General features: G+C 42.4%; 2 protein-coding genes across 3 annotated transcripts in view; one reads left to right on the top strand and one right to left on the bottom strand.

Moving 5' to 3' along the window:
• The window catches only part of gpc6a (glypican 6a), a 117,837-nt gene extending 23,919 nt beyond the window's left edge, over nt 1-93,918 (top strand). The window contains exons 3-10 of one of the 2 annotated variants that reach the window (XM_080835785.1): nt 29,424-29,815; nt 43,006-43,171; nt 61,790-61,920; nt 63,895-64,038; nt 65,720-65,749; nt 83,860-83,990; nt 87,579-87,754; nt 89,576-93,918. In XM_080835785.1, the coding sequence (XP_080691911.1) occupies nt 29,424-29,815; nt 43,006-43,171; nt 61,790-61,920; nt 63,895-64,038; nt 65,720-65,749; nt 83,860-83,990; nt 87,579-87,754; nt 89,576-89,799 (1,394 nt within the window). In that variant the 3' untranslated portion in view covers nt 89,800-93,918. The remainder of the gene's footprint in view (nt 1-29,423; nt 29,816-43,005; nt 43,172-61,789; nt 61,921-63,894; nt 64,039-65,719; nt 65,750-83,859; nt 83,991-87,578; nt 87,755-89,575) is intronic. The other variant, XM_080835786.1, reaches the window with a different exon arrangement.
• Nucleotides 93,919-105,840: 11,922 nt separating this feature from the next.
• On the bottom strand, nt 105,841-236,989 carry gpc5a (glypican 5a; the record flags this gene model as incomplete). The annotated part of the gene is made up of 8 exons (XM_080834992.1): nt 105,841-106,070; nt 143,918-144,080; nt 166,791-166,911; nt 188,007-188,132; nt 188,818-188,954; nt 194,334-195,031; nt 232,433-232,594; nt 236,842-236,989. 8 exons carry the CDS (start codon nt 236,987-236,989, stop codon nt 105,922-105,924), a joined length of 1,704 nt encoding a protein of 567 aa, XP_080691118.1. The 3' UTR covers nt 105,841-105,921.
• Nucleotides 236,990-288,358: the final 51,369 nt, after the last annotated feature.

The raw sequence follows: 288,358 nt of genomic DNA, 5'->3' as shown, positions 1-288,358 counted from the left end.
AAGAATAAAAAAGGCTGCACCCTCTGCTAGGTCTCAGGATCTGTTACACCAGGCTGGCCTCAGTCTGCAGCAGATTGAGAAAACACCCACTTTCAGTTTAGCAACATTTCCTTGAACTTTTGCATATATTCAGTGTCTGTACATGAGCACAGCCAGAAGAGCACAGCGAGTAAGAAATGTGACAAGATTTCATCATTATTTAAGACAGTTTTGGCATGCCACTGTATACAGCATTTGGCAGAGAAATAAAGTTATTTGTGCTTTCAAAAATCACTTATCCTTTGAGCCAGGTCTCCACTCCTCAAGTTTGTTCCCAAGTCTTGGGTCAGCCTTTATTGTGTCTTTGTGTTAAGTGCATTGCACTCGTGAGTTAATGAAGAAAAAATGTATTAAAATGCTCGACTGGTGTTCGATGGCAGCCTCACTTCTTCTTAGCGTGTCCGACAGGCAGCGACCGAAAATGGAAGCGATGTAAAAGGCTGATTCAGTCCACTGCGGGGAGAAGCGGAAGGGGCTCCCTAATGGGAGGATGTGTCATTAATGTCGAATGAGAGAAATTAATAAATCAGAACTCTGGGGTATGTAATTATGGCTTTTTGATTATGGCTGTAATATGGGGATCGCTGGCTCTTTCGTCAGGAGTCGACTGTGGGGAGCTCAGTTTTTGGACTGCAATAAAAAATCAATAACAGACTCCATCTGTTATTATCTCAAGCTCAGAAATGTATGGTTTGTTAGCTTTTACTGGCTTTATTATGACCCTTTGTGAGTATATCTGATTTTAAAAGGAGGGTAGCCAGTTGCCAGTTCCCAGGCAAATCAAATATTTAGGCCGTTCTGATTTTTCTGTCAAAATCACTGAATAGCCCTGTCTGTAAGTATGTGTCCAGTCCACCCATTATGCCTGGCCAGAAGTTTCCAATGCCTTCTCACCCCTGCAAGTTTACTTATCTTTAAAGTGTCAGGGCAAGTTTGTCAGTCTATACCTTTCTCTCTCTGACACTACAGTATGTGATTACCTTGCAGCTCAATCCTCACCATGCCTGGAGTGTATCGATTTCAGCAAAGAGTGCCCACTGTCCAGTCCCACTCATGCAAACAACTGCAGTGGAGATGGCAGCAACATTGCGCTTTTCCTTGCATCATGCTAGCAATTAGACTCAGTTATAGCTAAAGAGCTTCACAAAGTAGCCTGCATTGAGCAGATGAATACATCTTCTCCGTTGCTTTCTCTCTCTCTCTCTCTCTCCCTCTCTCACCATATTCCTAGCGTGGGTCGGATGATTTCACTCCTCGGCTTTGTTCAATCTTCCATGGCCGCCCACTTTGCCAGGCCGTTGAGCATCACAACTAGTAACTGTTGGCATGCCACTCTCTCTCTCTCTCTCCTCTCTATCTCTCTGTCTCCCCACCCACCCCCCACACCTCATGGGGCTTTGAATCTGTCCTTCCATCCCACATCCATTTAACATGCCCTCCTTTTTGTCCTTTACCTATTTATAGGGACCTGATGTTTGTGGGGACCTATTTAGAGGTCCTTGACTCCCACTTTTGATTACTGCCTTGATGCTGGGGGCTAACTTTTTTGATGTTTTATTGAATAATCCCTATTGCAGTTTAGGATTAATCTAGGCCCCCTCAGTGTACCACAGAGGCAATATTTTTCCTTTTTTTCCTTTTTTCCTTCTCATCATGTGTCATGTTTGTGTGGTAGTGTACTCTCACAAGTCCAATGTAATGGATGTGTGGGTTGACCCAGCGCTACATAAGCTATCGCAAGCCTCCCGGAAAGAAAAAATCCTGCTAGATGGCTGAGCCCTTTGAGCATATTAGTTGTGCTCTCTCAACCAGAACCCATATGGTGGCCGGTGCTGACCTGTTTTAAGCAATGCTGATACGTCATTTACATCTCTAGGATTAGACAAATATGGGCACTTTCCTCAGTGCGAGCTGACCGATGGGTCACAGAAAATGGAATAGTGTAAGCCATAAAGCAGCTTGGTACTTTATGTTTCAAACTTACCAGTGGAGAGGAAAGAGTTTTATCCTTGCGCTATAGTGGTAGATTATGGGCGCCAAATGCATTACTTACAGATGTGTGATTTTTATGACATTTCATGGTTTAATGTGTTTCAGCAACAGGCCTTTTATCATGGCTGTGGTGTATTTGATACTTACTTACTCAGTATCAGTTGCATTTGAAATGCTTGACATTACCATTAACATTTAACGGATATGTTCACGGACATGTGGCAGATTCAAATTTAACGTGCTTTGGTCGAAGAAATGTGTCAGTGGCTGTCTACTGACTAGTCTCTTCGCAACCACCCTACCCCTCACCCATCCACACAATTTTCATCTTTTTTACAGGAAGATTTCTTTGTCATTTTCTTGAGGGATGATTTTATATCAAGGGCATGAACCCCTGACCATCGTCACAACAGCTCTAGCTCAGTATCTAAGATTCCTCATAAAAGGAGTTTCACAGTTGTAGAGGGGTTGGAGTGATCCGACATGCAGATAGTGTTTGTCGTAGTTTTAATATTTAATATTTATAAATGCAAATATTTAACCTGAAATGCTATTGCCTGAATGCAAAGCAAAATAATTGTAAAAAACTTGAGAAAGGAAACTTCTGAATGGGATAATTCTGTTGCGAAGTTCAATATACAGGGTTATTCTCACTCTTACATGGAAATCCTGTAAAATGCACATATTAACAAGAAGAGATGACAGAGAGGGTAGACAGGGGGCAGGAGGGAGAGCAAAGATGGGGAAAAAGACAGACAGAGGACAAGTAAGTGAGTGAGAGAGCGAGAGAGGGAGAGCTAGAAATATGGTAGTACCAAGCTGTATTATTTAGGATGTTCAGGTTAGGTGTGGAACTGGCTTATTCCATGTGTGAGTTTTGTTACACAAGGAAACTCCACACTGCTTTTACACAGAAATTAAGAGATTATGAGGATGTCACCCTGGATGGCTTCAACAAGTTACAGTAAGGAAAGTTTCCCACAATTCTGGGAACATCAAAAACGATCTCTAAGGCCCTCATTAAATGTGTCCCACTTACACCCTGCTTTTGAACTTGAAGAAAATATTCCCCCAATTTGTTGGGACAGGATTTGACCTGCTTGGAGAAAACAAAAAAGATTAAATTTAATAAAATTTAACACAAACATGGAAAATAAAGTAAAATTGTGTTCATTATTCCCATTTTAGAGATGTGCACTAATACTTGGTTTAGTATGTAGTCTGCTACATGGAGATGGCTATGGTGACAGCAGGAATACTAAATGAGATGCTCTACATGCTGTGATTTATTTATTAAGAAACAAACCACATGTACCAGCGTGCCCCAGAATCTCATCATCATCATCATCATCATCATCATAGTCATGAAATCTTTTTTTCCCCTGTTAAAATGAATATGAATTTTACACTACGCAAGACTGTCATTGTGTATGTCCATTGTGTATGTCCATGAAATGAAATGAACTGAAAAAAAAGAGAAAGAAACCAGAACCGTGTCCATACATGTAGTTCCTGGAAGCCTACATGAATAAGTAAGCGTTGTTGTGATGGGCTTGTGTCAGCTAAAGTGACCGTCAGGAGGGGAAGGGAATTCTCAGTGGAGACACAGAGTGGGGTTCTTCCAGCACTTCCGCTTCATGGCTGGCGGCAAAATCCATCAGCCGAGGACAGGCTGCCTCTCCGTGTAATTCCCTCACATCAAGATGGATGCCTGCATATGGACCAGCCCCATGTTCACTCCATACCACACGGGAGGAGTTTCAAGCAAGCATGAAGTATGTGAGTTGGTCAAAGGTCTGTCTGGGCCTGATTGCAGGGAGGGGGGGGTGGGGTGTGGGGGTGGGGTTGGTGGGGGGCAATATGAGATCCACAACAATTTGATTTCATCTCTTTTCATTTATTTATTTCATCTGCTGCTTCCCCCCCCCCCCCCCCCCCCCGTTAGGGACACTGGAATATCCTCAGTGCTGTAATTCACTTTGCTCTCAATCCCCATTCCTGGATATTGAGTTAGTTCAGCCTGCAGCTGGGATCCTTTCACTCTCTGTCCCTATGTCCATCTTTCTGTCTCTCTATTTTCTCCTCTCTCTCCCTCTCCCTCTCTCGCCTTCCAGTTGATAAAATATGAGAACTCTGCAGAAGGAGATTTGTATTTCTTACTTCCATTTCATACATGCTGGCCCACATTTTAGTGTGTCCTTTTTGACTTCACTTAATTTGATAAAATGACATAGGTCACATCGACTTTATGCTAAACCTCAGAATGCTGAATACCAAGGGTTGCACACTACCAACATTATTATGGTTCGAATTGACATCAACATTTACATATTAGTAGAATGAACAGAATAGCATTTTGCTTTGCATAGCCAGCAAAGAATTTAAACTCCATGCAAGTTTAAGCAGTTTCCGAAACTCAAATTTCATTTGAGACCATCCTTGAAATGCTACCGTCTAGGAAAGAAGATAATTATATAGTCAAGCCAAATCTGACCAATCCCATCTGGTTTGAACTGCATTTGGATAGTCCTTAAGTGCTAATAGGCAACCAATGTAGGCTGCCAGTATACCATTGCTCACCAGAACACCATTGCATTTTACATTTCTCTATTGGACATTTGCCTCATAAAACCAACTATCAAGAGCTTAAAAAAAGATATCCTATTCAGATACCATGTAGGAAACCAAAGGAACTCTTCCAATGGTATCTGAAATTGCCTGGCAGTGAATAAAGGGTTGTCCCAGTCCCAGTCCACCCCTGGGATGAGTCAGTAAGGCATAGAAGTGTAGTCATTGCTTACAGGACCAAGAAGAATAGCTCCGGGACCTCCAGGCTGGGTCGTGATCTCAAAGGGCTATTCCTGAAAGCGATGGCCACTGTGCAAGTAATTGAATTAATCTGTCTTCATAAGTATAGCCCACATAAATCTCCAAGTTTGTGACAGGTGTGTGGGTTTCTTTGTGTGTGTGTGTGTGTTTCTTCTCCCTCCTCTCCCTGTGTGAGTGTGTGTGTGTGTGTGTGTGTGTGTGTGTGTGTGTGTGTGTGCTACTGCAATTGGTGGTCACTGGCTGTCTGGCTGAACAGATTATTTGATTATTTCCTGTAGTTTTTAAGCCGTATATACCTAGTTATTTTAAATTAGTGAAGTCATTTTTATAGTCATAGCTATTTATTTACTTAAATTCCCTAAATGACAACAAAATGTAAGTCAATACATTTGGATCAAAACTCTACAGTACGCATGGAATACAAATGTTAAAAATAAATTAGAACGGAATGCTTTTGCTTCAGAAAACCAGTTGAGGCACTGTGTATACTGGGAAAAAAATCCTGAGATGATCAGTGTGTGAGGAGCAAGCAGTTAGGCGGCTGAGTTTACACACGATATGTTTACCTGTTTCACAGTAAAAACCTGCACATTTGCTCACTACTGAATAAGTATTCTTAATCTTAATTTAGCTTTGCAATGTATAATCTCAGTAAGTGTTAATACATTCATGTATGCGTCATGTCAAACAACAAATCCATGTTCTTTTTTTATTAATTGAACAGGTGGAAGAGGGAGATATTAAAGTGAATGTACTTGTCACTGATTATGTGTTCCCTACCATTTATCTTGAAACAATTATGTATTTAGATCCCCTAATCAAAGCATTTGTTGATTTTACTGAACCGTTTTTTCAGAAAACACTCACGGAAATGAATTTGCCTTCCTGAATTATACCATGCATGTGGGTGTAGACCACCAACAGGATAATGCACAAAACTGCTCTTGGAGATTGACTGAGGTTGACAGAGAGTCTACAGAAATGTACTGTGGCTCGTGACACACTTTACGTCTCGGGTAGCCAAACCAACACATTTCTGCCTCCACAAATGATATTTTAGTTGAAGCCATGGGTGTGGGAATGGGAGCAAGTAAACCACAGTTGGAAGTCATTTCCACTAAAAATGCATGAACGTCGTTTTAGGAAAAAAAAGAAATGTCTTAATAAATAAATAAATATAAACGTACCCTTGTATGCTGTGCCACAGAAGCACATGACATGTCAGTGCTATAAGGTGAAAACATGACCTTGTGGTCATGTGAGAGAACAGGCTTTCATGCTCCGTGTGCTGGGAACCTCGGCCTCCTCTTTTCAACCCTGCCAAAATAGAAGGAAATTGATGGATTGGCCTGACAAACCTGTGTGTGGTGCCCTTCCTGTGGAGCCCAGAGAGGCTCTCAAACAGAGAGGTTAAGACAAAGCTGCTTAGCCTGTGACACGCGGCTGGGTTGGGATGTAATGCTACGTGCAGCCTTGGGACTCCCAGGTCACTGGCTCTGCTTTGCTTTTTCCCTTATAATACTTCCTGATGGGGACCTAAGCCTAACCCTTATGTTTTATGTTACAGCACTCCCCTGAGTGATGGGTAAAGCATGTTATATTTCTGCCCATTGCCTGCTGCTACTGGCTTTAACATTTGGGTCTCAATATCTCTCAATATCAATACAGCTAAGTATTTCTGAGGTTTAATATGTTGGATATACAGCCACCATTCCCCCTCTCAATTAGCATGATTTTGTCTTTCTGAGGCACTACTCTATTGGTTCTTGGCAAAACAAGCAAATGTTTCTCTGTCAAATCAACAAATGCCCTGCTACCAAGGTCACCAAATCAATAGGTGGGTAGTTGTAAATATCACCTCACTTTTAAACAAGAAGACTTCCCTTAACAAGCATGCAACACATGCTAGATGCTAAAATGCACACCTCGGGCTACATGCTAAAATGCCATTAGGCCGTTCTCAATAGCTTCAATAGCCTTTAATACCCAACAATAGTGTGGTAGACAGAAATATGAACTACAAATATATTTAAAACTGGTGAGAGTTTGACAGACGAAAAATCCTTAAAAGAGAACAATCTAAATGGGGGCATCGATGCTCTGCCACATTTCCAGCAGGCCTTCTCAATGTGCATTAATACCTGTCTTATTCACAATGCCCTGATGAATGTCTGACAAAAATATGCTGTTGTACTCAATCAAGGGAACATCCCAGTCATAGGTTTAGCACACCTGAGTGTTGCTGATAAAATTCACTGTTAATCCTTTGGATACCTTACCAGCAGCCATTTGAAAACAAATTCATCTCTGCTATTTGATATTAAAGCTGGTAAAATAGTAAGCATTACATTTATAGCACTTTTCCTATACAAATGACATTGTCACATTGTGTACAGTTTTATTTCTACTAACTTCAGGTCCAGTAGTCAATGCCACTCTCTCAATCTCTTCTAAATACATCATACAACATCATACCGCTTAAATGTAGGTCAGAAAGTATTAACTTAGAAGCCACACAGGAGAGATTTTGAGCCTGAGGACGGAAGTAGTAAGAATTAAGCTGTAATGGGAAAAAAGGCAAACGTTTACGATTGTCAACACAGTAACTGCCATTTTCAGGTCAACAGTAACTTGTTTGTTGACTCACACTGCCAGAGCCACTCTGGGGTATCAACTTCCCTCTTGCCAGATAGCACTCAAAGCCAAATAAATAGCAAGGCTCTTTTTCCAGAGACCACTCTCAGTTTGCCTGGCCAGGCTTAGCTTAGCGCTCATTGTCATTGCTAACATCATTTCCCAGCATGAAGCTTGAGCCCTTAGCCGTATGCGCAGCGCATGCTAAGATGCCAGTCTGCAGGATTGTCCACACGTACACGCACACGTACACGCACACACAGTCTTTTTTTCTCTCTCTCTCTCTCTCTCTCTCTCTCTCTCTCTCTCTCGCTCTCTCTCTCTCACACACACACACACACACACACACACACACACACACACACACACACACTGCCCTTGTCACATGTGTGTGATTGAACAGCTCACCACTGAAACCAAGTCATCCGATAGGACTTGGTCTGTCTCCAGACAACCATTCCACCTCATTAGCTAGCAGTATCCAAGATTAAGAAAGAGGTGGGTGTTGTTGTGCAGCACCCATTTTGCTGACCTCTCTCCAGAGAAGTCAATAGAGACTGCAGCTACTCCAAATTAACTTCCAATTAAAGATTCAACAGCTTTTTCTCACTGAATAATTGTAACTGTATTGATTATACTGCTAAATATTTGAGCAACTAATTCTTGCATTTTTTGCTGCCAGTAATTAACGCACCATTTTACCGCACCATTTTATCTGTTTTAGCTGTCAGGTTAGCTGCCTAGATGGGTAGGAAAATAGCTGTCTACTGATTTCTTTCCTGATTTCTGAATCTGCCTCAAGGCCACATCACCACAAAAATTGCATATGGTTACTGGCCTACCTTTGGTATATTGTCAGTTTCAGTTCATTCAAGTTGATATTCGTAGTGATAATTAGTGATGGGGCAATACAATTAACGGCATGGTGGCAAGTACACTACTGTGCACGGTGCACGCACAGTACACATAACACACATTTTGTCATCAGCACAGTCCACAGTTTTCAAACACCGGCTCTATTGACGCTATTTATTCACTTAGCAGGCGCTTTTATGCAAAGAGACTTGCAGTACAGATACAATTTGAAGGGACAGAAAAAAACTATAGTCCTATATAAAATAACAGAAAACTATAGTCCTATATAAAATAACAGTATTTAAAATAACTGCTGTAGATTCACATGACATATTGTTTCAGATACTGTGATTGAGCTTATGCGCTGAGATGACAGCAGGGAAATTAGTTCACTTTGGAGACACTGACGTGCACTGCTGTGTCCACATTGATCGAAGCTTTGTCCTCAGTAAAGACTGCACTCATAAAGTATTATAGTGTTATACCATAAACTCTTACAGCTTGAAGTATCAGAATGCAAAATAAAGCTACTTTTATCTCTAGACAATGGCACTAATTACATTTTTGCGTTATGTTAAAAGCTATTTATTCACCAGATGCTCTTAATGGAGCTATACTGTATGTGACTCCATACAATCTCTCATAGTAATGGTATTTATACAAAATGATATAGACTTATGTCAGTTGCTATAACGCATTATGAATAATCAGTGTTTATAACGCTTTATGGAGACTGGGTGCAAGTACAAGTGTTACCCAATTAACAATATAAGCAATTGTTTTGAAATATTTTTCAATAGCATTTTACACTTTATTGAGTGAGTGAACATGTAAAAATGTAATTGGTTGGAAGAAAAGTAAGTACTGACAAAAAGGTTGAATGTCTGACAAGAAAGTCTACAATTCAGCAGCTTAGCAATGATAAATGCATCATATAACAATGTGTCAAAGCATTTAAAAAAAAAAAACTTTGAAATCCTATCTTTTCACCCTTTCTCTCGCCCTAACAGAACATTTACTGAATAGCAGTGCAAGAATAATTTAGACTTCACTGCAATCATTTAGCAGAGCCTGGAAACAATGATAGAGGCTGGCTAATTGGACCTGATAGCTTTTTTTATATAAAGCTAGCTGCCAGAATTGAAGTGAGAGCATTGACAGGGATGTAACAAGGAAAAGTGGCAGTCGAACAGATGACTTGGTGTTGCCTACTTAACAGCCTTGTTGGCACTGAGGTTTCAGCCAGACATTTGCCGAAGGGAGAGGGGGTTGCGCAGCAGGCTTCATAAAACTGACAGGAATTATTAAATTATTATAGGAATAAAGTTACAAGATTGACCTTGTAACTAGTGAGTCACTTTTCTTTCTTTCACATTGCGACGTTTTTTGTCTTCTCTTCTGAGCCATAGGTAAGAACACTTCACATTTTATAGGGGTCATCTCAATCACATTTCTCTTTACAGTTCTTGCAGATGCTGTGATCTTTGCGATGAACATCAGTAGCACTAATGCTATATGCTACTACACACCATCTACAGTACCCAGGGACAAGTGAAAGTACCACTCTGAGATCAAATCATATACAATGGTTGGAACAACCACACAGAGCTGGCATGGTTCAAGCTGGGTCTGCTTAAGTATTCATGCAACTGTTCTGTCCCAAAGAGTCTTGTCAACTAAAACAGTAGTGGAGTTCGCTTTCTCCACGCATTGAGTGGAGACATAATCCAACACAGTCTTCTAGAGCAGAGAGAGAGAGAGAGAGAGAGAGAGAGGGGGAAAGAAAGAAAGAAAGATGAACGGAGTTAAAAGCAAAATAGTTTAGTGGCCTGTATTAATTTGAGTTGGGCCCTGTTGTTGATGAATTAACCCATGTTTTTGAATTATCATCCTAACAGGCAGCCCTTGGTTAGCCTCCTATGGGACGATAATGAGCACATTCGGCGCTAATGAATTTGTGAAAGTTTTAATGAGACCAAATTGGCTTTGATTCTTGAGGGGCTGAGGCACAGTTGGAGTGTGAGTCTCTTAAACATTCATCAGGGCATTGTGAATAAGACAGGTATTAATGCACACTGAGAAGGCCTGCTGGAAATGTGGCAGAGCATCGATGCCCCCATTTAGAGTTTTCACTTTTAAGGAAAATTACGTTTTCATCCATTAACCTCTCACCAGTTTAAAGTATATTTGTAGTAGTTATATTTATAGTTTAGGTATTACTTTTGTCCAAACTATAACCATATGTTGTATATTTATCATATGTACAATAACATGCTATATGTCAAGCCTGAAGAATAGAATTTTGAGAGTTTTGTTACGGAATCCTGTTGTGTCGCGACAACACTTCCTACCATAAACCTGTGTTTCTCTTGTGCTGGTTTTGGATACCGAGATGAAGCATGAGTCTTCCTCAGAAGGAGAAGAACCGTGCGGATCAGTGGCACCTTCTTGGTGGGGGAGGGTTGCATCCCTCTCTCCATGTGTCATCGCGCTGAGCTGTTTTCACACCACCGCACCGCACGGCACTGCTGTGTTGACGAGGGGCTCCCGAGCCACGCTTCTTCACAGTCACTCCACTGTATGCAAAGCATACTGCGATATGTGACTGCAAAAGAACAGTGGGGATCAGATGCAGCCAGGGGTGGCGGTGTGTGTGTGTGTGTGTGTGTGTGTGTGTGTGTGTGTGGGTGTGTGTGTGTGTGTAGCTGTGTATGTGTGTGAATGCCTCCCCTTGTACCACCACATCCTCTCCCTTCTAAGGACAAAAAGAAGCGGCTTCTCCGGTGTATTCTTACACGTGCATCCAACACCTCATCGCTACCCTCGCATCAACCCTAATCTCTATCTCTTGAGCACAAGATGAATCACAGCATTGTTGAAAACCAACTCACACAGAGGCACACATGCAGAAAGGGAAAGATATATCTCTCTATCCATCCTCAATTGCTATTATCTGTAAGGGAGCTCGTTGTATCTCAGAAAACTTCCAAACTGTGATTCATATTGCTCAAATAAGTTCATTCAATCAGTTAAACATATAGTGGATCCCAAGCTGAATATGGATTAAAACAAAGGACAATGAGATTGCGATGAGCTGGACTGCCAATCATACCTGTTTTATGGAGGTAACTGTTGTATCAGCTGTGGAAGCCTTCTGTATGGGGTTACTCCTATCAAATGCTTATTTCATTCACACCAGGTCTTTCTATTTTTCTTTTTTGTTGATAAGACAAAGCAGGGTGGATGGAGGGGGGATAGGTTGCTCTGCCGCACCTGATAAGGCAGCGTGTGGGATGTCGATAGGAACGTGGGTGAAAGGTCACGTCAGAGCTGCTGCTCACGCTGATCTTGTGCGAGATGAGGCACGGCCGCATGGTCTGCTGGGGTGTTGGTCTGTCATGTGACGCGCTGCTCACAGAGCTGCAGCGGTGGAAGTCAAGGCAGATGCGATTGTTGTGATCGTCATCGGTTAGACCACGGGCCGAGTGAGTCAGAGGGTGGAGGGGTGTCACTCTGCGTCATGTTTGATGTTCCTCAGGCGGCGCTTGTTAAGCGATTTGCACTGGAGGCTTGGATAATTTTTTCCAGTCTTTTGAACCTACCCATCTTTTTTTTGCAGTGTGGTTTGTGGTCTAGTATGCTTTGATTTCAGAGAAACTCCTCTACAAGTCTGACTTGGTTTGTTTTCAGTATTTTCTTTTAATTGCCATGGAGGCGAATAACCTTGTTGCTGTTTTATGTCACAAATCTTTATGCATTTAGTTTTGAGTTTTAGTATATCATAGAACAACTTTTAATTCAACCAATTTCACATTGCCCTTGGGCCTGGGTACTTAATCCATAGTATCATTTTGTTGAGTGTACTTGTTATGTAAAGCATGTTTAGTTAGCAGGAGGGCCATGTACAGTAACGTAACAGAAACAAATACAGAATACAGCGTTATCACGCAGTGTGTCCAGGCATACTTAAACAAAAGCCTGTAAGTCCGCTCAATAACATTCTTATCACAGCATCATTAACATAGCGTTGTGACACATTCTCTTTCATGATGCTAGATGTATGTTTTAACACTTCAGGTTTTAACTCCTTATTATAACGCCAATGGGAAAATTACTCATTGTCATTTTTCCAGCACTCCAGTTTTTAATAAGGCATGATCAGCATCCCTGTGATGGTTCCCTACACAACGGCCAAGCGCCCTCAGAGGTGCTCATCAACATGCACATCTTCTGACGTGTGTTTAATGCAAAGCATGACTAACGCACGCTTCAAAGGGAAAGCCGTCCCTTTTCAAGTGATTAAACTCTAAACGCTGCAGTGCAGAGGATGTGTTCCATGAGGGGATGAGATAGGATGGAAGGAGAGGGGAGGTGGAGGGGTAACCTCGTGAAACGGGTGGGCGTACCTATCACGTCAGCATTACTCATCGATGGGATTTCCTCCAAACCCGGCCTTCCCTAGCCTGCACACATCAAAGACTGGCAGCTTTAATTCAGAGGACTCTCTCTCTCCTGGATCCCTTATTTCAACACATACATATGCACATGCACACATACTCTCACACACACACACACACACACACACACACACACACACACACACACACACACACACACACACACACACACACAAACACACACACACACACAATCACACATACTCACCCTCTGGATGCTCTGTTGTTGGCCTTACTCGGCTTACAAAATCCTGCCCATAATTTCCCCTTACATATTGCCAGTTCATATTTCCACTTCAGTAAGCTGAACTAAGCAACAGAAAGTGATCCCAGCCGTACTTGGATGCTACTCATTCATTTAACAAAGCATTCGATATGTGCTACAGATTAAAACTAAAGTCATCTCCACAAACTAAAACACAAAAGGGTTATGGTCGCAATCAAAAACTTAAGACATAAGAAACGGGAAACACTGACAGACAAATGCAAATTTTGACCAAGCATCTGGCAAGTTTGCATTTGCTTCACAGTTAATTAAACACTGAATTCAGCCAAGTCTTGCCAAGTGAGAATACTTTCCTCAACATTTTTCTCCATTTTGCAATAGTCGTAAACCAATCTGATATGACTGTGTGTAACCAGAGACGATGAATATGGAAGCACCTTATGGTGGTATAAATAGGTGTAAAAAAAGGCCAGTTAATCAAATACATCTGACCTCTCTTCTCCCATCTGCAGCCAAACTTTTGCAAAATGCTGCATTTTAACCGAGCATTGCCTGCTGTCTGATGAAGGAAAGGAGAAAAGGAGGGAAGGAAGGGGAAAAGGACATAAATGCGATGTAATTGATGCCAGAAAACAAAATGTGATTGCACCAAAGGTTAAATTATCCTAACAGCTGCCATTGTAACAAGCACAGTCCCTCAGGATGTTTTCTTCACCCAAACTGAAGTTTAAGCCAGTTTGGTAAGTGTGTGGATCCACATGGATTTCATAGGCTTTTAAAAACTACTGTGGCAGATAATTTGAGGTTAACAGCAACTATGCTAATGGTTAACATATTTGTCTGCTAGAGTGAGAGTCAGGGACAAACATGATGGAGTTTAACATTAGATGGCAATTAACTGCTTTGGGTCTGCTCGATGTTTTCTCAACATGTTGATGTGTCTTTTAGTCCTTGATGGGATCATTGCTCACAAATAATGATCTGGTTTATTAATTGCTGTCATCAGGCATCTTTGAGAGCTTTGCCAGGGACCATTAAACTATCATTCCACTGTTACTGGTTGTTGTGACCTTGCATCCAGTGAAATAACATGATATGATTAAAGGCGCAATGAAAACATTGTGCTTTATCCTTTAATGCAGAATATCTGATTTTAACATCGTAACTCAGAGGTAGTATAGTGGCAACAGCAAGCATTAGGGAATGCATCAAGCTGCAGTGTGGCTTTTCCTGTTTCATGAACATGCTCAGCGAGGAACAGATGTTTGCTGACATAAGAGGATATTTACAATTTGCCACGGGTTACAGCAAGTCTACACACACACACACACACACACACACACACACACACACATTTTGCTTGTGATTGAACAGCAAATCTCGACCAAGACTGCTTATGTTTAGAAGAGAGTACTTAAAACTAGGGAACAGATGATGTGCCATCGCAGTTAGGGACGTTAAAACCTCTAATGCAAGTTTTAGAGGGCGTGGGCGAGGGGGGTGTTATGGGAGTAGTGGAGATATGTTTTCACTTTATGCAGTATTACTATGACATGCTAGTCTCTTCACTGCCCTGCTCTCACCGAAAAAGCATTATGTAATAATATCTGAAATGATAATAATGAGAACTATTTTCTGTTCTACAGTTTTAAGTTTAAAACATGCTAGCTCTGACAGCACCACTCCCAATTTGATTCGAATGGAACCATGCAATTGGTAGTTAGGGAGAGCAGACAGGAGCAGCTCAAAGTCTGCCTGTGATGCATGTGCCATCATTGAGACGTCAGACTAATTTCAAGCTGTGAGTGACACAGCCAGCTCCAATGTGCCCGAAGCGTTTCATCAAGGAGGGTAAACAATCAATTATCACGGGAAAATTGCCCTATACTGCGGTCATTACCAAGGGCTTAAGTTATCACCAGTGTGGTATCTGCGTCATGCAGTATTTTATAGCTGGCTTTGTGCTGTGTGGTTATGTCAGGTGCTATTAAATGCTTTTAGCAGTGAATGCTATTTTGTCCATGACAGACATGGCGGGATTCTCCTTTTCAGCGCCACATTAACTGTACAGTCTGTTCGAAAGGCTTAGCTGTGGGTAAAGCAGATAGTCAACATGCACCTGTCAGTGAGAATTAAGATTGCAAGACTAACGTTCAGCATCAGATATACATGAATGTAGGCCATAGTAACATCTGTATGATGACACCAAGGTGGGTTCAGGTCAGATATACATGAACGTAGGCCATAGTAACATCTGTATGATTGCACAAAGGTGGGTTCAGACCGTCTAGTGTCGCTGCAAATAAGAACCATGAGATAAATAAATCTGATTCCAGCTGTGACCATGATTGGTAGCATCCTATACGTTCTATTCCTAAATGGCCATAATGATCTTAATTATAGATGAGTTTTTCAACTGTAACCAATGTAATTGACTCAAATGATAGATGAGTATTTCAACTGTAACCAATGTAATTGACTCTGCGGCTCCTTAAGTCAGCGGGATGCAGGGCTGGATTTTCATATGGAGTCAAGAGGCCTGGAGAAAATCGTTGATAAGTGAAACATCACACCTTGTTTGTCCACTGTCTCTCTCTCTCTCTCTCTCTCTCTCTCTCTCTGTCTCTCTCTCACTATCTCTCTCTCTCTGTCACTCTCTCCCTCTGTCTGTCTCTCTCCCTCTTTCTTTCTTTCTCTCACTCTCTCTGCATAAAAAGGACATTTATCTGAGAAATGAAGGCTGATAAAGGAGTGAAAAATGTCTCCTCCTGTAATTTGCTTCACTCCGGCCCTCCCGGAAAGCAGCGCGAGTGCACAAGTAATTAATTTTTCAAGGTCAATTATTTTTTCATCTTTTAAAAAATGAGGACAATCACCTGAGGTGAAAAAAAAAGATTAGAAAGGAACTCACAGCACAGTACATTCAGTTTAAAACCTGTTCCCCTCATTGCCAGGAGTATCTGAGAGAGACCTTTTATATTTTTATGAATACTGTATATTCTCCCTGTGCTACTAATGGTAGATTACTCATGGAAATTAAAGCTGTCTGTGCTGCCTTCAAAAGGAAGTGCTCTGGATTGTCCTTTGGAGGGTTGTGAAGATCTTCGTTATAGACAGAATGAGTTAAACGGTGTTGATCTTCATTGGGAGGGGGGGGGGGTGAGGTAATTTGTTGTTTCGTGTACGGCTATATGAGCATGGGTGAATAAAGCATTCCTTGGGAACTGTTGTGCAATATTAGTTTCATGGCATTCTGAATTTTGCATTAGTGACATTGATTGATTGATCAAGTGACAAAATAGTTCATATTTTCCTTGTTTCAATCGCGTGTTTTTTGGATTTCATAGTCAGAGTACAAACTAAGTAATTTACCAGTGAAACCTTTTTTAACTAATCGGTAGTTGTAGGGGTATTATGAAATGTTAAGAAGCAGTCATCCCTTTATATTTTATGAGAGCTGCCATCCAACATTATAGGATATAACTTTTAATGATACAATGGTGTTATATGGTATAAAACCATTTAATTCTTAAAGAACATTGGACATAAAGCATATGTTTGTCATTGTTATGTTAGTCTGATAACAGAAGGTTCAAGTAAAGCATTACTGTATTTTCACTGAAAGTGTCCATGCTCAGACATAATATGGCTGCAGTGCATTTAATGAGAATGCATCTGGCTGTAAATGTGCCTTTTCGAATGACACTAAACAGCATGTTCAATACTTCATGTTCGAGTTTTGAGGCCTTATCGATTTCTGTACTCTGCAGTGGAACGCATGCACAGACATGATTTATTAGGCGGCTGAGTCACAGGTGATTCATTAGGTTTGAAAAGTCGCGATCCAGATTACCAGAGGCAGAATGCAGTAGCGTTTGGCAGCTAACAATATTCACATATCAATTACATGTTCATTTTTAGTAGGCTACAGAACAGCAAAAGCATGACCTTATATTTGAGCCTGTGGCCTTGGTTAGAGGTACAATTCCTAGCAATTAATGTTTAGTGGCATTGAAAAACAAATAGCAGATGAAGTCAAGACAAACTGGTTTTGAAACTACATCTAAAACCAGTTTGTCATATGAACAGTTCAGTCGTTTTAGCCAGTGTGTTTTCATCAACGGTTCATTATTGAAATCACTCCTCATATTATTTCAACGATTGGATTCCAAACACTTTCCTATTTAGAGAGCTTGAAACACCTTTGAAGATCTCTGCAGGTGCGGGAAACGAATCCTTGCTTTTATCAAGTTGCGACTAGATTTCTGCAAAGCTCTTCTGTATGGATGTAGCAACAACTGCATAAAGAGCCTCCAACTAATACAGAACGCTGCCGCTTGCACGCTTACAAGAACTGAAGAATATGAACATACCTCACCAGCTTTGCCTCTCTGCGCTGGCTCCCTGTCAAAAGTAGAATTGATTTCGAAGTTCTGCTTCTAACATACAAAGCTCTTAACAGTTTAGCTCCAAGTTACCTCTAAGAATTAGTTGTCCCTAAATACCCATCAAGACCACTTCGTTCCCAGAGTGTAGGTCTCCTTATAATTCCAAGAATATCAAAAAGCACAGTAGGAGGCAGAGCCTTCTGCTATCGAGCCCCCCTCCTGTGGAATAATCTTCCTGCCTCCATGCAAGAAGTGGACACCCGTTCCATCTTTAAATTAAGACTAAAGACATTTATCTTGAGTGTATCCTAAAGTCATGAATAATGCATCAAAACCCTGCACCTGTCGCAACATACTTCATTCATTATGTCAGCCATGTTGTTGTGTTTAGCAGCAGTGGACTAGACAGCGCATTTGTTTTACTGTGTAGGAGGGCCTATACGGATCCCGGGTACAGTGTGTGGCGCGTGTTCTGGCTGTCACCAGCCAGTTGTGCACTGTTGTTGTATCCCGCCACCCTTGCTGTTCTTGTATAAGTAAAAACTCTCATGCGCCATGTCAGCCAATCATAACTAAACACAAACAAAAATCCCACATGTCATGACAATGAGCCTCTCTCTCTTCAAGGCATTAATACTGATAAAGGGGACATATTACCTACTGTTAATTGTCTAAATGTATCTATTTATCTGTTTTCTCTCTCTCATAGTGTGACCTTTGCCCACTAATGCTGATGGCTGTGAAAATATTCCTCATCCCCACAACTAATAAGTACATAGACAACATATTAGGCAGCCGAACTCTGGCCACTCACCCTTGAGCACACTGTATACCCACTAAGCTACAACACCCCCCCCCCCCCCCCCCCTGAATAGAATTGAACTCCAATTCCAGGCATTGTACGCCCTGTGTGTCCTCCAACAGGAACTCAACAACTTCATGTCTGTGTACCCACCCATGAGGTTGATTGGAGCACATGAATGGGACCCTCTGCATGGTGGTTGAGTATGATAGCGATGAGGCTATGACGCTCATAGTCATATCGTTTGTCTGATGATAAGTCTTCAAAACACAGTGCTTATTTATACCTCCTCATCAGCAGCTGTGACTGCCTCATTTGTGATAATGCATTCGGTGATTGACAGGGTGGGTTTAAGCAATACCACTGGGTTTCTCCATAGCAGCAGACCCAGTGATGCACACAAACCAAGCCCCCCCCCCCCCCCCCCAACCCCCCACCCAATACCCTGCTGCGCTGATAAGCCTCAAGCCTGGCAGTCGGCTTTTCTTGGCTTGTTGCTGGACTGGGCTCTCTTCCTGCCTGAGTGAGCTCAGAACCGGCCCAACTGGAGATGGATCAGAGGCCAAAGGGAAGAGGGGCTGGCAAGTCTGCTCATCTTCATTATCAGATGAACACAGGAGTTCGACCACACACACACACACACACTCTCTCAAACACACACTCTCACGCACTCACACATACACACGCACTCGCACTTGCACACAAATCAGCCTGCCTCTTGAGAACAAGGAGGGAGGGGGTGTTGAGATGTGGATCACGCCACTCTTGGCTATGTGAGAAGGGCCTAAAACAGAGAGAGGCTGCAAGGAGAGAACGCTGTGATAGATGAGGCTAAACAAGAGTGGGTGCTTAATTTAATTATGTATTCACGTCTCTTTTTATAGCCTTCCAGTACCGTTAGGGTGATGAGCCATTCCTTATTCATTATCACCTTAAACTGTTGAGCGCCTTGGGTCAGCTTCAATGAGCCCTCTTCAAATTGGGAGATTAATGGAAATATGTATATGTGTTGTATTTGAACAAGTTGCTTGCTTTGCATACAAGACGTGCAATTGTATTGTATAGAATCTTTACTTGTGGTATGTCTCATTTGTTTAGTCATCCTGCCTTCAGTCTGTATCTTCTTCATGTTACATAAACAGTGAGTTAGGGGGTAAAGCCTAGTGGCCCAAGTGGAAGCCTATAAACAAACTACATTCATGTGTATGTCGGTGAATATTTAGAGGAATACTAAAAATACCTTGAGACACACTGTGAAAACATGGGGATCATGTTTAGTCAACCAGACAGACACTGGAGAAAGTATGTCAAAGCCAAGATCATGTCTCCATGTACGAAGATGGTCTCTCTCTCTCTTTCCTTATCTATCTCTCTCTCTCTCTCTCTCTCTCTCTCTCTCTCTCTCCCTATCTCTCTCGCCCTGTCTCTCTGAGGCCATATAATGTTTCTTTATTCAAATCAAAGATTTCCCAAATTAGGTGAAGAATCTTGCCCTGTGCACTTTAACACACATTTTTTTTATGGGGAGTGAAAATCCCATGTAAGACAGGCTCCTGCTTAACGTCAAAAAAAGAGTTATTTTAAAGGCCCACTGGTCCCATTCCAGTCCTGGAACTGGTCCAAGCTGAACCGGTTGGCATTGCTCTCTGGGGATACCTCCAGCATGCCAACTAATTTAAGAGCCTCTGACAGTGAGTGATTGTGTCTGCTCCTGCGTCGGTGTAAAAAAAAGCAGGAGCATTAAGAACACAGTGAAATATTAATCTGCGTTTGGTCTGCTTGGCTGCTCAGGCTTCAACAGTTTGCCTGATCTGTTTATGATAATCAGAGGAGAGGAGAGGAGAGGAGAGGAGAGGAGAGGGTCCATGGAGAGGCGGTGGTGGCAACACGGTGCCGAGGAAAATAAGCACAGGTAATTAAAGTAACTGAGAGGCGACCAGATGGGCTCCACACAGCTGGAGGCACCCCAGTGTGCCCCCCCATTCCCCCCACCCCAACCAGCCCACCCACCACCCCAGTCGCAGCACCCCACCCACCACCCCAGTCGCAGCAGCGTCTTTGGACTAAGGAGGGCTGGCAGGCGGTCGGGGAAAAATAACCTTCCAGTCCTGAATCCCCCTGGCGTCTCCCCACTCTAGCACCAGCCCCTCAGACCCATTTGGTCGGGAACAATTGTGCGCCCCTTTTTTTGTTGGCACTCGGATGTGCGGAGAGAGGCAAGGGTCCTCATGCAAATGCCGTCGTCCATTCAGCCTGTGGGGAAAGCATCCTGAAGTGGTTTAGTGGGGTTCTGGGAATACTGCTCTTCTAGTGAGCCTCTAACAAAAATGGAACAAGCTCTCTGTGTTCACGTAGAACAAATTGAAATAGTATTTACATTCAGAAGTTTCAGCCTATTATGAAAAGAAAACTTGTTGAACATGTATCAGAAGAGAAGTCTTAACCAATCATATTTCCAGTTATCAATTTTAATTTAACATATATAACACCATTTGTGTAATTAGATGTAAGTCTGACATAATGTGTAATATCATTCTGTGATAATATAAATGTGTGTGAATGTTCCAGCTACTTGTCATAGTGCTAATAAATGTGAAACTATTTTAAAGGCTTAATTTTAGTTTGTCTGAATGTGTCAGCTACTTGTCATTGGAAGCTGTTTGAAGAGAACTGGATGGCTGCTCAGCAAAGGGAGTCAAAGGAGAAAAACAGAGAATCTGTTTATTGCACTCAGGCTGTGAAAAGTATAATGCTGTATTTCCAGCACTGATTTCCTTCTGAAGGATTGTAGTAATTGCTTAATGTTGTGCATAGTTTTTCCTTTCAGTGTGGTGGTGAGCATTTTGCAGAAACTCTGAGCGCATATTTGAATGAGAAATACTGAGACTAATTATGTCAATAAATAAATGTTATTAATTATATTTTCATTCAGACCCTAATTTCGAATGGAAGTTTTGGCACAAATCAGTGTTTTCATACAATCGAGTGGTGTCTCATATTACCAGAACCATACAAGGAAAACCTCCTTGCTGTCTCCTCTTTGTTCTGTTCAGAATGATGCTGGTGTTAAAGTATATAAACAGCTGAGCTGCTTGCCTTTGGTTATCCCTCGAAAAAAGGGATAAAAAAGAAGGGAAAAAAAGAAAATCATTAGTGTGTGGGCATTGCTGCTTAATCCAAAATGGTGAGCTGCAACCAACTTGGCAGTGTTTACGTATGTGAATGCCCACGCCTCTCCTCGATTGCTATGGAGCGACTTTTAATTGGCCCAACTAGGGACTGATTAGATGGCCAGACCGAGAGCCAGATTGGGAGCCGGGCCAGGACACGGACGCTCACACCCCTCTGTCTTTGTGCCGCGTGCCAACGAGGCTGTGACAGACCACAGGAAGTCAGGGCCTCGACTCGGTTTCCAGGAGACGGACCAGTGAGTCAATGGTTTCACCCTATGGGAATTGCAGAAGGCCTGGCGGAGGGTCAAATGATTCATAGCTGGGGTTGAGGAGGGTTAATATCTTCATCTGTGGCTTTGGTTCGCAGTAGATTCTGTATTGCAGTGCTATCAAGCAAGGGAAAGTCTCTTGTCTATGAAGGTTTTTAATCCATAATGAATAATACTGATTAAAAAATGGCTGTTGTATGTGGGTTTCCTTTGATTCTCTGCAGGACTGCTATGAAATCTGCGCCGTTTTTGCCCCCGGGAAGCAAAAAGACAAGGCTGCTGAATTAAACCGCGATATCGTTCAAACCTCCAGTCTCCCTGGTCCACTGACTCCTGCCTGCACAATGAAACACATCCCTTTGAACAAATATTTGACCCCCTCTGCCAGACACAAAATGTGATCAAGGGGAGCCCCGCTGTTATCGCGCAGGAAGTGGGAGTGCAGTTTGCACACTTTATTCAGTTTGTCACCCGCTTCTGCATAACAGCGGCCGCCTGGTGGAAAAACCGACCGAGATTCACTGGGCTGTCAGAAAACAATTGGTCCCAGTAAAATCGGTGAGGCTGCCCCACCTCTAATTTTAAAGATGTTATAAATGAAGTGCCAGGCTGACGATGGATGGGCTGTGTGAAAATTATCCACCGTGTTACAATAGAGCTCCCAAATGATGTGACCCCCATATTGTTGCTGTCAGCCATAACTGAGCTTCGGTTCCCTGATTTTTGCGTTAGGGAGATTTTCTAAACCAGGCGGCACTGTGGTTGTGCTTTGCTGGGGATGGATGGATAACATTCATGGGGTGTCATCTTGTTAGAAAATTGCAGTGTCATCGTTGCGGAATGCTGGAGATGGATCAAAGCCTTGAGCAACACGTTCGAGGCCTAGATATTCATTCAGCTCACTTTTTGTACACGTCTCTCCAGTTAATGAATATAGATTAGCTGTGCCGTATTCATTGCCTTCCAAAACCCAAGGTTTGTTGTTAAAAATAATCTCCGGCCACTTTAAATATTCAAGAGCGAAAGAGGTACCATGGATGGCTGAAGTGAATGAAAATGTATGTTTATATTATTCTTTTCTTTTAGAATTTGGGACTTCATGTGTAAACCCAGATGTAAAATAATTATCCCACGTTTCAATGTTGCTAATCGCTTGACCTTGACCTTGTCTCATTTGCATCTTGTTAAATTTTGTCCCACTCCTCCGTAAGATAATTGCGTGGTATATGCTGACACTTTGATTATGAACTGGTAACTCATCAGTCACTTCCTGGCACCTTGCGAGAGCAGCATGGAGGCCAAACAAAGAGACTGGAGTCATCTGTCAAGTAAGCCCTGTCAGCTCCCGAAGCCTGGCTCATTTTTTGTTATTAGCTGCCTCTTTTCTTTCGATAACCTCTTTGCTGAATGTCATAGCCAGTGCTGCCAGATTTGAGTAAAGTGCTTGCCTTTTGGTACTACTTCATGATATAAAGAACTGAATGAGCAAACGAATGAACGAATGGAAAGAGCAAGGATGGCATTGTCTAGAATGTTAAGCAGTTATCAGATGTGTAATTGCACAGTAAATGTTAGCAGTTACGGATGGAACATCTGCATCAGTGGATATGATGCAGTGAGGCTCTCACCAGGGGAGTCATTCTTAAGAGCAGACAGGTTGTCAACTCATCCAGATGTAGTTAACCATCCCCAACAACGTGTCATGTGACAAACACTTTGCTTTTGTGGCTCTCCCAAGGCCGACCACCCTCCCCTTAAAATCCACACAAGCTAGCATCCATAACGAGACAAACAAAATTAGCATAATTGGCACGAGACTTGTACTCTCTCTCTCTCTCCGACTCACACACACATACACACACAGTTGTCATCTTTTCCACAGGTAATGAATCAGAAACAAACAAACAAACACATAGACACAAACACACACACACACATATGAAACAAAACCTCAGTCTCAGTGCACAGGGAGATGCACGTTGTCCCAGCTCAGGGGCTGTGTTAGTTTAATGAGACTGAATGCAGGTTGGGATTTCATTGTGAGAGCCGGCAATTAACGAACAGAAGGAGGTGGGGTCATTGGAATTTCACTCAGAACAACCACAGAAAAGAATAAAAACCTACCCGTAGAATTAATGTGTGGCAGAGATTCAAGAAATGCTTTTAGTATTTGCTTGATAAAATCTACTTGTAAGAGGGGGAGTTTGGCTGCATTCTGTTGAATAAAATGAAACTTTATACCAGTCTAAGTGAAGGGTCCGAAAGGTATGACTGAAAATATTTTACAAGAGTAGTAGTCCTATCCTCAGGGAATTTTAAAAATGTTCAGATGCATTTTTTCAGTGTGAGTAAAAACTGCTCTACATGATGTGGTATAGAGCAGAAAAGGAGTTTGTCCATTTGCTTAATTCATAAATGTGCCTTAGGTAGACTGTTCAAGTTACCTGCAAGATCAGAATTCCATGGAATACTGTGTTTTTAAAAAAAAAAAGAAATCCATTCAAACAGCGTGATATGAAAACACTGGATTCACTGTATAGTCTCGACAGCCGCCTTTGAAACATGTTCCATGGTCTTAACATTGGGCCATTTATCAGTCCCCAAACGAATCTACTTATGATAATGTAGCAGACTCTCTGCCCTGCGAGCACAACAGGCAACTCTCACCGCTACAGTTTGTCTTCACTGATTACCCAACAGTCTGTTCTCTCTCTGTCTTTCTCAATGGCTCTGGCAGACAACACCGGGACTGACAAGGACCTGGTATCATTGCGCACGCTTTCATGGCTGACATCGGTTTGATTATTAGATTTAAGGTGTGAGTGGGCTTTTGATAACGCTAAAAGCACTAAAGAGCAGCTTGTCATTCTTTCTGTGCAGCAAGTGGCAAGTGGCTCGCTCTCTCTCTTCGCAGATTGCTTTAAACTTGAAAAGGTACCCCGGGCATTTAAGGTGCTTCTTTGTAGTCCCTGACAGGCACTTTAGGGGTGTGAGACTTACTTGTATCTTGGAGAGGGCTGTATAGGTAGTCAGATGTTTCGCTAAGTCTCTAGGGAGACTCGTCCAAAATCCCCTGCATCCGAGGAATAGCACGGTTCAAATGTAACAAACCTTGAGGGTTGGTTAAACCAAGTAGAAAGTAAAGTCATATGAACAGTCATTCCTTGTAGCGGTGAAACGGATTCAATGGTTGTCGCGAAAGAAGTCACCGTTTTATTAAAACTGCCTTTAATTATTCATTTGAATGACAGTCATTTGACTCAGGCATAATTTGGTCGTATCTCTTTTGGCTAAGAATGGCCTGATTTAATGGGATGGACTGTGTGTCTTGAATAGAGAGAGAATAAAAAAGGAAATTATGGTGGAGACCTTGACCTGACATATGAGCAATTTATGTTGTTAAGATTGACATCTTCCTTTCTTTTTGTTGTAATGGATACAAATAAGTTAGGTTTGCACTGTCTGTTAAATGCTCCATATGTCTAGATATTCATTATGGCCATTTGTCTATGTGTTGGAATGTCATGAGTGCATGCAAATCTTGAAAAAAGCCCTTATCCACATGGAGCAGTGTGTGGTATAAATGGATGTTTTTTCGAACGGCTTGAGATTTTTTGCCACAGTGAGACATTTGATATTTTCAGGTTGACACTTCAGCATTAACCGTGAAGATATTTTCTCTTAAAAACTTCCTTCCACTTCCCTTTCACTCTCTCTCTCTCTCTGTCTGTGGAGAAACCGCATGTAAAACAAGACCAGTGCAGCGTGTTTCAGGAGTGTCTCTCTGACATGACGCAGGCCCAAGCAGAATTGTCACCGCAAGGCCTCCATCATGTTCCTAGGCTCTCTTGAAATCGGGCACCATCGATTCTCAGCCAACAGAAGCACTTTAACAAAGACGTTGGATGGGACCTGATGAAATACAGTTATACTGGCAGCCAGATATTGAAGCAAGAGATCAATACTGATAAAAAATGCATACTTACAAGAACAAAAATTCCAGAAGTGAAAAATAAAGAAATAAATATTCCAATATTCTGCTGTACCTTTGACTCACATGAGTTTCTCCAACACAAACATTCCAGAGGCCGGTCCACTGAAGTAGTTTCACACCAAGCAGTTATCTCCCTTAAGCAGCGCGGGTGCCAGATGTCATCAATCATGATAATGGTTGGCTTTGTTTGATGGGCTAATCGATAACCACAGTCAGCTGATTTTATGAGCGGCTCTGTCCTTCAGCCGACCACACACACACACACTCTCAGACACACACACACACACTCAGACACACACACACACCGGAGGGAGATCAGGCCCCACGCCGCAGCAGCAACCACGCAGGTCTGCAGCCTCTTTGGCGGATGGTGGTGGTGGAGGTGGCGGATGCAGCGGAGGAGTCGGCCGCAGGACGTTTATAGAGTCGTTAGGAGGAGGAGAACAGTGCCATGGGAACGCTTGCGGCTTGCGTTGATGGACGAGGCTGTTGTTTCGCTCATAATGAATTACGCTCTGAGTATTGACAGTTGACACTCGATTGGAAGTGGATGGAAGTTAGACAGGAACCCGCCAGCGAAACAGTGTCTCATTGGTTGATCGTCACTGCTGAATATGTGTGTGACTTTGGAAAACACACTTAACCCAAAGACGGGGCCTGGGAAAGAAATGCACATCCATTCAGTCAATGCTGTTAGAAAGGATAATTGTTTTAACACCGGACATTTATCTGGCGAGCAGTGCGCTGAATGATATTGTGACGGCCATATTTCCCACCAACCACACTGATGCATCTGGACCTAATGGGGCTTCACATTGCATATGAGTGAAGAGGAACAATGTTTCGCAATTACACAGGCTGGCATACTCACTTTGCAATATCATCACACACATTCCTCCTCAGCCGCAAAGCCTCTGATTATAACTTTGACCAGACCTGCGAGATAAAAAGGGGTGATTTGATTACTTGTGACATGTAGGTAATGGCCTTTCAAATTATTTCCCCGCACTCAATTAGCCTATGCAGAGCTCAATTAATTACTGCAGCTGAGGATATCCACCCCGGTCCACATTGTCGAGCACGCCCTCAGTCTTTCGCAATTTCCATGCGCTGACCCATGGTGTTCACTGGTGAAAAGTCACAACCACTTTAGCAAATGATGGATTTGCCTCTACGCCTTGAGCGGATTCATTTTGGGCTATTTTGGTTTCGCTTTTTGAAGCTGAAGAGTCGAAACATATCAAGGCCCTTATTCTCAACCTGAGATTTGTGTGTTTTAGCTTCACAGTGAAGTTGCTGTGTTTTCTGATCTTGTTCTATGGAATAATTTGATGTGTCATGGGTAATGGGCTAAATATCTGGGAAAGACATGACTGCATGTGTGTGTGTGTGTGTGTGTGTGTGTGTGTGAGCCATCAGCCAGATTCTGAGAGCTAGGGTGACTGTACCAATAGCCCTGCAGCTGATTCCCCTACAGTTGAAGTACTTCACACAAAGATAATCCTGCAGGATGACTGTGTCCTAGACAGCCATCAAAAAAGGAGTACATCAATATGCATATCCCAGGTGCAGGACGAGGTACAATTACTATTTTTTTATGCCAACTAGCCAGAGCTTGTCAGAGCTTTTATGAAGTACAAGAAGAAAATGGTGGGTCAGTTGAGAGATTTGAAAATGGAGTGAGTGGGGACTGGGTTGTCCTTAATGAGAAGCCTTGATATACCTGTGAAGATTAAATTCACTGCTTTAGAGAGGAGTGGTCCTCTTTCACCGAGGACAGAGGACAGCGACACAGACTCCCAGAGAGAGAGAGAGAAAAAGGGGGGGAGAAAAAAAGAAAGAGAGAGAGAGGAAGGAAGAGAGAGAATAACCCCTTGTACTAATATAATGTCGGAGGTATTGCTCTCCACTAATGAGCACTTACAAAGGCATCTGAAGATTAATACAACCCATTTGATATTGCCTTGATAAGTGCCTGAGAGGCAGCTTTTTGTGAAATGATAGCTGGAAAAAGGAACCTGCACAGAGCAATTACTCAAATGGCTTGTTTTCCCCCCACTATCAGATCCACCTTGAAGGAGAAGGTTTCTTTTCCAAATTAAAGGACAAACTTGGGCTTTAGTCGACAGTGTAATAGCCTCCAGCATGTAAAAATGCATAAGATAATGTGTACAAATTAACTTTGTATTTCCTGTGAAACACTATCACTCTAAATCACGTCATTGTGAAATGACAATTCCGCTCAGGCCATGGTACACCTGTTGTCTCCCTTTCCTTCAGGCGTTTGCCTCTTAAGAGACCTCCGTTAGACTTCTGTTTTCTGTTGTATGACTAGTCTGGTGAGCTTTTTCTGTGCAAAAAAAGAGGAGCTTCCTGCATTCGTGTCTCCATGAAGCTCATGTCGTTGTTTCCCCCTCCTCTCTGCTCTTCGGGTGACAGCGAGTATAACTAACAAATTGTCAAGGGGAAAGGGAGGGAAGACAAAGGAGGATACAAAAAAAAGCTTTTGTTTTTGAGTTCAAATGTTGGGTGATGCTGTGGCCTTCTCAGAAGCCAGCCAAGCACTTAGTGGCTGATTACTGTGAAGCGTCGAAAACAAAGTGAAGTGCTGTCATCAGCACACAGTCAAACATGCAGCAGTTATCAGATGAGTATTGTGTGTGTGTGTGTGTGTGTGTGTGTGTGTGTGTGTGTGTGTGTGTGTGTGTGTGTGTTTTGTGTGTGTGTGTTTGTGTGTGCTTGTTTGTGTATGACACACAAGGTCGTATTTGTATGAAAACAAAGAGAATGAGGAACATTTTGAGAGCAAATTATATATTGGTTGTTATAACTCCGGTGACGTTAGATGTTGCTTTCTTTATTTTTTCCAATCACGTTGTTATTTAAGGCCCATTATTGGACCGACTGGGGAAAAACACAGTTGAGGGCAACAGCCATTTTAATGGTGTCAAAAAATCTGAAACCTTGTTTTATTGTGCCCAGGACCAAGAACGCTTTGCATAAATATTTAATGACGGTTGTGGACCATTATTTAGATTATTTTCAATTATTCATGGCCTTTGGAAGGGACGTCCCACGCGTAATGGTCTCTCTCTCCCTCTGCCGTGTCTGAGATATGCATATTTTCTCAGTGTGTGTTTGTTTCAGGTGAATAAAGAGCAGCTAGGGCTAAGGTCATTTTCAAGTGCCAATGCGCAGAGGTTGAAGCCACACTGTCTTTCTTTTCTGAAGTGCCTCGTTTGAAATGTGGTGAGTAGTGCTGGCGCTCGGGGGTGTAAAGTTACCCCGCCCCGGGGGCAGAAACACTTGGACGGTGAAATCCAGAGGATAAGAGACGAGACAGCAAGTGTCTGCCCGGCCAGACGGTCACAGCAGTGACCTTACATAAATCTTAACTCTCATCAGTTAAGTTTAGACGCAGACCTTTAATTCGAATGCCATATGGCGGGCCAGGTTGGAAGTCCTCCTGCACCTCTCGTTGCCACACAGAATATGATATCTGGACCATGTGGAGTGAGGGAAGGAAATTGTGTCATGACGTGCAGTGCGCTGCCGTTTTGAGTAGAAGCAGATTGTAGTTACACTATTAGTTTTGTGCTTTGGATTTAATGTTTCAGGTTTTCAAATAAGGCCAGACTCGCTATAAGTTAAAGGTGCAATTAAAGGGTGGAAAAGCACAAGTGCATCTGGCAGCATGTTGACACTGTCACATATCCCTCCATCTGACATCTCCTCATACCTCTGTCTCTCTCTCTGTCTTTTCAGAATTCTTCCTGGAGTTGCTGGATAACTCACAGAGGTCACTAAACGACATGTTCGTGCGGACATACGGCAAACTGTACACGCAGAACTCGGAGGTCTTCCAGGACCTGTTCACGGAGCTGAAACGCTACTACACGGGCGGCAATGTCAACCTGCAGGAGATGCTCAATGACTTCTGGTCGCGGCTGCTCGAGCGCATGTTCCAGCTGCTCAACTCGCAGTACACCTTCACCGACGACTACCTGGAGTGCATCAGCAAGTACACCGACCAGCTCAAGCCCTTCGGAGACGTGCCTCGGAAGCTCAAGGCCCAGGTCACGAGGGCCTTCATTGCGGCCCGGACGTTTGTTCAGGGGCTCATGGTTGGCCGAGAGGTGGCAAACAGAGTGGCTAAGGTAAGTTTGAAGTAAACATGTTTTGAAAAGATTACCATTTTCAGTGTAACAATAAACAACATACAATACAAATTCATTCGAAAACGATAACGAAACGAGTTGCCCATACAAGCATATCTTAGCTGAGATTGGGTGTCTCAATACATATAGCTAAGATTCTTCACATGAGGTTGCGTTTAAATAAAATACAAATGATATTCATGAATGGTTAAAAACCTTCAGAGAACAAGAGTGCTACTAATGAACATATCATTCTCAAGTCAACATCATTCAGCTAGTTTGGTCCATTGTCTGCCGGAGGCGTAGACCACCTGATGGTTTGGGCTTTATCCTGGCACTCCGCATGCTTTGATATTCTAATGGCTTGTGGATGCTATGTTATGAATATGTTTTACCTCTAGCTCTCAGGTGACAGAGTGCAATGTGTGTATCTTCATTTCACGGGATTTGATCTTTAGTTTCGGTGTCAAATTGTTCCCTTTGATCTTTGTGCCAGTGCGCTACCAATGAACAACATGAGTAACACCCACAGATAGTAGAACAGTTTGAAAGAAAATCAGTTCCTGACAGATATATTAGCTATACTGCCAGGTACAAAGCCTTGCATGACATATGTATATGTATATGTATATGTACATATGTATATATGATCATCCCTATACATCCTTGTAAACACTATATTCCCATTATCTCTGAGGGAATAATCTCCTAAGAAGTAGCTATAATTTTCAGTGTCATGCTTTCATCTACTTGACTAGACAATTAAACCGTCAAATGTATTTGATGTTTATTGACAATGTGATGCTACACCTCCAGGATCAATATCATCCTTTTAAATCAACTCTTTTGCATGCTTTTGTCCACAAACATGTTATACCCAGACACAGAGCAGAAATACACTAAGCTGTCTGGATGTCAGACGTCTACACCAACAAAGAAAGTGAAACGTCTCCAAATTGAATGTTCATTGGACATTCCATAACATTTAGGAATCCTTAAGCTACACTGATTTATGGAGGCATGTACATTGGCTTCTCCATTTTTAGGATTCTGGCTAATATGGTCTTAATATTTTCATGGCTTTCAACCACAGCCTCTAAATTCGATTTTTATGTGGCAGTCTATGTGCCTCTTAGTGTTGAGGGGGAGAGTGAGTGAGAGAGAAAGAAAGAGGTAGTTTGTAAGAGTGGAGAGTGACCAAAAGAGAGAAAGAGAAAGAGAGAGCGCGGCATGGGGAGGTGGGGGCTTAGGTGGAGAGGGAGCAAAGCCTGATAAAAATTGCCACGCAAAGTGACCATGATGGAATGTCTTTTTACGGCCCCTTGTTGGCTTAATGCTTTCCATCACACAGAGGAGAAACCAAGGGCGTGGCTTGTGGCAGCCCACGGCTGGGTTTTAACACAAGGCTTTTAATCAAACCTGTGTTTTAGGCCTGACACCTCCAGCCGGAGCGTGACCTTTTCTGTGTAGTTTATTAGTGCGTTGGCAGGTTGGCAGTGATCGAACAAACTGTGGCCGTGTTGTCTTGGTGCTGCACAGGTGCTTGCAGGGCACGGAATGGAGAATTTGTGGCGAATATCTTCCATCAGAACGAAACAGTTGCAGTCTTTTACAGGCTTCTTCACACAAGTGTGTTTCTCCTCTCACCTCCTAAATAGCTTAAGTTGGAAAGCGTATCTGCTAAAGCTGCTAAATGGAATGGCATCAAAATCAGTCACTGTAGTCTTCTGGTTTATATTTGTCATTTTATACTGAGGCGGTTTGTCATTTTCATTTTACTGATGCTGAGAGGCATTGATAAGATATACTGCATGGTTCATTTCCCTCTGAATGAGTTTGTGTGAAAACACATTGCTCTGATAAATGTCTTTTCTCTTTAAAGTTTTGCATTGTCATAACCTAATTAGAGACAGACTTGGCAGTGAGCAGGGCAAATAAATCCCTGCAGGTGTTATTGAATGTGATCTGTATGCCTCTTTGTTATGCAGCGATGCAAAGCTGAATATAAATCCTGACACATTCTGTTGTCTCCGTGCCATGGTTTACATCTTTGGCCAGATCCACTAAAACCTTTTTTTCACTACTGAAATCCTCTCTTGATGTTACAAAGGGAGTTTTTATGATTTACTAGACTATCGCCAGGGACCTTAAGTGCCTCGGGTGAGACAAAAGGGGCTGTTTCCTACTTTTGGGGGACTTTGATGCATGGTTCCTTCTGCTCAGGAGTGCTACTGTAGGAACAGACAGAGTGGTAAAAGGAAGACAAATGTAAGGTTTCACCAATTAATTCAGTTTAATGGATGTCACAGAAACTATATGACCACTCAACCCTCATAGGACTAGTTTCTCATACATGTTATGCATTTTACCCATTCATATATTTTACACATTCTATATACCCATTCGTATTTTTGAGGTAGTGATGGGGTCAGATGTATAGGGAATAATAATACAAATAATAATAATAATAATACAATCCTAACAATGGTACATCAATTTGTGTAGCCTAATCCTAAAAAAAAAAATCCCCTTTGGCTTTCTTACTATTCAACATGCCATTCCATTTAAACAATAACAAGAGTGAAAGATGAACATATGAAAAATATTATCTCTTGTACAGCTTATAATGTTACACAACACAGATGTCTTGTAAGCAGTGTTCACATGAAAAGATGCCCCAGACCTTCAGCTATTAGGTAATTTATTAACTGGACGAAAGAAAACATGACTTCTGTCTACATTCATGCTTCGGTTTAACAACTAACACATGCCTTATATGGCACATTGAGAGCATTGAATCCAATAACCAAGAGTCTAAATCTATATATGAGCCACCTTATCGAAACCTTAATAGCCCCTATATAAAGAAGACAGTTCAGTCTGCTATCGTAAAACACATGCTGTCAAAGTAGTTGTGAACCAGGCAGCTGTGCGGCTTTTTCCAAAGATATTAGCGACTTATCACCCCCGTCCACTTTTCAGATGTTGCAGGTGTTGGGTTGTGCAATTTTCTCAGTCACTCACTTTTTCCATGCTCTGCCATGGTGCCCCATGCCCACACAATTACCTACAGGCTAAGGGAGACTGGCGTGTGCAAAGTGTACATATTGCAGCCGTCACCCTCCAATTAAGCACGGTATGCCTGAGGTGATTCCCAGGTTCCTTCGTAGCGGATAGCTCACTAAATTGACCATGCAGTGAAGCACAATCTGTCATAAAACACAGTGGCTTTACTGTCTCTCTTAGTACATTTGACCTTAAACTGACACCGTAACGTTGACTTATACGCCGTCTTCAGTTTCTTTGGTTAATAGGTGATATAAAAATCAGCCATTTCAAAATGGTTTCTGTACACTGCAGTTTGCCAAAAGTGTCTAAGCAGTAGGATAGTTTAAAACAAAGCATTTTAAATCATTATTTGCTGCCAGTTGAGATCGGCCTGATTAATTGTTGTTTTATAATAATTGACCTAGATCAGATCTGTGACTCCATAAACCCTCAGTCATAAAATTATGCCTGGTTGGAGCGCTAGGAGCTGTGAGAATCAGGAAGAATTCATTTGACAGGACAAATCCTCCTCGCCCTCAAATCCACCCCCACCAGCTCAGTAAAACCCATGAGTAACATGCAAGATTTAGCACCACCCAGCTAGTAGGCTCATGCTGAGCAAAACAGTGTAGCAGGCCAGAGTATTCTTGCAACATGGTGTTTATACTCTGGCCACATGTACAGTACAGTTTCATCTTGGAGCATTTTATGTTCTTTAAATGCTTTATTTTTTACAGTATTACAGTATTTTTACATTTGTGACGTTAGCAGTACTGCTGAATTCAAAAGAAACTGCTATTGTTTCTGCAGTCATAACAGCATAATCTAATGTGTGTGCGTCACACAAATGGCCCCCAGTTGCAACTTGCTTTTTATTTTATGCATGTCAAGCGGAATGTGCTCAATTAGAGCACCGTGACAGGTTCCAAAGAGAGCGAGTCTGGATTCCATCAAACCGCTTTAATAGGCTCTAGACAGAACGTCCACACCTTTCACTAACCGGAGCTTGAGCACAGGCCGTGCCTAGGACGTGGGTATTTGCACAGGTGGTTGCTCCACTTGGACGGGGGTGACACAAACATGAGACCGAAAATGGCGAATCATTTAAAAGGTCGAATGAGAAAGGTCCCTGTGGGAAATGTGCTTGCATATATACACACCCATTTGCACGCCGGGCAAACCCTGTACAGGAAATGAGCTCTTACCATAGTCCACATAAAGGGGAAGCACTGCTTTTCCAAATTAACTGGGGAAACATGGTTCCATGCCTCTGCTACACGGATACATGTAACACAGCTGTGGCTCATAACAGTTTGGTAGGAATGTAAATGATGGCCATGTTTTTAGTGAAACTGCACAGGCATCGTAAAAGCTTTCACATTCACAATAATATTTATCGTGGCACATGCTGTTCGTCTAATAGGATTGTTAAAAGTTTAAATTGTTAAAAGAAGAATAAGACATGTCAGATATGTTTAAAGGAGTCTCACTAGTATAGTAACTGTCGGAGATCTAGGAGAGGAAAAGAAAGATATTCATCAAAGACAAACAGATCAAATTACCTCTTAAAATTGGCTCGCGTTTCCAGCTCCATCTCATGAACTTTATTTTCAATGGATTAAGAAATGGAAAAGCTCTCTCACTCTGGATTACGGAGCCCATTTGGGAAGGATAACATCTCACGTCATGCACTATGTGGTAAATTAAAAGGCCAGGGATAATTGTCATGTGCAATGTGAAGTTGTACTTTTTTCACAAAAGGACCACAAAAATGCACATTTTGACTGTCATTTACAGTAAGACTGCCAGTCGTTGTTTTTATTACAATACTTCTATAACTATAGTTGTATCCTCTTATAGATTTGAACTCAGAGATATAACCTGTTATGTCTATAGTGAATAAGACAAACTGATAGACCACAGCTTTATATGTACTGAAGTGAGGTCAAATATGGCTCAGTGGATATGTGCATCTGTAGTTTCTCTAGATGTCATCCATAATTAAATCCGTGAACCCTGAAACTGTATACAGGAAATCTTACGTCCAGGGGAAAATGAAACACTGAAATTTGAATAAGATCTAATGCAACACAGGAACTAGCCCTGATCACAAAATAACCGGTGCCACTGAGACTGTGCTTCAGTCCGAATTTCTATTTAGTCAATGGATGTCGACGTCTTCCTGCAGAGTCTTTGAACCATAAAAAGAGTTGCTGTTATTTTGCCATTAACACTGTAATGAAATCTGATGGAGCGCAAAATAGCCACAAGAGCAGAACTGTCATGTCAGCAACAAACATGCTATCACATTCAAACTGCGGCACCTTTACCAGCTAGGCACTATAGTCCTATATATTTCATCATTTTGCAGTTGCTTTTATCCAAAGCCACTTACAGCACAGTACAGATATACATTCTCGCAAGCGTGTGTGCTCCCAAGGTATCAGACCCATTATCATGGCGTTGTTAGCACCTTGCCCTACCAGTGGCTCTAACGGTGTAGCAACAGGAACACAGTGTCAGCCAAATAAGATGCGTGTGGTTGTACTGTGTTCAGTGTCAATGTGTCAGAGTGACACTATTATTCTAAAAACGGATGTGAGAGATGAGAATTTTCCCAAACTTTTTCCGTCGTATTGTCATATTGGCTGATGAAGTCTCAGTTAGTACTGCAGCATTTGCTTTGGATCGGATGATCAATTTCACAATAGAATGCCGAAATGTGCAAATAATAGCAACACTATGGTGTGTATGTAAACACCAAATCTTTCGTCAACAAAACAAAGCAGGACATTCCAATTCACTGTAGTTAAAAACCAACGTCAACCCCATTAATTAAGCCCCTCTCCCCAGCTTGTTAGCGGTATGGGTACAGCATGTCTGTCCAGCATTTCGTCGGAGCCAGAGCCTGTCCCAAAAATAGAAGGGAATAGGGGGGCACATCTTTATTTAACGAGGGGCTGGGGGGCGAGTTGTCAGCGCCCATGTAGTGACATTACGTCCTGGGCTTTCCTGGCACCCGGGGGGGCCCTAATCCACCCCTGACATTTATGCCGGACTTGAGACCCGAGTCGGAAGGGTGTAGGTGGTAGGCCTCGGCACTTTGATCCCATGGGGTATTTATCCTTGAGGTATTTCGGTTAATGGCACTTTGGTGGTGTCAGTGAAGAGTGAAGTTTGTGTGTTTGTGTTTGTGTGAGTGTGTGCATTTGTGTGTGCATGTTTGTATGCATTTGTGTGTGTGTGTCTGTGTGTGTGTGTGAATGTGTAAGTGTTATATCTGTGTGTGTGTGAGAGAGAGAGAGAGATAGGGAGAGAGAGAGAGAGAGAGAGAGAGAGTGTGTGTGTGTGTGTGTGTGTGTGTGTGTGTGTGTGAGAGAGAGTGTGTGTATATCCGTGTGGGTGTGTGTGTGTTTGTGAGAGAGAGAGAGAGAGAGAGAGAGTGTGTGTGTGAGAGAGAACGTGTGTGTGTGCTTGTGTGTGTGTGTGTGTGTGTGTGTGTGTGAGAGAGGGAGTGAGAGAGAGAGAGAAAGAGAGAGATTGTGTGTGTGAGAGAGAGTGTGTGTGTGTGTCCTTGTGTGTGTGTGTGTGCGTGTGTGTGTGTGTGTGAGAGAGAGAGAGAGAGAGAGAGAGAGAAAGAGAGAGATTGTGTGTGTGAGAGAGAGTGTGTCTGTATGTCTCTTTGGGTGGAGCAGGTTGCATGATCTCCAGTATACTCTTCACCACCGGGGGTAGGGGAAAAGCCAGTGAGACGCAGCTCTGATGTGACACTAGCGTGGCACAGTGGCAGCTAAGTCCGGCTTTTAGCCCGGCACTTGTCATGGTAAATCACAGCCACGGCCGCCGCGCTCCGCCAGTCTGCCAGAGGGCCGGAGGCCCGGAGAGCTTACGCCGTGTCTGTCGGTTCCGGCCTGGGGCGTGTCGCCACTGATCCAGAGGTGTCAGCTTCGGTGTGGGTCCACATTCGTCCCATTTTTGCAGTCCGTGTCAGCTGAACAGGCCTTTTTGAGTCTATGCTAACTGACACCTCTCCCGGCGTGCCGTGATGGTCTTTCTGATCTGCTTTTCATTGAAATATGTGAAGTCCCTGTGCAGAGACTGAGGCAGAGAGATAAAAAAAGAGAGAGTGAGCGCGAGAGAGAGAGCGCGAGAGAGAGAGCGCGAGAGAGAGAGAGAGAGAGATAGAAAGATAGATGGAGACAGTAAGTATGAGGGATTTTTATACAGTACCTCACTGCTTTCTAAATTCGGTGCAGCAAAATCTAAAGTTTCATCATTCCTCAGATACAGTCATCTTTTGTGTAATAAACGAAAGAGCAATAGTCTGTCTTCCCAAAGATCACAGAAAGCCCAGTGAAACACAGAAAGGCAGTAATGCAGCTCGTCTGTGCAGAATGGGGCTAAGATTAAAACACATTTCAGGTAGAAGCGGCAAAATCTGAAAATGCATAAACCCACCTCTGCATGATAAGTGGACCGACTTGGGGGGAAAAAAACTCTAGAGAAGGGTATGTTTGGTTTGGACAATTTTAGATTTAAAAATGTAATATGTAATAGTCCTTTAATTTAATGGCCTTAAATTCTATTAAATCTTATCTCCCAAATGAGCACCACTAAATTTAGGTCTTCCTTTAATTAATGTGAGGTTCTCTATTCCAGCTGTAACCTTAACATTAGGAAGTTAACTGTAATTCAGGTCAATGCAGGACACATTTGAGTTAAATGCTATAATGGCGCACTTTTAAAAATAGAATGGGCCCTGTGAGTCTGGATCAGACGAGGATAATGCGGAATGTCTTTGCAAATAACACAGGCTGGCCCAGTTGTTAATGGGAAGTAGTTGGAAATATCAGTTTGCAGCGGACAGTTCATATTCCCATTGTTGGCAACACGGTATGACGATTCATGAAGGGATCGGCCCCTACAAACCAAACCCGTGCCCTATACTTGTCCTTGAAAGACGTGCTGGAGCGGAATACGCTAAGCACCGGCAGCCCAAACGGCAATAAACTATGCCAATAGACCATGATCTGTGTCACTAGAGCATAGCGAATGGCGGCCTGCTCTTGTCTTTATTACCCGCTAAGTGTTCTGTTCTGTGTGTTCGCTGTAAGAAGCAGCTGCATGGAGGCTGGGAGCCAGCAGCTCGAGCCCCCTCTACTCTCCCCTCTTTGAGTGTTTACTGCTGGGGGGGGTTCACTACCCCCCCACCCCCACAAGGGCGCTGCTCCTGCTCGCTGGCTGATGTATTAAAGCAGCACTCAATTAGAGCAGTCAGGCTTTGATGGTGATAGCTCGCTGACTATCTCACACTGCCACTAATGCTAGTTAGCAAGATGGGGAAATGATTAGAAAGACTGCACGTAATGATATACTGCTAGCAAAGTGAAGAAGATGAGGCTGTTTGTTAAGACGGAGAGGCCCGCTAGGGGGGAATTAAAAGATGGCAAATGTTTTTTTGGGGCTTTGTCCTTCATTAGGTATTGTATTTCAAACTTTAATGGTTCATTTGTATGGTTTACTTGAGAATATAGGACATCTGAAGTAGTCCCAAATGAGGATTTGATGTAGTTCATCATAATGTTATAGCTACGTAAATGTGTGCATGTAAATATTTAATATATTTGTCCACCTATAGCTACCCCTCACAGGGACTGTCATTCATTTTACACTCCTTTGCCCAAAGAAAGAGCCCTGACAAAAGTATTTAATGTATTACAATACACATTTATTTGTTGTGTATAAAGAAATGGCCTGTCTATTTTAACAGTTGGACCTGAGATTATGTCATAGCATTGAATCAGTTTTGATTTTATAATTTTTTTTCTCTCACCTTTATTCAGATGCTTCACAGTATGATAATGATACGGTTGATGACGGTTGGTCACTGCAAGTGTTACATGCTGTTCAATATGACTTGAAGGTGAACATCTCTATGCAGCTGCATCTTACAGGCTCTGGATTTGACTGTATTTCCAATACAGCTTTACAGACACTGACAGGCAATTAGATAGATATTCCCCGTAGAACTGCCCGATCAATCACAGCTGATACCAAAATCCAAAACATTTTCCACATATTTTTCCCATATTGACCATCTTAATCTCTTTAAGAAGAGTGGGTGTGTTCTAGCAATGAACTCTTCATCCTCCCGCCCAAAATATGAAAAGCCCTTTATACTCTGCTGAGTGGTTGTCCTCAGAATGAACTGGCTAGTTTTTGTCTTATAGCCAGCCCTACAGATGGTGGACATTTCCCTGCCTCTTTCAATGTCCATTTTGTATGTTTAGTTCATCTTCTCTGATTAGAGGATGAACAATGTCAAGCGTTGTTATGATTGCATTATATCAAAGCTGGGATGTGGAGACTTCTTCTGTTGCCCATACTTTGAGCTCCCTCTTATTTTTAATTTTTTATGGTGAGTCTTTGAGGCTTCCAGATTTCCCTGTCATACAGGATTCCATTACCTGTCGGAATAGCTTTGGATTATGTTCACGCTGCCGTATGGATGTTCCTCATCTCATACCAACGGTGTCACATTCGAGGGACGTTCAAGCGGTTATTATAGCACACACTCTTAGGTAGCTCTGTCTTGTGCCGTTTAAGGTTTTTAGCGCTCCAACTACACTTAATCCTTCACACTCATTTTCAAGTGGCTTTTAAAAATGGCAAGGTAACTCCTTTTGTCTGTGTGAAGTGCCTGTTGAGGAAGCAGAAGCTCAATAAAGACGCTAAGGAACATTTGACATAATCAATGAATGCCCACATAGACAGCCTGTTTTTCTGAAGGTTGCAATCACACGTGATTGTTCACATGTCTATCAGAAAGGGACATAAGCATACATTAGTCATAATAAGGGACAGTGTTTAGAGAGTGACTGGCCCTTGCCATACATATTTAAAAAATAAATAAATAAAACACAGGTATGATTTATTCTACTAGATGTACTATGTGTTGTTAGCCTTAATATTACAACAGAAGTGTGTGGGCCATATAAATAGTTTCAGAGAGCAGTCTGAGATTATGTGAATTTCAGACTGTAGTGACACCTAGAAGATTGCATCTATTATTAAAACCAAGATAATGTGAGTACTGAAGTGGAGCCCAGTGATCCAGGGGTAAATTGAGAAATATATCTGAATACTACTTATCATCTAATTTATTTATCACACACACACAGATTTATTTATCACACACACACACACACACACACACACACACACACACACACACACACACACACACACACACACACACACACACACGTACACACACACACACACACACACACACACACACACACACACACACACACACACACACACACACAAAGTCAGATAGTGTTTACATATGTCATATTTGATTTGAGTAAACCCAACCCTGGTCAGTATTGGGAGGGTTGCTTATAAAATGTATTGCACTACAGATTACAGAATGCATGTCCTAAAATGTAATTTATAACGTATTCCGTTAGAATAATCAAGGTGAGTGATGTATTGTAAATATTTATGATTACATCAGCATTATATTAGCTGTGGATTAAGCGGTTATGTCGGTCCTTGGAGTTATAAGCCCCTCCACCAACACCAAACCCTCAAGCCAACCCAAACAAGCAATGTCCAAATAACCTGTAAACTGAAATTTTCCCATTTGACGTAGAGCTTAAATTGTTACACATGCCTCCATTTGGTGTCAAATAACCGATCGAGCTGTAAGCAGGATTCAACTGTTACTGTTTATGAAGGAGCGCATATATATCGACTGAATCTCATGGCTATGATGAGTTAGCTTTGAGGTGAGTCAGTGAGTCAGCCACTGCCTCAGTGTGCTTAGCCAGACTTCAATAAAGGAGCTGAAGCCGTAGTTTTGTGCAAAAGGCCTGCCTCGGGGCATGGACCACATTTCCGCTCATTTGAAATGAATGCGTGGTGGTGATTTTTCTATACTTAAGCACTCTGTGCTCGTGGTCCTTCAACATTTTGTCGTCCTTTGCTGGATTTTTTTTTTTTGGTGCTACTAGGCTCTTAGTGTGTTTGCTTTATGTGCTGGTGTATGTGTGCATTTGGGAGTGCTGAAAGAATAGGCTTACTTCTCAGCTCTAACACTGTAATGTATTGCATTAGCTTGCCATTGTATACAGTTTGTTTGTTTGTTTTAGTTTTTTTTCACAAGTAGGGATTAAGTGTATTTAAGGAGGATTGCGGTTGCCCGAAATGGCCTAACCAAGCAAAAAAACATATTCATTTCAAAGAGATAGAAACACAACAAACACCAAAGCATGTTTGTTGAAAGTAAACAAAGTTTTTTTCAGTGTGAGTTTTCTACTGCTCTGTGTTCTGAATAAATGCCATGCTTGTAGTTCTTTGAAGTACAGCTATTAATGGGAGAGAGAAGACACAATGCCCAAAGAAAACAAAATGTGTCTTCCATATCTCCACAGAGAGGATAAAATGATCCCATCTTCCATACACTCAAGAAAACAGTATATAGAAACAGAAAACATTTCTAAGGTTTGTGCATTTCTGCAGGTCTCCTAAGCCTTAATGCTTAACTTAAATGTTGTGATGTTGTGAACGATCCAGGCAATCAGAGCTCATGACGCGCAGTAAAAAAAGGCTTATTTATTCAGAACACACACTTTCCAATTCAGAAGGATTGGGCATGTGTGTGTCTGTGTGGGGGGGTGGGGTGTAGGTTTTAGATCTGCCGTGTTGCTCACACTTGTTGCCTGTTGGGAACAAATTGCCAGTACACACGTTTTTTGGGGTATGGCATGCCGAGATGACATCTCCACTACATCATCTTCAAAGCCCCCTGTGAGGTTGTGTCTGATGCGCCTGCTAAATTGCATGTGTCAGAACAACTTTGTTTGATCCCAACTGTTATAAACAGCTCTTGTAGGGAGGCTGATGCTGGAGTTCGCAAGCACCAAAGATGCAGACACGTTTTCTAAAAGATGGGGAAAGCTATGATGCCTCCTGTGTCTCGGAAAAAATGAAAGAAACAAAAAAACACCAAGCGGCAATTGTGCCAACTGAATTCACCATCGAACGATGCCCTAGACATTTTCATGTATGTACAGGGTGGGTATGTAGACACCAGGCTTTGCAGGGGTTGTCTTCTGGTCTGATAACAGGAACCGAGACGGCCTGTCAGCTTTGATTTAATTCCTCGTCGGGGCAGGCCCTTCTTGACATGCATGAGTCACTCTTCTTTTGGCACGGCTTGGCCTGATGTTTTCGATTTCTTGTTGTATGCTCTCAGTCACGACAAGCCTCACCCAGCGCGGCGTGATGCGGCTCAGCTCAGTTAAGCCCAGCCAGGCGCTAACGTGTGTGTGTCTGTGGGGGGGAGGGGGGTTGGGAGGTGCAGTTGAGTGGACAGTGCTGAAGTCAAGCATAAAGACACAAGCTGACATCCAATTACCAGATGTTTCACTGGGGGGGGGGGGTTGAGGGAGGAGAAGTGGGGTATTCCTCTTCAATCGAGGTCTGACCAGATGTTGGTTTCAAACGTTAAGTCAAAGGAGGTGATATCAGTGTTAGAACGTCGTCAGGCGACCTTGTCCAGTATAACAATGATAGAGTGTTTGGTGGTCTGTGATTTCTGTGTACGTGTCTGCTCTCTTTCTCAGAATGGATCTCAAACATCGAACCTTAGGATGAGTTCTCTTTTAATGACATGCAACTGAAAATTGCATTTTTTTTTGTCCATCCAAATTTAAAATCCTTTTTAGGAGGCCTGTATTTCTGAGCAATTATTCTGCGTACTTATTTTTTTACTTCTTTTTGAGAAATTCTACTGCACACCTCAGGCCTCTTGAGTTTAGCACTCAAATGAATTTAGTCTGTTTTGAAAGTGTGAATTTTATAATAATTTCACCACTAAAGTTGTGGTCAAGCATTTCTAATCTTAAAATTCAAAATCCAACGGAGAGAGAGAATGATGTCGACCGCATGAAGGCATTTCATCTGGTTGCCAATTATCGTTGCATTGCTAGTTATAACTGAAGTAGTTGCTTTAACATACTGAGCTCTTGAGTTGCCCATGTGCCAAACTGTGTAGTGACAACACATACTAACACTTAAAGAGTTTCTGTGGTCCACTCTGTCTCCTAAAACATGCCTTTTGTTGCCTACAGGTGAATGTGTTGCCAGGCTGTTCCAAGGCACTCACGCGGATGCTCTACTGTCCGTACTGCGGAGGAATGCCTGACCTGAAGCCCTGTGCAAACTACTGCCAGAATGTCATAAAGGGCTGCCTGGCAAATCAGGCAGACTTGGACCCTGAGTGGAACTTATTCATCGGTAAGGTCTTTTCTTTCTTTTTTTTTTTTCCTTTGAGTTCGAGGAAATAAATGATTGAAATAGACAGTGAAGCAAAAGTTGCTTCTGATTACTGTCAAAACAGTGAGCCTTACATTCCCAGTGTGACTGTTCTGTGTCTCCCTTTGCTGGAGGCTCATGGGATATGGAGTGTTGATGCAGTAACTGGATGTTTTATCTGGTTGGGAAGTGTTTTCATGAAATCAATCATGCTTTAGGAGCATGGTGTGTGTGCTACTGCAGCAATATTTTTTAGCAAGAAGGCCAGAGTCTCTGCCTTTAAAGTCAATTTTTAACGTTGAACATATTTGTCAAACTCAACCTGTGAAGCTCTGTTTTGATATGCGTGAGGAGTTTTTTTTTCAGACATGGTATAGTGAGCAGTTGAGGCCGCCTCAAGTTTGACAGAGATTTCAGATTTCAAAAGTTCAAAAGTTATCAACATGAGAAGCTGGGAGTTGTACTTTCAAAGCATTTGTCAAGAGACATGATGTCATCCAAGTCTAAGCAGACAGGCTTTGAGATGTTTTTAGAAGGCACAAGTCCCATGCGTGTACGGACTGGAGTCTTTGTACCCAGGTAGACTATACTTTCCTAAAAAATGGTTGGTTATAACTTAGCATGGGAAGCATGCAACAACAACAACAACAACAAACACAAATAAACAAACACCCATATTTGAAACTGTTGTTGGTGATGGAGTTTCCATCCTTAGTCATTTAACTCTCTATTCTGTGTTAAACTGTTCAAAACATGTTTCATTTATTTTCAGCAACATATAATTTTGTCAGACTGATTTCTGCCTTGTGTCCTACCCCACATATTATGTGGGAAGAATACTGAGCTGACACACAGTTGTATCTTTTGTTCATGTTGACATTTTAGACTCATTTGCCAGGCTTCACATCAGCCAGCCAGCTTTGGTGCAGCAACAAAAATCTATTGACCTGGCTCTTCGTGGTCACAGGACAATTAGCTCTTGAGGAGAATCCATTATTTTCCCTCCATTTTAAGCTATGTTTGAACAAGCAAGTTCAGGCACTCTTTGTTTCTAAATATCATCACTTATGAGACTGGGCTTGATTGTTTCAGTGGAGACTCACCTTCACTCTATGTGGCAATGGTGGCATTTACCTGTATTCTGTGATGAAAATGGCCTTGTCACCTGCATTGATTGCTTCGAAATACTGCAGTCTGTTTATTCCAACTAGACATGGTTATTATCATCAACTGAAACTGAAATGATAGGGTCTGAAATGAAAAATAAAAAATAAAAATAAAAATCTTATCTACAACAATAGTCGAATCAAATTGAACTATATGGCATACACTTTTAGGCCATATGACTTAAATTATTATAAATTACTTAAATTAAATAAATTAATTAGTAGAATACTGCAGGATTAATACTTAACCACTGAACAACATGTTCATTTTGCAATTGTTTCGCTTCATACGGTGAGACATTTTTGTTTATTTCCGAGTAACAAGAAAAGGGGATAAATACATGTAAGCATTTTGCCAAAGGCTGCAAGTCTCCCTTCGTGACTGTTCTGTACATGAAGGATTCACGACACCATCCCTCCTCTCCGTGGATTTATAAGGGTTTAGAGACGAGTAAAAACTTCCAGATAACGGACTCCTACATCTACGGCTCCCCGGGGCCCAACTCAACTTCAGAACCAAAACATGACTAAAGCACAGTAAAAAACTAAAGCAGTGTCCTTCCATTTTTCATTTCACTATTGTATAATGCATACTTAAAAAAAAAATGTTTGTGAGAGACGGGTGAAGAAAGAGGAAGGAAATAGTAAAGAGGTAGTTGTATACAGCACACATGTCTCTTCGATGTTAGAGTACTTGTGGCAAACTCCACGGAGCTGAGAGAGAGAAAATATGTTTTTCATTTAATGCTTGGTTTTAGTCTGACTTACTTAGTTAACCAAAGTAACATGCACACTCCTCATACAGTCTCACAGCGTGCCTGAAGCTTCTCACAGACTCAGATAGAGCCAACGGCAAGGCCCTCAGGCCAGAAGTGTCTGGAAGGATAAGATCATATTCAGTGGAACATTAGCGGCCATGCGTTTGGGTTGCATGAGGGTTTGTGTGTATGGTTGTACAGAATTACTGAAGAGGAATGACACACGGCGAGAGGAGACAGAAAATCCTGACTCTGGCCCTGCTCAGATTCCAGAAAATACCGGCGCTGGTCCCTTTGGACTAAGGCCGGACGCAGTAGAAAGCATCACAAGAGTGGTGTTATAGACTGCAGTGCCTCCAAAGGATTCTGAATAAATGTGATGTCCAGTACTCTGGATATGGGAATCTTGTTATAGCTAAGATTGGTGATACATTTAGCCAATGTTCTCAGGCAAACCACTACAAAGACAGGGATGGAAATATTACTGATTTGTCATAGTAAGTGTTGGTGTTTGAAAGCTAAACAGTGTTCTTTTTTTCTTTTATAGTTTTGGCTCTGTTGCCTTTTTTTTTTTTTTACTTCATTCATTGTCACTACCTTTTCATAAATAAATCACCCCTACAGCGGAGAGAAATAGCATGTCCTGAAAGTGGTGAAAGTTGCCACATGCAACATTCTCAGCAGCATATTTGTGCTGTGGCTTGGCGTCACTATCCTCCCAGACCAAGAAACCTCTCCTCCACGGCTGCTGATTTCACATGGCGTTTAAAGTGCTGGCACAGTTTTGCATCAATTAGATAATGTATGTGTAAGCTGTTCCACACACCCACCCACCCACACTCATCTGCTTCTTTTTAAAGTATGTTCACAAATCCCCAGTGTAGTGAGTGAATCTTTGAGAGCGGGTGCTAGCGTGCTTGCATGTCCCAGCTGACCAAGGCAGCCTTGTTAGCGACGCATGAGAGAACTACGTGGGCCGAATGCCCTTGAAACGAGACGGCGGAAGTTGCAGGACACTGCAAATATCTGACGAGGACGTCTGATTGGAGAGATGATCCTGTGCTTTTAGACGAGCCGGGACATTTTGCAAATCCCTCATGAGTAATGCTGCCACTGGCTAATGGACCTGGCAATGTCTTATCCAAATTAATCTTTTACATTTAGACTTGGCACATACAGATGAACTGTTCTGATGTCACTTAGCATGTTAACTAAATATATGATAAAAATGGAAAATTTTAGCAGGAGCTAGTTTGGTATGAATACTGTATAAGATGGGTTTCATAATTTTCAGTTATTATGCTGTTCTTAGAGACATTTTTCACTCTGTTTTTAAAATGGTCTGATCTTACATATGCTTACATATCTTATTTTCACCTATAACCAGTGACATTTTTCTTAAATTCTGCTGATATTGAATGATACCATCAACTAGATTGATGGTTGTCAGACTCAATTTGTCTAGATAGCATGGGAGGTACATTTTAATACAGAACCCCCCCCCCCCACACACACACACACACACACACACACACACACACACACACATGGTGTTTCTGGCCCTCTTATCACCCCTCTGGCTTATCATTCACCTGCTGCTGTCACTAAAGGTATTTCTATCAGCATTTCTGTCAAGCTTCAATCACAGCACTGGCAGGTTTCACAGCCCTGGATGCATACCCAATATCCTCAGTATGGGTCTATTTGACAGGACCAGTTAGATTTCTTAGATGTATTATGTCTGTAAAATTAATTGGACATATATTTTCCTTTAAGTTCAAAATGTCAACATTCATCCATGTAATTTCATTAATACCATAATAATATACGTAAATAAATAAAACATATACGTGTGGAATTATGAATAAATATTACAACATTTTGTATTGAATGTAAAGTATTGCTTTTAGTCATTTCATTCTGCTCATTATAAAAGCTAATTAAGATGTAGGACCATGTTGTCCTTTGTTGAGCCCTTTGTCACCACGGTGTAAGTGATCTCATTGATTTTATTTGCTCATTTCTTTTTAATTGCTCAGCTCATCTCTCCATGTAAAGGGATCTCACCACAACCTTGTGATTCAGGAAATCTGAAGTCAATAATATTCCCTGCCCTAAGCAAGGGACTTTCAGCAACACCCTATCCTCAGCAACATAGTCTATTTTATAATTATTAAATTACCTTATTATACGGCTCTTCAGACTGCTGCAGCATGTTCCATTGATTTGAATTGGCTACCCCAATGTTTCGGAGGTCTGATATTCTTCCATAATGTCAGCTGCAAAAAGTTAATGACCACTGCCATAGGCAACGGGTTTATTGCTTCTGATTCACATCTTTCATATCTTTCCACAAGTAGTCCGCTCACTTATCATAACGGAAATTATTTGTAACTTGAGCTCAGCAAGTACTACGTTGATATGCAACACCTAAAACTTTAAAGTTCTATTTGCATTAAAAGCCAACTGTGCTGTAGTATTTTACATTAATAGGGCCGGAGTTAATAGGTTAATGCCTTGATGCTGTCAAAATTCAGACACTCCACAGATTCAGCATTTCCAAAACAAATAATCTATAACTCACACTGTGTTGAAGGAACGCTATAAGACTTTCTTTTAATTGTCTGCTAAAAAAGTATGGTAGATCAGACTTCCAAAGGTGCTATGGTGAAAAATGTGTCATGTTGTCAACACTAGTTATGCAGTGAAACCGATCACACTTCCAAAGGTGCTATGGTCAAAAATGTGTCATGTTGTCAACACTAGTTGACAGAAGAATGGCTGATGCTAAACTTTTAGACAAAGATAAAAGATTAATCAAAGGTTCTGAAGGTTCATTTCCACGTACACCTATAGGGCTCAGATACACATACGCGTTTTTGTAAAAACGCGACGCTAGGAAATACATTGATTCCTATGGTACGGCGCGCTTTCACGCAAAGCGCCCCGTACCATAGGAATCAATGCATTTCCTAGCGTCGTGTTTTTACAAAAACGCGTATGTGTATCTGAGCCCATAGGGAATCAGTTCCACATCAATGAAGACAGGGTAACGGATTGGATATCAATGTACAGTACAGTAAGACTTTTTATAAGGTCAGCTATGGGAGGTCACAGATCAATGGGGGTGTGTTACGGTTGAGAGGTGGGACAAGGGTTTGTGAGTGGGAGGGGAGGGGAGGTTACCCCACGGAAGCTTCCGGAAGGTCCACACACAAAGGCACAAAGGCAACATGTAAAATTGGTGGTGTGTATTAGATCACCCTGGCTGGAAAGGAAGTCTGGAAAGGTGCCGAGGCCTATTTTGCATAGGCCTGGTCTGAGGGCCTCACCATGGGTGATCAATGCCCATGGCAAACACACACACGGGAGAGCCCGCATGCTTGCAATGCACTTGTAAATATATGAATCAATGGTAATATCAATTTCTATCAGTCCCCTATTTGAATATGTAAATATTCACATTTAAAAACAATAACCTACTCAGCCATCACAGGTGTATGGGACTTCTCTCTGCCATACTCACACCTATGCAATGTTTCTGGGGAGTTGACCCAGAGGCAATGGCCTGAACAGTAACTGGCTTGGAGGGGATGGTGGTGACTTTAATACAGAGACATTCCATTGTCTCGTAGACGGCTAAGATAAATGTGATTGCCAGGAAGATACCTACCAGGCCTGACACCGCTGCCCACACTCCCTTGGACGTCTCCAAGGTTATGTGGGACGGGCATCAGTATAACCTGAGGGCCTATTCCGGCAGATCCAACAGTTGGTATTATTTAAGCTCTCTGCATAGTCAACCATCACCCCAACAGCCAAGTTTAATGGTTAATGTCTTGTTGCTGTCAAAATACAGACACTCCACAGATTCAGCATTTCCAAAACAAATAATCTATAACTCACACTGTGTTGAAGGAACACTATAAGACTTTATTTTAATTGTCTGCTAAATAAGTATGGGAGATCAGACTTCCAAAGGTGCTATGGTGAAAAATGTGTCATGTTGTCAACACTAGTTATGCAGTGAAACCGATCACACTCCCAAAGGTGCTATGGTGAAAAATGTGTCATGTTGTCAACACTAGTTATGCAGTGAAACCATCATCAAACACACATCCTGATAACAGTGAAACATTATTTTGATGAATGCCACCCCTATATCACAAATTGCAGAAAACCAATTCACAACCAATCATATCTGTACAACACCATGTCACATCTGTTGTCACCTTTGTCACCAAACATTAGTTATTTTTCGTATAACACATAACAAAAAGGCAATTACATTTGGATACATAAATACACTGTCTCTAAAATGGACATCTGCACTCAAGTAAACAGTAGACAGGAGAAGGGAGGGGGCAGAGAGAGAGAGAGAGAGAGAGAGAGAGAGAGAGAGAGAGAGAGAGAGAGAGAGAGAGAGAGAGAGAGAGAGAGAGAGAGAGAGACTCACTGGTGAAGTGAGTCTCACAAGAGTCTTTTTGGAGAATTGCTCTGCTTTCAACAGAACAAAGCGGAAAACCATTGCTACCAGTGAGTGGCCCTGATCAAAGAGGCTTGATGGTCCTCAGTGAATCGCAGGTTTTTCAAAGCTACATAGCTTGAGTGTGTTGTTCCCTGCTTTCATCTGCTGTGACCTCCGACAATAAGGGGGGTAAGAGAAGTGTTCTCATGTGGTATTTTTATCCATTTCTACCTCGTCCCTGTCTGGTCCCCAACAATGCCGTGTGTGTAGCGAGCGGATACTCAACAGGTGTGATGCTCTGAGGTGTCTCACAGGATAGGCACAGGGCTGTTTTGACAGTTAGATCACTCAGGGTTTCATGTTCATTCCATTAACCTCTCTGTCATCTAATGCATGGGTGCTAGCGCGGGAGCGCTACCTTTCTTCTTCATCTCAAAGCACAACTGCATTTGCAAACTAAAAGGCTGCCTAGCCTTCTGCATTTAGCTTCCAAATGCATATAGGGCCATGCAACCTATAGTGCCCCACGGACATGAATGGTGTCAAGGGATTCAACAGAGAGCATGCAGGTAACGGATATCAGTTCAGTGACTGTGGAAGTCTTAAGATGTTCTTTCTGATGAAGTCAGCTAAGGTGCCTTAGGAGGCTATTTAAATAGACTAGGATTCTGACAACACATAACTTCAAGGCAAGGGTGATTCTAAATAGGTTTTAAAATATGTATGATTTTTGCACCTTGAGGACACATATAGTTACCAAAAAGAGAAAGGGAGAGAGCGAAAGAGAGAGAGAGAGAGAAAGCGTGAGAGAGAGATTTGGTAAATGTGATTCTAAAAGCATTAAGGGTTCAGGGCATTCCTACTTCCGTCAAACATTCCGTCCAAAAATGGCCCCGCAAGACAAACAAGCGACACCCACTGCCAACATGTGATGTAGAGGAGGGGTGATGACTCGAGGCTGTAAACAGATTCTCCGCCATAAATCCCATATTCTTTCCACAGCTCCTAATTTGGCCTGTTCCACGGTCATGCATTCTTATCTCCAAACAGGAAAAAATAAGAAAATGACCATGAAGAATTAAGGAGTTATTCCCGTGGTATCCAAGCCTTACAAACCCAATCCATCAAACTACACCCGAGACAACTTGAGACAAGCAGAGGTGTTTTGTTTATTGCACATGAAAACTGGCTTCGGGCCTGCAAGTCATAAGTCTCGCGCAGACTCTCAGCATCCTTGTATTCAGTAGCGCATACAATACTTGAAAGTAAGAATCATCCCTCCCACGTACCCTCGATAAGCAGACTAAACAGCCCCATCTGTGAGCCTGTGTGCGGCTGGAGGGAATAAAGAAGCGTGGAGAATGGGGTGGTGAATGGGAACATAATTTCTGAAGGAAGCAAAAAAAGGAAACTCATCCTCCCCACCCTGCATTGGTGACAGACAGGAGCACACTATCGAGTTTGCACCTGTCAGGGCTGTTCCCGGCACCATCAGTGACTCGATCATCTCAAAGAAGCACCTTTGACAAACACACAAGCGAGGAAGGCCTTCGTGAAAAAGAACAGACACTTTGTGAGGGAGGTTGAGAGACATGGGAGATGCGACAGGAGACAATCAACTCACAACTCTCCCTGCTGTCTGAAAAGGGAAGAGCTTGTATTCTAAAGGTCAGAGTTCACATGTGTGGAAAATTATGCAAACAAGGGGGTGTATTATCTGATAAGGAAAAATCCAATCTTTTTTACATTCCAATGCTGTAACATACTGAAATATCTAATGGGGAGGGACTAACAAAAACTGCTATTATAAGACATATGGTTTAAAACTAAGGTTGTAAATAAACTAATGGAGTCTAAGCAAAATAACACCACTAATTTAACCACTACTACATTTAATTTCTTAATTAGTCCAAAGGTTCTACAGATCTTCAGATGCTGCAAAGTTATATTATTTGCCATGTAAGGGATAATGTATAGTCTTCTTTGTCCTGAAAGGATTTATTTTCTGACACTGACCGGCGGACTTTACATGTTCCCGCTTATTATACATCAACTTGTCAAAACGATCAAAGACATTCCTCCAAAATATCTCTTTTAAGTGATTTTGTTGTCATTTCATGGCTTCCGCAGAAAAAAATAGATCTTAAGGTGCAATACATAGTTTCTGCGGTCAAAAATTGAAATGTTTACCGACTTAACATAACCCTACAATTCTGTAATGGCCGGTCAACAGTTTTATAATAAGCAGCCTCATCTCAAATATTTTCTTTGGCTGTGGACTCCTTGGCCTTTTTTATTGCTAGAAGTTCAGGATGGAATTTCTGGAATCCAGGAGAATGGCTAGAGGAGGAGCATTTACTAGCTGCTGATTAAAGCCTGACAAACCTTTAGTCCAGCATATGTTGTGTGTTGTTGATAATATGAATGTTGGACACATCTTTCCATTTGTCTGTTTGCTAAACAGACTTGGGTCACTCATGTAACCGAGTTAGCTCAAGACACAATGGTTAGTCCTAAACTACAATAAGATATTTCCGCTGCCCTTATCGCATTCCATAATTTCCCACCTACCTTGTACGTTTGGGTCTGAATCAAAATAGCAGGTGTGAAAGGTGCCTTAGACTAGTCACTTCTGTGGTTTTAACTACAGTCGTGTTACTGATAGCTAGGGTGAACAGTGACCAGTGTAGCTGGCTAGCTTAATGACCCATTGGACTATATAACTGCATTGCAGACTTGCTTCATAGTTCAGGTAATCCACTCCCAAGTTGATCTCCTGCTAATGAGCAACTGAGACCTGGAGAGTGCTATTAGTGAACTAAAGTTGGCAACAATGGAAAGCTCTCGAGCTATTATGGTCCGAGAGCCCACTCCACAGCTCAGAACTGGCTTCAATTAAGACAAGGGAGCATATTCTACAGTAGGAAATTAATTTTCAGGATATATCTACTTGGCGGCGAGCCTCTAATAGAGCCATTTTAGTGTGAGGGCTATGGAAAATGAAGTGTAAATGGAGTTACCTGCTTTAATCCTTTTACTAAAGGGGCAATTAAAAATGTTCTCATGTCTACCTCGAAAAGTGTCCCATTTCATACATTTTTGAGCAATGCTAATAAAGGTCAAACTGCAAGTATCTTTTATTATCACTTTTATTATTCAACCTCACCCTATAACACCGCAAATCTGAGGTTGACTGATGAAACTTTTTATCCGCTATGTATATGTTTTGTTTGTGGAAACTTAATTTGGTGTGACTAGAGAATGAACCCAGCTTACAGGTGTGGTAAAGGATAAAAGGTGTGATAAGAATGCTCATTAGTTTTATTAAGATTTGTATTCCCTTCATTGTGAGCTTATGAAAGTATGGCTTGGAGTTCGGTCTCTGTTTTGGGTTCATGGTTCCAGTGGGCTCGATTTTCCCTTATAGTTTGATACAAAAACACCTTGAATATGAGGGTCAAATCACCTTCCTTCCATGGCAGTTATTGCATTCATCTCACATGAAACAGACCTGCTTGTTTGTATTTTGTTGGTGTTTTTTCTCCTAATTCAGAGTAGGAACAGGAGTTTAATTAACGACTTAAAACACGTACCAATACCACCATAACCAGATATATAACGTCCTTTTTTCATTTACTATCTTCCTTTTCTATATAACTTTTTTAAATTCTATATTTTTCCGATATTTGTAGGCAAGACCTAAATGGTCCTTGTATAATAAAAACAGCTTTTAGTTTTAAGCAAGTCATTATTATTCCTTTAGGGATCAGACCTCCCCCACAAGCCTTTTAAAATGATGAGACTGACAACAAACAAGCTTGCCCACGCTCATTCCTCATGTAACCCTGGGAGACTACAGACTACAGCTAATATCCAGAAATCATGTCCTCTACACAGGGATTAAAGTATTCCGGCATCGTGCCGGATTTCCAGCGTGCAGCGTTTGGCTGCGGAAAAATAAAAAGAATAAAAACACGTCTCGATATCATCACCATTACTTTCGGGTTTATGAGTTTGTCTGCCAATGATATGAAAGGAGCACACCTCTCACGCTCTCAAAATAACATTATTAGCCAATCAGAAGTAGATGGGGCAGGTCTTGGGAAAATGTGCTTTCACCACCGACTTTTCTCAATCGCCTTGCCTATGCTACGTAGATGCCGTAGAGATACTGTCACACCGAAGGGAAGGACAGTAAGCCTTTTGGTACCCGGTGCAAGAAGTTGAGAGAAGCAGGTGCTTGCTTCTGCACTTTGTGCTCAAGAAAGCTATGCAACTAACGTGAAAAAAGTGCTTCCACGTCATGAGTTAGACCCAGCTCATAGAGCAGCTATTCGCACTATCCAACACAACGCCGGGAGCAACAACCACAGCTGATGTACAAGCATCAATGACTGACCGTGTGTGTGCCCTGAAAATACGCGTGTTTATCGCAGAGCACAATCTGACTTTCAGGCTAACTCAACCTCTGGTGAATTAATGCCAAGAAATAGCTGAATACAAAATTGCTTTGACTAAACTGTCAATATCCAACAGCATGCCAGCTTTTTTAACACAAACAGCATAACACCAGAGTTTAAAAGACCTCTTTTGGAAAAGCTAAAAGAAGGCATGTATTCCTTAATGTCAACAAAGCCACCAACCAGAACATGGACAATGTCCTTGTTCATTTTTCTGATGAAGATGAGAACGCAGTAAAAACGCCACACTTGCCAGGCAGGAACATGAATATAGCCAATGCCTCAGCACTCATGCTAGAATTAAAAGATGTATATTTTACGATTATTTCTTTTGAACAAAGAAATCATGGAAATGTTGCAATATAAAACTACAGTATTATCTACAGTTCACTGTTTCACTTTAACGGTTTAAAGTGAATCGCTGTCCTTTTTCAAATATCCTCAATTAAATGGTTGCAAATCAAATCTTCTTCCACTGACTGAATTTTACATATTAAACCATGTCACCTTGTGGTTGTAGGTCATCTTGAAATCTTTCAAGGACAAAGCTAAGCAGCAAAACTTGATATAAAAAGAAACCGTAAATGCTACATGTGTTATACATGTATACCATGTAGTGAGGTGGAGTACTATTGCTGACCTTTCTTGGTATTGCAGTTTCAAAAGTCCAACCATAATCTGCAATCATTCATTTCTAAATGTTTTTTTTTGCTTTTTTTTTTTTTTTTTTTTTTTTTTACCCTTTAAAGTTGTCCACGCCACAGGACGACACCCTCCCTAGCACTCACCCACACACAAACAAAAGCTTTAACCCCTGTCTACAACACTGTACATGTTTACAACCTTTTAAAAAAACTGAAAGACACTATGTCCACACAGAAAGGCACTTTTGAAAACCAGTGTTGAAAAACTATGTGAAACTACTCCCGTGTGACAATGGATGTGACTCGTATTCCCTACCCTTCCAACAGTCATTCTCAGGTATTCAGTTAATGGCATTAGGTCCATCAGGACTGGTTTTGAATACATCATTAAGGCTGTATCTCCTCACACCTCACACCAATGGCTACCTAAAGATAACGGTTTTTAAATAAGGAAGCATGCTAGCATGTTACAAAGCCGATAGAAAGACAGACTCTCTAACACATCTCTTAGGTAGAGATTATTCATTCTTTTCACAGTTTTCTCTTAGGAGAGATGTGTTTTTGAAGTCAGCGTTTTAACTCAGAACAAAAGTAGATGACAGCACCTAACCACCACATAGCATTAAAAAGTCTTCTCATAAATAACTACAGACCACATCTATAGTATATCTACATGAAAAAGGGAAATATAAGAACCGTAGCTCTTTTAGAACAGGATGATTCACGTGGGGAAAAAACACCGCTTAAAAGCAGTAGCTCTCACAATGTGGATAAAAGTGTCCATTGTGTTCAGCTGCATTAAGCGGCCGGCCCGCGTATTCATTTAAAGTCATTTCTATGCGGCTTCCTCTTCTGTTTGAGCTCCCCATCCCTAAAAGTCACTGTCACAGCTGCCACAGAAAGCGCCTCATCTCCCGCAGAGCCTCGTCTCCTTTCCACTCCGTCAAAGATTTAAAGAGATCTTTTTTTAATTTTTTTGGCTTTTATAAAGAATGTTTCCCAGCTGGTTTTATGGTAATTCATCCCTATCCCTACGACACCTTTTTTTACGGATTCTTAAATGAATACTGGGTTGGCTTTTCCTGAGCGACGTTCGTTAAGGTCGGATTTTTTAGACTGTCTTTTACCGCCTGGAGCATTCCTCCCACTGACTGTTTACATTACTGTCAAGACAGATTTCAGCAGGGACTAATAGCTCTCCTGTAGCCTGGAGTCTGGCGAGATCCAACTATAACAGGTAAGGCAGAACAGAATCCCAGTGTTATGCTGCAGACTGCCTATAAAGAGAGTCTTTGACACCTCTTGTGTGCTTTAGTCGGAGCACTAGTTTTACAACCCAACCTTCAGTCTTCTATTACCAGTACATTTAACAGGGAGACACTTTTTTCTCTCACTCTCTCTCTCTCTCTCACTCCGTCAGTCTTCTCAGAAACCCTGTTAATAAGAGAAGCATGAGTGAGCTGTTTTTTAACTGCAGGCGTGTTTGTCAACAATGTGAGTTTAAGAATAATGGAATCTGAAGCAAACCTTAGTTAATGCCAACTTTTTTTTACATCTTCCAAAAAAAAACACAGTCCCAGTTCCTATTCAAAACAAGTTGTTTATCTCAAGGCCTGTACAGTGTTGACTTCCAGTGTCCCCCCCTCCTCCCTCTTCGCCACCCTGACTCATGAGCCACAGGTTTATTGCCTCACGGTGGCAAATGAGTCAGGAGATTCGAAAATAGCTTGTTCAAACCTCATAAACCAGAATCAGCCCAGAGGAATTCGATCTGTGCGTACTCTCTTCGGAGCCTCGCACCGTTGTTGATATAAATAAAAAAAACAATTCCACCTCGTTGGCAAAAGCAAATATGCAATTGGTGATCAGCACTCTTGTGAGGTGTCGGCGATGAGCAAATGAAAGCCATCAATCCACAGAGTGGCAAGGCATGCAGCCTTCGGGCTATGGTTTCTTCATAGGAGGAAGCCATGCTGTGCACACACTGTCCCAGGTTGACCTTAGTGTTACCTGGCAGCGGATGTGTTAAAGCTCCGTGATTATGTGTTGCTGTGTAACTACATGAGACTGCAAGCATCTACCGGATGACAGATATTGACAAATCCATTGTGGCTTTTTTTTGCAGCTGCCACGAGAAATATGATTTTATACGCACTACACTGTGGTCAGGAGAGACGGGAGAAAAAATGAGCTTGTTTAACAGGCACTAATGATTCAAGCTTTCGATAATTAAAGATCTCCAGTAGACAAAGGCGCAAGCACTTGGACATTTGAAGGCTATTTTCAAAACCTTATTGAGACATTTAATAGTCAGTGCTTTATTCTTTGACACACATGATAAATGAGTGGGGAGGGAGCCCATTAAAACAACATAATTAATCCACGACCTTCTGTTTCATACCATGGCTTTCTCCGCATACAAATTTCACTGACAAAATGTGTTTAAGCTACAGGAAATAACCTCTAAATCTACTGCTGCCCACCCAACCAACCGCCCATCCACCCCACTCCTACCCCACCCCTACCCCAACCCCCCTCCTTCAGTTGTCTCATGTACCGCTCTAATAAAATATTCATTCCTCCAAGCCCGAGACATTTCCCACTCAACTGAGGGTTTTAGCCTCGACAGCTCGGCAGGAGAAACCAGAATCTCCCTCTCTCTCTCTCTCTCTCCGTGTGTGTTTGTGTGAGTGTGTGTGTGTGTGTCTGTGTGTGTGTGTGTGTGTGTGTGTGTGTGTGTGTGTGTGTGTGTGTGTGTGTGTGTGTGTGTGTGTGTGTGTGTGTGTGAGCCTCCATATCACCTGAGAAAGCTCTACCTTGGTGGTCTGTCTTCTGAGAGGGATAGAGAGAGAGAGAGAACAAGTGAGTGAGGGAGAGTTAGAGTGAGAAAGACAGAGATAGAAAGAGAGAGAGAGAGTCTTGGAGTCTCGCAGCACAGCTGAGGACTTCAGAAGCCCCAGGTAAGCCCCCTGCGCTCTGACCTCCAGCCGGCTCCTGATGGAAATCTAACCAAGCATCACGGGCAATTTGAAGCCCCAGTGTAAACAAACAGAAGTGCTCTTCAAAGGCAGGGGGGACCAAACAGAGGTTGGCAGGGAGAGTGGACTAGGGCACGCCTGCAGCTCCATTTACACACATGATTCACAGGGAAGTTATATATATATATATATTACACAAGCACCATAGGCACTTCTTTACTACAAAATATTGTCATTTACAGTTTTCACTTCTGAATAAAAAAAAATATATATATGAGAAGTTATCAAGCACATAACAAGAAGTATACTAAAGAATATTTGCATGTGTATTTTGGTTGGTAAGACTATAATAACACAAGAAGCATCTAGGTTTTGCAGTTATAGCTATAAACTAAAAATGATTTGTGAAAAAAGTGATGGATGTCAAATCGTATTACAATCATGTGCCAAATCCTATCATGTCTCAGAGACAGTTGGCATGTAAAATGAGTGATGTGGTTCTATTTCAGTTTGGCAAAGTGAAACAGGGAACAGTTTTGCAGTGATTCAGCCTCACCCACCTAAATAATATGTGGATGTTTATAGCTGAGGGCTGTTCAAGAAAAGGGATTTACCTGAGTACTTCAACTGAGTTGAAGGACTATGCTGGATAAAATGGACGCTAAGGTTACGCTGTCACTGAAATAAAACTGTGCATTTACTTAAGAGTTAAACGCAGACATTCATAGGGACTTAAAGTTGTCCTGAAAATGTTTCACTCGACAGCTTTTAAATGTAACAGGACTACCCCACTGTTTTACACAATACAGCACTTTAAAAAAGAACTGCCCTCCAGAGACTCAGGCCGAGGAAAGAGGTATAGGCATCACGTATTTCACTCCAGATAGTCAATGTGTTGTTTCCTGGTTTATGTTCTTTCCTATATAGCCTTGTATAAAGCAGAACGATAGTTTCCCCTTTTTTCTTATACTTCTGCCAAGGTTCTCCTCATTGAGTTTGTTTCCAACTGATTGATGTCTGCTGTGGCTCAACATCTCAAGACAGCTCTCCGATTTTTAATTGCGTTATCTGCGAGCGAGTTCCATTCCATTTATGTGCCTCTGCCCTGCGAGTGTTCATTCACCCGAAGCTTTGCTCTACCTACTCTCTTGCCCACTAATTGACACTCGAGTCCTTCTCTTTCACCCTTTGCGGCAGTGTAATAAAACACGGAGGCTGTGTTCTCTTCTCCACGGGCACCTGCAGGCTCTGTAATCTTCCAGCTGTGAGACGAGACAGGAGCTAATGAAAAGATCAAATACTTTTTTACCCCTCCTCTTTTACCGTGCTCATCCGATCAATACCGCCATCCTATCTAGAGTAATGGGCTCCATATGAGCGCAAATTAATAACACTTCGTTTTCATGATGAAACTATGGCGTTGCGGAATCAACTATCCCTCCTATCGATTTGGGCCAAAGGGAGCGATACTGGGCTATTTAGTCCATTTGGGAGAAGAGGTCTTTTCTGTTTTACTCGAAGGTTAACTTAGTTCGTTTCATCAGTTCCCTGAAGAACAAGAAGAAAGTTTGAAGTAAAGGCGCACTCAACTCACACTGAAGCCCAAACTTTAAAACAAGATGAAATGGTCTTGCTGTTAGAGGTTATGAATGTGGATGCTGAGGAAATTCCCTTACTCAACTGAAGGAAAATTTGAATGAAAAAATCTTAAAGTTTTCTCTCTGTTGTTAACTCAGATCTGAAACAGATTTTACTATCACAGACGATAATATAACTTTATAATACTAAACAGTAAAACTTTCATGGAGTAGGTTTTTGTCTTACCTCCTTCACATTTTCCTGTTGCCTAATTCCAGTTACTTCACATTTCTGTCAAAAACATTGTGTAAACACCAGAAAATGTTGTCCTGTGTTATTATTTTTGTTTGTTTTATTTCAGCTAGTTTTATTGCCATACACCATAGTGCAGATTCTCACTCTCGAATGACCATTTGACACCATTACTGTCCATGAAGTGGCAGGAACAAACATTATGGAGGAATTTAACTCAGTGGACCGTTGTGAAAACCAACATTTTAGTTCAGTTATGTAGGGGGTAGAAATCACCCTTATCCAAATTGGCAGAAATCACAGCATATATTATAAGGCATAAGATGCAAGCCCTTTTCCCCCGGCACCATGCTGTGAAATGAAGCACTACCTCTGAATTATAAATAGTTGTATAACAACAGAAAGAAGGACTGGGCAGAGAGCTCATAAAGTTCATTTGAATCAGGGCTCCATGTGTGTTAGTGTGTTACTATGGAAACGCTTGCTTTACCTGCACTGCAGAACATGTACTTCACATCACCTAAATATGTAATGTGAATCATGTGAATTGGTTGGACATGAGATTTACAAATTCACAAGGCTATTTCAAAGTGGCTTCTATCAGAGCCCTACAGTATTCTCCTCTGTTATCACCCCTTTGTCAGACAGAGTGTTAGTCTCCTGGCTAGATTTATTTATTTTTTACATTTAATCTGAGACCATCTCTCTGCGGGATTATGTGACGAAAAGGCTAGACATTTGCAGACAGCGCATTTCAACAGGAGGCGTCACCATGATGCAAGAGAGATATCAGACAAACTGCACTCTTCGGGTGGACCTCAAGAACGGCCTGTTTGCTCTCTTTGAGGCATTACAGCTATTTTGGGGTCAACGACTCACACTGCTGCGAATCAATTCCTCCATGATTTCCATCCCCACTCAACTTGGCGATGACTCATTTGTGTACAGAAGTACTTCATGATGTGTTAAACATTCCGAAATTACAGTATGATTCACAGCGCCTTGGGGACAGTACAGTGCTCCAAGTTTTTTTTGTCTTCTATGACTGCAAAATGTTTTCTCTAAGCAGAGTGCTAATTGTATGATTATCGCAATTGGCAAGAACATTCATTGTTTTTAGCTTTGGGATAATGTGATAAAAGCAACATTAGAAGAGAAAGACATTGTGTTCCATCTAAATGCTAAAACAACCCAACTGAATTAAAGGAATGACTTTCAAAAATGTCCCTTATAGCTGCTGAAGCATTACCAAAAAAAAAATCCAGATTTGCCTCTCTAAACTTTTGTTGAGCTCTTCTCACTGAAAACATTGTGATCCTTAAAAAAGTAGATGCAAACAGTGGATACTCTTCCCAGTGTACAGGTACAACACCCTAGCTGCACGTGAGAGGTCATTTCTCGCTTTGGTCTCTTGGGAATCTGTAACACAAGCACGCGTGACTGCTGGGAATGCAACCCTTACGTACCCTTGCAACTTTTATAAAGCAATGCCAGGGCCATCATGTGTCCTGTCTATTCAAACGCATATGGTGCGTAGAGAGAACCCCAAAAATGTCAGAGCTTCACAATTACTGAGAAAACTGCTGTTGGATAAATGCGTGGCCTTGTACGCTGAGACTAATTAGTGTACGGGCTGCGTAGGTTTGAACTCGCCTCTGAGGGTGAAGTGGAGACGGCTTTGTAGGCCACAAGACCTTCTGCTGAGGGGTCTTGTTTATGCTAGTGAGGTGAGAAAAGCATTTGTTAGCAATGTTACATGAGGACATTCACCGTGCAGCATTAGGCAAGGAGGGGTTGCAAATGCAGTAGCCTACTAACCGCGCTGTATATCATCGGCCATGTGGACTAGAATGTGTCCTTTGGGGTCTCCATGGCTGCTGACAAGTTACAAATAAATAAAACAAAGGTCATGGACTTAATTCTCAGTGGAGCAGGAAAATGTGTAAGATATTTTTCACAATACTGTAGTTAATCTGAAATGAATGAGTCTTATGAATAATTCCATCTATTATCAATCACCAGTTGCACTTAAACTCAAGTTGTGTACCATGTCAGTCATTGTCCTCTAACCCCCTACCACCTTGAATTCATTCTGTTTTATTTTGCAAGTTCACCTGTTGGGTCTGCCTACTAAAAACTCCACTGCAACAGTCCAAAGTTCCACTCCCGACTGCCTATCTCATACAGTAATCCTCAGTGATCTTACTAACACAGAGTTTGTAATTTAGGTGTTAGCTGGTTGATCTACATTTATAAAATGCGACATAAATGTGTCCTCTGTCTCTTTCTATGACAGATGCCATGCTGTTGGTGGCAGAAAGACTGGAAGGACCATTCAACATAGAGGCCGTCATGGAGCCCATAGATGTCAAGATCTCCGAGGCCATCATGACCATGCAAGATAACTCCATGCAGGTTTCAGCAAAGGTAACCCCCCTCTCATTACTGATGCAAGATCTTTTTTTGCTTTTTTTCCTTCATCCGCTTCTAATCTTAAACTAAATAGGTTGTTTAAGATAGCAGGAAGCACCTGATCAAGTAGGGTAAGCCAGAAGATGTGTATTGTGTAGTGTGAATTCATCTGCTTGCTTCTGATACTCTTTTCTTCTCCCTTTCATCCTGTCCCCTTCTTTTTTTCTATCTTTCTACCCGGCTGTCCCCAAGCAGATGGGTGCCCCCTTATCAGCTGTGTTCTGCATAAGGTTTCTTCCTGTTAAAAGGGAGTTTTTCCTTGCCACCTTCGCCTTAGTGCTTGCTCAAGAGGTTCAGGCTCTGTAAAGTGCCTTGAGACAATTTAAATTGTTATATGTGTTGAATAAATAAATACAATTGAATTGAATAAAACTTTGACCCACAAATCTGATAAGCAGACTCAGAAATCCTGCCTTGCGGAATACACCTCCTACTTTGAAGAAGACCTTAAGTCAACTCTGTGAGAGTTAAAAGCATTGCTGTGTGTATGCTGTGTCTTGTGTCAGTGATTCCCATACCCCTTTCATGAGAGTCCCATGGAATGCAAGCAGCAAAAACATCATGTTGATTTTTATATTCATGGCGAAAGTCGAGTGGATTCAACTTCTTTGAAAGCCCTCTCATGCATGTTTCACATAGCCATAATGGGCGAGAAAGAGGAAATATGTCAAATAATGTATGGGAACATCTTACATGATCTGACAGTGTCAAGGCTTTCCAGGAAATGGGCCCTCAATAGGGAGAGAGTGTGCATTGAAAGGAGGCCTTTAGTTGTCGCGGTTTGTCCTGAAACTGTAAATGCACCGAACTCTAATGCACCACAAGGTGCTCCAAATCACAGATTTTCCCCACTTGTCGACGTCTTTCATGTGAAAAGAACAGACAGCTCCAGTTCAGACGCCCAGCACCAGTATAGTTGTCTATAATACATTTTGACAGAGAGTGGACTTTGTGTTGTAGCCATGTAGTTCTGTAGCATGGCTGTCATATCACGGCTACATTACAGCTCTGAGAAGAGGGAGAGAGAGACAGAGCAAGAAAAGAGGGTATAGAGAAAGATAAAGAAAGAGAGGAAGACAGTAGAGTGAGTGAGTGAGTGAGAGGGAGAGAGAAAGGGAGAGAAAAACAGAGAGAGATAGAGAATGAATATGTTTAAGACAGTCGGGAATCACCATGCTAGCAGACTATACTGCACTAGGGGAAAGCACTGCTGAGAAAGACAAGCTCTTGTCAGGAGAGTCATGTATGGCATTAAAGTGCTCCATCAACACCAGCCAGGAAGTCAAGCCTTAAAGAGAAGAGGGGGAACCCAACAAATATGCAAACTGTACTGACAGGAGGAGTGATAATAAGCCTGAGTAGGTCTCCAAAGTAGGGTCTTCACAAGGTCAAACAGAGGAATACGCTTTTAAAGACACACTGTATAGCATCCTTCTCAGCTCAGGCTGTATTCAGATGTCACCGTCTCCGAGAACTGAGAAGTTCAGTACCCCTTGAAATTGAATTGTTGTATTGTTGCATTGCTTATTCTGGGATGCCTGCTGTTTTCTTAGAGTGCTTAGTTTTTCTATTAGCTCACAACAAGCGCAGTTGCTCACTTTGTGGAGCTACGAGGAGAAAAGTTAGGATGATGATTCGGCTTTTCATTGAGTCGACTTTTTTGTTTGTCATCTGTGTCCATTCACTGATTGACTGAATGCTCTTGCATGAAAATATAACCAAACTAACATCTGACTGATTTGGTTGTCTTTTTTGTTTGCTTCTTCAAAATGCCACGTCTCCATCACGTCTCCATTAAGATCAAATATAACAACGTTTATATTCCAGACAGAACACATGTAATTCAATCCACAAGGCATCGTAGACATTTTTAACCCCGTAACCAAACAACTGCCCTTGTTTCTCACACTGAAACCCCCCTAATTGCAGGTTTTCCAGGGATGTGGGCATCCCAAGCCTGCTGGAATGGGGCGGTCGGCCCGCGGCATCACAGACACTTTTAACGCCCGCTTCAGACCCTACAGCCCAGAGGAGCGGCCCACCACCGCCGCTGGCACCAGCCTTGACCGCTTGGTAAGGGCGTGTGTGTTGTGTGTGTACATGGATGGGTGTTGTGTTTGTCTTAGAAGGGTGATGGTTTGTGTTTGGGTGGGTGTGGGGGGCTGGGGCCGTGTTGGGTTAAGGGTGGTGTGTGTGTGTGTTTGTCAGTGTTTAGGTGCATACCTGTGTGTGGGTAATGGGTGGTAGGGAGTGGCTCTTGTGGTCACAGGGGATATGTTTTCTAAATAGTCTTGAGCGCAAAAACTGAACAAAAACCAAATGGTGGCCAGTAACATGTGGAAAATAATTTCTGCAACATTCTAAGTGGGCAACCCCCTTTATATTCCCCCTCTTTATTAAAGTTATTCTCCGCTGGTAAACAGAATGTGTACACATACACGTGTCCATGTGGCAGTGGTCTTGTTTGTAAGGATTACAGTGTTTTGGTGCTATTCAATTAAGATGTAACTAGAGCACACCAACAGCCAACAGCTGACTAATTACAGGGCTATAATTTGTAAACAAGACAGCCTGTAATTTTCCCCATTAGTTTCCCTTAAAAAAAAAATAATGCTATATGCTTTACCTTTATTTGGCTCGCTCTACTAACACAACACTCAAATTTGAAAATAGATTTGCACTTTTTGCTTGTTACTAATTAAATAAAAGGCCCTGGATTTTACTGGGGTTTTTTGTTGTTATTTTTCCCACACGGTCCTAGGCCTGGCGAGTTAAAAGCTAAGACTTAATGTCAGTCCCACATGGCAGCTAGCTGTGCAGCCTAGGCCAGATCCGGGCCGAGGCCACAGGTGGATCATATAATGGACCAGGGCCCCCAGCTGGTGTGGATTCGGCCTGTCACCTGAGTAACGCCATCCGTACGTTAGTGTCGCCTCTGTCTTGGGCCTCTGTCTCTCGTGTAAGCCGTCGTACACACACTACCAGTGATCATTCCTCCACTAGACACAATCAGAGCTAGTTAGCGTTTGCACCTTTCAACTTCAGAGACAGAGACTACATACAAGGCCAAGGCCGGGTGGGTCGTCAACCACAGAGCAACCGAGAACGAGCGCTCTTCCGGTTGCCTGTGCAGTATTTTTCCCCAGATAGATACTTCTTCATTTCCTGAAATAGACTCTGGAAGAAAGTATTCATCTACCCTGAAATTATTCATCAAAATGAAACCACGCTGAATTATTAATTGCATGATGAGAGAGGTTGTCACAGAGGCAAAGTGACAATCCTTCCTCTGAGTATAAAAGAAAAAAAGAAACTATGCTCATATTTCATTAATATGTAGTGTTTCCCCCAAAAGATAATTGACTATGCCCATTTGTGCGTCGATAATACCTTTGCTTGAAACCAAATTCTAATTGAGTATAAAGATGAGGTTTTGTAGATGGGGGGAATGAAGCTGGTGCAATTGTTGGGAAGAGTAATGAATGACACCAAATCAAACGTTGGGGGTGGAATGAAAAATAATCTGAAAGTAGCAGTGGTGTGTGCGGGGAGAGGTGGGAAGAGATTGAACATACCTGCCATGCCGTTTTATGAAATGAAATGTAATAGTGGCTGCTGCTGTTCTCTCCTGTGCATGGAGATCATGTTCACCCCAAGGCAAACTGCCTTTCTCTCTCTCTCTATTTCTCTCTCTTTCTCCTCTCTACCTTTTCAATGAAATCCCTCTTTTCTCTGTTCTGCTGCCGCTTCCCAGAGGATTGTCTGGAGGACAATGCAACACAGCGTAAGCCCTACAATCCTCCTCTTCCTTTACCTCAGTCATTTGTCTTGTGAATTCAAGCCCCCACCATTACTATCTCTGTATCTCACTTTCTTTCTTCTCTCTCTTTCTCTCTCTTTCCCCTCTCTCTGTCTCACTTTCTCTCTCTCCTTCTCTCTCTCTCTATCTCTCTCTCTCCTCTGCCCACTCTGTCTGACTTTCTTTCTTGTTCTATCTCTCTCTCACTTTCCTCTCTATCTCTGTCTCACTTTTTTTCCCGTTCTATCTATCTCTCTCCCTCCCTCTCTTTCTGTCTCTCCTCTGTGTTTTCACCTCCTCCAGTACTCTGTGAGTTTTGAATTATAATGTCTGCTGCTTTTGGATTTTCTATGAAGGTGTTAGTTGGGGTCAGAAAGGTCATTCCCTCATTAGTGCTCCTTGGACACAATCAGATTATGAACAAGGGGAGGGAGATGAAAAATGGAATGCGCCCGAACATTACAGTCCAATGATTAAAGTAAAGGGAACTGATCTCTCTGTCAGCTATTTTTTTCATGAGAAAAAAAATGAAGCAATACTTTTTCACAGTGATTGTCTCTGTTTGGATACATTTTTATGCATGTGGGACCAGTCCAATGAAACTGTCTTAACCCCCTCTCTTGTGCGAGCTACAGGGTTTCCTAAGCCAAAACATAAGGTTTCATCGGCTTGAACATTCATGTGAAACACGGCCAAGTCGTATGTTAACAAAATTATCCCCATCACTAATACAATATTCTCAGACCGACATTTCTCATTTTTTTGGCATTACCCAAAACTTTTCTCATGCTGACTTATTGCAACACTCACCAGGGTCTCGTGAAGTGGAGGGCCCAGGCGTATAAGTTGAGTCTGATGTAGCTTGTCAGTAGCTGGGCCCTCGAGAGAGAGATCCACTCTTGGCTGTGGATTCCATTCCCACCCAGAGCCTGTCGAGCCCCCAGCATGCCCGGCTAATGGACTCAGGTCCTGGAGGAGACACTCAAGTCACCTGCCAACTTCTCCTGTGAAGACCCAAAGCAGAATGAGAGCAACTGTGAGCCAAGGCTGACATACACACTACACCTCAAGTATATCTAGCGTTACCACAAGTCAATGAAATCAAATTAAAAAACACTGCAAGCATTTTCAGGATCTTAAAAATTACAACTGCTATTTTAAATACAGTATGCATACGTTGGTCATTCTTTGTTTGTGTAAATATTTGTGTGAAGATTTAATTACGTTTGCATCAGTCCTGCACGGTGAAAAGTAAGCTCCCTTTTAAAATGATGTGTGTGTGTGTGTGTGTGTGTGTGTGTGTGTGTGTGATATGAATTTCATTCCTAGGTAATGCCACAGGCTCAATCTACTTTAGGTTCAGCGTCCTGAATCAAGCTGTATCAAATTTTAATGAGCATCGCATAATCCCTTCCCACAGTTGCTCTTGGGCGTAATGCTAGGACTCTGACAGATAAATGTTCCCCTTAAAATTGGCCTTGCAAGACTCCAATAAGCTCAGCTAATGGCCTGTGTGGGAGTTTCTGTGTGATTTTGCCTGGGTACTGTGTTTGTTGTCTTGGTGTGGGCAGCGCTGTGTGAATTCACAGTGGGTGTCATTCAGATGGCATTCAGCCGCCAGGGCTTTCTGTCACTCCTGCCTCACCGCCGCGGTGCCCAAGTAGTCTCTTCAGTCCACACAGGATCAAGCCTTTGGAGAGTTTTACATCGTAGACTGAATGTTGCCAGGGGAGGGATGGCCTTCTTTTATTGCAGGTACTCAGCATGGCTTTGACATCATGTCTCATGCATGTTCTGACAGCTATCTTGAAAAAAGGTGCAGGAAAGGTTTTGGTATTTAGTCTGGAAAAAGTTCACTTCTTTTAGAAAAGCTCTGTTTGTACGTATTGTTTTCAGCTGTCTGTAGCTCAGAACCTCTCCCTTCACAGATGTTTTGTAGAAGGAGAGCAAGACAAATGAGTGAGATGTTCTGAATGTTCTGAGAGTTTTACAGTTCAGCATTTTCTAATATTTTTCAAAATCATATTTGCTTGAATATTCATAATTCAGAGACTGTGATGGTGCTTTAGATCTTTAGAAAGGTTATAGACGAGAGGTCATTTTTATATTAGGCTGCATTATCTGCATAGATATCCCCCAGCAGTGGGGTAGGTGTGCTCCTGGTTTTTCTCATTTAGCCTGGAGGAAATTAGATTCAAGTCAGGACAGATATCTCTGCAGTAGGTTTTTTAATGAGGCGGGAGTGTATAACTGGTCCTTTTGTGAGCATCTCTGTGTGCGAACTCCACTGTAATCGTTCTCGCCAAACTGTTGTCTGCTCATGACGCGTTGCCAGGCATGGAATATTCCCAGGATGCTGATTGAGATGTTTTAGGTTTCTGACCATTTCAGATAACTATGCTGGCTGCTATATTGGCATGGCAGCATTTTATGCTTTAAGATAACTGGAGCCTGCTAATATTCGAAACCTAGACTCACATTCCCAGTTTGTCGGCCAGAATTGCATTTTTTGGCCATAGATGCCAAAGTGGAATTTCCCTCCAAAATAATGAAAATGTTTTATGACTTTCAATGTGCCAGATTTCAAGGCTATTTGGTCTTGTATTTTTACTTATTCCCTCAAAATCATAAAATTAAATGGTTTTGTTACATTGTTTGAACCTCTGTTGGCCATAAACCAATGATAAAATATAGTAATGGCTTTTCAGTCATAAAATGGTAGCAGTTATCCTTAAGGCTCTTAATTACAGTTTAACACAGAATCAACCCAGAGGAAATACCATCCTGTAAACCCCCACAAAGAAAATATTTTCCCTGCAATGCAGAACCATCACTTATGCTTCCTACACTGCTTGCCAATGCTATTTTACTGTGTGCTGCAGAAATCAGTGGACATAAACGCACACACTCTCTCTCTCTCTCTCTCTCTCTCTCTCTCTCTCTCTCTCTCTCTCTCTCTCTCTCTTTCTGTCTCTCTCTTTCACACACACACACACACACACACACACACACACACACAGAAATCCACTCCCTTATTTTCTGGTGACAGTTTTATGGGGACAGTGTTGTGATGTCAACTTTTTCAGTAGAACACAATAAGATGCCAACATATCTGTTAAAGCGAAAATCGTCGTTCACGGTTCTGACTTTCATCCGTATCCACTCTTTTTATAAACACTGTTGATGGTCACCAACCGCATAACAGTGTGGTGACAGTTTACGGTCAGAGGCTGTGCGTTTCTGCACTAAGCACTATGAAAAATAAGGATGTGGTTGGCAGAAAAACATTGCCTATAGAAAGCGTTCCACTGCCACCACCACCCCCCAACTCTCCATTTCCAAGACACTGGCTCTCGAAGCGGCCAACTGTGACCAACCCTCGTAACTGAGCCCAGTCTCTTTAAAAACTCCTCATTTCATCAGATGGCTTAAGTTACAGCTTAATGGGGTCGTACGTTTAGATACCTCCTCTATTTTTCGCTTTCCTCCCAAACCCACAATTACCGAGAGGCTGTGAGGGGCGAAAAGAAGACAAGTGTTTTCCTCTGCCAGGGCTAGTTTCACGAACGCTGTAATGCGTTGAAGGCATTGCATACTTTCAGCCAGTTGCCTCTGATCAAGGAATAATTACTTTAGCTGGAACTTTGGAAAAACGTATTAAACATAGTTGTGTGATTATTTTGTTTAGTTTGTGAAGTGTAACCATTAGTGTCATTGGTTTCATAACTTTAAACCAACAGTGTTATTAAATGTTTTTGAAGGGAAGCCTTTGTTTGATGCCAAACGAATGAGGTTAGGGAGTCACTCACAACTCTCTTTGTGGGCCCAAAAAAACTGAAAGTAAACCCTGTGGTGTTGGTGTCTGAACATTTTTGTTTTCTGTGCCGTTGCTGTATTCTGTGCGCTTTGTTGTCACAAAATCTACTTTTCAACAGTATAATTATGAATGTGTAAAAATTGTTGCATTCCTGCTATAATAGTTATTAACACATTCAACCCTGTGGTAGCAAATGTTATTTTGAGAAGATAAATAGGTAAATGAATAAGTGAGTCTTGAACTTTGCCTCACATACTGTCCTTTGCAGAGGGAAAGAGAAAGAGAGAGAGAGAGAGAAAGAGAAAGAGAGAGAGAGAAAGAGAGAGAGGCGGTGAGGTTTGCACTGCATTCTAATGTTGCTAACGTTCTCCTCCCCCTTTCCTCATTATCATATCTGCAGCACCTCAGCAGCTCTCCCACCTATTACCATTCTGTGCATGTCCTGTGCTGGCAAATCCATTCATTAATCCCTGGTGGTGTGTCAGGTGGTCTCTCGTTCTCTCTCTGCGTTTACAGATCAACCCATATCCCTTTCTTGAACTCCCTGCTCACCCATGGGCAAAAGGGCACCATGAAATCGTGGAAGTTAGGCTTTCCTCAGCTTTTTCCAGTTGTGTGTTTGGTCCAAAGCAAACGCTTGTTTGTCAGTCCTACTTATACGGGTCCTTACTCTCTGTTGAGCCAGTGTGGTGACCGTAGACATCAAGGTTAAAAGGGATGGATAGGGCATGAAATCAGGGTTGGTGATCTGTAAGACATTCTGTCATACAGGGACATAGAAGCGTGTGGAATTTTGAAAGAATTTGTATGGACATTAGTTAGACAGTTAGACATTCCCCTCTTCGTCTTGAGTATGTTAAGCATGCGTACATTTGAATATGCAAAGAAACCAGGTATGTGCTTGCTAGTGGTGGATTCCTCCTCCTGTTTCCAGTGTGTGCCTAGAATGTTTGTTTTCTTTCACATTTCAACTTAAGGCCTTACCACAGGAGCTTTCCAAGACTCTCTCTGCAAACATATGTACCACCTGACGTATGTGTGAAATTAGCGTAGTTTTGAGAAACTAGCACCTCAGAAAAAGCACTCCTAAGGCTGTAGTATGTCACTCTCTCCGTTCGCACACACATCAAATGCAGTCATTTTGTGATTTCACGGTATGGATATTCAACCTTTGCAGGATTTATACCATTGTTTCACGAGTCTGCTCCCTCCTTGAACTGAATTATCTCCTTTTGGCACCTTCAATCTTTCAACTCGGAGAATCATTCCCAGTGGTCCCACTCTGGTTAAATAAAACTGCGCGCTGTAACCTCGATACCGGCTGATCGCGACCGCAGTCAAAAAAGATTTACTTTCAATACTCTGCATGCCGTTAATTACGCTTTGGCAAGTCTAACCGGCAGAAGCCTGTCTGGTAATAAACAGCCGGGGCCAAAGCACTCTTGATTGGATCACTTTTCCAAGCGGTCTTTTACAGCTCTCTAGTGTGGTATTAAATCTATGCTAGATTAACACGTTGAGCTCATAAATGACATCGAGGGGTTTGACATACAATAGGAACATCTCCTAAAAGGCTGAATGTGACACGTTTTATATGCATTTCTGTTTCTCTTTCATGTCTTTGGCAGCCAGCCTTCCCATATTGTGAAGAGGGCTGTATTCAAGATGTATTCCTCTTTTTTTTTTTCATTTTAGTTAGACATGAAGTCCATTGCTATGGGTTTTATAAGGGACAGATATTTTTGAGATGATGCACTATGGTAGTCAAAACCTTTGACCAGGTTCCCAAAAGTTTTTATAAAATGTGTGTGTGAGAGTGTTTTTTTTCCCGCCTCAGCTTTCTGGTCTCACACTGCCATCAAATACTTGTCGCAATTCTGTAAGAAAGCTTTATGGAAGTATAATTCGCTAAGAGGGAATGTTCCGGGTGTGAAATATAATTTCTCTCAGTCTTTTAACATTCCGGGAGGGAAGGACAGAAAAACATAAAATGTCTGGTGTGCTCGGTGCAGCTGGCAAAAGTGCTGTCATGGAAACGGATAGGGTGTAACCCTTAAAACACACATATGGTTTGTTTTGTTCTACTGTGGTATGCGTGCTGTAGATAACCACGGTGACTCATAGACATTTTTCCCGACATGATGTATGAGCATTGCCACCAGATTTAACGTTGACCTAAACGTACTTAATTTAGGAGCGGATCCGAGGGCAAAAGACAGGGATCCAAAACACACATTCAGAATTGCATGCTAGGTTCTTTGAACAGACCCGTAGGAACCCGTGTCCACCTTTGGGCTGAAAGTTTTGTGGCATTTTGAGTAAGCAGTCTGTCTAAGCACGGTTGACCGTGCACTGATTTAAAACAGTGTTATGTGAGGTTTGCTTGGCAGATAGTTTGGCATGATTTGGCCTAAGTATCCATTCTGTTAAATAGACTAAAAGAGCCTTCAGTCAGGTGTTCATGTTCAGAGCGAGGTAGTCTGTTCTGCAATGTTACTATTCATTCAGTAAAATGTACCCGTTTGGCAGGAACAAACAAAATGGCAGGTTTGCTTGCCAGTTGAGGTAATAGGTGTAAATGTTCTACTACCCATTAAGGTCATAATGCAGCAGTGGAGAGTGTTCCTAATGAACTTGTGGATAAATGTGCAGACATTATAACTGTTGTTGACTCAACGTGTCTTAGCAATTAGATTATACTCATTTGATCACGCACTATATTTAAGGGATTATAAAATGTCATTACATAAACCAATATGAGTTTAGCAGTGACTAAATATAACAATTACTTTACATGATTAACAGCTTGTGCTGATATTTGGTTTTGAATGATACAAATATTACCAAATTGTCTGGAAAAACTTCTGAGACCCTGTTATAATCTCTCTCTCTCTCTCATTAATGGAATTCAATTTTGTGCATGTAAGCGAGAGTGATCAGAGTTTTTTACTCCCCCTTCACAGTTCCCATTGTTATCCCACTGTGTGACCTCTGACAGGCTAAAGGACAGGGCACCCAGGTATAAAATTCCCCATCTGTGCTTACTCAGGAAAAGAACACAGCACGCTGAATGGGCATATGCTCTCCTATAAAGTATTCACAAAGGGAATATTAGCACTGTCGCTGTTAGCCTTTCATTTAGTACAGACACACACGCACAAACGTGCACACACACGCGCACAAACGTGCACACACACGTGCACACACACGCACACACACACACACACACACACACACACACACACACACACACACACACACACACACACACACACACACACACACACACACACACACCACTGTGTTCATTCAGGTGCTGAAGGGTTTTGATGAGTGTTTTTTTTTATTCAGTTTTGTCATTCTGTTAAAAAAATAAGCAGTATTCAAGGTGAAATATATAGAAATATGTACCCTGACATTCCTCCCAGTAAAAGCTGATTTTGGGGAGATCTGAGGTTAGTACTGTGGTGGCTTTTGGCAGTTGTGAATAGCGCATAGGATGGTGTACTGAGCATGCCTCTTAGTCCAAGGCGAGTCCTCTGGGTGTATGGGAAGTAGCAGAAGGCTGAAGAGTGGAACATGGAGCATATTGTTGGATGCTGCAGTGACATCCTGGGACTTAATGGGCTCAGTTACTCTGGGGCCTGACCCTTCTGTTCTCTTCGTTTGTGATTTTCTATTTTTTTCCCCCATTCTTTTTCTTTTTTTCTTCTTCTCCTCTTTCTTTTTTTTCTTTTGCCGCATGAATAATAAATAAGTCCGAGGCGTGCAAGAGTAGCCAGCAGAGTCTACACGTCTCCTCACAGGAGACTCTCTGACTCATGGAAACCATTCTGCAGCCAGTTAGCATCATATCCGCCATTATAACATACAAATGTGCATTAAAGCTAATCCGCAGACGTTATTTGACAGGTGCACTAGGATTTCCCTTCTGATGTATGTATCCTCACCTGACGTGGCAGGAGTCAATGTTTCATGAGCTAATCTTGAGTGTGATATAATAATTCAGATGAATTACTACAGAGTTGCTGGCATCGCCTCTGGATGGAATCGATACAAATGAAAACAGAAAGCAAGCCCTTTTTTCCGTTGGAATAATTGATAGCGCCAGTGTTGATACAAGTTGGGATTTTTTGCTGTACACAACCTAAATTGATTTCCCACACTTTCAAGTGATATTTTATATGATAAGATTTTACATACTGTAGGTGTTCTCTTGGAGTAACCGCACAACCTAAAACCCTATGCTATAGAATACCTTAGAAAAATAGGATAGAATACCTTAATATAATTCTTATTTGAGTATCTTATTTCCTTATTTTACTTGATAAAATGTGATTTGCTAAAAGAGCTGTTTAGTAATACCATTTACCATGTTGAACTGGCCTCAAACACCATGATAAAAGTGAGCGTAAATATGGCATTGCAGATGCCTTATCTGTAGTCATCATGTCATTCAATGTCCAGTGACATAATAGTTATTATGTCATGTCATTTTTCATAACAATCATAACAGCCTATGTCAAGTTATCTCAAGACATCAATTTATCAAACATTTTGAAAGTCATGATAATTACCAATACCAGCATTCTGCATCACTGAACACTAAAAAACCTAATAACAATTCATGACAAGGTATGGCATATACTATAATGTGTTTTTGACAAAGGGCTCAGATGAGATCATGTTAAACCTTGCGTTCAAGTTCCAAAACATATGTTACTTTTCATGTCGTGCTTTACTGACAATCCCTTTTTTGGGGATTTTTTTCCTCTGTGTTAAAGGCAAAGGTGTCTTTGGGGTCCATGACTGTGATTCCCTTAGCGCCATGTACGCTTGCTTTTCACTGAGGTCTGTTTGATGGCTGTGTAAAACCTCAGGTATTGCCAAGGTTACCGTAATCCAGCCTGGATTATAACTTTAGTTTTGACTCCAGGGACAAGAGGCTCTGCCCACACTTAGCCTTCTCCCCCGGGCTTTAGTCATCGGATTCATCAGATCTCTACACACACACACACACACACACACACACACACACACACACACACACACACACACACGCCATGGCACTTGACGGTTGTGTTTCCAGCCTACAACATGAAAGCCGGTCTCATTAAACGGTTTGTGGCAATTTGTGCAAGCCCCTGGTGACAGGCACTAAAAAGGAAGCAATCGCAGTGTTCCTCCCCGCCTCCCCCCTCCACCCTCTCCTGAGCCACATCCTGTTGGGATCACCTTTCAGACCTTGGAAGGGACAGGGACAGGGCCGCCAAGCACGGGCCATAAAAAGACCTGGAGTTGCCATGGGGCCGGAGGGAGAGGAGGTGGCAGGAAAAGGAGGTGTGGGAGGATTGGGGGGTGGGGAGGGGGGGTGAGATGAGGATACGGGTGGGGTGGGGGGGGGTGAGATGAGGTTACGGGTGGGGTGGGGACGGTCGTGTGAGGGGAGAGACGGTCGCACTCACATCCGTTGGTCCACCTGCACTACCATCATTCACACACACACACACACACACACACACACACACACACACACACACTGCTATGGGGAACCGGAGGCCACCTCTGCAACATGAGACGCGTCTTGTCTGTGTGGTCCGTCTGAAATGCATGCTCGTCATAAAACGTGCCGAGGCACCTTTTTTTGTTCTCCCTCCCCCCACCGCCTACCTTCACACCGCATCATGACGGGCAGGATACATGCTAAATATAATCCACTTGTAAATTATTTATTCTCCAACCATGAATTTGGAAGCCATCTCTTGAGTGGTATAAGATTTTAACATGGATCACTCCAGATCTGCCATTTTTCACTGCACGACTGAGATCCAGATACATCTCCACTCTAAACTGTGAATCTTATATATTGTAGTTGTGTTCCATACACCAAAAAAAAGCATATTTCTCCCTGAAAAAGGAAAAGATGAAGAGGGAAAAAAAATACCAAGGGACATGTTCACGCAGTGAAGCAAAAACAGTGCAATATCATGCTGCGTAATCCCCAGTCCAATTAGCCAAATCCACTCTGCGTCTGTCCGCTCTTCTAATCTACGCCAGCATGAAACAAGTGCATTAGTGCTCTCCTGTTAGTCCTGTGGGCAGGCAAGAGGGAGAAAGTGAGAACAAACACGGCTAATGAGAGGTCACTCTTTAAAAGGGAGCCGCAGATCTTACGGAGGGCCTGGCTCCTCTTGCACTGTAATAGGGGCATTGGAGGACCCTTGGGGCGAGAGGCGTCGTTGGGGGAGTAGTGGTAGTGTGAGTGTGTGTGTGTGTGTGTGTGGGGGGGGGGGGGGTGGCAGACAGGCTTCCAGCGTTACAAAGGCGAGCCAAGGGTGTGAGTCAGCTTTCAAAGTCGACAGCCGGCATCACAACACCAACCTTTTGATCTGCTGCTGGGGCAAGGGCACCAGAGCCAAGGCCTCGGCAAAGCTGGGCGCGCGGGGTGTGGGGCGTGGGTTGGTGTGGTTGTGCGGGGCACACTTAATATGCAATGGCAAGAGCAGGGCCGCCTTTGTGCTCCAGTGATTCAAGAGGCCATTTGACATCGCTTCCAAGAGGGTAGTCACCTGGGGCATGTAAAACACTGGCGAGGAGGAGAGGGTGGGGGCCGGTTAGTGTATGTTCTGTAGAAGTGGAAACCTTGGCACTGTCGACGGTGCTGTGCAAGAAAAAAACAAAAAGTAAAAGAAGATAAAATAAATTCAGTGCTGGGCTCCTGCCTTAATGTATTGGTGAATAATTGCCCCAGAATGGGAATGAATGGTGATACATTTCTCCTTTCCTCTTTAAACTGTAATGAGTTGTTTATTCCAAGGTTTTCCAATGCATTACTGCCTCTGTAAATCTGATGTAGTTAAAAATCAGTGAAAAACCCTTTCATCAAGTCTTTCAAAATGCCATTCATTGCAGTAAATTACGGCTGATGTTGACATCATAGTTGGAAGTATGTAAGCATGCCTCTCCCAACTAACTGTCTCTCTTTCTTTCTTTCTTTCTTTCTTTCTCTCTCTCTCTCTCTCTCTCTCTCTCTCTCTGTCTGTCTGTCTCTATCCAATTCCTCTTGGCCTTAAACAAGCAGATGACATTCATTATCATACCGTGGATGTCATTTAAAAGCATACGATCCACCTTGCCCGTGCGCATCTCCTTGAAACCGAAGCTGAGCCAAATGCATTTAGTTTACCTTGAATGGTTTGTGCCCCCCAGTCCCAACATAGTGAAAGCACCGCGGGGTTTCCTATTGCATTAGTGTCACATGGCCATCTCCTGGGGGTATTTAGCAAAAACAACATCATCAGCTCACGTAATCCAACACCGGTGCCACCACCTCCTCCTCCTCCTCCTCCTCCTCCTCGAACACCACCAGTCCCCAGTCCCCAGTCCAGAAAATGGATCACATCCAAGAGTTGCTTTTAAGAATAAACCAGGCTTGTCTTCTGTATCTGTTTTATGTGTGTATATCTTAAATTGTTGGGTACTATCAAAGTTCTGTGTGTGTGTGTGTGTGTGTGTGTGTGTGTATGAGAGAGAAAGACAGATAGAGAGACGGACATAAATGTGTGTGTGTGCCTATATGTGTGTGTGTAGGTACTATGTAATGTGTGTGTGTGTGTGTGTGTGTGTGTGTGTGTGTGTGTGTGTGTGTGTGTGTGTGTGTGTGTGTGTGTGATGTGTGTTAAGCAGAGATTTGGCTTTAAAAAATATAATCATGCATTGTCCATTCCCTTGCAAAGCACTCCTCTGTTACCCAAGAAGGTTTCACACACTTCTAAATTATAGCTTCCAATGCTCCTCAGAATCCAAATTAATCTATCTCTTCTGGATCAACTCAAGTTGCTGTGCAGTGTGTGATTGAGTGAAAGACTATTGTGGCTGCATTACCTCATCTCCTTCCAGTCCATGAAATATATATGAAAATAGACCTCTTTGCCTGGTGCACCTGTTTCAAAATTGGCACAGAGCTTAGCTCCCTTACTGATTTAAGAGACACACACCGCAGATCTTAAAGTGCAGCAAAAAAGGGCATTGCGAAAAGCTATTATGATGACTAGGGTTTATTCATTTGGTCATTTCATAACACGCAAGAAAAGAGATGAGTGCTTTAGAGGGCAGACAGATGCCTCATTAAGGGGTGTATCTGATCAAAAAGGTGGTCATTTCATGTACAGTGTTTTTTGAGGATGCCACACTTTTCAATATCTGACAGGCACTTCTTATGTAATATCAGAGTACAGCATAGCATTGACAACTCCGTAAGTCTACTAAATTGACTGATTATTTAACTCAAATATGTATTCAAATGAATTCATAGACTATGAAGCTAGGCCAAACTACGCCCTAAGCCGTACGGACAGTGAATTCAAAAATAATCCATATCATGCATTAGGGCAATATGACGCAAAAGTACATTTTTGTTTGTGTTTCACTGCATAATCAGTCAGTGTGGACGACTGATGCATGCATCTGTCCCCCATTTCCCTTTCTAAAATAGCCTTACGTCACTATTTAGAGGCAATGAAGATAGGCCTAAAGTGAGAAGGAGCACAATTTCTCTATCTGCAGATGGGATCATTGCTGTACAATATTCACTTTGTTTTCATTGAATTTTGCTGCTATCACAGGCTACTTGACAGTGACATATCAGTTGACATTTCATGATGCAGAGTGTATTGCGAGTCTATCCGGGTTCAGTAATGATGCTTGAATTATAGTAGTAGCCCACCAACCACATACAGTAAAGCTGTTTTTTTTTATGTAAAATACAGCTTGAATCATTGTAATAGTGATAGTGTCATGCAAGAATCACCTTTAGGTTTAGGTAGCCAATGGTAATAATATATTTTCTATCTACATGAAATCCAGAAACATAGAAAGCTTGGTCAGATGGTTTTTGTATAAAGTATGAATACTACATTTTACTCTCCGCTTACTTTTACACATAGATGTTCATCACGTTTATCATGTTTCCTGTGTACTAATGTTTTTTTTACCTGAGTTTACCTCTGAATTTGACCTGAAGCTGACCTCTGAAACATTTTGTGCAGGGCTACCACCGTCTGCCATCTTGGATTGAGAGTGTCAGTGGTATCTACTGTTAGTGTTGCTATAGGTCTACTGATACTGGCCCCTATGTGATCTGGACAGCCCCATCATGATAAACTTTTCCAAAATGAATAAGGGTTAAATTAACTAAATTAACTCTTACAAGAATATACTTTGAAGAGGAACTGAACCTTTTGGCTTATCGATCGATACTTGCATATAGCACGTATTATGTTCTCCACAGAGAAAATTATGCTATAAATAACCTCTTCACTTCACAGTACCTTTCCACTATATTCTACTTACATAAATTCCCAACTATCTAGTTGGCCTTCATGTGTTTTGCTTAGGCCCATAGGCTACATGTTAAATAATGTGAAGGCCACAGCATTTATTAGACTTGGAGGCTTGAACTGTGCTGGGCTGTTATAAATTCAACCTATTATATTTAATCATTTCACAATGACAATTGCAAATTTTAACAGTTTTAATATTTCTATAATATAGACTGATGTGGGTGTCATCAGATACACAATACATGAATATGCTGTTTTACCTGTCCCACAAAATCTTTGCACTATCCTAGCTGTCCTATGTGTGCATACATGCAAATAGAAATTCTGCTTGGCTACTGCCTTTGATGTTGCCCTATTTGAGCAGTATTTTGACGTCACACAGAGCTCATAGCCTTTCAAATGAGGGCCCTAGTTCAAACCTTGAGGCACCCTTTGTGCTTTTAGACTGTACATTAACACCTACAATGATTTCAGCTGATGTTGTTTGACGCTAATGTCACTTCTTGTTCTCTTGTCTTCTCTTTCTTTTTTTTCTTCATATTGGAGACGACCCACATAGCTAAATCATACCCTGACAGCCAAAGCTCAATGTCAACTTGAAAGTCCCTTGGGGTGCCAGTCACTCCTGCTGCCTAGGCATCGCACATTTCACAGGAGGTAAATGAGAGACGTATCACTGGCAGCGTCGACAGCACGCGTCTATTGTTTAGCGGCGTACCCACAAGCAGCTGCCAATTGACACCATTAAAGCTCAAGCGAAAAAGTGAAAATTAGTCACACCACTGGGGCAAGGCAGAAATAGGTTTAGTGTTAAGTCGAGTCTTTTAAGGGAGGGGGAGGAAAGGGGGTGGCAGAATTCATTTTAAGCTTTAATGTAAGTAAGGCGAATGAGACGGAGAGTAATGGCGGTGGCTAGGCCCTGCTGGAGGTCTTGGGCTACCACTGAAAAATGAGCCTCTGGTGGGCAGCCATCTTGCCTGTTAACCTAGCTCATAGCGGGGTTGTCTGCTAATGATCGCTGTGCCTGCGTGAGGGGATGACTTCCCAGAATGCCCTGCTGTTCCTGTTCCAGTCTCTGCCCTGGTTGCTTGTGTTAGAAGCCATTCATTTACTGCCAGCGTAAATGTGCTAATAAACTGAGGAAACAGGAGAAGGCCTGGTAAGGCGGGTGCCCAGTTGAGTCTGCTTTGGTCATCAGAGGACTAATAGCAGTTGCACCATTTTCTTTTTTGTGATCAACTTTTTATTGACACCATTTATGCAGTCAAGACATTCATGCAATTACAACATGCAAGACAAAAGTATATCAGAACATTATTTCCATTTATCATCTGGTGTACATGAACTGAATCCCCCACCCCCCACAGGATAAACAACATACAAGCCCCCCCCCCCCCCAAATCATATTTTAATAGAAAACAAACAAACAAAAGTAAGAAAATAAATAAAATAAAAACACCTTGCCTGGTCACTGTCTACTGGGGAATTATCTAGTTCCTGTGCTGTTGAGGTCAGCATGTCAGAGATTTGGGCTGCCGCAGATCTCCACAGTTCGACAGTTCGAGTTTTGCTTTGTTAACCCTTGCTGTGGAAAGCTCGAGCATCACTATATCCAGAAACAGTTGCACCCTTTTCTCTGTCTCTTTAACCGTCTGTGTGTCTATCTGTATATACCAGTGGTGCCAGGGTTACGGCCCGCGGGCCGCACTCGGCCCGATTGTACATCACATCCGGCCCACGGATGATAAGGGGAGGATTTATTTTTTAATTGAATTTTTATCAAATTAAAAAAATATATATATTTTTTTATTTTCAGTGGAATCTGTCGACTGTACGTCCCAAAAAAGAGGGAGGTTGACACTGAAGGTCGCATCTTTCAGGAAAGATGGAAGGAACAGTATTTATTTTGGGAAGTAAAGTCAGTATTTGGCCTTTTCAGTCCGAAAGTGTAATCCGGCCCCCTGAGATCTCACTTGAAAAAAATCTGGCCCCCTGTCCAATTTCACCCTGGCATCCCTTCTGTCTGTTGCACATCGTACATGCACACGTAGGTACACATTTTGTCTTTCCATCCATCTATGTCTCTGTCTGTCTGTCTCTCTTTGTCTCTCTCTCTCTCTCTCTCTCTCTCTCTCTCTCTCTCACTCACACACACACACACATTAACATACACACACTCATTGAGCTGTGTACCTGCATGATGCAATGCCCCCTTTTTTTTTTTTACCTGTGCTGAATGTGCTCATAGGGGAACCGTCTTCCCAGCACCACAAACTGCAAACAGTTCCTTCTCTCCCCTCCCCCCCCCCCCCCCCTTCTCTCCCTCCTAATCCTCTCTGTTGGTTTTCTGCCATGATCTCAGAGACAACCCCATCAGTCACAGAGAGAGATGAGGAGTACTTCTCATGGTTCTCCCGACATGGTGGGGGTGGGGGGGGGGGGGTTGTGCGAAGAGGAAAAATATGAAAAATATGACGTATCTTTTGAATGGAGACGTTGACATGACCCTGTCACATCCACTCCCCAGAGGAGTGGAGTCTCCCGCCACAGCTGTCAGTCTCCCACCAGAACGACTCCTTTTAGGAACCCTCTGCGCTCCAGCTGCCAATATGATATCCTCCATGAACGGTGCGGATAGGGTGCTTACAGCGGGATACTGACAGAGTGTGCCTTGAGTTAAGCCTTTTGTTTATACAATAAACCATAAAGGTGTTTGAATAACATGATTTCAACTATTCCAAATTCATCTTATTGTGTGATATTAATGCGACACACACAAGTATAGCTTTCAGATGCTGTCAGTCGAGATTGTTAAACCGCAGTTGTTCTTAAACTGTGTATAACTGATTAATATCGGCCCACATAATGTTTGCATAATCTCCACATTTTGCATGCTTAGATTGATATCCTCACTAGTCCTAGTAACAGGACCAAAGTCCCTTTGCCATTTAGAAGTTTCTGTGTTTGAAATAAGCCTCCGTTTTGGGACCTCGTGCTCCCTGCGCGTGTTGACGCGTGGAAAGAGCTCTGTGGTGTACAGATTAACTTGTCAGTCGAGGTGACAGCGCATCCTGCAGAGATGCTCCTGTTGCAGCCGACACCTCCCCAAACCACCTCTAGCTCCCCATGGGTGACACACACACACACACACACACACACACACACACACGCACACACACACACACGCACACACACACAGACCCTGGCATAGGCCCCAGATGCCGCTCATCACCTATCCAGTCATCACATCCATCAATGGCTTAGAATATGTAAAGAGCCAACGTGTGAAACACGACAATACTGTGATTTCAGAGTACGGCGAAGAGATGTGATTTTTTCAAACGTTAATTGATCGAGAGCTGCAGTGTACAGTGTTTGGTGTAGAGACTAGACCACAGACTTTCTCTTATCTTGTTTCTTATCTTGTCTCTCATCTTCTGTGTAACAGATCAGAATTCAGGGGGGAAAAAAGGCTTGTGCCAGATAACTGACTGATAAGCATCAATCTCTGTGGGAAGAGAGGCACAGAGCATAAAAACAATAAATAATTCACACACAATCCTTGGGAATCTCACTCATACAAAAATACTACCAAAGAAAGTTAAATCAAAGGCAAGTGAAATGTAAGGCTATGTTTTTATGTGTATGTTCTTTTTATTTTTTTATAATAAATATAATTAGTTTGTTTATAATTGACAGCAGCATTTCATTAAGGCACAATGCAATGTAAAGTGATATCTGAAAGGCTGAAATCCTTGCATCTTAGAAAAATGAAGCTAACGTATACCAAAGTATTTCTCAGATGTGTGTGGTTATGTTTGTAAAATGTGACATTTATGTGCATTTACTGAATCACAGTAACGTTTTCATAGAGTCCGTTTCACTAGTCTAATCTTCGAGGTTAGAGATCTTCACAAAATACCCCAGCTGTGAGTTTCCACAATTGCCACATGCCCATTGTTCCTCTTCATTATTCGTAAGTGCTGCACAGTCTTTGCCCTGCACAGATTGGAGTGTGGCACCTGTGAAAACATTTGTCAGAGTGAGAACACTAAAAAAAAAAAAAAACACTCTGAATGCACACACCACCAAGGAACATATCTGTTTCACTCCTCTCAAAGTGTGTCTCGCTAGTTGACATCTTTGCTAGTCAGCTTTGTTGAAAGTGAGGAAGACGTCAGGAAAAGAGGTTTGATAGGTGCTGAGCCGTTGAGTTGCGGCACTGAAAAAGGGGGTTCTGTTATGTTTGGAATCACAAAATGTAACAATGATGTATAGTTGACTGAGTCTACTGGCCGGGTTTCATTGCTACAGTGACATATTTGAGCATGAAACTGAAACAATCCATAAAATCTGATGGAGGTGGCTTAACACAGAGTTTTTTCAAGCTGGTTAACATGGTTAAGAACACTCTCCAATTTTTTAAAACCTTTGTCCGAAGGTAAGACCTGAAATAATCCCTGTGAATCAATCTACTTTATACCTCTCTGGCCTTGGAGATTCTGGACAAAAGAGATCACGTTGCCCTCAATTCAACTGTGTGAAAGGCAGCCTGGAATTGATTTTTACCCCCTCTTTGTTTGCCACAAGACATACAAGCTTAACTTATCTTAGCTTTTAATTCACATAGCTGTGTTTGCCATTATCGGAGTCGAAAGTTTAATAGTAAATCTGAGCCGCCCAAATGTCAGAGATCTAAGGCTGTAGTTCTTTTTAAATTAACTGAAGCAATATGTGATTAAAAGTACTCTTCAAATTTGGAAAAGTTAAGATAAAGTCCTGTCTTCTCGGGTACAGGATAAATATCTGATTTTTGATCAAGGAACTCAAGCACCACTCACTCGCAATCTAATCAGAAAATCAGTGGTCATTCATCTCTGTAATCTGCTCATCCAAAAAAAACCTGTTATGTGTAATAAAGACCTTTTTTTGTGCAGGTGGTCGACATCAAAGAGAGGCTGAAGGAGTCCAAGAAGTTCTGGTCCAGCTTGCCTGACAGCATCTGCACGGATGAGAGGGTGGTGAGCACAGACTCGGAGCAGTGCTGGAACAGTCACACCAAGGGCAGGTAAGATGGCTATCGGGGTGTCAAGAGAGAGTGTATCTCACTGTCAAGGATATGTGTGTTATAAAAGAAAAGGCAGTGTGTGTGTGTGTGTGTGTGTGTTTGTGTGTGTGTGTGTGTGTGTGTGTGTGTGTGTGTGTGTGTGTGTGTGTGTGTGTGTGTGAGAGTGTGTGTGTGTGTGAGAGTGTGTGTGTGTGGGGGGGGGGGGGGGGGGAGGGGTGGGGGGCATGTCACAGGAAGCTATAATCATTCATGTGACCCATATAAAGCTGCAGCTGGTATAACAAAAAAGGCCACACAAATGAGCCATTTGAAATTTGGTAGTGTAGAAAACAGTATGGAATTTAGCATAGATATTATTACGAACAATCAAAAATCCACAAAAGTCTGTTTCGACATAATGATTTCAGGTCGACTTAGATCATATTTTGGTGAGTGTGGAAAGCTTTTGGCTTTCATAGACATCATCAGTGCTGGAGGAGTTATCATTATGTCTGCTGCTTTAATTGGATGTGTAATAAATGCTGACATATTTTGGTTTCTTTGACTCTCTGGGCTGACAAGAACGAGCTTGACAGCCATTCAAACCGAGGAAAAAGATGCATTACACTGAGTGATGATACCTCCATCTGGACTTTTTTTTTGTTGTTGTTTGACGGCTTCAAAATATGTAGGTTTGCTCACCACCAGCTGATGTTTCAGGAATGATGATCGGTTTCCTAACAGGCAAAGCCTTAGGGATTGAGCTAATAGGTTGGGTAGGAATCTGCTGCTAAAGTGTGAAATTATTTTGAACTGTAAATAACACAGCTGTGCTGTACCATAAATACAACAGCACACTGAACACCATCGGACACTCCATGATTTTTTGGATGTTCAGGATGACTTGATTGGTGTTATGAGCAGAATGTCAAATGCCAAAATATCCCAATGCAAAAATGCCCAAAATAGCTTTCAAAGCTACCTATCTGAATACGAGATCACTGAGACACAGTGTTAAACTATTGGTTCCTTAGCATGTTCAATAGGAGTTCCTCATTATAACTCAGTTCTGCTGTTATTTATCGCCATTAGTAACTAGCAACTGTGCTTGCTGCAGGAATATGACTGTTGTGTCATGAAAGCCATTACTTTTGCTTGTTTACTGTGGCAATATCACACATAGCTGTAGCATACTTGTTTTATCCCATAGCTTTTCATGTATTATTGCTTATGTATTTGTATGACTATGGTACAGCATCATTGCAAGGCAAGATCAAGCTCATCAGTGCATTTATATACAGGGAAATGGCATACAACTTAACTGTTCTATCAACACAAGTGCTGACATGAATTCTGTTGTCTGTAAGGGGGGGAAACATGGTTGATATCAGAAGACACACCCTTTTCCCAACACAACTCGGCATTCTGCTGCCGGACATCTGCCTCGAGTCTCTAAACACAAAGCAAAAAAAGGCTGGCAGGCAAACCAGCCTCACCCTGCTGCTTTGGCCATCCCATCCCGAGTCATAACATTACCAGATGGTGTCATAAAAATACTTTTTTTTACCTTTTATTATTTCACTCCCCCCCTTCCTCCTAATAGACAAGAGTCTGCCACAAAAACCATAAATGGGGGATTTTGGGTGTCTTTAAACGGTAAAAAGGTGCTACTTACCCGTGATGAGGTGGTTCTTTGCATGAGGAAGTTTCCTCCCCCTTTTTTCAGTGTCCCATGAAGTTCTCATTTGAATCCAACTTTAAGCGCTGCAAGTTGTGCATGGGTGTTGGCTAATTGACGGTCACTACACATGTAGACATTATCAAGTTTTAAAATTATTGCCATGTTTGTTTGAGAATAAGTTAGTTGAGTTTACCTGTTACTGGTTAATGACAGGGACGGTATACTTTTTGTGTGAAAGGGACAGGTAAGTGGACACAAGGCACCTGTAAACAATATTACTTGCAAATGGGGCAAACCACGGGATTAGAGATTGCTGGCTGATGTCGGATGTTGTTCCACGTGTTTTGACTGCTTTGAGACCAGACCAAACTCTGACTGCGAGCGCAGTGTTCACTTAACGAGTTAACGATTCCCTTTGAAGATACAATTGAGGAAGCCATTGAAATGAAGAACCTAAAGTATGCAGCGATGGTAGTGGAAGTGAGTAAAAAAAACTATTATACCCTTGGAAGGTGCCCACAACACCAATGAAATGCTCAACAAGGCATCTTTGTGGATGTTGTGGATGTCGTGGAGTATTGTTAAGAATCTGTGTGATGGTTGTAGTGCAGCCTGTTGTGATAATTCTTAGGCTAGGTTGTTGAATACGAGTACCTGCATGTGACAGAGAGAGATTTGGCCACTGTGGGAAGTCCACAAACAATAGCAAAAGGAATTGACCACCTTTTTTTTTGTATAACTAAAAACTGTTCAAATAAAACTGTGTTACAAATAATGGCTATTTAGGTGCTTTGAAAACAATCCATTTCTTTCAACCGAATACAAAAATCAAGAGCCTTCTCAATTAAAAAATATGAATCAGTATGTGTCATTGTCATACACATTTTGTCTTAAGGTCAGTGGCTGTGACTTAGTTTAGTGTACATCAAAAGCTATCGATTCAGGACATGCATTACTTGGGAGTGACAACACAATGCAGGTGGCAGCTTCGCCTTGATTATTCAGGTCAGTTCAGTCAAAGGTCACCCCGGCATGCTCCTGTGCTCCCCCTTCCCCTTTCCAGTGATCTCCGTAAACATTTACCAGATGTGACAGTCAGAGGAGGTAAACAAGCTCGCGAACGAGATGAGTTGGGAAAACACGGAAGCCCTTGTCCCTCACCCCCTCGACGCCCCGGTGATGAGGCGACCCAAGTAGAAACAGGGGACACTGCGTAATGGGCTGTCGCCTCTGGTTATGCAGTCTAGTTTTATTGCCACTCTCAAACTCTCCAGCTCTAAGGGGCCTTCATGCTGGCCGCTGTTTTGTAAATGACTTTATGACTTACTGTGTGTACATTTCTACAAAAATGTTACTGGCACTGTGTGATTCTACGTTTGGCCTATACGTCTATTGCATTGGGGGGGTGTTTGTGTGTGTGTGTGTGTGTGTGTGTGTGTGTGTGTGTGTGTGTGTGTGTGTGTGTGCGTGTGCGTGTGCGTGTGTGTGTGTGTGTGTGTGTGTGTGTGTGTGTGTGTGTGTGGCAAGGCATACTGGTAATTACATCAGTGAATAAATGAAACATATGATGCATAATATTTTAGTATCAGATCATAACATGTTCAGTGCTTAACCGCAGGCAAGATATAATTTGTAAGGGGTTGCCATAAAGATTTTTGTGATATTATATTTGTACAGGAAGGCTGTGCTGGAAGGCTGTTATGCTTGTTTTGACAGTCTGAAGAGGATACTTCTATTTTAACCTTTATAGAAAATGTAACAACTACACCACAAGATATTGAAAGGACGCCAGTAAATCACTTGTGAGACAGACCTACGAGAATGTCATTAGAACAAACAAATGTTACATCATTCTGAATATAGACATCAAGGCCACAGCACTTTGCATTTCAAACGGATTCTTACATTTTTAATGGGCTGTTTTTCAGATACTTTCCTGAAGTGGTGAAAGATGGTTTGACAAATCAGCTGCACAATCCCGAGGTGGAGGTGGACATCACTCGACCAGACACCTTCATCCGCCAGCAGATTATGACACTCCGAATGATGACCACCAAGTTGCGGAACGCATACAATGGGAATGATATCTACTTCCAAGATTCCAGTAAGATCATATATCAACTAGATACAGAATGGATCATCATTCATTTGCATGGTCCATATATTTTATTGTTGTCTTCTATGTACCACATAGGGAGTTTGAACAACAACCTTTGAACCCTGTCTCATCCTGAGCAGGTTTCTTTTTTTTTTTTTTTAAAGGAGTTTGCTTTACCAGAAAAGCTGGATCTCAGAAATAATGAATGTAATGTTTTCCTGTCAATGAGGGTTTTGTGAAATGAAACAATTTCAATGAGGAACACATGCCTCAGATTGGGTTTGTGTCAGGCAGCTTTATTGGGAATGTGAAATATGAACTAAGAAATGTGTTTACACATTTCTCAAAGCCTCCCACAATCAAAACACAATCAAAAATAAATAAATCTAGAGCCATAGCAGGTCGCACCACACCACTCATCATGAAACAGATTGTGAGTATGGTGCTATCAAGCTTTTGTTTTTTTGAAGAAAAACAATTGCTCCCATTTGGTTCCATGGTAAATGCTCAATGAAGAGACATTTACCACTGCCTGACCTCCAAGCACAAACACGACCCAAATTCCATGTCAGACTTGGAAGCGTTCTGCTGTGGCCCATATGTTTCTCTGTCAAATAAGTCACCCTGCCAAAACAGCTCACTGTATCTTTCAGTAGCCTCATTAATCTGTGATCAGTGCCAAAATCTCACACACTCACACTTACACACACACTCACACACACACACACACACACACACACACACACACACACACACACACACACACACACACACACACACACACACACACACACACACACACACACACACACACACACACACACACACACACACACACACACACACCTCCCTGGTGAAAGCTCTCTGACTCCCTTCAGCAATCTCCAACACCCTTCCTTCCGATCCACCCCTCTCTTTTCTCTCTCATCTCTGTCTCTGTCCTGTGAACTGGACACCCTCTTCCTCTCTCTCTTTCTCTCTCTCTATCTTTCTCTCTCTCTCTCTCTCTGTCTCTCTCTCTCTCTCTCCCTCTCTCCCTCTCTCCCCCCTCCCTCACTCTCTCTCTCTCCCCCCCCTTCCCTCACAAACACAATCCCTCCTGTAGGAGCTAAATAGGATCCGGGCTTTCGGTCTAAGAAGCCTGGCAATGGCCCGTTCCAGCACCAATGGTGCCTTTAGGCAAAGGGACTCTGTTAATATGCTAGCTAACCAGAACAGGTCCCAACCTTGTAACAGACAGCAGTGTGGCTAGTTTCAGCAGCCACAGCCTAAATGTTTGTTGTCATAGCTCACTGTCAGTGCACAATCAGAGGACACCCCTGAGCATAGGAGAGGATTCACACATTAGTGCACATGCCCACTTGCATTATATTTGACAGTGTAAAGTCATGTATGTTCCATTGTTCTGTTGTGCGTATGTCAATGAGGGAGTGTATGCCATCTTTCTTAAGTGTACTCAGCCTTGAGCGTGTTGGCAGGGATTCTGAATGCCTGGGAGTGTGTTTACATATACCCTCACTCCCGTTCTCTGTCTCTGTCTCTGTGTGTGGTGTGTGTGAGTGTAGTTTCATACACACTCTTATGTAGTTTTATGTTCTTATCATTGAGTGTGTTTCTGATTGTGTGTGAGTTTGCATATGTACTCAACCCCTCTGTTTGTTTGTGTTTATGTGTTAGGGTATATGTGTGTGGGTTTAAACACCCTCTGAATTGTGTTTTTTATGTTTAGAAAACGAATGTGTGTGTATGATAGAGTCTGCACGTATATTTCTGTACATACTCAACACCTCCTTGTGTGTGTGTGTGTCACCTGTGTCTCCCCCCCAGGTGACGAGGGCAGTGGCTCGGGCAGCGGGAGCGGCTGCACAGAAGGGTGCACTACGGAGTTTGACTTCGTCGGCACTGAGACCCCCGTGGTGGCTGCCGACCGGAGCGACGGGCGGGCCGCCACCGCGCCTGCCTCCGGAGCTTCTGCATCCTGGTTGGCAGCCTCCTCCACCCTCCTCACGTCACTGGCCCTGCAGCTGGTCCTGCACTGGCAGTGGAGATAATGGTAGTGTGATCAGTGGGAGAGAGAGGGATGGGGGGGTGGGGGGGAGAGAGTGAGAGAGAGGGGGGGATCGGAATCACCATGGACTCTCTAAACATGACGGACAGCGTAGGCCGGACGTGGACGTTCATGCTGTCAGCCTTCCGGATAGGACAATTTTACAAAAAAAGAAAAAATCAAAACTAGAAACAAAAAACGGAGAAAAAAATAATGTTTTGGAAAGTGAGAACGAACGAGAGAGAGCGAGAGAGTACAAACGTAAATGAAAGTTAAACGAGAGTAAAGAAACCCTGGTGGAGAACAGCTTTGCTGCGGGGAGGGAAGCGAACGTGAGCCGCACCTCTGCATCCTGCTTGTTCCAAAGAATGCCTGGTGCCACCGCCAAAACAGCTTTCAATACGGCCAACTACTTTTCTTCTCATTTTCATCTCTGAGGCGGAGGGCGCTCAGTTGGAGAACAACCGTGAGATACTAAAAGGACAAAAAAAGATTAAAAAAAAAAGAAAATAAATTCTATTTTTCGTTGTTTTGTTTTATACTGACTAAATGAAACCTTTAAATTAAAAAGGAAAAAAAAAACACACACCCCGAAGTCTGTTTTGCCCCCCCCCCCCCCCTATCAGCCCCAGCACAACACAGAAGAAAACAGGTGATGTGTAGATACTCACATTCCACTCTGAGTAAACATGAGAAGGCTGTCAGCAGGAATTTGAATTCTTTGAGCTTTGAATTCAGCATATGCACACAAAGGATGTGTCATTGCTGTGAATAGGCAGAAATTAGGACAAATGTTAACGAGTTGAAAGCTTAATACAGTTTTGCACACATTTGAAAGTAAACAGTACATGAAAGTCTTAGTATAAACAACTTTAGCTGTTGCACAGATTTGGTTAGTTCCAATCTTTTTATTAATTTAATCTTTTTTTTTTTCTTATGCAGAGAAAAGAAAATGTATTTATATTTTCAAAAATGGCTATATTTTAGTGTCTATCAACATTGGATCTAAATTAACATCATATCTAACAGAGCTTATTATGCTTATTCTGGCAGTCTGTTCCTTTAAAGTGCAGGCATTAATTTATTTTCTATTTTGTTTTGAGAGCATTGATGTTGGTGAAGTCAATCAGTCTGACTGCAAACGAAGGACTAAGTAAATAGCCCATACAGCTAATCTGGCTCGTGTGAATGAAGTCATGCCCCTTGTCCAGAACGCGCAAATGTTTAGCAATTTGTGATGCACATGTGTTGTCTTGATGAAATACCTTGATCACCCCCTCCTCCATCTAAAACCCATTACTGTAAATCACACATATGTCAGTGTCACACCACACTGATAACTGTATGATTCATTGAAACTTCCCACAAATTCCCCCCTGGTAAGTGTAGGGGTTGAGCAGGGGAAGGGGTTGTTTTTGAGGCGGGTCGGGTGTTGCTAGTAGATCCAAACTTGCTTTTCAAAGTACATCAGTATATCTCCTCAGCCAAGTATGTATTAACCATTTATTTTTGTAACCACAGAATTTAACCTTCTATCTATTCACTCAGGGTTGACCTGTCTGTAAACATTACGTCCTTTTTTTCGTCAACCCATTAAAAGTTCATCGAGATCTCATCATACTTTTTTTTGTTTTTATTTTAAGTTGAAGCTTCCATGGAGTGAGAATGCATTTTCATTGTGTGCTTTTGATATCATGGCCCCTGTTTTATTTTCAATGGATGTGAGTTCTTCTTTTCCTTTTCTTGTTAACTGTCAACTTTTTTTTGTGAGCAGCAAGGAACGGAGTACGTTTATCCGCCCCTGTCACTTCCCGGGTCTCGTTCCGAACAAGTTTTGAATGTCGTGATAGCACTTTGATTTCAAATGATGTAAGAACTGATATGGAATTGGCTTAATGAGCTGCACTCACCAAAACATTGAAAACAAAGACCCCTGCGAAAGGTGAATACTGTGTATGTCAATCATATTTAATAGGCTTTTTCTTATTCTCTGTGATTGGGACTGAAGTTTAATGAGGACTCTCCTAGGGGAGAAATTGCTTGCATTGTCAGACTGTACAAACACGGTATGGTTGAAGTGTCACCATGTACAGTGAGCAAATCATTCTAAGGGGTTTAGGTTGCATTCACACGCTGTTAGCTTGCCAAATGTTACACCCTCGTATTCGCCCTAAAACCCTGAGAGAGAGCTAAACTCAGTTAATCACATGCTTGTGTCACAGTTTTTCAGTCTTTCCATTTTGTGTGGCTGACTCAGTTTTTCTCTGTTGCCCTGTTAAGAAAACTTCTTTCTCCTTCACATATTCCCTCCTGAATGACATTCACTGCATTGTGGCAGCTGGAATGTCTTACAATTGGATTTTCCAAACATATAAAACCCGTTTTTTTAAAGAAGTACAGGTAACTTAACTCCGACACAGTCTGTCTCACGGAGCCACACGTCCTGAGTGTAGAAGGGAGTTCTATTTGGAATTGGTCCGTGTGTTTTGGAGGAAAACTAAGTTGGGGGACAAAAGATGGAAATTTGGCTGGCCTGTTAAGGCAGCAGGAACAGGTACGCTTGTGTGTGTGTGTGTGTGTGTGTGTGTGTGTGTGTGTGTGTGTGTGTGTGTGTGTGTGTGTGTGTGTGTGTGTGTGTGTGTGTGTGTGTGTGTGTGTATGTGCATGAGTGTGTGTGTGTGTGCATGGGTGTGTGTGTGTATGTGTGTGTGTGTGTGTGTGTATGTGTGTGTCCAATCCTGGGCTTTGTGAGGGCGAACCATTCTTCCTCCCCCTAGAGCTGGTAAGAGACTGGGTTTTGGACATGAGAAATTCAGTGGGTCGAGTGTGTGTGAGCATAGTGCAAAGGTCGAGCGCACCGGCGAGCTGCTCTCCTCATGCTGAGCAGCCTGTGTGAAGAATCTGGTGCAGTTACAGTAAGGAGCCTCTTTTATTGTGTGTTCCTCAAACACGCATGCCAGGATTCTTTTTTTCTCTCTTTCTCTCTCTTTAGAGTGTGTATGTGTGCGTGTGTGTTTGTGTGTGTGAGTGAGTGTTTGTTCGGGAGTGAAATCCCTCATCTTGAGCAGAGGGGCTGTGAGTCCCAAAAGGGCTTGTCGCTGCACACAACACAAAGGACCTCTTAGCTTGGGAAACGGAGCAAGTGTTCTGCCCCTCATTTCAGTAAAGAATTACTCCCCTCTCTCTTTTACCCCTCGCAGTCTTTTATGGCCGCAGGTACTGTTATCAGTGGATTACATCAGGTACACACACCAGATAATTCAGCAGTCCCTTATCGTGGATACATTTGTCTGAATGTATAGCTCCTTCAGTGGGTTCTCCCTGTTCGCTAAGAATGACCTCTGTTTGCATCAGTCTGTGTGGTATCATGAATATAACCTGAGTAAGAGGCAAAGGCAGAGGCAAAGGCCTCACCAAAGGTGAACAGCCCTAATTACAATATCATCACATTAAATGTGGACTTTTCATCAATAGATCTCAACTCCTTGACTTGAATTTTTTCTCCTTCCTACCCAATCCCTCCTACACCATTTTATTTCTGATTCGGAGAATGGGAAGTTATTGGTTTTTGTAATGATTTTCAGAAGTGGCCTGGGCATCTTTTTGCTGTCCAACTGAAAAAGCTCAATTCTTCTAAAGCACAGTTAGAAATGGTGCCCCACTGTGAGAACATGGTTTGCATGGCGTGTAGTATGTCTGTTGGTTTTAACATTCAGCAAGTTGTTACTGCTTTTTAACCAGTCAAATCCCAGTGAGAGAATAAGAAAAGGAATGCCCTTGATTGTCCGTTTTTTCTCTCTGCTGACATTGCACTTTGACTCAACAGTTCTGCATCGCCGCTCGTCTTTCTGTTTTACGTGAGGTTTACATGTGAGTTAGAGGATGCCATGTTGACGTGCGTTGCATTACAATTTGGCAGTGGAGTAAAAAAAAAAACAGAAGTACTCCGTGGAGTTCCTGCTAAAAGCACGCTGCTTTAAGCTAATAGGGGTGATGTTAACGGCGATGTTTACGCCATACAAGCAGACATGCCTTACAATTTCCTTTTTTTTTTTTAAGAAGTTCAATGGATTGCATATTTGGGTTTTGTTATTCTCTCTTGTATACAGAAAAGTAATGGAAGGGGTGCAAATAAACATTTTATATAAAAATAATCAAGTCTTTGTTGTGTTATTGACTATTGGTGTAATTATGAGGATAATATGCTGAATGTTTAATAGTAGTCGAGACTTTTTTGTCTGTTGGCTAAGGGGGTATATGGTTTCTAAACAATAGAAAAGGGAGTCAATGAAAATGAATAGACTTCAGATTTATATAAATTGTGTCTAATCTAATTTTTCCAGAAAAGGTAATTGCAATACTTTTATTGTGTAAAATGTGCAAGTAAGCACAATAAATCTCCAATCTATACTGCCCTATAGCAAAACATTAAAGGGGAGTTTATTGAAAAAGTGGCAGCCTTTGACTAACTATTTGAAAAAAGGGAATCGTTAGTTGACTGTAGTTGTTACACACTGGAAATGGTTGTCATCAGCAATGTACCAGTTCTGCTCCAGATGGACTATTGAACCAGGACCGGCCAATCAAAAAAAAACATCTATCAAGCTAGAAACAGGGTCATGAAACAACATATAATGAATATAATAATGACATTTATATATGACCAGAAATTCTTCATCTGATGAGATTTGGCTCCTAACTTTAAGCTACCTATTCATATTTAAAAGGACTAAAATCACTATTTTGCTGATTCCGTTCCTGTTCCTACCAACAAAAAAAAAATCTCACATTTATGCAGTTTCTGCTGAATGAACCAAGCTGTTAAATGAATACTTCACCTTTAACATGGGATGGCTTAAAAGTCTTTGTGTGTGGAATTTGTGGAATATTTCATCCAAATAAAAGACCTCTTTCATAAGCAGTCATGAAAAAGTGGAAGCAAAAGCCTACCAAAAGGAAAAGGGTGATAATAACAGTCAGGCCCTCTTTCTTGCAAAAAAAAGGAAACATCTGTTACTTCATCAGATGTGTTTCCAATGCATTCATCTTCCCTCGTCATCTTCATCAGATGTGTTGCCAATGCATTCATCTTCCCTCGCACTGACATTGAAGACTTCACTATGGCAGTGAATGTGCAGCAAGTTTCTTCTCAAGAATACGCCACACGTCGACCATCCTTGCACTGCCACTATGCTGGAAGAGAAAGATCAGCACAACCACTCTCTACTATTACCTGCTTGAGTTCTGTTTCACTACTTACACGGCATACATCCAGTATTTTGTGTGTGGTGTCCAGGAAACGGCTTAAGTGACTTTAACAAACTGCTGACCTCTTCTTCCTAACAGCCCTGTAAGGAACCCCTTTTTTTGTAAAAGAAAAAGCAGGTAAACATGTTGGTTGGCACTTTTATCTAATTACTCTAATGAATCTGTTCTCCTTCAGCACATTGTCTCTGCCCTACAGGTCACAGGCACAAGAATATTTGGCCACACAGTGAATTTCAGGGGTTTCCTCTCTGAATATTATGTTAGCTGAATAAGTCAGCATTGTCTTTGATGTGGGTGGCAATATATGTTAAGGGTGTCCCTCTCCCTACAGCGATGTGCTTGATGACATGCTTACACAAATAAGAACAAGTTTGTATTAATTAAGTATGGAGTACTATAAACAATCAACAGATTTGCATGAGAGAATGTAGCTTTCTTTGCAGAAATAGCGAATGCATTTGAAGAAATGCAGAAAAGAGAGCTATACCCATTCAGCTTGAAGGGAAGCATCACACAACATCTGAAAACTCTGCCAGAACCAATTAAGCTTCATGACACTATTCAGCCATTAGGTTCAGATGTCCTGGTCAGTGGGTACAACATGAGTCACCCAGCAAAATGTCAGTGACCACAACCTGCTGGCTACTGTTGACACTCACAGTAAGTGCCGAGCTGTAGAATTAGAAACGCTTTGCTGGAGCTCACTTTTGTGTGCCACAGAAAAAGAGAAATATACGACCAAGACAAATACAAGACAAATTCCTTGTTTGTGCAAACTAACTTGACCAATAAAAGCTGATTCTGATTCAGTTCTACTGGCATGCGGACGATTACACATAACACAATTTTCGTTTTTGAGTGAAATGTCTCAGGGAAGGTAGCTGACATTGAACGCCGCTTAACATTTTTGTTTGGTACAGCTGCATTGCTAATACCTGGTAATAGCTGCTACTGAAAATGAAATAGTGAAGTAATGAAACAGTATACTTGTCCTATGCCTCTATAATGGCAAAAAGGTCACACTATAACATTATGTTTTACTAGCGGGAAGGCGCAACCAATTTCTGTTGTATCAATCTTACTATAATGATTTGTACTTGTAATTTCTCTCGAGGTTCATCTGCACTGAATGTCTTTGCATGGATTGGAATCAGGGCTGTTCGTTTCATTGCAAAGGTAGTAGTTCTTCATACAGATTGTCAATATAAGTAGTAACTAATTGAGTCAATCTTTTTTATCTTTTAATATGAGCGGCTACCTGCGACTATCAAGGTCAGAACAACTGAGCTGAAATCACTTTCCATGAACTCCTTTCTGGTTTTCAGGCTAATTGTAATTGCTCTATGACTTACAGTTAATGGGATGTGGGTATTGGAGACAGAGATACTCCCTTGAAAAAAAGACTTATAACAAAATTAAATCTGAGTTTTCAATTTCCTATTCTCTTTAGAATTTACAAACTAAATGGGCCCTGTCCCCAAGGCCAGATAATGAAAGCCATAAATAAGCTGAAAGGGCAATTTGAGGAATCAATGTTCCCTTCGGAAAAAGAGTGTTCTACATTAGAGTATGTTCCTATTTAGATCAGATGTGGCAGCATATAGTCTTATAGGCTTTGTTAGAGTTTCAGTGTAGGTCAGGTTCTGTTCTGAGTTCACACTGCTCCTTATCTCAGTATACCCTCACCGGCACCTGTTTTGTGTTCTGAATAGAAGAATTGAATTTAATTGTTCTGAATAGAATTGGTTCCTTTCGACTGACAATCACTCCTCAAAACTTGCAATAGTAATGAACGGCTATGACGATTCAATGATGTGTATTATTTTGGGTTGGAATCATTGTTTTTGGAGTCCAACCCAGCTCTGCTTGGAGATAGTAAAGCTTGTTTGTGGCCTCCGATCTCACTGAGTCACAGAATCACCCCACGGGCTCCATTGTTGCTGGCCCGCTCCTGCGACAAACTAAAATCCCCCCCTGCTCTCCGGACAATGTCACAGTAGAGAGATCAACCAACGAGATGTCACTAAAAGCCAGACTAAAGTCGAGGGGGATCGCTGCATCAGCCTGCCCACTAAACATAGAAAGGTCTAAATAAGTCTACTTGGAATAAAGAAACAAACTAAATGTAAATCAAGCCTGTAATGGAATCTATCCCATCTCACCTGCATGGTGGGGGAGTGCAGGTGGAGTCTAATGTCTGGTAGCAAAGATAAGATTAGATGTTTACAGTTTACATGCAGGCCTTTTACTGTCTTAATGCGCTTTAAGTCGCAGAGCGAACAAAACATTCCTTAAGTGCCAGATCAGTGATCCATACCATACCAAAAAAGGAACAATTAAATACATTTTACCCTTTTGAAATGATAATACACTTCAAATCATTCAATCAAAGGTTAAGGTTTCTCTAATTAACATTGGCTTACTGTATGTATTTACATTAGCCAACCATGAATGTTGGTCATTTTAAATGCTAGGGCTGATCATTTGTGAATGTGAACAACTGATCTCTTCACAAGCAAGACATAAATATTAGGAAATGTGAAATAATACTACTTACTACTTACGTTTATGTTGGGGAACCTCAGTGAAGAGGAAGGGAAAGTGTAAAAAATGAATACATTGGTAAAGAAGGGTTAATGCAATGCAATGATCTCATGCAATGCAGAAAGGAATCTTCAAAAAGAATGAATGTCAGGAGGATCATAAGGCAAAAGATTTATGAATTGAGTGTGAATGACGCAAAACAAGGAACTCTTCCCAGAATGACATGATGTCTGGGGTCCAGTATGCTCAGTGGAGCGCATCAGTTCATCACACCCCACCTCACCTCAATATAATATGAATGCTAACACTGAACAAAAAGGAGCACCACCCCTCCACTACAAAAATAAAGTTTGTGTATTTGACATATTTAATATAGCAATATACTCTGTTTTAAGTTTCAGTTTATATTTATTAAACTACTTTAAAATGTTTCATTGTTTTTTTTTAGTACACCAATGGATTGAAATGAGACACTGTTCTAGTTTTACAGATGTAGAACAGACTCCCTCCCTTAACATTATCCTAAATCCATTTTAACTTAACAATACTCTTATCACACATTCAAGTGGTGTTGGTATTGAAAGAAAAGGATTGGTCTAATACTTACATTTACAATAATTTACATTTCAGCCTTTATCTAAAAGACACATAAAGCATGGCCACCGCAGTACTGATAGAAATCAAACCCATGAACCTCAGACTATTTGCACTTTGACAAACCAGTTGAGCCGTAACCTTCATACTATTTGCACTTTGATAAACCAGTTTAGCCGTAACCTTCATACTATTTGCACTTTAATACACCAGTTGAGCCACACCGAGTGGGACATCAATGGTAACATCAGCTGGGAGGTCAAACCCGGGTTCTGGCACATGAGCCGCTAATGCTGCTGCAGCATAGTTTCTTTCATAGTCGATTTTTTAATCTTATTTTAATTTGTTCTTATCTTGCATTTGTAAAGGACTTCAGGTGGATCCATTGTGTGCACTGCCTTTTTAATATGGCACAAACAACAGTTTGCACTTTCAAACTCACACATATAAAACGGCCCCATGTTTGAGAGGCCTGTCATGGCTTGTCTCTGTCTCTATCACTATTGAATGTGAATTAATTGGTTTCCCTCATAAACAATCTTCCTTTTATAAGTCTTATGTCCTCTGGAACTGCATGTAGTACTGCATGTATCTTATACCAAGAGCTGACACTAACTGTTGCACCCGCAAGCTACATATACACACAACCAACCAGACAGCCAGCCACACAAACGGCAAACTGCAATTAGGATCAATTAGGTGTCTATGGTAATTTTAGAAAATACTTCTGAGTAGCCTAATACCATGAAGTAGCAAGGACATCACAATGAAAAACAAAACAGTTCCATATGCAAATCCAAATGTTTGCACATCAAAGCTGTCAAATTTGTTTTCTACAACTAGCTTTCAAAAAAATGGAAAATCAGTGGCAGACATTTAGAATGCAGTTCCTCCTCATCGTGTGTTCTGTTTGCCTGGCTAATTCCTGAAGACCATTTGACACCTGGAAATTATTGCAAGTCAACCTTCATACAAATTTCACAAGACTCACAGCTCAAAAGCCAAGGCTGCCAGTTTACAATAATCACGTCGCACTTTCTGGAAAGACGAAAGTAATCCACCAAGGACTCGTACACCTCTGCGGTATGGAAATACGGTGCATTTTCCATTAGTCACATCATGAAGAATTAGCTAAAGTTATCAGGAGTGATTTATCATTCAGAAGCAGACAAGAGAGAAACATTTTGGACAATTTAGAATAAAGAAAAACTGTGTTGGACGACAATCTATAGAGAAAATGAACAATCTGTTTTAAGGGGAAAGGAAGATAAACGTACGATGTTGTAAATTGCCTGGCAAGATTAACATGATATTACTGTTGTTCTATGTTCTTGTTGGTACATTCTCCAAATATTTTGCCAAACATCAAAAAAGGGAAGTCATAGACAAGCAAGGCTTTTCTGTTTTCTTGTTGTCTACCTGACAATCTTATCAACTTAAGGTCACTTAGGCACACATGTACCTTCTTAATGATAGACCATATGAACCACTGATTACAGCAATTACATCAGATCATCTACTTCTCGATATGAAGACTAATTTCCGATGATTGACCAAAGCTGTTGACATTTCTGGGTCACTTTATCTTAAAAACCCTAAGGTATAGGGGTGTATATATATACTGTATATATATATATATATATATACTGTATATATATATATATATATATATATATATATATATATAAAGAGTGCATATCATTATTCACTAGTTCACTTACGTTAATAAGGACATGTTGCTAATAGATGTACAGTTAGTGTTCTGGTTTAGGGGGTAGTTACATATGACATTATATACTAAACTGAGTGGAGTACTGTATTAAAGCCCTGAATTAATTACTGTTATTTGAGCAGTTGAGCATTTGAAAATGTATAGCCAAAAACATACTGTATATAGAACATTAGACCACAATTGCACATAGTCTTGACTGAGTTCATTCTGTTATGTGCTGCACAAGAAACAACAAAAGTAGACAAAAAGCCAAAGTCATTTCACATTATTGTGAAAGCTGCACTGAAGACCTGGCTGGTGTGGAAAAGCATAACTGGGTAAATTGAGGCTCTTAGCACTATGGGGGGAGACAGCAGGGAAAGCCAATATTGATGGGGCTGTTTTTCACTTTCTCACACCTCTGGAGAAAACCAGGCAGGCATGACAGCTCAAGGGTGGCCGAGTTTACCGGGGGGGGGGGGGGGGGGGGGGGGAGTGGAGGGGGGATGTTAGAGAGAGGGGTAGAGAAAGACAGATACACAGCCTGGTTTCATCATTAAAAGGCAGGTCTCACTTCAGTGACATCTCCCATTAGGTCGAAGGCAATACATTTGGTCCAGGAGTCGAGTTTTAGGAATCCAGCGCTGCCCCCACAGTGATGACCCCCACACTTCGTATCTTTATCTTACAGCTGATCTCATGGGACGGAGCCCTTTGAGCTCAGATATCAACAGAGGTCAACACACAATCACAGATTTCTTTTTTTTTTCTCCCCTCATGTTTTATCCTGCCACGTGTTTGACATGGTCTTTAGATTTATTTTATCTGGAAAAGGTTTAAGGTATTGTGGTATGAGGATTTAACCTGCTGACTAGGGTTAAAAATAATCTCAGTTGGCGTGGAGGCAGAGACACTTGCTCAGGTCAAACAATGAAACTAGTTTCATCAGACAAACTATGTCAGTGCACATAGATTGGACTCCCAGTCTCGCCGATAACACATAACTCAAGTATATAGATAGATTTTTTTTTCTTTTAGCAATGTTGATTAACTACCAGACCACTGACACCTCAAACACAAAATGGTAAGACTTCCTTGTTTTATTCTGAGCTTACTTTTGAAGTAGAACTAGAAGTAAAGCCATGGGATAGTTAGTTACCTCACAGCTGAATACTTAAGAAGTGAAAGAGAGTCTGAGCGGGTCCTCCTCTTCTCTCTCTGGACGCCATCCAGGAACACTGTCATAAACAAGACCCAGAGACTTAACCTTGCCCCGCTGGAGCACCGCCAGGCCAGCTTTAACACCAGTTAACCGGGCCAAGAAATGTCTGCGCTTTGGCAAACCGTTTGTTCCTATTTGTCACTTTCAAATCCCCAGATATAATTCCAGACTAATCCTTCATAGACTCCCCGAGCGCCAATACATTACTGTGGGAGAATATTCATAGCTGACCTCCAAGGCTACTGCAGACCAGGCTATAAAGGTCTCTTTAATGGAGGAAGGCGCTGGACAGTGATTTGACAACACTGGGGTAAACAGACAGAGGAGAGTTCACACAGGCCTCACGTGAAAAGTAAGAAATGATTTAAGGCATATGTTAAAATGGGGGGTGCCATAATCTTACACATTTTGTAATCATAATCTTACACATAGCTCTCCTAGTAGCTCAACATTAATTCGCTCAAATGTGTTTTTGTGGTGCACCTGGTAGAGCGGGAGCTGGTTGAGTTGGCTACATATAGAGGATTCACAGTTCAAGACTGTGGTATGATTGTAGGGTATATCAATCAAGTAGGAAACTTTCTGTATCTATTAATAGAGAGGACATGTGCTCCTGCTGTGAACCTTCATGTATTGACGTCAGCCTATGTATTTCTAATGCAGTCCTATTGGATGGAAGAGGATGTTCTGTACCCACTTGTGAATATGTTACATGACCTAAATCATTCAATGTGTACATATATAATGATAAATAATGAAATTAAATTAAAGAAAATTAAAGAAAAAACTAAAGGGTGGGAGGGGGAAATATTGCAAAATGAATGACTAAAACGAAAGGAATGGGGAAACTAGGGGAGAAAGCAAGCCTAATGGAGGAAAAGGGTGTGTTGGGAAATAAAGGGAATTTAAGGGGCCTGTTGACCTACTTGTAGGCCCACGGGATGCATTCCTTCAGGCACTAGATGGACATCTTTAGCAATTTGGATGGGGGTGCCGTCGATCACGCCAGTGACCCGGGGGAACAGTGGTGATGGCTTCGGTTGACTCTGCCCATCTCCTCATGTGTGGATGGAAAAGTCACCCTCTCTTAGATGCTGTAATGGCACCTGGATTACGGCCATCGCAGCTCTGCTGATTGCAGCAGCTCTGCTGATTGTCCGAAACAGACTCATAGAGACTGCCTGTGGCGTGCTAACGCAGTGCAGCCAAAAGCGGGACAGTTGGTGTTATTACACCTAGTGGCCCAAATGAGGGTGAACAGAATCAATTAACACTTCTTGTATCTTGGCCCGAGTGAGGTGATATGGCGATTTGGATGACTGCCTCATGTTTAGGGGGATGGAAATGATCCGTATAAACACATTCACATACACCACCACACTATGGCCCCTGGAACACCTATTCAATGCAGCAAATGACTTTCCCTCAACACTGTGTTTTGTTTTGGTTTTTCTGTAGTTCTCATTTTGTCCCAAAATTGCTTATCCTACTTCAGACTAAACTACAACTTTTTGGTATGAGATTTAAAATCCTGTAGATCAAGTGTCTGTGTTAACATAGAAGGTTGATGAATTCAGATATGTATTTGATGTCGACACGGCTGTGTTAAAGCAACAGTATGAAACACTTGGTCTCAAACTAATGGGAAGGCAGAAACATTACAAACACCAACAACAGCACAGTCGCCACTGCTCTCTTTCCGCAACCACTACATTATACAATGCAAATAAATAGCCACATTAACTTACTTTCAGTGGTGGGGAGATGCATGCTGACCCTGGGCCTGCTGACCTAGGGCCTGATGACCTGCCATTTTTAACTTAGGCCCATAGGACGTCTGGTCACTAGCACAAAGGGCTTAAATAATGCATAGCATCTACAAGCAGCTAAATTGAATCAATAACTCATCACAATTTCCAATTATGACTTAATCCTAGAGACCTCTCATTACAATTTTGAAAAAGATTAAAATAACATATTTCCACTCGGACTACAAACCCTGTCTGTGTAATCATGAAATTGTGTCCGCCATGGTGGGACGACCGGCTTCACCACCTACCATTATCGCACTGTGTGAGGTAGTGACAGGCCAGGTATTGATAGTGTTTAAAATAACACATATTTTAACAGATCTTAGTTAAGTAAATGCACTGTAATCGCTAATATTCTTGTTGCCTTTTTTTTTCAGCTACAGCTCTTTTGAAAAGTCTAACTGTTATTTATCATCTTTCTTTGTAATTTATTTTCAGTTGTGGATTTCAGTAATTTTTGAATGTTTGCTTTATTACCCTGATTGGTTATGTGTGAATGATACATTTTTGTTCAGTGTTCAAAGGCAAAAAATGAATGTAAAACCTGATAGGCCACCAAGCCAAAGTTGATGTGCCATGCCAGCTAAAGGGGAAATCCCCTAACAATGTCAGTGACTATGTCAGACAACAATGTGTTCATTGTCATGTTCTTACTATTGTGCTCTACTGAACACAGAATCTTACTCTCCTCAAAATCTTCCAGAGGGCTCCCGTTCATGAGACTGAGAGGAGTTTTGTAAGATGTCAATTTATGGACTGTATGTGGTCATTTTGGTCAATGTAAACGTTCTCTACTAAGAACGCATTCATGAATGGTTTGGTCGACTCAAAAGACTGCTGTTTACTGTTCTATCGATTTTTTTCTGAATGAAGGTGAAATGTCTGTGATCAATATGATTGGATAACATGACTTGGGTTTCTCAAACAATGTATGTGGTGTGCATAATTGTCCCGTTGTTTGTATACAGATTATATTTGTTATTACTACTGTCTAGTCTCTCAAATAATTCTCTCAAAATTCTTTAACAATCACTTGGTGCCTATTTGAAATTGTTGTCAGTGACATGAACAGCATTCAACTTGCTAGAGAATAATATTCTTGGAGACACGCAATAATCTGCTAGGGTGATTATCATTCCTAGCGAGGGAAAGAGATCCATTAAAACCACATGTGGACTAAGTATTTCAACGTCTTGGTTACCAACAGTGACAAAAGGACTTGCATATTGGTGGCACTGACATATTCATTGATGTAATCATGAACTTTTGAGACACAAACTAAGCATTTTGAGCGGGTTCCCCGCTTTTCCAGGTAATCCATTTGTGTGCTGCTGTACTGAGTGTAGACCTTAGGCAGAGTTTTGATGTAATAACATGCTGCAATGCTGTGAATCAGGTGATTGAAAAGCATAGGTGCTCTGTGAACGAGGCAGTAGGTCAATGTATGTCTTCCTAAACATTCAATTAACAATAATAATACATCCCATTTATATAGTGCTTTTCACAGTTCTCAAAGATGCTTACATTAAATGTTCTGGAAGTCTCTCTCGTACGGGGATGGGAATACTTGCCTTTGATGGTCATTTCTTCTTCTCATCTCCATTATATCTTTCCATTATGCATACATATTACATAACAATGTAGATGGACATTCACCAGAATTTTGTCCATGAGGAGCTCATCTGACGCAATTAAAAATGCTAACTTCATGTAGCACAATATAACACTGCTGAAGTTTGACCACTACGGGATCTTCCTCTATGACCCTACCTTTAAAAATACCTGGGAAAGAGGGAAGTGGTTTTGAGTAACGATGTTCACATGTTCGCAATCGTTATGTTAGTGTGTTGCATGTTATACGAGTGGCTTTGTTTGATGCCAGTCATGGCGAATTTGGAACAGGCAAGTACAACTTTAAAGCAAAATGACTGTAGTTGATGCACACTACTGAAAACAAAACAGGAAAAGAATTACAGTTATGGTATCCATCCTCAGAAAAACCAGCCCACCCCACACACACAGCCAGTTTAGCCAAAAAGGCGTTAGTGCATCGCTGTGTCACTGTTTGTGTTTATATGAGATGAGTGCTGTACGCATCAATAATGGGAAAGTGTTTATTGCTGTACTCTATACACAAGGTATAAATATACAGTATATTAGCACAGTTTATCAATACATTTTGTTAAGGTGCGTTTTACGCGATGGTATGGAGGGGAAAATGAACACAATCTGTAAAAAAAAAACTAAAACAAACAAAATAACAAAACTTTACATCTTTACAGTTCTGCATTGCAATATGTAAAACTAAAATAGGTACATAGTACCAGGGAATATTTAAAAAGCAGACTATGACATCAAGCACCACAGCATGGTTCCATCTTATGGTAATGAAATGTAAACCCATAGTGAATTATGCCAGTTACCATTTACAACTAGGCTTACAAATATATTATTAAATGAAACAAACAAAAAATAAAGATTAAATTAATGTCAGTGTCTTTTTTAATATCATTGAAGGATTTATACTCTTCCATTGAAGAAGGAGGGGGGGGGGGGCGTTGGTTTAAATCCTGGCAGTGAGTAAAGCTGTCAGTTTTTCACACAGGATCTCTTGGTCTCAGTACAGATGAAACTCATTGGCGGATAAAAGGGGCTTGTGTTTGTGGAGGACTTCCTTCTTCTTGCTTCTGTACACATCCTTGCAACACAGTTACTCTTTGTCCAGATTGGTCTTTGATAACCTGTCAATACACGCCATCACCAAACAGATCCTCAGCTTTGAGGAGTCTCCACTGAGGAACTCTTCCCTTTCCTCTGACCCGTTCACCAAAGTATGCAGCTTGCTTTATTTTAAATATTTCTTTCTTTCTTTATCTATCTATGTATACTCCCGAGAAGAGGAAAGAAACGAAGATCAGTCTTTTGGAGGGGGGTGGGGTCGGAGGGAGAGGTGGACTGCAGTCTTTTTGAGTGACATTACCATGACAACACTGTCAGCGCACAAGTCCAAATCAGGGCGAGACAGGCCCCTAGAGTTCCAACTCTCGAGCCGGCTGAAGCGCCGTTCTCAAAGTCCTCCGTCTTTGTGTGGTGATGCCGGTGACTGTTGGTCTTTTCTGGTGTCACTGTGAAAGAGAAAAGAAGACAGAAAAGGAGGAGTGTTGAGTGACTTTGTAGTTCCCAGGAAAACTAGAGGGGGGAGTTTGGAAGCGCATCAAGGGGAAAAGCACTTCCAAACGGCATAGTTTCCCCATCACCTTCACCAGATGTACTCGCATGTAGGTCAGCATATACAAAAGCCATCTCAGTATGTGTCTGGCCCCTTCATGTCATATTATCCACAAAACATTTCCCTTGAAAGGTTTTTTCCTGGCCGTTTTTGTTTGGGTTCCTGAAATATTTCACCCTCCTGATGTACGCTGTATTACGGTTCTTTATATCAACACATTTGACAAGGCTGTTTTTATTTTTTTTTATCTTTAGACACTAAACATAGATTTAGCTTCTGGTGCTTCCTTTACCATTCCCCTGAACTGCATCATCGATATTGATCTTAACATAGACATTGCCTTGTAAGGTGGTCAAAGGGCGCTATGTAGCCACAGCCTCATTTTCCAGGGGAAGCGGGAAGGAGGATTGAAAGTAAAAAAGAAAAAAACTATTTCGGTGTGCAGGAATATTGGCAATGTTTTGGATGTCTGCTGTCCACAATCAACAGCATGTTACCCAGACAGACCACACATGAGTGCCTTTGCACAGATGGCCGCGTGTGGACTGACATTAGCGGCGTATTGATCCAAAGTGAGCAGTGTGGGCCTATAGAGCACCACTTAAAAGCCAGCTGGGAGACACACACAGACACATCTACTGCACTGGTATAGGACATCGATCCGCAAATGGAGCCTCTCTCAGGTGTAAAAGAGTGTGTCGGTTGTACTCTTCTATATTTTTTGCACTGTACTCAATAGTCGGCATACACCTGGAAAGCACACTAAAAAGTGTCACTTTTTTAAAAAGTTGTCTGTAGTATTTTTTTTTTGTCTTGTCTGGAAAGAAGAAAAGTAGAAGACACAAAAAGAAGAAGATAAAATAAAAGGGAGAAATGAATCTCTGCATGCGAATGAGCCGTGTGCTTACATTGTAAATCTATATGGTGTGGACACTAATGGCAGCTGGGCGCAGCACCACGCTGAAGGTGGCCATTAGATTCTAAGCAGCCTGGAGCCGCATGGCAGTGAATCCCCCCGGGGTGACATGTCGGAACCTATTAGGGGGCGGAGGGAAGGAGTGATGACCTGTCTCTTCCCCTGGCGTCCTGTAACTCTGCATCTCTCTCCATCTCGCTGTTTGTGTGTGTGTGTGTGTGTGTGTGGGTGTGTGTGTGTGTGTGTTTGGGGGGTGTTGTTGACATGGAGGAATACCAATGATTGTCAGGTGGGGAAGTGTAAGCAACAGCTGATGGCCTCCCTGCTTTTGCCCCTTGCAAGTCCCTGAATGCTTATTGGAAGAGGGGTGACTGTGTGTGTATGTTTGTTTGTGTGTGTGTGTGTGTGTGTGTGTGTGTGTGTGTGTGTGTGTGTGTGTGTGTGTGTATGGAGGAGGGGTAGTGACTACAGGTAAGTCATAATAAAAAGGAAGCAGTTCAGAAGCACTTTTCAATTTGACATTTTGGAAAGCCACGCATATTTTAGCCCCACAGTCCCTCGGGTCAAAACGATTAAATGAGACATTCAGAAACATTCAGAGCTCTTTATGGGGATCTGTCCATGAAAGAAGGTGTGTCTGTAATCATGGCCAAAGTCCATGAACCATAATAAAATGGCAGCATATAATTTCCTACCCAGAACAACAACAACAACCACAACAACAAAAAGAATAAATAATGAAATAACCATTCATATCCACTGCATGACTAGGGGAATAGAGGTTACAGCTTAACAATGACTAAAGCAACTTCATGGATAATTTCTGGGGGCATTTTATGTTCTTCAAACTTAGATGGTGTCTATACATAATGCAAGCTAGCGATGGATAAACACACCAGCACACACACACACACAGTGAGGGAAATCTCCACAGAGCTATCTACTTGTTAGTTTGGACAAAACCAATTTGTTATTGATGAAACAACACAGGGATGTCAAACACAGTCCGGTGTACACAAATATATGCTCACAAAATGGAGGCGGTTCGGTAAAAGCAGAGGCCCACAAACAAGTCACTGGAGAAGTTTAGAGCACATGCAGAATCAATAGCAGTTAAATTCGTTGGACCTGAAGGAAAGCTTTGATCAATACCATACTGCAACATGAAAGACACAAAAGAATAAACAAACAAACAAGGCTTTCTGGCCAGGAGGAAAATACATTAATTCTGCATATGCAGCCCCAGTAATTACTAAAAATGGGCAGAAGGTGGTTTGAGGGTTGGTTTCCAATACTGCTGCAGTGGGTCTTCTTTATCTGGCACTAAATTATTCTGAAACACAACCTTTAAGAACAGGCCGCCAAGACCAGCAATAGTACAGGCTTTGCCTGACATACAGTATTTGTTACACAACATCCTTACTTATATATACAATAGTTATTTATGGTAATTACTTGAGAAATGACCAAGAACTTTAAAGAAGCCTTCCCTTCCAAGGATTTACATCTGAAACTAAGTCAATAGCAACTGACTGCCAAAAAAATAGTACAACAAAGTTCCATTTGGAGGGACCAGGTACATGACAGTTAAGGTCACCTGCAATGCCCTCTATCCTGAATGCATCCCAACCGTCTCTCATGGCTGGTTATGACATCTGTCGTGCCAGGTTTATTTGATGGTTATGTCAGTTTCATTACTGGGCACTCACAATATTGTTATATACTCAAACACTAAGTAGAGAAATAACGTCCTTATATGGAAGGATCTACCCAAGGGGAGACAGCAAGATCTCTCGACCTTGAGACGTACTGCACTCACAGCACTCCAGCCAGAGGACAGTGTGACCTGGCATCGCAAACCATGGGGAGGAAGACAATGTTCCTGGCTAGGCTCATGTAAGTGTGTACAACTGTATTTATGGTCCATTGCTGATTATGTGAGCCGGGTTTCTGAATGCAGAACATTTGGTCGAGGTTATTTAGTGGAGCCAAGAACAATGAAAACAGCGATGAGAGACAGCCCAAGGAAATCAAAGGGAATTGAGGACAGCCCTGTTGAGAGGCAACCCTTGTAGATTTATACTGACCGCATATTTGTCAACTGGAGTTAAACCACCCAGGAATGGAAACCACAGGCTCATACCACTGTGCAAACAGGAAATGGGTTTTAAATTGGTGAGCGCTTCCACAAGCTATTGTACTGAGCACACAAAAGAGTTCAATTGAAAATAAATAAGCGTGGTTTTTCTGCCGGTGACCCACAATGAAAACAAAACTGCTATCCCTTCTAAATTACTCTATTTTTCATTCATAGGCTTGGAAATAACTTTGGTCTCACAAAAACAAAATGGCTCAATTAGCTACAAAGAGGTAACGCACACACTGTAATATGAAAATATCAGTTTTGTTGCTATTACGCAAAGGTTTATTCCAGTTCCACACGCGCGTCCGTAATACTACATGCAGCAACATCATGCCAGACACCAAAATGTACAACCGTGCCGACATGGAAACACTTACAAAGCCTGTGCGAGAAATGCTAATGAGAACAAATGATTTGCATGTTGAGAAAAATGTCTGAGCTTAGGGTCATTAGAATAGCTAACTACATGCTTGTGCAAACGCTGACTGTCTGCCTCACGCCTTGCCGTCAGCAGTTCCTCCCAGGGCCTGAGGCGACGTTAAAGTGTTCCTCAGCACACACTAAGCCTCCTAGCCCCCCCATTCAAATGTCAGGACAAAGACCACAAACTAATGTCAGTCAGTGACTAAGCTAAGAGAGGCTTGAGGCTGGTGAGATTAGCTTGTTTATCCCTCTTCCTGCTACTTCCTGCTATTGGTCTGTCACACTGCCTCAACACTCTCCTAACATATTTAACTTCTGGTGTGATGCCCAAGTCAGCAGTGCCAGTAGAAGCTTATTCATAATAACATGTCAGTGTTGCAATACAAACTGAACAGTGACGAGTGGAGATTAAAATGCTTTGCTAATAAAAAATCATACACCGTTTTGGAATATAGCCTAGGTCATTTCTAAACATATCTGTTTCTTGCCATTCTATATTATTTTGTCTTTTGGTTCAAAAGCTAATTATTGATCTGAGAAAAAAAACCTCCTTCTCCTTCTCTCTCTCTCTGTTTCTGCTTCAGACATACACAACCCTGTGGGATTTTTTGGAATAACTCAGTTGATTATGTTTCTCGTCTCCAACTGGGAATTCAAACAACCTGCTTCACCCTTGATGGATCTTGAAACGAACAACTAATAAACAGAACGAAAAAAAAAAAAAAAATGAATGTATTAAGTCATTAAGGGAGGCTCCAAGGACAACAGCAGCAGCAGCAGCCGACTTTTCAGCAGAAGGCTGATTGTTTGGCGGCCTTTTCTTTGAGACAGAGCTGTGGCCACCTGAGCCTTCCAGTTCCCCTGATCCGGTGCTGAGCGGGCCTGCGAGGCGCTAGCGGCGCGGCCATCCCTCCCTTCTTCCCCAATTAATTTGCAACACAGACCCTCTGAATGGGATCTCTCAGACCCCGCTTTTGTGGAATAATTCAGCTTTGCTGGTTGGTGTTGTTAGTGTTGCTGAAAATTGCTCGTTTAAGCCGCGCAGCATGGCCGACTGTGCGGCTCTGTGAATCGCAATTAACAGCCTTGTCTAATCCTCTTTTCGTTTTGGTGAGGTCAAGAAGTTATTTTCGCTTACTTTTCGACTCAATTTCCATGTATTGTCTCTTTTTGTCCTCCCCAAGAATACTAATTTTCAATGTAACAGATGCATTATACATTACAATCATATGTGGATCAAAGTTTAGTTTAGCGGAGAATTAGTATAGGCTCATGAACTAGTAAAGACCTGCAGGGCCAAAGGATTTACCTTAGCATAAGTAAAGGCAAAACAGAAGCACCTCTGAAGTTTCCTCTGAACAGTTTTTTCCCATTTCGCACAGGGCGGGGGGAAGGCATATCAATGCCAAATGAATTGCTAGACAGCCAAAAGAAGGACTATTTCTTGCAATTAACAGGGAAATGTATTGCTAAATAAATAAATGAATAAATAAAATAATGGAGGTCATCCATCACAACGTTCTTGTTTAGCATGCCTGCGGCTGCTCCAAAGGCTTAGTTTATGTTTCCACCTTCTGACCATGCATATTCAACTCACTGTGCAGTCATCCTTCTTCCCCCTACACGCACACCAAGTCCCTGCAGTCCACCAGCACCCATCCTCACTCTGTAACCACAGCGTAGTTCAGAATCAATGGCACCTAATTAAAAACCCTCACATTATTTCAAAGGTCCAGACGGCATCCATTTCTCTGCGTGGCTCTCCAGGACTTCGGGGGGCCCATTATAGATCCGCTGGTGGTGTTGGGAGTGGGGGGGCTCAATGTCTACGTGCCAAAAACTGATCCTCTGTTACACTGGACATCTCCAATACAGTCGATACTGAGCCCAGATCAGCCGCTCAGTCACACTCCAGCCACAGACTCAAGCAGCATACAGATGAGCCTAGGAGGCTACTGGCCACAAAGCTCCTCATAACATGCTAACCTGTGCTGTTGGGACCACTGCTAACTGCAGTTATTGCTTCCGGCCAAACACAGCTGGGCACAGGAGTCTGCCTTACTACATAAGCCTGTCCATAAACGCCCATGACGGGAGGCATTTGGGGAAGTTTACCACAAGGAGTATAATCATTTAAAATGTGTCACAACATCTTCGCTGATTTGAACTTCACTTGCATCTCTCTCTTTCTCTCTGTGTAGATAACATTCGCCATTCAAGCAAACACAGCTTGAATCCATGCTGTCTCCTCCTTGCTTAGATTAATCTGCCTCTGAACAGAATTTTATAGGAGAAAACACGATTGCTTGATAACCTAACATGGGACTGATGCCAAGACTGGCAGTTGTGTGACTTCTGTTTATAAGCCCTTGATTAAAGGAGCCACTTCAAACGGGGCCGATAGGGAATGGCGGTAGTGTAGTAACAGGCTGGAGGAAAGGGGAAGATGTTGTATTTTTCATGCCTGGTGTTTCCCTCCGAGAGGCGATCTAGGTTACATCAGATCGACTACTGCCGATACTAGGGGATAAGGCCGAGGTCAGGGGGGGTCGGGGGGCAATCCTCCTCCCTCGTCTTTGCAAGTTGCAGTCAACTCAGAACCATCTGCGTAATCAACCCGCAACAAAAGTTTGCACACTAAACTCGATGCAATCCGTAAACATTGGTCGGGCCTCCCTCCAGCCCGTCTCTGGTAGACAGAAAACACATGTTCACACTTACATCATGCAGGCAAGTTCAGGCGCTTCGCATTGCTGCCTAAATTAACATCATATTTTGGGAGTCATGTGTTGAACAAACGTTTGTTTAAGTCTGTGCAACAACTGCACAGATGTTTGATACCAACAGACATCATTACTGAACTATATTTGGACAGGACAGATTCATTCTGCTTCAGTTGCACTGTTTATATTTAATAAATGTAGGAAAATTTAAAAATAATAATAATTTCACGGCTGCCTAAGGAGGAATTGTGATTACCTGCCTCAATGAAAATACTTTTTTGAACTGATGTTACACAAGATTCAAAATTAAACAAAAAAAATGTACATTAAAAGAAAATCATATTGGTAAATATATTTTGAAGGTGTGATGCATGTTATTTTGAAAGCACATAATTCCTATGATTCACAATTATTATGTTTTGTGTGTGTGTGAGGTCAAGTGCATCTTCAGTTCCTGGGTAAATAATCTCTACAAGTGAGAAAGCCTGGATATCAAACACTGAATATCGGTGTGACACTGCGCACATCTATGAAAACAATATAAAACACACTTACAAATGTTGCCAGACTTTGCAACCTTTACAATAGGTGGAACACCTCATGTCATTATACATTTTCTAATTAGCCATTAAGGTCTGGTGGATGAAAAATAGCATCTGTTTCTCCGCACTTCCATAGCTTAAGTACTTGACCACAGAAATCTGTAAAAAAAAAAAAAAAAAAGCTAAGGTGAAGACTTTAACACAACTTTACCACCAGTCTGAGGACAATTACGATTGAGGTTTTAAAGCCTCTCTTTCTTGAACATGTTGCCATACGTTGGGCAGGAGAAATGTCTCGGGAGTTGTGGACTGTCTCTTCAACACACTTTTAAAAGGTCCTCATAACAGAACTAGTTATAGAAACCCTTGCAAAAGAATAATATTCATGAAATGAGCTGCTATGAGGCATCGAAATGTCCTCAAATAACCTTTGATATATGCTATGCACATCACAGGGCATTACTTTAAATAGCTTCTATTAAACCAAAATGTACTTTCATTTGCCCCGCAAGTTAGGAAATTTGAAGCATCACAAACATCATAGATGGTAGGAAACATTTAAATGAAGCAAAATGTGTACTGCTTCCCCTGGTCTCACTTCAAAGGCGAGCATGTTTCCACATGCTCAGAAATGATCTGCTTATTAGCAGAGTAACCCACACCAGGGTGTTTTTCTCCTCATAAAGAACATTAGCATAACGAATCCAGGTTCCTGATTTACAGAGCTCCTCTTATTAACCTCTCATTAACCTTTTTCATTAGCTTTGCCAGCACTGAGGCTTGTCCTAAATTTACCAAAACAACACAAAAAAATTGTGTAATTGCATACAGCTTGTGGGAGCTAAAGCTGTTCCATTTCTTGGTCAAACTGCAATTTTAAATTGACATCTCTCGGGATCAAAAGGAAATAAAAGCCCTTATCTCATATAGCTCTGATTTTAGTCTGGAAAAGATCACCAAAGTTAAAGCTGCATGAACCTAACTGCAGCGAATCAAAAAAAAAAAAAAATGTTATGTGCATAGTAATTCCACAGGACACATAAAACGCAGTCAAACTGAAAATGAATTAGCTTGATTAAATAATGAATGCATTATTCTAATAAATCGTGAGCTCTGAGTAGACTCTGGGACCTCTGAGAACTTATAATGACTGTGAGGTCTGTGTAATGTTTTCCCATCCACAATGATTGAATTTAGATCAGTCCATTAATTTTGTGACACTCCTGTCAAAGGAACACTCAAGGTGTACAATGGAAACTAACTGAACGAAGACTTGACTCCAACTTCTAGAGATGCATTAGAGACAGCTGCCAATCACAGTCTCCATTACACCCCTGACTTGATCATTGAGGTTCATTTGAAGAAGTAAACGTGAAGCACTGAAAGTTTTCAAATGAAAACCAAGTATTTTGTACCAAGTGGATACATAATGAGCACACAGATTTACACATCTTAAAAACAATCACACAAACAAACAAACAACAAAAGGTTTACATGTACAAGCAAATTCAGAAGCAGATACTGACTAACCACAACTTCCTGAAGTCAAACAGCTGCATTTGCCAACAATCATAGTCTGTCCTTTGTTAACACCACCAGTGAAAATCTGTATACCATATAATTTCTGTTGAGGTAACACACAAAAAAGAAGACGGGTTACAATATGCATCTGCAAAGAAAAGGTTGAAAATGTGCCAAGCAATGCGGAACAATCCTGCATTCTACACAGCATCACAGTGAGAGATACCACATCTGAATTCTATGTATGCTTTGTTCATTTCACCGACGGCAAACAGAATGAGCATAAATATCAGTCCTTTACCTTAAGTGTATTGACCAAATTAATATATGAAAAAGATATGGCTTTTGAAAATGATCTCCCATATTAAAGTAACTAAGCTTGAAAGAGACACTGTATGCCACTTAGGGCCCTGCTTAGCTTTCATCAGTTTCACAAACATGGTAATATGTAATGTAAGTATGATCATACACAAAGCCTTCTCACCTTCACCTTCCAGCGAGGCCTTTGGATAAGACATTCAAACAATGCAGGGAATGAACAATGCATGACATTCCCCCACAAGACATACAGCACCAATGCTGACTGGGGATGGGACTGGAGACAAAGCGCTCCTTTTGAAATGCAGAAGCCCCATAGAAAACCGTTCAGGCATGACCATCACGACAGAACAAGAAGCACAAAAAGGGAAATTGAAATGCTCAGAAGCTAATTGCTAATAACCCAAACACACAAAACCGACATTAGCTAAATCCATGCCATTACCCTGTGCCCATTCTCCCATCAGTTCTAGGAATCGTGTCTCATCATGTTCAGCACCGGCTTGTGCATGTCAATGATTTCACTGCAAATCTTAGCGGGAGACGCGCTCATTATTATTCCCACTGTGAGGGAAATTGAAAGATCACCAACCCTGTGTCCACTCCGGAGTCTCCAGAGGCCTGGTGTGTGCTCGCTAGTCCCTACGGACATCAGACTAATGGCTGGCTTCATCCATCCACTTTACCTCGGCCCTCCCTGCGGTTGATTAACTCTGTGATCCATTAAGTGGCTCTGAGGCCGAGCAGAGACAGAGAAAGATTCCCTCTCCGCACTCTACTGTGTTGCAGGAGTGGATCAGGGAGTCCCATTTGACTATTAGCCATCATCAAAGCAGTGTGGAGCAAAGCAGTGGAACTGTGTGGTGCTGTATGTTTATAAAGGAGACCTTGAGAGGCATGGAGGCAAATGTGAATGGTGTCTTTGATGGTGTTGGTGTTGATGATGTTCAGGGAACACATGCTTGGTAGGTATCCACACCTCACTGGTCCTCAGAGCAAACAGGCTGAGCGATCAATCAAGGCATTCAGAGGCAAATCATTCCTGACTACTGACAACATAGCTGACCGCTGATCAGTGTTACAGTGCTACAGCAGAGCATAGTTCTGAGGGTTTCGGCAGAGGTTAATGGGTAACACTTCACCGCAGATGAAATTGATTTTCTTTATTAAAATGATCAATTCGCCTGGTAGGCAGCTGTGTAATAAATGGGGGTACCACATAGCCAAATAGCCATCTAACCCCGCTCAGAGGCTCCAAGACGAAGCTGACCGATCACCTTGTTGGAACATCCTGGCTGTAAATGATCTCTTCACAATTGAGGAAGCAGTACTGAGGTGATTTTGCACATTTTGCCCCTCTTTTAAAATGGATGATGACGTAAACCAGTGACCTGTAAACGTGACAAGGACTTTTCTAGTGTATCATCGGTCCCCCAGAAAGAGCCAAGATAGTGGCGCACGACCGACAACACCTGCCTGAGGCCCGATGTCTCCATGGTTACTGTTACATTTTAAAGCGAGAAAAGAGAAAGGTTGTTCCTGGGCAACTGTATCCAGATGTCGATGAGGGAAATCAACAATGGTCAAAGCTCTGCCACTGCCAAAGGCGATAAAAGGTGGTGCATTGCATGATGGGCCTGATTGCGAAGGTAGTGAGACTTCAATACCACAGCAGGGATAAATGCCAAAAGAATGAAATAGCGCAGAATAGCCAAGGCAGCATTGCCTCAGCAGTCCTATGAATGTGCCATGAAATAAGTCTCTTAGCAGGCTTATGATATTTAATTAATGAGAGGCATCGTAATGGCCCATGCCATTTAATGTGTGACTCATTCAATATGAATATGGATTTTCTTCCTTTTTTCTTTTTTTGGCCCAGTAAAACGAAAATATGCATTAAGGGTAATATTTTCTATCCTGAATTGAATATATTTTCAAAGATAACCTGCAAGGTAAGCAAAGTCCAAGTTTCTAAAAAGGGAAAACTTCAAACACTACCCCCCCCCCCAAAAGAAGTATTACTATAGCCTCAAAGAATGGCTAACAACAATAGAGATTCTGTTTATCTTATTTCTTTTTTTAGGGCCGTCAAATTGTATGTTTCTCAGAGGTTGCTGGGGTGGTGGTAGGGTTGTGTTCAGACATTTTTTAAATATTTATAATGGAAATGTTTCGCGGTGTAAACATTTCGAGTTAAAGAGTTGGGTGTTTGGAGAGTGCTACGCCATCTGTTGTGACCCATCCCTTGGGCTCTCCAGAGCTCTCTGTGGCTTGTTTTAAGTTTGACAAGTCAAGTTGGGGCCAGGGCTGCAATGTCCTACTGCTGTAGGCATGCCACAAGGCTCTCAGGCTCTGCTGTACGCCTTATCACACAGCCAAGGCAAGCACGACCTCAAGGACAAGTCCTGCACTGTGTAACAGCTTTCCAATATTTGCCTTACACAAGCATGCTAATGTTTGCCTGTTGCAGCATTACTAAATACAGAGTAGTCTCTTGCTCTCTCTCTCTCTCTCTCTCTCTTAAACTAGGTCAGACTTTTAGATTGTCTGGTAAACTGATGTAAAAGGGTAATATTGTTTTCAGGTTTAGATTCTGATTAAGCCTAGGAAATGCTGGATTTGGGCTTCTGTATCAGCCTGTATTCGAGTACAGTGCAACAGAAAAGTAAAAAAGTGGTTCAAAAGTGTACTAAGTCATGTCATGTTATGTTGTTATGTCAAGGAGTCCAACAGTACCTCATTTTTGAAAAACCAGCATACAGTTCAAAAGTTACATGCTTAAGTTTTAAAAACTTTTTTACCAGACATTTCTAACTGCTGCCACAGACACCAATGACAGAGGTGCCTTCACAGGTTGGCTGTTAGGCTCCCATTTATAATCCAAAAAAGTATAAACACAAAGGGCCTGCTTGGCCCCCAATTAGGGATTTTATGGTCAAGACATTTCTTTAGATGGTAATGATTTTTGATAAACATACTCTTACAACAGATATAACGTATAGAATTTCACTATATTAGTGATTTATTACATTTGATGTAATCATTTAGTTTTACCTGCCCACAAACGTCCTGCAAATAATCATAATAATTATTAAGTTTGTAGACGTATTCATTTTAAAAAGTGCAGATGTTTATACCATTTGTGGTTATTACGTTTTTGGATGAAACAAATCAGGTTTGATGATTGACCTCGACTCCTAACCTCCTCCTAAAAACCCTATCCCCGTTGTCTCCAGACTTTCTATAAGTTGAACAGATTGCATTGTGGAGAAAAAGTTAGATTTGCACCACTTAATATGGTTATTTCAAAACAACTTCCCTGAGGCCGTGTCTGACTGAAATATTAGACTTTCTAATGATGTTGTTGTTTGACACAAGGAAGCCTCAGCCATCAAGGCAAAGCAAAGTGAGAAGCATGCAATTTGCTGTGTTTACTTCCATGATTGAATACAAATACCACTTCCTTCCACCCCCGGGCAAAGTCAGATCATGATCCTCCTATATCCCCTAGTCAGTAATATTTCTCCTCTTTAACTACATATTGACTGGAACAAATCCAATGACTGATTTAAACTCCCTGTGATTTTTCCGCCTCTGGGTCATGTTTTGTCTCCAGATGAAACATATTAACGTGATTCATCACAGGCTATGAGTTGGGATATTAAGGGCCTCACCTTCACCTCCCTGCTTAAGAGATGCACTTTGGTGCGTCGTTCACGGTTTCATTAAAACAGCTATCCGCAGACATAAGACAGACAGAGAGAGAGCGAGAGAGAGAGAGAGAGAGAGAGAGAGAGAGAGAGAGAGAGAGAGAGAGAGAGAGAGAGAGAGAGAGAGAGAAAGAGCGAGGAATCAATGCTCGTGCTTCAACCGAATGGCACCTTTAATCTCCGTTCTGGCAAGTCAATAGGCATCAGTGAGAACTGCAGTGATTAAGTGATCGTCTGCAAACCCATCTACCTATCCCTAAAGAGGAGAAGGAGAATGCATGTGCTGACCGATCTGTCAAAGACGAAAATGGCTGGAGGTCTGCTCTGGCAATCACCAGAATCCGATAGTTCTGTTCAATCAACTCCCTTTGTGCATTCCACCCCCCACCCCCCACCCCACTTAATAAGTTATTTTCACAAAAGGAGAATTCTCGTCACTAGAGCCAGGCATTTTGCCTCTGTTGAGCGGTATTGACTATAGTGGTGTGCGACTCCATCCCTTTTCAACATCTAAGGCCAAGAGCCGCAGTGAAAATGATCATTACTTTAAAAAGTATTATTCCCCTCAAAACTTTCCGAGAACTTGACAGAAACTAGACATGAACCTTCTGTTGTATGACTGACGTAACCATGTTGAAGCAGATGTCATGTCCTATTATTGATGTTCAATTATCACCAATTATTTGTAATTGGCATGAAACTCATAATATCGGTTGGCATAGCAGCACATCCAACATGATCATTATCAATAATGGTGACATAATTGTATAACATAATTGGTAATAGTCTGTCACAAACACTTTCACCCATGCCTTTACCTGCCATGATGTGTTTATGACATAGTTATGTTACACTTACATAAAGGAGAACTAAAGTAAAGTGTTTGCTTATTGTCCTGAGAGAACAAACTCTCTTGCTACTTGTCCTGAGAGAACAAACCTCTTTTAATAATAAACCCATTCACCAAAAAGTATGCAAGTAGCACCAAGTACACATAAAATAAATGTGTGCTATGTATTACAGATGGCCTTTTCTCTTTCACCATTTTAATGAGTGTGTTATGACCGCCTGCACCTACACCAAACCACATTGTACATCTGGGAGAAACCTAAACTTTAAGGGCGAACTTCTGAAAACCTGAACGGATGGATCTGCCTCTATGCCAACATGACTGACAAAGCTCTAGGTAGAGCTTCTGCACTATCTAGTAAAAAGGTAAACACACGCCTGGGTTGCTGAGGTGCTGGTCGACACTTTACTGATTGAAAAAACTATTGTTGGAACCAACAAACTTAAATGCAGTTGCTCCACTGCAAGATCCTTGCACAAAGCAAGGTTTCTTCATTTTTTTAAAGAGATAAAGCTTTAGATGGAGGTAGAACATGTGCGAATGAGATGTAGACTACGTCTTGTGATAAATAATAAGTGCGAATACTATAAATAACCACCGCTGGAACATATAAGCCATCAGACAGACAAAAAAAACAAAGCCAGACTGCTCGCTTCTGAGATGTCTGAACGGATGACAGTCCGTCAGGGAGCATCCTCCATTCACACTTAGATTCCACATGCCAGGACTTTCTCTCCCATTTGTCTGGGACTCAGATAGAGAAAAATGTATTCCATCTCTAAATTTAATTAAATATTCCCTTACTTCTTATTGCATGTCAGACATGGCAAGTCATACATGAACCATGTGTTCTAAGTTCATTAGTTCATAGTCTACAATGTTTATAGAATATAGGTACAAACAAAGGCATGGCCGTGACTCGCAACTGCTAACAAATAACTGGTAAAATAAATGTTGCTAAGCTGAGTAGTCAAATCATGTTCAATAAGCTGAGAGAAAAGATAAATGCTTCCCCCGGAATTATATTTGCCAAATTTCTGGAATGACCAATCCATAATTGAACAGGAAAGTACTGGGAAAGACAAGAGTTCCCCTGAGGCAGAGCAGTCTGTCTTGTCTGCATTTCGTCACACTGTTCTCATCTCATAACAAGAGTATCAGGAAGAAAAGAGAAAATACAAAGAATAGGAAAAGAAAGATAAGACACAAAGAAAGAAAGAATCATTTGTAGAATGGGACTTGGTAAAATAGTTTGTAGTGAATTAGCAGACTGGGAAACATAATGCATTAAGGGGTCACTCCAGTAAAACAACCGTGGCTTAGTCAATGCCACAGCAGAATAACACTTTTACAACCTTTAGCCCTCTAACTCACCATGTACATCAAAACATTCTTCACTTCAAAGACTCTAATTCCAACAAACACAGACTACTTTGAGAGTACTAACTTTAAAAAGTGAGCTGAGTACTTCATTATTTTACATTATTTCTTCATGCATACATTTGAAATGAGCAAATTACTTTGTGTGAGGTTTTGTCAATACTGGCTCAAGGTACATTCTGCCTGGGTAAATTGAAATGTATGGCTTACTTCAATGAAGTGTTTCAAGCTAAATAAATAAATACATTCAGTGGCAAATCTGCTTTTGTGAATATCAAGTATGGAGATTCCTTTACTGTCAACAGAGAGAGGGAGATTCTAAATTTTTAAACCTAGCAGAGAAAAGTCTGGTCAAGCTTGATAAGGAAACTTAAAACAAAACCAATTTCAGTACACACAAGGTTGAAAAAAAATGGTAATTCATGCGAAGCTTTACCAAATATTTCTGTTTGTCATTTTTCATACAGAATTGCTTGTGGAAAGACAGTTCAAAGTACCTTATGGGAGATTTCAATTCCGAAGGCATTTTCCCCACGGTATAGAGAAGTCAAAGTAAACCAAAGTAGTTACATCAATAGTATTAAATAGTATTTAATAGTATTAAAATTAAATCTTGTTTCAGGCTCAACATTTAATGAAAAATATATCCTCAATCTTATGGACATCATCGGACTTGGCATACTTGGCGTGTAAAACATATCCGCAATAAATTATTGACATATAAGAGACATTCAATATCTAAGCAAACACTATCCAAAGGAAAATGAACACATCCGAAGCATAAAAGCCGCAAGCTGTACAACTAGACTAGCTAAAAAAACATCATATTTCAGAACAAACACCTTTCCACACCTCAACACTAAGTAAGAGTTTGAAAGGATACACCTGTTTGTCGTATGTTAAGCACACAAGGACGTCTCTGGCTAGATGTGTCCTGATTCCCTCAAGACAATGCTTGTTGTCAGAGGTGAAATTAACTTCAGCCCAGTCTCACTGGAACACATCAATTTGCCTAAACTTAACTTACAATTAGACAGCATTCTCCCCTGTTCAAGTCCAATGATTAATGTGTCTGCAGAGACAAAGCTACACCGTGAAACAGTGGGTGCCCAGGGCAAGGCTAAATCAATCTGCTTGCATCATTAAATGTCATTCTATTCAGCCCTGTAATTGGCTGCGTTTAAATTTGTACCCTAGGATTTAGAATTGCTCAGTCAAAAAGGTGGATACATCACATGTAGCGCTGTTCGAATCTCACCCTACTCCTGTTCTTTTAAAGGACAAAAAATAAACTGACAGCTGGGTAGTCTGTAAAGTGCAAATCGTAAGAAAATACATATAATAATAACACCGACGAAATGCCTCTTGTCCAATCAAATGACTTGAACGAAAAAAAAACTGCTGTGTATATTCCAAGTGTGAAATGATCATACACTATTAATGTAGAACCATTAACATACAAATAACTGCCATAAACATACCTTACCATTCACGGTCGATAACAACATGCAGACACAGCAAACAGTTCTGTCTCACTGTGCACAGAATCAGGGAGACCCTAACCCCTGCCTGACATAAAACGCTGTCAAATTCAAGGGTATCTGAAGTTCAAATACCTTACAGTCCATCATCCAAAATCAGGTTACAATATGATGTATGGCTTCTGCATTATGGTATACATTATGTGTGCCTCTACAGTTTTAAAGTAGAAAGTATAGGCTTATTTCAGTGATATCCATTTAACTTAACAGATGCTGAGCACTTGCCATTTTTGTCCCACTAAGTAACCTTGGAAGCAAATTACCCTTCCTTTCCCAAGTACCAAAAAAAAGGACATTATCCGCACTGGGGCCGAAAGTAAGTATTCTAAATGGAAGCGAGCCATAGACTGGATAGGGAGTCGGGGGTGTCAAATGACCAGTGTCAGGCCAAAGTCAATTTCCTCCGAGCCCATCAGTGGCACTCTGGATGGATGAGTGAGTCATAACACAAATAATGAATGGTCAAGCTTCGGCCACACATTAGAGACAGGTCGATGGGTAGGACAGCAGGGGACTGGGGATCAATGCAAGACTAATCTGGGAGAAGAAGGTAGTCAGATGTCAGCCAAGCCAATCGATGGGCATTCATTTTCAGTTACCACACTTCCTCGAATAGGATACTTAATAGCGTGTGGTCAGATAATTACCACCTCCAATTAAGATCTTGTGACAGATAAGGATGGATGAATATTGCAAGAGCCTTTTCCTAGACAAGGGGCGCTAAGACAAGCGAGCTCAAAATCGACATCGTAAAGCCCACGACCAAACAACACAGGGTTGCTGGGGGAAGAAACGAGGGAGAGATAAAAATGATATAGCCATCTCAACATAGTGATCTGCTAAGTCCTGATAAGGTTTATCTTTGGTAAACACAGATAGATGCACAGACTTAACGGTGAACAGGGTAGGGAGAGGTAAACTGCAATACAATACTATGCTATATTTCTCTCTGTTATTGGATTTTTGCTTGTGTTGCCTAACTTCCTTATGCTGTGTGTCAACAGACAAAATAGAAAACAGTGTTTGCAGCAGCCTTGAGGAAAAGAAGTCTACACCACAAACTTGACTTAAGGTTTGCTGAACCTTGCTATATGACCTTTACGAGGAAGTCAGGGGGGAAGCTGATCATCCAGAGGACTATCGATATTCCACTACACCATGTTCGGCTGTATCAATATCATCACAGCATAGAGCTGTGAAATGTTCCATTATCAGTGGTATTATATGGCATATTCAGTTGAATTGATTTAAGCAACTGGCATTCAGAGCTCTCAGAGAGATTTAGACCCAACAATCTTCAAATGAACTGTGGATAATGTCCAGAAGACATACACAGATGAATGTCAAATGTAGTCATATTGAATCATGATTTGTTAAAACGTTTAAAAGTTCAATGCACTGGCAGAGTTCAGTTAAGAGGATTCATGTAATCATATTTAAAAAATACAATGAGAGTAATTAAAATAAACGGATAGTGAAAGCAAACACAATAAAGACAGTTAGCACTTAGGCATATTATGATGGGAAGAGGTAAGGCACAAAGGCAAGAATTCCTCAAAGCATAAAGGTTCCAACCCCAATGCATATCTTTTTTCTTTATCTCTCCCCAAGTCTGAAGCTCTTTTTTCTTGTGGAATTATTCATACTTGAGGCAAACTTGAGTACAAATGGGCGATATTATTCCTGATTCTTTAGATTTGAACACCTAAAGGGAAGAGGATCACAGAGCAGGAAACTGCAACAAAACGCTTTCACAATCTTTATTTTTACGTGTACTGTGCATGAAAGAAAGGCACTGTAAGACACAGGAAATATGTTACATTGCTTCCGCTACTGGTTGGGGACATCCGACAGCAGCCAATCCTCCCACGGTCACATGCAAGTACTCACACCCACGGACCTACTCTAACCAATATAACAACTGCCCAACCATAGATTCTGAACAGCAGGATACAACAACAATGTACAGCAGAGACGCATGTTGTACTTGGAATCTGTAAAGGCCCTTCTTCACAGCACAACATGTGCTGTCTATAGCCCACAACTACTAAACACAACAACATGACAACCATAGAACCTGAGCAGCAGGATACAACAACAACAAATCTGCCTTTGTAAGCATTTCACTGTGGTTTTCAAGCACGCACTCTCCTTCATCAGTGTTTCGTTGAATTGGGCCCACAACACCTCCAGTAGTCTCAATGGTGGTGCCTGGTGTTCCAGACCCACCCTCCTCCGTACTCAAGATGGGTTAGGAGACACGCCACTCCCAGAAACAACTCACTTCTTATGTGGTTGTGAATATTTGGCTGGGGAGAGACCATTCATGGCTTTACTTTGCTCTAGATGCTCAGAGAGACTGATTGGCAAGGCCTAAATCTGTTCATTTTTATCTATTTCCCCCCAGATAATTGTTTTTATGTTCTGTGTTAGTTTGCAGTGGTTGGACGGACATGAATGATGCTTTTGCTGTATAATGCCACTCCTAGGGAGAACAAACATCTGCTATCGCTAAGTGTTTTGTGCCTCCCTATCTCTCTCTGCTCTCCTCTTTCCCTTCGTCGACTAACTCTCTCTCTCCCACTCGGTCTGTTCTTTTTTACGTCCAGCACCCTGGAAATCGTGCATAATCAAAAAGGAATAAAGAGAACCTATTGTTGAGTTTAGCCTCCCTGAGGCGTCCATTGTTACTGTTTGGCTGATAGGTTCCTGGGTGTGTTATTTCTTTACGTCAAGCCCATTTAAATTAATTGTTATTTTTTTACGAGACGAGATGGTGAGACAGATCTCTTAGCATCCTGCCCAGATATGCATAACAATAATCAAATGTATGTCAATGGGCAAGTCCTGCTGTTTGCCATGGCAGGGACTGCGAGCATAAGGGAGACTCCTGCAGTTCACAGTTAGCTCGTTTGCACATCAGGTGGCGCCTCGTTTGTGGTCATAGCAATGTGGGAGATCTGGACCCTGACAAGTATAAATGGAGCATGCCGAAGAAACAGGTTATTGAAACACAGCTAGAAACATTCACATAAAAATGAGAAAAAACACAAATAACAGTAATAAAAATCTCTGTGGATTGCCTAAGAGGCAGAGCATTTGTTTTGCTGACAAAGAGGGCTATTATTTTAAAACAGGTTAATGCTTACATTCTATGCATACACAGTTTAGACAGTGCTTCTGAAATAATAATAAATGACTTGTCTAAGCAGTTCATCACCATTTATTTTAGATTTGATTTTAAATACTTATTTCGATATTTTTTAAGTTTAGTCTTAGTTTTAGTCCTGTGTGAAATGTCTCTAAAAGTTTCCATCATATGTAGTCAGCCTCATCTTGTATGTACGTATTTTAGTATAGCTTTAGTCAATTAAATAGTTTTTTAACTACTGCTGTTTTAAATAAACTTGCTATATCACTGAAATCACATACCTTGCCTTGTAAACACCAACCACACTGTTAGCACTGATACATGTAAGCAAGCCTGTTAACTGAGGTGTTATGATGACATTTGTAGACTACATGCTGTAAAGCGGTTTTTAGGGCTTTAAGAATTAGTTACAAACTAGTTACCTACAAAAACATACACTTATGATAGTAACTTTAAGCGTAAGGTTAGAGCTGGGCATCTACTTTTTCTCAGTAGAAATAAAACATTTTTATGACGGCCATCTATCGTTAGCAAATAGTGGTTGTTGAGAGATAATCGCCCATCTTACATTATGTCTATACTCAATCCTTACTTTTGCGCCTCATTTTCAGCTCTTCTCAACAGTTTGCTAGCTTATAAGCTTAATGAGTTTGTTTGGTTATACCACCTGAATAATGTTACATCACTGCCTTACTAGTTGGCTCAATAAAGCTTTAAAACTAAAAGGTTACCACCAAGACATGTGGTGAGCAGCAGTCTTTTCAAGTTTCTGGTATTATTCGCAGCTATTCTATGGCCACATTGCTCCCCTTCTGATAAGGCAATTAATTAGCCTCAGTGTATTGAAAATGGAGTAAATATCTTTCACCCAAGCCAGGTCAATGTCACTGTTTACCATTAACCTACTTTTTTGTAAAATAGTTGAGAGGTTAATGTACTAATGTACTCCTCACTGTGTTGGTGTTGTCCTAATGTGTTGTAGCACAGTACACACAACTGCTGCACGTGCTATCAAATAAACAGGATATATTTATTGTAATTTAGAAGAAAAAAAAAATTGTCTCCCCTTTTTTTTCGTCAAGAACATTGCATGTAGATACAGTCGCAGTTAGTGTTTAAGGACGTAGTTGCCATCTTGACTTAGACATGGAAAAAAAGGCAGTTAAGGAACATGTTTAATCATAGTTTTCATAAACGAGATTAACACAATTAAACACTAACCTCAAATATCACCTACAGTGCTATTCTGTATAATAATTCTTATTTGGCAAATACATATTATTAGGAATAACTGAACATTTCATTCCTGTCCCCCAAATAAAGACAGACTTTAGAGTGCAAATGAAAAAAAAGAAGCAATTAGAAGAGTTTCTCATCTCCAGAGTGGCTTTTTTGTTTTCTTTTTCTTAGACTGTAAATCTTCACACATCAGCGCAAATAAAGTCGTTGTCACACTTCATTATGCACTGTAAACTCATACAATGTTTCAATCACTCATTATCTTCCCTCATTTCTGCCCCAGAAAGCATCCAAAGCATCGGCGTGACAAAGACTAAATCCGTGGAGAAATAAGGGAGTGCGGAGGCTGTGGTGGTGGAGCTGGTGGAGGGGGCAGGAGGGAGGGGATCAGAGAACAGACGGGGCTGTTTTCTATTTTTACCCGGCCCCTGTGTTTTGGCAGGCATATGTTTTAACAGCTTTTGACACTTTAGCTTGTGAAGGCCCCTGCTTTGTGTACATTTGACACCCATGTGGCTTAACCCGAGTGTTAGGGTGAGGAAGGTTGGAAAGGGGGGGTGATGTGGCGGGGGGGTCCTGGCCAAGTCAGGAGGTGAAGACTCAGACAGTCCTATGCGAGGGGCCGATTAAGAGGTTGCCAGGTACTGATCATGAGGGCCGGGGGTCACACTCTGGGGGCTGGATGACAAGAGGCTGACAGCTGAGCTGCCCTTTACCACAGCTTCCTGACAGGCTCTCAGACAACAACAGTTAGTGTCTACATGCTACACTGGATTCTGGACTTTTTTCCCTTTTGTATAGACACAGGACAGACACAGGGCTTTTCTACTTTTGTTCAGAAGGAAACAAACAAGAATCTCAAATATAGCTAAATTAAATGTGCGGTTTGGATTTTCTCACAATAATCCTTATATCAATGCTGGCATGTTTTTCTGACGGTTGTGCATTGTAAACACTCACTCATCATGACGTCAATCTCTGCTCCCACCACCAATTGACCAAGACGGTAGCGTGTGCACATCACAGGTTTTTGCGATTTGGTGTTTATTTACTCAAGTCACAAGTATATGTGAACCTCAGATACAACAGACCGACTACCTGATATTTATAATCATGGCACAAACATCTCACTACGGAGCTTGTGTCATGACTGTAAACAAAGACGGGGCAAACACAGACGTCTGCAAGCGAGGCTAAGGCTAAACCCACTACCTCACATCTTCCTCGCCAATGTGCGGTGTCTGGCGAACAACCTGGATGAACTAAAGATCTGACCCCTCAGGCAGTGAAGGTTCATGGACTGTATTCCATGTTATTGATAGTTTTCAGCTGACGTCAGAATGACCAGCTGAAGGGCAAAAAAGACGTTCCACAGCTGTTTAAGAGTGCGTCCACACTAGGCCGGGTAAATGTAGAAACGCATAAATATGTCTGCGTTTGCATTGACCGTCCACACTAATACGGCGAATTCGGAGACTGAAAACGGAGGTTTTCGAATACGCTCCCCTGGCCGGAGACATCTGAAAACGCCGCGTTCGAGTAGTAGTGGGGACGGGGTCCACGGAGCTTTTCAGATACGATGACGTTCGGTTGCTATGGCACTAGGGGTGGCTTGCGCTTGAGAGGCTAGAACTTTAAAATAAACATTGGAGGTGAAATGATTATGCTGCTGTCTCTACAATGTCCTTAGTATAGTTAGTGAATGTTGTAATGGATACCCATATATGTAGTGGCAATGAAACGTTTAAGGCTGGTGAAATTACTCTTTTTATTTTCTTCCTTTTCTAGCAGTATATTTAATAAACGGGTGAAACACCACCTTAAGAGCCATACTGGTCCATTAAACTAGACAATTACTCAAGCTTATGCATATGCATCCGTCTTTAACGAGATCCGTAGCGTACAGACAAGTTCACACTCACAGTGGCATAAACAAATTTGCGATACCTTTATCCTTATCAAAGAAAAAGTCCAATGTATCTATAAGAAAGAAGCCTCTATAATTCCTTAAATAATGAATGACAATTTAGGCACGTATCAAATAAGGCACAAAACGAACCTAAATAATAATCCTTCTTTGGGGTTACTTACAATGTACTTAGGTAAGCGCGAACTTCGTAAACCAGGAGAAGAGGCCGCGAAATAATAGACAGGTCACGTAAGACAAACAGAGTAAATGATAACCAGTTTCTTTATTTGACAACACTTTTGAACATAATCAGAGTTATTTAGGGAATGAACTTGGTGTGGTTGATGCATAAAACATATTTGCAAGATAAAATAAATAGCAAGAAAAATAAAAGATAAATGTTTTACAAAAGGGAATAATATTGCCCGAGGAGAGGAGAGTTTCAGGTTGTCGAGAGGGAACCTTTACAGATTGAGGGCAATCTTACGCCCTCATATTAAAGGCCAGGCTAATGGAATGAGAGAGCCAGTGCAGGTGTTTAAAAAGGTGACCGGTACGTTGTACTACCTCAGCGACAGAAGCAGGCTGTGCAAAACCGCTAACTTATTTAGCTTGGCCCGTCGAACGGTATCAAACATTGTCAGGTAGGTATGTACAGCTATCACCAATCACCTTGGTACAGCACCCTGCCACTCACTCGCCTGCAGTAGCAGACCTTACCAGTCATTTCTCCCAAAACTATGGTAGCCTATAGCCTACATCAGTGCATAGGCGCTGTCGATGGCACACACATAGACATAAAACAACCGTGTTCAAATATTTCAGACTTCATCAACATAAAGAACAAATACTTGCTAAACGTCCAAGCTGTTTGTGACTATAAATACAGCTTCATTGATAGTCGTGAAATGGCCCGGTGAATTCGAAGATCAACAAGCACCTGAAAGATATGGCACGATTCCTCCATGTCCTTAGGTCGTAGTGGACAGTTCACTCTTGAAGCACACGATTTCTACACTCATGACATTGGTGGCTGTTGAACACATTTTATCGTAGCTCCGGAGCTTTGTTTTAAATGCCGCCAAATACATAGTCTCATCACTAAACCATTCGGCCAGTCCTTTCAAAATCAATTGCCACAAGTTAAGTAGCTGAGACCAGCGGCTGCTGCTTGATCTGTCCATAGTTTTTCTGTTGCTCCTGCTAACCATCCTTTCTAGCTCACGGCCAAGTGGATTTAACTTTTGGTATTGCCTAGCTATCTCAGTCTGGGTATATCAAACATTTCGGGCAGTTCTGTCAGATTTGAATTGCACGGAGACTCGTGCATACCCAGTTACTGGTATACCCTACAGAATGAAAAAGTAAACGGAGGAATATACTGCTTGAAGACACAGTTGCGTGAACTTCATCCAACGAACTTTATCCAACGGAAACACACACACGGTTATATTTGGATGGGTCACATGTCAATATTGACCCATATCATTGGCTGTCAATTGCCCAACATCCACAATGCTAAACATCCACGTTCCCATTTTATACAATTGAGGGCATACCCATTGCGTTTGGTAGTCATTCATGTATGTTAACACTAAGCACAATGTAGAGTGAAGCACTTGGTAGTATAGCTCGAGTTGTATGTAGGTAATGCTCCTACCCGTGATCAGTAAATAGTCCTACATTATATTCGGAGGACTAGAGCAGCAAGTCGCGCAACCATGACAACGATTGTCATGTACCCGTGTACACCCGTACTAGTGTGGACGGCAAACATTTTGGAAAACGCTAGTATGGACGGAGATCGTTTTCATTGCGAATACGCGTATTTGTATTTACCCGGGCTAGTGTGGACGAACCCTAACACGGGAGGTTAATACAGGAACCACCCACCTTTCAAGCTCTTTTAATATAAGTTAGTAAAATACCAGACAGTTGTTGCTCGGTTGGCTGTTTAAATCGGCGAGGAGACAAGCCCAGATTTAGTTTTTATCGCATTTAAAACCCGCTACCGCTCCTGCCAGCTGATCAAAAAAATATTTATTTCGCTGTGCTGCCAGCTGATTGTAGACGCCTTCTGCGTCAACTTTTCTCGGACACACAGTAAAGTAGCCTTACTTTTGGAGCTGGAAATAAAAGCAGTCACCCTGAATAACTACCTAAAATGGGAATAAATCAAGTAATAAAGACAAGAAACAACGCATCAAAACGATTCAAAGTGGATTAGGTTAGGCAAGTAGGCTAGGCTAGTGTATTTTGTCATTCAACTAGTAATACTACAATGTCAGTAGAAAATATATGGGAAGATCATTTAAGTTGTCATTCGCCAGACAAGGTTTTCGTAGCCTACTTACACCAGGGACCGTTTAAACCAGGGAATTGTGTCAAAAAATAAAGAACATCGTTGGGTAGGCTAACGGCTGCTAGCTTACAGCAGGTACCTCGCTAGCTGGTAGCTACCTAGTTATTAGATGGCACTCATCTTTGCACTAATGAAGATGGTTTTTAGTTTTCACCTTCCGGACGACATCGTTGTGAACCCAACCACTTCTGAAAATTAAATAACTATCTGTGCTTTTGTAGGCTTTCAGTTTTTGAGATGTGTCTGTGGACGGATTTCCAATTAGTTAGATGTAAATATCTCCACACTGGAGCTCAGACAGGGACTTCGGGGAGGTTAACGAAATAAAAATGTCAGGACAGCTGCAGTAAATGTATGACAAGTTCCTAATTTGTTTTCCCCTCTGAATATTTCTGTCTGGTATAGTCTGTGGTTGATGGCAATCGTAGTTGAGTAGGCACTGCTCGAACTTTTCCACTGTTTCTCGCTGTTTCGCTGTTCCTTTTGCCCGTCAGGTAACAATTGTAGTGACGTCACTGAAAACTATCAATTGGTCAATCTGTACTCTTATCCCTGTATCAGCTGACCCAGCGGACCGAAGAGAGACACACTGCGCTCTCCGGCAGACCTTGCCCAAACCTATTTGTGTGTACAGGCGTCTTCCACTCCATCTGGGAGAGGGTTCTCCACAGCTGGAGGCACCAATAGCCCTGAGAGATCTTCCCCAGAGAAAGCAGACATGTTAATTTCTTTGAAGAAAAAATTGCTGATTTTATGTGGCAGTTTTATATTCAGTTCCAGATTATTCCCCTTTTTGAAAAGAAGTGTTGTAATTTATTCAAATGTTACACGGCAAACACCTGAATTTTATCCGTCGGTTGTATATTTGTTTTCCAAGTTATATCCTTATAAGAAAGGATCATTGTTAATGATTTAAACATGTTTCAAATGTTACTAGGCAGACATTCTCCACTGTGATCAGACTGATCAAATTGATCAGGAATCAATACCGGAATCGGCTGATAAGCAGAACTGATAATGAAATTCGTATCATTTAAATCTTATCTCTACCTTCTCTCCCATTGCATAATTTCTTATATGATCAGAGCCTTTGATTTGTTTACATGTAGTCAACAACTCAGTCAGCGAGAGCCCGTGTGTGTGTGTGTGTGTGTGAGTGAGTGAGAGAGAAAGAGAGAATGGAAGTGTGAATTAAGAGTTACAAACACCTTTTGTCTGAATTCCAGCTCTTAACAATACAACACTTTGTCAAAGGCCTGCTGTTGCTGCCAAACATCTTAACCATTTACAAAAAACACAACAACTAAAGAAACTGTCTAAAACACGGAGCACTCATCTTGAGCATATAATTTCTGTGAAATCATCACATAAACGTAACTTCTTTCAAAAGACTATGAAAACGACATGCCCTACTTGGTTACTATTTGTGTTGTATCCTTAATACAGCACGAAGCGTACATTTTGCATGTAATAACAGGCTGATACACCCCCAATATTCACTTTGTATTCAGACACCCACTCCAAATGGTCACAACACAAGTGTCCAGTACACAACACAGGGAGCCATTTTTGGAACACACTTGTAAGTTTCCAAGGTAACACAATTGTTATTTTTTTCTACAACCATTCCAATTCCAATTTAGATCTTAACTGAACTCACTTGAGGAGAAATTTTGCAAAAAGGGAGAAACAAAATAAATGTTTGGACTAGAACAAATTAAAGAACCTAACAGTTCTGCTCTGGCAAAGGCTGACAGGGACTTGTGTGTCTAACTCAGCCATGGTTTTCTCACACTGGTCTGAGAGAAGATCCCCCTGACCGGGCCACTGTACAGGGTCAAGTAGGGGTAAGCTGACAAAAGCCCCACTCCCAAACCTTGGCTCCAGGACTGCAAACAGATGGCCTCTCTCAATATTTGGGTGCCTTAGAGCTTTGTCACTTATTGACACATTGGTATTGAGTTTGAGCTCTAAAGTTGAAATAGCATGGGGAAAAAAAAAGATTCTTTAGAAGTAGTGGCATAGTTTTAGTTTTACAGCATGTGTTCCTGGGGATGGATATTACAATGAGTCAGTATAAGCTCATTGCTTATGTACTGCATGCAATATTTAGAGCAATACTTGAGTAAAATATATGTAATGGAATGAGTCCAGTAAACACTGTTTTCAGATCTTACAGATTTGCATGTACTTACAAATAAAAACATGCACTGGGTTCTTTGGAGAACATCATAATATTCCTGCTGTTGCATGAGTGTTAGTGATTGAAAGTCTTAAAGAGATTATGGGGGTAGATGGAAGAGCATGCCACCGAGACACTGATAACTAAAACAGAAGCAAATCAACATTCCAGCCACACTAGTCAGAGAGTGTTCCACCCTGTAGGGATTAGGCCGTGACAAACAATGACTGTGACTTAAAACCAATTAGCACGCTAAACCCTTCACAAATACAAATGCCACAAAGGGTGAGGCGGTATGATGATATTTATGAATATTGGGGCATGAATACAAAAAAGACAGCAATGAGCAGTGGAGGCTTATGGGTACGCCAGTATCCACGGAGCATGGCGGATGGTAGACAAAATGCGTTGGTTATGTAAGCCTCTCGCTAAAGCCCGCCTTATCCCTGCGCTTCAGCCGAGTTCAGGCACAGTCTGTTATATATAAGAGGGAGAGGATCCCACTGTAATGATCGAGTGATTTTTCACCCCGTCGGATGAGAAAGAAACTGCATATCGGTTTTGACCACGGTTGAATAACTGGAATACGAACACCAAAATCCATCACCAAAACACTAAAAGCTATTTACTAAGCTTGTTTTGTGACAAACCACAGGCCATGACCAAAAAAGAAAAGAAAAAAAAGAAGAAAGAAAACATAATGGTAATAAAACCGACAACAGCAGTGGCAATTTGTTTAGCCCTGCTAAATTATTATGAATCTGTTTATTTGTGCTGAAGGTGACTGGGGTCCCTAGCTCCCCAGGGTGATTTGGCTTTCCTTTGCCTTGTCTTAGGATGCTGTTGCTCGCTGTTAGTGAGCCAAACGCTTTTTGCACTGCTGTGGAGTGGAGTGTGTTATGCCCAGTGAGACAGAGTGTGGACTCTGAATGCAGAGACAGAAGACAAAGAGAAACAGAAACAGAGGGAAAGAGAGGGTAGATAGATAGAAAGGAAGATAAGTAGAGGGAGGTGGAGAGAGTGAGGGAGAGGGTAAGAGAAAGAGAGAGAGAAAAGATTTCAGTCCTTCAGTTCAGTACCGATGCACATTCAAGGACAAACACAGATAAGGGCAAAATATTAACTGCTGGCCTGAAAGTCCTGACAGTTATACATACATATAAAGGCTGACCACTCTTCAAGGATGTATTCATTTACAAGCCTTCATTTAAGGCTCTGAAGCTATTTAACGCAGAGGTGGAACAAATTATAATGCCACTGAATAACTAACTCGGATAACAAATAAAGCAGCCGCTCTGCAGTAATTCAGCTTTAGCTTCTGGCTCGCGCCGCCACCTGGCTCTGGCAACGATCTGTGGTACGGATGTCATCGAGCCGATTACAGGAGTGCCGTGCAGAATGATGGGCGCGTGATGTGTGCTTGCCCTTTACATGGTCCGCCGCCGCAATGAGGCGTCCTGCTGTATGCAAGCTGCAACTCATTAAGTCAGTTATGGGAATGGGGTGGTGGGAGGGTCACATTAGTAGAGCAACACGTGTGGTATTGTTCAACATGCTGACGATAATACACAGACGTACTGCCTCCCATTTCGATTCATCCCTTTTAATGATCCTCCTGCCTCTCCTGCATGTGGTACCTAGTTGTTTGGGGTAGGAGGTGTGTTGGGTGGGGGTGGGGGGGGTCTGGGGTCGGAGTCTTGCGACGCTTGTACTGTGTGCTATGATACTAACGTTTGACATTTTTACACACTCTACTCTTGCACACTTCAGTGAAATTGTGAGTTCTGAGGAATTGTTGTTACAAAAATGAAATGCCCTTCAAAATGGAAGCAGATACTCTCTGCATGGTGCACAGATGATGGGCAAGGTGTGGGAGGACATTTCTTTGACAGAGCCGGATAACGGTGTATGTTCAGAGGGGTGTCAAAGGAAATTCATCATCTCTTAATGGTTTTTATGTTTTGGAGAAACTTGCATGAAAGTCAGTAATCAAGCAATTAGTATCAAGAGAGAACCTCAGGGAGGCTTGATTACAATTCAAGCACTCCTCTGTGTTTTCAAGAAAAGACTAAAAAAAAACACATCTGAATCTGTCAACGGGTGTTCACAGGGGCGCTGACTGGCGGGGAAAGGTGGTACTGATTCTAACGGCTCAGCCCACCGCAGCACGGCCCACGGCCCGCGGATGGCAATTAATAATATAATATTAATATTCTTGCCTTTTTTAAAAAAATGTCTCATTACAAAGTAATGGTAATTGGAAATTAACGTATTAAACTCACAACTGTCGATTTCCATAACGTTTTCGTTAGTTATTTAACATATTGTCATTTGCCCTTCCCCCTGAGCGCTTGCGAAATGGTTCGGCCGCAATGCGCGATGCGTTGAATCGAACAGCATCCGAAATGCGAGATGCTGGCACTGGCAGGCAGCAGGTGTACAGAGCGGCTGGGCTGGCTGAGGTCAGGTCTTAACCTAGGGTGACCAGACGTCCCGGTTTTACCGGGACCCTCCCGATTTTGAGTTGCGTGTCCCGCGTCCCGGCAAAAACCTGTTGGGACGCTAATATGTCCTGGTATACACCAACCACTATGAAATCGTCCCGGTTGTCAGCGATTACATAGCCGATGTGGTCTTATTATAGCCTGATCAATATCTAAACCCATGTAGAAATACTAATAAAGTGTCCAGCGTATGATTTGAACAATGTGTGCGTGTGTCAGTCAATCAAAGTGGTCTGCGTCTGCATAACCTGTGCAACCAGCGTTAGGGCTCAGATACACATACGCGTTTTTGTAAAAACGCGACGCTAGGAAATGCATTGATTCCTATGGTACGGGGCGCTTTGCGTGAAAGCGCGCCGTACCATAGGACTCAATGTATTTCCTAGCGTCGCGTTTTTACAAAAACGCGTATGTGTATCTGAGCCCTTACAATGTATTTGTTTCTGCCTAACGTCTCTTCAAGACAGCCAGGATTATAGCCATGGAGTTTAGCTCAAAGTAAACGGTGCAAGGAGTGAAATTGTAAGTACAGGTAGTTACAGAATGTGGCTGTATCTGTTATCTGTAGTTGTTAACGATTGTTACCTGCTCAAATGTAGGTTTACTTGAGGTTAATGAAAGGGAATATTGTAATGTAGTGGGTTATGTTAACACTAAGCTAGCAAGCTAGCTAGCTATTTTGTTAGTGTGAACGAGCAAATTCGAAATACAAGAAATAACTACCGACATCTCTCTATTCTTTGCATTAATATATCTCTCTAGTATTTCGAAACAATTATATCAGTCCCTACCTATAGAATGTTGGTTTTTATAATCAGTTATTAATGCTAGTGAATCTTAATTTGACATAATTAAAGTGAATGCATTGGGTGCCTTCCATTTCAGCCCATTATACAATATATTTATCATTGATAATGAAGATTTATTTCAAATGGGCACCCCAAAAAATTGCCAAACAGGCCTCTCCCCTAGAATCTTTCATAGGGCCCAAAATTCCTGGCAGCGCCCCTGGGTGTTCAAAACCTTTTTTTTTTGCTTTGCTGCACAGAAAACTAGACAAAACATTTCAACAATTTCAGCGTTTCTTTTTGGTGACAACCAGAACATTTTATTAACTTTTGGACACCGATAGGAATTACAAGCTACTTCAAACTGCTGTTGTGCTGGGAAATCCAGAGCTAAGCACTCAGGCACACACTGTATTCATTGCACAGTGGAGAGGGATTTTGAAATGCCATTATCGGATGGAAGAAGAAGAAAAAAGAAAAAGCTAGAGACTTACAGACTGTAACTCTACGCGCAGCTTAGTCTTCGAATGCAGCGTCTTCCTGATAGAAAGGTGACTGAAGACAGTAACCCAGACCACTTCTCATTTTTCTTGCTTCATATCAGTAACAGTTCATTAGTTTGATTTCACACTCAAATGCATATCTTTTATTTTTTTACATTAAGAGGCCCGAATCAAGGGTGTGCCTGTAGTGTGGTCTATGATCAGACCATATCATCTCTATGGCAACTCTGCACCATAATCAGAAAGATAAAAACATCAGTTACAGTTCCTGCAGTAACCATGACAAGACAATGATTACATTCGAGAACATTATTTCCCCCTGGTACTATGTGGAATAGTCAAGGCAACATCTCCCAGGCAACATGAACCACATGGGTGATTTCACAATTAGGGGTAGCATCTTGTTTCAAAGGATCAAAATTAAACCTTCTTGAAATATATTTATTATTTATTTTATTTAATATACATCTGCTGAAGGACATAAACTGAACGACAACAAATGTTGATATTGGGGAATATTAATAACGAATGGGATTTTCAGATTGACTATATATTGTGCATGCCTCTGCCAAGGGCAAATGCCGTAGTTTTTGCGTAATCCTGCTAAAAAACAAACAAACCAAACAACCAAACGGACATGGGTGAAAACATAACCTCCTCACCGGATGTAAATATCCCATCTTAAACATTTAAACACTGAAACATGGAGTTCATAGCAACCAGTTTTTCAAAGCATATTTGAGCATTTTGTTTGCCACTATTTACCCATGACACGTGGCAGTTGAAGTGGACATTTTAGCGTACTTCAACATACGAGAACATACATTGGAGCATGTCATTGTTTTGCTCTGACCACAAATTAAGTCAGAGAGCATTAATGTATGATTATGTTGAAAAGAATTTGACATTTACGTATCATTCTATCCAATCCGTGTCAATGTGATAAGGTCAGTCAGTTAAGCAGACACAGGTCGACTAACAGGATGTGAATGTTCGAGGGAATAGCGCATTTCCCATGATTAATAATGACTGCTCATTTTAAACATTTGATTCATTATTAGAAATACAAATATGAAAATATTGGATGGAGAGATGAAATAAAGAGAAGCTATTCTTTTATTTACTATTTTCTTGGCTGGAGCAATTTTTTCTAAAGTAATATGTCAAAAAGCAGAAGAAATCCAAACTTTGGATGGCCCCATGTTGCTCCTCCATGAATAAATCATGCTGTTTATCCCTCTCTTGGGGCAACAGACTCACAAATAGCTTTCTGTAATTGGGAACTTTACCTTGACTTTTGAATCATTTTTTTAAATAAACCATACGCTATTTACGGACAATTTATCTCCTGAACATTTCAAAATCCATATGCAAAAGACTTGGGTTGCTACTCTTAATTAAGTTGATACCAGATGAGAACAGGAAATAGAACATGTTTGATCCTGTCATAGAAATAGTGATCATTTGCCAAGTGTGTCTTGCCAGATGTCTGAGTAAGTGAGTTTGCTTGTTCTCCTGATATCTTTGAAAAAGGACCATAAAACAGAACATATCAAATCCAAATTGTATGGGGCTTCTTTGGGGTCTGTATAGCAGATTCTGAGTCGTGTTCAAACAAGTGAAAAATGACAGAACATAGGTGAATCCGCAAAGCATTAAGAAAATCCTTAGGCGCTGAGGAGGTATTGAGCAAGGGACCCTGATCTCTACCTATAGGGGGTCATAACTAGCAGAAACAAGCCTTTCGACGACTATAATACCTACTACACAATGAGGCAAAGGCACATTCAAGGCAGGAATAAAATAAAATATAGAATCTCCTGAGTATACTTGAACATCACTGTTAAACAGCTGACTGAATGAGCTGACACACTCAGGTGGTGCTAAATTGAAATGACTTCCCACTGGACTCGAGGCACCGTTTGGAGAGGTCATGACTTCCTGTGAGGTATTAAAAAAACATAAATACAGTGGATGTGCTTCGGGGGCAGCGCTCAGTACACCACATTAGACTCGACAGGGGTCTCTTAGCACCGATGTTCCAAAAGCGGAGGGTTTTAATTGGGTGGAGAACAGCTGCCACACGTGACATTGCCCTGAGGAGGACAAGTGACACGGTCTAAAACACGCTAATAGGGTGAGACCTCTGCCACCTCCCCTTCGAGGTTTTCAACAGCGAGGCAAACCGCTCATGGCTTTATTTTCAAACAAGCCCAGCATTAACTTTGGAATTACAATTAATGCTCTGTAATTGCCCCCACCCCCCGATCGCCATCTTTGCCTTGCTGGCAGAGGTTCAGAGAGGGGAGAGCGACTTTAAAGGAGGTGACGTTATGGGTGATAACAAAGTGTAATGATGACAGCGATGGCCCCTGATAATCGCGGAACAGATATTACAGCGGCCATTAAAAAGGCAGCAAACAGCTCGTCAATGATGCATAAATGCGGCGCAGGCTCATCCAACTCTCATTCAGCGGCGCTCATTTGGCTTGGCGTTTGCATTTAGAAGTGATTCTCCGGTCCAATGAGACTGACTGGTCCCTCGTCTCCTGATCCGACTGAGTTACTCAGGTCCGGTCTCTGATGCCGATGATTATCGTTCATTTCCATCATTGTTTGACACGCCACCTAATTTCCACACAGCTGGTGCCGTACCCTAAACATGCACAGTGGCTATTCTCTTTGTCTGTTGTTTTATTACCAACATTGCCCAGAAAAACAAGTCATTTTACAAAAAAAATGAGTGCTCTCACCAAACAGCTGTGACTATCAGTTAATTCCAGTTGTGTAGCGTGTATGCGTGTGTGTGTGTGTGTGTGTGTGTGTGTGTGTGTGTGTGTGTGTGTGTGTGCGAGAAAAAGAAAAAGTGAGAGAGATAGAGATAGAGAGAGAGTAAGAGAGATAGAGAGAGAGAGTAAGAGAGAGATAGGTAAAGAGAGAAGGAGTGGCGTGTATTTGCATGGAGGCTCCCTTACTTTCTCAGCCTCAAACGTCTTGGTGGGCTACTCAAAAGGACATCAGCTTAATGCCTAGAATAGTAAAGGTGTCTGGGCACTTTCCCCTTAATGAGCTGCACAGTAACCAGCCTGTGCTTGCTTTATGCAAACATTTACATTTTGTAGCTCTAATTTCAACACTGACCAGCAGTAACCATGGTGCCCTTAAAGACACCCAGTCCACACAACAGCCAGAGCATCATCTATAAAACCAGATAGGTTTCATGGGATCAATGGGGCACCAAGATAAGTTACTTTCATGTGGTCATTTCCAGAGCAAAAACATCTTTTTTAGCAGTGCAGTAACAATCCTGGGCAAGCTGATCTTTAATAGCTCACAGAGGTGTGCATTTTTATGTTTTACAGAGGCCTGATACATTGAATTTTTGCATATATAATCAGCTCCCAGCATCTTGATACCCCCACTGGCTCCATTACGGGTATCTATAACAATACCTTGGATCATTAGATCTCAGCACGTCGAAAAGGCTCACCTTCAGCCTTCATTAGCTGCCAGAACCGTGATGAAGACCCAGGGAATCATATCATGTAATCTCCTCTGGAGACAGGCTATTAATTAATAACAGGCACACCAAAAGGGCCCTTATGCACTTCCTCTCTCACTCTCCCTCGTTCGCTCTTTGTGTCTCCTTGCAGGAAATTGATGCCGAGCCTTTGTTTCCTGGCGCTGCCGCCGGAACGCCTCCCTGACGCCCTTTGGTTTTCCATGCGCGCAGCATAAACAGTAGCTGCCATTACTGGCCAGCAACGCCAGGGCCAGGTGGCATTTCTCAGAGAGGCTAGCAGAGACTTGGCCAACACTGCATACTTTCAATGCGTTGGGATTTTTTCATTGCATGCATTTCAAACAGAAGACATACACCTGCCACCTGCTTTTCAGTTTTGTACACAATCATTTTGTTGTTGTTTTTGTTTCTGGTCCTAGACAATGTGATATGATGGTAATGCGCTGTGCATCTTGGGCTGTGGGGGTTTCATGCAGACAGATATCTTGCCTTAAAGGAGTTATCAGACTAGGGAGCAGCTGGTGACGACGGATGACACTTTTGCCCCCGAGAGTGACAGCTTGCTGTTGACATTTGGATGTCATCCTTGGCATGTGCGAGACGGGCAGTGCTGCTGATGCCCATGTTGGGTTGTTGGGGCTGGTGTCCGGGGGTGGGGGGGTTCTATGTGTGATGATTGTTCAAAACTAGATTGACGGTTTGTCAAACAGCCTAACAAAACCGACCGTCTCAGCACAATACACAAGGACAAATATTTGCTTACCACTGGCATCAACATGTTGTCCTCACAACATTTGTATATGCAAACTAGCAATAACATCCTTCCTGTTCCGGTGGACTGATGTGATGAACGTGCTTTGGGAAACATAATAGTCATTCAATAGTCTGACATTAAATGACATGAAGTGTTTTTTTTTAATATCTCCTCAGCACACTTTGAATCATGTATTAAAATAGAAAGATGGAGCATAGTGCGTAAATAAAAAAGAAAAATAATCCTGAAATATCACTGTGAGTTCCATGCTTTGTCAAGCCTCTGGGAATTGAAGGATAGCGGAGTAGATTAAGGGATTTCAGACTGTTCTTTCTGTCCATCATAATTTCCCTTAGTGATTAAAACACAAAACAGCTTAACAAACTCTGCTGCAAGTGAGCAATTTTTTTTTTCATTTGATTCAGGGAGAAGTCAGTCTGTTGATTTGCAACTTTCCCTAATCTTGAAATCTCATTTAAAGTTAACTTAGCGGGGGAAAAAAACAAAGTGACGTCAGTGTGGGAACTGTAAGCACTCCCTTTGCTCAGATGCCCTCGTGCCCGGAGCACTTACATAAAGCGATCTTACCAGGAATTATTATTTTCTTTCCTTCCTTCTCTACATTCGACCAACCATAAATATCCTTATTTCCACTGGGAGAAAACAGTCAAAACCCCCAAAGTGAAAATGCACTGGTAATATCAAAACATTTCAATATGCATTATACACATTTGGGACGGCTTCAACGGGTGCACTTCTCTCCCCCCGCCCCCCCACCCCCACCGCCGAAATGGTAATGACATTAATCTGATCTAATATTACAAAGCCATGTCCCAATCCGTTTGAGCACTGTACAGGGGAAGTACACACCACTTTCTGTCCTCAAAAGACTGTGTTGAGGTGAGGTGAGCTGGGCTCAGAGGGCTGTAGGCTGCAAGAGAGCTGCAGAGTAGAAGCCTGCTGAGTGAAAGGCAAGGCTTTAATGGCAGATGATCGCAGGGGAGAGGAGGTGAGAGGAGGAGGAGAGGAGGAGGAGGAGGAGGAGGAGGAGGAGGAGGAGGAGGAGGAGGAGGAGAGGGGAGGCCTAGCCCTGCTGGATGCCGTGTTTGAGGCCTGAGAGCAGCTTGGCTGGGTTGGTGATGGATGAGGGAGTCCCAGAGTGTCCGCTGAAATATGGCATGACGTGTGTGCGTGTGTCACACACACACGCACACACACACACCGACTTTTAGTCACAGTTGCGTGGGACTGGTGTCAGATTGAGGGACAGGCCGGAGGGGGGACGTTATTGTGAGATGACAGGGGCTTCTTAATGACCCTTGATGGCCGGGAGGGCAATTAATCAGACACCGGCATGGGCGACGAGGGGGAAGAAGGGATCCACTGACGCAGAGGAGAGGGTGGGCAGTAGGATCCATAAGTCTGAGTTGGCACAACACACCCTCAATCCTTCACCCCCTAACCAAAACGCCCAGTTTGTGATTGAGCAGGAACATGTTTTAATGTGACAGTCATATAATATTGTATCGTTGCATATATTGGGGTAAAGTGGTTTGGTTAATTAAGTAAGATCATCATGGAAGTTGCCCTGTATACAGTGCACTACAGCTGAAGACTGTTTGACATTCTAGACTAGAAGTTTTTATACCTTTTTCAGCAAAGAACTGCCTGGACATTTGCCTGGTAACCATTCTATAAAAAAAGATGACACATGCATTTATACTAAAAACAAAAGATGCTCAATAGCTTTTTCCACAGCAGTTTGATTATTCCAAAGGACATAACCAAAACAATGCAATAGACGAATCAAATTTCTGCTGAATCTAAAAAAAACTTGAATCTCTAGTTGTCACTGATGGACAAATGGAAAACCACTTCAGAGGGAACAGGACAGCCTCCTTTCAAGTGATTACCCACCATTCTACCTACTGCTGTGAGCGAGGCTGTCTGGATCTGTGTGAATCCCCTTGTTCTGTAGCAGGATCTCTGAAGCTCTACTAGAACCGTCCCCCTGGAGCGGTCCAGAATATTGGGTGTCTCAAAGACCCACCTATCGTAACATTTTCTTTAAGTTACCATTTCCACTCGGGAGAGGGGCTTAGTACAGTACGTGTGGCATGCTGCATTGTTTACCATTTTAAAACGACTTTAGTGTGAAACAGAACAGTATTTTTGCCGGCAATAATTTCCCACCATTAAAGGCACCCAGTGCAACTTTCGAGGCTTGAAAATAAACATTCAATTTCTAGTCTTTTTTACACGTAGTAAGTTTCAATTACTCCATACCATTACATACCGACATTCAAGCAGCAAAGATGAGACGTCGTTGTGTGGTGAGAACTGATAGAAAATCGATAACAACAACAATCGCCGCCATTTTCTTTATTTTTTTTAACCTGCAATAAATAAAGCAGGCTTCCAGTCAATGGAAAAATGGCTTCTCCCCACCGGCGATTGTTGTTGTTTACGATTTTCTATCAGTTCTCACCACACAACGACGTCTCATCTTTGCTCCTTGAATGTCGATATGTAATGGTATGGCGTTATTGAAACTAACTACGTCTAAAAAATAGTAGAAATTGAATGTTTATTTTTCATTGAATGTTTACATAAAGTTGCACTGGGTGCCTTTAAGGACAAGATTATCTCCATATTGGCCAGTACATAACACATTTTCTCCCAAACTGTCGACAATGGAAACCATTTATCCCCAGCCTAAAAGCCTTGTGTGTGATCAAGCAGACATAATGAGAGCACTCACATTTAGAGACCCTCTGGACTGTCCTCTTGATGTCTCCATTCCCAGAGCCCCAGCACCCATCCTCATCGTCGCAGTCACCGCTGTATCGGCCCTCTCGGTCTCCACTTCCTGTCTCGATCTCGTCCAGAGTCCCGAACTTTGGGATTGACTTCCCTTGTAGGAGCTGCAGAAGGATGGAAGCAACCAATCACCATGAGGAATGATCAATGGCTCAACCACTCACCATGAGGAATGCTGAATGGCTACATACACATCATATTCACAGTAGATACAATAATTCTTTATACACTTATGCAAATACATTTTTAAACCTTAAATATCAAAAGTCAAACATACATCAAATACTAACTTTAAATGCAACCACTGGCAATAAGAAGGTGAAGTGTTGGTACTGCAAATTTAATTACACTTCAATATAATTAAAGAAGTATGTGACAATCTTCAGAAAAGCACCCAGGCAAATAATCATACTTCCATTTCTTTCCAAAAATAAATAAAAAGTCATGTCATTCTGCTTTCACATGATAATAGCAACAATATTAACATCCTTTAACCACACTAATTACAGTGTTCCAGAGCAGCTTGCTAATAGTGGCAAACTTTGTGAACTTCAGTCATACGCAGCGATAATATCTTGCTTTAATTGCCTCATTGAGATGCGAGACCACCTCTCAGACACTGAAAGCTGTTTGTATTTATCAGACAGGTAAGGGCTTTATAGGCCCGCTGTAATTGTCCGCGGTAATTAGTTACTGTAGTGGTTCAATATTAGTGGATTAAGTGGCAGAGCTAATGGATTATTCCAGCCATGATGGACGGGTGACTGAGGGACACAAACTGCAGAACTAAGCAGGCATTTGGAGGTTGTTTAAAGTCTGCACCCGTTAGAGTTTAACATGCTTTTTATGATACTTTTTCATGGAACATAAAAAAAAAGGAAAGAAGAAAGAAAGAAAGACAAAAAAATGTACTCAGAAAAGAAATAAAGGAAAGACAAAAAAAAGCAGGCAATAAAGAAAAAGAAACTCTCAGGGGATCGTGAGCTGTGGCAGAACATGCCTCCCACACAGTGTGAGTTATAATGATGTGAGTTATAATTTTGTGGTTAAAATAGCTTTAGTTAATTTCCTGCCCAATAATTAGTGTGATTGCTCTTTCTTTTATTTATTTATTTATTGACAACACATCTACTCCCACAGCCTGCGAGATATCGACATCAAGCCAACTCTGTCACGTCCCTGATCCCATGTAGTGATCTTGTAAAAATGGTTGCAAGGCTCCCCTGTCATTCTTTTGTTATTGTTACTGTTTATTCTCATTGCAATGAATGGTGGAACGTTTGCCTATTCAGTACTCGCACTGCCAGCTGTACACTCGATAGACCGTTTTTAGACCGATTGCGCTCTATAATCTTTCATTTCACCCACATCATTATGTTCACATCTGGCTGGCATCTTCTGCTTTCTTTTCATGATTGCTTAAAGATTTAAAGTTTTTAATAGGCAAGCTTTTCTCTACCTACGTTCACCACCACTGATTGTCAGAAGTCAGCTTTCTTACACAAATAGAATGAATGTTAAGGTGTGATCCATTCCTTATTTTAGTACTAGTTGTATTACAAGACTAAGAGACCTGAAGAAGATTAGAAGACTAGAAGAATACTAGAAGAATACTAGAAGAATAGTCTTCTAATAGTTCCTCTTTGCTAAACTCTGTGACATTGACTTGAGGATTTCAAAGCATGCAATGTAAGTATCACTGACATTCTTCACTCTTAAAGCATGGCGGCTACTGCACATAGATAAAGCTGTTCCATTCATTCCAAAAAATTAAATAATGGAAAAAAAACTATTAAAGGGACATTTAGAATAGACACAAATGTGTGATTAATAGCGATTACATATTTTAATCGTTTGACAACACTATTCAAAATAATAAACAGCTTTACTGGGCCAAGGAGCCAAGTAGATAGATGTGAATGTATGCCTGAACTGGATTCCAGATTCAATTCATACCATACAGCTTCATTACAGTTCAGTTCATAGTCCCAACTGAAATAAATCTTATGTGGGATTCATTTTAAGGGAAAGACTTAAATACATACATTCTTGACTGAAAATATGCCTTAAATTTTACAAATGTATTTATTTAAAATGACGCCTTTTTCCTGTTGGAAAACCTGAGACTTGTAATCTGTAGCAAAAGTACTGTGGCTCTTAACAGCAGAATGACCACGCTACTCTCTGAATGTGAATCCCCATGTCTCCACCTGTCATGATTCTCTCAATCTGACAGCCTGCCCAGGGTTATTCTTTCCTGCTGGACTGGTTTGGCATAAGTTACGAGCATATACTCACATACAGTATATATATTCTGCAGCTTTAACACGCACACTGCAATGCCTGACCGGATAAATGGGGAAAATTAAGCATTGGGCATGCAAGCTATTACCAAGCTTCATCCTCACAAATTACTATGCAGGACACATACAGCCGGATTACTGACCAGACTCTATGATGTAAACATGAGCAATCCACCCAGCATGTGGTCTGTCTAAATATGTGTGAAGTTATGTTAGCAAGTTATTAAGCAATATATGGAGCCATATACAACATAAGTGAGAACAGCCCTTTGCAATATCTTGCAATAACATGCACTTAAATGCGGATTTATTCAAACTTGTATCAGCTTAACAACTGCATTATTTCTAAGATGACAAGTAGAATATTTCCTCTTATAAACAGTCGAAAACAAATACTTCAAAAAGACTATATTAAAAATACAGACCTCAAAGTAGAAACTCAATTCAACCAAAGTGAATACACCTGTGATCACTAACACACTAGTGGTTTCCAATTAGCCTAATTTCATGACCATAGTTATTAAACGACATATGAACACCAGAACTTTCTTATTTTTGGACCTATGGGCAGTGTCTATCTGCATGCCTGTTCAGCGCTCAGGAAGGGCTATATGGGATGGATTTGAATTGCGACCATTTACAAAGACAGTGGGCAGTCTGAGTTGCAGTAATAGTTAGTATTTTCCCCACTACAATTTTGATATGGAGCAATCATTATTGTTTTAGGCTGTACAGACAGTTGGACATTAGGGGCCTGATTTACTAACAGGATTGCGCCCATTTCTGGCGTAAAATAGCGGTCGTAAACATAAAACGGTATTTACTAAGGGGCCGCAGCGCATATTAACGCCTGTGGGTGTGAACAGGGTTGGGCACGGAAACGTGGGTGGAAACCTGGGTGGAACGTGTGCATGGAGCGCAATTTAATGGGAGGAGAGAAGGTAAGTGCGCCTAATGATGTATTGCGTGGTATTTACTAAAACTGCCTGTCGAGCGCACGTCTCAATTTGCGGGATATTGATATTGATATCCATTGAGTCTGAAAACGTTGATATTGCACCAGTTATAAGAGCAAGGCGAAGATATATACAGAGACAGCGCAGAGAAATTATTTTTTCAACTGGTATAACACCTTTTCAGTTAAGCGATCCACAAATCATTAGAAGGTACAGGTTAACCAGCCACGCAATACTTCTGAACCAGATCAGAGACATCGAAGCCTCCAACCGGAGATCACATTCCATTCCATCAGTTGTTAAACTCATGACAACATTACAAATTTTGGCATCGGATCATTTCAAACAGTTATAGCATCAGCAGTTGTCATATCTCAGCCTTCACTCAGCCAAATATTCACCCAGGTACTCGACGCATTGCTACGGTGCGCTGGTCAATACAGTTCCCCACTGCCTTAGCTGAAATTAAAGACATCAAACAGGACTTTTTTTGAAATCGCAAACTTTCCGAACGTAATTGGAACCATTGCTTGCACCCACATGCAAACAGTCCCACCTTCAATCCACGAACACGTTTACCGAAACAGAAAGCACACATATTCAATGAATGTCCAGGTCATATGTGATGCCAACATGACCATTACTTACGTGGTAGTGGTCTGTCCATGACAGTTTTATCTTCCGGAATAGTGCCATCTATTCATGATTGAGCAACGGTGATTTTGGAGAGGCCTGACTACTTGGTAAATGTATTTGTTTCAGTGGGGATATATTGTAGTGAACCCATGTCCCAGAACGTATTAATCTCGCCATGTACACACCTAAATTGTTATAATAGACAGTTTATGCATTAATGCCACCAATAGCATATTATTTATAATCGTGTTCTTTTAAACATCTTGCTGAAGTTGATGGCGGGCAAAACAACAATATAACCCATTGAATCAGGTTCAATGATTGAGCAAACGTGAACCAATATATCTATCTCCTCTCCGCTGAACCTTAGTTTTTTCTTCCTCGAATCTCCATGGTGGGCAGTAACTTGCAGGCAATTTCCCCCGTCTTTTAACGGTGCGCTAAATAATGAGTGCCCAGGATCTGGCTTGATAAATATCACGGAAAATGCAGGCGTTAATGTGCGCCTGGCAAAGGCGCAGATCAAGCTGCGTTCGCAAATCAATGTTAGTAAATCAGGTCCTTTAAAGGCTGGAGTAAGCAAACAGTGCCCAGCACAGATGTGTTTTGATAAATACCACGGAAAATGTGCAAAAACACCGTGCGTTAATTTGCGAACGCAGATTAAGCAGCGCTCGCATATTAGTAAATCAGGCCCTAGGTCTTCTGCCTCAACTTGAAATAATTTGTATACATCACCTCGTTTTCGAGTCATCTATACTTTATCAAATATTCATGTCATCTGACCACGGCAAAACAATATAAGGTTCAGGTGCTTTATAAGGTGCCGGTTTTTCAGTTTTTCAGGTTTTTCATGTGCAAGCTTGCAAGATTAGATTAGCCTGAACATAAATATCTCCTGGGCTAGACATGTGGAAATAAACTATAGCCTAATATGTTTAGCTTGATAACGTATGTAGCGTTACAGCAACATTACTTCTAATTCAGTGGCGGCATTCTGCCATTGTTGAAAGCATAGGGGAAACACTGTATGACGCAAATCAAATTGCATTACTTTTTCAGGCCTGGAAAAATTAGATTTTAAAATCCCATGAGTTGTATAGGATTTACATGACAGTGGGTAACCTGGGCCACAGTGACGGCATAGTCTCAACAGGGTAGCACAGAAGTGGGAGTCTGATGATATGGGGCTACATGAGTGCAAAAGGTGTTGGGGAGATGACATTTAGAGATGGCACCAAGAATGTCTGTGGATTTACCAAAATACTGTCTGACAAGATTACTCCCAGTCTCCAGAAGCTTGGCAGAAGAGCAAAGCACACTGCCAAAATCACGCAAAAAAATGACCTGGCCTGACCAATGTCGCCTGACTTGAATCCTATAGAGCACCTTTGGGGTACTTTAAGGAGCAATACTCTAATGGCTCTAGAGCAGCTTCAAAAATGTCTCTGAAAAATGCCGAAAAGGAGTCTGTCATCAAAAAAATAGGTGGACATATAAAATATTGAAAAACTAAAACTTTTGAATTATTGAAACATAATGCAAGGTGTACTGGCTTTTGTTGCATTGGGTTTATACTGCAGGGCCTACAGTTTTTAATATACTAACTGTATTGTACTGTATAGTACGGCAATAACTGTGGATAATAGACAAATGCAGCATTAAAAAAAATGTGTTAACTACTGCCCCTAAATTCTTTAGTATCTCTACATTCTGGAGTAATTTAACACAAGTTTGCAGGGTCATTCTCCACATTCCAGTTTGTCTTACAAAAGCAGACCGGCGGCCAGAGTACTGTGTTAGCCAAATCTTGAGAGGTCATATCACAGCAACTATGTTCTCTTGAGATGAAAACAATGGAGCTTGTCGAAACAGAAATCAATCAAACTGCCGTTTACAATTTCCATCAGAGCAAGAAGACAGGGGAAGCAAGGGAATTATCAGTTTTCTGGCATTAGAAACAAACTAAAAATGATCCTCCAACACACTTATTACATGTGGAGTTATCTCTCTCTTTTTCTCTTTTCTCCCTCTCTCTCGCTCACACAGACAAACAGACACACAGACACAGACACAGACACAGACACAGACACAGACACAGACACAGACAGACACACACACACACACACACACACACACACACACACACACACACAGAATAATCACTTCTACCTGGCAGACTATCATTCGAAGAAGCAATTGCACCAAGCCAAATCAGATCACGCCCAAGAATCTGAACGCACATAAAGTGAGATGTTCACTGATTTCACTGACTGTTTTCACAATATTCCCGTTAGGGCTAGACTGTCAAAAATCAGAGACTCATTCATTTCAATCCAGAGTTGTCGCTCTGCAGTGACCTTGCCAATCACCACGATGTAACTAACATCAAACAGCAAAGGAGATCAAAGTTTGGCCCAGATAGCTTGCAGTAGCAAAAACTGAATCAAATGCACGTTAGAAACCATATAAAGCATATAAATAATCCTATCCTTGCTCATCTACGTCCTGACATTAAGCCTACTTTTAGGACGTTTTTAATGATTTCATAAAATTAACAACATGTATTCTTTCTCTTATGTTCTCATTGTAATGTGACTGGTATCGGCTGATCAGTTGGCCGATTGATCTTCAGGACTCAGAAGGCTAGGAAAAAGAGACACAGACCATATGTTCCATAACATGCAACAGAATATTGATTTCTCTGCCACTCATTCAAAGCAGACCTATTACTGCAGATCTGATTCGGTGTTGTGTCTACCTTTCAGCCTGCACTCAGGAATAAAAGAGACCATAGAGAAAGACATTCTGGGCCTTCAAAAGTTATACAGTTTGCAAGAGATGACCGGAGTGGCCAAAAGTCAGGGACACTGTGGGAGAAAGCACTGACTAAGCAAAACAACATTCAGGATGTCTGTCCAGTCGCACAGTGTGATTCTATCAGGAGCTAAAGAAATGCTAATCTTGTTAAAGTAAGCATGCAATAATTACTGGTTGTGTAACTACTTTTTACTTTACATTTGCAAAGCACTGTCAGTCTCACTTAGTTGAACACATGCTGTCAAAACTTTGCCCCCAATTTTTTCCGGAATAACAGACAAATGTCGAACTCTGCGGTTGTCAGTTGAGAAAAATGGAGTAGAGTCACTAAGGCAATCTTGTTCTTGAGAGCCAGGGGTTAGATAACCGTCCTTTAACTGATGACCTCCACACTGCTCCTCAATCACACATGTTTTTCTTGGCCAATGCCGGGGAGACCTTTTTTTTCTGGAGGCGAAAAAAGCCCACCCCCTGCTTTCTCACTCTCCGCAATACATGGCCTCTGACGAATACATTCCTACAGGCCTCGGAAGAGCTGGGGAAAAAGATTCCATTTCTTTTCCCCTCAAGTTCATGTTTTTGCCAGCAAAGATGTTTATTTGTCACACGCTAAGATTTATAATTGAGTCTAATGGATGGATATGAGAGCTCCCACTTATCGCTCTCAATTCTTGCAGAAAAAACGAAGATGGATGTATGCGCGCTATTCAGTCCCGTGGTTACAGTTAGAAGAAAGATGCACAGCTGCAGAAACAAACAAACAGAAGAAATAGCGAGGCCCAGTGGAGCGCCGTTTTGCATTCATTCCCACAACATTTCCCCTTTTTTACGCCAACAGCTATCCAAATTTACGGGCTGACAAGACTAATTAATGTGGGGTGTCTATTGTTAAAACAATGTACACTGATGAAAACACAGCTCTGTCCTATCAGCGTTTCACACACAGCAATTAAGAGGTTGCATAAGCTAGGAAGCCAGTTTCCGAAAAAGCCGCAGTCAAAGACATCGTGTCTGATAATTAGAAAACTACAAAATGAGATTAACACGGCTCCCCATAACGTCCATTGACGGCTCTGTTTACTTATCTTGCTGGTCTGTGCTACCTGTAACCCAATTTTAACAGGAGAAGGATAACAATGAAATCCAATCAAAAAAACTATTTAATGTGATCTGAGGCTGTTATGAATAACTGCCAAAAATATGGAGCCTCATATTAACTAATGTGGCTTGCACACCAACACTGAAGGCAAAATGTGCCTATGAGCCGACATTTGGCCAAAGTGATCTCTGACATCCTTTCTTCTCAAACCAGAGGTAAATACGAGTGTAACTTGACCTTACAAATGTCAATCAGGGGCCTAATCTTTCTTTACACTTGAGGGGGAAAACAAATGAGATTTTATTTGACTTCAGCCGATTGCTACTGAGCAGCCAAGAGCCATGATTTATTGCTCTATGTGACAATGCTATTAGCCTCCGTCCTGTAAATGAAATAAGGCTTTGTCAAACCTGCGATTATTATTCTGTTGGCAGGTACATGAAGTGCTCCGACATGTTGAGGTGAGACAAGATTTACTCACAGAAGTTAAGGCTTAGAGAAATATCACAACCCGATCTATACAATGTCACTCTTTTTAATCAGCTGCTTATTTATGATAGCTTTCTTAAAGATGGACCACAATCTGCTGTGCTTCAGCTGTAGTTTATAGAGCTGGATATGAAAGCATTATTTATAGCTAAAGGTGTTGTATTTCAAGACTTACTTGAAATACAAATTCTGGGGCTCAAAAATCTCAATCTATTGGAGGCAAGCAGTGTCTACTTCAGTGGTACAATCTCAATTCTTCCATATGACAGTTCTCAGCAATGCAAATAACCTCATCAAATGTGATAGCCTCAGAGAGGGAGAAAGAGAGAATTAGAGCTCAGAGAACTGGGATGATTGTAGTGCATTAATCAACAGGGCTTTGACAGTTACCTGTGGAATTTTCAGCCTTTACAGAGAGAGATAGATGTTCATCTGAATGTATTTTGTTCGGCTGAAACAAAAAGCAACTTGGCTAATTATGTATTTCACGAGAGAATGACTCTCTTACATCAGAGTTTGAGTACAAGCTCTGACACTTAGGACCAACTAAATAGGACTGACTGCAGAGGTATGTTACCCCAAAAAGGTATTTTCATTAAAGGCACCCAGTGCAACTTTCGAGGCTTAAAAATAAACATTCAATTTCTAGTCTTTTTTACATGTAGTAAGTTTCAATAACTCCATACCATTACATACCGACATTCAAGCAGCAAAGATGAGACGTCGTTGTGTTGTGAGAACTGATAGAAAATCGATAACAACAACAATCGCCGCCATTTTCTTTATTTTTTTTAACCTGCAATAAATAAAGCAGGCTTCCAGTCAATGGAAAAATGGCTTCTCCCCACCTGCGATTGTTGTTGTTTACGATTTTCTATCAATTCTCACCACACAACGACGTCTCATCTTTGCTCCTTGAATGTCGATATGTAATGGTATGGAGTTATTGAAACTTACTACGTGTAAAAAAGACTAGAAATTGAATGTTTATTTTTCATTGAATGTTTACATAAAGTTGCACTGGGTGCCTTTAACTAAAAAGTCAGTATTAAGAAGAGTTTGCAAACATGCATTTACAACCAGCACATTTTACATCAAAGCCACCAGAGTTAGCCAAGTCTTAGATCTACAGATCCATATGAAATTATGTAACAACAGCAAATACTACACAGTGCACCTCAGAAGTTTCCGCAAACATCTCTAAATGCTAAAGATGTAGAAGTGGCTAGCTGTCTCATATGCTAAATGCTAATTTATGCTAATAGCCACAGCATAAGGTAAAGCAGGTCTTAAATGGGCAGGTATGACTGAAGAACAAGCATTGATTCCTTGGAGTACTTCCTTTGATTTTCAGTAATTCAGTGTTAAAAGAAAGCTTTCCATTTCAAGAGTGCTAAAATTCAACATGAAAGCTTTAGCATGAGATAGCATATGGTTATCTTCCTTCCTTTCTCTTTTGTTTAACGCAAGTGTCTAGGGAAAAATGGTGTCCTTTAAAGGCCAAAGTTGTGTATGGGGTGATGGCTATCTTTAAAAGAAGAGCTTCTTGTGCTGGAAACGAAATGAAGTCATCTAAATGCATTCAGGCTCTGACGCAGCACACTTTCAAATGGGGTGGCCCCTCCGCTGGTTTACAGAAATGTCGACCATGTCAGAATGATCAATAACCCCATTAAGAGGAGCCCAAGGAACTACAAAAGGACCATGGGATGCCAGGCCTTGTGCATGTATGGAGATTGTGAGAATGATATAGTAAGAGAATTTCACATCCCTGACTGGACCCAATTACCCACCGCTTGAGCGATGTTTAAGTGATCCCGCAGCACTGTATATTGAGGTTAGCGGCATGACTGACTGCAAACATTTATATTAGAAGAGGGGCTGAGAGATAAATTATATTACTGCAGGGGCTGGTTCGTTTAGAAATCCTTCCCCCTATGGATTTCTTCATGATTTGACACTCAATTATGAATGTTCCAAAAGGGTGGCGATTCTGGTCTATTTAATTATCTCTGTGTGGTCCGTACAAATACAGTTCACTGATTGATAATAAGTGTAATACACGCATATGTTGTAGTGGTGGTAGGGAGAAAGAGAACATATAGAACATATACAGTCTGTGAGTTTTCGTGAGCTTTCATGCACTATGCCTTGATAAAACCTCTTTTGCACTGCCACTGGAAGAGGATGAAATTATAGAAAAATTCATAAGGAAATGAATTCAAAATGAATGACTTGATACACAGATCGATCAATTTGTACAACAATATATCTGCTATTGCCCATGAACATGTCTTTACTAAATCAATAATGAGACTGAGGGTGGCATCTGCGCCTAGGGTACACAGCTGTCTGATGTTTTGCCTGGTGCGTCAAATCCAAATCAGTAGATATGGTGAAAGGACGGACTCCGCACACAAAGGCTGACGCTAAGATGATGTATTCAACTGGAACTTATTTACAGAGAAGGAGTGTAAGGAGTTTGAAAAGCGTCACCAAATGTGCAAACAGCTCTTACAGGTGTGACACGAGATCTACTATAAATCTTGTGCTGGATTCATACAGGTAGACAGGTAATCATAGCCTTGACACAGAACAATTCAGGGTCTGTTAGTACAAATCTAAGGATCGACAGGCCTGAGTCATATAATGGTTCTTGAACAGTTATTTGTAAAGATTTCCTCTTTGAAGTCAGTGGTGGGATTCAGTTTGATACATCATCTTTTTAGCATCAGCCTTTGTGTGTGGAAATCTGTCCTTTCACCTAAATCAATAATTGTCGTGTAGAGTCTCCCCTTTTTCATCGAGTCAAGCTCCATCTATGACAAATGTTGACAGCTGGAGATATAAGATGTATCTGTATGTGGGTGTAATATGTCAGTGTGTGTGTGTGTGTGTGTGTGTGTGTGTGTGTGTGTGTGTCTGTCTGTCTGTCTGTCTGTCTGTCTGTCTGTCTGTCTGTCTGTCTGTCTGTCTGTCTGTCTGTCTGTCTGTCTGTCTGTCTGTCTGTCTGTCTGTCTGTCTGTCTGTCTGTCTGTCTGTCTGTCTGTCTGTCTGTCTGTCTGTCTGTCTGTCTGTCTGCTGATGCATACAGAACTTGTGAATCATGTACACTGGTCCCATTCTGTGCACATTCTGGGATGACGCTAGGGCTATTAAATGTTCTGCTTTAGCCATAGATTTCATTTGAGCAATGGCATCTTTTCCAAAAGCTCCCCTTCTTGAAGGAAATACGAATCAAAAAGCAACAGGCTTTGATGTATGTATGTATGTATGTATGTATGTGTGTGTGTGTGGTGGTGTTGGTGGTGGTTGCTGTATCTCCAGGAATCAGCCTGTAGTCTTTTTTTTGGTAATTATCCAAGCCAAGCCCCATGCATTTCTGCTGCTTATCTCCTAGTTTCCTCAGGGGTCGGGAGCGCCAAATCCAGAGGCCGGCAGGATTAGATTGATTTGTGCAGGAAGTAACAGTTCCTCATGGGAGACTGGATGAAAAGTCATGACCTCGAATACCTCAAGTATGTAAATGGAGAGACAGAGACAGAGAGAGAGAGAGATATTGGAGAAATAGAGAAAGAAACACAGACAGAGAGAGAGAGAGAGAGCGAGAGAAAAAAAAAAGAAAGAGAGTGTGTGTATGTGCTGGGAAGGAGACTCAGAGTTGACAAAGGCAGGGTGGTGGTGGTGGGGGGGTAGGGTTCTTGACAGCTCGGGAAAGGATTGCCGTCCTGGGCAACTTAGCATGTCTAAGAGGTTTCTGCTATGGCCTGTTAAGACAATGAGAGCAACAGCTGTGTCACTGACAGCGTAAAGCTTTTGCTTATTTATTTTGCAAGCATAATAGAAATGTGCTTCCATATGCATGGAAAGCCAAGAGGGCAAATAAAGAAAATGAAATGTCATAGAAAATGACAAAACAAGACTAGCTGCATATTTTTGGGTGTTTGGTCTCCTCACAACTGTCAAAATATCCTTTTGGTAAACACTAAAAGTAAATAAAGGAAATTCAAGACAATATCCCTTAGTTGAAATCCATTACTGCACCATTACATTTTGGAATCAGTTGTAGAAAATCGGCTCTTCTCAGTACGTCTTCTCAAATAAACAAAAATAAGATTACTGTCACTGGGAGTGCCAAGGCACAACTGCCAACACTGCATGAGAGAAAAAAAGAAGATTATGGCTCCTGATTTACTGTCATCTACCCAAATTATATATGGCAACTGGAAAGGAATAACAACATTAAAGCCAATTGGTAAACAAATAAACGGAGATGGCATTTTAAAACACTTCACAGCCCTTTTTAAAGACGTGTTAAACCTCGTTTAGGAAGCGCCATGGAGCAGTGCACTGGCATATTCACCCAGACTTGAATAACAGGCGTTGGGACGTTTGATCTTCTCGAGAATCCGTGGTTTTATGCAGTCGCTCCAAATCAAATCAGATTGATGTCGTAGAGCATGTGACCGGCTGACATTTTGTGCCTTTCTAGATAACTCGCTTGGGCCATTGTGACGACAGGCTGGCCGTTAATGGGCGGTTTATTAGCCAATGATCTAAATGAGCCGTGAGCTGAGGTTGTCTTATCGTGTGCGCACAGCCCAGGCATGAAAATAATTTTGAAATCTATCTGTCTCGAATGCCGCAACCCGGTCTGCTCTGAAAAGACAATGGCTGGACTAACCAGAGATGAATTCAGAGAGCCCTAAGTCAAATTAGTTATCCTCTGTATGAGACAGAGAGAGCGAGAGAGAGTGAGTTTTAGAATTTTCAAAACTCGGAAAAACACACAATATTGAATAAAAAAAAGATACGAAGAAATGCAAAAAATGGGAAATTCGCAATATGGTTAAGGGATCCACCCCAAATTATCATCCTCAATTGTACACAAAGCACCCCTGACACACCATGTCTGCTCAAATGATTCAAGGTTTTTAATTGCCTTATGAATCAATTAAATTACGCTATCTCACTTAAATTGAGAAAACGAATACAATGTCTTCACTAGATATATGTTCAACCTTGTTTTTTCAGCTAACATAGAATGCAGACTATTCCTCTCCCGCATTACCATTGGGCCTTCCAGTACTTTTATTCTGTTCAATAGCGTTGTCTGATTTCCCACGTTTTCTGGGACAACGTGCATGAGGTGACCCGTTTCGCCACCACCAAAACATTTCATGACGTTTGTTGTTGCATAAACAACATAGTTTAAGTTAACAACATTTATATTTAGCGTCAGATCGAATTCATCTTTGTTATGCCTTTATAAACCCTGAATTGCCTTAAAGACATTACATGTTTTAAAAGTGGAGATTTACTAGCAATCGGAATCTTTTTGATCGACAATACTAATTTACCATAGCGTTTGTACCAAAACCTCATCTTTAATAAATGAGGTTGAGGTGAAAACACCTGTTAATCACTATTCCTCTTTCAACGTTTGCGATGTCAATCGTTCTCAAAATCAGAACAATCGCTTTATTCATGCAGGCCGCTGACTAAATATTATCACGCCCTATAATTTCTCGTACAACCAAACTAAAATCTTTCACGCTGGCAGTCGAAGTGAGTTTAATCGCATGTTACTACGCAAGTTGTTTGAATCTCCCCATACATGGGACAGCCATACTTCCAGCACAATGCTGGAAGCATACATCCTGATAAACTACTTCAACTGCGCTATGTGCTATTTTCACTACACCAAGCAAAAAAGCACTAATTAAACATTTAATTTAAACATGGAAAAGTTAGAAAAGATAGAACACTCGTACTACAACGGAAGCCACTGCTCCAAAATAACTCACAACGCTTGGCTTTGCCTACTCGCTCAGTCCATTTGCACAGAGAGAGAGAGAGAGAGTGAGAGAAAGAGAGAGAGTGAGAGAGGAAGAGAGAGAGTGAGAGAGGAAGAGAGAGTGTGTGAGAGAGAGAGGGGAGAGCGAAAGAGAGAGAGACTCTAATGCCTTCAGTATCTTGAAAAGATAAATTGGATAACAAGAAAAGAAAGAAAGGTGCATCCAGGCAAAGACGGCTTTGATGTTTACTTTTTCTTAACGATAATCTTACTGTCTAGACATGTATTATCAAAAAAAAAAAACAAGATCTCAAAGTACTTTTTTTAAATGTACAGACTATTTGAAATCATTAAAAAAATAAGGCAAACATTTTTTTTAGATGGAAGTAGTCCGCTCTGATGCAACAGAACCTCTGCACTGGTAAACTACTGCTGCATAAAACATGTCTTCAGTAATCGGAGCAAGAGCAACCTTGTCGCTCCTCTTCCTCGCCCTTGCCACAACCTTCCTCCCAGAGAAAGGCACACACACAGAGCATTGCCTCGACTGGGGAGCTGAGCGGACACCCGTTCAGAGCTACGTCCAAATCCCATGCCCATTCATCACATGCTCTGTGTGTGTGTGTGTGTGTGTGTGTTTGTGTGTGTGTGTGTGTCCCGATACGGTTTCTTCCCCCCTCTGTAAATTAGTCTGTCATGAGCCTGGGTGTCTCGGGCCTTAAATAAACACCCACATATGCTGTTTATACAACTTCAAGAAACACAGAATCCACCACGCGCTGATGGGGAAAACACAAGAGGAACATTGCTCAGGCTCTACGAGTCTCACGGAAAGGGGAACGATGCCTCCCACCTCACCTGCGCACCCCCACCCCCCAACCAAAAACCAGATCGCTCAGCAGTCAGGGCTTCTGCCCTTTAGCTTGTCTGCTATGTCAGATGAGTAACTACACACTACATGCCATATTTGTTTTATCCAGCATAATCACTTTTTTATTAATGATACAATTCACTGCACATTCATAATGAATAATAAACGTTGCGGGGTGATGTTGTAAAACTACGCCTGAGGTCATATAGTGTACAGCACAGTAGTGCTTACAACATAGATCTGAAATTACCTATTCAATGAAACTGGAACAGATTTTTAGAAACCGTTGATCCATATGTTGGATGTTTTAATGTCACTACTGAAAGGGTACAGTTCAGCACAACTCAAAAGCTACGGATTCACTCTAGAACAATATTAATGCCGGCCTTTGAAACTGTTGCTTTTCAAACCTATTATGTTGAGAAAGGTTATGTGACTTGGTGATATCAACCAAATGAGAAATACTTTCTTATCAAGACCTACTGCAGGCTATTTTCAATTCTGCATAATCCTAAATTATGATGGCATTATGAAAGGCCATCAAAAGAAAGAAAGAAAGAAAAGTTTTGTTTGGCAAGCCTTGAAATGCTGCGCTGTACCTGACATTCTGAAGGGTAGTTTGATTATTCATTTGCTGTATATGAGAATTTAGTTGGATCGTCTGTTCAACCAGAACCAACACCTAAAATAGCCAGGAAGTCAGTCTATTCAAACAAAACACATAGATAACATGCTTTAGGTGTGTACTGGATTTCCGATGGTGGGCTTTCTGTGTGGTTAAGACAAGGTCATGTGACATTGATGGACGGGGCACAGCTGTCCAGGCCTCATTTACACCCCGGACTTGCTGAGTCTCATCATCGGCGTAGCGGTCTCCGGAGGAAAAAAGGACATATTGACACTGAGTGTCACCTTGTTGAGCAAACGCCCGTGAGCTGTGCGCCAACGCTTGGACAGCATGTAGGGGCGGGAAAGGCTTTCTGCTGGCCTGGCTTGACAATATCACATGGATTTATCTGTGCAATTCCTGAGTGTGGGCAAATGTGCTTGTCTGTATATATTTATATGTGTGTGTGTGTGTGTGTGTGTGTGTGTGTGTTTGTCTGTATATGTGTGTGTGTGTGTGTGTGTGTGTGTGTGTGTGTCTGTGTTTGTCTGTGTGTGTCTGTGTGTCTGTGTGTGTGTGTGTGTTTGTCTGAGTGTGTGTGTGTGTGTGTGTGTCTGTGTCTGTGTGTGTGTCTGTGTTTGTCTGTGTGTGTCTGTATATGTGTGTGTCTGTGTGTGTGTGTCTGTGTGTGTGTGTGTCTGTGTGTGTGTGTGTGTGTGTGTGTGTGTGTGTGTGTGTGTGTGTGTGTGTGTGTGTGTGTGTGTGTGTAAAACAGAGAGACAGAAAGGGAGACAGAACGAGCAAGAGGGTTGGAAGAAGCAAGTGTGTAGGCACTAACATGGAGACATGTCTCTAGATCTGCGGTTGATTTATTTTTGTTATGCTTCCTTTGCCTATCTCGTGTCCCTCTCTCTGCCTGCGTGTGAATCCTTTCACGTACACAAACACACACCAATTGACACAAACAAGCACAATCACGAGCACTCACTCAATCTCTATTTGTGCTCTAAACATACCTAGTTATCTCCACCTCCGAGGCTCTTTATTGCACATTTATTTCATTAGCTCCGGCCAATGTCCTGTCATCAGGCGTGGCGTCCCTGGCAGAGGTCCGGGCAGAGGCCCGTGGGCAGCCTGCATCTGCTACCCTGATCACCCAGCCTCTCTGCCAATGCAGAGTTACTGGCAGTTCTGCGCCCACTCGATAAAATTCAATAAAATTGATCGGGGACTGGAATGAATGGGCCCAGGACCCAGAGAGGGATCACTTTCCTTCGCCCTGCCAGCGACAGCTGTGACACCGGCAGTCACCAGGTGTCCTCTTTCTCTTTCTCTTTCTCTATCTCTCTCTCTCTCTCCTAGTCTCTGTCCTTTCTTGCATTCTTTTTTCTCAATTTCTTCTCTTAAGGTTTTCTAGTTTGCTCTGATTTTCTGCGTACATTTCTGTCGTATTCCTCCCCCCTTTTGACCTCTTTCTCATTCTCAAAGTCTTTCATGGCCCTTCCTCTCTCACTCACTTTATCTGTCCATCACACAGATACTCAGACTCTCTCCATCCCCTTTGTGGAAACACTCCCCCCAACCCTGCAATGTCAAGACAGCATTGTAGTTGGCTTACTCTCTGTGGCATCTATGAGGTATAAGACCACTATCATGATACGTTGGCTTGACAGTGACCAGTGACAGTGACCAGGTTCACCTTTAAACCTCAGGGCCAGACAAAACCCGTCTCCACCCATCTTATCCACAAACATCTCTATGTAAGGGCTGAGCCATCACCTGGACGAGGAATTGAATGTAAATGACATCTCCACTTGGTCTCCATGGCTACCATGTGGAGAGACGACCTTTGGCAGTCCTTAGACAATTCTGCAGCAGAAACGTGTAATGAGGTCTCGGGCAATCCCGAAGCCTAATTTATTGGTAACCCTGAGAGATGTCTTCACCTGCGAGTGTCTCGTAGCAGTCATTGAATGGATCCAGATGAGAGACCCTGAACTGAACTCTGACCTCCACTGCAGGTAGAGGTCTCTAAGCCACACCCATAAGTTCTCTCACTTTACATTGGTGGTAACTACTCCTCTCTAAGCTGAAATGTTGGGTTTAAGTTCTTTTTTCAAGAGATTATTTCCTCATACTACATGTTGACGACGTAGAAATTAGACTAAAGACACTACACTGGGGCACTGGACGGTCTTTCTCCACCTCCCTGATGTTAAGGATAGAACTTGTTAGCTCAATCCGCCTCAGAAGCATTTCATCTGCACATCTAATGAAGAATATTCACACAAAACATCCTTTGTTTCTCAAGGAACTGAACATAACATAGCACTTCACTGAACCAGGAGTAAATCCCAGAGAGCTGATGCCATCCATGCCCATGTCCTTTCTGCTACTGGCTCAGGCTTGATGATCAAAGTAGTAATTTGAACTCTGACTATGATGCCATTATAACACACAATTAGCTAGTATTGCTTTACATTAGCCTAGCTTCGCATATGGGTTCAGTTTCGTGTTCGCCCTCCATATGCTTTCAAAGTTAATTATCAATGAGTTGAGGAGCTTGATTCTATAATAGTCTATCGTACTCTATTATAAAGCTAGCCCATATAATGACCCAGTTAGGATTAAAAAAACACCATCCCCCACAAGAATGTTCTTGCTACTGAGAAACAGCCCTTCAGTTTGTGGACCTTTGCTCAATCAGTAATGTGGGTTTCCTGTCATTAACTGGTCTTTTGAACCACATCTGTACTTACAGTAATACTGGAGTTGTGTGTAATTCTTTTTGATAGCTTTCTTCCCTCAGGTGTTGTTCTCATCGTTTGCTATGGATATTACATACATCTAACAATATGGTGTCAAGGAGTAGCACAAACCACGGGTTGTCATGCGTTGCGGATTTGAAAGGAACTAGCCTGCATGTTTGAGACTGTATAATTGGCTAGAATTAATCTTGTGTTTTTTTTTTCCTGTTTGTTTGTTTGTTTGTTTTCAAGAAAAAAGTACTCACAACTATTTAAAAGCAGGACATGTTTTCAGTGTAAATACTTTGCTCCAGAAAATGTTGAGGGATATCAATAATTCACAAACCAAACAGGCGCCCCAACTGCACATCAATGCACTGTAAATAATTCAACCTATAGGCAAAGACTGATTGCATGTAATTTCGATCGGGACGCGCATGGCCGTGCACAGTGGGGAGAAAAAGAAAAAAATAACAAGAGAGAAATGGAAAACAGGCCCACGGACCTCTACGCAGACATCTCTTCTTCATTTGATCTTCGCGGGGGGGTAGAGGGGGAGAGAGGGATGGACAGCCTACAAATAATTCATGGTTTGAAATTGTCGGAAAACCTTTGATGAAATTTGGGAAGATTTCGTCTTTTTTCAACCCTTTATATTTTTCTTAAAAATTAAGATGGTGGAGATTCATCCCACTCTTTCTTTTCCGTCTGTTCTGGTCTGTGTTTGAGGGCAATTATAGGGGAGACTCCCCTGCCACTTTCTACCCAGTGGACAGGCGTGAGAGGAGCTCGGACAGGGATTAGGAGTCCAATCGATGGCTTCAGAGAAAGAATGGAGGGTACTGGAGTCTTTATTCAAATGAGAATAATTGATTGGTCACCCTTTTGATTTGCATATAAATGAAACCCACTATATCAGCTAGACCACCTGTTTGAATTTGAAGTTCAAATCAATTTTTTGTTCACCATTTGACTAACCTCACCAACCCCCTTCCCCCGCCAGCCAAACCACCCACCCACTCACTACAACACTATCATGACACCTTTTACATTTGAAAATGTTAAAAGACCTACAGTCGCTTATCAGTCCGAACATATCACTTACAAAAGGATCTATTTATTGAAGTGAGCTTGTAATAGTGAGTAGAGTAAGCGACAGAGTAGCTTTTACACATCTCATTACGTGCCATTATCTCGCCCAACCAAGCAAGTTGTGATGTACCACTATGTTCCCCCCTGAGGAAAGTGAGGTGAATAGGCTGAATATTACCGCTGACAGAACTGTTTTAATTACCTTAACTCGGCCGCGCTGCCTGAAGGCTGAGCTATGTTAATTTAACCTTGAAGGAAGCGCTGTTGCGTTCATGTGACTGGCCTCTCTATAGCTGTCCATCACTCATGCTTCTCTCGGAAAGAGACGGGCGAAAACACTCACTCACACACACACACACACACACACGTGCAAACATAAGGACAGGCATGAGCTCCCGTGCATACACAAACAGCATGTAAACACGACCAACATCCAAATGTACACATCCGCATGCGGACGGACACACACACACATGCATGTCAATCGGGGTATTTGCAGCATAAACACATATACACATTCATACAAACATAAACACATACCCACACCCAAACACACACAGACACACAAGCACACACACACGCATGCACATGCACAAACACACACACACACACATGATCATAGCCGTGATTACCATGAAGCGACTAATGGGCGCTGTATGGATTTACGAGTGAGCTGTGACACCTCACAGATGGTGTGGATTAGGCAGGAGTGCCAGCAGAGGTGTCAGTTGAGACGACCCTGCCTCTAGTCGGCCTGCTGGGAGCTCCCCGTCGCCTTTCGCCAGCGTTCAGGCCAGATTAAGGCTCAACGTGTGAGCTCAGGCCCCAAAACAGATGACAGCAAATATAGTCCAACTCCAACAGATATACTTTAACTCTAAAGGCAACTGGTTCATTGTGAGAAAAAGATGTGGTCTCGCTTTCAGAGAGAGAAAAAAAAGACAGAGGGAGACAGAGAGAGAGAGAGTGAGTGAGACAGAGAAAGAGAAAGAGAGAAAGAGAGAGAGAGAGAGAGAGAGAGAGAGAGAATGATGAAGCCAGTAAGAGGAAATAGAGTTAGGAGAAAAGACTAACGCAGGGAGGAAGAGGAAGGGAGCAAAAAAAGAGGGATGGAGACAGACATAACGAAGGATAAACCATGTGGAAAAAAAAGGGAAAGTTGAGAAAGCTTAGCGTAGGGAGCGGTAAACAAAAGGAGCGAAAGAAACAGAGAAAGAGAGAGAGACAGATGAGAGAAAGAGAAGAAGAGAGACAGAGGGAAAAAAGAGCAACTGGAGAACCAGAGAAATAAAGAGGTTGAGCACAGCAAGACGGATGAGCACTCCCACGCTTGTATCTCATCTGACTCACGTTACAGGGTCGTAGGTTAAAAGCATGGCCATTCTAGTCTTTTCTCTCATAATGTCTGGAGGCTGGTCAGAATAGGCCTCATTAGTCCAGTGTTTTGTGCAAGCCAAAGCAGCCAAGTTGCTAACTTCCACGGGCTAACAACATTAAAGCCAGGCTACGCTCAGGGGTCTGTCTCTGCTTGGGCGTAATGATTAGCCTTGCACAAACATAATTCCCCTAACACCGTCTCTTCCACTTTCTGTCGCTATTCTGCAGGGCTATTCACTTCTTCTGGCACCAGTGGCATAGTGACCGACTCATTACTCGTCCAGCATACAGGGTAACAAGCTCCAGAAGTCTGTAAGACTGGATGGAAGAACAGCCATCTGTAAGCATTCTGTAGATGTGAAGTACTGAGCCTTCGTGTCGCATTAATCTGCCTCCAAGCATCTTCTCAGACATGCCAAGGTCTAAGGGCCGCACTGAAGGCCGCTTGAAAGGATGAATGTGCTATGCGTGTTTATCATCCAATGTATTGAGTTGTTACAGCTTTTCTCCTTCAAGTTACCTTCCACAGCTTTGGACACTAAGACATAAAAACTTTGCTGCCAATGATTCCTAAGTGTTTATTAACCGACACAGCAGTGCCCACTGCATGCCCATACATTCAGGGATGTGAATAATCGTATAAAATTAATGTTTTAGGAGGTAAGGTGACAATAGATTAGTCTGAAATGTCACAAAGAGTTCCATGACGAGAGTCAGTCCTTGAAATTCCCTAAGTATAAAGTTAACACCACCGAGAACCAATTCTAAAGTTTCTTTTATAAGGAACTTGTTTATGCCGACTGACTGCCCAAGGCCAGTGCAGATGAAAGCGATGCTCTTTCTTCCTCGCTGGAGCTCTTGGGGATCTCCTCATCCCCTCCCAAAACCCTCCTCATCGTCCCCCCCCTCCCCACCACCTCCCTCTCAGCCGTTCATCTCTGGCCAAATAGCGGCAGAAGTGACACAGCATTGGGCGCTCTGCACAGCACAGATAGATTTCCCTGGGGGTTCGAGCCTCCATGCTGACATTCCCAGCAGACGTCCTCTGCGCGTTCCGGTAATCATTATGTTTAAGCATGGTGGGGAAGGAGGGGGGTGTTGTGATATTATCAACACTAAACCAAAGCCTCACAGCGGCTGTAAATGCCTGTGATTCGTTCAAAGAGGCGTTGTCCCATGAAGATCACGCAGAGAGGGGACATCTTGCAAGATGGTGGCTATAGACTCACATGTTGCATCCCAGAAAAAAACACAAACGAAGGAGGCGCTTGAACGTGACGTAGACTCCTTTCTTTTTGCCGAGGCGCCACCCCACCACTCTTACGCCTCCTTAAGCTAATTCTCCGCGAGGAGAGGAAAAGGACGCAGATCAAATACAGCCACACCAGCACAAATAAGGAGGATGTGGCCACTGCTAAAGGGGTAGAAGAACATTGATTTTGCCAAAGGCATGGAAAAGCTCTATAAAAACCCGGCATGAAAAAGGCTGAAATGGGTTTTTAAAAATGTATTCATTGATTTCCCACTTCCCGAGGGGCATCATCCTGATATGTTTTTGCACTACATAGGGAGATTAAAAAGAACATAAACTAATTTTCTCTCTGATTAAATTAATCCCTGGCCCCCACAATGCCCCAAAAAAGCCTGTGTCAGCGTGTGAGTGCTGCCACAAGAAAGGACCCTCTACAAAATAATAAATAAACAAATAAATAAATAGAAAACCACTTTCCCATTATCTTAAGACAAACTAGTGTTTGCTGCACAGCATTATATTTCAGGGTTCTATTCAACCGGCATTTAAGAAGCTAACTCATCACATTTTTAAAGTCAGAAAACCCATTCACGTTAGAATCGCTCAGCAAGAAAACAATACTTTCTCTTCGAATTCGGCTTGCTGTCTAATACATGCGGTAGACTTTGGTGCTGTTCTGATGCTATAGGGCCAGTATCAGTGGCTTGTGACGGGGTGTCAGAGGTCTATTGTCTACCAGCATTTGCAGCAGCCACTGTTAAGACTCACCTGATTGATGTGCTTCAGTTTATCGATGATCTGATTTATGACCGGGTCCAATCCTTTCACTTTGACTTCGGGATTTACTGTCTGAGCCTTAATCCCATTGCCCACCACGCGAAGAGTATAGCTGTGGGAATTCAGAGGGAAAGAGAACAACAGAACAAAGTCAGTGCCTGAAACGGAGAGGCAGAGAGAGAGAGAGAGAGAGAGAGAGAGAGAGAGAGAGAGAGAGAGAGAGAGAGAGAGAGAAAGAGACGAGAGAAGAGAGAAGACAAAAAACAAGTGGGTACTTGGATTTGAATCCAATTTGGGCACATTGTGTCAGGTCTGTGGAGCTACCTCAGATGAACCAGGGGGAGATTTAGAAGCTTGCCACTGACTTCGACAAGCAACAAGCCTGCAGAGCAAGGTCTGGAGTAGTGCAACAATAACTCAAGCTCCCTATAAAACAATAGGGCTCCCCAAAGAGGGAGAGATTAGTTTATGGGCAACTGGAGATGGATGTGCACAGTTACAAGATTGAAAAGCTGACATTTGCGGAGAGTGTTATATGATGTTTAAAACCAAATTTCGCATTTTTACACAAATGGTAGGCAAGTCCCTTCAGAGAAGACAGGCAACTGACAAATTAAAGAACAGATGAAAAAATATGCCTTCAATTTCCTTTGTCGTGAGTCTGGATTGATGTGCACAGAAACTAGAGCTTTCAGTCACAGGATAGTGAATAGCAAAACGTGGACTTTTTTCAATGTCTGATGTAAAAACGGTAGCACTAGAAACACAACCTTGCTACTGCAGCTATACAAAACATGAAGCATTATGTGAACACAGGTTCCAATGCAGAACTACCAAGATGTTTCTCATAAAAAAAAAATGCCTTTTTTTTATCTCTCTACATTGTTCCCAGGTTCCTATCCCCCCTTGCTGAAACCTCAGGTCCTGTTTAGATCTCAGCAGATAGGATAAACTGTGGCTCAGTGTATGCAGAGGCACAGGGACCCCCTACCCCCCACCCTGCCACGCTCCCAACCCCCACACCCTTCTTCTGTTCCAGGAGAAAGCTCTCCTCTGAAGGCACCTGAGCACCTGCTTTGATTTCTGCTTAGGACTTTAAGAGAAGACTCAGCCAGGAGCTGTCACTTAGCCATTCTGTAACCTTCCGCACGCCATCTCTCTGCAGCTTTTAAACCACTGCCAGACAGCAGTCAGCCGGTCGGGGAGGAAGAAGGGATGGGGGGGGAGAGAGGGGGGGTTGTCACTTCAGAGGTATGCAAATGTCACCCACCCTCGATGACGTCGCCTCTCCTTCTCTCGTTCTCCATCCCTTGCTCAGTCGTGCTCTCCTTTCCTCTCCTACTCCCTCTTTCATTCAGTGTCATTTGTGTTTCCATATATTCTAATTCAATCCCTGTTTCTCTCTCTCTTTCTTCCTTTCTCTCTCTCACTCACTTGCATACACACACATATACTCACACACACACACACATGCACACACACGCACACACCCTCTAGGAAAGAAAGTTCGGCTTAATTTAATTTCTTTACAGACACAGGAAAAGGCGAGCGTGTTCTTGAGACAGAGAACAGAGAAGGTGTGTGACATGATTGGGGGACAGAGACAGAGCCTGTCAGGCTGCCACTTCCATAGCCAGCTGGGTAGAAGTGGAATTCAGTTATTTTCTTCGTGTTTGTATTTTTTTTCTCGTCTTTTATTCTGTTCGTCTGAAAGTATATCCTATGAAGATAGATTTGCATATTTATATCTTATGAGCTTTGTTTTTGCTCTTACATCAGTGTATAAGCCTGTCATATACACTCATAATGTCAAAGAAATGAAGAAGAAAAAATTGGTCCATATGGTTAAAAAATAAATACGTTTCTAACACTAACATATGTGTGACAACAATTAGGGAATTGACAGTGCCTGATTAGTTTGGTGAGCATATCACACTAATCTCCCCATGCGAAGACATGGAATAGGAGTCACTTCATCTGTGAATGGCTCATTTTGCTAGGCTGTTCCATGGATTGATTAATGCCCTTATTGGATAAATGATACCACAGCCATCTGCGCCACTTCTAACGAGTGTATATGTGCCAGATCATGGCTTAAATGTCCATTAGCCTCTCACATATCCCATTTGTTTTCATCAAAGCTGGACAGTGTGGGGAAAAAAAGGCCAAACTAGCTGGAGCATGCTGTGCCAGAGTGAACTGTCCTCAGATCTGTGAAATCAGAGAGTACACCCATAATTCTTCTTGTGTGATGAAACTTGGTGTGTGTCCGTTGTTTAAATTGCACTTCAACAACATCAAAGCCTGTTGCTTTTTGATTGGTATTTCCTTCAACAAGGGGAGCTTTTGGAAAAGATGCCATTGCTCAAATGAAATCCATGGCTAAAGCAGAACATTTAATAGCCCTAGCGTCGTCCCAGAATGTGCACAGAATGGGACCAGTGTGCATGATTCCCAAGTTCTGTATGCACACATCATCAGCACACACACACACACACACACACACACACACACACACACACACACACACACACACACACACACACACACACACACGCATGCATGACACAGACACACACAAGGAGACACAGAAACTCATTCAAGCCAGTCCCATATTTCACTGCGCCTATGGGATCCATTGCAGGCATTCCACTAATATTTCATAATATGCTTACAGTACAAAGAGTCTCACAGGGTGGGATAGAGCTGGAGAGCATGGCCCCGCTCCTTAAAAGGTGTCAGATGATGAATAACACGGAACATATGGAAACATTCATCATTCTGAATGTGTGCCATTGCTACATCGCCCCCATCCTTCCCCTCTATTGGAAAACAAGAAGAGAGAAATACATCAGAGATTGCTTCTGTCTTCCATTCAAATGGAACATTCCCTCGCACCGTCCCCATTCGAGAGTGAGAGGCTGTAGTTAGCATTCTGTCGGATCACAGCGACAGTTTAAAGATTGGGGTGCATCAATGAGCATGGCGCCTCTCTCGCTCTTGCTCTCTCTTTCTCTTTCTCTCACTCTCTCTCTCCCTCCCCACCATAATCTCATTTCATCTCTATGCAATCTATCTCCTCTACATATGCCAATCTTTGGGGCCTTTTATTGTGAAGTGAAAACAGGGTACAGTAAAACATTTATTTCGCCCATGCAGAGATAGTCCAGGAATGGCAACTAACGGGAGTGCGTATGCTCAGCATGAGTGATTCCCTGTTGCCGAAAAGAGAAAGACCAGAGACAGACAGGCCGGAGGTGTTTCTGCCATGTCTTTCCCAGAAGCGTCCTCTTTTGTCAGCTAGATGGGTATTCGTCAGCCGACAGTTCGATCCGAATGCTTCTGCATAATAAGATTTCCGGCAGACATTGACGTGGCGCGTATGCAATCCCAAAACAGCCCAGGAGACAGGTGGATGAAAAGGGAGAATGAGAGCGAAACCGGAAAAGCAAGCAAGTGAAAGTTAAAAAAGAGGGGTAAACAGGAAAAAAAACAATAGGCAATGGGCCTAGGATTGTGTCTATTTCAGATAAGACTGCGGAGATAATTCTGTCCATTGTAAATGTTTGCTGGCGAGGCAAATCTGATGGATCTGCAGGCTGTAGAGACATCACTCGGCTTCTGCTCTCCGGGGGTGGTCCGCAGTGAAAACAATGCGAAAGAGCTCTCTTTTCGGCTCCACGGCAATTAGGTGAGTCAGGACTTGAGACGTGCTGATAATGCAGCATCCCACACACATTGCGGCCAGCGGCAGGGCTTGTGGCCAGTGCTGTTGGGTTCGCTCAGGATGCTGTACTCCGCAATGCGAATCTGAAGCCTTCATGAAGAAAGGCATCAGGCTTCAAGGTGCAGGCAAATCTGATGAGATCTGACATGCATTGCTTCTTGCTTTTTTTATCAGTTTGATAAAAGTTTCACATTGCATGTGTGCATTGCACTGTATAGCTTGGCATTTAATATAAAAAAAACTAAACATATTAAAAATCTGCATGATGAACTGAACTGAAGTATAACATTTATATGGATTAGTATGACACTAAAATCAAAGAATATTATAGGGTCTATGCAATCACTTTTAACACAAGATGCTGGTAAACAAATGTAATATGTCATTAACTGAAGTAGACTAGGTAAAAAAGTTCTTTCAGGTTTGACGTACTGACTTTCTGTAAGTATTTAAAGTAATGAAATATTTGTGAAGGACAAGGCCCCAAATGATAAATTGCATAAAACTCTTACAGTTCCAGATTACTTTGTCCTACAGGCATTTAGAGCAGAAAGATGAATACAAAGAAAAAATGATAATAGAACAGAAAAACTGCATGGACAAATAAATGAGTAAATTAAATAATGACTGAACACATAAAGTAAAAATGAGTAAATTGATAAACCACTGCATGCAGGGCCAAGCGTGCTGGGGGAAAATCAATCCAATCATGTACACGTCCATTCTTAACAACTCCAAGGCAGAATGTTATTATTGACTGAGGCCACCAAAAGCAAGGCCTCAAAAAGACCTCAGTGTTGCCATTGATTAAATAAAAGAGCTGAGACCTGTGTAACTTGACCTAGAGCTTGACCCTTATTTCACCTGTTATGTCTGTACAATGACAGCAGGTAAGTCTTCCTTAAAAAAAAAAACAAGATGAATACTGCGGATGATCATTTTCACCTGTTCTGTGATGCAATTCAGAACAAATGCGGCAAATCACTCTGGCAGCTGTTTGTCCCATTAGGCACATCCATAATGACCTCGACAGGCGCAGCAGCATTCCCCAGGGGGCAAGACAACGACGGAAAATGAAGCAGAATTCTGCCTGGCAAATGCAACAGGATGGGGATATTAATTAGAAGAAACAGCGTGCCGTGATTGAATGCAATCTCCATGAAAGGTGATAGACGCAAAAGAATCCGGCGTCGAAAATTGAATAACGGAGAAGCTTGCCGGATATTTTGATGCGCAACCTCATCTTAGCATTCATCTCACCCCGCTGCACGATATTTGCCATTCAGCAAACACTCGAGCCAAGGCGAAGGCGTGTGAGAGGGTAAAAGAACAGCGATACGGCAGCTATTGAAACAACCAGTGTCTGATTAAAGGAAAACACTACATTCAAATATTTAATAAACATTACAGATCACGGCTTGAAAAGACCCGACTATCCAAACAATGCAGTACGTTTAGCACGTCTATTCGTTTGATGAGAGCAGTCACACTTACAAAAACACACACACACACACACAGCTTGCATATCTTGAAGATATTAATATTCCTTACCAAGGATTACACAACAAACAGAGCGAGAGACACTTGGCGGTCCCCCCCTCCGGTGCTACATATTGCTAGTGTAATCAGCCCGAGCCTGTGAGCCATAACTTTGTATTGATGTGCGCCAGACAGAGACTGCAGCATTAGCCAACGGGGTCTGCAAATTAATTGAAGCTGGCAAACCGTTTTGAGTTGTACGGTGTTATGACAAGGGCCCCAGAAGGGTGATTGAGCTGAGCGTGGAGACAGACATGAATGTCTGTCGCAGGGATGCAGGAAGACACAGACAACTGGAAGTATACCCAGTAATTTCGACTGTTGCCTCACGGTGGGACATATGCATCGCTCCTCAGATTTGTCGAGGCACTTTCTAAAAAGACTCCACTTCTGACAGATAGTCCCTCATTTTACATCTCAAGAAGGGTTAAGCATGCCTGCTATTTCCCAAGACACAGAGCGAGGGCTCAATGCAACCAGCCACAATTCACTTTTCAGCCTCCTTTTTATCTGTGAACCGCACATAATGCTATGACATTTCAAACTGACTAGGTACAATACAGTAAGTATATAATCTTCCTGACCTATTCAATAGAAAAACAAGCACCAAAATTCACCAATAATCTGGTATGAACTATGAACAATATACTGAGCTAGATCTGTCTAAAATGACTAACTACAGTAGTAATAACCCAATAATAGATCATTTCAAACCCTGAGCTACAAAGATAAGTCACACAGTTTAATTATTTCGTCTCAAGCTCAGAAAATGATATAACCTAGAATTTCTCCAAACAGGCATTTATTTTTTCATTATGTTTGTAATGATTTTCTGTCCAGGCAGCTATTCTCAAAAGGGTTACAGGCCTTATTGTTCTGAGATGCCATTTTGCAAACAAGGTTTGTTCCTAACTGCGTAATCAGCAATTTAATGTTGAGGGAAAGAAACAGAAAATGCTTGAGAGATAAGTAGCTAGACTCTTCCCCAAGAAATGAAGTGGGGAATAATATAACACTGACTTCTGACCGTGATCATGGCAACATCAAGACATGTCTCTATATAGTGAGATGCTGGATCATTGAATATGCTATTGAAAATGTGATTTGTTGAGATTTTCTTATTATGGAGCTGGACTGCAGGGTTTAAAAACTGCTGAACTCAGACAGATATTCTATAGTTGCCTGCTTAAGTTATGTTATAATCTATGTGTTTCAGCAACTACTTTAAATTAACATAATTTTATTTTAGGGAAAACTCTGTTAGATTATCACATACACGTAGGGTATAAACTCCACTACACCTAAAGCTCCCAAATGAATGGGCTGCTAAAGTTGGCTGTGAAATAGTGTCTCCTGTCATTTATGAGACAGAACAACCTTGATTTAGTGTAATGTAGTGGACAGAAAGTGAGCTAAATTATAAATACAATGAGTTGATGTAAGGCTGTGGAGCCGAACTTTGTTTTAAAGAATGAAGTGGACATTTTTGTGAGACAGCTAGCTAGACAAGAGGTGTTCCTTTACCAGCATTTGGTCAAACAGCAAATAAAGTTATTCTGCAAGTGGTTGGGGGTCAAACAGCAACAACCCAATTGTACTAGCATCTGATGCAAGTCCCCCCCTAAGGACACACTATACTGCAGTGGCAACAGTCCTGCTGAGATGCCACTGCAGTGAAGACTGCAGTACTGTGGTGTCTCCAAATCCATTCCCACAGATGAGGTGGCGCAGTGCAATTTCAGCAAGAAAGCTCTGGTAATTTCTTATTTCTACCTCAATGGAAGATAAATCCCCCGTAAAGCAGCAAGGAGTGCGTGTTGACTGGAGGGCTAAAAGATAAGGGCTGTTGCTGGGCTGGTTGGAGATGATGACTGCGATCCAAGTACACAGAAGAGAGCGAGAGAGAGAGAGAGAGAGAGAGAGAGAGAGATAGAGAGAGAGAGCTTATCGTTCTCCACCTCCGAGACCAGCACTCGTCCACATTCACACTTCCTCCTGTTCCAGAAGACAGGCCGTGTGGACCTTCCGTGAAGCCACAAACAGTAGGGACACTCAGCCCGCGGGGCGAAGCAAACCACACAGCAGTACAATGATGTGGTCAATTTTACACAAAAAAAAAAGTCAGCGTGCACTGAAATCCACCGTCCCAAAAAAAAAGAAGCTTTATTAATTACACATGCAGACAGTGTCTGACAGTTCAAGTCAAAACTAAATCAACTAGTGTCACAGTGGAGTTTGGCGGCGGACTGTGCCCGTTATTTACTCTTCCGATCAACACCATTATTTCTCATTTGAGTATAGTACGTTTTTCAACTGATATATTATACATTTAAACATTTTTGGGGAAAGTTTTTGACTAGGCTTTCCTCTTTACACTGACAAGCATATGAGAGCACCAGTTTTAAGATGCAAAGAAGAAAACCCCATGATCTGGTTTAGGGAGTTGCATTTTTAATGTGGAACCCATTAATTCACACACCATGTAGCCAACCCTTGTTTTCACAGAGAATCACTTTAGCGAGCCCTTGCTCCTCCAATTCCCTTTCCCTCGTCCGTTTTATGTGTCTGCTATTTGGGAAGCAACGAATCCCCTAACGGACGACTCCCATCAGTGCAATCCTGAGTTGTAAAGGGACCACTCGTCATGGCGTCTACTGGGATATGGTTCGGCGAGAACATGCCTGATATGTTTTCAAGCGTTCCTTGGACCTTCTCTCTACTTTCCCAATAGACGAGGGCTTTTTTCGATTTGCAAACTGCGTCACAAAAACACAACTCTAACTGCAAAGGGTGGACCCTCCAGAAGAGATAGGTTGGTTGTTTTGTTTTTACGTGTATGTAAAAGGAGTAGAGTATTTGTACAACAGCAACCAGGGACCACTGATGTTGGGAGGATAATCAGAGTGGCAATATTGGTATCAGAGAGGTATCCTGCTAAACCAATCAAATAACAGATAGTCCTGGTGCTATATACCCCAACATCTCTTAGGATCTTAGGAACCTAAGAACAGGCAAAAGATGAGCCTTTCTTAGCAGAGATTCTCTTGCATTAACGGACATTATCCACTCTGGGGAAATTCGGCAAGTTCAGAGAGTAGCACTATCATAAAGTAATATACATTACATATGGGTCCCCTCACGAGCACACAGAATTGTCCCCCAGTGCCTTGCTTGTATGCAGTAGCCCAGCACTGCTTTCCCTACCTTTTTTTCCTGTTATGTCCAGATCATACATCTTGTCTCGCCTGAAGTATTTGCAACTGTATTGATTCCAAGTCAATTTTATAGCTCAGTGGACCTGCAGCTTCCCCGGGCCCGATCTGCTGTCCCTATCTGTATTTATGTTTCCGCATGGCATCTCAACGGAGTCATTTTCATGTGGACAATCACGGAAGACTGATTTCAGGGGCCGGGGCTGTTACCAGGGAAACAAACTCACACAAGGGCTCTTCATTAAAGAGAGAGAAAGAGAGGAAGAGAGAGAAAGAAAGAAAGAAAGAGAGAAAGAGATAACTCCTTCGTTCCCAAATTTCGAGAGGTATGTCACGGACGCAGGGTAGATGTAGCTGGTTTGGGCTTTGCTGCACATCATATTTATGCATGGGATTTGGGTTGCAGTAATACTTTGGGATTTGTGCTATTTAATTGTATATTTCTTGCTTCACAATTACATTTTAATTATATTGCGCCAGGAACGTGTAAGAAAGTGTGAAAACACACAGAGGGTGACTGACCGGATAATATAATGTAAATATCAAGTTCCGCAAAGAACATTGAAATGTGCCTTGAATAAAAAACCTGGGCTGTTATTAAAACAGAAAGCATGTCTTACCAAACTTTCAAACTAAGCCTATTATACTTTCTAATGTTGCTTTGCCGTGACGTACATCAGTTCGTCATCCAGAAGCCTCACAGAAGGCTTGTCTCATCTCCTTTGCTACTTCTGACCATTCAACAAGGTGCTGTGTCATCATTTAAGCGGCTTTGATATTTATCAGCCATCCGAGCAAACCCACATGCCTAGTCTTGACCCTATCAGCCTGCTGTAGCAGAACTACAAAGACTGTCTGCTCAGTGGTTGGACACCAAACCAGAGGAGCCGAACGACCACAATTCACTCACGGACCAATGGTTCAATTCACTCACGACCGCCTCATCCCTCTGTTGCACATCACTGTCTCTTCTCTGAAACGGATGTTAAGCTCCTCTTCATTTTATTTCTATTACCTTTCAGCAACTCTAGAAGTCGGCTACCTCTATTAAATTTGTGTCTTAATTTCTTTGCATGTGTGTGTGTGTGTTAATGTATATTTTGTTGACTTTTCTAGGTACTTTCTTGTCTTTCCCTTTTCAATCCAATAAAGCCTACTTGATGAACACTACTCACTTTGGCTCTGCTTACAGCCGATACAGCAGGAATCAACACCCAGGCACTATGTTATTCGGCTGCATGCTTTATCGGAGAACAATCCCTTAGATACGTGTCACACTCACACTCACTGCCCTGGTGACTCCATCACATCCTTGCTTGTTGACAAAAGCTAATTAACAGAGCTCTGACCCCTGCGAAAAGGGCATGCGATAAATACAAAATGTGTGTGACACAACTGTTTACATGGATTTATTTATTAGCGCATCGATTCATTTCTTTATTTATCTATTTCTCTGCACACATCGTTTCGGGTAGGAGAACCATAGCTTGGCTGTTTCACCTGAGGCAATGTTTTATTTTGTGCTTCCCAGTATCTCATTAGCGCAGCTACGTTTGTGAAGTAGGCTTTGTACCCAGTAAACAAACTCTAATTAAAGGTTCAAATAAGAAGAACCAGAAGAGGCTTTACATGTAAGAGAAAGAGAGCGAGAGGGAGGGAGAGAGAGGGGAGGGAAGAGAGAGAAAGAGTGATAAGAAAAAGAAATAATAGGAAAAAGAATATATAAAAAACAACACAATAAATCTCCTGATTAACATGTTAACCTTCCCTTTTTGCCTCGCTGGAAGCAAATCGTGTTCTGCAGATTGTTTTCCCAGAGTCAAGCGGTGGTCTTTTTTGGGGTGAGCCGTTTGACTTCAGGAACCAAAAAAAAAACTAAAATAAATGAGTAACACGCAGTGTGAATCTGGGGTGCAAGACCAAGAGGTCAGTATGTCGCTGGCTACAGCTAAATCCCCAACTGGAGCCAAGTTCATGACTGGTTCATTAAAATGTGGCAAGGATAAGATGAGGCTGTCTGCTCGGTCTCGTTTTGTCTTCATCAAAGCAAGCTAAGCCAACATGGAGGGCCTAAATTAAAACGACAGATGTCAAGGTTTGTTCTCAATTATTTCCTCTGCCCTTTGCTTTGGTATCCAAGTGCTGCCAGTCTCTTCATGTCTGTATACTGAGGATTTTAAATGCCTGGATGTAGTGTTCAAGAAACCAAAAAACCATCAAGGCTTGGCAACACCTTCTTATCTACTTCACAGGCCAAAGAGAACAGTAAAAGCAGAGGAAGGAGGAGGAGGAGGAGAAAACAACAATGCCATCGGGTGATTTAGGAAAACAGATGTCTCCTTCAGATTTAGATTTTAAGAGGTTAAGGTCATCTGATAACTGTCTCTCCTGTGTCCTCCATAGCAACATCTGTGTTCAGTCTTCCTTATAGCTGGCATACTGCAAAAATGCTGTACTCTAGGATACCAGTCAGTATCAGAAAGCTACATTTCCATAACCACTGGAATTAATAATTAACTGCTGGAGTCATCCATTCTCCTGTTGTCTATACAACGTATCTGTTGCATAAAGGGGGCAACATTTAAATGTTTGGATTAATCTACTATAGTGTGCATCCACCGAGGTCAGATATTTCCCTCCAAGGGTAAAGAGAGAAGTGCTTTCAATGCTAAAAACATGTTGGTAACAGAAGGTGTACAGTTAAGTGCTGATGACATATTTACCCTTTTTTGCATCACCATGCATTATCAACTAGCCCAGTGCACCTTCACTAGGGGTGAGATGATACCATTAGCTCTCTTACTTGATCTACAGAAACAAAAATGTATTTTTACACTGGAATGACACAAGATAGCCCTTCACCTAATGAGTCAGACTGTGGTGAACTTGCTTCTTCAATCTGGCTTAGATCCAAGTCCTCAGGGGACCATGTCAAAGTCTTGTACTCGATGGGGCAAAGTTTGTGTTTTGTTAGCATTTGTGTGGAGCAGATGGTCCACTAGTTCTGTCCACGCACGTCATTGTAGCAATTAGTTGAAGGTGACATATGACGTTATTGGAAAACAGGTGCATTGTGGGACAGAGGCAGTTGTTATTTCAGCCCAGTGGTCGGTGCGGGGGCCGTGTCCTGAATGGCCGCATTATGCTCCCTGTGAGTTTAAGTAAACAAAAGGTTTCGAGGGGAGCCTATCATCCCTGACCGGCGAGCAGAAATGCGTGTTTGTGCTCACGGCCTTGACGAACTTCGCTCGTTTATCTTGGCTGTCAGGTAAAAGGGCAACCTCAGAAAAGGTGAAACTTCTACTTCTTCTTCTTCTTTTTTTTGTTTTTAATAAGTCTGCTCAGTTGTCATAGAAACAGCACACAACACGGGCAAAGGAGACCCTGGCTGGGGTCTGATACTGGAATAAAATTACAACTGCAACTGCAACAGAAATGTTTGTGCTGAAGCTGAGACAATGTTTATACGCCAGGCATCTGGCATTAAAATAAACAAAATAAATAGCTAACTTCTGAAGTAAACAAATGAGTGCGAGGAAGGTTGATGGCTTTTATCAGAGAGAGAGAAAGTACTATAAACCATTTAGGTTAATGGAAAGCGTAGTTTATATGGTGCTTATTCTGGTTTATTATTGAAGCTGGAACAGCCCTAGCTACTCATTCCTCTGCACTATGCGTTGCCAGTCCAAGATACTTTGGCTGCTGCCACCTTTTTAGTAGGCTCTACATAATTATAAGTTAGAACTCCAAAGATGATCGTCAACATGAAGAAAATACTATCTGTCTGACTATAGTGTGTATATACCCAGAAACGCTGTTGAAATAAATAAAGTAAATAAAGCTGAACACATAAATCATGACTATGAGTTTCAAACTGTCAATTGTCCAAGTGCCAGTCAGATTACAAGATGTCAACACCTTCCACTTAGGAGTCCTGGAAGGGAAAATACCAAGACGGATGGTGTGGGATTTTTTAATTGTTTAATTGTAGTTATTATGTGGAGGGTCACTTTGCCTGGTATTCAACATGAGAAGTTGATTGCTAAGAGGATGTCATTAGGTCCCCAGCCACACAATGGAGTAGGACCTGTGGTCACACAGCCGGAAAAAAAGTTTTCATTGTAAACACACACCCAAAAAATGTCAGTTTCATAAACATAAGTCTTGGCAAGACACAAGTCCAAACACAACTCTCCAGGGTCATGGCAGTGTGGTGAAAGCATATTTCCCAAACCCATCGATGGCTCACGGCTCATAAATGTTTTAAAAGCATTCAGCGGGGGTGGGGGGTTGGGTTGAGCTGCACGTAAGGAAATCTGGAGGGATGGGGACACTCCTTGTGTATTCGGATGTACTACCCCATAGAGTGAGGGTGTGTGAGAGTGAGAGGTCGCGTCAAACAATGGTGCTTTGATTCGGTGGGGGAGGGAGGGGCAGGTTACTGTCAGTGGGTCAGCGAGCCCAACCCAGATGTTTGTGTCGGATTTCTCGACATTGGAGCAAGGTGAAGAGAGTCAGGGAGATGGAGTGAGAGAGGGAGTCAGGGAGATGGAGAGAGAGAGAGTGTGATAGAGAATGAATGAATTGGAAAAGATATGCATATGGACACATAGGTGAAATAGACAAAAATGGAAGAAGCCAATGTGCTCATAGGCAAACATAAACCCATCTGCTCTTTCAGTTTGAAAAAATCTCTTCTTCAAGGTTAAATAACTAAAGGCTAAAGATGGGTATGTGTCTGTCGGCTTATGCATGTGGGTGGAATCCATATGCTTATGTGAGCATTATTTTGTGTCAACTCACCTCTTCGTCCACCAGTGTGTTTTATGTGCATGAATGCACTGATTTGAGTGTGTTGTTTGTGTGTGTGTGTGTGTGTGTGTGTGTGTTTTTGCGATGTACAGAATTGAATGCACTTTTAAATAGATACAGATGATTGTAGAAGGAGTGATGAACAGACATGAGTGGACAAAAAGATATGTGTGGAGGTGTGTGCTTATCAGTTTTAAGTAAATCAGTAATAACATTGTTCTCAGAGTGTACACATGGACTATGCACTATGTATGTCTCTGTCTGTGTACGTGTGTGTGTGTGTGTGTGTGTGTGTGTGTGTGTGTGTGTGTGTGTCTGTAACCTGCGGCTGTCTGTCTCTCCATGAGCCTCCCCCCCACCCCACCCCCCACCCCCCTCCCACCAAAACCCCCAGGCAGACCGATCGCCTGTGTGAGCGAGCGCACCACGTCTCGGCTTGACTTAATCTGCTTCCCTCATCCTCTCTGGAGGATCGATCGCCCGGGTTCACCTGTGGCTCCGCGGGGTGGGTGGGTGAGGTGGGGTTGGGGGTGGGGGTGGGATGCTGTTAGGGGAGTGGCCCTGTCATGACAGCCTCCGAACCCCTTTAAATCACAGCCTCACACGCAGGTGCCGCCTAGCAGCAGACGGCATTCATCCGTAAGCCTACGAGGGCTTCTTTTCGCCGCGAGGATGAATTAGCCCAGGTTAATGGCTACGGGCGTTGCCTATTCACAGAGGAACCCAGCTAGGATCCACTCTCCTCCAGGCCCAGATGGTGCACACAACAGGCTTTCTCCTGGGGTCTCTCCTGTAGGACCACCAGGGCAAAAGATAACTTATTTGAATATGGCCGACTAGACACTAGACTAGACACGTCCCTTGCATGTCACTTTGAACAAAAGTGTCTGCTAAATGACTAAATGTAAATGTAGAAAATGCTTAACGATTTGAGTGCTGATGAGAAGGCTACAAGAATTAGATGTTTCATTAAAAAAAACTTTAAATATCTGGAGGGGGGGGGGGGGGGGGGGGGGGGCGCAGGGGGGTTTGATTACAGCACTGATTCACCAGTTATGACCATTCCCCATTCCTCTATGTCAATGTCTGTGGTTGTCAGTTCATAACTCACAAGAGTTGCTTCAAACTGAAACCCACACGGGAATGCGTCTTGTTGCCTGAGCTAGCGCAGCATCGTTTATCATTACACTGATGGCCCGGGGGCTCAGGGGGAGAATTGAAATCATGACAGAGGTATTCTTCTTGGCAGGATTCTGAGAAGCTAGACGTGTTTGTGTGATTACTGGACATCTTCAAAACACACATGCGCACACACACACATACACACAAAGCAGATTTCGCCAATAGTTGTACTTTTAAGCCTGAGGGCTCAAACTGCCATCAAACTGTTCTCTTAAAAACAACTAACAACTATATATCATCGATCTCTTTGCAAATATGACAAACTAAAGGCATTTACGAACGCATACGCCGTTTAACAGAAAGCTTTATGACATTTCCACTTTAACATTTTCCTCTCTCATTCACACTCAGTGAAATGCACCAAATATTTCACTCAGTGGCAAAGAATCAATAGGAATGTTGGCTGACAGAAACGACGAAATGAAATGGATTTAGCGCCCTCAACAGGCAACAAAGGAACACTGCACCCTTCTCCAGAAACATTTTCCAGTCTTTCACGATAAGCCCAACATTCCACTAGTAGATCCTCAAGCCGACGAATGACCATATCCTGACTTTTCCTCTTCTACATAGGCCATTTCACCCAGGGAGCAAACACAGTGCACAGATTTTACAATGTGACTGTAAGATGGACCCCATGTGATGTTTTAAGAAGGTGAAAAAGCAAGTGCCTGCTGGTGGATTAAATGGTCCTTTTAACACTTTTTAAGTAAGACTGATGGGACTGGAGGAGATATTCAGCTCACGGACCTCAAACCATGGATTTCCATTAAGGAGTGTTTAATGACGGCCTCTCTGCAGCTAAGCCAGTGCAAACAGACTTGGGATGAGCCAGAGATGACCACTATCTGACCCAGTACTGAGGACAGAGGTACTAGCACGCACACACAAGCACATGCACACGCACACACAAACGCATGCACGCACGCGCGCGCGCACACACGCACACGCACACGCACACGCACACGCACACACTAGATATATATAGATATATACTAGTATAAAGTGTAATTTTGTGTGAAAACATAATTGCTTTTAGAAATGATTCAGAGATGTAACTGTAAAGGTATATTTTAGTACTACCCCAATGTATTACTTTTTGCCTTGTTTCTTCTCTTTGTGTCAAATATTCATGACAAGCGGAGATGTGAAAACAAATCAGACGCGCAGGATACAAGGGAACACAAGGAAAAGCCATCAATCACTCGAGCTCTAAAAGCGGTTATATTTTCTGACAACAACAAAATACTGCACCTTTACAAGGCAGAGAGCCTCTCCAGGAGACCACCACCATAATTATTATTATTATTATGAACACACACAAACATACACACACCCACACACTCAAAAACACACACACACACACACACTCAGAAACACACACTCACACAAACACAATCACACACTCACACAGAAAAATCAACCACAGTTCACCTGACAGAAGTAGCATAAGTTTAGATGTAGGCTCTCACAGGAATCCCCCCCCCCCCCCCCCAGGGAAGGGAAGCCTTCTGGGTTGACACACACTTAAAGCCACACACTGCCTCTGCTTTTTCTCACTAAATTGGATGTATTTGGAGCAAACTTTGTCTGGGAGCCACTTTTGAACCATCAAATTGACATTTCATTAGATGCTCGCTTTATTTATTTCTCAACCTTTTGATTTATTATATACATTTTTTATGTATTCAGGCTTTTTGTCATTTAATTAACAGCTGATAAGATGAGGCAAAGTCGTCAGGACAGCAGGCATTATTCTGGAGTGCCGTCTAAAATGAATGAATGAATGAATGAAACACTTTCGGGTGATCCATGGAGTGGCAATATTCCTCCTTATTATTAGTCATTCTCCATCGAAATGTGGCTAATTAAAAAGACAGACACTTAATATGAGAGAAAGTGTGAGAGATGAGTGGTCTAATCAAAGAATATCAGGTGGGGGTAGGAGTGTGTGTGTGTGTGTGTGTGTGTCTCTGTGCCTGTGTGTTTGTGTGTGTGTGTGTGTGTGTGTGTGTGTGTGTGTGTGTGTGTGTGTGTGTGTGTTTGTGTGTGTGTGTGTGTATGTGTGTGTGTGTGTGTGTGTGTGCGTGCGTGCTTGCGTGTGTTTGCGCCTGTGCTTGTCTGTGTCTGTGTGTGTGTGTCTCCTCTTTCTCTCTCACACACACAGAGAGACAGACAGACACAAACAAAGAGAGAGAAAGAGAGAGAGAGAGAGAGTCTGGTGTGGGTGTGTGTGGATTGGTCAATGATAGATGAGTGCGATGACGTTACACAAGGTGAGAATGGTTGAAGCTGCTTGGGCTCTTGAACTCTCGATACGCTTCGCCTGTGAATGTGTGAGCGGCAAATTGGGATTCTCAGTTTCAGGGGGGTTGGATGAGCAGAAGAAACAGCAGAGCTGGCGCTGACCACGACCCAAGGGGGTTAGGTGACTGACTGATTGACTGACTGACTGACACCAGACGGCTGTCTGGAATAGGCCCGCTTCCTGCCAGATGCCCTGCCTCACGCTGCCTCCTTGGCGGGCAGGCAGATTAATGTGTGACACTGTCATCTCCCGCCCCCACGCCTGAAAGAGGATTCAGTTAGAGGAGTCGCGTCGGAGGAGGCACTGAAATTAGAGGCCTTGTTGATGGAAAGGAAATGGAAAGTGGATGAAAGAAATTTCAAGAAAATGAAAGGGTATGATATTTTTTTGGAGGGGTGCGGGGGGGGGGGGGGGGGGTAGCTGTTAAGGCAAGTGGTGTTTTTCAGTTAAGCAGACACGGATTTCTTCCCCTGTGAGTCACGGTTTGCATAATGAATTTCAACAGACACTGCGGGTCAGGGCGGTTATTACCCAAACATATGAGAGACGATGTTCTACAAATGTCAGATGACCCGTTTTATTTTCTATTTATTTTGACTTTGTCCCGCATGGAGTAAACAAACACTGGAGGTGTATGTGGGAGACATCAAACATATTGCTGAGGTGACATGGGGACATTTTCTGCACAGGGAGAAGAAAAAACGATGAATAAAACATTGGGAACGTCTGGCACGAGTTCAGACTGTATGAATGTATGAATGCATTTGTCTTTGTACGTGCATGCATGCTTGCTTGCTTGCGCGTGTGTGTGTGTGTGTGTGTGTGTTTGTGTGTCGACATGGCCAACTAAGTCCAATTTCCATCCACAGAGACAGAACACACGCACGCACACACACACACACGCACACACACAGACGCACACACACTAACACACACACAAACTTACTTCCCCCTCCAAACTCTTTAAGGCAGTGAACTGTGGACCAGTTAAAATGAGGACAGGAGTCACAGGACACTCCGCTGTGTCAACCGGTCACCATGGATACCTAGACACTACCTTAGCCTACATCCCATTGTGACTCATTCGTTCTGAAACACTCGGCGACACAGTGAGTGCTCTGGACATAAGAGTGGGGAGCTATACGTCAAACATGGAAGGGTCCAAACACCACTTGTGTGTCAGTTTTCAACCTTACCCACCACTAATCAGACAGCGATGGCACAGACGACGCCACAGCTTGTATTGTTCATTCATCTAAATGACAACGTCTCAAACGAGTTGTTGGCACGGGCAGCCACTGTGGCTGGCATGTGGGCATTACGCCAGCACCCTCCCCTCCTCTAGCCGCTCCTCCGTCTGCTGGGTGGCATGGTGGATCTCTTCAAGGCGAATGAGGGAAGGAAAGACAGAGAAGAAAAAAAAAAAAAGAAGTGTGGGAATCTACTGACCTTTCTGTCACATCCTGACAGAAAAAGTGCGTTTGTCAGAGAGCAGAGGACAATCAATGTCAGCATCATTGTGGAGGCGATCTAACCCCCCATCTCCACCCCAACCCCCCCCCCCCCCCACACACACACACACACACACACACACACACACTCACACAAGGTTAAAAATAACTTAACCATGTGCCAGCACCCCATATTGGGACTGATTTAGTAAGCAATTAGAAAAAGCCATCGGCTTCAGGTCAAGTCAGAGTGAGAACAAAAGGGTCCAATTTAGTGCTTAGGAAAAATCAATGGCCTTCGATTCCAGAAGCTTCCGGAATAATAGTTCAAATACTTACTCTTTTATGAGGACCTTAAATGTAAAAATAAATCTGATATGAATTTATATTCTGTTTGAGATTTCTTTGGGAGTGAGTCTATATGGATTACTATATTTCCCACTAACATTACGAGTACACCAGTGTGCATTGATTTGCCACTAAAATGCACAAGTCACACTCTCTTTATATCTTTCATAACCCCCCCCCCCCCCCCGGCCTCCTCTTTTTGTCTTGGAGGAGCACGAGAAAGGATAAAGTACAAGGTGTTTCTCGTCCTCCCGTGGATTTATCTGCCTCTTGTTTATCACTTTGTTTACTGCCTCCCCGATGTTGTCTGCTGTTGGCATCCATCAAAACTCCCTGCTCCCAAACCTAGTCAAACTTGTTTTTTTTCAAATCGTCCGGAATGTTCCTCTTCAACTTTAATATACAAAGAAAAGAAAAAACATCAGCGAGGCGAAACAGGTTTTAACAACTGCGGAGGGAATCGTGGAACACGCCGTCTGCGTGCCGTCTCCAAAAAAAAAAAAAAAAAAGACACGCCGGTCGCAGATTGCCCAGACCACTCGTTTTGGGTCAAAGGGGCTTCCGTAAATCAGTGCTCTCCATTCCTTTTAACTTCCTCTCTCTTTCTCCCTCACCCCTCCACTGGCTGTGGCCCCCTTGACACGGCGCTATTTATCACGCGTTCATCCGGCTCTCCCCAGCCCCGCGCCGTAAAACAAGACCCTGAGGTAATATAGAAGCAATGGAGTGCCGTAGATCTGTAGTTGTCTATGACAAAGTCAACGCAAAGTGAAACCGCAGTGGTCCCACTCCACTAACAACCCCGTGGGCCGGATGCCAGCTCTGACAATCTGCAGCTCTTCACCATTGCAGGGGGTTGGAGGGGAAAAGAACAGAGAGAGGCGTCTCCAGATACTAGCTTGAAGTGGCAGAAACGAGGCGTTGCCGCTGAACACAACCGCTGCGTACATCTAAGATGCTTTGATATAATATTCCAGTGCACGGTGTAGTACTAAAAGCCAAAAGGAAACAGAATTACCATGACTTTGAATCAAGCCATCTCTTCAGCGGCAGTGTTATGCAAGTTGCTTTGATACAGTGCTCTAATGTTTCTGCTGCATGTAGGATGTAGGCCTAACAGCCAAAGGAACAAAACTATTTACAAAATGGAGGTACCCACACACCATGTGCATGACTTTCAGAAAAGGGCGTCTGTTAAAACACTTCAATGCCAATGTCGTTTAAGATGCTTTTAAACAGTATTGAAGTGCCTCTGCAGCCAAAGCAACAAAACTACGAATAAATTGTCGGTGTGCACGCAACGCAATGTATATGACTTGGAATCGAGGCATCTGTTAAAACACTTCAATGACGATGTAACAGTATTAATGACAGTGTTGGCAGACAGACACAAAACCTCTGCTGTGTCCACTGTTGCCCGTCGCGACCACAGGGGGGCAATACTGACCAAAGCAATTACCCTCCGCTGAGCCGGCGGTGGCCCTGGGGGGGAGGAGGGGGTTAGGCAGCTGTGAAACAGCCTCACCTCGCTTGTCAGCTTTTACTGGAGCACGATAACCCACTCTGACATATCCTTCTCCCCCCCCCCCCCCCACCCCCCTCTTTTTCTCCTCCTCTTCTCTTTCTCCTTTCACCCTCTGCACCCCTCTCTCCTTCTCTCAGCCCTACGTCACCCCCCCCCCCCCCTCGCCCCTGTCTTTCTCCACGTCCCCTCTCTCTCTCACTCTCTTTCTCTACCTCTTCTACCACGGTGAAATATGGGCCCACCTGCCACTTTGCGGCGCTGACAGCAGATGACAGTCTGGAGGAAATACCACAGGACCGGGATTTATGGGGTGGCCAGCCGCTGACAGCCCAGGTGAGATAGGACCAGCAGAAGGAGGAGGAGGAGGAGGAAGTCGAGGAGGAGGAGGGGGGGGGGGGAGAAGTGGGGTGGCCTCCACACAGAGCGGAGGGAGGAGGTGATTAGGAACAGGGACTTGAGGAGTGGAGGGGGGGAAGAAAGGAGAAGAGGGAGGTGGAGGGATGGGATGAGACGGAGTGCAGGTCTGAACAGCTGGCGTGTCAGAGCTCAGTTAGAGGCCATGGCAAAGGCAAACGAACGAGGGGGGGGGGAGGGGGGGCCCACGCTGCCTGCCAGGATCTGCTCACCCAGAAGGCTCTGCAGTGAAACGAGGACTCATCAATCTACCCGTCAACATTAGTTTGGGCCTGAACAGAGCCGGATTCATCTTGTACGATGTGCTATATGAAAAACTGTTTATACAGCAAATATGAACGCAACTCTAACACACCTATTTATAACGAATGAATTACTAATTCAATTCTAACTCCGAATTAAAATCAATATTCACCACACCTTGAAAACGGACTTGCAACAGTGAAGCTGGAAAGTGTTTTTTGAAAAACTGTGAAATTCTATGGGTTAATCAGCAACTTAAAAGTTTTGGACCTACATTAAAGATTTAATGAATAAGACACTGAAGACCAACAGAGTGATGGATTTCAGGTGGAAGTGTGGAAGTGGTGGTGTCTCACTGGTCAGAGGCTTTAAGGGGGTGCCTGAGTAACCCGTCAGGAGGCTTGGAGTTAGTGGTTTTAACTGGGAGTATCTTTAACTGGTCTTACCTTTTGACCACATCTGCGCCGTTCCAGCAGGCAAGGCCATCTCCAGAGGCGAGCTCGCTCATGCAGAGCTGGTCCGCCAGGCCACCGTAGAATGTGCGATACAAGCGCAGGCTGTTTATAAACTCCCTGTGAAAACAGACAGGCGGACGGGCGGAAGATCTGTTATGAGAAGGGCCCTTCTATCATCATCAAGAGACCACATGCCTGTGAAATTGCTGATTCCAGTGTGATAAGACAAAACTGTAGTTACAGAACGTATGCACTAGATGGCAATCAAGGCTTACGAAACTGTAGTTTCTTCAGCTGTCCACTAGGTGGCAAACAGCTGCCTCTACCTGCCACTAATGTAAGGTGTGTCACCAAATCCCTTTTCCCCTTAATTGACATACTGTCTGTGTAATGGATAGATAGAGGGACCAATTGATGTCAGTTGGATGAACATATTTAAAGAACTATCAACCTTTAGTACAAAAAACAACAGGAGAAGGGCATAGGGCTGAAGAAAACATGTATGAGGAAGGATGGATTATGGGGGAAAAATAATTGACAAAAATATAAGAAGGGGTGAAAAATGGATGGGTGAGTGAATGAAGTGACAGACAGACAGAGAAATAAGACCATGAAACAGACAGACAGAAATAAATTCAACAGGCAGACAGAGAGACAGACAGACAAAAAAAGACAAATATGTTAACAGAAACACACAGAAACACACAGAGACAGACAACCACACAAACACACACACACACACACACACACACACACACACACACACACACACACACACACACACACACACACAGAGACTTACTTCCTCCTGTTGGCGAGGGAGGTGTCGATGTCTCGAGGTGAAGCTCGGAGCGGGATAGAGTCTCTGCCGCCACCACCCATCTGTGCGCTGCCCGTCTCGGCCTCCCCCCTGCTGGGGTGCCCACAGATCCTGTGCACCTGTGGGGAAAGCAGACCACACAGTCACGGCCACTTCCTGTACAAGGACAATCCACCTCATGGGCAGGGTAACATTGAACTTCAATTGCATTCCTATCAGAATATCTGTGCAGAATGAGAATCCTGTTGTTTCTGCATTATGTCCCAGTGTGTCATCTGTTTGCTGTGCGGAAGGAGACTAGTATGTCACCTTATTGATTTGACCACTGTCTAGTATAACAACCGCACTGATATGGTCAGTGTCTTGTGCAAAAGAGGTTTGTTATAAACAAATAACTGGTTTGTGAATGCAGATAAATCAACACTTTGCCTCAAACAGGTGATCACAAGGCTAAATGCAGGGAGATATTGTGGGTATGACGCTCCTCTTTCATACAGTAAATGTTCAGTGACCTATGACCCTATGACCAGAGATTTTGGGAGACTCAGTGTTTGCCAAAATTTGGATGACTTCGGCAAAATACAGAAATGACATCCTCTTAAAATATACCCCCCACTTCCTGAGCACCTGGCAAGCCCCCTCTCTTTGTTCAATTCATAATCACCTAAGAGCAATCACAGTACAGTGCCACTTGCCAAGGGTATTGTAGCTACACTGAATCATGTGCTAAGAGCATGCTAGGTCTTAGGAAGAGATTCAAATAGAACGTGTAACGATGACTAAGCCAAACCACTGATTCGTCCAAAGGGATTTTAGAAAATTAATGAATGTGTAATTAAATAATACAACAACATGTATCAATCATTCTCTGATTACAACAAAATGTCCTTTGTCCCCCCCCACCATGTCATTGATCAGGATCAATATCATGCAGATTCAAATGCCATGTGGATACATTGAAAAAGTCACAGCCTGTGTTAAGTGCCACATTGTGTGTGTGCTCAGGCTCATCAAACGCCCGGTGAAATGGATTTCCAGTTTGGGGTGCGAGGGCTTCTAAGGACAATGATTTCCGGTCTTGGGCACTGGATCACGGACTAATCCAATAGCAAGAGCGGGTGAATGTCTTCAGCCAGTTTCAGCCAGATGGAAGGCACAAAGCGAAGCGGAGCACAAAGGGGGGATGGCCGAGCATACAAATACCGCCTCGCAAATTGAAGAACTGCTGCTCGTCAGAGAGAAGTTAATGGATTTCCAGAAAAACTCATCCATCTCTCTTCCGCACATGTGTGTGTATGTGTGTGTGAGTGAGTGAGTGAGTGAGGGAGTGAGTGAGTGTGTGTGTGTGTGTGTGTGTGCGTGCACTGACATTGCACATCACTGCAAATAACGTCCCTAAACGGTCACAGCGACACGTAAGTGATCAGTGTGGAGGAGCTTGGCTCCACCGGTGAAACCAAATGGGAAATCAATGCTGTTGTTCGCCTGCAGAACAGCATCAGCTTATTTTCCCAAAGGAAACAAATTACCCCAGCAAGCCTTTTAACTGCCCTTTCCCTCATGTTATGCCCTACAGGGCCTGACCTCTCATCTTGTTCAATTTGTGGAGCTTCAGGTGAACCGGTGGACAGTGGCCACTACTTTTTTTTTAAATGCAGTGTCAGATGCTGTCCACTAGATGGCGGTGTTGTTTGTGATGCAGTAGGTAGAGGGGTCACAAGAGGGTTTTTCAGGGTCTCTGCTGGTGGAGGGTTGTGGTGTAAAACATGTGAACATGTAATATGATTTGGTTGGCTAATGCGGCCATGAGCAATTGGATGGTGGCTTGGCTCTTGGTCTCAGTTTAAACAAGCAAGGCTCAAATCAGTCAGGCCAGTAATGACCACAGACTGCAATGTTGCCCAATACCAAGAGGTACCATTTACTGAGCTGCAAAATATATCCATCCCGTGAAAGGTATCATGAAGTCTGTATACTGCATCAGCGGAATGTGCTTGTTTGGTGCTTGTGAAATCATGGTCTATGTGTACTTATGTCATGGCTACACAACAACAACAGCAATGTGTGTGTGTGTGTGTGTGCGTGCGTGCGTGTGCAAGTTTTAGGGCAGTAGGACTGTGTTTCTCCACAGAAGAAGAAGCACTTAGAAGATGTAGTGTCCAACAATCTTGCATATAATTGCAAACAAACACAAACACAAACCTAAAACATCATGCAATGTGTGCTTGTACACATTCTTCCACAGTAGCTTCACAGCAGCAGCACATGTGTTATTTTAAGCAAATCAAATTTACAGGATGACTGAGGGAGATGTTGGTGACGTGTGTTTCTGTGTGTGTGTGTGTTTATGTGTATGTGTGTGTGGGGTGCATCCTGTTCCAGCTGGCACCGGGCATGGGTGTGGGGGGGGGGGGGGGGGGGGGTGTGCCTGCTGCAGCTGCCCGCCTGAGTGGCACAGAAGGGGGTGATGAGGATGAGGGCAGAAGGGAAAGAGGGAGGGCAGAAGGGAGGAGAGGGGGGTATTTTTGGGATCGCTGTGAGCATGCTTTGGCCCAATGTGGCATGTGCGATTTCAAGCCTCTTTAGGAGCAGGGCCCGGCACTGCATTCCTCTGCACTCTGGCCCGGCCGTCGAACCCACAGCGGATTCGAAACAGTGAGTTTGTGGAAATGGCGGAGCGCATCGGGAATGCGATCTGGATGGCCCTTTAGGATGGTGTAAGGAGAGAGAGAGAGAGAGAGGGAGAGGAAGAGTGAGAGAGAGGGAGAGAGGGAGAGGGAAAGAGGGAGCGAGAGAGAGGGAGAGAGGGAGAGGGAGAGAGGGAGCGAGAGAGAGGAAGAGAGGGAGAGAGAGAGATAGGGGGAGGAAAACACACACAGGGCACGGAGTTCATATTTGGGCTGTTTTTGCGAATGATTGTGTGTTTGTGTGTGTGTGTTGTTTGTTTGTTTTTGTGTGTGGGCGTCTGTGTGTGCATGTCACTAGATGAATCATCTGGCCTTTGTTATTTGCCCAATGCCACCAAATATAAACGACATACTTTCTGTCCATCCATGTGAAACATTTCATGTAGATTTGATGCCCAGACCTCACTGGGTAGAGAGTTCAGCTGCGTGGGACTCTGCCAACGAACAACTATTTTGCCCAAGCAATTTAGCCTTGCTCTGCCTTGCCCACAACTTTATGGCCTCCACCGCGGTCTGGAAACTCCCTCTGGATGTGTTTGTGTCAGAGGTGTCGCGACTGGGCGCAAACTAAAATGACATTAAGAATAATTGGATCAGGTAATGATGTAGCTTAATGTCTCACAAGGTTTAAGTTATTCGCGCCAAAATAAGCAAATCAAACTCTAACCCAATCCAGCAAGGACAAAACCCTCAATACCTTTACCACACAACACACACAACACCTTTACCACACAACACACACAACACCTTTACCACACAACACACACAACACCTTTACCACACAACACACACAACACCTTTAACACACAACACACACAACACCTTTACCACACAACACACACAACACCTTTAACACACAACACACACAACACCTTTACCACACAACACACACAACACCTTTAACACACAACACACACAACACCTTTAACACACAACACACACAACACCTTTAACACACAACACACACAACACCTTTAACACACAACACCTTTAACACACAACACACACAACACCTTTAACACACAACACCTTTAACACACAACACACACAACACCTTTAACACACAACACACACAACACCTTTCCCCTAATAAGACTAATGTCTCCATGCCATGTTCTGCTCATGTTTTAGGCTTGCCTTTTTGGCCATGTAACTTCTCATAAAAACAGATCTTATTTTGGGGTTGATGATAACCTGTATAAGCCTGCGTGATCTAGGCTTGCTGTTAAATTAAAATTAGCATCAGTGTGAAGGTCAGGTGAGGACCTCAGCTTGATTTCCATGCTGGTATTGAAACTGGTTTATGGAGTAGGCTTGCCGAAGTTCGTCTTGAATCTGGAATCCAATTTTCACACCACATTAGCACGCCAACGTGTTAATAGCGTTGGCATAAACCTTAAAGGCTCTCTGGCAACCAGACCGTCCTTCTGATTACTTCACTGACAAACAAAATGACTGGATTGAAAAGTACCTAAAAGAAGTGAAATGTTCAAGTATGTACGTACATCTGTCTAGTTACAGCACCAGTAAGACAGAGTGAACACCCCACCCCTTCACTAGTTTTTATATCCACATGTGAAAAACTATCATTACCTTTAAGGACGGAGATGGATAATGCAGGAAAAGGTCAATTTTAAACCAAACTCCACCCAGGTTCAAGGATAAATCCGTTATTTTAGAGCAAGCCCTGCCATTTGGAAGTAGATGGCAGTAGATATGGAATTCCATCAGTGGAGATGTAATATGCATTAACGGAGATATGGATAGAACTGGAGTATTTTTTTCTTTGTCAAGCTTTCTGCAAACAGTGTGGAGAAATTTGTAAAATAGTTGTCTAATTATTTTCTCCAAAAGACATTCCCTTGAGAAAAGGCTTTGTGTTAAGATGGAGGGGGTGTACAGCCCCTCATACGCATTGTTCAAGGCCATTAGCCCTCCCAATTAACTTGACTGGGTCATAAATGGTAGATGGTCATTTAAGTGTTCATATGAATGGAGTGATTATGAGCTTTTATGCATATAACACACGTAGTGGTCACAGATCAAGAAGTAAAAGTATTGGGAAGGATCAAAGAGGGTACAAAAGCTCCATTACCTGTTCCACCTTAGTCAGTGGAGATAAATGTAATTACTATGGGTGATGTGAGATGCATTTACAGCAACAGCTAATTAGCCATTTTATCTGGGTAAATAGTGTAGACATTTACTCTATGGAAATCTGTTTCATTGACATTCTGTCAGTGTCAACAAAATGTTTTTTCTTTTTAAAATAGTATGCATTTGTGGAAACTGACAGGGCCTAGCAGATCCAAGGGAAATTCAATAATTATCATAATTTCAAGCATTAATCAGAATGATCATGGCATAATTACCATTGTATTATTCATTGTTTGGATTGGTGATGACATTTGAGAAGAGCCCTGGAAGTGCTTTCAGGCACACAATAAATAGATTTGGTTCTTACTCCATTTGTCCAGCAAAATACATTTTCTCCTGAACACTCTTGCACACACTGACATACACACAGACAGAGAGAACTACACTCACATTCACCCAAACCCACCTCCCCACACACACACCACACACTGGCAGATACACAAAGATAGAGAGAACTACTCACACACATCCACCTAAACCACTCCCCCCCCCAACCCTCACACACACACACACTGACAGACAGTTGGACGGGCAGAGAGACCAAGAAGCACACTTATACCTACCTCAATCCAAACCCGCACCAAACATACACACACACACACACACACACACACACACACACACACACACACACACACACAAAAACACACTCACTTGTGTGGAGAGGCGTGGGCCATTCTTCTGTGCGTGCGCCACGGCCTCCTGCACCAGGGCGTGTGCGCCCAACAGCACCTGCTCCAGGTCCTGTGTGCCCTGCATCCTTCCAGACAGCTCCTCCAGCGAGCGCACAAACTCCAGCCAGTGGGCGTCCACCTCGGCCAGGCTGGCCAGGCAGCCGCGCAGCACGTTCAGGCAGTAGCCCATGCAGGGGCGGCTCTGGGTCAGGCCCTGGCAGTGGGGGCAGTAGCTCATCTTGAGCAGCCCCCGCTTGCACTCGCGACTCAGCTGCAGGTGGTCGGTGGTGTTGATCACCTCCACGGCCAGGTGCAGCGCCTGGAGGAAGACGCGGGCAGGAACGGCGGCACGGCCGACCTGCGCGGCCAGCTGGGCCGGGGCGCCGCCGAACGGAGCGGCCAGGTTGCGGCGGGCGGAACGCACACACTCGGCGTAGGCCCGGGAGATGGGGGCCAGGCCGGGGTTGATGAGGCGGTTGTAGACGAGCGGGAAGAGCGCGTCGAAGAAGCGCTGCACCAGCTCGTCCACGCTCAGCTCCGAGCCCAGCACGAACAGGCTGATGTCGGTGAAGAGCTCGCTAACGGCGCCCGATGCCTCGGTGGCCATGTCACGGTACGTGCTCAGGAGCACAGAAGAGGTGTAGTTCTCCGCCTGTAGCATCACGTTCTCAAAAGTGTCTGGGGGAGGTAAAAGAGAGAGAAGGAGTGAGTGAGAGAGAGAGGTGAAGATACCAATCTAGCTGTAAACTATAATAACATACAATAACATAATGTAAAATAATAAACACAGGTTTATAGGAGAGAGAAAGAAAGAAAGAAAGAGAGAGTGAAGATTAAGGTAAATATGGTCTGCATGGCAGCGGCATCATAAAAACACATCAGAACAAAGATAGCCATTGTTTGGGGATATTCATCTTTTACACCTGATTGCTTGCATAAAACTCTATGTATCTAGTAGTAAAACACAATTATGAACTTTAAGATCATACTATATTTGAACATATACAGTATCTGATATGGACATATAACTGACACATGAATCAGTGTATCCATTTGATCAACTTAATGTATTAAATGTTAAACTGATTTGTGGAAGCCTACATAACATCATTAGCCCTTTACCATTTCCCTGAGGAGAAGGAGCCCTTTTTTACTGAGGGTTCAGGCATGAATCCAAGCCCTGGGACTTCAACAGCGCTACTTCAGGAAAAGCTTTTCTTATGGGCCGACCCCACTTTGCATAGGTCAACACTGCACAAGAGTGTGGGCATGTGCATGCTCAGTTTGTGTGTGTGTGTGTGTGTGTGTGTGTGTGTGTGTGTGTGTGTGTGTGTGTGTGAGAGAGAGAGAGATAGGCAAAGGATGAGTGTGAGTGAGATGAGGCAGAGATGAAGAGGGGAGAGAAAATAGAAAGGAAAAAAGGACTAATATCTGGGGAGATATAGCCAAAAGGACTACAGAGAAGGAAAAGGGGACATAGAGAAAGTGAGAGAAAATCAGACGCAGGGAGAGAGATAACATGAGAGTGGGAGAGAGAGAGAGAGAGAGAGAGAAAATAAGTGTGGATGAAAGGCGACAGGAGAAACTGGGAGGCAGTGGTGTGCTGAGCAGGTCCCCCAGAGCAGAGCAGAGCACAGTGTGAAGGCGTGTGTATGTGAGAGATGTCTGGTGCCCCCTCACTGCGAGGAGCTGCTTGAAGTCAGCAGGAGTTGCAAAACCCTCCAGGAACAGCCTACAGCCCTCACCATCTCTCTCGCAGGCGCAGGCACAGGCACAGGCACACACACGCACACGCACACAAGGAAATACTCTCACTATTGCTCAGAAACATACAGCTCAGCTCACAGCCCTCCTGGAGGTGATACAGCTTCAGAGACAGAGTATGGTAACGCACACGCACACGCACACGTACACACGCACATCAAAGCCTGAATAAGTCTGTGTGAGAGTAAGTATGCATGCTCTGAAAAGTCTTACTGAGTCATTTATATTGCCATAAGAGATACTGAACTACAAGGGTATCAAAAGGTGGGAAAATGTAGGATACCCATCATCTTCCATACCAGATTGGGCCAACTTACGCAAGCACTGACTTGAACCCTGAGAATGTTAGTGTGATGCAATGCGGCAGAGAAGCAACAATTTTGTTTCTTTTTCTGCATTTGAGCATGTTCAGTTTCCTGGCAGGTGAACAATTTGTCTTTGGGCGCTCCAACCCCCGAAAAGACGTGTTTATTTGTTTTAATTACAAGATTTTCGTCATGGCTTGGTTTTTCATTTCAAAGCTCTTGCTTGTGACGACCACCACTCCCCCAGGCTAATTACAATTTCACAAAGGTTCGTAGGCGAATGAGTCGACTTTGATGTCTGTCCATAAAGGCATAAGACGTCTTCACGCTACAAAAGAGGCCTTATCCTTTAAAACAGAGCAGCTTTGTGCCATTGTCTACAAATTGGCAGTCCTCAACTGTCGACATGAGTCAAATGCCATATCAGATGTTGCTGAGGTGATCATAATGAGGATCATATTAAGGATCATTAGTCATGATGGTGCTGCCAAAGTCAACACACAGGGACCAAAACAATTTTGGAGGCTTTGAAAGGTCAACACAGTCCCGTAACCAGGAGAGTTGGCCTTTTCCACTGTGTGTGTGTGTGTTTGTGTGTGTGTGTGTCTGTGTGCGTGTATATGTCAAGCTACCCTGAGGCCCCTTGTCAAATATTAGCAGTAGTCTCTCACAGGTCATGATGTTTCACACATAAATCCAGTAGCACCCTAGTTCCCCAGCTCTACCTTCCTAAACCCTGCCATCCCAGAACATATTCACACAGGAGATACTTTGAGTAGCAAAAATAGTTTTGCAGAGGACAACCAAGAAATAGAGACGCTAACAGCAAACAGAAGTGTGAATACCATGGTAGTCTGTCTTTAGTCTTTCTATGGCATGCTACATCTTTGTCTAATGTCATAACTGATGCACAACACAAAACATAACAATGCACAATAGGTGCTGAGCGGGACCACCACATCTTACAGAGGCACACAGGTGGGTGCCTGCAGACGACTTGAGAGAATCCAGCTGCGGACTTTGAGCACTGACAAAAGTTATGATTCTATCTATGAGGAGGCTGCGTGGCAGAACGGATGCCATGCGCTGTGGGCAGCCGGCGGGAAGCGCAATTTCCTGTCGCCCCTGCTTTGTCTGTGGTAGGATCACGGCATGCCGTGTAAGCAATATCCACAGGGGCGTTTACTGCAGAGGTACCTGAGGATAAGCAGACGGCTTTCTCGCACAAAAAAAAAGACCCAGCCGCAGTCTCATGCTCCTGCAGCACAGCGGGACCTGCTGTTTCTCGTAGTTACCGCGGCAGAAATTCATACACAGTGGAAATATTGGGCCTCACTTCTTTTTTGACTTAACTAAGCCCTGTTTCATAAGTATCTGCTAAAGACCTGTAAAAAGGTTTACGAGCTGGAATATTAAACATGCAGAGTGCCCCGTAATTTTTCACATTGGTCGTTAAGCTGACACTTTGATCCAAAATGGCCTACACTACAGTGAGAGGATACTGATGGAAAACAGGGGCAGGCCATCCTTAGCATTTTACCTGTATTTCAAAGAAGGACTATAAATATTTACACTATAAATAACATGAATAAATAACATTATATTAGAAGCATAAACCAAGTACCATAGATGGGTAAAAATAAGAGCTTAAAAGACCTCAGCTCATTTTTACTTCAACCAAAGTAGGCCACCACATACCCAGGCAACGAGCTCTGAAGGAGACATGAAAGTAGTTCAAGCAGCCATGCCCAAGGGGGCCATTCTGGGCACAGACTTATCACAAGTCCAACCAGACCTGCTGCTCTCTACTCCAATATGTCTGGGTGTGAGGCGTTTGAGTGTGGTGGGATAGGAAAACATGGGGTTTCTTACAAGAGTCGCTCTGGCTTAAGCAAGCAAAGCAAGTTCGGCGGCGAAAGGTCACCCTGAACCATCGAGACGGGAACATATTTCCCCTTGGCTACGTTGGCCGGGGGCTGACCCACCACACATCACCCCGCATCATGTGCCCGTCATGGGTTGTGGCGCGGGTGAGGGATGAGGAGAGCAAGGGGGGAAAGCAAGCTGCTGAGAAACGAGTGTAGTGGGCCAAGGAGAGAGGGAGAAGGGAGGGGGAGAGAGGGGTGGGAGATGAGAGGTGGGAATTGGGGTGTGAGGAGAGAGGTGTACCATGGCATGTAGGTGCCATGGACAAGGCAGAACGAGGTGAGCTGGAAGCTGTGTGTGTCCAGAGTTTCTGATACCTCATCCAGACCTGAAGATCTTTACCACTGATGGGTCTCTGGGTCTGTGTATGGCACTTAAACAGGCTTATGGACGACTAATTCACGGGTCTAATCTCTTGTGAAAAAAATGTAGTAAACCCACTGGGAGTGAGTAAATACCAGCTGAAGATCATAACAGTCAGTTATAATCCCTACTTACAAAAACACAGTGGCTTTTTATTGGAAGGCAGAGCTTGATGACTTTTATGTAAGAATGCAAGTTAAGTCTTCAATTCGATTGTTTTAGGACTAAATTACACACTGAGTTTATGAGGTGCTGAATGGCTATTCTCTTTGGAGGACTAAATGGAGGAACTACTTCAACAGATGCTACAACGGCACCAGTAGATGAACTAGCCTCTCTTCCTATTTTAAGATGAACGGAGGAATGGAATGAGTGCAGGTTTTATGACTTTCATCTGCCTCTCTTGCTTGTATTTTACACCAGCTCACTCTAAATCAAGAATGCGTAATTCTCTCTACCAGCGGTCCTGATTTTTGGCAATGGAGAACCTCTAAAGCTTCCTTTCTGGGACAAAAAATAAACAACCAAAATTGAATTAAACAAATTCCCTATGGACCGTAAATTGAAAAAGACACAGCCTCAAAAAGACTGTCCAAATCCATTTTAGCCTCTCTCAACAGAACGGTTTCAAAAGTGAAGTGTCTGTTAAGGGCCAAAGGTGGGTCTTCATGGAAAACACACCAAGACAAACAAACAGGGTAGACAGATCTACACAGCGCATGGCACGATGCCTGAACACACTAGTTTCCTTAAAGGGATTAGAGAGCATCCGATACGTCTGGCCGTGGGGAGCTACTGAAAGTTCCACAGAGATTAGGCACAGCTGATTAAGGGGGTTTGGGAAGGAGGGGTTGCTCCAGATTACCATGCCGAGTTAATGAATCCCACTTGTCAGACCACACAAAGAGAGAGTATGTGTGTGTGTGTGTGTGTGTGTGTGTGCGTGTGTGTTGTGTTGTGTTGTGTTTGTCTACACTGAAGAGCCTAGTGAGGCCAAATCCCCCAGAGAAGGGATGTGTTCTTGCAGCGAAGGCCCCCCTGACCACTGTGACCCAGCCAGGGAGGCGTTTAAGTTCTTAGGAAGTTCCTGAGAAAGGGAGCTGGCGTTAACAGCTCAAATAACACCAACACAGATGTGTTAACAGTTCATAGACTCCTTAATTAACAGCTCAAGAAACTCCCCGCAAACTGGATAAGCCAGACTGAGCTTCTACAGTCGACATCTAAGTCCAAACGTCTCTTTCCAGGTTCATGTCTGCTTTAGTTATATTTTTGGCTTCCTCAACAGCCCAGGCCAGCCAACCCAGGTTTCACTATCACGACCCAGATTTGGCTCCCAAATCAGCCTAATAAATCAAGCTTTGTTTAGATGGGACACATGCGATGATGTTGAACTTCCCATGTGAGGAGAGAACTCATCATTCCCTTCATTAAACTCAATCAGTTTTAAAACCGAAAAAGTCGAAACAGGAAGGAGAAAAAAAATGAAAATTACATCTCGAAGTCAAATCTGTGCCGGAAGATTCACAGACAAAGTTCGCTAGCAAGGAGAATGTAAAAAGACAGCTGATAGTGGCTAAAAACCTTCCCTGAAGCGCTGCCGGCAGTTCCTCAACTCTCGCTGGCATCTCCTCAAGGGAATGCCTTAAGGCCTGCAGAGAACTCTGGGAGTGATCAAACTGCGGCAAGACGGGAAAAGTGCTAAGTCGACGGAAACAATATTAGAGAGCGTGTCACCGTGGAAACGCTGTACCTACTTCGTGCGGACAACAGTGATCTCAGGCATTTCCTCTTTCTGCCATTCCGAGATGAGAGGACAGAGAACGAAGGGAAAGAAGGAGAGGAGAGGAGGAGGAGGTGGTGGTGTGGTGTCACCTCAGATTGGAACCATATGAAGGCCCTGAGGTGAGAGCAGTGGCAGGCAGGAAGAGTCTGTGAACTAGAAGAAGGAAAGTGGGGGGAAAGCTGATAGGAAGAGTGCTTAGCTGCGCGATGGACGGCTCTCCAGGCTTAGAGAGGTGTAGCCACAGACTCCCATCTCACGCTAGGAGATTGCAACTCTATTTTTCTTTCATTTCCCCTGTGTGAGTTCGATCAGGCAATCCCAGACGGCTGCACAGTTATTTGCTGAGCGACGCTTCTGCCAAGGACCTGTCCCGATCCATTCCGACCCATTTCAGGATCAAATTACGTGTTGGCGCTCCACTACATGACTGATGAAGACTGTCTTTAAGTACACTGCTGAGATACACTGTCCTAATATTAGGACATCCTCACGACTTTTCCAGGTCACAATGACTCAAAAAAAGGGAAGCTCCTTGGTATCAAAGTGTCGAAGAAGAAAGAGTCAGTGTGATCAGGTCTGAGACATTCCTCATTAGAGCAAGACTATTAAACATTGACATGTGGATGCCATCCATGTACAACATGACTTTATTCAGTCCAAATGAAGGGAAGACATGGTGGATTAGCTAAGGGGGAACTGGGAGTTATAGAACAGAACAGAACAGAACAGAACAGAACTGAATTGTCACTTTGTTTACCTCGACTGCTAGGTCACAAAAGATCAGTAAGCAGTAAGACTTTCCTTGATCCAACTTGTGGATGAGCTGTGAGCAGGTAGTAGATTTTGAAAAAAAGAGATGTCGAAAAGAGAGGAAGAACCTATGAAAACTGATACTCCGCCATACTTTTCTACTAGAGTCATAGGGTCTTCCTTGGACTTCCAAACAAAGACATTGTGCCGGGAAATTCCTATTGACTTTTTGCTTGCTTTTTGTTGCTTAACATACTTCATCACAAGTGGACAGCTCTAAGTACAGGTGTGAATGCACCTAAGCCTTTTCTAGCCAGCTGGTTTGACTTCTGGCAAACATCAAGATTTGCAAATGATGAGTTTCTTTCGAAAGACTAATACATTGATAAAGCATGTTTAATGTTCAATATTAACAACAATAACATAGCATTTGCTCACAGAAGCCACTTACTGGGGAAAACCTGTTCTCTTACCTTGCTAGCTAGGCTGCCTAACTAAACCGTTCACAAGTCAACAATTCAACAAGTGCTTTCTAGTTGCAGACAAAAAAAAATCGAATTCAAAATTCAGTATACTTCAAGCGTTGTCTCCGTCAATGTTGAATCCAAGTCAGATGAAAAATGAGCAAGCTAGCTAGAAAAGAAATCCTAAACCAACGTAAGCTTACCAGTGTCAACATCAGAGTGCTTAACTATCAGAGAATAGCAACACCAGCCTGTATTAAGTAAACAGAAGTGTAGATAACCTATATACAAATTGCTGTGAAAATATTAACGCTGAGTATAAACAGATCTCATATCATCTGCCTACATTGGGACCAGGGTGATAGAACTATAAGAGGCAAGGTAGGCGATTTATTTCAGAAGCATTTTGTATTACATTTCATGAAACCCTCTTACCACCGTGTTGGCAATGAATGAATTAAATGCTCTGACAGGGCTGTAAAAAGACTTCCACACAAGGGTAGGCTATTGCTATAAAAGCTCATTACACTCTTCTCCCCAATGCTAAATGCTCTCTCTCCCTCATGGACTCACGCAGGGTGCATTCATGTGTTTTGGAGGAGTGGCCTTGGAGGGCTCTGAAGGAAGGGTCTGGGATTTTCTCGGTTGTATACTATCTTATCTATGTTACTCTTGCTGGTGTCTGCAGAATCGCCTACCCTATCTTTAAGCTATACTCAATATGCCATTTGCCCAGCTTTTGTTCAATCTTCGGGCTCCATGGTTATGTTAATATGCATTGCAGTGTTAAAACATACTAGTGATGATATTCAAATGGAAATGATGTACGTGTTTATTTGAAATATAGAGTAGGGAAGCGAGACCCAATCTCAAGTGGTCACTCGATATGCATGTGAAGACGAGTCTAATGCCAGGCGAGAACTGTCGTACTTTGAAAGGTGTGAACAGCCTCAATGTCCCAATGTCCTCAACACCACTGAAAACATAGCATTCCAAGGCTCTGCTGTTCTCTTTCATCACTTTACAGTTCTCATCCGCCATAGGCTTTGGAGAGATCCACTGGCGATAAAAACATATGCAGGATGCAAGGGTGGGTGAATAGATGTCTTCTTTTCAGGTTGTGTTTCCAGTCCTAAGGCTTACCTTGGCAGAGTTACTGCTACAGTTAATGATCCCTCACAAGAATTTTAAGGGCCCATTTAAATCAAGGCTAGTGTAGAAATGGCGCCTTTGTTGAAGCTATTTATGACTTGGTGGATTGTTTGAGAGTGGACTGACAGCTACATAAGCTTCATGTTTTATTTTTTTATTCAGTTAATTATGTTTATCTGCTTTTTCGATTAGGCTGTAATGAATCATTTTTGAATCTAATACGAATGGCTCAGGGTAGGGGACAAAAACATATCTATTTCTCTATCATTTTTACACAATGGAACCAAGAATGAGGCCTATTGGCTTGAGGCCTATATGTCGTAGTGTTTCTGATTCACATACTGTACCTACTGCTACACAAACAGCTACTTTCACACTGTATTCCAACTGAAGCAAAACATATCTTACAAGATCAGAGACAGAGAGAGGGGGGATTCCTTTACCAGGAGCTTGCACAGACAGTGTTAGATAGAAACCAAAGGGCATCACAGCTCAGTGAGTGCAGCTTCTCTCTTTTGATCTTGCAGGGCTTAGCTCATTCGGAGTCAGCTCAGATTGCTCAGGATGACATTGTACATTTCCGCATTCTGAGAGACAAATACTTCTAGAAAAAACAAAAGCAGGTTGGATAACAGAACAAATGGGCATCTGAAGGCACGCATCACTTCCCGCCCACCCCACATGCCCCAAAACACCATCTCCAACTCCACCACTCACACTCTGTCCTAACAAGAAGGAGAAAAACAAATCTCCTGGTGCAGGGTGGGGTAGGGATGAGGGGGAAGCCTAGCCACCCAGATGCAGCAGGTTCATTACCTCCATCATGACAGTGTGAGAGAGAGAGAGAGAGAGAAAGGGAGACATTGAAAGAGAGAGAGAGAGGGAGAGACAGAGAGAGAGAGAGAGAGAGAGAGAGAGGAGAGAGCCCCATCTGCTTCATTTCAATTTTTCCTGAGAGGCGCGTAGTTACCTGAGTTAATGATGGTGATATTTCACAGCAATATGCCCACACACACACACACACACACACACACACACACACACACACACACACACACACACACACACTTCTCACAAGCACTTCATCTACTGAAAGGAAAATATGCTGTAAAGTGCAGCACTGAATTTTACAGGTGGCCTCTGGTGACAACGGCGATGCGTCCTGGGGAGTGGTGGCGCTGCACCTCCTTCCCGCATGAATACTACATGAGGGCAGGTGGCTGGCCATTCATCAGGTAAAGGGCAGAGCCAGAAGGAGGTCGGCAGATTCCTCCCACTCATCTGACTGCGTGCAAGAGCAAACATACTTGGGGATGAGCTACAGTAACCACATATAGTCTTGTTTCGGAGAGAGAGAAAGAGAGAGAGAGAGAGAGAGAGAAAGGAAAGTTTACTTTGTTTATTTTGATGGTTACCATGTCAACTGTTTTGTCCTTCCCTGGTCTCCTCTGTGCAACCCGCCACTTAGTAGGTCTACACTATCAGCCTTCGTCATCCTATTTCAAGATATGAAGTAACGTCAGCTGTACCATGAGTGGCAGGAACAAATGCATTGCCTGTAAATATCCATTAAATCCCTCCTCCCTGATGGATTTTCCAACTCCACAGAAGCACAACAACGTAATGATAAACATTAACACGCACAGCACAACTGTGCATGAACACAAGACATGGTAAAACTGATACATCAGGCAAGCTTTAACTACTGACTAGTTTCATCCTAACGATAATGAACAGTTCTGGCGATCGATACAAAGGCTTGCCGTGACACTAATGGCCTTTGTTGGAAACAGATTTGCTACTGAACGTCTCTCAGCCCAGTCCACTGAAAGGCTCTTTGACATCTACTGATATTGGTTATCAGCCTTGCAGTAGTGAAGATCCGTTTGTCACCTGTTCAGCCTTTGAAACGGGAATCCATTAATGAGTGGGCAGCGCAAGTAGAAGAGGAGCCCTTTGTTCTTTCTCGCTCAGTATTACTACAAATATACAGAGATGGTATAGATCATAGATCATGTGATGTCTTATTTATTACTTGCCTGACCTTTCAATAACACGCATAATTTGGTCTTTAGTGCGGAAAGAGAAAACACTTGGAAAGGCCTAGGAGAGGAAATCAGTCTGCCATTTGTTATGGATATTTTCGTTGACGCTTACAATCAAACACTGAGAGCTGTGATTTGAACAGTTCTAGTATATTTGCACTCCAATTGGAATAGCTTTGCCTGTGATTTTTACCTTGTGAGTATTGAAGTTTAAGTTGAAGGGCACACAGTGTGTGTGTGTGTGTGTGAGTTGGCATCAGGAAGAGTTACGTGTTAAGTGTCACACAGGACTGTTGAAACTGCACCTGAGGTTGCCAAGCTGTCAAACACCTGGCATAGTTTCCACAAACCACCCTATTTTGGGCAGAAAAAGATACGGGCTGTAAAACATTACAAGATAGCTTGACTGTAAGCTGCATGAGTCATTCTAGACAATTATTCTAGTTGTTGCTGCTCTTATGTGTGTGTGTGTGTGTGTGTGTATGTGTGTGCGCATACATATGTCCGTGTGGCCATCTCAACCACAATTATTAGAAAATGCATTTCATTCTATCAAGGCTCATCTGCAGTCTCTCGCGGAGCCTCAGCCTGCGTATTGAAAGCTTTTCCGATCCCATTTTCCTCCCCCTCCCGTAATGGCCACATTGTTCATTTTCAATAATGCAAAACTAATCCACTTAGGCAGGACAGATTCTTTTTTTAATTCAGCGATGAAACATGGCCGGGAAGGAGCTTCAGCTGCGGGGCGAGGCTGTATGTAAACAGGCAGCTGACCTCCACGCTCGACCATAATGTGCAAATATGGCTCTGCACAGGAGAGCGTGCGTCCAGAGCAGACCGGAGATCAGATTAGGCCCCCTCCCTAATTCTTGGTGTATTGATAGAATTCAAATGCTTAAGTGTTTATGGACCTGTGAAGGAACTCCAATCAAGCCAGATGTGTTTGATGCTGAGCTCCAGCTCTACAATTTACGTCCTTATTTTACATATCACAAGGTGGAACACTACCCAAGATGGACTACAAATGACAACAAAAGACTACAAATGCTCAAAAGCTACACACACTTCTTCTTTCGATCTCTGGGACACTGATGTATCGGGCATGCTTTAACTACGGACAGTTTCATCCACACAATAGTGCAGAGGTCTTGTGACTGATTCAAAAACTTGCCATCACAGTGAACAGATTTGCTTTCTGAACCTCTTTCAGCCGGCCCAGTACACTAAAGAAGTGCTTGAGACTTTCAGCGCGATCCAACTTCAATTTCCAGTCCAGTTCCAGGTTAGGCTTCCTCAACTCTGTTCATAGTTCAACACATTGCAACCCTGAAGAAAGCACAACAGCTGGGCCTCATAACAACAGGCAGAGAGTTGCGGAGTTGCTTAAGGCTGGTAAATACTATTTGGGAGGTGGAGGCCCAGTATAATCCTGTTTTTGGCTGGTCCGAGAATCTGTGGCGAAATCAGCCATGCTGCGCCCGGACGGAACACTAGATTTTGTTTGACTTGGACAGATTAGTCCATCCTTTGGCAGTGAAGGTTATTTGCTTTCTTTCACACTTGCCTGAGAAGAGAGGCAAAGCTTTGGGAAAAGCCAATGCTACAAGTGCTCCTCCGTAAACAGGCCGTGCTAATATAACGCTCAACGTGATCTCTCTGGACCCCTTCGCACGGAGGGCACAGCCAGTCCAGTATGGGCAAGAGCGGCCTTTGATTTCTATCTTGTGTCTGCATCGTTCCGCTGAGATCAAAAACAGTCTTCAGTGGTAACAGCTGGTGTGGGTGCTTTGTTTGCCTTTGCCGCTGATTTGAAAGCAGAGGCAGGTCTGGGTTCAAACGGCCGAGAACAGACCTAGCATCATTTTGGGTCATGAAAAGGAATTGGAGTTTGTCTGAGAAACAAGACACCGTCATATCTACAAGTTTTGTTTCCTTCAATGCACCCAAGTGTTTTCCTGAGGACATGGTTTTTACTGTTGGGGCCACAAGGGGGCAACCATCCTCTTTACGTACACATCAATCAAAGTTCCACATAATTGTCAGAAAATTAAATGTTTTAATTGATGAATTCCTACTTCAGAGCACCTGTGTCCCATTCAAGAATGAGATCAATCAGAAGGAAAGTGAATATGAATGAGTTAAATTAGGTACCTGGTATGAATTCTGTAGCACTAGTCACATTAATATGATGTACAAAATGGATGTTGTCGTGCCGAGAGTTAACTTGTACTTGTATGGTTGTTCAGTCATTGTTTTTGACAGAAATACTTAATAAAATCTAAGTAATAAAAAGAATAAGATAAATTAGAAAGAATATGTCCAGACTGCTTAAGACACAGCCAACCAACCCCCTACATCACTACTCCATTCACTGAGCCTCAATGACATGTCAAGGCTGTGGCATGCCCTATAGAGCCACTCATACAAGACATCATCATTATTAGAGAAATGGTCTGAAATTCCTTATAATCAGGGTGCAAATGTAATACTAAACATTATGTTCTAGTTATTAAACCGGAATTCATGTAATTTTTTTTACTTATTATTATACATTTCAAACAAATAAGACATAACAACATATTACTGTGTGTGTTATTTTCGTCATGCAGATTAAAATTGTTTAATTGTGATTTCAATGAGGATAATCTCATGGTTTACAATTAATACACAAAATACAGCCAAACCAAAGGGATCACAGACTCATTTGTAACTGTGAAAATAAATGCACAGCTTTAATATCACAGGGTAGGTCAAAAAGGAGGCTAAATCAGCCCAAAGTCGTATTAGCAACATGGCAATAATAGTTTGTAACTGTGAAAATACATGTCCAAAAGTCCACAGCTTTATTAGCACATGGTTAGCCAAACAAAAGGTTGAATCAGCCCAGAGTCTCCTTGCACACCCAAAGTCGTATGAACATAGCAACATGGCAATAATAGTTTCAAATTGGCCATTTTGTGTGTTTTAGACTTCACTTTACTGCCTTACGCCCCCACACAAATGTGTTTCAACTTTGTTTTTAGTGGCGTATGACTTTTTTGCGTGAGAGTAGGTGGGTGGGTGGGTGATGGCATCAATTAGAGCTCTCAGAACACGGAGCCGAGGGATACCGTCAAAAGGGGCGGCAGAGGTCACCATCAGCAAAGCACTCGCCCTGTGAAGTACCTGCTGCTCACAGAGGAGATCTGGCCACTAGCCCAGCCTCTCTCTCTCTCTCTCTCTCTCTCTCTCTCTCTCTCTCTCTCTCTCTCCTCTGTGTCCTTGATGCTCTTTATAAAAAACAAGACATCAGAACCTTAATTGCCACTATATTGCTGTGCCAGACAACAACAAAATACAATTACGATGAATTAAAAACAATTAAAAAGTCAAAATGAGCAGTACTCAAGGTGCAACACAGGGGTGCAAATAAACATAAATAATACATAAATAAACAATAATACAACAGAGTGTAATTGTCTGTCTGGCATATAGGCATATTGCACGGTAGAGAGGTCAGTATATAGAGGGTAAGCAGTAAAGTATGGCAGATAGGCATATTGCACAGTTCATCTCTCTCTCCCCCTCTTCCTTGTTTTTCTCTCTGATGCGGTCTTTTGTCTTTCTTTTTCTGCCTGGCTCCTTCACTATATCCATTCTTCCACCTCCCTCTACTTGTCTTTTAACTTGTTCCTTCTCACTTTCTTAATTCCTCAGTATCCCAGTGAGTCTTTCTCCTTCTGTGTTTCTCCATCAATATTTGTATATTCCTCTCTTTCTGTCTCTCGATTCATTTCACACTTTTCTCTCCCTTTTCTTACTGTGTTTCACTCCCACCATTCCTACTTTTCACCAAAGCTCCCCCTCTGTTTCTGACAGACATACTAATAACTAGTGTCAGAGTGTGTGTCTTTGTGTCTGTCTGTGTGTGTGTGTGTGTGTGTATGTGTGTGTGTGTCTTTGTGTCTTTGTGTCTGTGTGTGTGCGACGATGAGTTATCCTCTGCACCAGTGTACTCAGGGGTTAAGGTGTATTTGCACGAGAGGCACTGCGCCGCACTGCCCTGTACTTTAGCTTTTGTGCGATGAAGATGTACCACAAGGACCGCCATTGTACCCAGAGCCAGACTCAGAGAAGAACATCACAACATGGCTATAACTCATTTCAAATATGTCAGTGCACTCTCCGTGTTTGCATGTTCCTCAGGAATCGGAATGCGTGTCGACACGTTTGAGTCACGCTCGCGGAATCTTAGGTTTGCCAACGTAACAGGTGATGATCTGATAAAAGAGTACAACTTTCAGCCCAGATCGGGGACCGAGATAGGAGGGGATTCATTTTAGTGCGAAACTCTTTGTGACTCACTGCGGCAGACGTGTGTGTGTGTGTGTGTGTCTGTGTGTGTGTGTGTGTGTGTGTGTGTGTGTGTGTGTGTGTGTGTGTGTGTGTGTGTGTGTGTGTCTGTTTTGCCCAGGCATGCCGGGGGTTTGTCTCATTTTCCACAGGACTGGAGTGTGTTGCCATGCTAACCACTAAACACAGTGTCCCACAAGGAGATGTGCCGATAGACAAAGAGAGCTATTCCGTCTCGTTCTCCACCTCTCTCTTGTTCTTGTCTTCTCTCTCGTTCTCATCCTCTCTGTCTCCCGTCCTCTCTCTCTATGCATTTCTATTTGACTCTTACTCTTTCATCTCTCTCTCTCTCTCTCTCTCTCTCTCTCTCTCTCTCTCGTCATTTCTATTTTACTCTCACTCTTTCATCTCTCTGTCTCTCTCAGTTTCACTCTCAGGTTCTCCTCTCTCTCTCTCAGCTGTCTGTCACAGTAACACTGCACATGTGCCAACGTCCAGAAATGTATTTATAGAAATGCATTTGTGGCAGTTCATGACAATTGAAAGAGCACAGAACAATGTGGTAGCTAGCTCAAAAAATTCTCCATGGGGAAGGGGGTTGGAGGGTTTGGCAGTAATGCAAGTGTGTGTGTGTGTGTGTGTGTGTGTGTGTGTGTGTGTGTGTGTGTGTGTTTGTGTGTGTGTGTGTGTGTGTGTGTGTGTGTGTGTATGGAGGGGGTGACTGTGGGACATCATTGTTTGTGACACCGCATTTAGCCCGAGTTCAAAGCATTCTGATGCCACCTGGTCATCCCCATGAATGAGAGATGCGAAGATGGCTCTCATTTAGCCAATTCAGCCGCTCTGAATGCACCCCGACCACAAGAAAAGCCACGGGTGACATCAGATATGCCACAGAGACCCGGGCACACAAGTCAATCGGGAGTTACTCAGAGGCTGGCTGAGCTGACGCAGGTATCCAGGCACTCAGGGAGCGACCCCGAGATCAATTGTCTCCAGTCCCCCAAGCCACAGACGGATGAGTGGATGAAGGGGAATGAATGCTTCTGCTTGTACAGCTTGTCTAATTACTGTGTGTGGTACAACCAAGTTATATTCCATCCTGTATATGGTGTTTGAAGTCTTAGAGGCTATGTAGCTTGTTTTCTTTCATTCACATTGTAATAAATCCTTGTTTTTCCTCAAAGACAAAACCAACATCCCCCCCCCCCCAAACCCGGCAAAAAAAAAACTGTCCTGCACCTTCTTAATGCCAAGTTCAACGGAGCACAAAAACACAGGGAAGTTTCAATGGGGAATTCCAAAAAGGTCAACTGTAAGTACATTTTGAGTTTACGACACTTCAAGATGACAAGCGTTACAAATGATGGCTTCTCTTTCTGGAAAACTGGAGAGACTAATTGTGAATAAAGCAGGGGGGGAAGTTAACCTTGAGTGAACCTGCCAGAAACTTGATAAACAATTCCAAGCAATTTCGAGATAAACAATTTAGCCACTGTTAAGGCCGTCTGGAAAGCCACTCCCTACTGAAGTTGTGCAACAGGCTGTTGAATTGTAAATAGAGAAGACCGTTTTAATCTGCCAATTGTAACCTAACTAAGGTGTCACTGCCTTAAATTACAGAAGAAGGGGAGCACAAAGTAGAGGGGGGGACCTTTTTGTAAGTCACACAAAATGTCCTGTAAACATGAAAAATAAATCACACACAGCTATTGAACCAATTCTAGATGTTTTTGGATGATACACTTTTTTCTGTTTGATGATGGCAGTCAAAACTTGGACTTGCTCGTCCAAAAATGCCATTTACAGGTTCACTTAATTTCTTTAAGGAGGGAGGGGGGAGGGGGGGTGGGAGTGCTGATACATTTTCCACGCGAGGTGAGTGGTGAGTCGATCCTTTTTAAGAGTGCACGGCCTGTTGGCTTTGGAGCAGGCCGAGGGGGAGACAGAGGAAGCCTGTGCAAACAGCCCCATTATCACACGCTTACAGCAGCTGGCGGGGCCGTCCAAACAAAACACTGAGCCGCTGCCAAGGCTTGCCTGCCTGGCGGAGAGAGAGAGAGAGGCTGAATGGAGGACAGGCATCGACCGAGCATACCAGCCATACCTGCGCTGGTCTCGTTGGTGAGAAGACGCGCACGCACGCACGCACTCATGCACAGACCATTATGTACGGACGTGTGCCCACATAAACATTTCACTAGTTGCAACTGTCATCATTAATGCAGCAAACACAGATCACACACACACACACACACACACACACACACACACACACACACCACACATCTATTTACACAGACATAGTTTCTCACACAAACATAGTTTCTCACACACACACACACACACACAGACGTGGGATCAACGGCGAACCTAAGAACCCAATATTTGGGTAATTGAAGACGTATTGAACAAGATACAAGTCTTTGTACCTCCCATTAGATACACAGACAGACACACAGACACACACACACACGCACACACACACACACACACACACACACACACACACACACACACACACACACACACACACACACACACACACAATTGGATATACACAATTAAACAATCTATAGATACACAGCTATGCAAACGTGGCAGTTTAACCCAAAAATGTATAATTCAGAATTAACATTGCTCAAACATGTACCAACGCAATCCCACACATCAACACCCACAGACACACACACCCACATACACCCCCCCCACCCCACCCCACACACACACTGCTGCCAGCCTCCATTTAACATAAGAGGTCTGATCAGTGGGAATGAAAGAGCCTTTGCAGGAGTACCTCGAAGCTGGAGACGTGGGACAGAGGGAGTGAAGAAAAAAAAAGGGGGAAAATCTCTATATACACACACACACACACACACACACACACACACACACACACACACACACACACACACACACAGCCTGCTGGGAGTGAATGAAAGAAAGAGACAGATAGAAAAAGAAAAGGAGAGAGAGAGAGAGAGAGAGAGAAAACGGGGGAGACAAACCCTGTGATCTGGAGACTAAACTAACAGTATCATGGGGAAGGGATCAGGATAAGTTTTGGCAGAGGTGCCGATGGAAGTGGCAATGAAGGGGGGGGGGGGGGGGGGGGGGTGAAAGGGTTTGTGGGTGGAGGGGGGGGGGGGCATAAGCATGCCAGGGCTTAGATCACCTATCGGACAAGCACACCATCCCCCCCATCACACACACACACACACACACACACACACACACACGCACACACAAACGCACACACACACACAATTCCAAAACCAGCTGCAGTGTTCTTGAGGTCCAACTTCCACAATAGCCCCACTACCCCCCCTCTTCCTTACATATCCCCCTGCCTCCACAACAAGAAGCCACAGGCCAAAACCACCACCACAGTCAGGCTCCTGTGAAAAGACGTTCCCCAGCAACCCCACTCTGAAGCAGGGGGAAACAAAAGCCCATGACACAAACTTAGTGAGGCATAAGTACATTCTCACTCACATCCTGCCGCCTGACCATGGGGTAAACAAAGTAACACGTATTGTATTTGTATTCTACCAAAAGCTGATTCACTTATTGTGCTAGTGAATTAATCAAGCCCTTGCTGTGTTCATAAATCAACATCTTAATGTACAGTGCATATTTTAGGTATGTAGGGTTTTCCTAAGCGTAAAAAAATGAAGCAAGCAAGAAGGCCAGCGTTTACCGATGTTATGATGAGAATGTCTCCGCTGTCATTTCAAATAAAGTGACGGTGGTGGGGAGACTGGAGATTAAACTGCGCCGTATGTAGTCTCATTGTCATTCAGAAAACCCCAAAACACACGGCTGACCTACACACGTTTCTACGAGTTCAGAAAGTCAAGGAAAACTGAACTGTGAATGGAGTTGAGTAAAGTGATCCCTTAAATATTTTGATTTGGGCAGGAATTTCCCCCCGATGTGGTCAATTACCATTTCAGATTATTCATTCATGCAATGACTTCAACTGCACTGTTTTCCACGTCGGACTCCATTTAAAGTTCCGTCTCTGGTTAGCATCACAGCAGCACCACTTTGGGGGACCTCGGACAGGGCAATTGCATTTCGTCAGCATCTGTATCCGACGTCCTAGTCAATATCTAACCTTAATTCGTCCCACACTGACCCTTGTATGCCTTCTGCTATAAAGACTGTGCGTAAGGCTTGGTGTCGAGTTTCTCTTCACAGTACTCCAAACACACACACACACACTAAAGTAACAGGAGGTAGACAAGTGCTAGGTTCAACGGAGACATTTACAAAGTCTTGTGTTTATTTTTACCCTTTAATTTTGGCAAACACTAATGCAGCCACTCTAGAAGAAGAGTGCTGTTGATTACAGGAAAGCTAGGAGTTTTTTTTTTTCTTCTTCTTTTTTCTAGCCGGATGGGTAAACAACACACCCAGGCAAGCAGTGGCCTCTGAGTGAAGGGGTGTCTTGGTGCCTCAGTCTTTATCTTGGAGTGCTTCCTCTACAACCCCCCCCCCCCCCCCCCCTCCCCAAACAAAAGAAGAAAAACAAACTCAAATGTATGATCACTGAGAAACTCAAAGGTTAAGGGAAAAAAGACAGAGAAAACAAGCAATGTTTTCTTGAATACATTTTTTTTTAAATGAGATACAGTATGAGGAGAAAATATTAAAATAACCACATTAGAAGTGGCTAATGACACAACATGGCTATTATCATGGCCACTTAGACTTAAGGATATGAGGTTGTCTCTTGTAACTGTTTCCCTCAAACGCCTCTGGGATTTAAAAAAAAAAATCTATATTTGAGGAGCCAAGGAGCTCCTTAGCCTCTGCACTTCAAAGTATACTGGGAGCAAGAGAGAGATCAAAGGTCCATAATGCACCATTCTGGTAGAAAATGTTAGATAAAGCTGTTGACACAGACATGAAACCAGGAGAAAAAGCTGCCTACTCTGTCAGAGGACCAAAGAGGGACATGGCAGAGAGAGAGAGAGAGACAGAGAGACAGAGAGAGAGAGAGAGAGAGAGAGGCTGTGATAGAGAGAGAGGCAGAGAGAGAGAGAGAGAGAGAGAGAGAGGGAGAGAGAGAGAGGCAGAGAGAGAGGCAGAGAGACAGAGGGGGGAGAGAGAGAGAGAGAGGCAGAGAGAGAGGCAGAGAGACAGAGGGGGGAGAGAGAGAGAGAGAGGCAGAGAGAGAGAGAGGCTGAGAGAGAGAGAGGCAGAGAGAGAGGAAGAGAGAGAGAGAGGCAGAGAGAGAGAGAGGGGGAGAGAGAGAGAGAGAGAGAGAGAGGGAGAGAGAGGCAGAGAGAGAGAGAGAGAGAGGCTGAGAGAGCGAGAGAGGGGGAGAGAGAGAGAGGCAGAGAGAGAGAGAGAGGGGGGGGGGGAGAGAGAGAGAGATAGGCAGAGAGGCAGAGAGAGAGAGAGAGAGGCAGAAAGAGAGGCAAAGAGAGAGACACACACACATAATGTGAACCTGAGGAAGAAAACAAACAGAACAAAAAAAAACACCAAACACATACTATGTCCAGCCTGGGTGAACTAAAATGCTGGAAGAAAGAGATACCCACCCACACGCTCGACCAAAACCCTGGAGCATGTACACACTCCAACACCACAGTTTAACCCCAGCCAAATGATAATAGGGTGCACACAGTAAAGCTTTCATGGACTTTGAAAGCCCACACTGTGTGCAAGTTTTCCAGGGGCTGCTCCCAGGAGAGAAGCAGGGGGAGAAGTCAAGACAAAAGCAGCCCACAGGTACTACTCCAGGCTTAAGGAGCTACTGGGTAGAGCCGAAGAAAGACTGAGGTGTATGAATATCATGTTAGGGGTCCCTGTTTTTACACTCAAGTTTTATGTTCAGTAGCTATAGTTTAATTTGAACATAACCGATAAACAGATCACCACCTGCCGAAATTCACGAATAGCGGTTGATTACTTTTTGGGACACTATTTCGGTCTATTTAGTACAAAAACATTTACTATGATAGGGATAGAGTAATGTGTGACATGAGTAGCAAATTGTTTTATTGATTACTTATGAAAGTACACTGTAACTAGGACCCTTAATATAGAAGGGGACCAATTTTATTTCAGCTCTTTTGTTTACATCAGTAATTATCCCTCAAGAATTCAGAGTTAAATTTGGATGCTTCGTTGTTAGGGGGGGGCTGGTTTCTTCCTTTAAACTCCACATAGTAGAGGCTGGCAGGAAAAGCTGAAGGAAAAGCACAGAGCACTGCAGGCTCTCTCCGACAGTTTTTTGCTGACAAACCTTTAAGGCAGAGGCGAGGGACCGGAGCAGACCATCTCTGCTTTTAAATCATCTCTCCCCAAAAATAAACTGCAAATCCAGCATGGGATTCAGTTAGGGGAGCCAAAAAAAATCTGCACCAGTGGGGAGATGTGAATGTGAATGAAACTTTCCACTTCAAAGGCCTCTGCTTGACTCATGAAATATTCGGTGATTTGACAGGATGAATGGTGGCAATCAAATGCTGCCACTTTTAGCCGCAAGTGTCAAAACTGGCATGACTGTTCATAAACAAGTTCGTAATCAGACAACTAAAGATGCATACAGCATACAGTTGGTTTTATGATTAATGAAACGGTATTCAAAATTAGTTGACAGTCTTCATTTATTGTGTGCAATAAGCTATATAACTGACCCAGTTCAAGGCAAAAAATGTGATAATCTGTCCATTTATTTAGTTCAAGGTCTATAGTGTTTAGACCTTAGCCTGTGGCTTAGTGTTACCATATTCTAGCCATCCTCCATGCGTTAACTGCAAAACATATCAATGATATTTAGATGACTTGCCTAGCAGAGAGGGAATTCACGAGAATCATGCACTTGGTGCAATTTGGTATGTTGCTATGAGTACAACATTCTCAAAAACCACTGCATGCAAGTTTAGGGTCGACCAATGGAAACCTGTGTGCACAACATTCAAATATGGTCCCTCCATAAAATGTATATCTGACCTCCTATTAACAGTAGGTTACCACTTTTCCCCCATGTTTCCCCAGATATATCTGGTGTTTCAAGTTAATTTTCCAAGTCATATGTCATTTTCAAGGTCATATTAGTCACATACGATAATCATTTGGTAGATTTAAATGGAAAGTTAATAATTTAGTAACTTTAATTGCAATGTGCTGTTCTGTGGACAATCTTGAGGAGTCAGGTAGATATGAATTCCATGACACTGCATCAAAAATGACTAGTCACCTCACTCATTACAGCAATGGCGAAGACCTTCCATCACTGACCCTGGAATTTCCCGAAGGAACCGTTATCCAGCTTCCTGACAACTATGCCATTGTGCCCCACATTGACCAATATGCTGGTGACATCACCCTTTCATCCATTGGTCGTGGAGCTGGAAGACCAACTTTTACAGAGAATCACCAAACAAGGGTGCATAAAGAAGCATGACTGACAAATCTGTACCAGGTCTCTCTCATTGCCAACGTGCAGGAGATATCAGAATAAGGGCCACAGTTGGGATTTTCCTTATATTTTATGTTTTTTCTAATGGTTATCTGTGTGTGTCTGTGTGAATGCAAACATAATGGCATGGCTAAAATCAAGGATATAGGCTAGAGCGCTTTGCGCTACTATCAGTCTACCTAGTGTACAGCTTGAAGACACTAATAAAGCACCATTTAGTGCCGGGTGTAACCAGTTGGCCCTCAAGTGAATGTGAATCGTAAAAAGAAAAAAGAGAAGGCACACTGAGACAAAGGCCATGTTTTCAGACAAATCAACTAAAACACTCTTTAAAAGACACTTGGCAGGCATTCATTTGGTATTTTTCAACACAGCTATAAAAAGGGCAGCTTTAATGAGAAAATGGAGGGGGAAAAAGAAAACTATATAGGAGACAAAACTAAAATAACCATTATAAAGTTTACAGTGGAGCACTGTAAGGGTGGATGAATAGAGGTAAAAACATCCAGTGACATGGGGAGGAAGAGGAATGTTTAGCCTGACAATCAGTACTTCAACACCGGACAGGTTAGGGGAGACGTACAGCCCTGGCATAATTGCTCCAAAATATCCATCTGTCATTCCTAGCAGACGTTATGGTGGAGTGATGTGGCAAGATATTTTTCTTTTCTCTTTAAAAAAAAGGAGGGGTAGAAAGACAGACAGAAGGATAGAGGGTGGAGGGGGAGAAAGAGAGACAACCAAAGAATGATGGATCCCAAATGTACTGCAGAGAAGACATAAACATAATCTCTAAGGAAGTGTACCTCCCCCAGGTTATAAATTAGTATTTGGAAAGAAAAACACAATACACTGGCTGATTGCTTCTGTAGTGTTTGCCTGCAGTGCTTCAAGCATGGCTCAAACGTTTCATGCCAGTTCAGTTCAAATCAGCTTCTCTGATGTTACTCTTTTTCCACTCAAAGGCTTTTATCAGAAACTGCTCGCCTACAATCTTTGCATCTTTCGTCGGTAATAACATTAGCTTTTTTTTCCACACATGTTTGCTATTTTTTGGATGCTTTGAATAACTGCTGATAACATCAGGTCTCGCAGTGTCACAAAGTTGTCAGGAAGTGTCAGGAATAAAATGCCAAGGTAGTGATACCAAGGGGGGAAAAGGAACTATAAAAACAAAACAAAATAGCCTAAATAAGTTTATCATATCATTTTAAGTAAGGTCTTCATGTAAATGAGGAGAGTGGAATGCCCTGGAATGCAATAATCTAAACACTCTACAATACATTTCACTACATTTCTTTCTTTCATGAATAATTTTGATGTGTTTATTTTTCTGTGATGTAGATCTGCGTACAGAGTTGGATCCAAGTCACAGAGTGAGGTGTCCCAGATAGGAATGGACCCCAGAACTGATGCAGCCTTGATCTGGCGTGTATGTGTTCTGTGTATTTGTTTTAGAGGAAGCTGGTACTAAGAGCAGAAACAAATTATTAGAATGTGGGTTAGTGTATTCAATCAGTAACTATTTAAGCTAACAGTAGGCCAATTCTTAACAAAGCAGAACTGTTTGAGAAAGGTCTCAATACATTTAACATGCATTTGTACACATGCCTTTAAATCATGTCCATGTTTTCTTTTTTAGCTGTTGGATTTACACTCCCTGATGTTTTCAACAGGTATGACCTCATTTCATTCCTCTTCACTGATTTATGTTTGACCATCCCTTCACTCCGTAGATTAATGCTTTTCCATGTTTCGTGTGAAATGAAATAAAGGAGGATGACGGAGGGCCTAACCACTTCCAGTACAGTCTTTCCTGCCCATAACCACACAAACTCAAGGGACCTTGCACTTTACACTGCAGCACAAATAGATTCTCCAATCGCTATGGCTACAGCAACACCAGCGAATGACTTCAGTGGTGCTTTGAAACAGGAAAATGATATCTGATTTAGAAAACATCAGCACAGGCATGAAATGGCCGCCACAACACAGAGCCAATCCACTGTGCGAGATGAAGCTGTGACCTTACCACAGTGTGTTGAGGCTGCCAGCTATAAAATTCCATACTGTGCTTAACCAGACAAATCAGGAGAATGCCAACTCCCCACCCCAGACCACCACTGGCAACCATGTGAAATGAACAAGAAGAATAAAAGAGTTATTGAGGGCTTCTTGGAAGGCTCTGCCTACATCGAGCTGCTGACCAGAAAGACTGGTCTCAAACGCAGTACACTGGACATTGCCTTGTCTTAAGGGTGGTCTCAGGCGTGTGAGTTTACCGGCCTTAAACATTGTCGCAAATAGTTTTGCACCTGTCAAACACTTTGCACTGACATCAGACACATGCCTCCAAAACAGTTTAAAATGCTCCCCCTACACAGAAGGTTACGGTGCAAAAATGTGACGGCTCTTAATTTAGAGAGGGTTTGACTCACTGATGCACTACAAAGAGTAGATGCATTAGTCAAGCTATTTGCAAAAAAAACATTAGGCTTGCTCAACAACTTGCTACCGCAGTCGATATCACGTCCGAAACACGACATGAAAACCACAGAAAAAACTGAGGTCACATGTGGGCCTTCTTCCCCTCCTGAGCGCACAACATGCTATCAAGTGAACAGCACTGACAGATGGGTAATTACTCTTTGAGACAGTACCCAGCGTAAAGACCACAACATTAACTAAACTAAATTACAAGGTGTTAATGACACCAAAGTTTACACTCTCCAGGCAGTTGATAACTTATTAAAAAGGACTTCAAATAAAACTGATAACATTCCATAAATTCTATACAACTGTATCAGATGTTTTATAAACAGTCAAAGTAAAATAAATCACAGTGACAGGAAAGGCTCTAACTTCTTAAATCTGGCCAATGGGAATTGGTTGGGTTGAAAAGATTGTAAGCCTGTTACGATTGTGTGGGGTGTCATCTAAGAAGCCTCGTCATACAATGAATACTCGGACACTTCAAACACTGGAAACAGAAAAAAAAACACTCACAGAGGACCCTGGCAGTCTCCCAAGTCTCTCTCTGCCTCTCTCAACATAAAAACAATATATGTATGCATCCATTCTCTCTCTCTCTCTCTCTCTCTCTGACACACACACACAAACACACACACACACACACACACACACACATCCATCTATCTTCCATTCTTTTTTCCCCTACTTCTATCCGTTGCTCTCTTTCTGTTGGGACAGCCAACCCTCGAGTTCTAGAGCTCTGTCCAAAACTGTGAGAAATCCAACAAGGTTACGGTGCCACTAAAGAGCCAGCGCGGCCTCGAGTCAAAGGAAGCGGACAGACTCGGCAGAATACCTGACAAAGAGCTGAAGAGAAGCCACCACATCAAAAGACCCGAGGGGCTAAAGGAATCACAGAAGCCATAGAAACAAACCGACCCGAGGACTAAAAGAAATAAGGCCATGAATCTTATGATTTTCCCAAAATTGTGTGTATAAGTAGGCTATTGCTCACACATGTACAGTATCCACAATATTAAGAACATAAAGTAAAAATAAAGTAGATTAAAGTACATAAAGTACATTATTTTGTATAAATGTCATGTATATGCATGAAATAAATTGCCTATAATCTAACAGAATACTGTGTGCTATAAATAAGAGTAGGGACAACACAATCACAACTGAGAAGTTCTCTATTTCAGTTCAATGCATTAACTATTAGCATTCATAACACAGTGAACACATGCCTAATGTACCTGCTCCCTTCAGAATCTAGACTAGTCCAAACATTCTACGAGGCAATTAAAATTTAAATTAAATTTAAGAGCATAGACGCAGTGAAGGGGAAACTAACAATAGCACAATGCCTCCACATTCTAGAACTCTGTTGTACTTGCAGAGAAGTTTGAAGTGCGCGAGTCAAGTTCACCTCATCCTGCTTAAAGTGGCTTTAAGCTTTTTCGATGGAATAATGGATTTTTTTTCTCCCTCTCTCCGTCAAACAGTGTTTCACACGAGGCTTGTGAATATAGTGACAACTGCCTTTGTAGGATAACACGATGCTATGGTTGATCGGAGCCAGTAAAGAGGTTTAAGTCATCTGAGAGAGGCACCAAGAGGTAGTATGCAGCTTGTAGTCTCTGTGGTTAAGGGCCTCAAGGGACTGGGGAAAAAACACTGGAAAACATAAAAATCAGGCAACACTTAATACATACTACTTCATTTTTAAACTATAATGTGTGTGTGTGTGTGTGTGTGTTTGTGTGTGTTTGTGTTAGGGGGGAGGGTGTCTTTGTACTTTTCCTTCTCATTGAGTGTGTCAGGGGTATAGGTGTCATCATCATGTAAATTAATTTACAAATGAACAATCACACAGACACAAAAAAATGGCAGCTTAAGGTTAAGAAAACAAAAGGCAAATGCCAAAGGAAAACTGTTTTCCTCTGCGGAGAGCAATAGGCAAACTTCATAAGCAGACAAAAGCAAAAACCCAGGCATTGGCACAAGAATGCAAAGCCCTAAAAACACTGCAATTTCCTCTGCACGGGGCAGGCTGCCAGTGCATATGACTAATATAGAACGCTTTAACTGGAGCACCAGTCCAAATGAGCGACACACAACAATCCTTCTTTCAGTCTGTCTGTGGGCTTTGTTGATCAAACGGCATCAAATGAAAATCTAATGTTTTATCAACACACACAGGCTGTCATTATTTCAAGTCCATGCAAATACGGTCTCGTGCTGTTTTGAATTGCGGGGTCTGTGAACCACCTATGCTATCATCGGTGCGATGGCATTTATGTGTGCGTCATCGGAATACCATAATAGCCAGCATTCATTGCCACACATTTCAGAGAGCACTTGCACAATTGCAGGGTTAACCATGTTTGTGGGCGGGGGAGAAATTACAGTACCACCGAGTTTGTCTCTTTGTCTTTTTGTCTAACAGCAGAAGGGGGGAAATTGCAGAGAGGAATCTGCCAAGTCACAAGTTTAGAATCCCATGAGTGTAAGCAGGGAAGACAAGAGGAAAACAATCACTCTGCCTCACTCTCTTGACGGTGGCCTTGGTAACCGAGACACGTTCATAGACTTTAACATTAACTTTGTATCGGCGAGTGACCCTAAGTTGTTATTCATCCGCCCCCCCCCCCTCCCGTACACCCCTCCAGTCTCACTCCTCTCGGGAGGCTGACTAAGCCTATTTTGGTGCGTGGTCCGGCAAAGCTCTTATTCCTCGCAGACGATGCTGAGGAGTAACACAAGTGGGAATGCCTAACCGGAATGACTGGTTCAGATTTACTTGGGCGAACAGTCAAAGCACAGGTTGCAAAGTTTCCACTTTTGCAGAAACACCAGAAACCAGTCATTTAGGATAAGGAAAAATAGCACTAACATTTTCACTAGTGAATTTAATGTGAGAGCAGGGTTTAAATGAAACCAAAGCATGGGCTGGGTTTTCTCTCGAAAAAACATTATGACTGAATTATGTAGAATTTAGGGTTAAGGACCAGATCTCAGAAACTTAAGGCCCAGGGACAGTGTTAACATTTGGCACACTATTGGAAATGTGCGTGATGCATGTTATCATCAAATTAAATAAGCACAATAAAGAATACAAAAACTTACCAAGACACAGATGTGTTCAGAGGCAAAGACATCCACACATCTTCATATTACCAGAACGCTCTTATTACATTTCTCAGATGTGATACATTTTATCTCAGAAAAAATAAAATGTGAAATACCCCAAGCAGCAATATTTACTTGTACATGCTTTCTTGTGAAGTGAACTGAAAAAACACACTGCTTTGTGTAACATTCAGATGCAAAAAAAAAACTAAACTCTAAACTCAGGAGGTCCTCTCCTCTTGAAAAGAAGAAAGCTTCATCAGAGGCCCAGATTGCTAGCCTGACTAGGACGGGTAAGAATGCGGCCTGTGTTACACCAGGGGTCCAAACATGTCAGAAGAGACAAGTGCATTTATCCTGTGCACACACACACACACACACACACACACACACACACACACACACACACACACACACACACACACACACACACACACACACACACACACACACACACACACACACACACACACACACACACACACACACACACACACACACACACACACACACACACACACAGGGCAGGAGAAAGACCTGTCAACAGAGGGCTGGTCTGTGGTAAAACCGAGGAGACGCTAATGGGCTCTTTTACTGGCAGCAGTGCCGACACGTAAACGTGCGCACACACACACACACACACACACACACACACACACACACACACACACACACACACACACACACACACCCACACACACGTACACAAACACCCACACACACACACACACACGTACATGTACACCCCAACACACACGTACACACAGACAGAGGCACAAACGTTTTAAGTACTGTAAAAAAGATGTCTCCTATGCCAATGTCTCCAAATAGAGTGTGGACAAATCTCGACCTACTGGCTTTAAATGAAGAGAATGAGAGTTGTTCTCTAATAAGGAGGGCAGGAATGAAGTCAACTTTTTCACAATGGCATAATGTATTGTACTGCTACTGTATGTAGACCAGTGAAACTACTGTAAAAATATCATTACCTGGCTACCAATACATTGTTCAACACAGAAAGACTGACCCTGCTATCCAATGTTATTTTATCTGATGGTCAACTGAACACTTTTGAAAGACTTTCTTTGACAGGCTGGCATACAAGGCCTCTATGTAACCATTGTGAAAATACTGTAAAACCAAAGTGGAATCTACAGTTACTTGCTGCTAGACTAGGCGGACATCCCTGTCTTCTAGCTGATAGCAAACGAAAAGCTGCTATGAGACTGACCTTTTCTTATTCAATTTCCAGGCGTGTAAATACATGTTTAAATGTGTTCAAGAAAAAAGTCAGTCTTGCCTCAGGAATTTGCAAGATTGCATTTTCTCACCCCAGACAAGAAAGAATCCATCACCCTGGATATGGTGACGTCTCTGGTATGTGTGTATGTCTATGTCTATGTGTATGTATGTCGTTATTTATTTATTTATTTATTTATTTGGCAGAAATGTATTTATTTATGGTTATAGCATAAATACATTTCTGTTATGCTACTGAACAGCATTTTAGTCAAGGGGGGCTTAACCCTCAGCCTCCAACAACCCCCCCCCCCACACACACCTCTCCAGACTACAGCAGCCTATCTCCACACTCCATGAATCCTGAACCTAATTGTATGAATGTCAGAGCAACACTCCAGGGTCCAGAGAGCCACTTGGCCCTTCCCCAGACCTTCTTCAAGGCGGCGAGAGGCGAAGAAGAGAAAAGATGGCACTCCAACCACTAGAGTAACAGGGGGAAAATCGCTCCCAGCTGAACACTCTGCCTTATCTGCCCAAGTTCTGCCCCTTTCACCTCTCCCCCCTCCCCCTGCTCCCCTTCTTCAGTGGCTGACCTGGCACCCACCGTTAGCGGTACGTCTGCAGCCATGTTCTCATTGCGGTTCTTTTGTGACTCAGCGAACAACAGGATCTAATTAACCGCTGAGGACGAAACAGAAGATGGGCAACCATCTTTTCCTCTCTCGCTCTTCAGCTACTCACCAGTGCCATGAAAGGCATTCCTGGCCTCCAACGCTTTGCAGGGGGAAAATGATGGAGGAAGCCGAACAGGCCGGACTGTTTGGAGGAGGAGGAGGTGGGGGGTGGGGCGGGGTGAGGGCATCCAAACCACACACAGTGAAATTGCTCGCCTTGCCAAACATCCGAGTCTAGATTTACATAAGATCAAGGCATACACACACAAAAAAATGACCCAGTATCACAAGAAGGCGGGGGTAAACCACAGACTACTCTGGTGGCAGGAGTGATTTATGCCCCCATATACTCTAGTCCAAAGGTTTGGAAATATGCACAACAAAGAGTGGGCTGAAGTAGCCATACACTGCATCTGCCTTATAAAAACAAGGGCTCTTTGGAGGACCATTTGGAGTGACGTTCTGGAAGCACGCGCATTTCAAAAGAGGGTTTTTTGTCAATCAACAAGAGGTAGGAGCACAAGTGCACTTCAAAATCTGTCATCAGCGGATCTGCTGCAGTGGGCCAAATGTATTTTCTTTACTGCTTGGGTGATGGACAGGCTGGAAATACTAAAAAGAAGCACGATAGCTCAACTTTTTTCCCCCGACAGTTTTTTCTCGCATGTTTCCAATTTAACAATTAAGGATCAACAAAACAGAATATGTTGGAAAAAAAGGAAAGAAAAAAAAGAAAAAGCTTGACAGCTTCATAAAATAAAAGCGGTCACATTCCACATTAATCTCATTTGAATCATGCAAATCACCATGAACTCCCTGAACCAAGAAGCTGTCTCATCACAGGGTGCCTCGACGACACCACAACAATGTCCAAAGGATGCTGATACCAGATCCTCCGCAGGAATAATACAGTGGAGCTTGAGAAATTCCAAACCATATCCTCCAGTGTCTCCAGGGAATGTTAATCCAGGATACACACACACACTCACTCTCTCTCTCTCTCTCTCTCTCTCTCTCTCTCTCTCTCTCTCTCTCTCTCTCTCTCTCTCTCTCTCTCTCTCTCTCTCTCTCTCTCTCTCTCTCTCTCTCTCTCTCTCTCTCTCTCTCTCTCTCTCTCTCTCTCTCTCTCTCTCTCTCTCTCTCTCTCTCTCTTTCTCGTTCTCTCTCTCTCTCTCTCTCTCTCTCTCTGAATTCAGGGCATCACGATGTGGTGAATCGCGCACCACCCACATTGCATTGTTGTTTCCCGCCACCGAGGCCAATTAGTCAAAAAGTCCTCTCGTGACGGCCGGGGCAGAGAAAGTTTCCGTGGCCACATATGCATGGCGAGCACGGAGGGGATGGCGTCTCCTGCCAGCACGGCTTCCTGCATCTCAAACGGCCACAAAGGAATTGTTATGCCACTCGAGCCGGCGGGACATAAAAAAAATACAAGTCATGCATATAACATGGCTTTTTATCATCTGGGAGCACTCAATGATGTTGAAGTAATGAAAAGTCATTGTTCTCGTTTCTTTCTTTTTTCTTGCACCCCTTCTCTCTGCTGCCCGATAAGGAAGATGTATACTTGCTTAAGTTTAAAGGAGGGCTTTCTTCTACATATAAAAGACCCAATTCTTTTTTTCTTTTGCCACACTGCTGGTGCCTCAGCACTTATCAGACAATTCAAAGACCAGATTCAGAAATTTCTCAGAGCAAGAATGAAAAAATAAATGAGGAAAAAAACAACAACTGTCAAACCTGGAGAAACTTTTAATTGCAGATCTCTTCGCACTGGCTTACTCTTCTAAAGGCCCAAGATGAATACTTTAGAACTTCTTGAACGAGGTGGCCAACAGTAACTGCATTTCATGGTTATTAAATGTGAATTCGAAAAATGGCTAATGAAAATGGCGTTTAATCAGATTCAACTTATGTTGATTCATGACACGATTGTAGCATCTTTTGAAGACATTTGCTCCTACCCCTGCCATAGATTTATGATTTACGAAGACAAGAATGAGAGTGAATGAGAATGGTCAATTGCCTTAATAATAAGTGAGTGTAGCTCACAAACTGAAAAGGAACCTTAGCCTTCATGCCAGGCGATGTACCTACCACCTACACTACCGGTCTCAGCAAAGAACTTTCTTTCTTAATTGGTTCAAGCCTGAATAATAAGCCTCTATAATAATTTTTCTTGGAAAGAAAACCTACTAGTTGGGGTTGGGAGCCATCTTTGATTTAGCACACTCGATTCTACATGCCAGATGAAACAGTGACGATGCAAAAGGTTAGGGCTTGCTGCATCTACACAAGATAGCTTGGCAGGTATGCCTGCTCATTCAAAACTTTGTTCCAGACACACTAAATCTGGCAGCTGTGACAAGTTCCATGGAGGAGGCAGATTCAGAGTAAGTCATTTCTGAGACTAGACCAGAGAGGCACGCTGATGTCCTAAATCAACAAACTGTCAAAGAGCACTGACTTATAATAGGACCATCACTCAGTTTGTTTGTCTGCTATATGATTATGCTTTTCTTGTGCGGAGCCCACACATAAAGCAAAGTGGCAGGTGGGAACACAGCCTCCCACGCAGGAGCTATAACTGATTGGCTTGGCCTTTTTTGACCTGACACTGTAGGTTTCATCTACCTGACTGAATTTCATTTCATCAACCGCAAATTGCTTTCGATCTGACTAGCTTCCTTATCCTACAAATGTTTTTTTTTTTACCTTTGCACAATCTAATGCATTATGTCTCACAATGGAAGAGTCTCCAAAAACCCAGCAGATTATCAGCAGTGGCCTATAACTTTCAATGAAATAAGATTATCATGTTGAACACCCTTTTCCGTTAAAATGAATGCACTACAACAATGCTCGTAAAAGACTTGCCAGACATTCGCCAAAAAAAGGGATCAAGGATCTATCGAGTCACAGCAATGGCACGTGACAAATTTTCCGACTTGCCATAACGAATCTGTTATTACATGACTTTAAGAAGATCTTAGCACTACCTATGAGAGTTGAGGATGTTACAGAGTGAAGGAGAAGGGGCTAAAAAAAAAGACCAGACAAGTCAAGACAAGACAGAAAGCAAAGACAGACGTAGAACAAGGGCCAAATAATTAAAACACAAGACAAATGGGACGGGTACGACAGTCTGTTAACAATCCTGAATGTCTGCTTTAATTTGAGGGAAAACAGCCACATGAGCAGCGTGTAGAGGATTAAGGGCCACGGACACAGGAAGAGACAAGAGGGGGGGGGGGGGGGGGGGGGAATCTAAGAGGACAATATAATGTACCCATTTGTCATGTACAAGGCCTTCAATTAAGCATCTTTATTTGAAGCAGATGGGGACGGTGAGTAATTCACTGCCTCTCTGAAAGCCTGAAAGGGAAAAAAAAACGATGGCATGAAAAAAACAAAAAAAAAGATGAAAAACACCAGAGCCACTGCGAGTGACCACACTGACAACTGTTGAAAGGAGACTCGTGCGTAATAAAAAAGGCTACAAAACGAGGGGCTGTTTTTTTTTCCTTCCCTAAATTCTAGAAGCTTGCACACAACAAAAGGAGAGGACTAGAAGCTGACCTCATGGCAATGCATGTTAAGATGGTATGGAGGCACAGCCCATAAAAGAGCATTCTTTGCTCTACACGACACAGTGCCGCTCCCACTGGTGACCTCTCGTGCGGTCGGGGGAGAGACGAGCGCTGGGAAAACAAGCGGCACCCCCGCAGGCCCCAGATCTCCAGCCAGAACCACGCGTGGGATTGCCTGCCCGCCTGCCCACCTCTCCCTGCCCGGGCTGGTCACTGTAGCCTTTCCCATCGGTTCAATTTGTCGTCTCAGTGGAAAAGTAAGCTGGTGGAAGACTGTGGTCATCCTCCGCTGCTGTCTTTGCTGGTCAATGTAACCTACAATAGACACCCACGTCTGTGTGCCAACTCGAGAAAATGAAAGACAAAATGCTGCTTTTTTTTTTTTCTTCTCATGGCCTTTTGGAGAATGCAGACATCTGAGACCACCTCCCCTCCCCCGTCCTTGTTCTTTAGTGCAGCTAGGTCGGTGTTTATATTTAATCCAGTGTTGTAAAGACGCCCCCCAAACACACACACACACTCACACACACACACACACACACACACACACACACACACACACAAGCCCTCCCACATCACTTTCACAAAGCACAAGTATGCGGCAACCCACTGAGCCAAAGCTTTACTTGGCTCTTTATTTCTTTTCTTTTTTCGTCCTCCTCTCTCTCACTCTCTCAGGTTTGTCATCTACCCATGGCAACTAGCCCTTTCTTCATCTTCAGGACCTGCTGGGCTGGAGCCAGCCACTGACCTGCGACCTCCTTTAATTAACAGGTGGCAAAAGCAGCGCACCACGGCCAGGGGAGTCGAGTCTGTGGCGAAAACAAATCACTGCTGACAATGGACATGTCGGGCAGGTCGACCACCACTACGCCACCATCAGTGAGGTAATGAAGGCAGACTGATGTATGGAGTTGATCTGGGCATTCTAGGCAGATGTTGAAAATCATCTGTCTCAAGGCCACACCAGTCATCATCCCTATTACTCCCCAGCAAAATGATAGTGGTGCGGGCATTGCCAACTCACAATAGAACTGATGTTATGCAGAAGTTGTAGCTTTATCATATTCGCCTGGTATGCAGTATAGGCTCCAGTTCAAAAATGTTAATGAACAGAACTTCAAATTTGCCCATCTTGGTTACAGACTTGTGCTTCTTTGTGGTTATCCAGCCAGTGGGCTTAGCGGACTGGGCTATGGAGTGCATGTGAACATATTCAATCAGTTTCCTGGAGATGCTTCTTTAAATGGAAGATACTTACCACCATCTTCATATCTGTTAAATATTGAATTGATTCAAGTCAAAATTGCTCAGACATATAGGTGATTTGTCATCACCAACTACAATGGGGACATACATACCAATTACTATAATAACCCTACCTGCCATCATCTGAGGAAAAAGCGTTTTACCTCAAGCTAGGAAAGCAAGGAAGGATACTATAGGATATTTTACTCAATCTCTTGCCGGCTAACTCAGTTTCATTCATGTGGCCAAGTACAAAGGGATCTTGGATAAATCCAATCTGAATATCATCTGTATGTATGAGACACTTGACATGACAAGTGTAGCCAGGGACCAACAGATGGTAGGGACAGATTGGCATCCACTTGCCTCTTCCCTTCTGATGACAGTGCTGCCAGTTCATGCTCTGGACAGGGTTTGTATAGTGAGTCATCCTGGACCGACCCTTGCCGTCGCTCAGGGCTGTCATGTCACACCACAATGACAGGCCTCTGCTCCCGTTGGGTGGAACCTGAGAGCGGCTACTGAAACCGAGAGGTCGTGGGTGAAACGGGATGAGGCGAGAGGCGAGAGGGTGAGAGGTAGACTGTGTGTCGAGTGAGTTATGCCATCACACCTTCTGTGGAGTCAAAGGGAGGCTGTGAAAGTTTAATAGAACGTCTGGAACACATCTCCTTTGAATTTGAACCACTCACCCAGGACGAGAGCTACAGAAGAATGTAATCCACATGACAGGTTAGCCATGATGGCAGGCATTACATAAGATTTCTATAACAAATAACGGGTAACTAAGCCTGACAGAAGGTAGTCATCATCTTGGGGTGTAACATACATCATACATCAAAGTTCTTCTTTGATCTTACAAATTGTTATACCAGCAATCAAACTGAAGCTTTTGTTATCCTACATGGTTAAGATGAAAAACATTCAAATTTGAGTCTCTTTCACACATAAAATTCGCAATAATGTCAGATGACAAACAATCTGTAATCGAAAACGAATTGCCACGCTCACTTAGCTGTCAATCACAGCAAAGTTCTGTGTGTCTTCCTTCCCACATGAAACAGCATGTGACAGAATAGTGAGTGCGAACGTCCACGTCCAGTCAGTCAGCACTGACAGCAAAGATTTCCAGTATGGTGACTAAAATACAGCAATAATTTATGGCAAAGTCAAAGTTAAAGGAAAAGTTCAGGATTTTTCATTTTTAGATCCCTTTGGGTCCAAACTTTTACTTAGGACAATTAACAATTGAAAACGGTTGAGTATTGAGTTAGATCGCTGTAGCCGGCACCTGCAAAACGGCTATACATGGAGCAAGCATCTGCGTCAAAGTAAACCACTTGTTTTCGCCACTGACAGGTTCATAAGTTATTATAAGTGTCTGACAACATGGAAAGGATCCCCAAGAGATAGATCTGTGTTTGTTCACATCAAAAACTGTTGAAACAGTCATTGCCTTTACAGTTTTCTGTAGTTTCTAGAAAATAACATAGATTGCTAGTAAGATTGTAATTGCCAGTACACATTCTGAAAACACATCCCCTGATATCCGTAACTTAATATTGCTAAATAAGATGTTAGGGTTTTTACTTCTTTAAAGTGATTGTTGCTTTGAAAGTGGTGTGGGCGTTAAGGTAGACCTGCTATAATGTGGGTATAATCTTATAAAGCACATCTTGTGATTAGACAACAACATCAGGGCACACCCTGCAACTGAAACCTGGTGTACGTGCAGAGGTTCACCAAACACCATGGTGACTGTTATGCATAACATTGTAAATCTTTCAGTCACTTAAATAGGTACAAAGCCGATAAATGCTGGTCTTTAAAATGCTACACGGATAAACACACACACACACACACACACACACACACACACACACACACACGCTCCCACACCAGACATAGAGAGAGAGACTCGGGGAGAACTAAAGTGGTTGAAGTATCTTACTAATAAAGTTTTTAGTTATGTGGTTTTAAAATCGTCCTACAGTACAAAAGATGGCCTGAGGAGTTGTTCCACACCTGAGTCTGGTGTGTCCATCACTGCTAGCCTGTAAGGCAGCCAAGACTGAACAAATCAGTAGCCTTAAGTCATGTCTGACTGAGGTCATGTTTGGGGGAACATTGCTGAGATACTTGGTAACTTATTGATGGTGACTCATGCAGGAAAATGATGTAGCAGAGCCCAAATCGTCTTGGCCCTTATGTGCAGTCAATTAAGTAACTCATTAGTTACAATTAAGTAACTAACTTATAATTTAACAATGCTGTTTGGTAGAAATGTAAACAAATAGGACCTGAATCCATAAACAGGAATGAAAGAGTACATAATAAGAAATACAGTACAGAGTGTACATCAAACCGATTCTTCTTTTCAAATATTTTACGGGGGGGGGATACGTATTCTGCAAATGACAAACAAAGGTCAGCGTGCGACAGCGTGCATCAGCGTGCGTCAGCGTTCCTCCACCTCACTCCGTGTGGCCCGTGCCCAAAGTGAAGTGGCTGACAGGGAATTATCGCCATTAGTAACCCAAGTCCCCGCGCTGCCAGGAGAGAGAAACAAGAGCCGACCTCTCCCCTGAGCATTAGCGACGACTAAAGAGAGGCCTTCTTCTTCTGCTGCTGAGAAACAGGCTGTCCCTCTAATACAAGTCCTTTCCAGTCCAAAGATTACTGGTTGGCCAGGTTTGTCTTTTGATGGGCGGTTCAAATAGAGGTTATCATTCCACAGAGAGACTTTTAAAGCTGTTTGAGGCAGGCACCTGCGAGCAGACATTACACAGACGAGAGGGTTTAATGTGGCAGCTGGCGTAGACCTCCATGAGTGCAGGCCGTCATAGAAGTTTACCTGAATGCTTTAGGTGTACATACCACCTAGGAAAAACACACTGAAAACTAAACAATACTGTTATTTCTTTTCCCAATTTGATACAACTTTTGTAGTCCCTGAACTAGTCCTGCTTATTTTTACTCCCCAAAGTGCAGTGTTCACCAGCTTCTGACCATTGTTGTTCAATGTCACATCGAGTATCGAAAATTGGATTTGGTGAGAAACTTAATTACCGGGAAATGCCGGTGCTGACAATTTGATTAGAGGAACGCCCAATTAACAGGCTCATCCTTCAGGAGCCTCTGCTGGGCCTGAACACGCTCCATAGCTGAGGGCCAAACTAATCTCCACATCAGGCCCCGCAGAGGCAGAGAAAACACACAGGGCGGCACGCAGTTCGGAGGCTGCCAGCTGGCCAGATTCACACCATCACCCTCTCTCTCATGCAGAGAGAAAGAGAGAGCCCTGTATACCAGAAGTTCATGTAGGCCTATACACACACACAAAAAAAAAACATACTGTATGGACTCGAACACTCAACAAGTGGCACTCACCTTGAAACACCGCCACGTTCCGTGAGATGAGGAACTTCAGTGGGGAGCTGGACATCTGGAGAAGGTTCTGGATGTCGCGGCGAGCAGCCACCTGGTAGCGTTCCTCCATCTTCTTGGTGCAGCAGGTCAGATTCCTGGACGTGCACACCTGGAGGTCATTACCTGGGGAAGTGGAGTTCAGACATGACTTGGTTTTAATAAGGCTCAAATGGTGTTACCGCAAGGTCAGGGCTTCCGTTTTTGGATGCAAGAAAACTGCTACAAGACTGTGCAAAATGGGTATAAATGGGAAAGTGCAAGATGGATCAAACCCAGCCAATATTTTTATAAAAATGTTTTTTTTTTGGCTTTTTTACTGCTTTACTCATCATTCTGAAAGAAATGTTTTTGAACATTTTTGATTCGGTTCGGTTTCTCTGGACCCCCATCAGGCGAACATGCAATGGAATGTGCCTGCCAATGCTAAATCAGATCAGGTGTGATTTAGCCCCCTCAGATATTACAAGCTGTCCTGTTATCTCTCAGCTATGACCTACTTTTCGCTCCAAGTTTTCTGCCTTTCATCACGTCAGAGGATTCAACCAGAGGCAGACAACCATCACTTAAGCGATTCAGGCATGCAAGAGAAGGCTGTGAACTCAGAATCAGTTGCTGTGCTGTCTGCATGCTCAAACAAGCTGGTGACTGGAACAACACTGGGGCAAATCTCTGAGGTGATCAGCCTCCTTATCACCCGCACAAACTGACGGGCTTAGTTTTTTTTTTTTTTCCATTGCGTGGTCTATGATAACAATCCACACTCACATGTGGAGGACAGTGAAGACATTATGTTGTGCCCATGGCAGAAGGACCCCCTTTTTTTTGTGAAAAGAGTCCTTAGACTTGCAGGGACAACACTCGCAGAGTCGGTATCGTCCTTTCCCTCCGTGCCGTTTTGGATGTCCTGAGGGCGAGACGCAGGAGGTGGCACGTGGAAAAGGAATTCTGACTGGTGTTGATAAGATGACATGAAAGCGCCTCAGGTTGTCCTTTTTTCCCTCCCCACCAAACTACTTCCCAGAAGTATTTCCCCTTATCCGCCACAGAAACCCTCTTTTGTTAAGATTGATTTGTTCTTGTTTAGCAGCAGACGGTGGAATTTTTGTTTTCCTTCTCCACCCTCTGCGATTTTTCATCAGGAAAAAAAGGGACTTATCTTGGTTGAAGCTACTAATGGTGGGGCTTTGTTGAAATGATTCTCAGACATTTTGTTTTTCTCTTGTTTAGCTCATACACAAGTTGTAATGGCTTCTCATTCTCCCACCCTTACTTTTCCATCAAAGAGATGTTTTCATGAAAGTCATGAATACTGCTCCTGCCAAACTGACCCCACACTCACCTCACAGACTGGGGCTGCCCAAAGGTTCACACACCTACAGAGAGTTACTTAGTTGAAAACTCTCCAAATGAGGGGAAAAGCAGTCTTCACAGAGAGCCGTTTCCGTAGCCTACTTTCACACTCTCCTGGTCTGAACCGTGCCTTTTAAGTCCACAAGCCTTTGATGAGACACACATCAGCAGAATTATCACACATTGGGAAAAGGCATTACCCGAAAAAAGATCCCATATTGATCAAATCAAAACAAATAAAATGTAAAGCCATTCCCCTGGACTAGCTTGCGCTTGCGAGCCATTTGCCTCAGACACCCGGACAGCAGAGCTATGCTACTTTTTTTTGGGGGGGGGACATGAAAAGGCCCCGTTTGAAAAGGGTAGAAAAGGGTTTCTTTTATGAGCCTCTGAGACCACAGGCTATAGAGTGCAACTGCCGGTTTATAAGAAACGTTTTCGTCAGAGTCTTTCACACCACTGCCAAGTAATGCTAACCTACAGAAATAACTGGGTCTGACTCAAGAGGTTAAATGAATGTAAAAACATTCAAGTGAACACTGCAAGCGGTTCACTCCAGAGACAGAGGCCAGATTGAAAGTCTTCTGTTTCTTGGCCTCAGCTAACACTCTCTTTACAAATATCTATAGGTTATTGTTAGGTGTCCTAGAGGAGAGCTTTGAGAGGGTTAATAAAGTAGAACATAATTGGACCAGTCAGTGCTTCACAGCTTGCTGGTTCATGTACCTTCACTCTCTTGCAATACGGATAAGTCATGCAGTTGCCTGAGCTACCTATGTTTACTGGGAGATCCATGTTTTGGTATTGCAAGGTCTATGAAAGAGGTTTGATGTTCTTGGGTGATACATTCCTAATGCTTTAATGGCCTGTGTCCTTATTTTTTTTTTTTAAAATGCTTCAATGGGTGCTCAAATATAGCAGGGTATGAATCAAATGGATGCTCTGATTTTTAGACAAATTTGGAAGACCACTATTTAATACCTCTAAAAGTATGGGTGTATAGGGTACATATAGGCTAGTCATGCATGTTTGTCTAGATGTCAGCTTGGTATATTATGTGTTTATTTTTGTATTTCTTCAAAGTGGGGCAAACATTGGCTGTATTTTCATATGTATCTGTGTTTGTATGCAAAATGGAAGACTTGAGTCAAGAAGATTCTCAGAATGTGGACTGGGAAACTCAACAGTGTGGACTGGGTCTGGCCTAATTTGCTCTATTACTCTTACCTGGACATACGCTTATACTCTCATGGCAAGTCTTTGCATTTTAAATGCAAGGTAAAGAAAAATAAGCTCACTTATATGCCCCATCCCTGTAATGACTAAGAAAAAGCTAATAACATTCCCCAAAATTCACCCTATAAACATAATGGATCCTGTGCACAGACCCGCAGAGATTGCATTATGCGATTTGACTAGGAACCGTAGGCGTACAAGGGCCAGTACTTTTCCTGGGCTACACTCCTGCACAAATTAGATAGAAATTAAACAGAAACTTAATTAAAACAGTTAAATGTGGCATTGCTCCCAAAGTCAACCATTATCAGATTCTTCAGCAGACTATTTGTGGTGAAGGAAAAGTTGAGGAACTCAATGCCCTCTGCCCACACTAGTTTGCAGTGTTGGTGGCTAGATTAGTCCTACAGCAGAGTTAAAGACATGCCACAGCAAACATCAGTCTCTGATGTGCTTAAGAAGACCGTCCTCCTATTACAAATTAAATTAAATGAAAAGACTGCCCACACTCTATTGTAATTCAACTTTTGCGGTGCCTGTCAAGAAGATAAGCCAGCGTTGACTTTAAGCACATTGCAAAGTGAAATTCTTCATGGTACCTAGGCCAAGACTTTATGTCAAGCAAAAACACATTTCTGACACCCAACGTGATCTGATGGATAAACTAATCATAATACTAATACTACTAGTTTGAATTACATGCTCCTAATGCTTTCCAAATCCACATTCAAGTTTAACCATCCTCAATGCCTTTGATGATCCATGAAAACATAAAAGCAAAAAAAACATGTCCAGTTTAAGAACTACTCCCTAAACCTAACAAGAAAAAAAGTATCCACAAAAAAAGTTGTTTTACAAGCTATCACTTTGATCTCCCAAATAAACCTCTTTTATATTTGTCCAGCATCGTATCAGCCCCACTTAACATCCATTAAGTTTGCCTTTCCTACTTCCGCAGCGCTACAGACTAGACTTCAATCCATCCAAACAGGCCATCAGCAAAATCCTGTGGCCTGAAGAGAACCCAAGTCAAACACTGCAGCAATAAGCCTCTGTTAGGTAACAGCTGTGTAAACAGGAGTGAATGTTATTGTGCCACTAATTGCTGTTATGCTCTTAAGTCAAGTGCATTGTCTAGTCTGAGATGGGACATAGTAAATGTCATGGACTATTGTTATGGGATGGGAGGGGGGGGTTCAAAATGCTCGAATGTAGCTAATGGTTTGAAATACAGAGCGCACAGCGACCTAGTGGCTGTTCAATTTTCCCTCTACTCTGAAAAACAGGCTTAAAAAAATGAAATATCTTTAATTGTCACTAGTTTACTGAATCTAATTAACACCTGCTAAGATAATTACCATCACCATTATGCATCTGTTATCTTTGCCAAGACACATTGACTCAAATGTAGACACGTTTATGAGATTATGCCGATGCCTAAAAACTCAGGCTGTGCACACAGCGTGTCTGTTTTTGTCCATGTTTAAGCAAATAATTCAGCAAAGTTGTCATCAAGATGGCTAGTGGCTAACAATGCAGACATTCGACTTTTGATAGAGTGTATGTAAACGGCGACTCGGCTTATGTTTAACAAGGTCCCTTTTATGATGTATTGGTAACTTAACCACCTCCAGCTAAGTTTATGGATATACAATCAGAACTGTGATGAAGGAACTAGGAGGCTAGATGGAGAAAGATTTTAGCATGCCAGAAAAGTAAAATATCACAGCTATCTAGGTTTATTTAAGATTGTTAGGTAAGTTGAATGTCAAAGTCTTCCATACCTTTCCGCGGTTTGTCAGGTAAGGATTGCACCGGTCCGATCTGTCTCTGTAGAAAAACTTTGCGTACTTCATCGCAGTTTGGGGGGCTTTCCAGACTTAAGCACGTTAAGGTTGCAAACATACAAAATATCAATGAATGTGCTCCCATCTTAAGAAAAGTAATGTTACGATCAAAATCTTCGGTTCTCTTCAATTAAAACGCCGTAACCCTTTGAGAAGTTCCAGTTCCAGGTTTCAAACGCACAAAAGCAATACACTTCGTCTTTTTGGGGTACTGTCGCAGTATCACATACGAAGTCTTCAGAATTTGGATGTGGAAATCACACCGGTGGTATATCGTTCACTCCCAAGTTACAAGAAATTGGTGTCGCGGGCAGCATGCTGGACACAATTGGCAACGGTGGGAGCTGTCAAGGGAAAATGGGCGGCATCTGTAGTTTGACAAGAGAACTGTGTTGGCTCCCAGTCTACCTAAGGTAAGCAGAGCCATCATGCGGACGCTATCCTTTAAATTGGGGGAATGTCTGACTACAGCGATAACACAAAAATGCACAAACTGCGCATGGATCCAAGTGATCACTATTTTTTTATATATATATAATATCAGACTGCAACTTTTATTTGCTTCGCTTATACAACGACTTCATTGCATTTTTCTTATTGACTTCAGTTCGATGCATTTTGAATAACTCCTACCTGACTCTAAATATGAAATGAACCAAAGAGCCACCTGTTGGGTAAAAGGGGAAATTGCATATATATTTAGAAGCATGTGAAAGTAGCGATGCTCTACAAATTCCATTTTTATTTGATTCAATGAATGTAAAAAGCTTCCTTTTATTTATTTGTTTACTTAAATGCAACCCTGTAGGCTCCCATTGATACCTTAGTGGCCGCGGTCCACGACAAAATATTAAAGCACAGAACAAATATGAATTATATTGTAACTCAAAGAACATGGTTGCTCCAGTTTATAGCTTGAACAAAAACTTAATAAATACTAAACTAATAATTCGAAAGAGGCTCGAAGTGATGTCAACAGATGACCCAAGGCATATGCTAACCAAATTGTGTTTTTTATTATTTTTATTTATACATTTATTTATATATATAATTGTGTGTGTGTGTGTGTGTGTGTGTGTGCGCGCGCGAGTATGTATGTAATAATTCCAAGCATCCCAAAAGACACATTTATATTTATACCTTTAGGGTTCGTGTTATCATGATAGGGTTTGAAGTCATCAGCGACCAATCGTGCTGCTAATAGACTGCATAATTTGCACGTCCTCGAGTTCAAAATGCAATGAAAACGCTCTGCTTTAAATCATTATAATGGGGTGGATAATGTAATACACAGGAAGGACTTTTTAAGGCCATAATCATTACGGGTGCCTCAAAGGGTGTGCTTTACATGTTTTGGATCATCAAACATACACCGACTAACAGGGTGACTTAGCTCACTCTGCAGTTGCTTAATTGGATTGTACTAAACCATCTGTAGAATAGCCAACGGCTAGTACAAGGCCAACCACGAATAGTGAGACGTGTTTACTACCGGGCTTCTCACATCCCTATTGCACGCTCGTAGCATTTCTGAATTTACAGGGGGCATCTTCTGTCAAACTTCTCTACACGTAGGCTACTGGAGGACACCACCTGATATAGCCACTTCAAAATAGTCTAGTATATTACAGGCCACTCCATTTTATCTCCGTCATACACTCTGCATTGAAGGCTACTTGTAAGTTTAGCAGGTTCATACATCACTTATCCGATTTCATACCCCTGGTAGAAAAACAAAAGTTGCTGCACGTGTCTGAAATTTCCAAATTACACCGCTAGGAGAACGCTGGAAAAGACTTTCCAGATCAGGTAGTAGTATTGCATTAACACATTTCAATCTTTTTACATGCACATACCTTTGCCCCACAGAAGAATGTTCATTATGCAGAACACAAGAAACGTTGACTTTTTATTACAATTTATTTAAGATGCATTAAACCATAGAATACAATAAAGTAAGCATAGTAGCATTAATGTGTCCCAAATAGTTAAATACAAAAGTCAGTAAAAATCCTTGGTGGTTTTCAGATTGCAGAATGTATACAATCTAGCAATTGAATAAATTTCCACAGAATCTGCACTTCCCATCCAAGACCAAAATAGTGAAGGACACATATGATTTGCTCAAATTAAATTCAAGTTTTACTTTATTTTATTAAAAAGTAAAAACTGTAATATTCACTCAATACAAAATACTTCATCCTTTCATAATCAGACAACAAAATGAACGCCTCTCAGACAGTCACATACACAATGGTCATTGCATAGCCTTACCACTTCATAACAATATTCAATATCACAGTAGAGAAACCGTGCCCGTCATTGCAGTTTTATTCAAATTATTTTTTAAATACCCAATCATGCATATTAGAGAAACATTAATGCAATACTACAAATGTAAGCATTTTACATCAGGGGCATAATCTCCTCAATCCTCAACAGGCCGGGACAAGTGCAATACCTTTCTAATGCACAGCATTGCCACCTATCCCAACCTGCGCAGAAAGGGACTACAAACACAATTAAACAGTTGTGGAGTCAATTTGCCGCCACTGTCAGTTTTGCATGGATTTGCACAGCATCCATCTGTAAAAGCTGACTGCAAACCAGCAAAACTAGCAGTACCCGGCCAGTGGATAAGGAGTGGGTCTGACAACATGGTGCTCCTGTCCAGACGCACATAGCTAGAAGTACTTTAAGTGCTCACACTGCAGTAGAGGACTTAAAAACTACCTGCACTATAAGCACTTTAGCACTGCTGAAACTCATTTCACACAACAAACATCTGTAAAGAAGGACTAGGGAAAGAGGGCGAACACCAGCATGAATATGGGACACCAATCATACACACAACCACCCAACCATTTTTTTAAAAGTTAGTTTTGGGGGGGAATGGTGGTGAACAAAGCAGGTCACCATCAGTTTTGCATAGATTTGCACAACTCATGTTTTCTTGTAGTGCAACTATGCAAAACTAGCAGAGAACTGCAAAAATTAAGGAATGAAAGTAACAGAAGACAACATTTCCATGTGTATTTGGTTGCATATAACAGGCCCTCATGCCAGAAGGAGCACTTAGGGCAGTAGGTGCTAGTCTACTTCACTATCTGCACTAGATGCACCTTAGCACAAAGTTGTTATTGAAGGTGTCAACATGAACAGCAAATTCCAACACTAGTTCGCCATGGCCAGGGTATTGCTAGAAGTGCCTCCACTGCAGTAGATATTCCATAGTACTACCTGCACTGTAAGCACTTTGGCAATACTGTGACTGCAAACGGTGAAATTCTGCAAGGGCTTTCATCCATGGGTCAATATGGCAAACTGAGTATTCAACAGTGACGAATTGCTTGACGAGAGAACATCACGAAAGTTCTGGAAGAAAAAAACGGAGAACAATTACGATTATTGCATATGGGCTTGTTATAAAAGTAGCCAGTAAGCTGTTAACCAATATCCTTGTTTGGGTAACTTTGTTGGCAAATACGTCTAGGTTTCAAAACGTTTATGTTTGACAACCTCATGGCAGGCCTACTGCACATGTCACAATAGGCATCAAGGTATTTATTTTCCACAATCGCTATTAAGTGAAACAATGTTCATATTCAGCACATGTGATATAAAAAGTGAATTGTGGCAGTTCATTCGCAAACCACATAACGAACTGCACTTTTACAGCTCAAGTTATCGCACGAAGACGAAAACATGAATGAATTGCGCAGCTTGCGGCCCGCGTTGTCGGTGAATCCCACGCCTGCGTACTGGCAAGCATCAGTACTCACCCCTCCCCCACGGTCTGCACTAACATGGCGCCGCGGAGTCCGCAAGGCTGAATTATTTTGCACTAAACCACACTTAAAATAAGGTGCCGTCTACTTGAATAGAGTATATGTGAGGTAGACTATGCAAAAACTTGGTGGGGAGTAATACATGGCGATAACACAGAGGCAAACGCAAGACGGCCACTCGTGTCTTGAGAAACAACTCGCGCCTTACTTAGCAGTGGCCAGCACTGGTTGACTTAACGTGAGCTAGCTGGCTAACCTGACAAATATTTTGAAGCATGCCAACTTCATAAAACTAAAAAAACTACGATGTGGCACAAAATATAATACTACCAACATATTCAAGGCATTAAGTACGAATATTATGATCTGTAGAATGTCTGTGCGCCGCCAATGATAGCTAGCTAGACATGTAGTCAACATGGCATAATGCCCCTAGCCCCCATTAACAGCAGGCTAACTAGCGCCCTGGCTAACTAGCTTGCTAACCGGTGGTTAAGTCCATTTAAAACCATTCGCTATTCATTTTCACAGCAACCAATATGAGAAGGAATGGTATGTGTTACTTGGTCTGTTAAGTAAAGGCCCTATAATCCTAAAATTTCGTGATGCTATATTTAACCCCCAGTATCTCATCATATGCTAGCATGCTATGTAGCTAACTGGAGAGCGCGCGGCCTACAGCTGCCCCATGTGCTACTGCTTTGTTCTAGAGGCACTTTAACTCACACACCACTGCACACAGAATATATCAAGAAAATAACTCGATTACGGTACTAAAATAGATTTCCATCGTAGCCACCAAAGAAAGACCAAAGTAGATCAAAAGTCAGGAGCAGTCGTCTCACAAACTAAGTTCATGGGGGCACTGCAGCGAACCCAACAGCAGCATGCTTTTCAAATCTCCCTCATTCTCACAACTATGGAGGAGGAGAGGGATACCATGCGCCTCATACTACATTGTTTTTATCGCCGATCAAATAATTCCCGAAAGGGTCGCGGCAAAAATCCAAATTCCGGGTAATCCATGGAAGCGTGGGAAGAAAAAGATGACTAAAATACAAGTCCACCGCAGTAAAAAAAAAATTAACAACAGGTTCCTTGTCAATAACGCACAGTAAGACACTCACCAGTGAAATCCACCATCTTCACTCACTTGCACACACTTACCGTTTACTGTCAACGTTACAGGCAAATGTGCAAAAAGTACGCCGCAAACTTTTAATTTGCGAGTATGATGAAGTAGAGGGCATGAAGCAAATCCAAACGGGCGTGAAATGCGCCCCGACCAGACTTTGTAAATCATAGTAAATTGCGAAAGTGGCGCGAATACAACCTGCCTATAACCATGTGGGTGAATGAAGGGCGGCTCCCGTTGAACGTAAATATCTACAACCCCCAACTCCTTCATTAGCATAAATAAACTACTTCCGATCTTTACCCTCCACCAATCCTAAAAAAGAGTTTGAGGAAAGGGGGAAATAGTTGAACACAGTAGCCCCGATGACTTTATTAGAGCACATGTTTATGAGTTGTGTGTTTTTTTCCTTACAACGTAAAGAATCTTTAAGTGAAAAAAAAAAATGTTTTATTAACGGACATAATTTGGCTTTGCTTTGAATTGTGAAAGGCATAAAATGCCTTGTGCTTTCGTTGCTACTCCAAGGTGCGAAGAGGAGAGATGGAGCCAATTGTCAGATAAAAAGGCAAATTACATGACACTGGGCTACATTTGTTAACTCCTCCAGGAGTTTTTCGTATTAATACAGTTTTTATTTAATTGTTGTAATCCCGATTAGGATTTATATAATAACGGTTTTATTAGTTAACCAATATTGTACCCAACAGCGCAGATTGAATAGTATAGATCTGTAAATGTGTCAAATCCTGATTATTTTTTTTCCCTGTGAGCATACACATATAGGCTATGAAATCTTTAGTAGCCATATATATTTTTTGTTTTGTTTTACTTTTTCACCCATAACAATTCTAACAATTGAAGCAGTACAGGGAACTATTTCTGTTGCATCTACAATTACAGAAATTGATAAGTATGCCTATATTAGCAAGTGCTGGTATGCTTATCCATAGTGAAACGCAAGTATTCTAAGACCATTTTTCCATCAGGCAACATCTCTACTTATAGTGGTTGACCTCAATTTTTTTTTTTCGAGTTTTACATGGTGCTTTTTCCATTTAAAAGTTATTTTATATATTTTAGTTGTCCTTCTCTCTTCACTTCCAGATATGAATGTATAGATGAGACCACATCTTACTCAATTCAGCCTTGCATTATGTATCCCTGCAAACATTTTTTTCCTTTTCTTACCCTGTTCTTCAATTTTCTCCTAGAAGTTACTGTCGTGGTTTTACTCTCTGTGATGCTTAAGTTTTGTCTTGTGCTTGATCACTCAGTTGTAACCCCCAACCCCCCACTCCCCAATAGAGAGGGGACCAGGGTTGCCTCAGTGGGGGGAGAGACCTTAGGCCTTACATAGACACAGAGGTCAGATGCGGCTCAAGGCTGCCCCTTGGTCAACACCCCGAGCCTAGTGTCCTCTGAACAAAGGAAATGCTTCCATTTTGGATGGCAGAGGAGGGAACAGAAGACTCAGAACTTTCAAACTTGAAAAGAAAATCTTCACAGTAACAGTTGACTCTAGCATTTTGTGGATTAATTAGGCACACATGGAAACAATCAGTGTTTTCACATTCACATAGTGGAGATTATTATAAAATAGGAGTTATTAAAAATAGAAGGGAATTTGTTCATGGATATTCTGTGGGCTGCAATGTAGGAGTTTCTCAAGTTTGACATGAGGTGGAAAAGCAACTAAAGAATGTCATCACAGAAGAATCATTACAACTCCCTACTAGTCTTGTATGAATCAACAAGGCAAATCTACCACACATGCACTCTCTCTCTCCCTCAGTGTCTCTCCCTTTCCCTCTGTCCGTCTAAAATGGCAGCAGTTTGACTCCTCCCACAAGGGGGGCCATGAGATGTTTTTTTGTTCTTCCCAAAAGAGCCAGAGAAGGAATTGTCCCTGTTTATGACCTAAGGTCAGCCAAACTCACCTCTGCCTACCACAGCCTATTCATCTGTGAAATCTCACATGAGAAGTGCACAGGCCAACCAAGGACAACTGGACAGACTGCAAGGGAAACAAGAAAGAAAGAAAGAAAAAAAACAAGGCATGGAGATGCACAGAGAGGACCCCGCCAGCTGTTATGCTTTTTTTTTCTAGAACCTTGTGGTTACATTGGAGAAATGCAGCCTGATATGTTGTTTACTGAGATTGTAGAGACTACAACCTACAGCTGAGAACAGATAAGACACAGGCAGAAAACATGCTGCTCCTTCTTGCTCAGAATCAGAATCAGAAACAGATTTATTGTCAAGTAGGTGTACGCCTACCTGAAATTTGCTCTGGTGTATGGGTGCATATGTAAACATAAAAACACACACAATAAGTACACATAACATAAAACATAGAAACCCACTAAGTACTACACATAACTATAAGGATATTAACACAGTATTTGACACACTCTTTTTTTCTCAAAGAGGAATGTAACTATGCCTTAGTTACAAAGCTTCACATAGTTGCATATACAGTATATACTGTAAATGTAATGCAAACTAAGAACAATGATATACGTTTTTGTAATAACTAAAGTGAACTCAAATCCTGTGGCAAATCATTTAGCTCTGAAGTGGATACTCGTGGAGACAGCAAAGTAAATGGAAACTTCTGGGAAAATCTGAATGCATAATGATTCTGAGTTACGAATGATTCTATTTCACTCATGTCCACTTTACAATATTTTGACACATCAGTAATATATGTCAACAAATCAGTTCTGAAGATGATTTCATTTTTGAAAAACATTTCAACTAAAAAAACGTTCCTTTCTCTTCAGAGAAGACACGTGTCTTGTTCAGTACTCCCACTAAGGGTTTGGATATGGGAAACTTCCTCTTATGACCTGAGGCTGTTACACTGGCTTGACCTTGGTTTTTCCCTAAGCACGGTATAGCCATCTTGTGTCTTGGTTGTGTCTCAAATTAGATTATGAGATTGTAAAAAGAACTCCAACAACAAGTGCAAGTTTCAGAGTTCTTTATTTCAAAATAAACATATTATCTACCTAATGGATTATGCTCACCCTGTGTCCGAATATCCATTGTAATAAGATTGTAATTTTTTTAATTGAGAAGAAAACGCAATGGAGTAGTTGCAGTGTTAATGCATTAGTGAAACAGACCAAATCAGGTATTCTTCTCACAGAATAAAGTTTGAAAATTAGTTTGAAAACAAAGCATAAATTATTTATAATCATTATATGAATTTCATTTCATTCAGTTCTAGCTATATTATTTCCATATCAGCAGGAGAAGTTGAACTTGTAATATTCTTAGTGCAATGTTTTTGAAGTGAAAGGTGTTGACTTGTGATTGCCATTTCAGTTAAAGTAACACTCATAATGTTTCAAATAACATTTCTGTTCCAGAAGTAAAATCATATACAAAAAGTTGGACCTCTTGAGAAATAACCTGTATGTGTGCATATACCAACGGAACGATTCTTCAGACCGTCTTCCTGTTTTCCTTTGTAACCAGGATCAGTTTTGATGTCAGGAAACTCCCCCCAAAAGCTTCTAATTACAGGCCGGCGGTGAGGTGAACAGGAAGAATCACTGAAGGACAGAAAGACGTATCTGAGAAATCCAATCAATCTTCTCGAAACGAGAGCCCACAATCAGTTGTCCAAAGTTTTTGTTAGACATTTTTTGTGATTTTCTGTGAACCTTGTCATTGGTGCTTTTGATTGGTATACCAAAGATGACTCTCATCAAAGGAGAAATAAAACAAATGGTTAAGTCTTTTAAATGCATTTATGTTTTTGTCTGATTGTTTGTATATTTAGATCTTATTATCTCAATTAAATTATTGCAGGTGGACTTTAATACTAAAACAGCATAAAACAAGCAAGGACAGGACAAATTGGGCTCTGTGTACCTCTTGGACAATCTTACAAATTACCCTGAAAAAAAAGAAGTCTTCAATTCATCATGGATGAATATATCTGATCTTGATGAACATGAATCTACCTTGAGAAACGAATTCTTGCTCACTGAAAGACTAAGAAGGTCCTAAATGGACCAGATAAAATATAAACTGATGAAAAATAGATAAAATGTTTGACATAACTGTAACAAACCCACAGCGTTGTATTAGTAATTTCCTGTCATCAGTCTAAGCCGTGTAGTCTTGCTGCATAATTACAATGAATTGAAGGCTCACCTACTCCTAAGACATGTTTATTGTAGAGGTTAATTGAATAATGGTGGCATTTTGAAGCTATAAACATAGGCGGTGATTTGAAGAAATACTCCCAAGAATCCCAAACAACTCGTCACTCTACATTAAAAGATACATTATTTTAGAAGTTCAGTTGTTGCATTATGTCGTTACTATCTTTGGAACCACTGAACAACTGTGGCTCAAACTGCTGAAGCTTAGTTACAGAGACGGTGGGAAACATATGTAGGTTGTTAGGTCATCTGACGGTGCATCAGTCTGTTTCAGACACTGACTTCTGTTATTCAAGGAAATAAACCCGAATTATTTCAATGTAACTCGAAAAACTGAATAAAATTGCTGATTGCGAAAGCATTATTGTATGATTGCCCCTCCCGGGGAAGCAACTGTGCCAGGCATAAGAAAACATTTAAACCAGATCATTCAAGTTGTAACAAAATGGAAAACTAGAACATATGAAAATCAGTGGGAAATGATGGAAGGCATAACTAATATCCTATATAACCAATGGGATTCAATCAAAGAGACAATGAGAGGAAGAGAGAGAGAGAGAGAGAGAGAGAGAGAGAGTGTGTGTGTGTGTGTGTGTGTGTGCATCTACTTTGTCAACCTCAACAAATGTCCCGTTTAATACACAACAGGTGATGAATGCTTATAAATCTCAAACAAGAAGTACATTTCATGAAGATACCTACAACTAAATCAAATATGGTAGTTTGAACCTTGAGTTCATGACAATTCTTTCTGATATAAGTGAATGTTTAACTGAGATTCAATTGAACTAATGAGATTGTTTAAACTAGCATATTGCACCTATTATTCTTTCTTGATGATAAACAAGTTAGTTTCCTCAAACTATATGCATGTTGCTGTCAACCATTCACTGATTTATACTCCTGGGTTGAGTTATTCATAGTTTTTTAAAAGATTTCACCACAGATGAAAATATTTAAAACTGTGAAATGTAGCCAGCTGTTTATTCCCATTAATACATTAATACCCCCCCCCCCCCCCCCCCCGCCCCCCCCCCCCCCCCCCCCAAGCCACAGCTTTTCTTGTCGACAGACATCATATACTGTTACGCTCCACCCTTGGACAACTCTATGTGGTGAACAGCACTCCACCGACGACCCAAACGAAAACTCTAACAACACCTTTACATTTTTTTTTTTTTTTTAAAGCCATGGAATTTATTAACATGAAGACATACAAAACAACCATGACACTAAATCAAGACTATAAACAGTCAGAAGACAACAGCAACACTAAATGAAATCCCAGGCTGAGAGGCAGCAAGCCCAGCAGTCCCCAAGCCAGACGCCTCTCTCTGCAACAGGAACCAAACGCCTTTCTTTTCAACAGGAACCTGGAACTTTTAATGGAACGCTTCACCTGGAACTCTTAATTTCCCAGGTCAGGTGCATCTGAGAACTTATCAGATGTAGAACACCTTGGCGGAGCTACCAGGAGGGCAGGAGATGGAAAGGGACACACAGAGCGCAGGGAACACACGTCTACAGCCGCAGCAGTATAGCCTTTGGAATTGTATTGTTTTATGTGTGCACAAAACTTCTGGAATATGACCATTGCTAGGGAAAATATGTGATCGTATAACCAGAAAAAAATGATGATCAAATTATTAAGTGATATGAACACCTGGCCTAGAAGTTAAGTTAAAAAAGTTAACATTGGTTATAATAGAATCTTATTTAGTGTTAACCCGGAAAACAGTTGTTTTGCCATGCCTGTGTTGGTGTGTGTTTTTTTGTTCAGGAGGTTAATTAGGTTACACCCATGGTTCCGTGAATGGTAGTGTGAAGTTCAATTCTGAACTCATTTCCCCGTTCTCATTTAATGGGTGGTGTATGTGTAGCCTATATCCGACAGGCTTGTTTACACTAATGTGAAAATGCTTCTTCGGGTAACATGACTCCCCACACAAGTCGCACACTCACAGACAGACACAGACACAGACACACATACACACAGTCACAGACACACAGACACACATACACACAGACACAGACACAGTCACACACACACACACACACACACACACACACACACACACACACACACACACACACACACACACACACACACACACACACACACACACACACACACACACAGACACTGACAGACACAGTGGAAACAAGAGGAAGGCACGGTGGTGTACAGCTCTTCGTTCTTCTTGTTTGATCCCACTTTGATGTGTCAGTGCTGTGTGATGGCTGTGAAGTCAGGTGGAAGTGTGCTGCAAGGCTGAGGGGGAATCAGTGGGTGCTCGGAGCCTATCAAAGGAAACTCTAATTGAATTAGCCTACCTCTCAGGTTAGCTAATCAACGGCGGCTACCACTGATGAGACGATCCGCCTTGCCTTATTGAGCTCATCATCGGAGCAAATTAAGCATCATTAGTAGTCTTGTTGGTCTATCTGGTCCCACGCCCTCCTCCTTGTGTGGTACGCAAAGGCAGGGCTGCCTCAACCTTGAACAGCCTACAAAGACTGCTAGAGTGGAAATAACATGTGCCTCCACATACAAATGTATAGATCTGTTATAGATGCATTTTGTGAATCTGCTTTGAGATGCATTTTTCAAACTTGGTAAATTATTGATGTGCCAAATTCACGTCAGAAAGACCTTGTCAGCTCCCAAGAAGTAGTGGTTTCTCTGACTGGAAAAAAAGAATTGAATCACTTATTCAGCATGAGTATCCCAAAAGGTATTAAAACAACAAAAAGCATTGACCCCCGTAACTAATGGTGAAATTAAAAGCTGCAAAACAAACAAACTCTCCACACTCCAGAATATTAATGTAAAGAAATGTCACATCACTTATGCTTGAAAAATACTTTTTTTGAGATGTTTAGATGTTTCAGGGATTATCTTTTTTCTCAGTACCACCATCTGAAAAACTCAGAATTGTTATTCCACAACCATAATGTGTAAATAGGAATTCACTTTCTCCTAGGTCAATTTCCTCATCTATTGTACATTATCAGCAATATTAGTCTCACGATATCGTAAAGGTGTTGTCTATATGTTTTAATCACTGTGGCTCTGTTGGCTTGCATTCTCCAGCATGTAATCATCGATTTTAGTTGAAAATATAGAGCTGTGTCCTTGCATTTCGAAATAATGACTTATAGTCTTTTTTATGACATGGAAATAGATGTAACAAAAAAGATGGGTGCTAATAGGCTATACGAAGTAAAGTGGAGGAGAAAAGTAATTACAACCAGTGAATTAGAAAATTACACTAAATCAGAGACAGTTTATCATGGCTTGACTGTCTAACAGGTGTTGGCTGATTCTCATCATTTTCTACACACCTCTTGTCATTATTATCAAACCCATCTTTCTATAATTCTTAAATGAACAAAAAAAAAATGCCTTGTGACGATAATGTAAAACTGTAATAAATAAATAAATAAATAAATAAATAAATAAATAAATAAAACCCAAACTGTTGCTGGATTTTTGTGTCAGTTTATATTTACACTGCCATCTAGTGGCCAAATAAAAATGATCTTTTTTTTAGAACCGCTTATATTCTAACCAATCGACTTCCTCCATTCAAAAACATTATTTTTCCAGTTTTTATGCACCATTTAATGACTAGAGTATGTGAAGACCTAGTGCCTTTACCACTGCTAAAGCACTTTTTTTTGTGTATATCACAAGTACTTCAATTACTACTTGTATGGCAAATATTACTGCTGCTATACCTGCTTCTACAACTATTGCTTCTACACCAACTGATATTACTGATATAACTGAACCTTACAGTGGCTACTGTGCTTACTTACTACAGCTTATCTGGCACCTATAATTACCTTACCCCTTTCCCTCTCCCCCTTTCTGTTCTCACCACTCCTTACTCCATCACCTCATTGACTATAACATTGCTTTTAAATGTAATATGGCCACTTGTCCAGATTTCATGACTTGTTTTAACATTCCAGTCCGGATGACCTATCCGTTGCTGGGATGTGTCGACAAAGAAAACACTGGGGTCTCAAGCAAGCATGGTGTCGCTACGGTGATCAAAGGGCACTCTGGGAAACAACAGAGGACAACAGAGGCATTCAGGGAGAACCCCCCCCCCCACCCCCCACCTCAACATCCCTTTAAAAATAGAATCCCTCAACTGCGACAGCAGCACAACTGAGCTAAACCCCAGCTACCACTGCAACACAATCTGGAATAGGAGGGATTTTTGCAGACCCCTTATGCCAGTGCCACAGGAAATCTATCTGTACGTGTGGAAAATGGCTTATATGTCTCACTGGCGAGGGTCCATTTCTTAAGCTAAAAGTGCTAGGTGACCCCAAGTTGGCATTTCTGTGCTAATAAACTGTTAATTAACAAAGAACTTTTCAACAAAGAGCAACATTTACTATACCTTCGGGCGTCATAACTTTAGGCTTTTTGATAATAGGAAAATATGAGAGACACTAAAAGACAAAAGCTGAAAGATATTACAAAAACATTTAGTGTTTGTTGTTGTTGTTTCTACAAGTAACATCAAACAGATGTTAGCAATCTTTTCCCAGGTCAACATTCCCGTTCACTGAAGACCCTCCAGGTCGGACTGGATGCTTGTTAAATTAGTTCAAATAGGCATTAGAGCCATTTAAAGGAAAAGGGAGTTAATTTTATGGTCAGATACTAATTTAATTCAATATGAGTATCTGTTCATTAAAACCTTATTTCTCGAGTCATGTCAGAGCTAATTCCGATGATCCCGCTTGAAAGACTTCCTATGCTGTTCACTCCATGCTTTATATCTTTGAAGTGAAGTAATTGAATTTTGCTTGAGCTCTCAGTCAGTGTCAGATTGCATTACTGTGCTTGTGTAAACCTTACAGTGTTGGTTTGTTTGTTCTTGTAATATACAAATCTGTTGTTACATGTCTGTTTGACAAGTTAGACAAGACTGAACAGATGCCTCGTTAGATTGTTTCATATATTAACTTACTAATTTGTTAAAGTAGCTAAACAAATTAGCGGCTCATTTTTTAAGTTAAAAAACATTCCTGATTGTGACTGTGTACTTCTTGTGTTGATAACAAACTTTGACTGTACCTTGGTCGTGTTAAGGACCTCTTGGTCATGTAGACACTGTGTTTTGTGTGCACATTCTGAAGCTTACTGGCTGGGATTGTACTTTAGTTAGTTGTAAGGGTTCAAGTTCTTCTTAGTTATTATCTGAATCAGCTGTGACACAATAGCATGCTACAAAATCGCTGGATACCCTCTACTGGAGAAGAGGTACAACTGCAACTTAATAGCAGAATCCTTTTTTTTTTTTTCATGTGAAGGAATTAGCTCTGCCTAGTTCAGTTTCCCAACTAAATAGAAAACATTAAAACATAAAATGTATAAAGGATTCAATTACACATTTTCAATTACACATTTATTCTGATTAGCTGAAGGTGAGACAGGTTAGAAATAGCATTTTTAGTGTTCACTCCATGCCTGTGCTGTGTTTAAAGCGGTGTGATCCCCACAATTAAAGCAAATACCAAAATAACTGAGGTTTCAGACAGTTTTAATATCTCTTCCCTTGTGGCAGTTTATCTGATGTCATTTAAAAGACACTGATCAGAGACAACATGTAAGAAAGGTATGTTGTGTTGCATCGTCTCGTCATGGAGTCTAAGAGAGAAGAACAGAGTAGCTGTTCAAAGCACCTTGAGACGTCAGCTTTATCTTGTGAACGGGAGATAGTGATCACAAGATTCTGGCACAACCAATTTGTTATCCCTAAGAATCCCACACTCTATCGCTATCTCTCACCTTCGGCGCAATTATATGATTTAAAGATAGGTTAGGAAAGGAATTAAGATTTCACTGCCACCCCAGTAGTTATCTCTAAATCATGATATGTATTTCAAGATTTCATTTAGCCCAACTGTGGTGTGGTAAATTGATCTACCAGCAAGGTGATTGGCAAGAATTTGGGGCAATCAAGGGTTAATGGCATCCGTGGTAAATAAACATTACCTCTTCTCCTACACATTTATTATGCATGTCATTTTGCTTAGGCCCAAGTGACAGCCTGGTAGGAAGTTTCCGCTGAATGTGGGACCACCCGCTGTCTGCGCACTTGGCACAGGCTTGTATAGTGGGAAGAGATGCCAAGGAGAGAAGCAGCATCTCATCAGATACAGCAGCAGAGACCCTCGTCTCTTCTCAATGAGTTTGACACTAATCTTTGTGTGGCCGTAATGTTAGACGTCTGTGTATGTGTGTGTGTGTGTGTGTGTGTGTGTGTGTGTGTGTGTGTGTGTGTGTGTGTGTGTGTGTGTGTGTGTGTGTGCGTGTGTGTGTTTGTGTGTGTCTGTGCAGTATTCATCCAGATGTCACATTCAATATTGAGAGTGAATGCGGATGTATATTTGCATAATCTAAACGCCCACAATCTCATATGTGTTGATGTGTAGATGGATCCGGGCATGCTTTATGTATGCACACACATCTCATCTTTTCTCTGCTTTTATTTGTTAGCAAAAAGTCCAACCCTGAAAGAAAGAATCTCTCTGCCTGATTCATATAGCAGTCAAGTTTGAAGGTGCCCAACAAACAAACTAATCACTTCCATAACTATTACAGAAAAACCATCATAAAAGGTGTATGCAGTTTTAGGCTTATACACAGCCACTAAGACATGGAATTTATGACCCTGTCTCGCATGTTCCTGCCTAATGTATCCACCCCCCCCCCCCCCCCCCCACCTCCCCCTGAGCTCCTGTTAAAATTCCCTCACGTTCCCTGCCCATCATAAGCCTGCAGTGTGAATGGACAGCCGTCCCCTCGTCCTGCCAAGTGATACAGTGACCGCTGATTAAGTGCTGCTTGTCCGTGATTGATCTCCCACCGCCCTGAAGCCAATTAATGCCGATAATGGAAGTCCTGCGGCTTTGGAATTACAGAAGAGATTGCTGGAAATGAATGGGTTGATGGGGCGTCTGTGGAGAGTAGCCAGTCTCAGATCCCTATAAGCCTTGAGATGTGATATATATTTATTTATTTATTCCTCAGATTAGATATTTGGGCCGAGGACAATTACCAGTCGATAAATTCTCGGGCGAAGCGGCTCAAAATTCAATGATTTGCGAGTTACAATTTGCACACACTTTTCAGATAGGAAACAGAATACAGGATCCCCAGTGTAGGAGAAAGCCTCCGCAAAATAGCAGTGCAGATGCATTGGTTTTATTTTGTACTTTGGTTTCACCACCTCCTCTTGTTATCATCATATCTTACCACCAACTTCAGTTGTAATACATTTCACCTGTAGCAAAGAACAAAATCCAACCATTATATTTAGAGAAAAATGCTAATGACAAGCCACGCTGGGCCTCAGATTCAAAGTAACTTAGTGGGTGGCAGAAGCTTTACTTTCTCTTGCTTGCAAAATTCACAGGAAGTGCTGGCTGTGCCGCCAAAAGATAAAACCCTGAAGGAAGAAACAATACGTGCCCTCCAGGTGACAAAAGGCGGGAAGAATAGCTACAAGCCTTTCATTCACTGGGCACAGATAGCAGCTGGCGGTGTTGTTAGCATTTTCTTACGAGTGTTTGTTTACGGGTGTTTTGTGTGTGTGTCTGTGTGTGTGTCTGTGTGTGCGTGTGTGTGGGTGTGGATGGGTGTGTGTGTGTGTGTGTGTGTGTGTGTGTGTGTGTGTGTGTTTGTGTGTGTGTGGATGTGTGTGTGTGTGTGTGTGCGTGAGTATGTCTGTGTGTGTGTGTGTGTGTGTGTGTGTGTGTGTGTGTGTGTGTGTGTGTGTGTGTGTGTGTGTGTGGATGAGTGTGTGTGTGTGTGTGTGTGCGTGAGTATGTCTGTGTGTGTGTTTTAATGTGTGAGTTTGTGTGAGAGCTACAGCGCCTATCTGCAATTTTCTCATTATCCCAATTTCTGAAACTAACAGAGCAGTTGCTGCAGTGGCACTTTTCCATGCGCACACCAATCTTTGTGTAGTCGCTCACCCAATCCTCCCGCAGCTCACAAAAGAATACTTTAGCCAAGTAATTACTTGTCCGGTGCAGCCCAAACGGACTGCGCGTGGTCTGTTTGGTGTCCAGATGGTGCAAGGAAAATCCAGACAGGCTTTGTGGCACAGTGTCCGTAAACTCGATATTCTGATCTGTGAAATTAGCTTGCTTGTTCACATGCGTCGCAACGCTTATAGATGGTCAAGGCCAGTGTCCTAAAGGTTGTCTACCCATCTGTTGCAAAGGCCAGAGTTTTTTTTTTTACAATGTCTGTATTTCAGAACTTTGCAATCCTCTCCTGATAAGTGGCGCCATTTGCATCGCCATCTTGTCATACGATGTTTGTGAACTACATCAAACTGTATGTATGTTAAGGATTTGTCTTTCTGTAGAAATAGTTTAACATAATTTGTGTTGACAGACAAACAGCTATACACGTAATCATTGAGTTTGTGTTTTGAGTTTTGAGCCTACCAGCTTTACTTCCTGATTTTCTTGAATATGTGTGTTCCGAATAGAAATAGAATTTTCACTTCACTACAAATAGTACATTTTGACGACACACGAAGAAAAGATGTCACTTAATTATGAGGGCCAACTTTTATCGATCTTTTCAGCAGTCCAAGTCTACAAACCTGCTGAAAAGTCCTAGTTGAATTTCTGGAATACATACGTGGCACCACATGAGAGCTTTGCATCACTCTAAAGAGGGGGAAAAAAAGGTCATTTTGACATTGGGCTTCACTTTGCTTTCTGGCTAAAAGCTCAGCTACATGTTGATTGAAATGTAATTCCAGTGCAATGGTCAACTTGCTGCCGATTTCTTTTTTAAAAGGCACTTCACGGGCAACTTCAAAAATCAACCGCTGGCATGGTTGCTCGCTGTGCGCTCGCCTTGCTCGGTCATGAAGAGGCACCGACTGTTCCATTGAGTTGATCCAACGTCTCCAAAAAGGGCAGCATTACCAATTCTGCGAGTGGCAAGCCTGAAGCAGGCCCGAGAGGCGAATTTATCTTTCAGTATAATAATGACATCCATCTCTCCCATCTACCCCCCTCCTTCAGCAGAGGGGAAAAATGAGAGTGCTTCTGAGGAGCCAAGTCGCAGACAAATGAACGTTTCCCTCCCTCCCTCCCGCTGTCGCCAGGCTGGGAATAAAGCAGCCCTGGTTTTGGTCCACATGCAGAAAAGTCTCCCTTTCAGTCTCTGATGGGCAGATGGAATTGAGAGGCACCCAAAGATGCACTCAGCTCGCTCAGCTTCCTAAGTTTGAGAGTCAATTTCACTTCGCTCCGCTATTCAAGGCTACAAAATCACTCAGTGGAATGGAGTTTCTTTCTTCCTCCCTCTATTTCTCTCTCTCTCTCTCTCTCTATCTCTATCACTCTATCAATCACCTGCTCAGTCCCCTCCCTATGTGTCTTCCTTTCTTCCCTATTCTTTATGTTATTTGCTTTTCTATGATGTCATCTTGTGCTCCATTCAACTAGTCCTCACGCTCTCATCAAGAAGCTTGTTCACGTTTCCAGTGTCACAGTGTCCTGTTCACACTTGTACTTGCTCACTCTTTCACACTCACTCACTCACTCACTCACTCATTTGCGCTCTCTGTCTCTCAATTTATAATTCACTCACTCACTCACTCACTCATTTGCGCTCTCTTTCTTTCAATTTATAATTCACTCACTCACTCTGGAAAACACAACCCAACATGCCTAGTGGAGAATCCAATTAGTGAGGAACCCTCAATCATTCCGAGTGTGAAACTAAACATGGACTGACAGTCCCTGTGCCTTCCACCTCACTTAATTAAGTGATTATAATTTATTGCACTCCAAATTTGCTGAGGATTTTGTGCTTTAAAGTAATTGGAAAAAGAGGCACTAACACGCCGCAAAATGATAACGCTAGAAATGAACAGGTAAGGATGCCAGCCGAGCGTCGCCTGATTGTTTCTCCATTTCATCCTCTTTTTTTCCCCATTCACTTATATTTCTTCCCCTTTTGATGTTGATTCTTGGGGATGAGGTGAGGTGTGCAAAAATCACGGAAAGAGGAGGGTTTGCAGGCAGAGTTCCTCCTGTGAAGCAGACGCTACCTAAACACAAATTCATTTTTTGTCGAAAAAACTGAGGTACTGAGGAGAAATAGAAAATAAACTGGCCTCCATAACACACTCTGGGTTGTAAAAGCCACTTCAGCTCTTTCTCTCTCCTCCGCGGCTAAGACCCCTGAGCTGCACTGTCACCGCAGGTGGAACTAATGCACGGTGGGGTATTTGCACAGAGGATACGGGATATGACAGCGCGCCTCTATGGACTGATTGCTTATAGATTACCCAAATGTGTTCCAGCGCAGCGGCTTCGCACGGCCGCTGAGAAACTGCCAGCCCCTACTGGTCCTTTCCGTGTGTGTGTTTGTGAGTGTGTGTGTGTGTGTGTGTGTGTGTGTGTGTGTGTGTGTGTGTCTGTGTGTGTGTGTGTGCGTGTGTGTGTGTGTGTGAAAGAGTGTGTGCATTATTTGTGTTTTTCTGTGCATACGGCTGTGATGCCTGAAAGTATGATGAATGTATGTCTTGTGTACGTGTTTTTGTATGTATGGGAAAAATGTGCATCCTTGTGTGTGTTTGTGTGTGTGTGTGTGTGTGTGTGTGTGTGTGTTTGTGTGTGTGTGTGTGTGTATGTGTGTGAATATGCATCTCAGGTTGTGTGTGTACGTGTTCTTGATCATATAGTAATGACAGTGTGATGGATTATTTCCCCCATCGCATTACTTTTCACAAGGGGTCTGATCAAACTTCACACTCAGCACAAAAAAAGACAATATTGTATGACAAGATTCATAGCAGTGCCGTGTGTATTGATTACCTGGCACATGTGAAATGATATTTCTTCAAGGAACTGAAAGAGGGAATAAAAACAGCCAATAGCATGGAGAACAAGAATGGGAGCATTCAGAGAATGCAAACCTCCGCCTTTTGACCTTGACCTTTGACCTTGACATCTGAAAATCTAATCAATTAGTGCCATTATATTAACCAATCTCCCCACAAAGTTTGAGGGAAATCGGTCCATGCGTTTCTGCGTAATCTTGCTAACAAACAAACAAACAAACATACAGGGGCGAAAACATAACCGCCTTGGCGGAGGTAAAAAAAAACATTTCCTTTCACATACCAAGGATACAGACAAACCACAGGTGAAAGATAAGAACTCAATATCCCATCCCAGGGTTATGCTTGTGGGATCAACTTCCTTTCTTTGGATGGTGAAGGTTGAATACGTTTTTGTCAAGTTTAATTGTCTGTTGTTTGCACAGGTCGCACTTTCTTCTGAATTCTATAGATTAGCATGAGCAGTTAAATCCTGGCAGAGACCACAGGCCTGTGATCACTGCAGTGATATGCAGATAAGTGATGGAGAGCGTTGCATAGCACTGATTTGGGAAGGTTCAGTTACCATATGGCAGGCTAGCAGGATCCCAGACTATTATAGGATATGATATAGCAAAGGTTTATGCTAGTGCCACATGTAGTCAGTGGCCATGTTAGGCATGGCGGGCTAAAGACCTTGCATAAGATGCTGCCTAAATTAAATTGGGCTGCTGTATAACTAAAGCTGCTTTTGCCCATGATATTGCTTGTCCTACTTCTGTAATGGGTGCTGTTGTAACTATAATCACCACCATACACGCATACATACATTCTTAAGTATAGGTGGGCATGCATAGGCTCTTTCAAGCATACATTTCTACATCAATCCAGTTAGAACACAAAACCATGCAGTGAATGTGCATCAAAGGTTATAGCAAAACAATGATGCAATGAAGACTACGTGTTACAAAGGCTGGTTGTTGGAAGCATGTGTGAAAGTGAAGGGAACAGGGAACAAATGTGTGATTTTGATGGCCAACAGGCACACTTGAGTCATAAGCAGCCCCACTCCTACGCACAGAGAGTGTTTGTTAGCACACAGGCCCTATCTAAAGGTGTACACACAATCAAAACAGGCAGGGGAAAAACACTTGTGTGTGTGCTGAGGCAATTCAGCCTGAAACAGCTTCATCCAAGTCTCGAAATGGAGTCCTGTATGAGAAAAACAAACAAACAAGCAAAAACACACACACACACACACACACACACACAAACACACAAACACACACACACACACACACACACACACACACTAACAAACAAACAAACACAACCTTCTCTGGGGATTAGCATTTGCATCTTATGTATGGGAAAAAATTATGAATAAATAACATCAGTAAGTAAGTAACATGACACCACCACCGCCATCAAACTCCCTCCCAGCAAAACCCAAATGACACTTAACATGCAAAGCACTTTGGATTGGTTCTGAGGAAAAGTTTGTGGGAGTTACTTTCGTCCCCATCACTGTTTTTGCCATATTAATCATGAAGTGTACAACACAGCGATGTCTTGCCTCCCACTGCCTGTCCCCGAGTTAAAAAGCACCCTCAGTGACTACATGGCACAAAGCTGTTGTAATCAGGACGTGGATGACACAGATCTTCTTTCCCGCCTCCTCTGGGCTTTGTCATTGCACAGAGGTAGTGGGAGTGACCTGGAGACAGCTCATTTATCTTGGCGACAACCAAAGAAGAGATCTTAACATTAAAGCAAATACAAATACAAAAAAAGAGAACACGCTATGGCTGGAATTACATATTGATTTGATATAATCATAAATCCCTCTGCCCCTGATCTTTGGCAAGATAAAAATAGATGCAACGGGCAAGGTGAACCTGGAGACATTTTAGAGGAGCTGTGGGCGGGGGGTGCAGTTACCTTTTCTGTCCAGCAGGAGGTGCTGTAGATACGTCTGTGTGAAGCAGCAGAGGCTGTGGCCTTGGACAACCTGGGCGGATGAGAATGGCCATCCTTCTCAAGCCTCTGCAAGACTCTCATGCTGGGTGAGCAACATGCAAAACAATGTGCATTGCAAGACAATAAAAAGACAAGAAGAGGGTGAGCGAGAGGGAGAGAGAAAGAGAGAAACGGAGAGAGAAAACATTTGATGCTCGAAGGCTCTTCTCTCCGTTGTCTTTCTTTCAGGCCGTCACACTCGCTTAGCTGTGAAGATCGCTTTTAGTTTTCTACCGGGTTGGACTACTAGCAACCCCCCTTCCGCCCCTTCCCACCCCACGCAACCCCGTGGATTCTGAATTGCATGTTTTCATCTAGCTCATTTCAAGCCAAAATAGACCACCTGTTAATCTTTTTTTCAGGCCTTCTTCTCCTCTTCCCCGTCCCCATCCTGGAACAGGCACATTCGCCCCAGCGTTCTGAACTGCAGATGCCAAGCTTCTTTTTTTTTAAAATCTTTTTTTTTTTTACTAGCGCATGCTCCCAGCCCCAACTCTTTTCCCCAGCCCAGACTGCTGACTGCTAAGTGTTCCAGCGAAACACAAACATCCAGCGGCGTGTAGGTGCGGACTAATGCGCATTTGCCCTCGCAATTTAGCTCGGGTTCAAGCTTCAATGAGACACACCCCCTGGGTAAGAGGTATCATTTATTTCCCCTCCGCTGCCCCAATGCTGTGTCACTGCGCTACACCCGAGGGTATTAAAATGGTGCATCATCCCAGAAAAGGGGCCTTCCTTTCCTGTCCGTTCCGTTCCGAGTAATCCTTTTATCCTGAGTGATCTATGATGTTGCGGCACGCTTTTGGTCTTGTTGTCACACTGCAGAGTAAGTCAGACAGCCCTTGCTTCTTCTTTTACATGGCCAAGTGACAAGTCAACGACCGCGTCATAAAAAATTATATGATTCCTGTCAGGGATCATGCATCGTCCCGGCTGAGTCCGGTCAATGACACACTGCACAGCCTTCTGCCAGGCACCGGCGCTGACAAGGTGCTGAGTGGGCAGCAGCCGCAACTTCATTCAGATCCACGTACCATAGAGACTGCGCCACAAACACCTCCATGGAAAACATTTGGCAGCATTTCAGTCAGCTAGTTCCAATCTGTCAAGTGATGAGCTTTTGTGATTTATGGGGAAATGTTACCAAAATGATACTGTATGGGGCCAGATCTCTCATCATCAATCTTTACTACATGACCATAAAGGGAATTGCTGGATCACTGTTGGATCACTGTGTACAAAAACATTTATTCTTGTATCTCATTGTGCTTCTTTAAAATGATTTTTTGTGTGCAAATGTAGCACAGTTCGTTCTGATAACTGTTTTGGAAAAATAATTGGTTTACAGTCTTATCTTAAAGCACAGTGGGGTTACTATGCCATAAAGCCCCACAGGGAAATAGCAGGCTTCTGGAAACAAAATGGAGACTTGTGCTACGGCACTTCAGGTGCCAACTGTATCTGTCGGACACTTGCCTTATGAAGTGTTCACTGAAGGCAGGAACGGAGACAAACTCTATACGCCTCCTGGGTAAGCTGGTCTGAGACCTGTTGTTTGCACTCTGTCTGGGTTTGCGGCACACAGAAGGTGGATGTGTGAAAGGTTGGCCATGAAAAAGTGATGAGAGATGAACAAGGGACAGGCCGCTTCACTGCATCACTCACTCTGTCCTCCAAATGACGCCCTAGGGTGGTGTTGATTAAATCACTGCCGGTGTGTGTGTGGGTGATGTGTGTGTTTGTATGTGTGTGTGTGCCTGTGTGTTTGTGCATCGGTGCATGCACACCTCTATCTGCTAATGTGTGTGTGTGCATGTGTGTCATGTGTGAACGCATGCACATGTCAGTTTTTCTCTCTCTCTATGAGTGTGGGTGTGTGTGTGTGAGAGAGAGAGAGATAGAGAGACAGCGTGTGTGTGTGTGTGTGTGTGTGTGTGTCTGCCGCCAGCCACACCTGAGTTGACCATGCGCCTGAGGGGTCGTGAGGGTACTTCAAAGCCGGCAGAGATGGAGAAATCTCCAGAATAACACAACAGGGGAGCACACAGCCTCGCTCCCCCAATCAGCCCACCGAATCAGCTTCCTCACCGTTGGTGACTAGGGCGCTTGGAGCCATCCCCCATCCCTTTGTAAGCCTGCCAGGAAGGATCTCATGTATGCATGTGTGTGTGCTAGTGTGTGTGCTAGTGTGTGGGCGTGTGTGTGTCTATGTGTGTGTGTGCATGTGTGTGCGTGTGTGTGAGTGCGTGTGTGTACGTGTGTGTGTGCATGCGTGTGTGTGTGTGTGTGTGTGGGAGTGTGTGTGTGTGTGTGTTTGTGTGTGTGTGTGTGTGTGTGTGTGTGTGAGTGCTTGAAGAGATCCAGCAGGACTCAATTTCCTGCCTGGTCTCCATCTTAACCTGCGCAGAGAGGGAAAAGAGAGGGGACCTTGCATCAAACTCCATCTCTTCATCTCACTGGCTTTTCTCTTTCCATTGTTTGGCTGACTTTGTCCAAACTCCATGTCATTGACAGACATCTGTTTCATTATCAAATTACACACCAATTAAACCCAATACTCAAAGCAAAGCATTGGGGTCAGAGCCGAAAATGTATAATGTTAATTTAATATAATTTATGTCCGGCATATTTGGTCATATTTTTTCAGTTAGGAAATGAGGTGTGTGAGTCTAAGTGGGTTTGCCTCTGACTTAGCTTGGCTGACATTCATTTTGGTGCGTGAGTGGCTCAGAGGCTCAGGGAAGGTCAAACGTCCTCTGTCAAGCTGACACAAACAGTGAGCTCCTATTTCTAAATGACATGTCACATGACAAGCTGGGACAATGGAGGACCTTGTGTGTCAGAGCGGACCGGACTTAGCCCCGCACGCGGTAATTACCAGACCATGACAAAGGCCAATTTCCCTCCACACACCCCCACATCCCTCCTTGAATCAAGAAGTGAATTAGGGGCTAAACTGTCCCGAAATGGCATCAGATACTCTGCACTTCCGGAGCTTTTCCCAGCACGAGGCCGCTGAGAAAGAAAGGGGGACAGCGCTAATAATTTTAAACCGGTAAATGTGGAAGTTTAAGCTCCCTGCGCGGCTATTTATAGCGCCTTTCTTAGCGAATGCCCTTCCTGACACTTTTTACGCAAGGCTTTAGATTGGTGGCGGTGACGGATGGAGGAGGGAGGAGGGAGGAGGGAGGAGGAGGGAGGGATTGTGGATAGAGGAAGAGAAAGAGGGAAGGGGGGTTGTTTGATGGCAGTTGGGGATTCAGGGCTCGGTGTAATCGCTTCAAATTGAGACTCGGTGCCATTATGCTCCATTAGAATCCCCCGACACACTTCTCAGCTTCCGCTTTAACCCCTCGACTTCCTGCTACTGCAACCCCCCCACCCCTTTCTCCGCAAATCTCAATCCCTTTCCCCATCCACCCACCTTCAGTTTCTAGGCCCCACCACCACCCTCCGACCCCTTCATATATTCCACTGTGGGATCAATTGTACAACAAATTCAATGAGTTCTCTGCCAGGCTCTATATTTCCTCTGAGAGACCCTTTAGTGCAGCTATCAGTTTAAGAAAAAACAATGAGAGAGAGAGAGAGAGAGAGAGACAGGGAGGGAGAGAGAGAGACAGAGAGAGAGAGAGAGAGAGAGACAGAGGGAGAGAGGGAGGGATAGAGGGATGGAGCGGGTTTCCATGGCTAAACGCTCTTTAGTGGAGGGTTCTGACAAGGCCTGGCATCGGCAGCCAGCCCCCAGCAAAATGAAAGACGCTCAGAGGAAATGAAAAGTCCAGGGGATAAGATCAAGAAATAAAATAAGGAGCTGTCTTGTAAACATGCTGCGATGGACAAAATAGATAATCAGAAAGAAGCCAAGGAAAGTCTGTCCAAGAGTATGTGTGTGTGTTTATAGTGTTTATATAGTGTGTGTGTGCGGGTTTATACAGTATGTATAGTGTGTGTGTTTTGATGGTGTGGACGTTTTTTTATTTGAACAGTCGTCCTTTTTATTGGAAGGAGACGGATGTTATGTTGCTAGGCGAACGGAGTGTTAGAAGCCCTAAGTGAAGTTTGGCTGATTCGCTCTTAGTTGTTGAATGGTGAAAAACTGCCCTTCCTTTTCCATTAGTGTACCCACTTCATACCACGAAATCAGCTGTCTAAATGACTTGCAACTAGAAGTGCAGTGCACAACAATTCCCAGACAGTATGAACACTTATCCTATCACAGCAGTGGATGCTGATGCAGGTTGTGCAAGCTAGACTAACTCCCAGCATTTTGTCCTCAGTACACATTTGTGTATATATTTCAAAGAAAGAGGTTTTGAGAATGGCGAAATGTGTATCATTGCCTGTGGGTTACTCATAAATCTGTACCTCTCGCAGACAGTTCCACATTACTCATGCGTTCTTTACATAAAAAAAGTCCTGGAAAAAAAGAAAAGAACAGAGAAAAAAAAAAGAGTCAGGTATAAAATTACTATTGATTTCTATGCATGGAGATTCTTTCGAAAGGCGATCTTTGAAGTTAATTAGTGTTGCTGGATTATACATTATATACTCATTAAAAAGGAGTGTATCACATTAATGTGTCTTTATATGCAGGACCAAGAGGATGTCAGGGTGAGTGGACTCATTTGAAATTATGATTAATGTTTGGCTTGGACCCAAGGGGGGTCGGGAGGGTCAATTCAAAGGAACAAAGCACGCGGAAGATACATCAAAGCGTTCTGGTTCTTATCGTAGTCAAATGCGTTCCGATAAAGCCTTGCTTCACTGGTTCAGACTTCAGAATGAGTCACTGAACGACATCAGCCGATCTCTCTATCAAGTGACAAGGTCAGAGCTTTTACAGCTGCCTTTGCCAGGCCTCATTCTGAGTGAAAAGTAGCCGTGCCCAGTAAAAGAAAATAAATAAACAACGAGGAAACGATGCCAGCGTTGAAGCCCTCTGTGACACACCTTGGCAAGTCAGCGAGCTCCGATAGCATCGTCTAACGCTTTGGAGATAAGGACCTAAAAGGTTTTCTGATCTCACCTGAAAGACGGTGCCGGGTCGCTGTGAGAAAACACATTAAAACAACAGCAGCGGCAACAAAGAAAAACAAATGTGTTGATTGCTCACCAGAAGAAGGGGACGAAAACACAGGAAAGACAAGAGAAGCCACTGTGGAGAAAATGCTGATCACAGGATACAAGGCGGTGTGCGGTGGTGACAGGCCGCTCCCTTGTGCATTGCTTTTCATGTCTCTAAGCAGCCGCTTTCCTCTTCTTCGCCTGCCGTCGGCGAACTGCTCACGGGAGAACCTTGATTTGAGGGCGAATTAGTGAAACTCCGCTGCGGCTGAGCCAGAGTTGAAGGAGGGGTCAGAGATTAGTGAGCGGCGCCGATGACCTTGATCGACCTTGTTAATTGGATAGTCGGTTTGACATCGGACCATCACTGCGCTGCCTTGTCACGGGCCCACACAATAAATAGACTGATAGCAAAGTGACTGCAAGCACTTTGATAGGGGCTGGGCTAGTTATTATGCATTTAATCTATTATTAGCTGTCTCCCACTCTCTCTCTCGCAGCCGCCAAAGCTGGACGGACTCACTGAAGCACAGCCTCGCCTGTACCAGCCAGCCAGCTGAAAAGAAAGACACTTTTTTCTCTGCTGTCGATGAGGTTCTTTTTTTTCTTTCGTTCTCTCTTTCCTTACCTCTGTCTGCCCCATATCTGCATTTCCTCTCTAGCTTTCTTTTGTTATTTCATTATTTCATTCTTTGTTCTTACTTTCTTTCTTTCTTCTGCTGGACCACAGCCTGCAGTCAGTCTTTTTTCTTTCTCATTTTCTCTCTCTTCCTGTTGGACCATGCCTACAGACTCTCTGTCTCTCTCTCTCTCTCTCTCTCTCTGTCTCTCCGTCTCTCTCTCTCTCTCTCTCTCTCTCTGTCTTTCTGTCTTGCTCTCTCTTGGAGTCTGGCCTGCAGTTTTTGGCTTTTGATCGACCTGTTTTGCATGTTGATGTTTATATATCCCATTCTCTAAAACTCTTCCTCTTTCTCAAACTCTCTTTTCCCTGGTTTTGTCCCTTTCCTCTACCCCATATTTCTGTCCTTCTTCTCGCTCTCTCTCTACCAAACTTTTGGACACTTCACTGTCCTTCATGTGCAACGGTGTTGTCGTGAGGACTCACCGACAGCAATATGAAAAGAAAAGACAGAACACACACACCCACACTTGCTTTGACTGACATTGTCATTTTTATTCCCCAGACAAAGGATGTATTGTTTTGTTTTTGAGCTATAATTAACCGTGAGACAGCATAAAGCCACACACATGCTGAAACAGATGGATGAAAGATGATGTCGATGATGATTATGACGATCAGTCTCGCTTGGTGTGTTTTTATAGAATGAGGCCAAGGTGGTGAGGTGGTTGAGCGAGGATTTGTTAGACCGCACAAGGCGCCTTAACATGAACCCCCGCAGTGCACAGCAAAAACGCAAAGACTCCGAACTCTGCTATTTCTGACAAGGCTTTAACTTCGACAAATTACAATGTTCTGTGTGCCGTGGAAGATATCAACATGTGAAACGCGTTACATGAGGCACGCTCAGGGCCTCAACGGCAAATAATAACTGTCTTTTTCAATATTCAGAAGCGCTCCGAAAATTGACAAGGCTCAGGAATTTAGGACGTCGGGAGAGATGAGATGTGGTGCGTGACGGCTACAGAAGCTCTCCGCTTCAAACGCAGACAGGGCTCAGCCTTGTCAGGAGGCTCTCCAAGGGTCCGCTAAGTTTTTTTATCCTCGTGGGCAGATGTCTATTCACGCAAGGCCGCAGCACCCACATTTTATTTAATCTTATTTCATTTTACTTTTTTATTTATTTATTTAAATTTTTTTCTTTCTCCCTCCTGTCCCTCACTGTCCGGGAATTTAACCCTTTTACTAGGACTTAACTCTTTTACCAGGACTGTATAACCTCAGAAAATAAGACTCAACACAAACCAGAATAAAGTTAATACAGACTTTTTACTCTTGGCCATAGAGGAGTGTCCCAGGATTGCTCCAGGCTAGACACTAAAGCCTCTCCTGCAAGTCTGGTGTTTTATTAAAGAAGATTCACATAGGTTTAAACATAAAAACACTCCCTCATTCCTTTGTTCACTTTGAAGTTTAGAAACAGTCTTGCTCTATACCATATTTCAAATTAACCTAAACAGTCTGCTGACATGTAAGATACCCAGCCCCTCATAAACCAAGTTACTTAAACATTCTTTGACATGCAAGTTATCCGGGCCCCTTTCTCCTACCAACCCGTACAAAACAAGCAGACTTTTTGTCGCCACTGGAACACAGACAAAGAAATACAGAAATGCCTATAACTAAATGAGAATACTAATATTTAACCATAAATGATAAATTCCTATATAGAATTGAATAATTCCTTCACATTTCCCTCCTGTTTATCATTTAACTATAAACCAGAATATAATCATCAACCTCGTACATCTTGTGGGTACGTTTTCTGCACAGGCATCATTACACTAAAGAATCATATTCTTGAAGAGACAGCAGGGCATCAATTCCCGTGACAACATTACATTCTGCATAGAATCACGTACTAGGCTAGAAATGAGAACTTTAATACATGTAGAAATACAAGAAAGTATAAAGATTGCAACACTAGTTAACAGACCTTTCAACACAATTTGCAACCATGTACCAGAAGTGAGCCAAGCAAAAGGATTAAATCACGGAACATCCACCACCTTATCACGTTTTATAGCATCACAATCAGCCCTTATTTGCTGTAAGGCTTCAGAAACAGATGGACGTCATCAGGTATCCAGGTATCATTCAGCATAACACAAACCCCTTCCACTAGCAGCAGTAAGTAAATATAGCAGTAATCTATTTTACAACCCTATCAGCCAAAGGCCTTCCACACTGACTAAGGTGGACATTAACAAATAATCATAACCTATAGTTAAGTCTGTCCGTTATTAAGATGACTCTACCTAATCCTAGAGACGGAATCAGAGACAAAATTACTTTGATACTCTTAGTCCAAATCTTTTTATTTTTATAAGGCCCGTCAGTCCTCCACACGCTGTCGTGATCCTTAACAGAAAATCTCTTCTTAGAGATAACTCTGGCTGTAAGGTAGCACTACCAACATAAATATGGTCCATGACCTGAGCGGGGGCGCAAAGGCCTCCCCAATGTGAAGGGAGATGACTGTACCATCTAATAACACACACCCTCATTACCTATCCCAGCGTACGGGTACCCCTGTCAGAGGGGCAGTGCTTTTCATTCCAACCCCAACATAAGGAAAAGTTTCCCCATGCATGGACATGGCACAATATATACCCATTTTCTGACGTTGGATGAGGAAGTGGTGCTTGTGGACACAGTATTCTTAGTAGGAATTACAGTTTTGTTACACTGTCGCCGTCTCAGAGAGTTGTTCCATTATTTGCAAAACATAATGGCAATACAGAATGGACTATCACATAAGGTGACAGCAAAGATGTAGTATTTAGCTCTACTAGGGGGTGGGTGGTGTTACACGCATCCTGTACCTGGGTACCATTTGTGTCATAAGATGGAGTATTGTAGCCCCAGCAGTCTGGGCCACACTTCTCTCCAACACAGATAGTGGCTTGTTTTGAAAGTGGTCTAGCTTCAAGTCTAGGGTGAGGAGAGAAGGAAGTTGGCATTAAACTACATACATAACAGTTTGTCTTGTTACGTCTGTTTGCTTGCAACGATGCATATCTATACCATGAATTAGTAGAGTACAGATGAGTAATATTCCCAAGGGCCTCATGTTCCCCATATGAAATCAACTTCTTATGGATTCTCTCAATCAAATTTGTGGAGGACCATAAACCCAACATTATCCCTGAAGTAATCACTATTAGTAACAACTTAAACATTGTTATAAGGGAGTGATATGATTTACACAGAAAAACAATAAACCCAATTAACACCATAAACAATAAAATAATAAACACAGATACACCAAGCTTCTATGATGAGCAGAGTTTCCAACTGGGGCGCTACCTCCCCAGCTGGGTGACGTTCAGACGGAAAAGATCTAAATTTCTCAACCCCCTCAGGGAGCCACTAAACGCTACTCAACGTAAGTGGTGCATCCTAAACAAATAAACAAAGTTTACAGTGTGACAGATGAATACAGGTGAATACAGGTGGAGCGTTGACGGCTGTTGGTGTGACCCGTAGCACTTGGTATGGTCACTCCCCTCCGTCGTCGGACAAAGTCCTTCGTTTTGATGACTTTGATGACCACCCAGTCTCCCACTTTCACCTTGCCTTGTTCCTGCGGAGACACAGAAAAACTCGAACAGTATGTGGTCTTTGTACATTTCCTAGTCAGTAAAGTTCTTTTCATATAATCTGCTAGTGTGGAAATGTCATCTGGGTTGGCTTTTACAGTTGGAGTGAGATCTGTTATTCTGTATGGTCTACCATACATCATTTCAAAAGGTGACAACGATTGGCCTTGAGCAGGGGTAATGTGTATGCTTAAAGATACTAAATCTAAACAAACAGGCCATTGTCTACCTGTTTCTGTCATAGTCTTTCAAAGTTTGCCTTTTCAAGTCAATTTTTTAATTGTTGTCCCACTCTGTCCAGCATCTCATTCACAAAATGTAATCCATTTTCAGACATTCTAATTTCACATTGCTGACTAAAAGACTAAAAAAAATTTTTTATAGTTTATTAATCCATGTATACATATTGTTTATGTATACCTTTATCTACATATTCCCCCTATTGATCCATGGCCCCGCCCATGAATCAAAATCACTGTCCATTTCAATAAAGATCTCACTTGTTAGGCAATCATATTGCTTCAAGTAGATCTTGTAGTAACTTTTTATATTTAACAGAAAATGTGTGAAGCAGTGTTGTGGAGAATAGGATCTCACTACACCTCTTCTTTCAATCATAAGACCAGAGACATGATGTAGAAATCTGGAGGTTCATTATTGTAATCAATAAACTACAATAAGGAAATGTTCCATAGATTAGCTCAGTCTCATTGTATGAATGTTCTGAAAGCCATTTTAAGGCCTGTAAATTGTGGTGTGTGTGTGTGTGTGTGTGTGTGTGTGTGTGTGTGTGTCTCCCCGTGGTTCCTGCTGCGAGACCCCCGGAGACTCCCTCCCAACAGGGATTCTCTTGGAATGCGCCTATGTCGTAACTCCATTGCTGACTTTCACATCAGTGAATCATGTCTACGGCTAAGTTTACTCCTTCCCTAAGTGAGACTTTCATACAGATGAAATAATCCATGTTCATCTGAACATAAAAAATATCCCACTGCAGCAAAATCAAATTGGCTGTCCGTACAATCAATTCCTGACTTTTGTATAACAGACACGCCCTGGTCAATGTAACTATCAGACAAGCTAGACGGTCATCACTCAAGTCCATTGACAAGCTAGAATCTCTGAGCTAAGTGTGAATCCCCCCGTGTGGGTGCGTTTATTAGCCTATACCTCTGAGTTAGCTGAAAATAACCACAGTCAGTCATAGCTTTCTTAATCGTCAGTCATAGTTTTCTTAATCAAGTGCAATGATCTTTTACTATTCAATCACCCCTAAAAATCACAGAAAGAATGAAAAACGCGATTTCATCTCAATGCCATTGATCTTCATGATCCTGATCCTCATGATCAACTCATGAACAAGACGAGACAACTAGACAACCGAAACCGGTCAGAAACATTGCATTAGCTGAATACATGAAATAAACAAGGCAGATTAGAACCCAAAACCATTTAGCATTTATCATAAAAGCTGAAAAAGCATGTAACATATGCAACAAACCGCAACACGTAATTTCCAAATTACGCACATTCTCTTATTCCCGCATACTCGTCTATAGTAGCCAACATTGAATTATTTCCATCTCACTTAAGACAAACCAACAACTACACAGCCTTATGCTGTAATATTCAATGGTGTATTTTGACTAGGCTATCAAACAGCCAGTCACTCTAACAAACCGTATGGGCTCAGTCAATGTCCCCGTTATGTAGGCTATGTAAACATACACACAGGACGAATACTTTGTTCCATAAAAATATGCTAACAATTACTCGTAATTGTAACAACATACACTGCTCGTTTCTCGGAAAAATAATCATGTAGGCTCATTGCAGTAAAATGCCACTCCAGCCACTGTGGTCCTTACAGGACTTTAGGCTACTTGTGAGGTCAGACAATGCTTTTTGATCATGCGCTGCCTCTACGGATAAACAAAAGTTACACATTTAAGAATCTCATTTTAACGTGGTGAACCTTCTAGTAATTTTCTTTGTTTTAAGAATTTTCCGACGATGTCAAGGCTTTTTATTTCATTCGGAAAGTTAATATTACGATGACTTCACTCATTCTAATTCGCACGGACAAGTAGGCATTTCCAGTGTTTACACCATAGCTTTACCATTAAGGAGATAAACACCACATACTTTGTGTGACTATTGTTAAACTGTCATTATGAATGACGCTCTTATATGTGTTACTGTAATAGCATTGCTATTATATTACATGTGTTACGGTTTATCATACCTGCGTGTATGGTGTGTCGTTAATTTTAGTTGAATGTTGAATGCTGTATAGAGACGGATGAAGATAGCCGGTGCACATTGAATAATATTGAATACATACTTATTACACTGACGTTCCGCTTATACTTTTACGCAAAGTTTTGCCTGCTCAAGACAGATAACTTAACAACTATTGTAGCCTATAAGACTAGTATGGTGAAGAGTTAATGTATTTTATCCCTTCGGGGTTTCCGTACTTGGAAATAGTATTCCAGCTTGTGAACGGTTCACTTCCTGTCTGTTTAAAGTCAACACCTGTGTCATTCTTGTGATATTAAGCTCTAAATGCCAACGCATGGTTACACTATTAATGCTATATTTAACCAAATATTTAACAACAGAAGTTCAGAAGTTACTTTCGCTGAGTTTTATAACAGATCATTCAAATGATAAGTCCGTGTGAGTGTAGCACCACACAACCCATGTAAAGAAATTAACGCATAGGCCATAGATCTCCGAAGTTGCCTTTTGATAAACGTTTAGAACCTTCTTCTGCATACTATACTCATAAAGTGTCATTATTTGATGTTTATTTTAATGCTTTGTAAGCTCAAGCTACGGAATGTGTCTTTATAACGTCATGACACTAACTTTCTTTGTGTAGGCTACCATTAGGCCTACATGTCGTTTCTGGTTTGAAAATCCGACTCAGGCGAACTATTTTATTCTCTTTGACAGGATCTCGTTGCGCTTCCAACTCCGACTAAGTTTAATGAATAACTTCGCTCTTATATTGTTAATTCCTGAGTGTATTTCTGCACTATATCAAGCAATCAATTGTTGGATAAAGTACTTCCGGGTGGCCAAACCGAAATTCCTTTATCCTCAAATCGATTTGCATTGTATTATTTATTTTAGCAGTAGCCTATCCTCATCATTTTCATAATACCCGCATTATATTTCTATCTATAAAACTGTGACGATAATGTTCTCTCGTCTGCGTCCCTAAAGGAGGCGGACGTTAGGCTATGTTTCTTGCCTTCATTTCGAGTCTTTCTTCATCCCTCTTTTTAAAAACTTTCTATGTCTTTTCTCATGCTTTCTACTTAACATGCACGTTTCCTTCTACCAATCTTGAATCTGTTCAGCTTGCCTTGCACTCTTATTTAATCATAATACAACTTTTCCCTCCACCAACCAGTACTTGGACTATATTGAGAATAACCCATGTCTTTCCAGTCGCGCGCTCTATTCATTTCCCACATATACTTTTCGTTATCCTGCCATTCCTCGTCGAGAGCTTTAGACAATATGTTTGAGGTCAATGAGCGCACCAGTTTCTCAGCCTGTGGTGATAGTAATTTCGGGTTTTCCACTAGTAGGCAAGCAGATTTCTTCCAAATCTAAAAATTCATCATATGTTCTTTCATCTGCTTGTTTATAACTGTTGGTTTCTGTGGCTTGTCATAAATCTTCCTTATTGGGACAGTCTCTCGCCCAATGTCCCCTTTCTCCACAAGAATAACACTTATCCTTGTCTTCTCTCTTTCTGTTCTTGTGTTTTCTTCCTCCTCTTCTATTCTTTCCTCGACCCCTTTCTCTCTGACTGCTTTCTAACACATTTGAAACGGCAGTAACGAAAATCTCTGCTGTTCTAGATTTACTGATAACTAACGTATCGTCCTCTTTTGATAGAGCAGATAAAACGAATAGCTCTTTTCGTCGTTTAATTCCATCAAATCTTTCTCTCGCCTCTGTTAACCAGACGCCAGCACATGCGAGTTCATCTTTGTGATGCGTTTTCAACGTTTTCCTTTCCCTGTGATGTTTATTTATGTCCTTACATAATTTTTCACAGTCCTCTACTACAAGTTTTCCACTGAAACTATGTTTTTTAATCCAACGATCTAAATACTTTGTGTGACTATCAGTATGTTTCTTCTCTATGTACTTCTTGTCACCAGTACAACCTTGCGGTTTTGACGCATTTTTACCCATAATTAAAATTATAGATATGGTGAGTTTTTTGGATTGGATCACAATATCTCATGGATCAGCAAAATCTCTAGGAACAGGTGCTTCTTGGCCGGCATAGACACCGGTCCGCTGTCCCTCTTGGCGTTAACGCAGAGATTTCACTGTTTTAATTGTGCTCAATCACTTACTCCATACACACACTCATTCATTCCCCTTAATCCCCGATTAAAGGCAGAATTGAATAATTCCTTCACACTCACTAAAAGGTTATGACGCACTCAAACGGCAAGAGCTGACATGGAAAAGTGTAGCACAGCAACAATGTATTTATCGTGATTTATTTTTATTTTATTTTGTATTGTTTATAGAAAGTATAGCATGTAGGCATTCAAAAATGATATGGGCAATGGAGACATAACATGATACAGTCTGAGGAACACTGTATCTGGAAGGGCACTCTAGGGAGCTTCTAACAGTAAATGACAATCTTCCTCCCACTTCCCTCTTATGCTCTCTGTCTTTTTCCGTCTACCACTCAGTGTCTCTCTGTTAAATCCACAAGCCTTTAGACTGAGATTCCGTTCTGTGTATTTCAGGCCGAGAGCGAGAGAGAGAGAGACTGACAGGAGTGGAGTGAATGGTGAATAGAGGCAAGATGAAGGCGAGCTGTACACGGTTTAATTAAGGGAGTAGTTGCTTGAGTCAGTTTATTAAATTTGCCCAGAGGCTCTGAATGTGGCCAGAATTCAGAGAGAAGATTCTTTTCTTTTAGGCCTAGACTCTGTCCACAATAGAGTCCGGTCCATCTTACATTTCTACCTCTCCCTCCCTCTTTCTCTCTCTCTCTCTCTCCCTCCCTCTCTCTGAGCGACTTAACATAGGATGCTTATTAAACAACCCTCCTGTTATTTTAAGGGACAACTGTTTGCCGGCTGTGTGGATTTTAGTTCCGGATAAATCCCCCTCTGATGGTTGCCACTATTGTCTCAGCGGTGAGATGTGATAACCTTAAAGGTGTGCCACAGCAGATTACCTTCTGTCAATACACAGGGAAGCAGAGCACCGGCCGCCTTGGCATGGGACCGAGGCTACATAAATATTAACTACATCAGATCAGGGCCTGAATCCACAGCAGTGCCACTGGGGCTGCATAATTTGCATGCATGTGTATGAGTGTGTGTTAATATTACATGGTTATGTTGTGTGTGTGTATGTATGCGTGATCATTTTACATGGGTATGTTGTGTGTGTGTGTATGTCTGTGTGATAATATTACATGGGTATGTTGTGTGTGTGTGTGGGGAGGGTGTATGTTTGTGTGGTGTCTTAGTATGTGTTTGAGTGTGTATGGGTGTGCACATTTAACATTGTCTTGAGTATGAGTATGAGCAGAGATGGGCAAAAATACATCAAAATGTATTTTGATACAAAATACAAAATACTCCAAGCAGTTGAAATACGTATTTGAAATACAGGTAATTGAGTACGAGTGTATATGTGTACTGACTTGTGTGACTGGCAGGAGGGCAGTGTAGAGTATGAGCAGGTCTTGAGAGGGACACCTTCTGACTGCCATCTTTGAGGACACAACCTGTCACAACTGTGTGCGGCATGTTATTTACCAAAGCCTCCGAGGCCTGTAACCGTGACGTGTGTGTGTGTGTGTTTGTGTGTGTGTGTGTGTGTGTGTGTGTGTGTGTGTGTGTTGTGTGTGTGCGGGGGGTAGAGGCCCCCTTCTGCAATAGGTAGTAGGATAGCACGGCACCTCAGTTAAACCCGCCACAGTCACTTCTCCTCTCTTTCTGACAGGTTGGAGGCATTTAGATCACTTAGCATTTCCCCCCGACTGCTGCCGCTCTGCATCTCAAAGAGACACTGACAGTGTGTGTCACAAACTGGAGCAGTCATAGGAGAAATAGCCCATGGTGCCAGTGTGCTCTGCCTCAATAGCCTCCCCCCTTCACACACATACATACACTCACACACACACACTTTTTTTTTTGCTTGACGGATTCGCTCCCCGGTAGAGGTAGACGCACCAGCGACGTGATCCCACTCTACGTAATGACAAATGGCATCTGAACCTCTGAACCCCAAAGTGAAGTGGATGTGAATGCCGCCTACTTTACAGCCAGACGGTTGCATTGGAAATGTAGCGCTGCGTTCTGTCGTTTGCTTTTATTCAGGAGAAAATGTAGATAAGTTGCTGTGCGCCCCCATCAACCTTGGTTAACATTTGTTCGTGTTTGTGTAGCGCTGTCTGGAACATCAAGGAGTATGTCGCTTCCTGTCTGAAATGAGGCAGCATGCCACACTTAAATTGAAAGATCGTTCCGCTGTTACCAAAACTTTTTTTAAGCCTCTGCAGAGATTTCTGTTTCTGTTTCACCTTTCCTGGAAGTTCACTCCTTCGCCCAAAGTCATTTTTCAGTTTTTTTTCTCCCCCTCGCAAGTTAGCAAAGTTTCAGAAAACTACTGCTGCTGCCCCTTCCCCCTGGCCCCTGCCTGTATTTTGAGGAAACCCCTTGATTTCCGTGTCGCCTCACGCCCATGCTGACAACCCCCTGCTGTTGCCCTGACCTGCAAAGCTGGGCTGTTCTGACGCAATGTCATGGCCTTCTTTTCTCCCTCTTCTAAATCCTAATTGACTTTCTACCTCTCAGGTCTACTGACACTGTAGGTTATTGTAAATCTACACACACACACACACACACACACACACACACACACACACACACACACACACACAGACACACACACACACACACACACACACACACTGTCATAAACAAAGCCCCAAAAGAAAAACAAAGGTGAGCAGAAACAAAGAAAAAAAGACGTGGGTCATTGTCCATTAAAGAAGCGAAATGCTAGCGGAATACAAAAAAGGCTAAACCAATACAATTTTTTTGTTGTGTTTTTCACTTTGTGGAGAGGGACGTCAACAGAGAAGCTCACTTTGGAGCTCAGGGTGTTTGCGTCCCCCCGACGTGGAGGCATTCACACTTCTCTTGTCCGGGCACATTGCCCTGCTGAGATGGAAAGAAACGGAATGCTTAAAAGCTTTCTGAATGGCTCGACGGGAGAGCGAAAACCTCATGGCAATAGCGCAAACAACCAGCCTGCCGAATTTCAATTGCATTTACTTACATGTAGAAGCGCACAAAGCTCCACCGATCCAGCAGAGAAAAAAAATCCTACCAAGGTTCCCCACGAATGGTGACCTTAGAACAGGGTTAGCGTGTCTTGTGCTTCTGCTGGGTTGAATACTAATGTTGGGAGAAAGGGCCTTGAGTCAGCGCGCGTTGAAGTTATCCGTCGCATGATGCACGCATGCCTTTTAGTGGCAGTGACGATTGTCATGCAGCACGCAACCTCCTCAACTCATGTCATGACCCCTCATCGTATTGTGAGAAAAGAAATGTGTGCACGGCACACGGCACAAAAGTGTTCACTCAAGGTACACGACTGGAAGTAACTCCATTCAAATTTAAGGACATATGTTCTCTGCAGCAGTCTGGAAACATAACTGCACCGGTGCCAGAATGTTCCGGCAAAGTGCTTCAGTTGTTTCTATTACAGTTTTCTTTGACAAGATTGTGTCATTGTAAACAAACACGGCCAGCCACTAAACAAATTAATAATTTCAGATGTGAAAACATTTCATTGTATGCAGCCATAACTTTCTTGCTGTTTATTTGAGGAGACCAACAGTACAATACTAGCCATTGAATCACAGTGAAATTTTTTGTTAAAATATTTCTACCCTCCTGATTAAATTAGAATGCCAACCGGTGAGTGTTTGTCACCTCCATGTTTCCATTACATTCAACAAATGACATTTTCACTGCAGCAGCGCCTTGAGTGGCGGAGACAGACTGAAGTACAATGTATTTTATAGTACCTTCAGCCGAACCGCGGCGGCTCCAGAAAGGAGCCACAGCATATTTAATCACTGTTATATTAGAGAGGTACACATGCAGGCGCCCGCCAACTCCCCTATTAGCCTCAAGGCCACTCGTCGACTAGCGGGTCCCTAATCCTAGGCAGGTATTTTCAAACACACCTCTCTCGGTCTGTGAGAAAAATGCTATTTGAATTTGACTTATAGCCACTTCAAGGTGGGAGGGGAGGGAGGGGAAAAAATACCAGGTTTGTAGCCGAGAGATACCTCATGCTTGTGCTGTGCGTAACATTAATTCTCATTAAAAAAAAATGAAAGCCTTAAGAGAGTAATCCTCGCGGTGAGGAACTGAAAGTGCTAATATTTCCACAGGCGTTAATGCATCAGGCATGACTTGGGGAATGGTAAGTAGGCCGTCTTCGGGAGAAAATCCCTTTTGTAGGCGAAGGGCGAGAGTGAGATGCAGGCAGTGAGAGGAAGGCAGGAACAGCCGCTGCAATTTGTAAATGCAAATGTGCCCCAATCGAGCATACAGCCCGCATAAGAGTGAGAGATGATGGAGAGAGAGAGAGAGAGAGAGAAAGCTGAAGAGAGATGGAAAGGGAAGGAGGGAGGAAGAGAGAGTGAGATAGAGAAAGTGGGAGAAAGAGAGAGGAAGAGAGAGAGTAGGTGACTGATTGAGTGAGTGAGAGAAATAGAGCAGTCCCTTGTGTTAGTGAGAACTAAAGGAGGTATGGGAACGGTTTGAATTGTGATCCCAAAACCAGGCCAGAAATCAGCAGAGGCTCTGAGCTACTTGAGTATGGATGACGAATGTCTCATAAAAATAGGGGTAGTGGAGGGGGTTGGGGCCCCTGTGAATAGTCAAACAGTCAGAACGGAAATGGTCTTCATTCCTGTAGAGGTAACATATTCATATCTCACTTTACAGTAAAGGCTTTGGTTTTATAAAGTCAGACTGAAACTTGGTATGCCAGGGTCGGAATTAATTAAAGTGGAGACAGCCGCAGTTGCCAAGCAGGAAATACGGCTTCACACACGAGCAGTGACGAAAAAGGCATAGTTTCCAACAGCAAGGCCATTTCCATAGAGAACATTTGCTCAGTTGGGTTAGTCACATTGCGGAAAGTTCGGCTGTGGCTTCAGTGGCTGCTATGCCAATTGCCATGCAAGCCCATCCTTTCAGAGGAGGAGGAAAAGGAAAAAGGCAGCAATGCATACTGCTAATACTAATAGTGCATGGGTAACCGGCCAGCAATGTTCAAACAGTGTTTGTATACATAAAACAAATATATATATATATTATATACAGTACACAGTATAAACTTTACATCCCATAAATATATCTCCTTATTTTTGAAGATGTCTAAAACAGGTGACACATTCACTTCAGGGCTTTCACATGTAGATGAAGCTATGTTTAGTTCAGCTGCTAGCAAAGCGTGAGAAACATGTCATTTCAGACTAGAGTTCATGAAGGAGGCTACAGGAGACGATGACAGCCATGCCAGCCTGCACTGCTCTAGAGGGAGGAACTCGTGTAGGTGTCAGCCACACATCACCTAGGGAGACTTTAAAGACGACACATGCAGACCACATGCAGTACGTTTCTCTAAGATGTTTTCACGCGTGTGTTTGTAAGCAAATCGATATCACTTGATATCACAGGCTTTTAAGGTGTAAACTTTTGTGATCATACCATCATATAACTGTCTGGCTTGTCACAAGTTGGGAAAACTCAAGTGATGTATAGGTCATGCAGGTAAATGCTTATTTTACAGCCAGCAATTTAGCTTAGTCTGACAGCTGGCTCACAGGCTATCCCTGGGTGCTCTCTGTCCATTAATCCAAGCCTTACTGGCCCTGACCTCACAGCTGTGGTTGCAAACTCAGCCCTTTTTTTGCGTTGTCTCGACTGCCTCCTCCTGCGTGAACTCAGGTCAGAAGCTGTGCACTTTCTTGCCCGACATAAATCCAAATATGTGTTCACCCGTGTCAGTAGCACCTTGAAAAACAAAAAAAAAACATTCAGTCTTGCTTGAGCCAAAACAACTACCACAATCACACATTCAACCGGTAACATAATAAGGCAAGCTTAGCATATACGGTGCTGTAGTGTTAAGGAGCATTTGCAGATGACAGAAGGAAACACAGTGTTTTGGACCTGAGTAAGTGCCTTTAGAGCTGCAGTTAGGGCAGTACTGCCAACAACTCCCACAGAGGCAAGTTGAGGAGGAAGGACAAAAGGACATAGCAAGATTTCTTCCTGAAAGAAAAGAAAAAGAAAGTATAATATCTGAAGAAAGGTCCCCAGAAAGGCATTATTTTCTTGACACAAAGAAAATGCGTGGTGATGATCAATGTAATGAAGAACTTACAGAAAAAAGACTCCTACCTGTGCAGCTGTCAGTAACTAATAATCTTGAGAAAAAAAAAACATATTGAGCAATAATCAAGTGATTATCCTGGCTGAGAAATAAGGAAAACTGAACGCTGAAAATTAATCAGGGGATTACACTGCCTTGCGCCGGGACTCCTGCTCGGCCTGCAGCAGTGAGCAGCAGTGAGCAGCAGGCCCCGCGTGTGCCGCTGTCCATGGTGCTGGGGATGTCTCACACCCAGCGCTGATCCATGCAGACACATCAACCACATCCACTCACAGCCACCCCCGTCAAACGTCACCCACCATTCTCTCTCTTCCCCGGCACAGCTGTGTAGATACAGGCAGCTGCCTCCAGAGATGCGTTAGAAGGTGAGTGTGGGTGTGTTTTTGTGTGTGTGTGGTTGGTTGGTTGGCGTACATGTGTATATGTGAGAGACACATTCTTGTTGTGTGTGTGTGGGTGTTGTGGGCTTTTTGATTTGCAAGTATGTGTAGGTGAGAGACATACTTGTGTTGCTGTGTGTGTATACGTATGTGTGTGTGTGAGTGGGCGTGTCTGTTTTTATAGGACCTATATACGTATGTGTGTTATTATCATGTTTGTGTGTGTGTCTGCACTCATTTACGCGTCTGATTGTGCTGGTACACCCGCAACTACATGCCTGCTTGCCTGAGTACACATGCAGTTAATGTCTCATTATGTAATCTCCTCTGCTGGTGGTACAAGTGCCCGGACAAGTGCGTGGAGAGAGGGCCACTACAGACACCCCCTGGCGAGCCCTGCTGTCATCTCCCCGCTATGTCACTGACACAACTTAAAGACACACGTATTTATTCAACCGCTCCGCATGATCGAGTCATTATTATTCAGCCTGTCACTAATTTTAGACTTTGGCTTGAGGTCCATGCATATTCCAACCCTGGAGCTTGCACTCTATGCATATTTGAGTGCGTGACAGATCTTTGCTTCACCCCAACGTCCTCTAAAGTCCTTTTTTTTCCTTTTAGGGTGCTCTGTTATGGACGGTCACTTTTGAAGACTGTAGAGGAGGTACTTGAATGTCTTAAGAAACAAGATAAGATCCTGCATAATGTTCGGAAGTACCCCACAGAAGAATGTCAAAGCGGGGATAAACTTTGGGCAATATCAAGGCTTGTAATTGGTGTAATATAATTGCTTGACCAATCAGAGGCTATGATAGGTAGGTAACGTTGTTTGAGAACAATTTTGTCCTCCGTTTGCCACGGAAGGTCACTGTCATGCATACACCATGGAATTCAACTCAGTCCCAAAACAGCATTTAGGTCCTCCAGGCAGGATTGTCCAAATATGTGGCATTTCTGGTGTCCATAAGAACATGAATGAGAACAGGGCAAGAAATTGGAATCTTGACAAGGAATGTGGTACTGTTTGGTGAGCAACACTGTGGGAAGGTTTAGCTATCGGTGCACAGAATTGTTGGATAAAAATAGCATATTTGACCTTAAAGAGAAAAAAAAAAAATCACAGAGCCAAGAGAGCTCTATAGAGAGTTTGGGATCAGTTTTACCTACACAAATGACAGATGTTTTCCAGAAGTGAAAATGACTAGGAAACAGACAGGTACCTAGGAGTTCCATACACTTTCCTCATCCTATAAAAAACTATTTATTTCCAAGATCATAGGCCCTTGATTTTGATCAACAAAAAATATTCTCAAAAGGATTTACTCTGACATGTGAAACAAATCCTCTACCAGTGGTCCTTAAAATGTACAGAGACCGCTAATTGTGTCCAAGCCACCTCGTTGAGACTCTGGTGTCCTAGGCTACACAAAGGGTCTTATTTCATAACATTTCCATTACCAGTTGACTGACAGGTCAATTTGAAATGTGACATGAAATACTGTACCCATACCTGCTTGCAACACAAGCAGGGATGTGTACACACACAATAACGATAAATAACAGTTAACACTCTTTGGCATTGAAGTATAGCAAGGGTTATGTTATTTTTGTATTTTGTTACACATACCTGCTTGCAACACAAACAGGGATGTGTACACACACAATAACGATATGTAACAGTTAACACTCTTTGGCATTGAAGTATAGCAAGGGTTATGTTATTTTGTATACAAACACACACACACACACACACACACACACACACACACACACACACACTGCACTGGGTTGAGTGGTGACTCTTTTAGAGACAAAACAGGCAATATATATAAGATCAAAACAGGACAGTCACCTATGCGCACCAGTACACGCACACACATACAAACACACCCCACACACAAAATTACACTAAGACATGTACACACACACCCCTCATATACACATACACGCACGCACATACACACCTTTTTCACCACACACACACTCACCTACAAACATGATACACACATGTGTGTGGTATGTGGGTACATGGGGGGGTTTGCTGGATGGTTTCTGTGGCATATCTCTCCCTTCTGATTATCTGCTGGCTGACCTCCCCACCTCCTCTGAACAAAATGTCCTCATTATGGGCTCTCATTAGCCCTCAGACCACACTAAACCACTGCTGCTTACCGCAGACACACACACTTATGCACACACACACGACACACACACACACACACACACACACACACACACACACACACACACAATCAGACACACACACACACACAATCAGACACACACACGCACACACAGACACACAGACACAGCCACCAGACACACACACACACACACACACACACACACACACACACACACACACACACAATCAGACACACACACGCACACGCAGACACACAGACACAGCCACCAGACACACACACACACACACACACACACACACACACACACACACACACACACACACACACACACACACACACAGGGCCTGATATCAAAGTGGTTTGAACCCTTTTAATATGGCTGTCCACCCCTACAGCACCACAGTACCAGACTGACTTTTTTATTACACACTTTACTTGGGCTATGTCTGTGTGAGTACCCATGTGTATTTCAGTGTCTGTTTGTGTACGTGTGTGTGTGGGTGTGTGTGTGTGTGTGTGTGTGAGTGTGTGTGTGTGTGTGTGAGTGTGTGTGTGTATGATGTCGTGTGTGTGTGTTTCAGTGAGAAAAACTCCCTTTTGAAGACTTTTTTTAAAGTGTGTTGCTGATGACTCAGTCTCTGCTTGGGGTCCGACCCCCTCCCCACACACACACAACCCCACTGCCCAAATACACACACCCAAACACACTTACATCCCAAACCCCTCCTGTGATCTACAGCCTTTGACATCACCAGCGCTGTGCCATTAGATGTAGGAGACACAGTAGTCCAGCGCAGAGCTGCATAGGTGAATCTCTAAGCCATCTCCCTGGGGCTGAAGACTATCTGCGAGGCCGCTCTGCATTCAGTAAAAAGGCTAATTCAATTTTAGTAGTTAAACCTTTGCCCTCAAACTAACCCCCACCCACACCCAACAAAAACAGGCTGGAGGCGTACATTTAGTGAACGTTCTCTACCTAGGCCCTGAGAACCAAATACGAAATGTGGCTTTTGATACAAAAGCAAATGTTGGCTGATCAAAAGAGTCTTATTCCACAAAAGAGTCTTATTCGCTGCAGTTTTCAAATAAAGGAAAGTTTTGTAAGATCTATAGATGTGCACAGGCTATACCAGAGGGAGAAGAACAGCTGGTCAAGGTGCATTTCTTGTCTGTGAAAGGAGTGGAAAAATCAAAAACAGAAATCACATAAATCAATTTTGTTATGTTGAGAAGCATCCATCATTTCAAAATGTATTTTTTTTTCTTCTTCTTCTTCTTCTTCTTCTTCTTCTTCTTGTTTTTCTTCTTCTTCTTCGCTTCATCTTTTATTCTCTGTCATTTTCATCTGGGCAATCTATGTGCAGAGAGAAGCTGAAATGATATGGCCCACCTAGGGCCAATGGAGGCAATTGTGAGGTGAGGTGGGGGGAGGGAGGGCGATGGGAGGTGTTGCTTTTGGCTTGGCTGAGTGTGATTGGTTATGCTGAGCCTCTTCGCTGAACCTCAAAGAGATGGTGTGTGCATGTGTGCGTGTGTGTATGTGAGGGATTGGGGTGTTGTGGAAGGGATATTTGTGTGCGTATGTGTGTGTGTGTTTTTTTTTTTGGGGGGGGGGGGGGGGGTAGAAAGGATAAGTGTGTGTGGGTGTTTGTGTGTGTGTGAGAGAATGTGTGTGTAAGGGAGGATGTTGTGGAAAGGAAGTGTGGGTGTGGAGGTGTAGGGGGGGGGGTGACAGAATTGGCTGTTCTCATAGGCAGCTGGAAGAAATATGTCAGCAGCAAAGAGAAGGCCTTTGGTCATTGCAGCCCTTGGCCCAAATGATGACTTATTCCTCTAATCTCGTCTGCCGGCCAGCTCTTTTCCCATTGTGGTATTTTTGGCGGGGTTCGGAGGAAAGGAAGAAAGCGAAAGCAAGAAAATTATTATCTCGATGGGGGGAGGGGTCCCCGTGGACAAAAGGCAGGTGCTTGTTGAGACGTCTATTCTTGTGTCTGTCATGTCTTGCCCCCCCACCCCAGCCCCTAGACCGATGCTGACGGCATTACATGAATCATGAATTACAGCTCTAGCGTCTTTTTCCAGCACCCGACCCCCCCCCCCCCCCCCCCCCCCCACCTTCATAATCTTATCATTTAGTATTCAAAGCCTCTTTGACTTGTGACAACTTCAAATTCTAGCTGAGGGGGAGGATTATGCCCACGAGCAAATGACTCGTGCCTCCACCAAAAAAATCAGCTTCCCTTCACGGAGAGACAGTGATTTCCTTTTTCACCCGTCCGCAGAAACAAACTCTGGAGTTTCAAAGTAATTAGAAGTCAACTGACCTTGCATCATGGAAGTTACCCTGGTCTAGTGCAGAGACCCACAGAGAGAGAGAGTGAGAGAAAAATAGAGAGAATTGGTCAATTGAGTGTGAGGGTAAATACAAAGATGGATAGAAAATGGTCTGCAATGCCAATGACAAAAAATAGCAAATGCACTTTCCAGTATTGATGCATTTATGCTGGCCAGTTTTATTTCCAAACACTCTTTTGCATACAGACAATTGCTTTTGCGAGGGTTCCTTGCTGTAGCCATCCTGGGAAGAAATTGCTCTCCTGATTTCTTTAAAAAAACATAAAAGTGAAAAGAAACACACACACACACACTCACACACACACACACACACACACACACACACACACACACACACACACACACACACACACACACACACACGTGCGCACACACACACACACACACCCACACACACACACTAAACAAAGGTTGTTTAATGAGCAAAGGCGCTCACAACCCCATTATCACAGACTTGGAAAGATGAGTGTCTCCCACAATGACAAGGCCCACACTTATCTTGTCTGAACAGATTCTATGGTGTTGGTAGAAGGGAAAAAGACAGTCTCCTAAGCTCATAATTGCAGTTCCTCAGACCTACAAGAAAGATGGTGATTCGCTAATTTGGAGGACTTGGCGGTGTGTGTTTTTATCCCAGCGTGTAATGCTGCCATAATGGTTAACTGTTTCATTGTGTCAGACCTTTTCTGCTTCAGTGATATAGCGCCTTCTTAAAATTATACCTGAGCAAAGTAAATGGCACCCATCGCAGGTCATCTCTTTAAAGAGTAATTTGGGTGGCTTTGTATTCTCACTTTCCTAGTGAAAACAGGAAAATCACAGGTGTACCATGGGAGATGAACCCATGATCTTGCTTCCCTGGCACATTTCCCACCAGTTGAGGTGCATACAATTACATTTAGTAAATGTCACCTAATGTCTAAATATGGGTCTTGAAGCTGAATTTCTTTTTAAACACATGATGCCACCTTAGAAGGTGATATTTGGAATTATGACACGGCTGAATGGAATCCATCATGCTGATTGGTCAATTGAGACAGTCTGTGGTATGTTATTTCTGTATAACAAACTGCTGATCTGCATAATAGAACATTAACATAGGCAACTATTATTATTATTATAACTAGTATTTGATGTAAGGAACATATTTTTCCTCATACCACCATACCATCAGACTTCTAAATGGCCAATAATGCACTCTCGTCACTTTACACTCGCCACCTCACACTCTTCCTCCCACTTCACTTTACACAGGCTCACTTTCACTGCTGTTTGCACTACACTTGCAATATTGCACTACCCACATACGTGAAGCGTCTATGTCTCTGTGTTTCATGGTTAGTATACAGTAGGTCCCTGGTTAGTTCAGGCTATTATGTGTATAATATGTTCAGTATAGCTCTAGCAGTTAGTGTAAGACATGTAGATATGTGTATCTGTTTAGAATGTGTATTTATGTTTAGTATCTATATTGTATATTTATTGTTTATCTAGTAGGTCTACTATTTTGTCTTTCATAGGTATATCTTATGTTTAGTACTTATTGTTAAGTTATGTTATGTTATGTTATATCATGTGGAGTACTTGTTATGTTATGTTATGTTATGTTATGTTATGTCTTGTTATGTTATGGTAGTGTGGTACGGTGTCCTGTCCTAAGAATTTGAGTGCCCAGACCGACTCTGTTGTTCTGTGCATCTGACAATAAAAGACTTGACTTGACTTGACTTGGCTTGACTTGATACAGCCATAACATAGACAACGACAAGACTATTTGTAAGTCCATTCGATTTTTTTTTTATCACTTAAGATTTGTTCACAAAGAACAATTACACCATTTCTTTGTGTCTAGAGTTTGTGATTACTTTTTGAAATAAAAAGAACAAATCTAAAAGGGGAGACGCAACCGTAGCATCTATCAGAAACACAATTTGCTCCGAGGGATAGTATACTGATAAAAGAGGCACTGCAGCCCTCCTGGACTGTTCGTTTCCCTGCTTGGTAGCGTGTCAAGGTAAAATAATTACAAACAACACTAAATACTTTTTTATTTAAAAACACAACTTGGACACTCCCAAATTTTTATAATTGACCTTGAGATTTGCATTCCCCTCCTGGCCAGCTGTCACTTGGCAATTCACCAGGGATGGCTGGGGGTGGGGTTGATTAAACAGCACAGGATGCGTTTTTTTTTTTAAGGGGGCAGGTATCCTCTGAAGGAAAAGGGGGATAAATTGCAGTGATGACAGCTTGTCAGCTGAGCTGACCGTGCTGTGGTTAATACCAGGACATGGACCAGGTGCAGCAAGGTAGCTGAGAGAAAAAAAAACAGAAATAATAAATAAATAAATAAAAGAAGATGAAGGAAGAGGAGGAGGAAAGAAAAAAAGGCAGGCCTACCACTACTGACAGGCCTTAACCATCCCTAGACCCCTCAAGAGCAGTGACACACCCTTCTCCAGCTAGCCTGACAAGTGCAGCTTCCTGCCAGCTATTGATCTGGATTGGACAATTCCCATGATTGCCCTCACTCCCCAAGCATCCGGAATGTGTCAAGCGATCTAACACTCTGACTTGAGGAGGAGGAGAAAGAGAGGGAAGAGCGTGTGGGGGAGGAGAAGAAGAGGAAGGAGGAGGAGGAGGAGGTGGTATGGGTCATGATTCTCCGGCTCAGTGTCAAGACCATTACACGGAGAGGTGGAATGCAGAAGAATGGGAAACCATTAGTATGCCAGTGTGAATATACCCACAGGGGATTTTTGCCCTCCGCTCCCTGTTCCTCTCGCTTTTCCCGTCTCTCTTCCTCCTCACTCTCTCGCTCTCTCGCTCTCTCTTAAACCAGTCAGATGATTTGGATGTCATCCATCATCAGTCGATTTACCTTCCCCTGTCAGAGGCTGCTGAAGGGGCTTTTAGGGAGAGGAGTCTCCCAGAAAATGAGTTGTTTATTCTCCAACACCCCCCCCCCCCCCCCACACACCTCCCTCCCATCCAGACCAATATGGGTTCTCTCATATCCATTACGGATCCATAGTCAACAACTACTCAGACAAAACAAAAACAACGTCAGAAACGATACAGGTGGAAATTTAAAAAGAAAACCAGACAGGAGAAAGGGGGAAAAAAATTACACAGTTGGGTCTGACTCAGTAAAAACTCGATTAATGCGCCTGGCTGCAGAGATAAGGGAGAGAACAGGGAAACAAATTAAAAAGTACAAAGTTTGATGGTTATTGATTCGCGTGTAATGTCTCCCAGTCGTTTGCCGCAATATCAATTGTTCCATTTCTATGTAAAGCCATGCTCTGGTGAATTGGATGTTTGTTTTTATTGGGGCTTCTTTCGACGAAGATGGTTCTCTTGTAGCTGTCGACTTCTGGCCGAACTCCTCAAAGAACGCCAAGCATCCCTATCTGGAGCTCAGCACTTTAAACAGAAATCTGCATTCTGCAGCCTAACACTACAGAACTTGGCAAAGCAACCCCTGTGTTTACCAAACCAATTAAATGGAACTAGAAGCAATTATTTGGAGAAGCGCTGCCTGTAATGCTCTTGCTAATAGAAAATTCCATTTATTGTTGATTACCACCTATACCAGAGCACTCCATATTCACATGTGGTTGTGTTTCTAATTCCCACCTTTTTCATTTACATAATATTTTTCATTTATCATGATATATATACTTTATTTAAATCTAACTTGAAAGACGAAAACTACATATATTAAAACAAATTAAATAATAATCTTTCTCTGCTGTTAGATACTTACCCAAAGGATGACTGTAAACTCATATTAAAATCATATTAAACCAAACAGAGGACATGGAGTGCCTTTTCCTCATCTAACATAATATAGTGTTTGGAATTCTATGGGTCAAAATAAATTACACTTTATTACAGAGACTGGAGAGAAACATTCTTGGCACTCCACGGATGGGCTCTATCTTGCAAGTGTACTGCACCAACATAGGACGCCCTATTAAAACAAAGAAGACCACCTGGTACGTGGATCCACATGAGCAATCCAATTACCATGCCCAGTACCAAACACCTGCCGTTGGGTGGGAACAGGTTAAAGGGGGGACTAGTGGATGCTACTGTGGATGACACTGCTAAGTGTGATTCATTCTGAGGAATGTATGAAAAATGCTATTATCATTGTGTTGTATATCCCAATAGATTATTGGTGTCATCGCTCATTGTTAAAGTGTTTTTATTTAGAAATCGATTAGCCATATGTGTTCTATATCATTCCAAATGAATATATATTTGGTTCCGTTGCTGAAGGGGATAGGGTTTAAAATGGCAAATCCAGACACGGCGCCTATGCAAATAGTCGCCTGGCTTGACCTTTTAAGTGCTTGTGAGAGTGGGTAACAATAATGCATTTGATGGAAGAAAAATCTTGGGTTAAGAAGTAGAATTCAATAGAATCGACCTGTCGACAACAAGCTTATTGTCCTTTTTTTTTTTAGTTTTGTCTTGGCTGTCTGCTTTGTTTACATTGCATAGTCTTTCCAGCGCCAGCTTGCTATTACCCTGTGATTCCACTTTCTATTTTCTGATAGCATCCCTTCATTTCAGCAGCAGACGCTTGCTTATTCTTCTCGTTCGCCTGGACGTCTGCACTCTCACGCACTCTGAGACAGAGATCTCCACCTCTGACTCAGGAACAAAAGAAACAAGGAAATGACGGAAAATAGGAAGGAAATAGGAAAGCT

The sequence above is a fragment of the Sprattus sprattus genome (assembly GCF_963457725.1).
Source record: "Sprattus sprattus genome assembly, chromosome: 3".
Taxonomy (NCBI): domain Eukaryota; kingdom Metazoa; phylum Chordata; class Actinopteri; order Clupeiformes; family Clupeidae; genus Sprattus; species Sprattus sprattus.
Note: the sequence above shows the minus strand (reverse complement) of the source record. Positions and strands in the feature narration are given on the sequence as shown.